At 56.2% G+C, this 221,319-nt stretch overlaps 6 protein-coding genes and 1 non-coding gene across 12 annotated transcripts; 4 read left to right on the top strand and 3 right to left on the bottom strand.

Moving 5' to 3' along the window:
* The first annotated feature begins 27,179 nt into the window (after positions 1-27,179).
* Fem1a (fem-1 homolog A) lies at positions 27,180-29,908 on the top strand. Its single transcript, XM_048341933.1, has one exon. It carries the CDS (start codon positions 27,312-27,314, stop codon positions 29,292-29,294), a length of 1,983 nt encoding a protein of 660 aa, XP_048197890.1. The 5' UTR covers positions 27,180-27,311; the 3' UTR covers positions 29,295-29,908.
* A 9,162-nt stretch (positions 29,909-39,070) lies between these two features.
* Positions 39,071-41,834, bottom strand: Ticam1 (TIR domain containing adaptor molecule 1). Its single transcript, XM_048340633.1, has 2 exons — positions 40,401-41,834; positions 39,071-40,307 (listed from the first exon to the last, which is right to left on the bottom strand). Exons 1-2 carry the CDS (start codon positions 41,487-41,489, stop codon positions 39,270-39,272), a joined length of 2,127 nt encoding a protein of 708 aa, XP_048196590.1. The 5' UTR covers positions 41,490-41,834; the 3' UTR covers positions 39,071-39,269.
* A 4,875-nt stretch (positions 41,835-46,709) lies between these two features.
* Positions 46,710-63,816, bottom strand: Plin3 (perilipin 3). Of its 2 annotated transcripts, XM_048341931.1 has the most exons (9): positions 63,749-63,775; positions 61,977-62,087; positions 59,523-59,761; positions 56,440-56,638; positions 56,230-56,309; positions 53,506-53,758; positions 50,772-50,971; positions 48,962-49,105; positions 46,710-47,438 (listed from the first exon to the last, which is right to left on the bottom strand). In XM_048341931.1, coding segments are annotated over exons 2-9 (1,458 nt in total). In that variant the 5' UTR covers positions 61,978-62,087; positions 63,749-63,775; the 3' UTR covers positions 46,710-47,096. The 2 variants fall into 2 exon arrangements, with proteins under 2 accessions (XP_048197888.1, XP_048197889.1); XM_048341932.1 differs by lacking the exon at positions 61,977-62,087 and having other exon boundaries at positions 63,749-63,816.
* Positions 63,817-75,418: 11,602 nt separating this feature from the next.
* Positions 75,419-78,746, bottom strand: Arrdc5 (arrestin domain containing 5). The gene is made up of 3 exons (XM_048340632.1): positions 78,491-78,746; positions 77,172-77,377; positions 75,419-75,922 (listed from the first exon to the last, which is right to left on the bottom strand). The coding sequence occupies exons 1-3, from the start codon at positions 78,741-78,743 to the stop codon at positions 75,419-75,421; spliced, it is 963 nt and encodes a 320-aa protein (XP_048196589.1). The 5' UTR covers positions 78,744-78,746.
* Positions 78,747-82,444: 3,698 nt separating this feature from the next.
* On the top strand, positions 82,445-108,896 carry Uhrf1 (ubiquitin like with PHD and ring finger domains 1). 4 transcript variants are annotated; one of them, XM_048341929.1, is made up of 17 exons: positions 82,445-82,520; positions 83,792-83,966; positions 93,427-93,660; positions 94,207-94,367; positions 96,354-96,569; positions 100,039-100,139; positions 100,227-100,413; positions 100,851-100,974; positions 101,347-101,454; positions 101,878-101,988; positions 102,713-102,819; positions 103,559-103,721; positions 103,817-103,954; positions 106,213-106,336; positions 106,421-106,566; positions 106,940-107,038; positions 107,521-108,896. In XM_048341929.1, exons 2-17 carry the CDS (start codon positions 83,814-83,816, stop codon positions 107,746-107,748), a joined length of 2,400 nt encoding a protein of 799 aa, XP_048197886.1. In that variant the 5' UTR covers positions 82,445-82,520; positions 83,792-83,813; the 3' UTR covers positions 107,749-108,896. The 4 variants fall into 4 exon arrangements, with proteins under 4 accessions (XP_048197886.1, XP_048197887.1, XP_048197884.1 ...); XM_048341930.1 differs by lacking the exon at positions 82,445-82,520 and adding an exon at positions 83,025-83,083; XM_048341927.1 differs by lacking the exon at positions 82,445-82,520 and adding an exon at positions 83,398-83,483.
* Positions 108,897-111,209: 2,313 nt separating this feature from the next.
* On the top strand, positions 111,210-208,495 carry Kdm4b (lysine demethylase 4B). 2 transcript variants are annotated; one of them, XM_048341924.1, is made up of 24 exons: positions 111,210-111,320; positions 136,058-136,189; positions 141,641-141,806; positions 142,213-142,388; positions 142,959-143,073; positions 147,566-147,759; positions 165,582-165,631; positions 168,815-168,918; positions 172,924-173,061; positions 185,984-186,180; positions 191,826-191,927; positions 192,196-192,374; positions 196,492-196,898; positions 196,987-197,107; positions 198,877-199,055; positions 199,752-199,974; positions 200,355-200,431; positions 200,583-200,638; positions 200,741-200,849; positions 203,898-204,083; positions 204,250-204,414; positions 204,719-204,838; positions 206,650-206,742; positions 207,121-208,495. In XM_048341924.1, the coding sequence occupies exons 3-24, from the start codon at positions 141,666-141,668 to the stop codon at positions 207,298-207,300; spliced, it is 3,312 nt and encodes a 1,103-aa protein (XP_048197881.1). In that variant the 5' UTR covers positions 111,210-111,320; positions 136,058-136,189; positions 141,641-141,665; the 3' UTR covers positions 207,301-208,495. The 2 variants fall into 2 exon arrangements, with proteins under 2 accessions (XP_048197881.1, XP_048197882.1); XM_048341925.1 differs by lacking the exon at positions 191,826-191,927.
* On the top strand, positions 162,807-162,912 carry LOC125349762. The gene has a single exon (XR_007210577.1). It is a non-coding gene; the product is annotated as a U6 spliceosomal RNA (small nuclear RNA).
* Positions 208,496-221,319: the final 12,824 nt, after the last annotated feature.

The raw sequence follows: 221,319 nt of genomic DNA, 5'->3' as shown, positions 1-221,319 counted from the left end.
TTGGGGGGTAAAGGACGGAAGAGGGGGGTGGAGGGCAGCTGCCCAAGCTTGCCCTTCCTCCCTCCCTCCCTCCTCCTCCTCCTCCTCCTCCTCCTCTAGCTCCCACTTTCTCTGCATGTCAAGGCCACTCTGGTATTTTTCAGTTCAGCACATCCATCTGTTTGAAGACTAAATATTCGATAATGAAGAAGGAACTGGGGGGGGGGGTGGGGGGAGTGATGGCAGGATGGGAGGGTTCTGGTCTGGTTCCCTATGTCTGGCTCCACCCACAGAATCTGCGGAAATAAGTCCTCTACTCTGGATTTCTCTCTATCTCCCTCAGGCAAGTGCAGAGAGCACAGCTGTGCTGTGTGACCTTGGGTAGGTGAATCACCCTCTCTGAGCCTCAAGTTGATGATCTGTAGTGAGAAGCCTAGGCTGACTCATGAGGGAGGGGCAAATACAGAAAGGGCTAATGGTGTACATAGTAGATACCTAATGTAAAGAACCCACCGTGAGGGGTTTATCATTGCAATTGTCTTAGTTTGTGACACTGGGGGTCAAACACAGGGCCTCTGCATGCTTGCAAACGCCATGCTGAATCTTTGGCCTTTGTGTGTATGTGTGTGTGCACACACGTGCACGCACATACATACATGTGTGTGCCAGTCCTGGGGCTAGAACTCAGGGCCTTGGCACTGTCCCTGAGCAACTTTTGCTCAAGGCTAGCACTCTACCACGTGAGCCACAGCGCCACTTCCAGCATTTTGAGGGGAAGAGTAGTTAATTGGAGATAAGAATTTTCAAGGGACTTTCCTGCCCAGGCTGGCTTTGAACTTCAATCTGCAAATCTCAGCATCCTGAGTAGCTAGGATTATAGGCATCTCCAATTAATGACCAGAAATAAAGGGCCTGTCGCTGTGACTCAAATGGCAGAGCGCCAGCCTTGAGCAAAAGAAGCTCAGGGACAGTGCCCAGGCCCTGAGTCCAAGCCCCAGGACTGGCAAAAAATAATTAAAATAAAATCTGGGCTTGTGGGAGGCTGAGGCAGGAGGATGGGGAGTCTGAGACCAGTCTGGGCTGCACATGAGGCCCTGTACTTACCCTCTGAGCCGCTGCCTGAGAGGGAGAGCCTTTGCACCTCAACTCCTGTGGGATTTTCTGGTATTCCAAAATAAATCCAATTTAGCGGAGACTGGGGCAGATTGGAGGCACTGACAGGGGCTGGAATGCTCAGCCAATTCAGAAAGAAATCAATAGAGTGGAACTTTTGAGGGAAATCAGCAGGAAGAGGAAGGAAAGGGACCAGACAGAGATAAGACAGCTAGGGATCAGACGAAGAAATGGAGATTAGAATCTAGACTGGCCCGGTGGGGGCCCTCAAGGTCATTCTCTCCAAAACTTAAAGTGGGGGTGAGCAGACTGCAGACCGCCCAGCCGTGCATTGAGATGAGGACAAGGGAAGGGACCGAGAGAAGAGGGGGTGACATGTCTGTCATTTCCTCGTGCGCACGCACAGACACACACACATCTTCCTTCTTCCCTCCCCTCCAGCCCACCGTTCACAGCTAACATAACTGCTCTCAGCCAGAAACCAACTTTGAAATGTTTGACAGAAGAAGGACACAGGGCTGGGAACGTGGCTTAGTGGTAGAGAGCTTGTCTAGCATGTATGAAGCCCTGGGTTCGATTCCTCAGCACCACATAAACAGAAAAAGCTGCAAGTGGCGCTGTGGCTAAAGTGGCAGAGTGCTAGCCTTGAGCAAAAAGCAGCCAGGGACAGTGCTCAGGTCCTGAGTCCAAGCCTCAGGACTGGTAAAGAATAAAATAAAAAAGCAAGTTGATTTTGGGCCGTGATTTTGGATGCGTTCATCCACCAGGAATTGGGTTTATGGCCTGCAGACAGAGCACAGCTCATATCTGGAATCATGGCCCTTAAGGCCCCGCCCCTTGATGGCACGCCCCTCAAGCCACGCCCCTGGCACGCCTCATATAGAGCCACACCCCAAGCGTATCTCCCTTTGAATACCACGCCCCTTCTGACACTCCCTTATACGTCCCGCCCCTTCAAGAAAACGCCTCCAAAGCCACGCCCCCAAATGGCCCCCAGACTTCTCATTAAACCCCGCCTATGAAAGGACTGCCACCTCTCAGGACAGCCAGCCCTGGGCCTTAGCCTCATCAGAACCATAGCACAGACCGCCTTCTCTGTTCCCTGTCCGGATTTCTTTTCTTTTTGTGGGTCTAGGTTCCTGGACTCAGGGGCCTGTCCCTGAGCCACTTTATGCTCTAGGCGAGCACTCTACCACTTGAGCCACAGCACCGTTTCTGGCTGTTTCTGAGTAGTTTATTGCAGGTAAAAGTCTCACGCACTTTCCTGTCTGGGCTGGCTTGGAACTGTGATCCTCAGATCTCAGCCTCCTGAGTAGCTAGGATTTTACAGATGAGAGCCACCGCCACACAGCTCCCTATCTAGATTTCTGACCTATGAAATCCTATTTGATTGTTTTTGTTTGCCCAGGTCCTGGGTATTGAACTCTGATTTTTTTTTTTTTTTTTGCCAGTCCTGGGCTTGAACTCAGGGCCTGTGTGCTGACCCTGTGCTTCTTTTGCTCAAGGCTAGCACTCTACCACTTGAGCCACAGCACCACTTCCAGTTTTTCTGTGTATGTGGTGCTGAGGAATTGAACCCAGGGCTTCATGCATGCACTCTACTGCTAAGCCACGTTCCCAGGCCTGAAATGGTTGTTTTTGTAGCAGTGTTCCTGTGGGTTTGATTCACTGCCGCAGAAGCACAAACATGTCTGTAAGGGCTTGGGAGGCCGGAGGGATGGGGAGATCTGAAAGAAAGCTGCCACTAACAGCAGGAGATGGGGAGTATACTCCCGGAGCTGGCTCTCAGGCCCCAGGGTATCCCTGACCATACAACAGTTGCTCAGTAAAATAAAATGCATTGCTTCTCCTGAAACCCAGGTACGCCATCTTTGGAGGTCCAGCGCTGGGACCCTTGCCCCGTGCCTCATCCTCTGCCCCCCAGGCCTCCGCTCTCCTTCCTGGGCTGGGATATTTCACTGCAGGGGTGTTTCTGTTGCTACAGCAGGCCTTCTGGGTTCTTAGAGGGGCAGTCAGACTCTAGTACTTATCTCCCTCTCTATGCCTTTCGGTGTGGTTTCTAATTTATTTGGAGCCTCTCACTCTCCTCCTACCCATCTGTCTATTGTTGATCTCTATCTCCACCCCGAGGTCCTGGGGCTTCAACTCTGAGTCAGGGCTCTGCCCCTCGGCTTTTGAGCTCAAGGCTGGGGCTCTACCACTTGAGCTACTTTTGCGCTTCTGGCCCTTTTTTCTTTCTTTTTTTTTTTTTGGTGGAGGTGGTTCACTGGGGATAAAAGTATCGCAGACTTTCATGCTCAGTCTGGCCTGGAACCAGGGTCCTCAGAGCTCAGTCTACTGAGTAGCTGAGATTACAGGCGTGTGTCACCAGTGCCTTGCAATCTTGCCATCATTCTGTGACTCTTCTCCCATCTCTCTGTCCCCAGACCTGGCCCTGCCCCCATTCCTCCCCGCCCTTTATTTTTTTGCCAGTCCTGGGGCTTGGACTCAGGGCCTGAGCACTGTCCCAGGCTTCTTTTTGCTCAAGGTTAGCACTCTACCTCTTGAGCCACAGCGCCACTTCTGGCCGTTTTTCTATATATGTGCTGCTGGGGAATCAAACCCTGGGCTTCATGAATACAAGGCAAGCACTCTTGCCACTAAGCCACATCCCCAGCCCCCAGCCCCATCTCCCTCCCTCTCTCTCTCTCTCTCTCTCTCTCTCTCTCTCTCTCTCTCCCTCTCCCTCTCCCTCTCTCCCTCTCCCTCTCCCTCTCTCCCTCTCCCTCTCCCTCTCACTCCCTCTCCCTCTCCCTCTCCCTCTCCCTCCCCGCCCCCTCTGTCCAGTCTTCCCCCTCTCCCAATCTCTGGGTGTCTGTCCTCCTTCCTTGTCCCCTCCGCACCTCCCTCCCTGGACCCCAGCCTGGGGGACAGCAAGAGCAGGTGGTCAGACAACCAGACACCCAGGGATTAGCTGCCTGGCCTCTCTCCCCTGCCATTGCCAAGAATCTGAAGTGGCTGGCTTTTCACGGCCCCTTGTGGAAGAGTCTACCTCCACCTGTGAGCCCCTCATCCTGTGCCCCCTCCCGGGTCACCCAGAGGCCACTCGGGGCCACACCCCTGCACCTGTGGGGCTGAGCCCCTGCCACCTCCCCAGCCCCTAGGCCCCTCCCGAGCCAGACACAGACCTGTTAAATAAAGACCCCGCGTGCAGGTGCGATTTTTCCATTCTCTTCTACTTGTTTTCAAATAGCCTGTGCATCTTAAAAAAAAAAAAAGAAAAGTGTCATCTTGGTATTTCTTTTCTCTCAACACTGAATTTATACAACATATTTTCTTTTTTTAGAAAGTAATGATATACCGTACAGGAAATTATTTAAAAAAATGCAGACACCCCTCCCCCCAATACTCTTCACTCTACCTCCCACACCCAAATAGTGTTTTGTGTCATTCTAGAATCGTCACAAAGCTAGGTAACTGGCATGAGAACAGCACAATTAGACACAATGTCTTCATTCCAGATTGTTCTTTTTTGGATGGGGGGCACTGAAATAGGAGTCATCTCCTTTGTGCGTGGCAGGCAGGCCCTCCCCCCACTGCAGCCAGGCCACCAGCCCTTTTTGCTTTGGTCATTTGCAAATAGGGCTGGCTCAGGCCTGGGCGTCTGTCTGCCGATTCGTGCTTCCTGTGTCGGCAGGGATGGCAAACGTGCAGTTTGCCTAGCAAAGGGTTGGGATGAGGTCTCGCAAACATTTTCCCTTCGAATTGTGGTCTTACCGGTCCCAGCTTTCTGAGTAGATAGGGATTTTTGTTGTTGTGGTGGTGGTTGATTTTTGTTTTTGCCTGGCCCAGAGTTTTTGTTTTGACTTATTTTATTTTTTGTCAGTCATGGGGCTTGACCACTGAGCCTGGACTCTGCCCCATGCTTCTTTTTCTTTTCTCAAGGCTAGCACGCTAACACTTGTGCCACAGTACCATTTCTGGTTTTCTGGTAGTAGGTTGGAGATAAGAGTCTAATAAACTTTCCTGCCTGGGCTGCCTTTGAACCACAGTCCTCAGATTCTCAGCCTCCTAAGTAACTAATAGCTAGAAATAAAGGGATGTGTAAGCTACCAGTGTCCAGCTCATATTTTTGTTTCTTTTTGTTTGTTTAGTGCTGATCCTGGGGCCTGAGCCTTCTTGCTCAAGGTTGGCACTCTACCACTTGAGCCATAGCTCCACTTCTCGTTTTATGGTGGCTAATAGGAGAGAAGAGTCTCATGAACTTTTCCTGCTCAGGCTGGCTTTGAACTGTGCTCCTCAGATGTCAGCCTCCTGAGTAGCCAGAATTACAGGTGTGACTCACCAGTGCCCTGTTTTTGTTTGAGCCAGGGTAGCCCAAGCTGGCCTGGAACTTCAGATCCTCCTGCCTCTAAATCCTGAGTGCAGAGATTACAAGTGGGCACAACTATGCCAGTCATCCTAGCTACTCAGGAGGCTGAGACCTGAGGATCACAGTTCACAGACAGCCTGGGCAGGAAAGTCCATGAGCCTATTATCTCCAATGAACCACCAGAAAACCAGAAGTGGTGCTGTGGTTCAATGTGGTAGAAACACTAGCCCTGAGCAGACGCTCTCAGGGTTAGCACCCAGAACTTGAGTTGGAGCTCTGGGACGAGCAACAAATACAATAATAATAATAATAATGACAAGAGAGGAGGGAGGAGGAGGAAAAGGAGGAGGGGGAGGAGGGAGAGGACCAGGAGAAGGGAAAGAGAAGAGAGAAAAGGGACGCGGGGGGGGGGGGGGGTGCCAGGAGAGGAAGCAGAGGTGAAGGGAAGGGGAAGGGAGAGGTGGGGAAGGAAGGCACAGGCAAGGATCCCAACCCAGACTAAGGGTGGATCATACACAGAAGCCCAGCACTGTGGGGTCCCCCGTGTTTCCCTCCCTGCCGTCCCCCATTTTCCCCCACTGCCCCCCACGCAGCAGCTCAGGCTGGGAAATCCACAGTTACTACAGACATTGCTGCTACATTGTCGCCATGGTTTCCAAGGATGTTGACTGGCGCGCTCTCTCTCTCCCTCTCCCCTCCCCCCCTTCTCTGTTTGAAGGAAACATTTTGCTGCCTGGCATTTAGTTCGATGGAGGTATAAATGTATGGAAAGTTCTAGAAGCCTGAGCCCTTAGTCCAACAGACCCTCCCCCTTCTGGCTCTGACCTCATTCCTGTGGCAGACCCATGAGGACCACCATAAGTCCTTTGTGACCCCCATGTCTCTCTGCAAGCCAGCCTCAGCCTTGTCCTTCTCCTGCCCCCCTCTGTGGCCCCCAGCAGCAGCAGGGACCTCAGTGCACCCCAACTCGAACTCCTGACCCAGCCTGGCTAACAATTATTCGTCCTGAATCCCAGGCTAGAAGTTTAGGGGTCTGATCAATGCCCCCTATTTCCAGCTCAAATCCCACCCTCCTTCCCAAGACTTGGTGACATGACCAGCTAAGATGACCCTCACTCGCTCGCTCAGCCTGCAATGAGCAAGGCTTGCTCATGCTGCAGGCCCTTTGCACATGCCAGCCCTCTCCAATGTGTTGTTGTTGGTGGTGGTGGTGGTGGAGCTTGAACTCAGGGCCTGGGCGCTGTCCCTGGGCTCTTCAGCTCAAGGCTAGCGCTCTAACACTTGAGCCACAGCACAACTTCCAGGTTTATTGGTAGTTAATTGGAGATAAGAGTCTCACGGACTTTCCTGCCTGGGCTGGCTTTGAACCATGATCCTCCAATCTCAGCCTCCTGAGAGGCTGCGATGACAAGTGTGAGCCACAGCAAGGGGCTACCAATGTCTTTTGTTACAATGCTCTCCTCTCCCTCAGCACACTTGGATGTCTGGCCTGTGCCACCATCCAGCTTCCTACCAATTTGTAACAGTTTATCTTCAGAAGCGTGACTTGGTCAAAGCTGTAGCCCCATTGGGCCTGGTGACAAGGTTACTTTAGCCCTAAATGAAACAATGTACATTCTTACACTGGCCACTCAGCTGCACCTGGAAAGATGGTATGGGGAATTCCAGGGTGCAAAGAGAATGCCCCTTCTATTACAGGAGCAAAGATCATTGTGTGTGTGTGTGTGTGTGTGTGTGTGTGTGTGTGTGTGTGTGTGTGTGCATGCCAGTCCTGGGGCTTGAATACAAGGCCTGGATGTTGTCCCTGAGCTATTTCACCAAAGACTGGAAGTGCTGTCATTTGATTTACAGCTCCATTTCTGGTTTTTTGCTGATTCATTGGATATAAGAGTCTCAAGAACTTTCCTGCCCCAGCTGGCTTCGAACTGGGATCCTCAGGTCTCATCCTCTTGCGTCGCTAGGATGACAGATGTGAGCCACAGGTGCCTGGTGAAAATTCTCTTTTGCAAAGATGCAGTGGCCATCCTGGTGAGTGCTTGTGGGTTTGCGTGGGGGTGACGGTGGGTGGAGATGTGGTTTCAACCCTTCCCTGTGGGGTGGAAATACCCAGGGCTCCTGCTGCTCTCAGTACTGACACTGGGGTCTGGGGGGCTGTTGGTGCCTGGTGGGCTGCTGATCAGTGCTCAGCCTCTACACTTCACATGCCTACCCACTTGGTGACTCATTCCATTTTATTTCCTTCCAGGTGCAGTGGCTGAACCCCAGTATCTCAAGCATGACAGGCAAACAAATGCTCACTGCTATACCCCACCCTAGCCCCACAGATTTTTTTTTTTGGTCAGTCTTGAACTTGAGGCCTGGATGCTGTCCCTTGAGCTTGTCCAGCCTATCCAAGGCTAGGGCTCTACCACTTTGAGCCTCAGCACCACTTCTGGTTTTCTGGTGGTTCATTGGAGATAAGAGTCTCACGGGGACTGGGGATATAGCCTAGCGGCAAGAGTGCCTGCCTCGGATACACGAGGCCCTAGGTTCGATTCCCCAGCACCACATATACAGAAAATGGCCAGAAGCGGCTCTGTGGCTCAAGTGGCAGAGTGCTAGCCTTGAGCGGGAAGAAGCCAGGGACAGTGCTCAGGCCCTGAGTCCAAGGCCCAGGACTGGCCAAAAAAAAAAAAAAAGAGTCTCACGGACATTCCGCCTTGGCTGCCTTTGAACTGTGATCCTCAGGTCTCAGCCTCCTGAGTAGTTAGGATGACAGGCGTGAGCCGCCAGTGCCCAGCTCCAGAATGGTTTTATACAAGAAAGGAAAGTCAGCAGGGATCCTGAGCCTGCCACCCATGTACTGCGCTGCTAGAAAGGAATTCGAAGCCAGACACCTGTGGCTCACGCCCATCATCCTAGAGACGCAGGAGCCTGAGATCCGAGGCTTCTAGATCAAAGACAGCCTGAGCTGGGAAAGTCCATAAGACGCTTACGTCTAATTCACCAGCAAAAGGCTGGAAGCGGTGCTGTGGCTCAAGTGGCAGAGCACCAGCCTCGAGGAGAAGGTGCTCAGGGACAGCGCCCAGGCCCTGACTTCAAGCCCCAAGGCTGTCACCCACACTCACACTCACACACACACACACGAAGCCTCATCCCTGGGTGTCTGCCCACCCTCACCCTCAGTTTCCTCATCTACACCCTGCACGTTGTGAAGAACTTCCTCCCATCCTTGCATGTAGGGGAGAGGGCAGATATTGGTCAGCCTGTGGCGCGGACCAGAAGGGTTTGGGGGGGGGGGGGGGAATAGGGGTTTGAGGGCACCGCCTTCTGAACATGGGCTCTGAAGCTGAAGCTTCCAGAGACGGCAGGTGAGATCGGTCTGTCTGTCTGTCTGTCTGTCTGGGCCACACCCCGTGAGTGGGCCTTGCTGTGCAGGGCCCGTCCTGTCCCTGGGCATCGGGACTCCGCCGGGGCCTCGCCTCCCCACCCCCGCCGCGCCCCGAGACCCTGGGCGCAGCCCCTTCTCCGCGGCGCAGCTCCGGACCCGCGCCAGCCGGCGGCCGCCGTCGCCCTGGCAACGCCGGGATGCCCAGCAACGAGTCCGCCGCGCGCGTCACGTGCCCGGCGCTGGCCAATCCGAGGCCGGCGAGGAAGCAGGTCAGCCGCCCGGGCCCCAGTGCGCCTCCTCCGCCTCCACCCCGGGCGGGGCTGCGCCGGCTAATTACCGTAATTGCGGCGGGAGCGCGTTGGTGCGCGGGGCCGCGCGGGGCTCGCGGCGCCGGGAAGCCAGGCCGGCCGGCCTCGCCCGCAGCCGGCCGCACGCATTGCGGATGCAGCTTCGGCCAGCGGGGCGCTGCCCTCCAGCCTGGGGGAGGGGGCGTCCCTCGAGTCGGGGGCGCGGGGGACAGGGTGCGCAAAGTCGCCCTTCCACGGGAACCCTTCCATCGCCTCTACATGAGGCTCCTTGGCTGGATCCTGTACAGAAGTAGGACAGGTTTCCCCCGGCCCCTGTGGCTCACGCCCGTTAATCCCAGCGAGTGGGAGGCTGAGACCTGAGGATCGAGGTCGGAAGCCGGCAAAGTCCCCGGGACGCCGATCTCAGTTAGCTACCAAGAAAGCGGGCAGTGGAGCTCGGCCTCAAAAAAGCCCAGGGACAGCGCCCAGGCTCTGAGTGGAAACACCAGGACAGGCACACAAAAATAAATAAGATAATCAAAAGGACAGAAATAACTCCTAACTTTTGAAGGAAGCGTGATTGGCAAAGACAACTCTAGCCACGTGCTGGTGGCTTCCACTTCTAATCCTAGCTCCTCAGGAGACTGAGATCTGAAGATCACAGCTGGAAGCCAGCCTGGACAGGAAAGTCCCTGAGACCCTTACCTCCAGTTAACCAGCGAAAAGCCAGATGTGGAGATGTGGCTCAAGGGATAGAGCGAAAAGGCTAAGGGACTATGCTCAGGCCCCCTGAGTTCAAACTCCAGGACTGCTAAGCACTACTTAAAAAAAAAAAAAAAATACCCCGTGTGATAGCTTGAATCCCTGCTTGCTGAGTACCCTTGAGAGAAGACCTCAACTTCTCTGAGCCTCAGTTTCCACTCTGGAAACTGGCCCCTTGCACTGCAGGCCTCCAGGAGGAGTTAGGTCCTCAGTGGCTTTCGGTGTGTGTGTGTGTGTGTGTGTGTGTGTGTGTGTGTGTGTGTGTGTTCCTGTTTGTGGGTTCTGCACTTCTGGGCGAAGGCCTCTGTTAACACCCCCCCACCCTTTCCCCCGCCCTCCCCCCCAGGCTCTGGGTCGGGTTTCAGGCCCAGGCAGATGTTGTCCAGGACGGGCTGTGTTCCCTTAATCCTCCCGGTTCCAGAAATTGTCTCAATAGGAGGAAAGGATGGGGCGGCTGAGGCCGCCATCTGTGCCACTTGTTTTGTGACTGCTCCAGCGGGGGGAGGGGTCCCCATAGTCACTCAGAATGGGGCTGAGCATGCTCCCCTGCCGGTGCGTACACGCACAGGTACAGTGGCACACGCACCTGTGTGTACCAGTGTGCAGTGGTTCTTGCATTACTTTTGAAACAAAGGTCTCATGGAATTTTTCTGCCCAGGGTTGGCTTCCAACCCCGATCCTCAGATCTCAGCCTCTGGAGTAGTTAGGGTGACAGGCCTGAGTCACCAGCTCCTGGCTAGTTTCCTTATTTTTGAGTAGTAATTATCTGGGAGTTTTTCTTTCCAATTAAACCTTTTTTAAAAAACACACACACAATTGGAAATTAAAGCTTTCTGTTCTGTATATGCTATCAAAAAAATTTTTTTAAAGAGTGTTTCAGTTGGGTACCAGTGGCTCACACCTGTCATCCCAGCTACGCAGGAGGCTGAGATCTGAGGATCACAGTTCAAAGCCAGCCCAGGCAGGAAACTCTTTTATCTCCAATTAACCACCAAAAAATCAGGAGATAGGGGCTGGGAATATGGCCTAGCTGTAGAGTGCTTGCCTCATATACATGAAGCCTGGATTCGATTCCTCAGAACCACATATATAGAGAAAAAAAAAAAAAGCCAGAAGTGGCGCTGTGGCTCAAGTGGCAGAGTGCTAGCCTGGAGCAAAAAGAAGCCAAGGACAGTGCTCAGGCTCTGAGTTTAAACCCCCAGGACTGGTTTTAAAAAGCAGGAGCTATGGTTCAAGGGGTAGAGCACTAGCTTTGAGCAAAAAAACTCAGGGACAGTGCCCAGGCCCTGAGTTCAAGCTCTAAAACTGGCACCAAAAAGAAGAAGAAAAAGGAGGAGGAGGAGGAGGAGGAAGGGAGGGAGGGAGGGAGGGAGAGAGAGGTTGGGAGGGAGGGAGGGAAGGAAGGTTGATTCGGTGTCAATGACTCTCTTCTGTAATCCTAACTACTCAGGAAGCTGAGACCTGAAGTGTGACAGTTAAAAATCCATCCTGAATACAAAAGTGTTCGAGAAACCATCTCCAAAAGACCAGCAAAAAGCCAGGCTAGAGGCATGGCTCAAGTACCAAAACACCAGACACGAGCAAGACAGGAGCAACTGCTGATCAGAGTGTGACCTAACTCAAACTTGTGCCCTTCATTTTGGGGAATGTACCACAGTCCAGCCAGCCACTTTGGAAGGGGTGTAAAAAAAATCTTCACAGTTTCGTTTAAAGTTAAACCTTCAGTTGTCATGTTAACAGCCCCCATCACTTTCCTAGGTAGTTATCCTGAGGGAATGAAGACACCACCAAGTATGGTGATATACTGTGTGTGTGTGTGAGTGTGTACGTGTGCGGGCGCATGTGTGTGCGCGCACGCATGCCTGTGCGTGTGCACCAGTTCTGGGGCTTGAACTCCAGTCCTGGATGCTGTTCCTGAGCTTTCTTGCTCAAGGCTAGTGATCTGCCACTTGAGTCACAGCACCACTTCTGGCTTTTGTGCTGGTTAATTGGAGGTCAGTGTCTCATGGATGTTCCTGGTTTCAAGTGGTGACCCTTGGATCTCAGCCACAGGCACAGGTTTGGGGCCAGCCTGGGCTACACAGGGAGACTCAATCTGAAAACAAGAGAACATTCTGCCTATGCAAAAAGCCTTGACATGAATATTCCCAGCACCTCTGCCATCAGCTCTAAACACCAGAGGTGTCCCAGAACCACATGTCCTTGAATTACCCAGAGTCCCTGCACAAACAAACACCTCCACCCACACAACAGATGTCCCCACACTTCCCCACACAGGACAGCACGCCGTGTGACATCACAAACGTGACTATGTGTAAGAGAAACTGTGTGCATGCAAGCAATAGGGGAGGGGGAGGAGGTAAAGGAGAGAGGAAACTTTTATTTCTGGGGTGGAATATCTTTCTTTGCTTTTATTTGTCAGTTGTGGGGCTTAAACTCGGACTGGGTGCTATCCATGAGCTTTCCTCTCAAGGCGAGTGCTCTATCACTTTGAGCCACAGCACCACTTTCAGTTTTCTGGTGGTTAGCTGAAGATACCAGTCGCAGCTGAAGATACCAGTCGCATGGACCTTCCTATCCTAGCTGTTTTTGAACTGTAATCCTCAGATCTCAGCCTCCTGAGTATCTAGGATGACAGGTGTGAGCCAGTGGTGCCTGATCCCTGACATTCTTTTTCCTTTTTCCTTTTTTTTTATTTTTGCCAGTCCTTGGGCTTAAACTAAGAGTATGGGCGCTGTCCCTGAGCGTCTTTTGCTCAAGGCTAGCACTCTACTACTTGAGCCACTCCAATTCTAGCTTTTGGGTGGTTAATTAGAGGTAACAGGTTTTCAGACTTTTTACCCCAGGCTGGCTTTGAACCATGATCCTCAGATTTCAGCCTCCTGAGTAGCTAGGATTACAGGTGTGAGCCACTGGCACCGGCTTCTGTGATCCTCTTATCTGCAATTAACCACTGGAGCTCAACTGGTAAAGTCAAAACCTTGAGAAGAAATGCTCCCACAGCCCAGAGTTCAAAGCCCAGCACCAATACAAAAACATTGTTTAAAAAATGGTGACATTTGGGCTGGGGATATAGCCTAGTGGCAAGAGTGCCTGCCTCATATACACGAGGCCCTAGGTTCGATTCCCCAGCACCACATATACAGAAAACGGCCAGAAGCGGCGCTGTGGCTCAAGTGGCAGAGTGCTAGCCTTGAGCGGGAAGAAGCCAGGGACAGTTCTCAGGCCCTGAGTCCAAGGCCCAGGACTGGCCAAAAAAAAAAAAAAAAAAAAAAAAAATGGTGACATTTTACTACTCTTGGATTTGTTTTCTTTGGCATGAATCTTGTGCTCTTCGGTGACTGTGTTCAGGCCAAGGAGTTCTCTGGGTGGCATAACAGGTGCAAAAACGCATAAAACTGGGTTTCACCCTCTGCACCAGGAAAGAAAACATTCACGGAGAACAGTCCCTCGATTATGGAGCTTAACATTGCGTACACCTCCCTGGATTCGGCCTGATACTTGTTCTGCCTGTGTCCAGTGTGAAACCCACACTTGGACATACACTCCCCCCCACCACCACACAATGCTCTGAGAGGTCACCGCTGTATCCACCCCATCACGCTGGGGGAAACGGAGGCACAGAGATTTTTCTCAGTCCCCAGCAGCTATGGCAAGGAGAAACACATCTGGCTTTGCACGCGGGTGTCAAACTTGTGTGCCAAGCTGGGTTGTTCGACATTTCAACACACAGAGATAGGCCTGAGCCTCAGTTGTCCCCCACCCCCAACTTCTGTGAGCCCTCCTTCTTTCAGACCTTACTGTCCCCTGTGAACCCAGTACCCTCCTCTTCCTCCTCCTTCTTCCTTTCTTCCTCCTCCTCCTCCCTCTCCTCTCCTCCTCCTCTCTCCTCCTCTTCCCCTCTTCTCCTCTTCTCCTCCTTCCTTCTTCTCCTCCTCCTCCTCCTTCTCTTCCTTCCTGCACCTCCTCCTCCTCCTCCTCCTCCTTCCTTCCTTGCTCCTTCCTTCCTTCCTTCCTTCCTCCCTCTTCCTCCTTCCTTCCTTCCTTCCTTCCTTCCTTCCTTCCTTCCTTCCTTCCTTCCTTCCTTCCTCCTCCTCCTCCTCCTCCTCCTTTTGGCCCCATTCCTGGGACTGTAACTCAGGGCCTAGGTGCTATCCCTAAGCTTTTTTGCTTAAGTCCCATGCTCTACCACTTGAACCATAGCTTCACTTCTTGCTTTTTGGTGGCTAATTAGATATGAGTCTCATGGAATTTCCTGCCCAGGCTGGCTTTGAACCCTGAACCTCAGATCAGGATCACAGGCATGAGCCACTGGCTGTCCACTCGCGCTGGCTCAGGCTCCCTCTCTTCCTCCAACATACTACCCCAGTTTTCTTCCTCCCCGTCTAGCAGACGCATAAATTGGTGCCCCTGGAAGTTTGTTGTGAGGGGACACTGGTTAAATGCCCCCTCATACACCCTCCCTGCATCTTTATCCATAAGACCAGCGTTTTGGGCATATGCCAGACTTTTATTCTGAAGCTGAGGCCACAACCTATGAGGTAATCCTTAGAGCTTCCATCGAGGCGGATTCCCATTGGTCAATTGTGGAAGCCACGCCCAGGGGTTTCCAGAGCCACGCCCCACACCCAAGCATATAAAAGCAAGTGTCTGAGGCTCCGTGGCTGTAGGACACCTGTGCCTTCCACGGGATAGGAAGCAGGTGAGTAGCTGGGGAGGGAGATGGGGGCGAGAAGCTGAGGGGAGGGGGCTGACTACGGGGATCGGGCTGTGCTGGGTGGCCCAGGACCCTGGAGACACCGGCTGGTTTGCAGGTCACCACGTGGACATCCTTCCAGAAAGTGAATCCTGACCATGTGCAAAGCTACCTGAGAGGAGAGTTCTGGAAGGGTAAGCCTGGGAGGGGGGGCAATCCCGGATGTTTGTTTGTGGAAGAGGGTCTAAAGGGACAGGTGGGCACGGGGTGCCTGTGTGTCAGAGGGTCCGAGAGGGCTGGGGGGGCGGGGGGCGCGAGAGGGCTGGGAACGGCGAGGGCAACGCAGACCCCTGTCTCCATCAAGCGCTTCAGCACTTGGGTGCGGACAGCTCCGGACTGGCCCTGTGTCAGCACCGGGACTGGGACAGCGCCCTGGGGTAGAGAGGTGGGGGAACCACGGGCTCTGACCCTGGTTTGGGGAGCAGAAGATGTGCCCGGGAGAGGGTGGTCGGAGATGCCAGGCATTCTAGAGCACTGCCTTTACTTTAAGGGGATATAGATCTTCGGGCAAGATTAAAGTACATAATGACTCCCAACAGACAGTAATTAATTAATGAATTAGTTAATTAGGGGGAACAGGTGACACCCCTAGATTGACATCCCGGTGCACTTCTCAGGCCTCTGTGAGTCTCGCACACCGTGCGGAGCGCTTGGAGTGGATTCTACCATGTGGCTTGAGTGTAATTACGCTCAGGTGACAGTTGGGGAAACGGAGGCCCAGAGGGGCAGACTGTCCCTACCACCCTACTAGACTGTCCCTACCACCCTACTTCCCTTGAGGTGAAATCTTACAGCGACACACACACACACACGCATCTTCATCTGACTTCGCATCCCTTGGCCTGGAGGCTGGGGAGGGGGCGGGCCGTGGGGAGGGCGCGGACCGAGGAAGAAGACTGTGGTGCTCGTGGTCCAGCACTGTGTGGAAGACTGGTGATTTTGTTGTTCTAATCACCATGACAACAAGTCACAGCCGGCCTCACAGCGCGGACTCCCCTCGACCTGGGCCTGGAGTGGACCAGTGAGCCCCGGAAGGAATGGGGTCGGGAAGGAATGGGGGTCGGGAAGGAATGCTCCCAGGCAGGGCGGGGGGCGGGGGGCGGGGGGAGGGGTCTGTGTGAGGTCACTGGTCATTGACCGGGGACCAGGCGGGGAGGGGAGTGGAAGTTGGGTATAGGGGTCTTCCTTTTTTCTTGTGGACCCCCGTTAGTTCCACACGCGGCCGCACCAGGGGGTAGCCTCGCCAGGGCTCTGCCCATCATGCCAGGCACAGCCCGGCCTCCAGGGACACCCCGGCCCCAGGCCTGAGGCTCGGCGGTCCCTTCTCCTCATAAGGCACCCCACACCTCTGGAGGCCAGCTCTGCCTTTGGGTCATCACTGTATTTACCTACATTCTTGAGGACATGGGGTGTTGGGTTCCCCGATGGGGGAGCAGTCACTGTGGGTACAAAGAGCACAGGCACCCAGCAGGTGAAGAATGGGTATTTGTCCAATCAGTAAAGGCATTAAAAAAAAAACTAATAAAAAGTCAGATCAGGGCTGGGGATATGGCCTAGTGGCAAGAGAGCTTGCCTCATATACATGAGGCCCTGGGTTTGATTCCCCAGCACCACATATACAGAAAACGGCCAGAAGTGGCGCTGTGGCTCAAGTGGCAGAGTGCTAGCCTTGAGCAAAAGGAAGCCAGGGACAGTGCTCAGGCCCTGAGTCCAAGGCCCAGGACTGGCCAAAAAAAAAAAATAATAATAATAAAATAAAATAAAAAAATAAAAAGTCAGATCAGCTTGGTGCTGCTGCAGGTGGCTCACCCCTGTAATCTACTACTCAGGAGGCTGAGATCTGAGGAACACAGTTCAAAGCCAGCCTGGGCAGGAAAGTCCAGGAGACTCTTTTCTCCAGTTAATGACATACCAACAACAACAACAACAACAACAAAAACTCTAGAAGCAGAGCTGTGGCTCAAGTGGTAGAGCCCTAGTCTAGAGCGAAAAATATTCAGGGGCAGTGCTAAGGCCTTGAGTTCAAGCCTCGGCACAAAAAGGAGCGAATAAATCGATAAATAAATAAATCTATAAATCTATAAATAAATGATCAATGGGTCACACACACATGCGCGAAGACCCCCCTCACCTGGGCCTTCTCCAGAGCCTGACCTCGGTGACAGGTGTCTGGGAGAAGGATCATAATTAAATTTGTGAACACCCCTGGGCCAGTGCACCCACTAATAGCCTCCAGAGGGAGAGAGTCCGGCTGGTTTAATTAGCAGTGAGGAGCCACTGATTGTCATTCTCTTGGGCAACCCCTGTATCCTGCTCCAGCCCCAGACAAGTGCAATCTTCCTGTCTCCTGGGGGAACTGCTTCAGTGGGTCCATTAACCAGCAGAGAAAATATGATTAGGGAAAACCCAAATGCCAGAGGCCATTCGTGAATGGGGTAGGGGAGGGGGAGGGGCCCAATGTCTAGGCTGAGCTGGGTCATGGAAGGCACTGCAGGGTCTCTAGAATATTCTCCAGAGTGGTAGAGGATGCCAGAGGCACCCCACATGTCCTCTGACGTCTCAGTGTGCAGAGACTCTGCCCTGATCCACAGATTAATCAGGAAGGACAGGGCACTTCATCCGCCCAGCCCCAACTTTCCCTCCCATGTCTCCATCCATCTACACTGGGGTCCCTCTACATACCAAAGTCCCCTCCCCCTCCCGTACCACCTGGGGTGTGGTAGCTCATGCCAGTCATCCCAGCTAAGTGGGAGGCGATCAGGAGAATCATGGGGCCTCCTCCTGCAAGCCTTGAACGGGGAGGGGGGGTGCCTGTTTGTTTTGCCATCTCTACTTTCTGTGCCCTTCCAGGGAGCACTGCTCAGTGGTGGCCCGGGCTTGTGCAGAGTCCCCACAGAGGTCCCATCAGGGTGCTGGAGGAGTGAGCTGGCAGCTACTGGGGCCCCCAGCAGCCAAGTGAGGGCGCCAGCTCCCTCCTCAGCTTTGCTAAGGTGCTGGCTGTGTGCCTTACTTCCTGCCCACCGTTTCTTGGGAAAGTGAACATAGTAGAGATGTGACCCTACACCACACACAGTGCCCAGATCTGCTGTGGCCTTCCACAGTTCCAGCCAAGGGGTTAAACACAAAAACAGTCACAAGTTCCAGGTTTCTCAGGCCACCACCCACACCCAACCGATGGGCTGAAAGTTCAGGGGCTCCCCAGCTCCCTCCAGGGTGATGGAAGCAATTAGGAAAGGGTTGGGCTTAGTGGTAGAGCGCTTGCCTAGCATGCATGAAGCACTGGGTTTGATTCCTCAGTACCACAGAAAAAGCCAGAAGTGGCGTATGGCTCAACTGGTAGAATGCTACCCTTGAACAAGCCCCAGGACTGGTAGGAAACCTGAGGAAAGAGCTGCATATAGATAGATTTTCTTTTTTTTCTTTTTGGTCAGTTGTGGGGCCTGGAACTCAGGGCCTGGGCCCTGTCCCTGAGCCTCTTTGAGCTCGAGGCTAGAGCTCTACCACTTGAGCTATAGCTCTACTTCCAGTTTCTGAGTGGTTAACAGGAGATAAGGGTCTAGTGAGATCTTTCCTGCCTGAGCTGGCTTCGAGTTGCAATCCCCAGATCTCAGTCTCCTGAGTAGCTAGGATGACAGGTGTGAGCCACTGGAGCCTGGCACAGAAAGGTTTTTGATCGTGTGATGGTCCTGGGGCTTGAACTCAGGACCTGGGCACTGTCCCTGAGCTGCTTCTGCTCAAGGCTAGTGCTCTACCACTTGAGCCACAGCCCCACTTTTAACTATTTCTCTGTGTGGTACTAAGGAATCGAACCCAGGGCTTCGTGTATGCAAGGCGAGCACTCTACCACTAAACCACATTCCAGCCCCAATCTTATTAAGACATTGTACAAGCTGGGTGCTGGTGGCTCACACCTGTAATCCTAGCTACTCAGGAGGCTGAGATCTGAGGATCATGGTTCAAAGCCAGCTTGGGCAAGAAAGCCCAGGTGACTCTTTCCTCCAGTTAACCACCAGAAAACCAGAAATGGTGCTTTTACTCAAGTAGCCTTGAGCAGAAGAGCTCAGAGACAGCGCCCAGGCCCAGAATTCAAGCCCCATGACCAACAAAAAAAAAAAGGCATGTACACAGGGATCACCATTTCATTAGTCAGGTAATGACTACATTTCTCTTCCTTCTCCCTTCGTGGTTTATTTATTTATTTATTTATTTATTTATTTATTTATTTATTTTTAGCTTAAGGCAGGTTGGGGCCACTAATTGCCTGGCCCCTCAAGGTTTCAAAATCATTTAGACTGTGGACTCCTTTGCTAATTCAGGCTCTGCCCTGATCACCTGGCAGGGAAAATCTGCTTCCAGGTCAAGACCACTCCCCTAGCAACTGAGCTACGCCCCTAAACCTTTTTGCTAGTATTATTTTTCAGGTAGAGATTAGACTCAGTGTTTTGGGTTTTATTTGCCAGTCCTGGGGATTGAACTCAGGGCCTGAGCACTGTCCCTAGCTTCTTTTTGCTCAAGGCTAGCACTCTGCCACTTGAGCTACAGCGCCACTTCTGGCTTTTTCTATATATGTGGTGCTCAGGAATTGAACCCAGGGCTTCATGTACACGAGGCAAGCACTCTACCACTAGGCTATATTCCAGCCCCTGAGACTCACAGTTTTGTCAGGAGCTAGCCTCTGACGATGACCCTGCTATGGCAGCTAGGACTACAGGTGTGAGCTAATGAGCTTGGCTGATGATGATGATGATAATGATGATGATGTGTGTGTGTATGTGTGTGTCAAGGGGTGCTGGTCCCTGGAGCCTGAACTCAGGGCCTAGGTGCTGTCCCTGAGCTTTTGTTTATGCTCAAGACTGGCCTTCTACCACTTTAAACACAGTGCCATTTCTGGCTTTTGGGCAGTTAGTGGGAGATGGGAGTCTCATGAGTGGGTGCTATTGGCTCACAGCTGTCATCCTAGCTCCTCAGGAGGCTGAGATCTGAGGATCGCAGTTCAAAGCCAACCCAGGCAGGAAAGCCTGTGAGACTCTCATCTCCAATGAACCACTAGAAAACCAGAAGTGGCGCTGTGGCTCAACTTGGTAGAGCACTCGCCTTGAGCAAAGGAAGCTCAAGGACAGCATCCAGGCCCTGAGTTCAAGCCCACCCCCCACCAAAGTGCCTCTTGACTGTTCTCCCTGGCTGGCTTTGAACTGCCATCTTCAGCTCTTGGCCTCCTGAGTAGCTGGGATGGCAAGTGCTGGGTGAAAAGCTGTTCTGATGGAGCTGGTTGGCCTGGCAGAACCTGGCTGGCTCGGCAGCTGCCCCCGGCCACCCCCTCCTGCGGCTGTGACTGGTCACCGGCTCTGCGGCTTCTGGCCGGGCACTGGGATCTCTAATGGCTGCCACTTCCCACAGCCAGGACTTTGTCCCCCTCCCCCCTCCCCCTTCGAGGAGCAGAGAAAACCCAGCCAGCCTCGCACTCCCGACACACGCCCCACCCTGGCGGTGCCCGGCTGGGCTGCCCCTCCGGTGCCAGGTGGGCGTGGATAGTGAGCTCGGCCTCCGAAGACCCTCGTGATTGGTCCCCACTGTAACAGCTCCGGAAACCTTCCCCCAAAGCCACCAGTGTATCAGCCACTGAGATGATTTTCTGGAGACAATGTACTGACTTGGAGCAGGACTCTGCAGCCATCACCGTTATCCGGTTCCAGAACCTTCCATCAGCCAAAAGAAATCTACCCCCATGAGCATCACCCTTCTCCTGCCCAGCCCTTCTCCTTCCTGCTTCTGGATCCCTGTGTTCTAGGGATCCCTGTGTCTCCTGTCCGTGGAGCCACACGCTGTGGGGGCTCCTCTCACAGCACAGCGGCCTTGGGGTCCCCTCCACAGAGGTGTGGGTCACAGCCTCATCCACTTCCTGGCTGTGTGATATTCAACCACACTTCTCCTTTTTTTTTTTTTTTTTTTTGGCCAGTCCTGGGATTTGAACTCTGGGCCCGGCAACTTTGTGCTCAACACCAGCACTCTATCATTTGAGCCACTTCCAGATTTTTCTGAGTAGTTTATTGGAAATAAGAGAGTCTCACCAACTTTCCTGCCCGGGCTAGGCTTTGAACCACAATCCTCAGATCTCAGCATTCTGAGGAGCTAGGATGACAGGTGTGATCCAGTGCCCACACTTCTTTATTCAGACTTCTGCAAGATGGGTGGCGCATTTTACACTATTTACGAAAGCAAACTCCAGGGCCCAGAAAGGTAAAGCAACTTGGCCAAGGATGCACAGCAGGTAGACAGCAGAGCTTGGATTCGACTCCAGACAGCTTGCAGCCCCAGCCTGCCAGCTGAACTCCTTGACACTCAGGGACAACATGCTATCTTTGACATGTCCCTTGGTCATTTTCCCTGGGGGAGGATGTCAGGAGGAAGACATTCACAGGCAAGTGTTTGGGATAGTCGCCCCACCTCCCCATGAGCTATCACAGCCAGGCATGAACCTGAATCCTCTGGGGGGGGGGGGGCGGAAAGCAGCTCCTTTAGTCCCAGGGCAAGCCTTGTGGGGGTCTCCAATGTATATTTAAGAGAATTATGTTTTGGGGTGAGTATGGAGGCAGGATCAGACAGGCTAGCCCATACTCAAAGGGCTCAGGGCTGCTGCTGGCCCCGGCAGCTCTCCACAGGGAGGGTGGGGGCTACCCAGAAAGCCTTGGTAATTTCCTGCCCCTTAATGGGTCCTTCACCAGAAGGCGGCTTGGGTCTCCATGGCAACATGCAGGCACCACGGGCCAAGGATGGCTGAGGTTCCCACCCAGCTCCCAGCGCTGTCTCCACCTGGGCTCGGGAGGAGCCGAGGAGACGAGGTGAGTTGTGACCCCCATGCCGGGAAGCCACACGTGGGACATTTAATCCTGCTCTGATCCCACCTGGTTCAGGGTTGGAGATCAACCAGCTGTCAGGGGAAGGGGAGCAGAGACTCTTGAAGAGATGGAGAAGACCCGAGTCTAGATGGACGCTGGGGGTGAGGACAGGCTTACTCATGTTTAAGTTTTCTGGCTGGAGGTTTATTGGGTGGTACTGGGATTTGAACTCAGAGCCTCGAACTTGCAAGGTAAGCCTGCTACCCCTGAGCCATGCCCCCAGCCCTTTTTGCTTCACTTATTTTATGGTTTATGGTTTTAGATTTTCCCAACTTGCCTAAGACTTGCAGCTCTGCCTCTTTTTCCTGTGTAGCTGGGGTTACAGGTACTCACTACCACATCTGGCCTCTTTTTTTAATCAGTTTTGACTGTGCATTATAGTTCCCTCAGAGAAAATCTGAGTTCTTGCTGAATGTCCGGCCCCTTGAGCAAGTATTAGAAAACACCCTGAAGAACCCCTTGCTACTCTGTCCATGGTCCTGGAGATACTATATTTACAGTGTTCACACAGTAACAATGTATGCTATTTTATATGAATTTAATAACCATGGGGTCAACTTACAGAACCTTATTTTACATGTTTTATTTTATTTGTGCTGGTATGAGGCTTGAACTCAGAGCCTGGGATCTCTCAGACTTTCCTGCCCAGGATGACTTTGAACCATGATCCTCAGATCTCAGCCTCCTGAATAGCTAGAATAACAGGCGTGGGCCATTGGTTCCTGGCTTATTTTACATATCTTACACTTGTATCATTTATCACACTAGGGGCTGGGAATATGGCCTAGTGTCAAGAGTGCTTGCCTCCTACACATGAAGCTCTCGGTTCGATTCCCCAGCACCACATATATGGAAAACGGCCAGAAGGGGCGCTGTGGCTCAGGTGGCAGAATGCTAGCCTTGAGGGGGAAGAAGCCAGGGACGGTGCTCAGGCCCTGAGTCCAAAGCCCAGGACTGGCAAACAAAACAAAACAAAACAAAAAAGATTTATCACACTAGTCTTGTGCGGAAAAGCTCAGGGATAGCTCCCAAACTCTTGAGTTCAAACCCCAGGACTGCACCCCGCCCCCAAATTAAAAAAAAACAAGTCCCACACAAGTCGGCAGAAAAAGACCATTTTGGAGGAGTCCTCACTGAAAGTCAAGCGTTGCAAGGGACCGAGGAAGAGACAAGGGAGATGACTATGAAAAGGGCAGAAAACAGGAGGCTGGCAGAGACGGGAGTGGGGGTGGCCTGCTTGTGCACCGCCTCCAACCGCACCAATCACCACCTTGTTCCTGAGTGGCTTCAGTTCCACCAATCACAAGCCTCATGTAGACGTCAATCAAGTCGAGACGCGGAGGAAGCGTCCCCTTTGGGTTCCGCGCGTACCTGGGGGTCGGGCCTGCAGATAGGAGCATCTAGAGTCTGATTAGCTTCATCAGGCCCGAAGGAAGTTTGCTTTGGCTGACTGATCCCTGTGACCGGAGCAAGGCCTCGGGAAGGAGGGCTCAGGGCCTGGAGCAACAGCTATATTCGTGGAGGTCCTTGGAGCGTCGCCGGAGGGGCTGCTAGATTGACAGCTCCAAGCTCCAGTCTCCGGCCACAAGAGGCGGGGCTGCGCGCTGTCAATCAAAGGGCGGGGCGGCCAACTGTCAATCAATAGCGTGGCTCAGGAAAAGCAGCTAAGGGTGCTTACAATAAAGACCTAGTCGGTACTCAGCCGACTGCTGACCACAAACCTTTGAGCAAGTTTGGCTCTCAGGCCTGTGTCCCTAAGATATGAGAAATGTTTAACGACCAGTAAATGCAACGAGTGGACGAGCGAGGAGGTTGGACCCTTCTCGCCACCCGTCCCGCCCGTCCCCGCCCTGCGGTCCTCGCCCGAGGTTGCTTTTCTGCTTCTTCCGCGCGACCCCTCCCGGCTGGAGACCTGAATCAGGCTGTCGCTCCGACCGGGCTCCGAGACCCTTCCCAGACCGTCTGGGACATGTAGTGTTGTGCCAAGTTGCAAGACCACCCCCAAGAAGACCACCGAGATTCAGACACTCCGAAATGCAAAAGCAAGGCAAGGGTTTATTTAACGAGCTGCCAACTCGGGCCTCGTCCTACCCACCGACACAGCGGAGGTTAGGAGGAAGCCCCGAGCTGTGATTACACAGGGCTTATAAAGGCAAAGAACAAGGTTACAACAATCAGCTGTGCAAGCAAGATTAGAACACAGGTACAAATCTAATTGGCTCAGGGTTCGATTCTAAAATGGGGTTCACGTGGTGGGGCCTGACTTCAAAGTCTGGCACCTCATTTCCCCCTTTTTCTTTTTGGTACCTTGGGAGCCAATCATGGCTCCATTCTGTCCATTTCAATGGCTTGCATGTCTAGGGGATGATATAGAGGTAAGGCATGGGCCAGTAGGGCCAAAAGTAGTATCCGAAAATAACTCTGGTCCCTCGGTTTTAAAGGGGGGCTGATGGGTGAAGATCATCCATTTTCTGTAACTTCTTCAGGCTGACTCAGGGGCGTAGACCTTACCTAGCCAGGAACCTATAACCTTAGTCTCAGTCTTGAGGCGAAGGCAAAGCGGCTGAGTTGGGTGCTTGGAGACCTCCCATGTTCCACCACGGTAGTTGTCATCCAGGGCAAAGGGGTCAGCTGGCCTGGCGTGGAAGCAATGAACCCAAGTGGCGATGCCGTCCAGGGTCCCCTCCACCGTGGTTAATCTGTTGATTGGGGGCATTGGCAAGCTGACAGGCCTTTAACAGATCTCAATAAGGACACAATCTCAGGTCTACAAGCTTTCTTTACTAAACAGATGTATGAGCTTAAAATTCTCACTGCCAGTCAGGGCTTTGAGTAAATGCGGGGGGTGAGATTTCAATCTATCCTCTCATTTGACAAACTTACCCTTACTAACCACTATCACAGATGACTGGCAAATTCCTGCCCAGTAGACAGACATGGGCATTGGAAAGGCATGCTTATGAACTATTCTTCTAGGACTTCCCGGCTTTAACTTTTGAAAGGCCAACAGTAGTGACTCTAGGATCTGACACCATCTCTGCCATCCAAGCAGTGGCTTACTGCCTCTGGATGCTCCATCACTTTTGTCCCAGGAGGAGTGACTTTTGACTTGGACTCAGGGCCTGAGTGCTGTCCCTCAGCTCTCCAGCTCAAGACTAGCACCGTACCACTTTTGAGCTCCACACTACTCCGTTCCCAGCACTCTGCTGGCTGATTAGAGACAAGTCTCTCACAGGGACCTTTCTTTGCCCGGGCTGGCTTCGAACCGCAGATTCAGATCAATGAGTCTTATAAGGGGCCACTTTACTCCAATTATAAGCAACAAGGTGGTCCACACAGAAGTAGTTTTTAAGCATGCTCTCTTACCTGGAACTTATTAAGGGTCAGTATTAGATCTTGACAAACTTGTAGGAATCACCTGTGCTTCTCTGTGGGCCTGCTGGAAACTGTTACAAAAAACCTACAAAGAAGCTGGAATGGCAATTAAACATTTTGGTAGCCATAATTCTCCTTTTCTCACTTTGCAATAATTATTTAGGACAATTTTACTTCCAAATTTCTTATCTAGAAATGTATTCTTGATTTCCAAAGCCTTTTTAACACTAACACAACACTTTAGCTTTTATCTGCATCGGAAAAACTGAAGCTCACAGGCAATCTGAAACCAGGTGCCGCCCTTTGCTTACGTGCTGCTTGTTTTAAAAGAGCCTCTTTTTTTTTCCTTCAGTCCCAGTTACTGCATGGCATGAAGACCTTTGAATTTAAACTTAGTTTTGCATCATACTGCAGTCTTGAACATATTCACACTCACACATGCACACACACATACATTTTCAAAAGATCTTAAAGCGTGCTGAATAAGCATCGGCCGTACATTTTAAGACAAAAACCTTTAACAAATGATTTTAGCATTCTCCAGCCTCATTTCCCAGGGCTTGATAGTTTTAGTAAAACATTTTTAGTCTTAGTAAAACATTTTAGCGCACCAAACAATTTTCTGCTTAAGAAGGCTGGGTGGGGGTCCCCTAGAGTTCTTTTTTGCGGACATTCTCACTGATTGACTGATTGTGGGCTGTCACCTGTACATCTTTCCAGTGAGCTAAAGTCAAGTCCAGGGGAGTGGAAGGAACGTTCCCCATCATCCGTTTGTCAGTCAGGCACAGTGCAAGAAAAAAACACACAAAAATGATCTCCTTAACCTCCCTCCAGTGAGCTAGGATCAAGTCTAGGGGGCTAGATGGAGATCAAGATAGAACGTTATCCATAGCTCTGATCAGATGTTCAGTCCAAAAGGCTACAAGAAACAATTAATACAAAAGGAGGAAAACACACAGGCCTAAGAAAAGCTACGAGTTGGAGATCTCCCAAGCTGGCCCACAACCTCCTACAAGGGTGCAGAAGGAATGGACCCGAGTTGGCCCACAACCTCCTGTAAGAAGGAGTGGACCCGAGTTGGCCCACAACCTCCTGCAAGGGTGCAGAAGGAGTGGACCCGAGTTACGAGTTGGAGATCTCCCAAGTTGGCCCACAACCTCCTGCCAGGGTACGGGAGGAGTGGACCCAAGTTGGCCCACAACCTCCTGCCAGATAAGCAGAAGGAGCAGACCCAAGTACAAGGTGGGCGGGTTGAGTCTCGTTTAGGAGGCCCTCCTGGTCAGTTCCGGCCAAAAACCAAACTGACTCGTGCCCTACAAGCAAAAGCAAAACAGACAGACAAATTACAGGACAAGACAAATGAACAGCGCTGTTTTCTTACCTTCGGAGTCTGGGATCTCAGGGTCTCTGGGGCTATCCCGGACGAAACCCCAAATGTTGTGCCAAGTTGCAAGACCACCCCCAAGAAGACCACCGAGATTCAGACACTCCGAAATGCAAAAGCAAGGCAAGGGTTTATTTAACGAGCTGCCAACTCGGGCCTCGTCCTACCCACCGACACAGCGGAGGTTAGGAGGAAGCCCCGAGCTGTGATTACACAGGGCTTATAAAGGCAAAGAACAAGGTTACAACAATCAGCTGTGCAAGCAAGATTAGAACACAGGTACAAATCTAATTGGCTCAGGGTTCGATTCTAAAATGGGGTTCACGTGGTGGGGCCTGACTTCAAAGTCTGGCACCTCAGTAGTCCTCCTGTATTTAACGCACAGTGACAGCAACAGGAAGTTAGACACCGTTTGGTGTCTCTGAGTTGCACACCCTACAGGTGTAGCATGGCCTGACGGGAATGGTAGTTCTCAGATTGCAGTGACTAGTCCTCGGCCTTATGGGAATCGTAGTTGCGATCCCTCGCCTGTGCTTCGTGTACCTTACGAAGAGAGTTTGCGCAAAGGACTCCATTTCCCGTCATGCCCGGTCCCACTCGCCTAGGGCGCCAGGCCATGTTTTGCGCAGCGACTGGAACAACGATTCCCATCACGCACGTTGCTCGCACTTCGCATGGCTCGACGGGAATTGTTCTGAAGTCGCCTAGCTCTTGCCACCTTCTCAGCGATTGGAACAACAGTTCCCATCAAGCACCTCGTTCGCCGTTCACGGCGGCTGTCCCACTGCCTTGTGGGAAATGTAGTCAAGACCCCTCGCTGTTCTCCCCGCGTCTTATGGAGCGGGCCGCCGCCGAGGACCCCATTTCCCGTCGTGCCCCAACAGCAGCTGGCCGCGGCGTCCATCTTGTTCCGCCCCGCACAGCCCTTAAGATGGCAGCGGGGGGACGGTGAAGGTTGCGGCCGGGCTGCCAGGGCGCTAGCCGCCTTCGCCCCCACCACCCCCGCCCCTCGCCCCCCTCCCCGCTCCGCCCCGGACCATGGACCTGCACACCGCCGTGTACAATGCCGCCCGCGACGGCAAGCTGCAGCTGCTGCAGAAGCTGCTGGCCGGCCGGGGCCGCGAGGAGCTGGAGGAGCTGATGGGCGCGGCGGCGGGCGGGGGCACCCCGCTGCTCATCGCCGCGCGCCGCGGCCACCTGGACGTGGTGGAGTTCCTGGTGGACCGGTGCGGCGCGGACGTGGAGGCCGGCGGCTCGGTGCACTTCGACGGCGAGACCATCGAGGGCGCGCCGCCGCTGTGGGCCGCGTCGGCGGCCGGGCACCTGGCGGTGGTGCGCAGCCTGCTGCAGCGCGGGGCCTCGGTGAACCGCACCACGCGCACCAACTCCACGCCGCTGCGCGCCGCCTGCTTCGACGGCCACCTGGACGTGGTGCGCTACCTGGTGGGCGAGCACCAGGCCGACCTGGAGGTGGCCAACCGGCACGGCCACACCTGCCTGATGATCTCCTGCTACAAGGGCCACCGCGAGATCGCGCGCTACCTGCTCGAGCAGGGCGCGCAGGTGAACCGGCGCAGCGCCAAGGGCAACACGGCGCTGCACGACTGCGCCGAGTCCGGCAGCCTGGAGATCCTGCAGCTGCTGCTCCGCCGCCGCGCGCGCATGGAGCGGGACGGCTACGGCATGACCCCGCTGCTGGCCGCCAGCGTCACGGGCCACACCAACATCGTGGAGTTCCTCATCCAGGCGCAGCCGGGCCTGGAGCGCCCGTCCCGCGGCCCCGGCGGGGGCGAGGACGACGAGGACGACGCGGAGACCGCGGGCGGATCGGCCCCCGAGGAGCCGCGGGACCCCGACGCACCCTCGGTGGAGAGCTGCTGCCCCACCAGCCGCGAGGCCGCGGTGGAGGCCTTGGAGCTGCTGGGCGCCACGTACGTGGACAAGAAGCGCGACCTGCTGGGCGCCCTGAAGCACTGGCGCCGGGCTATGGAGCTGCGGCACCAGGGCGGCGAGTACCTGCCCAAGCCGCAGCCGCCGCAGCTCGTCCTGGCCTACGGCTGCGCGCGCGAGGTGAGCACGGTGCAGGAGCTGGAGGCGCTCATCACCGACCCCGACGAGATGCGCATGCAGGCGCTGCTGATCCGCGAGCGCATCCTGGGCCCCTCGCACCCGGACACCTCCTACTACATCCGCTACCGCGGCGCCGTCTATGCCGACTCGGGCAACTTCCAGCGCTGCATCGGCCTGTGGAAGTACGCGCTGGACATGCAGCAGAGCCACCTGGAGCCCCTGAGCCCCATGACGGCCAGCAGCTTCCTGTCGTTCGCGGAGCTCTTCTCTTACGTGCTGCAGGAGCGCTCGGCCAAGGGCGGCCCCGGCCCGCATGTGGGCTTCGCCGACCTCATGGGCGTGCTAAGCAAGGGCGTGCGGGAGGTGGAGCGCGCCCTGCAGCTGCCCAAGGAGCCCGGCGACGCCGGCCAGTTCGCCAAGGCGCTGGCCATCATCCTGCACCTGCTCTACCTGCTGGAGAAGGTGGAGTGCAGCCCTAGCCAAGAGCACCTCAAGCACCAGACCGTCTACCGCCTGCTCAAGTGTGCGCCCCGCGGCAAGAACGGCTTCACCCCGCTGCACATGGCCGTGGACAAGGACACCACGCACGTGGGCCGCTACCGCGTGGGCCTCTTCCCGTCCCTCGCCGTGGTCCGGGTGCTGCTGGACTGCGGCGCCGACCCCGACAGCCGGGACTTCGACAACAACACCCCGCTGCACATCGCAGCGCAGAACAACTGCCCGGCCATCATGAGCGCGCTGGTGGAGGCCGGGGCGCACATGGACACGGCCAACGCCTTCCGGAAGACGCCGCTCGAGCTGCTGGCTGGCGAGCTGCTGGCTGCCGGCGCCCTGCAGCCCTTCAACCACGTGTCCCTGCAGTGCCTGGCTGCGCGGGCGCTGCACCGGAACAAGGTCCCCTACAAGGGCCTCATCCCAGAGGAGCTGGAAGCCTTCATCGAGCTGCACTGAGGGGGCCCGTGGGCAATGCACCGCATCTCGGCCGTTGCCACGCACTCTCGGGCTGCCTCCGGGGCCCTCGGGAGAGAAGGTGCTGGGGGCCTGGGGCAGGGCTGGGGCCCCTGGGGATGAGCCCCCCGTCCCTGGGTGTGAAGAGGGCATGGGGGTAACAGCGCAGGGCGAGGCAGGCCGCCACCCGTAGCCAGCGTGGGTTTGCTGTGTCTGTAGTGGGTGCGTGGCTGGCTGCACAAAGCCTGGCCATTTTTGTTTTGTTTTGTTTTGTTTTCTGAGTTTGATGGAGTGAGCATTTCTGCCCGGAATGCAAGGCCGCGGCGGGATGTCAGGTGAGTGGCCTGGTGTCCCCAAGGCCAGCCCGAGCGTGCGTGGGGAGCCCGGGCCCTGGCCACACCGCCCTCCATCTGCCTCCGGGCGCCCAGTGCCTTTGCTTGTGTTCAGACTCTTCTATTTATTATGATGATTATTTATGCACCACATGGTGTGGGCTTAGCCCATGAGGGAGGCCCGCCCAGCCTTCCAGATCCTTCTACACTCTCAGCACACTGGGCCCTGGGCTGACCTGGCAGATGTCTGTCAGAGCTCGGGTTCACATTAAAAAGCGGGTGTCTCAGGCTGGGGATATGGCCTAGTGGCAAGAGTGCCTGCCTCGGATACACGAGGCCCTAGGTTCGATTCCCCAGCACCACATATACAGAAAACGGCCAGAAGCGGCGCTGTGGCTCAAGTGGTAGAGTGCTAGCCTTGAGCGGGAAGAAGCCAGGGACAGTGCTCAGGCCCTGAGTCCAAGGCCCAGGACTGGCAAAAAAAAAAAGCGGGTGTCTGAACAGAGCCGCCTGGCATGTCCTGGGGGGGTTAGCGGGGGGGACCTGGGTGGAGTCCACATGCCTCCCCCTACCCCTGGAGCCCTCCGATTTCCCAGCCCCCTTTGCCCCAGGGAGGACAGAGGAGGCCAGACCTGGGGGCTCAGCTGGGTTCCCCATTCTGGGGCTGACGGGATGGATTTCAGTCAAGCACCATCTCGGAGCGGCCCACAAGGGGCCATGTCAGTGAGCATTTATTGTGCACCGACTGCATGCATCAGCTGTGTGTCACCCACTTCCGTCTGGCAAAAGAGGAGGCTGTTGAGAAATGTCAGGACGCTGGCTGAGGACAAGAAGCACAATAATAAAGCAGGGACTGGAACCCAGGGCTGTCACACTCTATTCTCTGCCACCACAGCAGACAGCCTCACACCACAGCCCCCTTCCCCTGAGCTCTGCCAGGACACCGGCCTCTGCCCCAAGCAAAGCCAGGAGGAAAGATCTAGACCAAGCACTCTTTATTGAAAAAGAAAGAAAGAAGTTCAAGCAGACACCAGTGGCTCACGCCTGTAATTCCAGCTACTCAGGAAACAGATCTGAGGATCAAGATTTGAAGCCACACTAGGCAGATAAGTCCATGAGACTCTTATCTCCATGTAAGCACCAAAAAGCCAGAAGTGGAGCTGTGACTCACGTAGTAGGGTGCCAGCCTTGAGCAGAAAAGCTCAAGGACAGCACTCAGCCCTGAGTTCAAGACCCATGAACACCACCACCACCACCAAAGGAAAAAAAAAAAGAAATAAAATATAATTTAAAAAATGTAAATTTTGGACTGGGAATGTGGCTTAGTGATAGAGTGCTTGCGTAGCATGCATGAAGGTCTGGATTTGATTCCTCAGTACCATATAGGCAGAAAAACCCAGAAGTGGTGCTGTGGCTCAAGTGGTAGAGTGCTAGCCTTGAGTACAGAGAAGCCCAGGCCCTGAGTCCAAGCCCTGAATTCAAACCTGTGTTGCTCAAACACAAAAGGAAAAGCTAAGCCCCATTCCTCCTGATGAGGCCATCGGACAACCCAAGCAGGCTCCGGTGAAGGTTGATCCAGGAGACGTGGACAGCTGGGCCCCACTCAGGCCTAGTTCCTGGTGGGGTGCCCCCTATAGCATGACAGGCAGAGAATCAGAGGATGCCCTTCGTCTCCCATGCAGACCGCAGTGTGCACACAGACTTCCTGGAGTTTAGGCAGCTGACAGAAGGAGCCTGGGTAGAATTGGACTACAGGTGTGGCCCAGAGCTAGGGGCCTGTGAGCATGGGAGGGGCCTGAGCGCCAACTCCACCAATCAAAATGCTGGTAACAGTGATACAGTTGACTGGTGGAGTAATCAGGCTCAGTGATGTCAAGTGACCAAGGCCACCCAGCCTGAAGACCAAGTTACTTCCACCAGGCAGCTGGGGCTGGAGGGGCCCCGTGGCCCCCGTCCATCTGTGTGAGGTCATCGGGATTGAGTCAGGGCCTTGTGGGGTGTCAGGAACCACACAGCCCACCCCTATCTCAGGAGGGAGCCACAGCCTTGGGCTTCCGGCCTGGAGAATTCTACTTGCCCCTTGCCTTTCCAGAAACTTCCTGACCCTGCGGGGGTCTGAGTCCTTGGCACCCCAGCCTTGGGCCTGAGCTGCAGCCCAAGCTCCCTAAGTAGAAAGAGGGGCAAGGAAATAAGGGGATGAGAGAAAGAATGAAGGCCACTTGCCCACAGGAACCAGGACCAGGGCCTTCCAGCATATTCCAGTGGGGGAGGGGAGGGTGCTGCCTCTGGCTAAAGATAGCCCGGGCCGGCAGAACGGCGACCTGAGGCCCAAGCATGGGCTGGGGACAAGGAGGGGGGCGCCCCCCCCCATCCCAGCACCTGTCACCACCAGCAAGACCTGGGCACTGGGCCCCAGGGCCGCCACTGCCCGCCCGTCCACGCTGCCACCCGGCTCCTGACTAGCGTCCACACCCATTCCGCCTTCTGTGTGAGCCCCAAAGACCACAGGAGCTCCAGAGAACGATTAGGCTCTCTCATGGGAGATGCGACACTATTCCTCTGTGCAGCCCAGGCCAGCCCAGCACGCCCAGTTCTCCCACCTCAGCCTCCTGAGAACTGGGATTACAGGCATGCACCACCACACTCAGCTCACAACACTCCCCATCTGTGTGGGGAAACCCTGCCGACCGACCCTGAGGGTGGTCCAGCCCTGTGGGAGACACTGAGGCCCAGAGAGGGGGGTAGGGACAGACAGGGCGCATGGAGTGGCCGGCCCAGCTGAGCGGCCCTGGGGCTCACGAGTGAGGGACACAAATGGACAGGTGGGGGGAGGGGGAGCTCAGGCCAAGGCAGGGGTCCTGGGGCCAGGTCCCAGGAAACACTTCCTCTCCCCTGGAAACAACCCTCCACAGCCTCCTCCCCTGGCTATAAAAAGGCCTGGCCACAGGTCAGGTTAAAAATAAAGAGCCACACCGGGCGCCCGGGTGGCACCTGTGAGTCACTGGCGCTAGCCGGGGCGCCGGCCTTCCCCGCACCCCAGAGGTTTCTGATTCACACGGTGGCGGGGGGGGGGGGTGAGTTCTGCCTCTTCTATCTGGGCAGGTGATGTTAGGCACTTGGCACTGATGCTCCGGCCTCAGTTCCTAACCCCCCCCCCACCTCCCCCGGACACACTCGCAATTTCCATGGCTGTCATTGCTTTTCACTGACTGGGGTGGGAGTTCTAAGCGGGGGGCAGGGTTGCATGGCTGGGACCTGTCTACTCTTTGGGGTCCCTGGGCTATCAGGGAGCGAGTCCCCCAAACCCATTCTCCCCACAGCCGCCGGTAGGGCAAAGGCTAGAGCTGCTGCCCCCCAGTGGCCATGCAGGCTCATGGCAGCCCCTTGGGCCCAGCCAGAACCAAGGGTTTGAAACAGGGTGCCTAGACGAACCCCGAGTGAGAGCCAGGAGAGATGTGGAGGAGCAGTCCAGACAGTGGGTCACACAAAGGCTGCAGGGAGCATGGCGGCGGCGGAAATGTGCTAGGAGAAGAAGTTGTGGGGACTGGAGCCCCTGGGCTTGCTGATCACGTGGGGTCCCTGTGCTGGGGGGGGGGGGGGGGCAGGCTGGTCTTGTTTTGTTTTGTTTTTGTTGCCAGTCCTAGGGCATGGACTCAGGGCCTGAGTACTGTCCCTGGCTTCTTTTTGCTCAAGGCTAGCACTCTGCCACTTGAGCCACAGCGCCACTTCTGGCCACTTTCTATATATGTGATGCTGAGGAATCAAACCCAGGGCTTCATGTTATAGGAGGCAAGCACTCTTGCCAGTAGTGCAGGCCGGTCTTGTTGCCTGTGTGAGAGGTCTCCAGGGAGGAGGGGCCCAGAGGGTCTCTGTGAGTCCCCTGCTGGGGCCGCCTTGGCCTGTGTAGCCATAGACCCCCTCCTTGTGGATCCCCTTCCTCTCTCCTGGGAGAGTTCCTGCTGGCATTGGGCCTCGGGGTCAGGGTGACCCTGGCGAGGCCCAGCAGGGCCCTAGGCCTGGAAGGGGGGCAAGTTGAGAGCAAGCTGGTCCTCGCTCATTTGTCAGTGGCCATATGCAAACTCCATGTTGGCTGGGGCCGTGTGTGCATGTGTGTGTGATGTGTGTGCATGTGTATATATGCATGTGTGTGTATGCATGTGTCTGTGTGCATGTGTGTTTCTGCCCAGCTCACAGGGAGTGAGGGGTTTTCCTGCCCCAGGGCCTTGGCACATGCGCTGGCTTTTCCCACCACCAGCCCCTCTTTCTCTAGGTCTGGACTCCCTGGGGTCTCTACCAAACTTCTCCCTCTTGGGACATGGGGACATTCCCTGCCTCGCCCCTGCTTTGTTTCTGTGGAAGTCTCTCCCAATTTCTGAAAGCCTTGGGGGCTTCCTTCTTTCCTGAGTCTTTCCTCACTCACCCCACCCTTTCCTCTTGAATTTGTGACACTGGGTCTCACCAGGCTGGGCTGGAACTCACAATTCCCCTGCCTTGACCACAGGTCCCTGCTGAGATTACAGGCATGCACCACACGCCTAGGCCTTGTTCCCTCCACGCTGGCCCAAAGATCAGAGCCAATCCGTCCTGGCTGCTTTCCCTCCCACCGCACACAGCGCACAGCAGGTGCTCAATACCTGCTGGTCAAGGAAACCCACAGCTGGCTCAGGGTGCCTCTCTGCTCAAAGGTCAGCCACCCTGGTCTGGCTCTGCCCCAAATATGACCTGAGACCCAGAGCTCTGGGTTTCACTTCCGGGGAGGTGGGGCCCAGTGTTGTTCCGGGACTGAAAGAGCAAGCAAGTGGCGCAAGCCAGGGGTGACTCACCCGCCTGTGACCTCCCGCGCCCAAGGAGGGGTGGGGGGGTGACCCCAAGGGCCGGCTGTGGAGGTGGGGGAGGCCCCAGGCCTTCTGGCCAGGTCACTCCAGTTCCACCCTTCCCAGGCAGCCTGTCCCCTCCCTTGGCTTGCCCAGAGCCCGAATTCAACACCTGCAGCTGCTCTTTCCCCATCGGTACAGCAGAACCCCCCTCCCCACTTTACCAAAGCTCTCATGAGGGCCACTGGGGCGAACGGGGTGCATTTAATATCTTAAAACCTCTAGACCCAGTGTCCAAAAAGAAATGGACTCTCTACATGACTATGTGCCTGCGACCCCTCTGTATACCACCTTTATAGTAACAACTACAAGCTCACACCTGTCACTTTAGCTACTCAGAAGGCTGAGATCTAGGACCACAGTTCAAAGCCAGCCAGGGCAAGAAAGTCTGTGAGACTCCTATCTCCAATGAACCACCAGAAAACTGGAAGCAAAGCTGTGGCTCAAGTGGTAGAGCGCAAGCCTTGAGGTGAAGAGCTCAGGGGCAGTGCCTAGGTCCAGAGTTCAAGCCCTATGACTGACAATGACATCACCATCATAGTTTAAGAAACAAAACAAGGGCTGGGGATATGGTCTAGTGGTAGAGTGCTCGCCTCATATACATGAAACCCAGGGTTTGATTCCTCAGCACCACATATATAGAAAAAAACAGAAGTGGTGCTGTGGCTCAAGTGGTAGAGTGCTAGCCTTGAGCAAAAAGAAGCCAGGGACAGTGCTCAGGCCCTGAGTTCAAGCCCCAGGACTGGCCAAAAAAAAATAATTCTAGAGTTAGAGGTTAAAATTGGGAGGCCGGTAATTCCAGGACAGCCTGGACAGAAAAACCCAAAAGACCCAATCTCAGTGGAAGAACAGGGGCACAGTGCTGCATGCCTGCCATCCCAGCTATGGCAGGAAGTGAAAATAGGAGGCTCACTGTCCAGGGGCTTGCCTAGCAGGAAAATAGATCACATCTCAAAAATAACAGCCAGGTGCTGGTGGCTCGGGCCTGTAATCCTAACTACTCTGAAGGCTGGGATGGCTGTTCAAAGCCAGCCAAGGCAGGCAGGAAAGTCCTTGAGACTTTTTTTTTGTCCTTCATGAGGCTTGAACTCAGGACCTAGAAACTGTTCCTGAACTTCTTTTGCTCAAGGCCAGCCCTCTACCACTTGAGCCAGCTTATTCTGAGACTAATTGGAGATAAGAGTGTCATGGACTTTCCTATCCAGGCTGGCTTTGAACCTCAATCCTCAGATCTCAGCCTCCTGAGTAGCTAGGATGACAGGTGTGAGCCACCAGTGCCCAGCAAAACACTAGAACTCACAGACATATGCAGAAACTTTTTGAAAAGAAGCTTGGGGGTACCAGGCACCGCTGGCTCATTCCAGTAATTATAGATACTCCAGAGGCTGAGATCTGAGGATTGTGGTTCAAAGCCAGCCCAGGCAGAAAAGTCTGTGAGACTCTTATCTCCAGTAATACATGCAGAGGGGCTGGAAATATGGCCTAGTGGCAAGAGTACTTGCCTTGTATACATGAAGCCCTGGGTTCGATTCCCCAGCACCACATATATAGAAAACGGCCAGAAGTGGCGCTGTGGCTCAAGTGGTAGAGTGCTAACCTTGAGCAAAAAGAAGCCAGGGACAGTGCTCAGGCCCTGAGTCCAAGCCCCAGGACTGGCAAAAAAAAAAATAATAATAATAATACATGCAGAAAAAGCCAGAAGTGGTGCTGTGGATCAAGTGGTAGAGTGCCAGCCTTGAGCACAGAGGGGCTCATGGACAGCGCCCAGGCCCTGAGTTCAAGTCCCAGGACCAAAAAGAAAGAGAGAGAGAGAGAGAGGAAGAAGAAGGAGGAGGAGGAGGAGGAGGAAGACAGAAAAAAAGAAAGAAAGAAAGAAAGAAAGAAAGAAAGAAAGAAAGAAAGAAAGAAAGAAAGAAAGAAAGAAAGGGGTACAGTAGGTACCGATCCAGACAAATTGGACTACATCAGAATAAGTTCCTGCACAGCTAAGGGCATAGTTACTAAACTAGAAAGACAGCCATCCAATTGGGAAAAGGAAAAGATCTTTACCAGTAATGCAACAGACAAAGGCCTAATATCGAAACTATACAGGGAGCTCTGGGGACTAACCCTGGCCTAATAAACCAATAATAAATGATGTTTGCATTTCTGTGCCTCCCAATAATAAACACCTAATAAGCCAATCACTAAATGAGCAAGGGAGCTGAGGAGAGACTTCTCAGAAGAAATGGTGGGAATGACAAAGAATCACATGAAGAAATGCTCACCATCTGTGGACATAAAGGAAATGCAAATCAAAACAACCCTGAGATTCCATCTCTCCCCAATGACATCGGCCCACATTGAAAAATCAAACAACAAATGCTGGCCGGGAGTTGGGGTGGGGAGGAACCCTATTGCACAGCTGGTGGGAATGTAGACTAGTACAGCCATTCTGGAAAGAAGTCTAGAGGTTCCCCCCAAAAAAGCGAAACAGACCTTCCCTACGACCCAGCCATAGGGCTCCTGGGCATCTTTCTACCCTGAACATCATGAACCAGGAGACGACAGGGACACCTGCATATCCATGTTCATTGCTGCACTGTTCACAATGGCCAAGATAGGAAAACAACCCAGATGCCCCCCAACAGATGAGTGGATCCAAAAAATGGGGTACCTATACACGATGGAATTTTACACAGCCATTAGAAAGAACAAAATCATGTAATTCGCAGGTCAACGGATACACCTCATCATGTTGAGTGAGGTAAGCCAAGCTGAGCGAGTCAAAGGGCGCACGCCCTCTCTCATATGCAGAAGCTGCACCTAAAATATAGTGTAGATGACACAGGCCTCCAGGCGTCCACATAGAGCGAGGCCAGAGGAGATAGGCTTAGGGGAGGAACACAAAGGTGCAATGCCTCCGTGCCTCTGATCAGAAAAAATAGCATTTATCGAATGAATTCCAGGAAATGAAAATAAGAGGGCTCTGTTTCATCCTGCTCGTTCGTTTATGTGTCCTTAGGAGTGATGGATCTGCTTTGTGTTCCTAACTCCAGGTTCCCCAAGAGCTGCTGGCCACCCTCCCCGGGGACCCCTCCCGATTCCCAGGCAAACATCACCCTGTCTTTATCTGAAAGCACAGGACCGCCACACAACCGCAAACGGAGCTGTTCCCACCATCAATCCCCAACGGGACAGGACAAAGAGCTTCCAGGAAGAAATGTCTCCCCCTAGAATGTGTAAAATCCAGACTCCCACCAGCTCCCTGCTCCCGTTTCTCCGCCCCTGCAGCCATGAGGAAAGCTGGTCCAGGCCGCTGAGGTCTCTGCCGGCTGTCTCTCCTTTCCTCCACTTGATCTTTCGCAACATGCATGACTCAGTTTCCTAACGGGGAGGGCAAGGGGAGGCACAGAAATGCACAGAAAAGGGGTAACGCTATGTGGAAAATGAACTCTATGACTTGTGGCTGGGGATGGGAGGCAAAACCCAGGAGAGAGCAAGGGAAGGGGGGACACTGTCCAACACGAAATGAATTCAGGCGGGGTGCCAGCGGCTCACACCTGTGCTCCTCGCTACTTAGAAGGCTGAGATCTGAAGCTCGCAGTTCAAAGTCAGCCTGGGCAGGAAAGTCCATGAGACTCTCATCCCCAATCAATCACCAGAAAACCGGAAGGGGAACTGTGCCTCAAAGCGATAGAGCCTTGAACTGAAGCGCTCAGGGACAGCGCCCAGACTCGGAGTTCAAGACCCAAGTCTGAAAAAAAAAAAGTACTAATTACCTGAATCATGTATCTGTAACCATTCTGTACACCACTTTTATAATAACAACTGAAAAATGACAAAATATAGACATCAGGTAGTTAATAATAAACTGATTTCAAAGGTAAGAAAGCAGAGGCTCAGGAGAGAAGGGGATTGGGAGGGGAAAAAAATGGAAGAAAATGAGGGAAGAGGCGACACTGTTCAAAAAGAAATGTACTCATTACCTAACTTGCGACACTGTAACCCTTCTGTACAGCACCACCATCACAATAAAATTTAAATTAAAAAAAATAGAAAGCAGAGGCAGAGAGGGGAGGCCTGCCATCGGGGTCTGGAGACCCCCCCAAACAGAAGACTGGCCACCTCCCCCTGTGACTTTTTCTTTTTTTTTTTGGCCGGTCTTAGGGCTTGAACTCCGGGCCTGAGCACTGTCCCTGAGCCTCTCTGCACTTCACCACTTGAGCTGCAGTGCCACTTTGGCTTTTTCTGTGTACCTGGTGCTGAGGAATCAAACCCAGGGCTTCATGCATGCTAGGCAAGCACTCTACCATGCAGCCACACTCCCAGCCCCTCTCCCCACTGTCCCTGGCCTTAGGGGTCAACCTTCTGAAAGACAAATGGCTGCTCGCCCCAAAGACTACATTTCCCAGCAGCGCTTGCCGCAGGGGGGAGCCAAGCATCTTGTAATCCAATGAGATGCGAGTATGACTTGTAACTTCCGCTTCCTGCCTTTAAAGCGGTGAAGGGAGTGCCCTCCCTTTCCCTTTATGTGGGCAAAGGTGAAGCTCGTGGTAGCTAGATAGGATGGAGGAGGGCCTCGGCCTGGAAGAAACGCTCAATAAATATTTATTGTAAGAAAATGTCCAAGTCGCTCCCTGTAAAGACACCACCCCTGGGTAGCATTTTTCTCTGCCAGTGGGGGCCGAGGGGGTGGGGCACCAGGTCCCCCAAAGCCCAGGCAGGTGGAGCGCACAAGGTCCCCCCAAACCAGTCTGGAACGCAGGCCATGCTCCCAGGCTGTGGCTGGATCAGTCCCGGTCATTCCGTCTGTCTGCTTCTTGCAGTGGCGTGTCATCTGGGGGTGCTGGGGCCCCCCTCTGGTTCCACATGTGGTTGTTGAGCCCCAACTGCACCATCTGAGCATGGTGGATAATGAGAGGTTGTGGTCCAGGTGTCTGAGGAGGGACTGTGGGGGCTGGAGGGCAAGTGGGGGGCTGAGGACAAGAAGGGGGCTGTAGGAAGGCTGTAGGTGGGATGCCAGCCTGCCATGGGAATGGTGGCGTCTGTGGACAGCCTGGCCAGGTAGTCAAGGGGGGCACCTTGTCCCCCAAAGGCACTTGAGAGGGCTGAGGTGCCTGGGTCCCCAGCACCAGGCCGCTCCCCAAAGCCTGGTGGAGTGCTTGGACCTGGGCCTGGGAGGCCCCCCAGGTCCCTGGGTAGGCGAGGTAGGCGGTGTGGCCCTGCGGCTGTGGGGGCTGTGGGCGCAGGGCGCGGGCCCGCTGCTCCTGGGCCCAGTGTGCCCGGCGCGCCCGCAGTCGGTGTGGCGAGAAGGTGTTGGCCACCTTCCTGGTGAAGATGGCGGAGCGCTCCTCCAGCCACACCAGGCCAGTCAGCAGGCTGGTGGTGCTGGGGCCCAGCTGCGCCTCTGAGCTCTCGAGGGGCAGGAAGGGGACCACGCAGTCCTGGCGGCCCAGCCGGGTGAGGCTGCTCATGAGAGCCTGGTTCACCTGGTGCAGCCCCAGCTGGCCCTCGAAGGCGGCCGTGAGCAGCAGGACGATGAAGCCAGAGTGCTCGATGGCGTCCTGCAGGCACTGCAGCTCGCCGCGGCCTGGCAGCTGGAAGTCCTCGCAGAAGGTGGCCCCATCCGGCACCCCGAGGGCCTCCAGCCGCTCACGGACTCGCAGGGCCACATGCTCATCAGCTCTGGTGTGCAGAACCACAAAGTTGTAGAACTTCTGTCCCGCTGTGTCTGCGTGGAAGGCCAAAGAGGAAGAGTCTGGAGGGGAGGAGGCTGGAGGGAAGGAGGCCGAGGAAGAGGAGGCTGGAGAGAAGGAGGCCGAGGAGGAAGAGGAGACTGGAGAGAAGGAGGCCGAGGAGGAAGAGGAGGCTGGAGGGAAGGAGGCCGAGGAGGAGGCTGGAGGGAAGGAGGCCGAGGAGGAGGCTGGAGGGAAGGTGGCCGAGGAGGAGGAGGAGGAGGAAGACGCCTGGGGGTGAGAACTCAGTGCATCGGGAGCAGGAGATGGGGCTGGGCAGAACGTGCCACTCTGCCGGGTGGCATCTTCAGGACTCTGGGACGGCGTGTGATCTTTGCCAGGGCAAGGACTTCCTGTGGGGTCCAGGCTGGCCACGGGATGCGATATGGGGTCCGGGAACACCCTAGTCCTCTCCAGCGAGGAGCCCCCATCTGGAGGCACCGTAGAGTCAGCAGAGACAGAAGCCAGGACCGTCTCAGGGTGCCCTGGGCTGGGGTGCAGCCGGTCCGGGTCCAGGGGCTCCACAGATGAGGGCCAGCTCACCTCCTCCGGCTCCTGGTGGCCCCTGGGCTCATGCCAGGGCTCCGGGCTGCCGGGGGCTTCCCAGCTCAGCTTGCTGGGCCCATGGGTGCCACGGTGCGGGCTCAGGAAGGGCAGCGTGGGGGACTGGCTGATCTCCAGCTCGGCGCCCACCGAGCCGGGGCTGCCACAGGAGCGCAGGGAGCACGCGTGGCTCCAGCCAGCCAGGGCACTGATGGGCCACGGCTGGCTGCGGGCCCCGGAGGAGGGCGGCGAGGGAGTGGGGAGGTCGTCCTGAGGGCGCGAGGCGGCCACCGTGGCCCACCCGCACCGCGCCTGGGCCTCGTTCCGCAGCTCCTCCAGTCGGCGGTCACCGTGGGCCTCCAGGACGCGAAGGGCCGCCGAGTAGGCCGCGTCGCGCATGGACTCCGGGCACAGCTTCTCCTCAGCCAGCAGGTGGTACAGGTGCGCCACGGCCCACGACACATCCGGGACCTCCCCTGCGGTCTCCCCCGAGGCCTGGGTGCCGTCCACGCCGGCCCGCACCTGAGCCACCCTCTGGGCCACTGCGTCGTCCTGCGCCACCTCCTCATCCCGGCCCAGCGCCGGCAGCACCATGGCGCGCAGGAGCTCAGTCCCCGGGCAGCCGCCGGGCCCAGGCGTCCGCAGCTTGAGCCTCAGGCTGACCAGCTTGTCCGGGCCAGCAGCTTCCAGAACCTGCAGGACCCCAGCAAGGGATGGGGCTGGGCCAGCCATGGGCGAGGGAGGAAGCCAAGGCCGGCAGCCGGGGCTGGGGGAGGCATGGTCCGCACCCCACCTTCAGCACACCTCCAGGAGGGCAATCGGGGCGCACCTGCGGGGGGCAGGGGGGATGCCAGCCTTGAGCCAAACTACGCAGGGACAGTGCCCAGGCACACGTTCAAGGCCCGCAACCCACAATCAATCACTCTCAGTGGCCACCCATCACTGCCAGCCTCCGGCCCCAAACCTGCCTGTCTCTCCCCGTCCCCTGAATTAGCCTCACCCCAAAACACACAGTAGTAATCTCGTCCACTGGACTTTCCTTGTGTTATGTTTTTCCTTTTGATTTCATTTATTTATTTTTTTCTGCTGATACTAGGGCTTGAACTCAGGGCATTGCACCCTGGTCCGGCTTTCTTGCTCATGGCCGACACTCTACCACTTGAACCAGGCCTCCAGCTTGGCTGTTTCCTGGTTGATTGGACACAGAGACTCATGGACTTTCCTACCCAGATCTGATGCTCAGATCTCAGCTTCCTGAGTAGCCAGGATTACAGGTGTGAGCCATCATGTTCCAATTGGTTTTTCTAAGATGGGGTCTTGCTACATTTTCTTTTTTCCTTCCTTCCTTCCTTTTTTTTTTTTCTTGCAAGTCCTGGGGCTTGAACTCAGGGTCTGAGCACTATCTCTGAGCTTCGTTTGTCAAGGCTAGCACTCTACCACTTGAACCACAGCGCCACTTCCGGCCTATTCTGTTTATATGATGCTGAGGAATCAAACCCAGAGCTCATGCATGCTAGGGAAGCACTCTACCATTAAGCCACATTCCCACCCCCTTGCCATATTTTCTTAGGGGTGGTGGTGGTTCGAGGACTGGCAAAAAAAAACCTGTGATCTTGCCAATCTCTTCCTCCTCAGTATCAGGGATTACAGATGTGAACAGGGGTGCCTGGCCTGCGTGTTAGGTCTCGGCTCATTCTATGCTTCCCACCAGACAGTGAGTAACAGAGCGAGGTGAGGCCTCTCCTGGGCTGAACTGAGTGGCTGCCAGTCCCATCAGAAGTATTTGTTGGGGCTGGGAATGTGGCCTTGTGGTAGAGTGCTTGCCTAGCATACATGAAGCCCTGGGTTCAATTCCCCAGTACCACATATATAGAAAAAGCCAGAAGCAGCACTGTGGTTCAAGTGGTAGAGCACTAGCTTTGAGCACAAAAGCTCAGTGACAGCGCCCGGGCCCTGAGTTCAAGCCCCAGGATCAGCACTAAAAGAAGCCAATCGTCCTGGTGGTGTGAGGAAGGAGGGCGGAAGCGAAGCACCAGGCTGGACATGGGCCTTTGAGGAGCGCCCTACAGTACCCGCCGGATCAGTGCCCCGGCTGTCTGGCTCAGAGTCCACCATGCCCTGGGCTCGGCCAGTGCTGGGGGAGCTGCTTGGCTGCTCTGAATGTGGCTCCCTCCAGGACAGAAACCCAGCCCCCCCAGGGGGGAGACGCCGGTGAGTTTAGGTCCCGGTGGGACCATAAGCCTTCCAACGCCAACACTTTGTCACATTATCATCAAGACAGCTTGATGGCTGGCGCGAGTGGCTGTCATTCCAGCTACCCAGGAGGCTGAGATCAGAGGATCATGGTTCAAAGCCAGCCCAGGCAGGAAAGTCCGTGAGACTCTTATCTCCAATGAACCACTAGAAAACCAGAAGTGGTGCTGTGATGGAGAACCAAGGCTGCCCTGGCAGTGCCCCGGCCCAGCTCCATGACACCCGCCCAGCGCCCCAGCCAGCACCCGGCAAGCCTGGCCAACAAGCCACAAAGGAGCTTTTGTGTCAAACTCTGGCACCAGGCCTCAGGGGACAAGAAGCCTGGCAGGGGGCAGGGCTCACGTTGCCACCCCAGCTACACAGGAGGCTGAGCTTGGAGGATTGCACTTGAAACCTGCGCAGGCAGGAAAGTCCGTGAGACGCTCATTGCCAAGGAACCACCGCAAAGCCAGATGTAGAGCTGTGACTCAAGTGGCAGAGCACCAGCCTTGCGGGAGGGGGGCAGGGAGGGGAAGCCCTAACGATCAGGGCTCAGGCTCTGAGTTCAAGCCGCAGGACCAGCACAATAAATTAATGAATAAATGAATTACTTCATTGGGAAAAGAACAATTATTGCACAACTAAAACTACTAGCAGAATTTCTTTTTCTCTTTTCCTCTTCTCAGAAACTTTTCAGAGGCTGAAAGCCCAGTAAGGCACTTGTCCAGCATGTTCAAGGTCCTGAGTTCAAGCCTCAGCACCATCACACACAGAGAGAGACACAGAGACAGAGAGAGATTTTCAGCCATGTTGGATATGCCATTGCTTGCACCCCTGTCCTGTCCCTCCCTCTGCAGTCAGAGTCCCTCCCCACCTAGGGTGGGCATTTCCTGAGCACCTACTGGGCTTGGTGAGCTGATACGTACGTCCCTGTGGGTGTTTGAGCAGTTCTCAGCACAACAGGAACTGAGAAAGTGCCAGAAGGAAGCGGGCCGAGCTGCAGACCCTGGGGCATTGGGGGGGGGGGGGGGAAGGGCAGCCATAGAGGCCGTGGACAGGAGGTGACCCAAGCCCAGACCTCCCAGAAGTGAAGGAGCCAGTTGGGTGTCAGACTGTACAAAGATCCTGGGGCAGGACAGAGTGGCATGGGAGGGGCAGCTAGGCGTGTTGAGCGAGAATGGAAGGAGCAAGGGGCAGAGAGGGAGGAGGGGCCAGGCACAGGGCCCTGTGAGCCCAAGGAAGGTGGGAGCGGTGAAGGGCTTGGGGGGGGGGGGGGTGCAGTAGGGGATCATTTGGAGGCAAGCACTCAGGATCCGCACATTCATTACAGAATGGGAGGGGCTGGGGAGGTGGGGGGGGGGGACATCTGGATTTGGTTATGAGTATCTGAGATGGGGTTTGGGGTCAAGAGGGAGTCATAGGACCAAATCTTCCTCCTAGGCCTTCCTCTCTTAGTCTCCCTCCTCCGCCCCTGCCCCTGGCTCCCAGGGTTCCAGCCACAGGGCGCCGACAACCCCCCCACCTCCATGTGACCCCAGGGCCTTCGCACAGCCTTCCCTCGGCCTGCACAACACCCTTCCCCACACACATCCAGCCTGACTTTTCTCATTGCCACACTTTTCTCAACTCCACACTTGGAGTTGCTCTCATTCCCAGCTAAGGCCGGCCGGTGTGAAACCTCAGGGACACGGGCGGGCTGGGAAGGTGCCTCGCGGGGTGAGCGTCCAGCGTTTCCCACCTTGTGCTATGTGTTCGCCCCGGAAAGGCCCTGAGCCTCACCTAACTAAGAACCATTTACCCAGGCTCGTGGCTGTGCCATCCCAGCCAGGCTCTGATCGCCAAGGAACCAGCCAAGCCACAAGTACAGTGCTAGCCTTGAACAACAGCAACAACAAGCTCAAAGGCAGGGCTCAGCCCCAGGCTGGCACGGTAAAGTAAAATAAAGGCAGGCCACCTCCACCGCGGGCAGAGAGCGACTACTGTGCCCGCACCCCACCTGGGGCGCCCCCCCAGACCCCGGGGCTCCCCCAGGCCCCCCCCCTCCCTCCCTCCTCCCCTCCACTCACACGGCCCGGCCTCGCAGCGGGGCGCGGGAGGGCGTGGCGGCTGCGGACCCCAGACTCCCGGCCCGGCCGGGGAGGGTGACAGAAACCCGGACGTGGGAGAACCCAGGCTGCGGAGTCGATATTGGGGTCCGGGGCGGTGGGTGGGGGATGGAGCGGAGGGGTCTGCCTCCACCTACCGGGGCCTTGCGGTGCGGTGCGGTGCGGGGTGCGGAGTGGAGCTGGCGGGCGGGAGCGGCGGGGGGGGGGGGGGGGGGGGAGCGGCCCTCCACGTCCTGGACGAGGGCAGCGGGGGCCGGCGGGGCGGGGGGCGGGGCGGGCCGGGTGACGGCGGCCGTGACGCGGGGAGACCCCGCCCTCCGCCCGCCGGGGAAAGTCCCCGCCCGCCCCCGGTGCGCCCCGCACAGCCCTGGGCCTCCCCACCCAGCAGCTTCTTCTCAGCTCCTCGGCTCCTCCTCGGCTAGGGGCCCAGCGGCGTCCAGCAGGGGACCCCAAAACAACGCCCCTTCCCCCCCCCCCGACGCCCCGGACCACAGACCTCTGACATTATATCTTTGTCAGTGCCGGGTCAGTCCTGGGGCTTGAACTCGGGGCCTGAGCACTGTCCCTGGCTTTATTGTTCAAGGCCAGCACTCTGCCACTTGAGCCACAGCGCCACTTCCGGCTTTTTCTGTGTGTGTACAGTACCGAGCTTTCTGCATGCCAGGCAAGCACCCTGCCCAGCCCTTGCGATTAATTTTTAAATTGATTGTTCTAGAGGTGATGGAGCCAGGGTTGCAATGAATCCAGTCAGACCAGGAGTCCATTTCCCTTCTCCCCCCTCCAGCCTCCACCTCTGAAATTCTGAAATTGTCAGCCACAGGGAAAAGTGTGTGTGTGCGTGCACACGCATGCACAAGCACGCATGTGTCCAGCATGGGGGTGGTGGCCTGTCTTTTCCTCAGTAAGGTGGGCTGCACAATATGTCCGCAGTTTTTAAGGCATGGGGAGAGGCCCAGAGGAACTCAGAGACCCCCACGTGGCAGCCTGCTCTGCTGTGGCAGGGGGTCTGGGGGAAGCTGCAGGCTGGGCTAGGGCCTTCCTTGATCACTGAGGAAATGAAAGCTGCCCAAGACTCAGTAACAGAAGGTCTGGCCAGGGGCCAGCAGCTCACCCCTGTCATCCTAGCTACACAGGAGGCTGAGATCTGAGGATTCCTGTTCAAAGCCAGCCTGGGCTGCAAAGTCCCGTGAGACTTTCATTTCCAATAAACCTCTCAAAAGCCAGAAGTGGTGCTGTGGCTCAAAGGGGGTAGAGCGCTAGCCTTGAGCAGAAAGAGCTCCAGGACAGCATCCAGGCCCTGAGTTCAAGCCCCTGGACTGGCAAAAAATAAAAGCAGCAGCTCAGGGACAGAACCTAGGCCCTGAGTTCAAGCTCTAGTACACACCACACACACACACACACACACACACACACACTCACAGTGCCAGGAGGGAAATGAGGCCTGCCTGGGGAAGGCGGGGCAGAGCTCTGGCCTAGTCACCAGGAAGCCTCACCAGGCCCGGCCTCCGCCTTGCCAGGGGCCAGCAGGAAACCTCTGTTGTTTGGAGGTGAAGCAGCCTGGGACGGGGACTGAGACGCCCTGGTAGGCACACAGACGGCACACAGATCACAGTGCTGAGTTGCGGGTAAAGTTTATTAAGGCATCCCAGAACAACAAGGCGACAGGCGGAGCGAGCCTGTCCATCGCACGCATCGCAGAGGCCAACTTCCCGTACCTAAATCCATTTTCACAGAAGCCCGGCATCCAAGCCGTGAGATAGGAAAGGAAATCAGGTGTCATAAGAACAATATTGCTAACTTTTAGAAAGAAAGAAAGAAAGGAAGGTTTTGGAAACTTTTAGGAAAAAAATTTTTTTCTCTTCCAGGAGGCTCCCCAGGCGTTTCCACCCAGCTCAGCGGGAGTGATGAGCTGTCCAATTCCAGGGCCACCTCCTTTAAAGGCTCCTTGGCACCAGAGGTCGTGGAGGGATGCAATCCCCCCCCCCCCGCCCTTCCTCCCACCCTACTTGGTTTCGGGGGCTTTCTCGGTGATCCCCGGGGAGAAAGGGCCCACCAGCCACATGAGGGGAGGGTTCTGGGCCACGGACTCCACTGTGTGCGCGAGGGCCTCCCGGGCCTGGGCCACGCGCTCGCGGCTCTGGGTGAGGGCGCCGCTGGACAGGTCCTGCAGGGACTGGGCGTGGGCGAAGGTGGCGTGGAGGGCCTCCACGTGGCGGCGCGCCTGCTGGGCCTGCTCCTTCACCTGCGCCGGCAGCCCCTGCAGGCTGGCGCCCAGCGCCGCGCACGCGCTCTGCAGCTGCCCTGTGAGGTCCCGGACCATGCTCAGCGCCTGCGACTCCACCTGCTGAGAGAGGACAGCCCGGACCGTCACGGCCTCCTGCTGGCCACACGGGACGCAGAGGGACAGAGACACGGGGCCTTCCTTGGGTCTGGCAGAGAAGACTTCTCCAGGGCGGGGGCTGTTACCATATATTTTTATTCATTTATTTATTTTTGTTTAGTTTTTGGCTGGTTGTGGGGCTTGAACTCGGGCCTGGGTGCTGTCCCTGAGCTCTTTGTGCTCAAGGCGGGCGCCCTACCACATGAGCCGCAGCGCCACTTCCCGCTTTCCGGTGGTTCATTGGAGGTAAGAGTCTCTCCAGTTTGTCTGCCTGGGCTGGCTTAGAACCATGATCCCCATGTCTCAGCTTTCCTGAGTAGCAAGGATGGCAGGCTCCAGCCACCATGCCTGGTGCCCCAGACCCCCCGCATTGTGCATGAAGCCTCCAAGGAACACAACCTAAAACAGAGGCAATCCTTCGATTCTAGGGTGGTGCGCGGACACCCAGGCTGGAGCACTAAGCAGCCCGGGAGAGGGCGAGGCTCTGATCCGCGGCACAGCATGGTGGGACCCTGAGGGCCCTGCACCCAATGCCAGCAGCAGACGCAGAAGGCCCCACTGTGTGCGGCTGCATGGATAGGAGCTGTCAGAAGCAGGCCTGTCCACAGACAGGAATTGGCCTCGTAGGGACTGGGGAGGCGGCTCCTTGCCGGTTCCTTTGGGTGTGGGGAGAGAGGTTATGGAGTTTCATTGTGGTGATAGTTGTGTAACTCTATAAATGCACCAAAACCCACTTCGGTATATAGAGTTGTGCTTTTTCCCTATCTCCTGGGGTGCCGGGGTTGGAACCCAGGCCTCTCACTCCAGCCACACCCCAACACTGTGGTCCAAACTCCAGGGGTGCTTTGCTCCACCTATGAGTGCAACCGCCATTACCTTGCTTATGTTTTTGGAGAGCCAGGCAGAAGAAGATAGAAGAAGAGAGATCCAAGCTTCAGTGGCTCACACCTGTCATCCTAGCTACTCAGGAGGCTGATATCTGAGGACTGCAGTTCAAAGCCAGCCCGGGCAGGAAAATCCATGAGACTCCTATCTCCAATGAACCACCAGAAAACTAGAAGTCGCGCTGCGGCTCAAGTGGTAGAGCACTCACCTTGACTGAACAACCACAGGCCCAGCATCCAGGCCCTGAGTTCAAGTCCTAGGACTGGCACACACATACCACACACACACACACACGCACACACACTTGGGGACCTTGGAGGACAAGACTGGTAGCCATGAATTGCCACACTAGAACCCACACCGTGGCTTCTGGAGACCTGGGGGAGATGGGGCATGAAAGACACCAAGACTCGGGCTTTTGACAGGTGGAGCCGCTTCATCATTAAAAAGCCGCAGCCTTGCCCCCGGGTGGAAAGCAAAGTGAACTTCCTGGAGGAGGTGGCACAGCCAGCAGCCACGCTTATAGGAGAGAAGTAACTGCCGACAGACAGGTGCATCGCGCGGAGCATTGTGGGAACCGCGTGGGGGGGTCCGGTGGGTACCTCTGCCTCTGTGGGGTCCGGGTCCCTCTCACTCTTCCCCTCGTTGTTCGGGGTCTCCGCTTTCTTCCAGTTCAGCCACATCTGGCGCAGCTTCTCCTGCCCCTCCCCCAACTTCTGGTCCACTCCCTGCTTCGTCATCTCCATCTGCAGGTGAGGAAGGAGGTGAGTGTCCCACATGCCCTTCCCAACCCCAGGCCCCAAGGAGGTCCCTGAACCCCACCCTCCAAGTGAGACCCAGGGAGAGGTCGCTCCCTTCTTTCCTCCTCTTACCCTCGGGCCTAGCCACAAGGCTGGCTTTAGCCACTGCTTGGAATAGGATTCAGCCAGGAAAAAAGGAAATTCGGGACCCACAGCAGACGGTACAGACAACACCCCGTGACCCAGCAGACACAGAAGGACAGGACAGGATCTCACAGGAGGTCCCAGAGAGATCAGAGCCACAGAGATGGGAAGCGGGAGAAGGGGGAAGGGGGGAGTTAATGTCAAATGGAGACAGAGGTTCAGTCTGGGAGATGGAAGCTTCTGGAAAACAGGAGTGGGCCTGGCTGAACAGCCATGTGACCGTGCTGAATGCTGTTGAGATGTGCACCCCCATCTTGGTAAGATGGTAGTAGAGGAGGATGTCTCAGGAGGAGAGACCTGCCCAGCACGCTAGTCTCTGGGTTTCAGTGCCAGCCCATTAAAAAGAAGGAACAGGGTGCAAGTGGCTCACGCCTGTCGTCCTAACAACTCAGGAGGCTGAGAACTGAGGTTCACAGTTCAAAGCCAGGAAAGGCTCTGAGACATTTATCTCCCATTAGCTAGCACAAAGCTGGCCTGGAGTTGTGGCTCAAGACGTAGAGTGTCAGCCTGGAGAGGAAAAAGTAAAGCAAGATCACACGGGTTCTGATTCTGTGCCCCAGTACTTGCACCAAAAAGGAAAGAAAAAAAAAAAAAAAAAGAAGGAAGGTTAAGCCCGGTACTGGTGACTCACACATATAATCCTAACTACTCAGGAGACTGAAATCCGAGGATTGTGGTTCAAAGCCATACTGGCCAGGAAAGTCTGTGAGTCTCTTATCTCCAATGAATACCATAAAACCGGAAGTCGAGTTGGGGCTCAAGTGGTAGAGGACAGCCTTGAGTAAAAAAGCTCAGGGAGTGTGCCCAGGCCCTGAGTTCCAGCCCCAGGACTGGTACATATATATAAAGAGAGAGAAAGAGCGAGAGAGCGAGAGAGAGAGAGAGAGAGAGAGAGAGAGAGAGAAAGAGAAAGAGAGAACGAACTGAGGATCATAGTTCAAAGCCAGCCTGGCCAGGAAAGTCTGTGAGACTCTTGTTGCCAATTAACAGCCAAAAAACTAGGAGTGGTGTGATGTGGCTCAAAGGGTCAGAGAACCAACCTTGAGCAACAGAGCTCAGGGACAGTGCCCAAGCCCTGAGTTCAAGCCCCAAGAAGGACAAAACAAAAACAAAACCCAGGTTAGGGGGCTGGGAATGTGGCTTAGCGGTAGAGTGCTTGCCTAGCATGCATGAAGCCCTGGGTTCGATTCCTCAGCACCACATACACAGAAAAAAACCAGAAGCGGTGCTGTGGCTCAAGTGGTAGAGTGCTAGCCTTGAGTGAAAGAGGCTCAGGGACAGCGCCCAGGCCCTGAGTTCAAGCCCCAGGACCGGCAAACAACAACAACAACAACAACAAGAGGTTAGGCGAGCACACAGAGACACAGAGCAGGGACACAGAGTGAGGCCGGCCCTCGCCAGCCGACCAGCTGACACGCCTCCCGCCCCGGGCCCCGCCCCCCGCGCCACGCCGCGCCGCGCCCCTCACCAAGCTGAGCGCATGCGCCAGCTGCTGCAGCACATCCTGCGCGCGCTGCCCGGCGCCCCGCAGCCGCCCCAGCGCGTGTGCGCAGGCGCGCTGCCGCAGGCGCTCCGACAGCGAGCCCAGGCGCACGAAGTAGCTCTGCTCCCGCCGCTGCTGCTGCACCGAGGCCAGGTCGCAGCCCTCCACCGACGCGGCCAGGCGCGCTGCGGGGACAGAGGGGGCGGTGAGGGCTTGCCGGGGAGCCGGAGCTGGGATTGATATGTAACTCGGTACTAGTCAGTACTTCATACTAATAACTTGGTACCAGCCAGGGCGCCGGGGCTTCGATTTGGGAGCCTCCACGATGTGATGTTTAAAAGGAGGAAACTGGGGATCAGAGAAGTTAAGCAACTTGCCCCAGCTACACAGCAGGGGTGGATGGCAGGCCAGGACTTAACGCCTGGTCCATGCCCGACTTTCTCCCTCCCTCCCTTCCTCTTCTTTCTTTCTCCTTCCTTCTTTCCTTTCTTTTCTATGATGTTGGCAGCCCTGGAGGGACGCGTTGGAGAGGCTGCAGCTCTACAGCTTGAGTCCCGCCCCCCGCAGCTCGCGCCACGCCCCTTCAGGCCACGCCCTCTGTTGGACTCTGGCCGGTTGAGTCCGCCAGGCCCTAGGCCCCCATCATCCCTAAGGTCCTGAACTTGGTGGCTTTCCAAGCCCCCGCCAGCTGGAAGCGCACGGGGGAAGGGGTCGCGGCCAGCTGGGTAAGAAGAACGTCCCTGAGACTACAATGAGCCACCAGAAAACCGGGGGAGGGCACCCAGGGCCTGAGCTTAAGCCCCACGACCGACCCCAAAGAAAGCAAACAATAACAACAAAAAAGTGCTCTTTACCTGGCCTATGTAACTGTAACGTATCAGTACGTCACTTTTATAATAACTGTTAAAAATGTAAGTCTGGCACTGGTGGCTCGCGCCTGTTAATCCTGGCCACTCAGGAGGCTGAGGTCGGAGGATCGCAGTTTGAAGCCAGCCCAGGAGAAAAGTCCCTGAGACTCTTACCTCCAATAAACTACTCAGAAAAAGCTGGAAGTGGCTCTGTGGCTCAAGTGATAGCGTGCTAGCCGTGAAAAAGAAGCTCAAGGATGGTGCCTAGACCATGAGTTCATGCCCCAGGACCAGCACACCAAAAAAAATCCACAGCACATGCACATGAGGTTGGGAACTCCTGTCCTGCCTCAGCCTCAGCCTGCTGGGACCACAGGCATGCACCACCTGGCCCTCCCTGGGCATAGCTAGTCCCCCTAGGCCCTGACGGCCACCATGCTTGGGGTCACTCCCAAGCCACCCACTGTGGAATGTCCCCATAGCAGTCGGCTTTGCTGGGACGCGCACAGCAGCAGGACCCCACCCTGCTGCAATCCAGGCCTGGGGAATGGAAGCCAGGGTGGGGCAGGGTTTCTCCTCCCAGGCTCAGAGTTGAATGGCAGCCATTCTGACCAGTCACCGCGCCATACAGGCTTCCGGCCTCAGGCTCTGGCTCCCCACTGCAGCCTAGACTGGGTTTCCCCACACCAGGAGGAACCGAGAATTCCAAGGAAGCCAGGGCGTGGTGGCGGTGGGATCATTCCAGCAAGAGGATCAAGTTTCAGGCCAGCCTAGACAAACTTTGTCTCAAAAACAAAACAGAAGAGCCAGGGCAGGAGTGGGGCTCAGGGGTGTGTGCTTGCCTGCCCTGCACAAAGCCCTTGTGTCTATCCCCAGGACCACCACAACAGAAAGCTCATCCAGTACTTGCTAGGCATCAAGTTCCTGACACTGCCTGTCCCCACCCCACTCCCAGACGAAAAGTCACATGGAGCTGGGCACCAGTGGCTCAGGCCTGTAATCCTAGCTGCTCAGGAGGGGGAGACCTGAGGGTCCACAGTTCACAGCCAGCCTCCGGCAGGAACGTTCATAGATGGTTATGTCCAAATTGACCACCAAAAAGCCGGAAGTGGAGCTGTGGCTCAAGTGGTAGAGCACCAAGACTTGAGCACAAATGCTCAAAGATAGCACCCATATATCCTGAGTGCACGCATGCACAAGTGCATGCACACACGCACACAGGAACACATGGAAGAGAACTGAGAGGGGGCTGGACAGACTCCAGGGGAGGCCATGCTTAATTGCAACTAAATGAATGGGCAAAGAGACAAGCAAAGAGAAGCCGAGGAAAAGGGACTCTGCGGCCGGATGGATGCAGCCTGCCAAGATGGAGGAACAAGGGCTGGGAGTGTGGCCTAGTGGTAGAGTGCTTGCCTCCCATACGTGAAGCCCTGGGTTCTATTCCTCAGCACCACATACACAGAAAAAGCCGGAAGTGGCACTGTGGCTCAAATGGTAGAGTGCTACTCTTGAGCAAAAAGAAGCCAGGGACAGTGCTTAGGCCCCGACTTCAAGCCCCAGGACCGGCAAAAAAAAAAAAAAAAAAAAAAAAAAAAGATGGAGGAGCAAGCAAGGTGCCCCGGTGCCTGGGGCTGAGAGAGGGAGAGGGAGGAGGAGGCAGGGAAGGGCCTGGTTGGGCGGTGCAGGGCCTGGAGGAGGCTGGGAGCCCTGGAGGACTGTAGGCAGAGGAAGGGGGCTGGCCTCGGCTCCCGGGCACCCTCTGGTGGCAGCTTCAGGGAGAACAGACGGTGCTGAGGGCAGAGGTGAGGGGGGATGGGAGATACAGGACAGCAGGTGACATGTCCCACAGGTCCCCAGGAGCCCACGCTCACCCAGCTCTTCGTCTGTCATAGGCAGGTGGTTGTCTGCCCAGGATTCCGACTTGCCCAGCATGGTGTCCATCTTGCTGGTCACCATCTGACCCACACGGGAGCCCATGACTGAGTTCATGCCGCTGCTGAGCACCGACATGGTCATGTCCACCGCCTCGGTCACACCAGTGGCCACAGTGTCCTTGGCACTGGACAACATCTCTCGGGCCTCCGTCATCTTGGAGGACACCAGCTCCTTGGTGTCAGCCAGGACCTAAGGAGAAGGGACAGTGACAGCTTCTTCCTCCTTCCTGGCCTGGGCCCATGTACATCCCAGAGAGGCCACCAGGGGGCACCTGTGAGCACCAAGTCCCATCCCACGCTCTCCCTGCCTGGAACTGGACTGCAGAGGTTCAAACCCTGCCTTGATTCTTCCTAGTTGTGCGGGTGGCCCTAGCCAAGTCACTCTGCCTCTCTGTACTGCTCTTTTTTCCTTTTGGTCAGTCGTGGGGCTTGAACTCAGGGCCTGCGTGCTGTCCCTTTGTTTGTTCACTCAAGGCTGGTGCTCCAACCACGATGAGCCACAGCTACACTGACAGTTTTCTGACAGTTCATTGGAAATTGGAGTCTCAGACTTTCTTACCTGGGCTGGCTTCGAACTGTGATCCTCAGATCTCATCCTCCTGAGTAGCTGGGATGACAGGCGTGAGCCGCCAGCTCCCCACTCTGCTGTTTTCTTAATCCAGGGTGGTTTGTGGTGTTTTCCTCCAAATTCTTAGAATGAAAGACTCCCCCCCCCCGCCCCAAAACACACACAACCACCAAGTGTGGCGGAATGTGGCTGAATCCCACAGTTTGCTGTGGTTGCTTTGCTGATTTTGGTGGTACTAGGGTTTGAATCCAGGACCTTGTGTTTGTTAGCTGTGTGCTCTACCACTTAAGAAGCAATGCCTCCAGCCCTTTTTTTGCACTTTTATGTGTGTGTGTGTGTGTGTGTGTGTGTGTGTTCTGGGGCCTGAACTCTGAGCTTGGGAGCTATCCCTTAGCCTTCTTGCACAAGGCTAGCATTCCACCCCTTGAGCCACAGTTCTACACCTGCTGATTAGTTGTAGATAAAAGTCTCACAGACTTTCTTGCCCAGGCTGGCTTTGAAATGGGATCCTCATATCCTCCTGAATAGCTTGGATTGCAGGCATGAGCGACCAGTGCCTGACTGCCCTGGTTATTTTTGAGATAAGGCTTGGCTTCCTGCCTGGTTTTCTCACTGTGCCTAGCTTTGCATTGACATAGAATATCTTTAAGATTTTTCTGCACCAACAGCCTTGAACTGTGATCCTCCTGTTCTCAGCCTCCTAAGTACTTGGATTATATGTACGACCTTGCCATATCCATATATATATATATTTTTTTTTTTTTTTTTTTGCTGGTCCTGGGGCTTGAACTCGGGGCCTGGGTTCTGTCCCTGAGCTTCTTTTTCTTTTTTTTTTCTCTTTTTTTTTTTTTCCAGTCCTGGGCCTTGGACTCAGGGCCTGAGCACTGTCCCTGGCTTCTTTTTGCTCACGGCTAGCACTCTGCCACTTGAGCCGCAGCGCCACTTCTGGCCATTTTCTGTATATGTGGTGCTGGGGAATCGAACAGAGGGCTTCATGTATACCAGGCAAGCGCTCTTGCCACTAGGCCATACCCCAGCCCCCTGAGCTTCTTTTTCTTTTGCTCAATCTAGCACTCTACCACTTGAGCCACAGCATCACCTTCAGCATTTTTCTGTGTATGTGGTCCTGAGGAATTGAGCCCAGGGCTTCATGCACGCTAGGCAAGCACTCTACCACTAGGCCACATTCCCAGCCCCCTAAATATTATTCTTGAATTCATGTTTTAACTTGGATCTCCATGGCCGAGGCTCACATTCAAAGCACACACATGTACCCACTCACTTGGGGCCCTGGGAACAGCCTGTCCTGCCGCAGGATCCCAGCCAGGAGCTGCGGCCTGGCCCAGTTGGATGACCTTGGAGAACTGGGGGCTGAGCTCACCCTTCCAGAATCAGAAGGAAGCTGGCCACAGGACATTCCAGAGCCTGTTGCAATCCGCACAGAGAAGGAGAGGGCAAGGACGCTGGGGAGGCGGCCGGCCTTCTGGGGCCTCGGTGGAATTTATCTTCTGTTGCACCAAGCCCATGAAGGGATGGAGGCCTTTTCAATGTGCTGGTGGTACTGGGCATTGAATTCAAGGTATGATGCTTGCTAGTGAGAGGGGTTCTACTCTTCGAAACACTCCCTAGCATATATATATATATATATATATATATATATATATCTCCTTGGGCTTGAACTCAGGGCCTGGATGCTGTCCCTTAGCTTTTCTGCTCAAGGCTAGTTAATGCTCCACCGCATGAACCACAGCTCCACTTCTGACTGTTTTCTGGTTAGTTGGAGATAGGGATCTCCTAGACTTTCCTGTCCAGGATGGCTTCAAACTGTGATCCTCAGGTCTCAGCCTCCTAAGTAGCTAGGATGATAGGTGTGAGCTACTGGCACCTGGCTGAGGCCTTCTTTTGAGGAGGTCAGAGAGTTGAAGAGATTGATCCATGGTGAAAGGACATGGGCAGAGGTCCTGGGGCAGGATGCAAAGGGGCAGTGTTCCTTCTACCTCCCCTGCCTCCCTGGACTTCAGGTTCCTTCTTGCCTGTCTCATCTGCTTCCGCTGGGACCTGTAGTGAGGCCCAGGCACCTGGTGATTCATTACCTTGTCTGAGGTCTGCTGCAGGATCGGCACTGTCTCCAAGCGGTCCAGGCCCCGGTGGGCATATTGGCTGGCCGAGGAGACTAGGAGGAGACAGAAGGAGAAAGAGATGAGAGTTGCCATTGTCTCTTAGGGGCCCCAGGGAGCCATCTCCCTGGCCATCCAGCCAGCGGGGAGCCAGGTCTCCCACAAGCCCACGCATCTGTCACTCACTCTGGGGCTCCAGCTTGGACAGGATGGGCTGGGCCCCGCTGACCGCAGCATCCGTGAGCGTCCTGATGCCTTTCTCCGCCATGTCGCACACAACCTTGACGGGTGGATAGCTCTCCTTGGTGGAGGTGTAGGCGGCTGACACCATGTCGCAGGTGGAGCTGATGAACGGCATGGCGGCCACACGGTCCACCACGCCGGGCTGGGGGGGGAGGGGGGAGCGGGAGCAACGCAGGTCAGCCGGACCCAGAGCAGGGGGTCGGCGGCCAGGCCGACACTTCAGGATGCTATCTATGGGCTTCCTGCAGCCTGATGGTGTGAGCAGGGACTTCATCTCTGCCACGTGCAAGACCCCGCGCCTTCCTTCTCATAGCACTCGGGGCTAACACGAGCACCTGCAAATGCTAGCTCACCAGCCAAATCTCGCCCACCTCCTGATAGTTTTCACTGGGGCTACTTATACTGGCCTCATGGTTTTGTTGAGATACAATTCACACATGACAACTTTGGGGTGTGTGCGTGTGCCAGTCCTGGGGCTTGCACTCAGGGCCTGGGCGCTGTCCCTGAGCTCTTCTGCTCCAGGCTACAGCTCTATCACTTTGAGCCAGAGCCACTGCTGGTTTCCTGGGAGATAAGAGTCTCATGGGGACTTTCCTGCCCTGGCTGGCTTTGAACTGTGATCCTCAGATCTCAGCCTCCTGAGAAGCAAGGAAGACAGGGATGAGCCCTGATGCCTGGCTGACATTTAATTTGTATTTGTTTTAATTTCCTCAGACAGGGTCTCAGCATGTAGGCCAGGTGGGCTTCCAACGTAGCCATCCTCTAGCCTCAACCTCAAGTGCTGGGATTACAGGTGCGTGCCAGTCCACCTGGTTCATGCTGAACTCTGTGTTTTCCCAACACGTTTACTAAGTGTGTTACTGCCACTAGCTCCAGAATTGTTTGGGTTTTTGTTTTGGTTTTTTTTGGCCAGTCCTGGGCCTTGGACTCAGGGCCTGAGCACTGTCCCTGGCTTCTTCCTGCTCAAGGCTAGCACTCTGCCACTTGAGCCACAGCGCCGCTTCTGGCCATTTTCTGTACATGTGGTGCTGGGGAATCGAACCTAGGGCCTCGTGTATCCGAGGCAGGCACTCTTGCCACTAGGCTATATCCCCAGCCCGGGTTTTTTTTTTGTTTTGTTTTTTTTTTGAGGGTTTTTTTTTTTTTTTTAGGTCAATTGTGGGGCTTGAACTAGGGGTGTAGGTGCTGTCCCTGAGCTCTTTTGTTAAGCTAGCACTCTTCTACTTTGAGCCACAGCTCCATTTCCAGTTTTCTGGTGGTCAATTGGAGATAAGAGTCTCACTGACTTTCCTGCCTTGGCTGGCTTTGAACTGTGATCCTCAGGTCTCAGCTTCCTGAGTAGCTAGGATGACAGGTGTGAAGCGCCAGCACCTGGCCAGAATTTGTTTTTAAGAGTAGGGATGGAACCCAGGGCTTTGTAAAGGCCAAACATGAGCCTGGGAACTGTCCTTTAGCATTTTCACACAAGGCTGGTTTTCTATCACTTGAGCCACAACTGTACTTCTGGCTTTTGGGTGGTTAATAAGAGATAAGAGTTTCACAAACTTTCCTGCCTGGGCTGGCTTCAGATCATGATTCTGGGGCTGGGAATATGGCCTAGTGGGTAGAGTGCTTGACTCGTATACATGAAGCCCTGGGTTCTATTCCTCAGCACCACATATACAGAAAAAAGCCGGAAGTGGCGCTGTGGCTCAAGTGGCAGAGTGCTAGCCTTGAGCAAAAAGAAGCCAAGGACAGTGCTAAGGCCCTGAGTTCAAGCCCCAGGACTGGCAACAAAAACAAAACAAATAAACAGATCATGATCTTCAGACCTCAGGTCCATAAGTAGCTGGGATTACAGGCATTAGCTACAACACCCGGCTCTGCTGTCCATTCTCCATTCTATCTCTCTCTCTCTCTCTCTCTCTCTCTCTCTCTCTCTCTCTCTCCCCCCCCCCCCAGTCCTGGGGCTTGAAGTCAGGGCATTTGAGGAGGGCTGAGGACAGGTATGGACGGAATGAAGATGAAGTGAGGCACTGAGAGGGCTTTAGAAAGAGGGTGAGGTAGCTAATGTTTCTCCAAGTGAGCATGGCTCAACTTCTGGGATCCCCCTGGTCCTCTGAGGGTCTTGTTCAATGGCAGGCCCTGATTTGGAGGAACAGTCTGACCACCATGGCCTCAACTCCAGGGCCGGCCGGGCTCTGCCCAGTGAGAATCTCACATCCTGTTGGAACCACCCACTCCATTTCACTTCTCCAGCCCCAGCTCCCACCTCCTCTCTCCCTGGGGCTGAGGGGAGGAGGAGAATTTAGCTGAACCCCAGCAGCCCACACTGCCCATGCCCTGGAAAGAACTGGCAGCATTAATGTCTGGAATACATAAAGAGCTCCAGTTGTTAGAGGAATCCATATGTGCACACATGCCAGAACATTCCAGAAAGTTCTAACTGACAAATCCCCATGCCAGAGCATATTAAGAGAGTGCTACATGCCGATTGATATTCTAGCGTTGAAGCCTGGCCCACACACCTGTCATCCTCGCTACTCAGGAGGCTGAGATCTGAGGATCAGAATTCAAAGCCTGCCCAGGCAGGAAAAGTCCATGGGACTCTTATCTCCAATTAAGTCAAACAAGCCTGAGGTGGAGCTGTGGTTCAAGTGGGAGAGTGGCAGCCTTGAGCAAAAAAAAGCAAAAAACAGCTCAAGGACAGTGCCTGGGCCCTGAGTTCAAGCCCCAGGACTGGTGTGCGCACGCACGTGTGTGTGTGTGCACACACACACACACATACTGTGGATCAAACATTGATCCTCAGATCTCAGCCTCTGAGCAGCTGGGATGACAGGCGTGCACACAAGGGTTCCTGGTGATGGTTGGCAGCTAATTGTTCAGGGCTGCTCATTCTTTGCTCATGTGTTGAGTCGTTTTAATTCTTTTTTATTGAAATCGGGGTGGCTTGGGAGGAGGTTGTGCCCACTCGACACCTCCATGGGTGCCGGCCCATCCCTGGGGTCCTCCCATGCACATGCATGGGAGTCCCGATCGCTCACCTGTGGTACGGGTACCGGCTCCTCCTCCATCACCTGGGTGGGGGCATCCATTGGCAGTATCAGCTCCTCCTCCTCCTCCTTGGCCAGCTGGGTGGGGGCATCCACTGGCAGCTCCTCTTCCTCCTCTTCCTCCTCCTCCTCCTCTGCCAGATGGGTGGGGGTGTCTGCCTCAGTCTCCGGTGTCTCAGGTGTCTGGGCCCCAGCTACGTCTACCAGAGACATGGTGCACACGGCAGGCACTGTGGATGGAGAGCGGTCGGAGGGCGGCCTGGCCCTGCCTGCCCTCAGGGCCACGTCCGGACCCACACTGGGGCTCGAACCTGCCCTCCGCCCGCCTCCTCAGAGCCAAGGGGCACTGGGGCCATGACAAGAGGCCTGGAATATGGGTTGGGGTCCCTTCCTTCCTTCCTTTTTTTGTACCTGTCCTGGGGTTTGAACCCAGGGCCTAGGTGCTGTCCCTGAGCTTTTGCACTCAAGGACAGCACTTGAGCCACAGCTCCACTTCTGGCTTCTTTTGGGGGGGTGATGAATTAGAGATGAGTCTCACAGACTTTCCTGGCAGGGCTGGCATAGAACTGCGATCCTTAGGTCTCGGTGTCCAGGCATGAGCCACCTGACCTGGCTTTCAACACCCTCTTTCCTTTCACCTAGAAACCTCCCATCCCGAAGAGCCCGGGCGGCCGTGCCAGGGGGCAGAAGAGAATCCTTCTGCCCGGGTCACCGCTGGCCACAGGCAGCTGGTGCTCAGCAGGAGGGCACTGAGGGAACAGCACTGGTCCCCTGAGAAGCGGCAGAGGAATTCCCGCACTGTGAAACTCACAGGGACCAAGATGCTGTCCAGAGATTTAAAATTTTTTAAAAAGTCCTCTTCAGAGAGTAGAAGTGACAGAGAAGCTTAATGGCCACTGCCTTCCAGGGGGAGACTTGACTAGCGCTCTACCACTTGAGCCCCAGCGCCGCTTCCGGTGTTCTGGTGGTTCATTGGAGGTAAGTGTCTCAGACTTTCCTGTCCTGGCTGGCTTTGAACCTCGGCTCTCAGTCTCCTGAGTAGCTGGGGTAACAGGTGGAAACCACTGGCGCCCGGCTCAGGGGAGACTTTTGACTTTGGAGACAGATATTACGTGTTTAAGGGCTGGGAATATGGCCTAGTGGCAAGAGTGCTTACCCCATATACATGAAGCCCTGGGCTCAATTCCCCAGCACCACATATGTAGAAAACAGCCAGAAGTGGTGCTGTGGCTCAAGTGGCAGAGTGCTAGCCTTGAGCAAAAAGAAGCCAGGGACAGTGCTCAGGCCCTGAGTTCAAGCCCCAGGACTGGCAAAACAAACAAACAAACAAATAAATAAATAAATTATGTGTTTAAAACACACAAAAAAGTAAGCCCAGTGCTGGTGGCTCACACCTGTCATCTTAGCTACTCAGTAGGCTGAGATTTGAGGATCAGGTTCAAAGGCAGCCTGGGCAGGGAAGTCTGTGAGACTCTTAATCTTAACCACAAAAAGATTTAAGTGGAGCTGTGGCTCAAGTGGTAGAGCGACTCAAGGGTAGTGGCCAAGCCCTGAGTTCAAGCCCCAGAACCAGAGGGAAAATTTATTTTTAAGCCTAAGTTTCAGGTGCCATAGCTCCTACCTGCAATCCCAGCTGCTGGGGGAGAGGGGAGGGGACAGAAAGGATTTCTACACAGACAGGATATGAGAGTATATGCCAGCAGTTCCAGCTACAAGGGAGGACACAGGTAAGAAAGCCAAAGTCGGTGGCTAGCTTAGGCAAAAAAATAAGTAAATGCAGAAGAGACCCTCTCTTAAAAATAAGTAAGGCACAAAGGGCTAGGGGGAGTTGTGCCTCAAGTGGCAGAGTACTTGCCTAACCATGCTGGAGACCCTGAGTTCAAATCCCAGTACTGAGGGGAAAAAAAAAAAGCACAGGACTGGGGTGCGGTGTAAACCCTAGTATAGGGTTTGGTGTGAGTAAACCCTAGTATAGGCCTGGATCTCCACCAGCCCTGGAGGTGGGGGAGCCGTGTCTGTTCAGCGTCTGCTGTCCCCTCCACCCGGCTGGCTCACCTGAGAAAAGTCGGCTAAAGGTGGCTCCAGCCTCTACCTCGAGGCTGGCCGCCCAGGGAACTCCCGTGTGGCAAGGCAGAGCCCAAGGACATTCAGGGAGTGGAGGTGGGGTTCAGGAATCAGGATGGGGTTCTCAGTGTGGCTTTGCAATTTTGTGAGGCTGAGGGTTGGTGACCCCTGCCCTAGGAGAGGAGTCTCCTTGGCCATATCTGTGAGATGGGGGAATCCATCTACATTAGCTGAGTTAGGAGGGACCTAACAAACAGCTGAAAGGCAGGCTTGGTGGCTCACACCAGTAATCCCAACTAGGTGGAGAGAGAGCAAGAGAATCACAGTTTGAGGCCAACCTGGAACCCCCCTCCCTCCCAAAAAAAGTCAACAAGACCCTACTTCAACACACAGGCTGGGCAAGGTGGTGCATTTCTGTAATTCCAACTAAGCAGCAGGAGGCATAGGACAACAGCCCAAGGCTGGCCCCAAGGCAGAATTCTGAAATATCACCTAAAGCAGAAAGAGCTGGGGGTCAGGGCTGGGAATGTGGCTTAGTGGTAGAGTGCTTGCCTAGCATGCATGAAGCCCTGAGTTTGATTCCTCAGCACCACATACACAGAAAAAGCAGGAAGTGGCGCTGTGACTCAAGTGGTAGAGTGCTAGCCTTGAGCAAAAAGAAGCCAGGGACAGTGCTCAGGCCCTTAGTTCAAGCCCCAGGACTGGAAAAAGAAAAAAAAAAAAAAAAAAGAAAGAGCTGGGGGCTGAGACTTGGATGGTAAAGCACCTGTCCCAGCAAGGGCAAGGCCCTGGGTTCAAGTTCAAACACCAATACTGCAAATAAATAAACTGAGGGAGCTTACCCCACCCAGGCTAAGAGCCAAGTGGGAAGTAACACCACTGAGAACAATCCTGTCACCATTTCTACCCTCCAGTCACTTTCTCTGCTGGCTCCTGATGGGCTAGGCAAAGGACAGTGGGCACTGTTGCCCTGGATTCAGCTTAAGATCAGTGTTGGCCCTCCCAATGTACACCAGCTACAGAGGAGCTAGCTACCCAGGAGGCTGAGATCTAAGGCTCCCAGTTCAAAGCCAGCCCAGGTAGGGAAGTCCATAAGACTCTGATCTCCAATAAGCCTCAAAAGAGCCAGAAGTGGAGTTGCAGATCAAGTGGTAGAGTGCTAACCTTAAATGAAAAAGCTCAGGGACAGTGCCCCAGGCCCTGAGTTCAAGCCCCAGGACGGGTGCATGCATACATGAGTGCACATGCAAGCACGCACGTGTGTACACACACACACACACACCACTGGACTTTGGGAGCTGAGCCTAGTGGCCATGCCCCAGCCCAGGGAGGCTGAGGCAGGGGGGATCTTGCCTGGGCCGCACAGTCAGACTCTTCTGACTCAGCTATAAAGGAACCAGGGGCTGCTGGCTGACGCCTGCAATCCCAGCTACTCAGGAGGCTGGGATCTGGAGATCACTTGGGGGGAGGGGAGAGTCCCTGAGACTCTCATCTCCACTAAAGCCAGCAAAAAAGCTGGAAGAGGAGCTATGTCTCAAGTGGGAAGGACGCTAGCCTTTAACAGGAGCAGCTCAGGGACAGAACTCAGGCCCTGAATTCGAAACCCAGGACCGACACACACACACACACACACACACACACACACACACACACACACAGAGAGAGAGAGAGAGAGAGAGAGAGAGAGAGAGAGAGAGAGAGAGAGAGAGAGAGAGAGAGAGAGAGAAAAGAAGAGAGGACTGGGAAAATCCAGCACAGCCCACGGAGGTCGGGGCCCAGGGCCACGGGCAGGGGCCTTGCGCAATCCCGGGCGCACCCTCCAGCCGGGGCCCCACCCCCGGGGTCACGGGGCGGAGGGCTCCCCCAGGTATATGAGGCGCCACGGGGCTCCCGCGCCTTGGAAACCTGGCTTCCCAGACCCAGAAAGGACGCTTGGCCGAGGGGACCAGAGGGGTGCAGACGCCCGGGCCCTCGCCGCCCCGCCCCGCCCCGCCCCGCGGCGCCCCGTCCCGGGAACGGCTCGAACATCGTGTGCCCCAGAAGTTGATTCCGGAGGACCGAGCCCGTCCCCGGCCGCGGCACCCCGCGTCCGGTCCCCTCGGGGGGCGCCCCACCCCGCGGCCTGACCGCCCCCTACGGCCCCCGCTTCCCACCTCGGTCCGCGGGACGTCCGGGAGCGGCGGCCACTTCTCCAAAGCTAGCTCCACACTCGCTGGCAGGGGCGGGGCCAGCTTTTATACCGAGGAGGGCGTGGTCACCGGAGTGACTGGCCGTGCGACCAATCAGGGAGATGGGGCGGGCCCGGACTTCGCCACGCCCCTCCCGGGGTCGGAGGGTGTGTGTTGGGGGTATGTGACGTTTTGAGTATTTGGGAGGACACGCCCTCAGCCGGGGAGGTGGGGGGGTGGGGCACACGGCAATTTGAAGAACTTCAGACCCAACCGTGACCACGTAAGTCCTGGGAGCTCCACACCCGGTAGCTGGGGTAGCTAGATGGTCATGGAGAGCCAGTAACAGGGCCCGGCTCCATTTCCAGGCCCTAACTCCTGGATCAACCTTTTCCTGAAGCTGTCACCCCACGGATTTCTTCTCCCTGACCCCTCACCCCACCCCAAATATTCTCCCTCTTCTTCCTCTATAAAGCAAGGTCTTAAATCTCTAATAGCCCCAGGGGCTAAACAGGAGGTAAATCTTTCTGCTGGAATGGAAGCAGTGTGTCTGGTCCTGTGGAATGAGGATTTGAAAATCAGACTCGGCAGGGTGTTGAGCCAGCATACTGGGGGCCAGTTGATCACGAGTTCCCAGCCCAGCCCGTTCGGAAGGCAACAGGGAGAACTTGTCTCCTACAAAACAAACAATGCCTCCTTCATGAGGGGCCTGTCCACACAGGCATAAGCTGGAGGAACATGGCATTTTTGTGCTTAGTGTGAGAGACCCAGAGGACATGAAACCTCCAGCAAGCTGTCCTCAAGTGTGAGGACTCTCTAGTCTAAGGACACACCTGACTCCCAGCAGAGGCCCTGCTCACACCGGCCGGTGTGAGCGGCTGCAAGTGATAGCTCCAGTGGGACTTTCAATACACAGGCACGAGATTGGCATCTTTTTAAAGATTTTTTTTGCTGGTACCTGGACTTGAACTCAGGGCCTCTCACTTGCTCAAGTATGGTGCTCGGCCACTCGAGCTACACCTCCACTGCCAGCTTTGTGCTGGTTAGTTGGAGATACAAACTTCTTGGAATTGTCTGCCTGGGCTGGCTTTGTACTGGGATCCTCACATCTCAGCCTCCTGAGTAGCTGGGACAGGCCTGAGCCACTGGTACTGGGCTCCTTTCTGGTGTTTGTTGGTGTTTGGTTTGCTTTGCTGTTAGAAACAGGATCTCACTGCGCAGCCCTAGCTGCCCTGGAACTCATGATCCTCCTGGCTCTAACTCCTGAGTGTTGGGATTGTAGGTGTGCACTGCCATGCCCAGCTAGGACTACAACCTCCACTTCTCCAGATCTCAGCCTCCTGAGTAGCTAGGATGACAGGCAGGAGTGAGTCCCCGGTGCCTGGCTGCAGGCAATTTCTTCTGACTCACTCATTCCAACCTATTTATTGCCCCCTCCAACAAAGTAACCCTTGTGACACTGAACAGTGGGGGAGAACAGTCATAAACGAGATAATCGGGTGGACTTTATCGGAGTCAAGAAGTCAAGTGAGCAAGCGGGGATCATAAATGTGGGGGTTGCAGTGTGGAATGGGGGGGGTGCTGGGGGAGGCTTTCCTGAGTGACGGCCTGCAGCGGAGGTGGGAACCACGTACCAATATGGAGAAGAAAAGCGGCCCAGGCAAAGGGCTCACCACATGCAAAGGGCCTGGGAGCAGGCGTGAGGCTGTGTGCTGCTAGGACAGGATAGTGAGGGAGGTGGCTGAGGCAAAGGAGGGGAGGGGTGAGGGTGGGGGGCTGGGAGGGCAGCCTGGGACTCAGATGGATGAAATGACAAGCAAGATCACACAGCTCAAAGCTCAAGGGGAGGTAACCCTTGGGAGCTTTTACCACAAGAGACCATCAAAGCTCACAATGTCCAGCCAAGGTGCCGGCGGCAGTGGCGGCAGCTCACACTGGTAATCCTAGCTACTCAGGGAGGCTGAGATCTGAGGATGGAGGTTCGAAGCCAGCTGGGGCAGGAAAGTTCAGAGGACTCTTATCAAACTCTCTCCAATTGACCAGGAAAAAGCTGGAAGTGGAGCTATGGCTCCCAGTGGCCACTAGATGGCACCCAGGTCCCAGATTGCTCCATACCTGGCCCAGGTGTTTCTTTGGTGCCCTCTGACCCTTTTCCTCAATCCATTCATCCTTTAACCACACCTTTCTTGTTACCGATGGGCCCTACCAGTGACCCATAAAGCTGCCCAATCATTCAACAAACAATTATTAAATATAGTACAGACAGGCCTGGGGGCTCAGTCAAAACACTGACCTTCACCAGGAGCACACGCCTGTGACCCCAGCTGCTCAGGAAGCTGAGATCTGAGGACCAGAGTTTGAAGCCATCCCAGGCAGGAAAGTCTTGTGAAACTCTTATCTCCAATGAACTACCAGAAAGCCGGAAGTGGCGCTGTGGCTTGAAATGGTAGAGCGCTATCCCTGAGCAAAAGAACTCAAGGACAGCGGGCAGGCCCTGAGTTCAAGCTGACAAAAGCAAACAATAACAACAAAAAATCCCCAAACTCCAGCCCTCAGAGCACTCAGATCCAGTGGGAAGACACTCACGAGGACTGGTGGGAACACTTCAGTTATTTGGGGGAGGGGGGCTGTTTCTCTCTATGAAATAAAGAAAATATGAGAAGCTGGGTACCTGTCATCCCAGTTACTCAGGAGGCTGAGATCTGAGGATCACGATTTGAAGCCAGGTAGGTCAGGAGAATCTGATCTTCAATGAGCCACCAAAAAAGCTGGACATGGAGTTATGGTTCAAGTGGTAAAGCACCAGGCTGAGGAACACAGAGGAAGCTGGAGGGCCTTGCAGGATGACCTTCCAGCTCAGCGAGGTTCATTCATCCTGCACACATCTGTGAGGCTCCTGTGTGCCAGGCTGGGGACACCGTGCTCCCTGCCGGCCCCACGGGAGCTCTGGGACCAGTATGGAAACAAAGGCGAGACAGGATATGCCAATCTTGAAACCACGCGATGAGCCAGGGAGAAAAATGTCAGGAAAGGGGGCTGGGCAGTCGAGTAGTTAGCAGTTTTAAATGAGATGGACAAGGACAAAGGGGATCTGTATGACCAGTTGGGCTAGAGTCCCCCTCCCCAGAAGGCAGGCATTGAGCTACATGGTCTGAGGGAAGCCAAGTGGCAGTCACAGCCTGTGCAAAGGCCTGGAGGCACAGGGGAGCCTGAGCGCTGGAGGAACTGAGAGGCCTGTTTGTCTAGAATAGAGGATCAAGGGGCAGAGAGGGAGGAGGGGACAGGGTGGGAGCGGGGTGGCACTGTGCACAGGGCACTGGGGGTTGCAGGGAGGACTTAGGCTTTGACCCTTAGGGGAGGTGGGAGCTGGGGAGGCCTGTGGTAGAGGGAGGGACCTGAGTTATATCCCCATAATGGCTGGCCTAGAACTGCAGGGCAAGCAAATGAAAGTAGAGCCCCCCCCACCCCAGCCTGGCACTGGGGGACCCTCATGTGACCCCAGTATCCAGGAGGGACAGGAGGGGAGAGTTGTAGTCAGCAACTGGGGGGCTGTGTCAGGAGATGCGGCCCCCACAGCCAAACTGAGGGCTCAATTGGAAATCCTGGTGCACAAGGTAATTGTGTGTGTGTGTGTGTGTGTGTGTGTGTGTTTGCTGGCACTGGGGCTTGAACTCGGGGTCTGGGTGCTGTCCTTTAGCTTTGATCACTCAAGGCTGGTGCTCTACCACGGAAGCCACAGCTCTCCTTCCAGCTTTTCGCTGGTTCATTGGAGATGAGAGTCTCATGGACTTTCCTGCCCAGTCTTGCTTTGAACCGCCATCCTTGGATCTCAGCCTCCTGAGTAGCTGGGATAACTGGCGTGAGCTAGATCTTGTTATTTTGTAGAGTCCCCCCCCCCCCCACACACACACACTGGCCCTTGTCCAGTCTCTGCAGGGAGTGGCCTGTGGCCACGCGGCCCAGGAGAAGACTGGGGGTTTTTGTCGCTGAGGCACATGCCCGCGCAGGCGCGCACACTCTGCAGGAAGTGAGGGGGGGGTTGGCATGCAGCCCCAGCCGGCCCGCCCTCCGCCCTCCTGGCGCCAGCTGCCCGCTGCCCCCTCCCCTGCCTCCTGGGAGGTGGTGGTGGGACGAGCCTGGGGGAGGGGCGCGGCACGGAGACCCTGGCCTCGGTCCTCCTGGCCCAGCCTCCTCTCCCAGGCCACCTGCGTCCCTTTGGCTGGGTCCTTACAAATGTCCCCAAGGACAAAGGCCTGGAATCAGCTGCCCCTGAGGATCTCTGTGGGGGCCTCTGTCACTCCATCCCTCAGGGCCTCTGCCGGGGCGTTGGGGCCCTGCTGTGGCGAGGGCCTGGCGGCCGAGGGCCTGCTGCCAGGACACGCCAGGCCGGTCACATTGGTGGGGACGGAACAGATCGTGCCTGGCGATCCCGGCTGTGCCTTTGTTCCTGGGATGGAGGTGGGGGGCCGTGGTCCTGGCAGCCAGCCTCTTCCCCCACCCCCAACACAGGGGGGCACCCCCTCTGAGACTGGGGTATAGGGAGATGGCTGGGGGGCTGGGGACATTCTCAGGGTGGGGGGCGGGCACAGTGATGGTGGTGGCAGTGCCAGCCAGCAGAGGCTGCAGCTGGTGTGGGCGCGCTGGTATCTTGGGGGTGGGAGCCAGGGAGGAGGAGAGGCCCCGGGCTGGGGGCGCAGGAAGTGGTGGCTCCGGCTGCCTCCTCCCGTTGGCCCACCTGGACCCGTGGGTGCTGCACAGGAAGCGTTGCCAACGCCTGCCCCTGCGGCCCACTGAGTCCGCAGGGGCGGCCACCAGCAGGAGAGGAGGGTGAGGGGCTGCCAAGCCAGAAGGAACTTTCCAGAACGCTCCAACTGGGGCAGTGATGGTGGGGGCACCTGGGGTTGGCTGGCCATGTTTATGAAGCATGATGCCTTGAAGGCAGGGCTCAGGGAAAGGAGTGGCGTGGGTGAACCCCAGGGGGGGTGTGGGGAAACTGAGGCTCAGAGACACAGGAGTTGGCCTGCAGACACACAGAAAGTATACAGAAGCTGAACTGGAAGCCGGGTGCTGGAAGCTTCATGCCTGGAAGCCTAGATTACTCAGGAGGCTGAGATCTGAGGATGGAGGGTAGAAGCCAGCTCAGGAAGGAAAGTCTGAGATTCTTAGGTCCAATGAACCACCAAAAAGCCAACAGGGAGCTGTGGCTCAAGTGGTAGAGCATCAGCCTTGAGCAAAAAAGCTCAGGGACAGCACCCAGGTCCTGAGTGCAAGCCCCAAGCAAACCAAAAGTGGAACCGGGACACTCATCAGTCAGTCCTGTTTAGGTGTGTCAGCTGACTTCTGACTTCTGGTCTCTGACACAGAAGACTGGACGTGCTGGGATCTAGAGTTGTCACTAGAGGGGAGCCCAGGGCATGCAGTGGGGGGGGGGGACCCCCCGCAGTGCCTGGGATGCCCCACAGAGAATGACCGGCCCAGCATGGACTCCGTGATGTGGGTTTCATGTGTAAACCCAGCATGGCAGTGCAGGCCTGCAATCCCAGATCTTGGAGGCGCTCAGGGTCCCCAGCCCAAGGCCAGCCTGGCCTACAAAAAATAGAAAACAGAAAACTAGTGATGTGCTTGGGGTTGACAGTCTATAAGCAGAGTCTCAGGAGAATTGGGGCTGGAAAATTCCAGTCACCTTTTGACATGTTCTCTATCCTGTTTGTACCACAGAGTCGGGCATAGAGAAGTGTGTACCACTGGGAACTCTACTCTATGCAGTGCTGGGGCTTGAACTCAGGACCTACCTCTTTGTGTGCATGTGCATGTGCGTGTGTATGTACATTGTTTGAGTCTGTGCTGGCTTAAACTCAGGGCCCAAGTGCTGTCTCTTAGGTTTTCTTTTTCTTTCTTTCTTTCTTTTCTTTCTTCTTTTTTTTTTTTTTTGCTCCAGCTCCAGTCCTGCCTTTTTTTTTTGGCTGATTCTGAGGCTCGAACTCAGAGCCAGGGCTCTGTCCCTAAGCTCTTTTGCTCAAGGCTAGCGCTCTACCACTTGAGCTACAGTGCCTCTTCTGGCTTTTTCTCAGTAGTTTATTGGAGATGAGAGTCTCACAGACTTTCTTGCCTGGCTGGCTTCAAACTGCAATCCTCAACCTTCTGAGTAGCTAGGATGACAGGCATGAGCCACCAGTGCTGGACAAAATGGAAGCTCTTTGTGCCTCAGCATCCGCCTCTGTAAATCAGACAGAATAATACCCCCCACTTGACAACTGGGTACACTGGAGAGACGCCTCAGTAAGTGGCCTTGACAGGGTGTGACTTCATGCCTGTGCCTAGAACACTTGGCCCATGGCTGCTGGTCACTTCCTCAGTGCACTGGGCTGAGGCCTGCGGTGTTTTCCTAGAGTGCGTGAGACCTGGGTTTACCCCCAGCACCACTACAATTTTGTCTTTGAAAAGTGTAGGCAGGGGACTGGGAATATGGCCTAGTGGTAAAGTGCTCACCTCGAAAAGTGTAGGTAGCCAGGCCCCAGTGGTTTGTGCTTGTAATTCTAGCCTCTGCCAGGCTGAGGCCTGCAGGAGCAAGGTTGGAGGGCAGTCTGATCAGAAAAAGTCCTTGAGACTCCATTTCCAATGAACCAGCAAAAGGCAGGACTGGAGACAGACACCAAACAGCACACGCCTGTCATTCTAGCTGCTCAGGAACTGAGATCTGAAGAGGTTGGATCTAAACTCTCCCAGACAGGAAAGTCTTTAAGCCTTTTTTGTTTTGTTTTGTTTTGTTTTGTTTTTTGTTTGCGAGGCTTGAACTCTGGGCCTGGATGCTGTCCCTGAGCTCTTCAGCTCGGCTAGCACTCTAGCACTTTGAGCCACAGCACCATTTCCAGTTTTCTGGTGGTTAATTGGAGATAAGAGTCTCACAGACTTTCCTGCCTGGCTGGCTTTGAACCACAGTCTTCAGATTTCAGCCTCCGGAGTAGCTAGGATGACAGGCGTCAGCCACTGGCGCCCGGCTGTGAGATTCTTATCTCCACTAAAACTACCAAAAGTCCAGAAGTGGAGCTGTGGCTCAAGTGGTAGAGCACCAGCCTTGAGGACAAAAGCTCAGGAACAGGGCCCAGGCCCTGAGTTCAAGGACCAGCAAAAAAAAAAAAAAAAGAAGAAGAAGGAAAAGAGAAAGACTCCAGGACTGCTCTGTGGTGAGCACAAAAGAAAAAAAAAAAAGAAAAAGACAGGAAAGGAGAGAGGGAGGGAATAAGGATGGGAATGAAAGAAGGAGCAAGACAGGGAATGAAAGAGGGAGGAAGGGAGAGGAGAAAAGAGGAAAAAGAAGCAGGTGGTCAGAAAGCCTCCCCAGCCCTGCAGCACCCCACCCCCCCCCCCCCCCCCGTGTGTCACCCCATCCACACATCAAGCCTTTGGTGACTGCGGGTCTCCCATCTGGATTCTGGCCCTGCTGGGTTCCTGCTCACCCCAGCCCAGCCTCAGGGCACCTCAGCCCCACAGGTGGCATGGCTTTCCCTGGTAAGCCCAGGCAGCCATCATAACTGGGGGGCGGGCAGAGGTTGGGTCTGTCACTGGGGAACCATGGCATGGCCCAAGCTCTCTCCCCTGGTCTGCCAAACGCCTGGGTAATCTAAGCCCTAATAACCAGTGTGGACAGGAGTGATGAGTTCTAATGATGCTCACCCAGGGGAGGGTAGGTGAGCACCCTTCCCGGAGTCCTCATGTTGGCAGGCAGAGGGAGCAACAGGTGGAGATGGGGGCAGAGCTGGGGAGAGGACAATGGTGGGCCTTGTCTCACCATGTCCAAGGCCCTCTTCCATCAATGTAGCTACATGCGTCATCAAGGCAGACTCCTGGCCTCGCAGAGCACACTCTCAGCGATTTCTGGGGACACTGTGGGGTGGGACAACCAACAGGACTGGCATCTCTCTTTGTGAGTCTAAGCCAGGAAGGCAGCACAACACTAGTTCCTTCCTCAGTCTCCTCTACATGACTGGAGCTGGGATAGTCAGGGCTCCAATAGGATAAATGACGCGAGACAGGTGCTGGGGCTTCTTGTGCTCGGGACAGTCCAGGACACGAGGAACTTTTCCAGGCTGCCATCTTCCCCACAGGGACACAGGGGATCCAGTGCCCTCCATTACTAAGAAGGTCGAAGAAAAGAAAAAAGACCAGACAGGAAGTCTTTCTCATGTATCCCATTGGTTAGAGCCCAGTCACATGGCATGCTCCAGCTGCAAGGGGTTCTGGGAAGTGTAGTCCAATCATGCCATATGCTTCCCAAGGAAGACTGAATTGACTTGAAGAAAATAAAAAGGTAAACAAAGTGGATGCCACTCTCACTGTTTTGTTGTTGTTGTGCCAGTCATGGGGATTTAACTGAGGGCCTGGGCACTGTCCCTGAGTTTCTTTTGCTCAAGGCTGGCACCAAATTACTTGAGCCACATCTCCACTTCCAGCTTTTTGGTGGTTAACTGGAGATAGGTAACAGTCTTAGGGACTTTCCTGCCAAGGATGACTGAACTGTGATCCTCAAATCACAGCCTCCTGAGTAGTTAGCATTACAGGCATGAGCCGCCAGGTGCCAGGCGTTGATTTCCTTTTTCCTTTTTCTGTTGTGGGCTTAAACTCAAGGCCAGGGTGCTGTACCTGAGCTCTTTTGCTCATGGCTAGCACTCTACCACTGTGAGCCACAGCTCCACTTCTGCTTTTCAGGTGGCTCATTGGGGAAGAGTCTCACAGATTTTTATGCCAGGATTGGCTTTGAACCTCAGTCTCCGGATTTCAGGATTACAGGCATGAGCCACCAGCACCTGGCTTAGGTGTTAACTTTCAAACTAATACTTTCAGGTCTTCACCCTCCATCTCATTTATGCTCCAAAGCCCTTGTTTTGAATATATATATATGTATGTATAATTTTCTTTTTTTGCCAGTCGTGGGGCTTGAACTCAGGGCCTGAGAACTGTCCCTGGCTTCTTTTTGCTCAAGGCTAGCACTCTGCCACTTGAGCCACAGCGCCACTTCTGGCTTTTTTTTCTATATATGTGGTGCTGAGGAATGGAACCCAGGGCTTCATGTATACGAGGCGAGCACTCTTGCCACTAGGCCATATTCCCAGCCCTGAATATTTAAGACTTGAAACTATGAATGTCTGAAGAAATGAGCTGCCAACACAGCCATTTCAGGACCTGACCGAGCCGGTCAATGGAAGCTGAGTGTCCCAGAGAGGGAGGCGTAAATCACCACAGCCTGGTAGGAAGAGGAGCCATGAAGATTGTGGTTTTAGCAGCAATCAAACTGTGACTTGGCTCAGAAGGGATGAAGGAGATGAAGGTGGGGTAGAGAGAAAGCAAGGGAAGGCAGTAGGGAGTTGGCAGAAAGAGGAAATGGTAAGCTGCGGGAGGTCAGGACTAAGTCAAAGGGAAGATTGGGCCATTGAAAACTCCTCTTTGCAGGACAATGGGGGAGTGGTGACTAGGCCCAGTCTGTGGAATGAGGAAAAAAAAAAAAACAACCAACCAAAACATTGGTTTGTAACCTTGCTACTGATTGGAGGAAGAAGGGGGGAGGCACTGGGGGTCTACCCAAGCCTCCTGGCTATTTAGGCATAAGAGATCTGGTGGACCCTGGTTGACACCCCATTTACCCAAGTGGTCAGAGTTGAAATCCCCATCAAGATGTCTGTGTGGCCACCGCTACCACACATGGAAGAGGATATAGAAAAACACCTGAACCCAATCACGTACCACCAGATCAGGACATATTGAGACTGGGGGCAGTCTATATAACTATTAGATTTGGGATTTGTCTCCTTAACCCCCCCTCTCAAAAAAAAAAAACAACAACAACAAACTTATCCAACCAAAAGAGTCACAGAATGGTTCTATCTAAAGGTAGATCGGTCGGCCCTGCACTCGGACAAAAGGTACAATAGACCGCCAATGACCGCAAAAGGTATAACACCCTCGATTGCCGCAGAACTGGCCGATTTCCATTCTGGATCTAGAACCAAAAGATCTCAAAGCACACACCTGGAATCAGTCTAAAAGTAGTTGTGGTAGTGTTCCTCTCCCTTGTCCCCCAGACGAGCAGAACTGGACCCTGGCTTCTATGGCTGGAAGATGATGTAGACGGAAGTGGCAACTGGAATCACCCTACAGAAACCTTGTTGGGGTGTGAGGAGAGTTTGGACAGGCCTGTGGAGCTTGGAGCCTAGTTAGGAGATGAGCCCATTCAAGTGGACCAGATCCCTGTGTCTGGGACATGGCGGGGAGATAGCCCCGGAACCCCACTTCTGGAGTCTACATCCTTTTATCTATGGCAAAGCCAAGAAGATGGGAGAATGTGTGGCAACTATCAAGGAATTCCATGGTAGCAACTGTTCTCAACCCAGGAAAGTGTCTCAGTTGACAGCACCCCAGGACTTGTGGAATATTCTGGAATCTTCTGGAATGTGAGCATGCTGCAGGGCACAGGGCTCCTTATTGTGAGTGCTAAGGTGGACCCTCCTGTGGCAACAGAAACAGGGTTTGCTTCAGTTGCAGATGCCTGCCATCCCCCTCCCCCCTCAGGAGATGAGGTCCCCCCTCAGACCCATACCCTCACTCCTGAGGCTGTCATGGCCTTGCAGGCTGACCCCAGCCTTTCGGATTTTATTCCTAGGGTCCTGGGGACAATGCAGGGTTTTAAATCCGGGGGGTCTGGTTTATGCCAAGAGTCTTTTGGTTTGTCTAGAAACAGAATCACTACCTTAAACTCAGGATGGGGCTGGGATGTAGCTCAGGGCCACAGTGCTTTCCTAGCAAGCATCCTGGGTTCAATCTCCAGTACCAAGAAAGAAAATATAGTGAAAACTCAGGGCAATCTGTCAGACTCGCATTGGAGGTAAACAAAACATAATTTCTAGAGCTAAGAGTAGTTGTTTATATGTGTAATCCCAGCACAGGAGAGGCTGAGGCAGGAGTTTCTTGAGTTCTGGGCCAAGCTGGGCTACCTAAGACCCTTATATCCAATTAACCACACACACACACAAAAAAAAAAAAAAAACAGAAGCAGAGGGGCTGGGAATATGGCCTAGTGGCAAGAGCGCTTGCCTCGTATACATGAAGCCCTGGGTTTGATTCCCCAGCACCACATATATAGAAAACAGCCAGAAGTGGCGCTGTGGCTCAAGTGGCAGAGTGCTAGCCTTGCACAAAAGGAAGCCAGGGACAGTGCTCAGGCCCTGAGTTCAAGGCCCAGGACTGGCCACAAAAAAAAAAAACAGAAGTAGATCGGTGGCTCAAGTGGTAGACCACCAGCCTTGAGCAAAATAGCTCAGGGACAGCGCCCAGGCCCTGAGTAGTTCAAATCCTAGGACTGGCATGTGTACACGTGTGCATGCGCGCACGCGCACACACACACACACACACACACACACACACACTAGAGTCTGGGGCTGGTTTTGAACTGTGATCCTCAGATCTCAATCTCCTGAATTGCCAGGATTACAGGCATGTGCCACCATGCCTGGCTTCATGATCATCTTCCCATGTGTGGGGACTTCACCTTTGGGGGGCTGAGGAGGAGTTACGATACCCCCACACCCACTCCCACCCACCAAGGAGATGGATCTGGTAGAGTGAGAATAGGCTTTTAATATTTAGACGTTTGGGCGCTTATTTCTAGAGGTCCTGGCTCCTGGAGTCCTGGCAGCTGCCGGAATCCACAGGGGAGTTGACGATGGTGAGGGGGACCTTGGCCTTGATGTTTGTGAGGGACCAGGGCAGGTGGATGGTGACCACAAGCTCGTAGCGCGTGGTCATTATCTCGGGGTTCTGGGTGTCACTGCTGAGGGACAGGACAAGCGGAAGGGTGAAGGTGCTGACCACCTTGGTGGTGTTGAAGGCCGTGATGTGCGTGTTGGCTTCCTGGCGCAGGAGCTCGCTGCTCTCCGAGCGGCTGCGGTGCTCAGCAGTGGGCGTGAAGCCCTGGTACTGCACATGCGCATAGAGAGCGAAGACCACCGTCTTGATGCACTTGCTGGTCTGGTTGTGGATCTCTGTGGTGAAGACCACCTTCTCTCCGGGCACGAACGTGTCCTTGTCCATCTGCACCAGCAGGCAGATGGTGCCCTGGCTGCAGCAATTGTAGGAGATCTTCTTTTCCACCTCCACAAACAGGGGGTTCTGAAAGGTAAGGTGTGTGTGTGTGTGTGTGTGTGTGTGTGTGTGTGTGTGTGTGTAGGGGGCAGTTGTGGCTGAAGGACTCACTTCCTCAAGCCTTTTGGGGGTATTCTTTTAATCAAGTCACACTGATGATGGAGCCAATCTATAGCTTTGGGAATAGGACATAGCTGTAGCTAGCGGGGCATAGTAGTGCATGCCTGTGATCCCAGCACTGGGGAAGATGAGGCAGGAGAATGGCGGTGCCCAGGTTAACGTGAAATAATACATGGACAGGCCCTGCCCGGCCTTTGGGTGTGTGGATGTGTGGGTTTGTCTGTGTCTGTGTCTGTGTGTGCTTGGCATCTGGATCCAGACACAGCCTTTTTTTTTAAAGGGGGGTTAGAGGGGGGGAACAGAAGCCTATACAGCTCATGCCGGTCCTTGGTCTTGAATTCAGGGCCTCGGTGCTGTCCTGGAGCTTTTTCCACTCAAGGCTAGCACTCTACCACTTTGAGCCCCAACACCACTTCTGGTTTTCTGGTGGTTTGCTGGAGTCCCACGAACTTTCTTGCCCGGTTGGCTTCAAACCACAATCCTCAGATCTCAGCCTTCTAAATAGCTGGTATTACAAGTGTAAGCCACCTGCGCCTCACCCGTGGGGCTTTCTTTTGGCCTTGACTTACTAAAGGTTTCCTGGGTCATTCTCTCAGCGTTATCTTGGGCTCTTCAGGGGCTGAGTGGTATCCCCACCATCACCCCTCCCCCCAGCCATGAACTCCCCAGCTTTGACAGCCCCAGACATGTCCCTGTGTCCTCTGGTAAGCCAGGTGTCCTTAATTTCTCTTCTCTGGATAGAGATCACTGGCTAGCAAGAGCAGCAAGGTCCTGAGTTCAAATCTCCAGTAATGATTAATGAACAAATAAATAAATGAAGTTCCCTTGATTGACTTTTGGGGGTGAGGGCAGGAAATCCAGGGCCATCCCAGCCTCAACGGTCTAGATGGGCACCTAGATATCAGTAGCATGCCACATGGTCACAGCCTGTCTCCTCCTCCATTTTGCTAAGTGTTCCCTCGCAGGTAAAATGACCAAGAGGAGACCATTGGCTGGGGCCTCGGTGTATCTGCCTGACCTTTAGTGAAACGGCTCAGCCCAGGGCACTGCCGAACCTTTCCCCTTTCTTGTCCTGCTCCAACCTTTCTTTCTCTGGGCCTGGAAGGGAAGCGCCTCCATGCTCTGTCGGCCCCCTCCCCAACTACTCTGCCTGTACCTGGACTGCCCTTTGTCGGCGGAGGTCTGAAGTCCCTTGAACCAATAAATAGACCCTCTTCTTCGCTAAGATGTGCTCCCGGCCCGTGCAGGAGGCTTGCAAGAAGTAGAAGACGTGGCCGATTTTACTGGAGAAGGTGGAGGGGAGCCTGGGAGGTAAGTTCAAATGGAAGTCAAAGGTGTGGCTCCCAGCCATTAACCAGTTATCTGTAAGCAAAACACAGGGGCCATGCATCAGGAGCTTCCTAATCCCTCCCAGCCTTCCCCCAGCCCCTCCCCTCCTCCTGTGTGGTGTGGTGGTAGTGGTGGTGGTGGTGGGGTGTGTGTGTGTGTGTGTGTGTGTGTGTGTGTGTGTGTGTGTGTGTGTGTGTGTGTGTGTGCCAGTCCTGGAGCTTGAACTCAGGGCCTGGTCCTTTATGTTTTTCTTCTTTGCTCAAGGCTAGCGCTCTGACACTACTCAGCCTCAGTCCTACTTCTGGCTTTTTGGTGGTTCATTGGAGATAAGGGTCTCATGGGCTTTCTTGCCGAGGCTGGTCTTGAATTTCGATCTTCAGATCTCAGCCTCTGGAGTAGCTAGGATGACAGGCGTGAGCCACCATGCCCAGCTCTTGGCTATTTGAACAGGAAGATGGGTGGTTTCTGTCATCTCTTTGAGCTAAAACACAGTGCTGTAGTTTTAGGGACCTGCTCTTTGTGTCTATAAATATCTGTCTCTATTTGGGCTTTAGCAGGTGGCTGCTAGCAGCTGGCATGGACCCCATCATCCCCCAGTTACTGTGTGAACCTGCACCTCAGCTCTGGGCTTGAGAGTGGAAGTTGGGGCCTCGGGATTATCAAATGTCTTCTGAGCATGTATGCCATTGACAGTGTGTGTGTGTGTGTGTGTGTGTGTGTGTGTGTGTGTGTGTAGATCCTGGGGCTTGAACTCAGGCCCAGGCACTGACTGTGAGCTTTTTCACTCAGGGCTGGTGCTCTACCACTTCCACTTGAGTCACAGCTCTGCTGGCTGGCATTTTTGTGGTTAATTGGAGATAAGGGTCTTTTGGACTTTTCTACCCGGGTTGTCTTTGAGCCTGGATCCTCAGATCTCAGCCTCCTGAGTAGCTAGGATTACAGGTGTGCACACCGGCACCCAGCAATAAAGATTTACTGGGGTATCCCCTCTAAAGGCAACTAATTTATATAGACATTTTCCCCGGTTGACCTGGGAAGAATTCCCGTGTTTGTTGTGTCTTGTAATTTTTGTATGGCGTGGGTTTCCCACTCATTCTTCTCTATATCCTGCCGACCCCCCCACCCCATCCCCCATCCACTTCTTACCTTCCACTTGGAATGTCTTAGTCTTGTGCACATAATCTGCCTTATTGTTGCAAATAACATCCCTGCTATAGTCCCGGGATGCCCCGATCTCCTCGTTCCACTCCACGTAGCCCCGGCCCACAAGTTCCACCTTCACAATGGGGTCCACCAGCGTACTGTTGAGGATGAGGAGCACCTGCCCGTCTATGCTGGAGCCGGCCAGATAGACCGCATCCTTGGGCAGTATGATATCGATCGACTTCACCACAGACATGGGGGGTTGGGCTGATGGGAAAACATCCTCCCCCTCCCCCCAGGCCACTGAGATTCCGGTCCCCATTGGCCCTGTGGTGAGGTCACCTTGTCTCTGTGACATCACTCCACACGGGGTTCTGAGAAGGGAAGGGAGGCACAAATCTCCCTCCCCCTCCCCCTCCATGGCCGGGAAGTAAGGCAAGGCTGTGGTGCTGGCTGAGGGACTCTGTAGCTCATGCCTGTCATCCTAGCTGCTCAGGAGGTTGAGATCTGAAGATCACAGTTTAAAGCCAGACTGGCCAACAAAAGTCCATGAGACGCTTATCTCCAGTGAACCACTAGAAAATTGGATGTGCCACTGTGGTTCAAGAGTGGTAGCCTTGAACAAAAGAGCTCAGGGACAACACCCAGGCCCTGAGTTCAGGCCCTAAGACTGACAAGAAGAAAAAAAAAACAAAAGAAAAAGAAAAAAGAACAGGGATGTTACTCAGTGGCAAAGCACTTGCCTAGCAGCATCCTGGGTTCAATCCCCATTACCCTACAAAACAGAAAATACAGTTTTAAAAAAAAGCCTTACTTTTTTTTTTTTTGCCAGTCTTGGGGCTTGAACTCAGGGCCTGAGCACTCTCCCTGGTTTTGTTGCTCAAGGCTAGCACTCTACCACTTGAGCCACAGCACCGCTTCTGGCTTTTTCTATAATATGTGGTACTGAGGAATCGAACCCAGGGCTTCATGTATATGAGGCAGGCACTCTTGCCAGTAGGCCACACTCCCAGGCCAAAGCGTTCCTTTTATACCAGCTGGTATTAGAGAAAATTACAGGTAGAGCCAGGACTGGAACAAACTCTTGGTTTGTTCTGGGGGTGGGGCTCAGAGGATCCTGTGGGTGAACTGAGCACTAGCTGGGTCTTATGGCCCCATCCAGGTGTGGTGAACGCTCCTCTGTAGGCTGGGAAGTCCCTCCATAGTCAGACCTGTGTCAGAGAGCTTCGGGGCTCAGCCACATCTGTGGAACGCAGGGTCTGGTCCTAACACAGGTGGTGGTATCAATAAGAGTTGGTTGAATGAGTTAATGGTCTTGGAGGGTCTATACTATGAAAGGGAAACTAAGGTTTTGTTTGTTCCCTAGGGGATGGGTCCTGATGCTTTTTTTTTTTTTTTGCCAGTCCTGGGGCTTGGACTCAGGGCCTGAGCAGTGTCCCTGGCTTCTTTTTGCTCAAGGCTAGCACTCTGCCACTTGAGCCACAGCACCACTTCTGGCCATTTTCTGTATATGTGGTGCTGGGGAATTGAACCCAGGGCCTCATGTATATGAGGCAAGCACTCTGCCACTAGGCCATATCCCCAGCTCTGCTTTTTATTTCAAGCCACGGTGCCACTTCTGGTTTTCTGGTAGTTAATTGGAGCTAAACGTCTCACAGGGAGTTTTCTGCCCAGGTGTTGAACCATGATCCTCAGATCTCAACCTCCTGAGTAGTTAGGATGACAGGCATGAGCCACCTGCACCCAGCTTCCCTTCCTTCCTTCCTTTTTCTTCTTCCTTCTTGTCTTTTTCTTTTCTTTCTTTGTGCCAGTACTGGGTTTGAACTGAGGGCCTAGGTGCCACCCTTAAGCTGTTTCATTTAAAGCTAGCTCTCTACCATTTGAGCCACAGCTCCACTTCTAGCTTTTTGGTGGTTCATTGGAGATGAGAGTCACAGACTTTCCTGCTTGAGCTGGCTTCAAACCTCAATCCTCAGATCTCAGCCTCCTGAGTAGCTGGGATTACAGGCGTGAGTCATTGGGCTCCTAAATGATTAAACCAAGTGATGGTTCACTGAGGAATTTTGACTCTTCAGCCAGGTTTGGCTTTTGCACACACAGGTGATTTGTGCTCCTAGTTATGGGCTGAGTTCCTTGGGAAGACTCAGGTGGGCACACTTGATTCTTGCTCACAGCTGTGGTGTGGCCAATGCTAAAGGTTCAGAATTATATTGATTGGCATCAACTGAGCCTCGAAGATAGTTAGCAGCCACTTCTGAATTTCTGTGTTAGAAGGTATGAGTTTCCTGTGGCTGCTATAATAAATGACACCAACTTCGTGCCTAACGTCCTCTGTTTGGTTTGCTTGGAGACAAGATCTTGCAGTGCTACCCAGGCTAGCCTCAAATTCACCATCCTTCTGCTTCATTCCCAGTGCTGGGGTTACAGATGTGTACCACCATACCTGGCTTACATTTATCCAACAGTTCTGTAGGTCTGTAGTTGGAAATGAGTCTTAGGGGTTAAAAACAACAACCATCAAGGTATTAATAGTGTTGTGTCCTCCAGTGCTGTCCTCTCATCATTTCGTTTGTTCTCTCATCTACTCCTCAGGTTCTATCTTGCTTGCCTTTCACCTTTCTGCCTTCCTCTTCTAACTTGCTACTGCCCTTGCTGTGGTGTGGGTGTGGGGGGCACCTGAGCCATCTGAGCTCATCTCCCCACCTTGATATCCTTTAATCACTCTTACAAAGTTCCTTTTTACTGTGGAATATACTGTATTCACATTTAGGAGCTGAGGATGTGTGTGTATGGGGTGGTGGCGGCTGAAACAGTCTTGAGAAAATAAAAGGAGCCCGAGAAACTTCGTAAAATCCAGTGTGTGGGTGTGTGTGTGGGGGGGGAGGCAAGGCACTTTTGGAGTTCCACCACTTGCTGTGACGTAGACACCTAGGTCCTTCCGGTGGCCTTCGGGTCCTCTGTGTCACCTTCCGCTGTCCTCCTCCTCCTCCCCTCCCCCTGCCTGGCCTAGCTCAAGTCTCCTTCCTTCTGGTGTCCCCAACAAACCACTCAGCCTTCTCACGTGTCCTTACAAGTGTCATCTCAGCTCAAATGTCATCTGCTAAAGAGAGGCCCAGGCCTTACCCAGTCGGGATCTACTCTCGCCAGTCCCCAGCTCTCTCTCTTTCTTCATCGCTCTAGAAGGATCTGAAATTATCTGCTCTATTTATTCGTTTGTTCCTTCCCAGTGTCTCCACGGAGAATGTACCCTCCTGGAGACCACGGATGGCCCCACCCTTCAGCTCTCAGCACCCTGTCCAGTTCCCTTGGGGTTGCCCAGCCGGGGTCACTTGTGTGCCTGTCAATCTTGTAGAGTGCAGAGGGAGAATGGCCAGGCCAGGGCAGAGGGGGCAGGGCGGCCCTGCCCGCCTGGACAGCCTGGAGAAGAAGGCGGGAAAATGAGTCGAGGCGGGAAAACGCCAGCAAGCAAGGCCTGCGGGTGGGTAGTGTGGAGAGGGCTGGCAGGCCCCGCGAGCGTGGGGCTGGGGGGCGATCCGGTCAGCCTTGGGGCGTGGGGTCGTCCGGTGACCGGTCTGTCACATTTTCCTAGTGGCTGGATATTGGTGGTTCCGGCCTTTGAGCCCCACGGATAGATGTGTGTGCAGGGAGGGGGAGCCCCGGGAGTGGACTTCGGAGATCTGGTGTCTCTCAGCCTGAGGTACCCTCTAGGGTTCCTGCGGGGCGCGCATGGTGGCGGAGAGGGGGGAGGCCTAGGCCCTGCCACCCGGGCCAGGCACGCGGGACGCACCCGGCAAAGCCCGCGAGCGGGGGCGCAGGGCGGGGCCGTGGCCCGCGGGGCGGAGCTGGGGTGGTAGGGGGAGGGGAGTGGCCGGGGGCGCCCCCTCCTTCCTCGCTTCCCGCCACTGCGCCGGGCCAATCAGGAGGCGGGAGCCCGCCCCCCGACTCTGCCCCCCGCGGCCCCCGCAGCTCCCAAATGCCGAGTTTTCGCGGGAAACAAATCAGAGCCGCTGGCAGCAGGGCTGGTTAGCGTCGGGTAAGCCGGGGTGCTCCGGGGTGCGATCCGGAGGTGGTGGCGGCCTGGGGAGGGGTGAGCTGCCGGGGCACGGCGGGGCGGGCGGGCTGGGGGACGCCGCGGAGAGCGGTGCCCGCCCGGGCCCGGCGCGCTGCCCCGCGCGGGACACTCGGCAGCACTTTCCCGCCGGTACCGGGACGCGCCGCCGGCGTGGGTGCACTCGAGTCCAGGTTCCTGGGGGAGTCTCTCCCTTCCTCTCCGGGACGCCGGGGTCGGGCGATCCGGGCTGGGGTCGCGCGGGCCGGGAGGGTGGGTGGGTGGGGGAGGAGGGTGTCAGGCTCCGCGCCTGCGCGCGGGGAGCTCCGCAGTTCAATTGTCGCGCCTGGGCCTGGTTTCGCGCGCCCTGACTTCCCCGGGCGCGTCTCCACCTATAGGAAGAGAGCAGGGCGGGGCGTCCGGGACCGACTCAGCCAATAAGAGAAGCGTCTGAAGTGAAGGGGGCGGAACTTGACGAGCGGGGCCCCTCGGTCGGACCCCGCGCTGGGGGTGGGCGTGGGGTGTCTGGCGAGAACTCGCGCGGGCCGGTGAGAGCTTCCGGGGGATTGTCGGGGGTCGGAGGACATCAGGGCTACCGGGGAGTGCAAGGGGGACCCGAGGGAAGTCTCTGGGGGCGCGAGAGGGTGGCCGGGACGGGGCGGCCGGTTGCCATGGCCACCTCGGGGCTGGCTGAGTGGCGCACGCGCGCCGGCCGGCCTGGGAGGGGGTGTCGGGGCCCCTGCTGCCCCCCAGGACGTCCCGGCGCTCGGGGCGGGGTGTCGCGTGTTGGGGTCCTGCCATTTCGGTAGTACTTGGTTTTGAGTTGCTCTGAGAGTTGTGAAGGGAGTTCCACTCGGTTCCAGACTTGAGGAAAAAAGTCTGTAAATAAGAACCCTGGAGGAATGAATGAATGAAATGAATGAACGAACAGCTGCGTCCACTCCCCGTGTTGGGCCTTAGCGTTTTTTAACCCTGGATGGACTTTGCAATCTTGGAACCATCTGTGGTCTCCTGGATGGTCTGAGATTTCACCCTTAAGATCTGGTGGTCGGCAACACTTAGTCCCCCCTTTAGTGGCCCTGGGTGAGCTCCGGTGGGATTATGGGGAGCAGGAGACCGGGAGGGTGACCTGAAAGTTACCTAGTATCCACTGCCTGGACAAAAGCCATTATAATCCTCCCCACCCCCCCAGCCTGTCATGGGTTGGTGGTTGTAGGCCGCACTGACCCCGGGTCTTATTTCCTTCCTCTCCCCAGAACCCCTTTAGCAACCGCAACCATGTGGGTCCAGGTACGAACCATGGACGGGAAGGAGACTTACACCATAGACTCCCTGTCCAGGCTCACCAAAGTGGAGGAGTTACGACGAAAGATCCAAGACCTGTTTCACGTGGAGCCTGGCCTGCAGAGGCTCTTTTACCGGGGTAAACAGGTAAGCCCCCCCTGGGTAGGCTGCTCACCCCGCGTCCTACCTTTGTTCTTGTCTGGCGCACAGGCAGCCCGCCTCTGCAGCCACCCACACGCACACAAGCCTCACCCCCCCTCGTCCGGTCCCGCTTCATGTCTCCCGGAAGGAAGGAGCCTGTCTTACGGAAACCTCAAATGCCTGAGAGAGGAACAAAGGCCAGACTTGTACGTGGACACACTAGCCTGGCAGCTGGCGCTGTATAGCCCCAAGCCTAGACTTTTAAAAATCAGCTACATAATTTTAAGTTCCCATTGAAATAATTTCTAAAGAAAGAGATAGTGGCCCACTGAGAGTTGAGAAATTTCCAAGAAGGGCCAAGAATCATCAAGCAATTAGGATGAGAGTGACCAGGTTTTTCCTATAAAACACATCCTGATAACGCACAGCCTGCCCCTGTCAGGTTCAGACCCTCCTGTTTAGGCATTCAGTGAGCTCACTGGTAGTTTGAGATTGGGAATTTCTGCCCTAGCAGTTGCCCCTCCTTGCCTTCTTTCTGGGCTCGCCATCTTGGCGGAACAGCTAACACATGCTTGGGACGTTGTATTGTCAGTGCTGGGGGCTCTCTCTCCTTTGGTTGGTGTTTTGGGGAACAGTGGTGCATTCTGGGAGCAGGGGTTCCTGAGGGTGCTGAGATGGTGTTGTTGGAAGTATGGGTTCTGGGAGCTGCCGCCAGCCATGGATTCCAGTAAGGAGGCCACGAGCTCTCTTAACTGGTTTAAAAAGTCGCCAGCCCAGTGTGCTTGTGCCCGACTTTGTTGTTGAGTTGGGCACTGCTGCCACCTGCTGTCTAGGTTAAAAAACCGACACTGGGCCTGCCGACTCAGCGTGAGGCTGGGGAGGGCCCCTTCGCGCCAGCTCCCATGAGCCGCGGTGATTAATTTGTTGGGAGACCTTCAGGCTGCCTTCCCACAAGACACTGGATGACTTGAATGTCTCAGAATTCACAGCTAAGCCTCTCCCCCTGCCTGCCTCCCTCCCTGCCTGCCTGCCTGCCTGGGGAGGAGCCCTGAGCAGAGCCTGAGAACAGCCACGTGCTGGCTAGGGCAGGGCGCCATGACCCAACCAAGCTCTGCTGGGGACCACCTTCCTCCTTTCTCCTTCCTCCCACTCCGACTGTTTCATGGCCCCAAAATGGATCTGGTTTGGCAACACAGCTGCCATTTCAGCATGGTATCAGGTGTGTGCGTAGTAGTCCCCTTTCCCCCATACTGGGGCTTGAACTCAGGGCCTGGGCCTTGTCCCTTAAGTTTTTTCACGTAAGGCTGATGCTCTGCCACTTGAGCCACTCTCCCACTTCAGGCTCTTTGGTGGTTTATTGGAGATGAGTGTCTAATAGTTTCCTGTTTCAAAGGCTGGCCAGGATCCTCACATTTCCCAAGATGCTAGTCCTCTTATCCTCGCCATCAGGTCATCTTGTGCTCTGGATGCATTTCCAAGTACATGGAGGACGTTTGCTCCTCAGTTAGCTGGCCTGGATAAATGTGTGGAGGGAAGTGTAAGCATGTTGAACTCAGTGCTTGGAGACACACAGGTGTCCACACCTATGATGTAAGATCAGACCCAACAGAGCATCTGTCTGTCACACCTGTAAGCTTGCCAAGCTGGGTCCCAGCGGGAGTTTTCTGTTCCACACAGCCTGGCCTTCGCTTGTGTTTTACATCCCAGAATGAGAGCCACCTCAGCCTGGTCTGGATTCGAACTTGGAACCTTGATGTTCAAGGCTGAAGGCAGTGCTGTGCTTCTCAGAGTTCAGCTGTCTCAGGCAACACCCCCCCCCCCTTCCCAAGGCTGCCCCCACACCCGAGCTCTGTAAGGGAAAGTGCTTGCTTCCGGTTCCCTTGAAGGGAGCAGAGCCCAGCGGGTTAGTGAGTGACGCAATTTCCCCAGGTAGCAGCCAGGAGGGGAGGTGCTGGGTGACAGGAGGGAGGGGACAGGCACATGGCAGGCCGGAAGTCTGCCTACAGCCAGCTGATAAGGTTGGAAGTCAGCCTGACTCACTTGCAGGGGAGTGCCAGTAAGCTGTTCTTAAACAGAAGGTTCTAGAGAATACTCATGGCTTTTATTCTTCAAAAGAAACATGGGCCTGTAGCCTGAGGTCTCCAGTGAGGTGAAATGAAACTTTAAAGCGTAACATAGCATGTCTGCTTTAAAGTGGTGGAGTTGTGGTGGTCTCGGACCCAGTGTGGCAGTTATGGCTCTTGATTGTTACAGATGTGGGAGCTCAGTGAGCTCGCAATGGGGAGGGAGGGACTTCCACTTCCTACCCAGTCTCAGCCCAGGCAGGAGGGAACTGGCAGCGGGCTTTGTTTTGTCTTAAAACTGCCCACAAAAGACAGCAATGGGCTGGGTGCCAGTGGCTCACACCTGTACTCCTAGTTGCTCAGGAGGCTGAGATCTGAGGATCATGGTTTAAGCTGGTCCAGGCAGGAAAGTCCATAAGCCTCATTTCTGCAGTCAAATGCTCTGCCACTGAGCTGTACCCCCATAAGCCTCATTTCTGGTTAGCAAAAAGCTAGAAGTGGAGGTGTGGCGTTAAGTGGTAGAGCACCAGCCTCCAGTTCGAAAGCTCAGGGACAGTGCCCAGGCCTTGAGTTCAAGGCCCAGGGCCAGCATTTTTTTTTTTTTTTTTATAGCAATCAATTTTTTTTTGCCAGTCCTGGGCCTTGGACTCAGGGCCTGAGCACTGTCCCTGGCTTCTTTTTGCTCAAGGCTAGCACTCTGCCACTTGAGTCACAGCGCCACTTCTGGCCATTTTCTGTATATGTGGTGCTGGGGAATCGAACCCAGGGCTTCAAGTATACGAGGCAAGCACTCTTGCCACTAGGCCATATCCCCAGCCCAGGACTAGCATTTTTATAAACTCACAGTAGGTGTGATTAGTGGCTCAGTGATCTTGTTCTGGGTGGTGATGGGATTTTCTGAGTTCTTGACCAGGGATTCCTCAGCTTCTGTTTCCACATCTTGCAGGCAGGACTGAGATGGGATGGATCCCATGGCAGCCTGGTGAGCAGCAGGCCGGGTAATAGGTGTGCCAGGTTCAGCCCTGAGCTTCGCTCCTGATAAGTCAGGTCATGCTTAGGCGCTCCATGTCCTTACCTCTGTCACAGCCACAGGCATGGCCCCTTATCATGTGGGGACAGTCACATCAGTTGGTGACAAGCAACGTGGGCCAGGTCTGTCTTCATGGTTATGTGGCCCCGGAGTGGCTTGGCTGGGGTGATTTGTCACAGTACCCTCCGCTTGCCCTGTTTACTTTAGGGTGGGTCAGATGGCAGATCCGAAACTTCCCAGAGACCAGTGCATTGTCCTGCAGCTGTGAGGGAGGGTCTCTGCTCCCTGGGCCCACTCCCACGGCATCTTCCCCAGGAAGGTAGTGGAACCTGTGGGCGTCGGCAAGGGCCCAGCACACCTGGACTGGTGAGTGGCGGCCTCGTGAGCTTGCCTCTGCTGCTGCTGACCTGATAGCCCCTGCCATTGTGGTTTAGAAGCCATATGAGTGGATGTGTCTTGTGTGCCAGTGAGACTTGTTTCATACCCTGGCCAGGGCCAGAGCATCACTTGAGCCCAGGTGTTCAAGGCCGGTCTGGATGACACACAGAGACCCTGCCTCAAAAACAAAGCTCTGTGGGTGTGCACGTGTGTGCAGGTCTTAAACTCCAGGCCTGGGGTCTGTCCCTGAGTTTGTGGTCAAGGCTAGTGCTTTCTTACTGGAGCCACTTCTGGCTTTTTTGGTAGTTAATTGGCGATAAGAATCTCACCGACTTTCCTATCTGGACTGACTTTGTTTTGTTTTGTTGCCAGTCCTGGGGCTTGAACTCAGGGACTGAGCACCATCCCTGGCTTCTTTTTGCTCAAGGCTAGCACTCTACCACTTGAGCCACAGTGCCACTTCTGGCTTTTTTTCTATATATGTGGTGCTGAGGAATCGAACCCAGGGCTTCAGTATACAAGGCGAGTACTTTACCACTAGGCCATATTCCCAGCCCATCCCCAGACTGGCTTTGAACGATGATCCTCAGATCTCAGCCTCCTGGGATTACAGATGTGAGCCAACAGTGCCTGGTTAGAAAGCGTTTCAAGAACAGTTGGAATTGTAATTGTGGAGCTAGCTTCCAACCAGCTTAAGTTGGTGGACCCAGCTTTTCTGGAAGGAACAGGGGGCTCTGGATTGTGCTACAATAGGTCCTAACGTGTGTGTGTTGGAAAGGCTCTCGAACTATGGCCCTGGGACCCTTTTATACCTCCAGAATGATCAATGGTACCCCAGAACTGATTTAGATTTTGTTGGCTGTTGCTATTAGTGGGTGGGACTTCCCTGCGCTTCCTGTGTCCTGTGTCATGACTCACCTCATGAGCATGTCATCTTTTCCAGAGTGGCATGTCACTGTCATTGTACCAGTGACCCCACCAGCCTCCTGATGCTGGTCTAGAGCCAGGCCTGCTTGTTACTGCTCATCTGTTCTTCCAAAGTCCCAAGCCTGCCCTCCCTGGAGGTACACTGGCTGTCTGATCCTTCTTCGGTGTGTGCCCTTCTCTCCCATGTCCCATGCAGCTGGATGTCTGTGTATGTGCACATCTGGATTCTGATGGAGCGCCTGGCTGGGCCGGGCCAGTGGAGAACAAACACACTTTCTAGTGCTGAGGTCCACCCTTCAGCCATGACAACCGATGTTGTCTGAGAACCCTGTGCTTCTCTCACAGTCCCCTGAGCCAGCTGGAGATGCCACGTGGTTACTTGTGGCTTGTATCCTCGTCTCTAAGGTCCTCTCGGAGACAGAGACATGGGTAGATGGCAGGTATGGGAGCTTGTAGATGTGTGGGTGCGTGTGCCAGCCAGTACTATGGTTTGACTTCTTCAGGGTCTAGAACTCTCAGGATTTTCCATTCATGGCTGGCGCCTTACCACTTGAGGGGAAGCATGCCTCCAGTTTGGCTTTTTTGCTGGTTATTTTGGAGATTGGAATGTTGCGGACTTTTCTGCCTCAGGTTGGCTCTGTGTGTGTGCGTGTGCGTGTGCGTGCGTTTTTGCCAGTCCTGGGGTTTGGGACTCAGGCTTGAGCTCTGTCCCTGGCTTCTTTTTACTCAAAGCTAGCACTCTTGCTTTTCTATTTATGTTGTGCTGAGGAATCAAACCCAGGGCTTCATGCCTGACTGGCTTTGAACCCTGATCTTCCTGGCCTCAAGTCTCTGGAGTAGTTACACAGGCGAGCCATCAGTGCCTGGATTTTCTTAAAGGGCTTTTTTGGTAAGTCCTGGGGCTTAAATTCAGGCCCTGGGCTCTGTCCTGAGCTTTTTTGCTCAAAGCCAGCACTCTACCATTTGAGCCACAGTGCTGCGTTCAGCCTGCCCAGGCTGGCTTTGAACCAGGATCCTCAGATCTCAGCCTCTTGAGTAGATAGCATGACAGGCCTGAGCCACCAGCGCCCAACTTGCTTTGTTACTTCTAAGTGGGATGTAAGGCGTGTCTCAGTTGGTAAGGTGCGGGGTGATGTCTGGATCTGGGTGAAGGCCACGCGTGGTCACTCTGGTGTGGCCACCCGAATCCTCTCCAGAGGCCTGCATGGCCCAGCCGGCCAGTCACCGCCTAGGCACCCTGCGGCCATGCCATGCATGGACTGTCAGGCGCCACCGAGTGCCTCGGCCGCACGTCGTTGTCCGAGACCATCCGGTTTGATGGGCTGCTGGACTGGGCTCCCCTGTGTGCTCGCCAGTGGCCAGTGAGAAAATGGCCACTGGGATCCTGCGGCGCATGCGCCACGTGGGTACGGGCCATACGCATGCGCAGGGCCCTTTGCCACCCGCCCTGGTGACGTCAGAGGTCCCAGCGCCGTCTAGGCCAGGTCACTCAAATTTCCCAGGCCCCTCTTCTCGCGCTCTCGCCGGTTCTCGCGATCTCTGCTGCTGCGTTTCCTCCTCCCACCAGCAGGGCGGGGCGTGCCCCGGCTACGTCCACAGCGTCGCCATGAGCTTCCCATTTCGCTTTTTCCCCTACCTGGAGGATTCCACAAGCAGAGGATCCGCCTGGTCCGTAGCCACCCGCCCTTGCGGCTCCGGCAGTCCTTCCGCGATGTATCTCCAGTGTTCCATCCTCTTTATTGGCGGTCGTGGAATTTGAACTCGGGGCCTGGGCGCTGCCTCTGAGTTTCTTTGTGTTCAAGGCCAGCGTTCTACCCTTGAGCCACAGCTCCGCTTCTGGCCTGTGAGTGGTTCATTGGAGAGAGAGTCTCACATGTAACACGATCCCCAGATCTCAACCTCCAGAGTAGCTAGGATGACAGGTGAAAGCCACCAGCGTCCGGCCTGTGTTTAATTTTTAACAAAAGAAACACCTGTGACAGTCCGTGGTCTGGTCCTTGTCGCTTTTATTAATGCCTCTGGCCACGGTGGGGGGAGATTTAAACTCTTGGAACCAAACATGAAGGTTCATCGTTTAATGGCTCTAACTGACCGTCCCTAGTCTAGTCCAGGTGAGAGACGCGCACGCACACACACACACACAAATGCTTGCATGCACGCACACCCGCCCACATGCGTATACATGTCTGTGCTCAAGCAGAGGAGATCTGGTGCGCAGTGGGGGAGGGGCCTTATATTCCTGTCCTGGCAGCTGCTTGTGCAAGCTGGTACCTGCCCTCTGGGCCCTTCTGGAAACTTCCAGAAGTGGCCTCAGCAGAAAGCAGCTCTACCAGCTTGTAAGATGCCTCCCTCATGGAGCCAGAGTCCAGTGGCCCCCTCCATGTGTCATGTGGCTGTGAGTTCCCCAACCAGGGGCTGCCTGGCCTTCCCAGGGCTTTGGTGGCAGCTGAGGGCCCAGCCTCCAGCATGGTCCTAGGGATGTGGAGGGAGAGGGGGATCGGGTGGAGTGAGCTTGATCCTGGATCTGCATGAGTCAGGATTTTGCTAGGTGGTTCCAAGCTGTGGCTGCCACCCTCTGTCCCCACCTGCTGCCTCCTCTCCTTTCACTATCTCCTCTCCCCCACAGTGTCCTCTCCCCCACCGTATCTGTAAATGGGCCAGGACTCTTGGGCTCTGCTGTCCTGTGTCACATCCTAGTTTGACAGTGGCGCCGACCTCCCCACCTCTTCCTCTGGGGGCTGATCCATGTCCATTCTCTGCGCTGCCCTTGGCAAAGTGGAGCCTCTGCCTGGCTGTACCATGTCTGCAGATGTGGGGTCTGCCCTCTATCACTCTGTGCTCCTGGTGGCGACGCAGGTGCCATGCAGGGGTGACTGTGGCTGTCGCTGTGTGCCACCCTTGGGCATGTGTGGCCTCAGCTCTTGCTGCTGGTGCTCCCGGACAGTGCTGCTCCCCTAGCAACACCCTGAGAATAACCCAGTGGGGCTCACTGTGCTCACAGAGCCATCCATGAGCACCTTGGCCTTTGAGTTCTTAGCTGTGTCCGGGACCGTGGCCTCTACAAAAGTGGCTAAGAAGACTCCTGCTTTTTAGACTGAAAGGTGTGTGGGTAGCTTCTTGTACCCCCCCTGTCCTCCACACAGACTTCAGTCCCTTGGCCACTCTGGGGGCATCCTGTGTGTGGGCGAGGTGTCCACTAGAGTAGTATCACACAGTGGTCTCTTGGGCTCCCTGTTATTCCTTCCCCAGTAGCCAGATCCTTCGTGTCCTTCCTGAGTTCTGCCTTCTCCAGAATGCTCTCCAGCTGTGGTCGTACAGTGTAGCCTGTACCTGCTGTTTCCTTGTCCTCCCCCACCCTGCCCCTTTTATTTGTGCTGGGGCTTGAATTGAGGACCTAGGCACACTGTCCCTGAGCTTTTTAAGGTTAGCACATTGCCACCGTGAGCCACAGCTCCATTTCCTACTTTTGGTAGTTAGAGATAAGTCTCAGGGGCCTTACTGCCCAGTCTGGCTTTGAACAACAGCCCCCAGATCTCTGCCTCCTTTTTTTTTTTTTTTTTTGCCAGTCCTGGGGCTTGAACTCAAGGCCTGGGTGCTGTTCCTGGCCTGACCTCCTTTTGCTCAAGGCTGGCACTCTACTTCTTGAGCTACAGTGCCACTTCGGCTTTTTTTGTGTATGTGGTGCTGAGCAATGGAACCCAGGGTTTCATGCATGCTAGGCAAGCACTCTACCACTAAGCTGCATCCCTAGCCCTGGCTTTTTTTTGAGACAGTGTTAGGGTGTGCAACCCACACTGCATCTCACCCTTGCAGCCCTTCTGCCTCAGCCTCCTGAGTGTTGCAGGTACCTACTGCATTCAGCCTTAGATCCACGGTCACAGACCCTCGTATTCCCCTGTTGAGGGTGCAGTCTGTTTTTAGGTCCACTCACAGCTGTGAAGCCATTGCAGTGAGCTTTAGAATACCTCTTCTCTAAGAGATACTCTCTGCCCCTATTCCCTTCTCCCATCTCTGGATTCACCCAGTGTGAGTGTTTCCAGATTGCTTTGGGCCTTTTGTGGCTGCTTCTGTCACTGATCATGCTGTCTTCAGTGGCCCTCCATGCTGGAGTAGAGCCAGAGCCTTATCCAGTTCCTGGCTGTGTGGTGCTCCTTTGTGGGGCTGATGGTACTGTCTGTCTGTCTGGTGGTGGATGGATGGTTTCCTCTTGGGACTGATGGCGTGTGATGTGTGACTTGTGTGCAGGTTGCCTTGGCCCCTCCTTCCGTCCCTGGCACCTTTGCTGGTTCAGAGCTGCACCCAGGTTGGAGCGCTGGGGTGCTGACCCCTGGAGGGTCCTCCTGTGTGCTGGGTGGGGCATGTTGAAGACCTCCCCTTCCAGCATGGGCTCCAAGCTAGGTTTGGCTGGCCTCAGAGACTTGCCTGCAGCCAGGGTGAGCTTAAGTGATAGACAGGGTTTCCTGCAACCTGGGCACCTGCGCCAGGCTCACAGGGTACCCTGGGGCCCAGCCTGCAACTCACAGGGGATTCTGCTATCGTGCCAATCCAGGCCTCTGAACTCTAGCATGGGAAGAGCCGGGGGCCTTGGTTACTTCCCTCACTCCCTTCCTATCCCGCTGAGAGCCTGGTGACTCTGGTGCTCCTGGTGGGGGGAGGGACGAGGCTGCGGCACCCCAGGGGTGGACTGCTGGAAGCAGCGATGCCTCCCAGTGGAGGCTAAGGGTGCTGGGTGTGGACAGGCTGCCCAGAACTGGGCCTCTGTGCGTGTTCAGAGCACTGGGGGGCAGGGAGGGGGGTTAGAAGGGAAAATGAGGGAGCTAGATGTGCAGGTCCCCGTGGCTCTAGGGCAGGGTTGTTCCCTGATAACCGTACTGGGCTGACCAGCGTGTCCCACTGTGGCCAGATGATCCCTGGGCACTCAGCTTGGATTGGCAGTTGGTGGCTGTCAGCAGGCCCAGTCCATTGGGCTCTGCTGTCCTTTGTCCTGTCCCATTTGCGCCACCCCCTCGGGCCTGCCGGCACCCCCTGCTATGTTTCAGACAAGCATCCCCTATGTGCACCTCTGCAGATGGAGGACGGCCACACTCTCTTCGATTACGACGTGCGCCTGAATGACACCATCCAGCTGCTGGTGCGGCAGAGCCTGGTGCTGCCGTCTAGCTCTAAGGAGAGGGACTCCGAGCTGTCGGACACTGACTCCGGCTGCTGCCTGGGCCAGAGCGAGTCAGACAAATCCTCCACCCAGGGCGAGGCTGCGGGCGACAAGGATGCCCTGGACGAGACGGACCTGGGGCTCTACAAGGTGAGGCCCACGTAGCTGCCTGCCGATGGCCCGAGTCCCGCCGCTGGCCTGGCACCCCGGGGCAAGGGTGCCTAGGTCCTGGAGGCCACTTGAGGGCGGACCTTGGGGGCCCCTGGTGACTCTGAAGCTAGGGTCAGTGTCTAGGGCCTCAGGACCCACATAATGGAACTTTCTAGAAGTGACACGGGAAGGTCTGCGTTTCTAGCATCTCTGGAAAAACTGAAGGCTGTGGCTGCGGCTCCTGTTGTTACCAGGTGCTGCTTCTCACTTAGGAGTTTCTGACCCCAGACCCCCTTGGCTGGGTTCGGGCACCTGTTGGCAGAGCTTAGCAGCCTTGCAGGCCCAGGCTGTCACAGAGAAACCCTCCCCCCCCTTAGGCTGTACTGCCCTGCAGCTGCCAGCCTATTGCAGGGCTCTCTGAGTTTGCATCCCTGTCCTGAGGCCCCAACAAACCTCACCCTGCCCCGCTGCCCCGTCCCCACCCCATTGCCCTCCAGCCCCCACCCTCCCTGTCCCCAGGTAGAATAAGCCCACCTCTGTGCACAGGTGAATGAGTATGTGGACGCGCGGGACACCAGCATGGGTGCGTGGTTTGAGGCGCAGGTGGTGCAGGTGCTGAGGAAGGCTCCTGCCCAGGATGAGCCCTGCAGCTCCACGGCCATCCCGACCCTGGAGGAGGACATTGTTTACCGGGTGAAATATGATGAGTGAGTGCCCTGCGTGGTGGGACTGGGGTACCCCAGGGCGCCAGCCCCACAGAGCACCTGGTGCTCAGGCCGACCTGGGCCTGGCTGGGTGACTGCAACCAGGGGCCATGAGGCCACAGAGAGTGATCAGGGTGGATGCAGGGTCCAGTCCTCTGCCCATCCCTGGGAACATGCTGCCCTGCGCTGCCTGGGGATGGGGGATCGCTCCTTCCCTTGTTCCATTTTCTCCCTCCATGCTCATTATGGGGCTCCTCTGTGACCATCCCTCCTCCCTCCCACCTGGGGATGGGAATGGCATGTCTGCACACAGGGATGGGGTCTGGCCTGCTTAGGTGGCCTCCACCCCGCTCAGGCCAGATTTCAAACCACACACCTGTGTTCTTAGGTTTTGCCCACTGGAAGCCCAGGGATGTGTTGGCCCGAGGTGGGGGGGGGACGGGACACACACGTGTGCGGGTCTACACGTCCTGACTCAATTGGAGTGGTCAGCTCTGCCACCCCTTCTCTCCCCCATCTCTCCTCTCTCCCTTTCTCTTCTCTCCCCTTGTCTATCCCTGTCCCCCTCTTCCCCTTTTTCCCTCTCCCTTTCCCTCCCTCTCCCGCTGCTCTCTCCTCTCTCTTCCCCTCCCCCTTTCTCCTAGGATTTGAACTCAGGGCCCTGTACTTGCTTGACAGGCCCTCTACCACTGAGCCATAACTGCAGCCTCTTTTAATTTCATTACTTGTTTTTTAAAAATTTATTTTCATAAAAATGTTTGTTTTTAGTTACTATTGTTTTGTTTGGTGCTGCTCCAAGGGCTTGAACCCAGGGTCTGGGACGCTGTTCCTCAGCTTTTCCACTCAAGGCTAGCACTCTACCACTTCGAGTCACAGTGCGATGTCTGGTTTTCTGGTGGTTCATTGGAGATGAGAGTCTCATGGACTTTCCTGCCCAGGCTGGCTTGGGCCCATCTCCAGATCTCAGCCTCCTGAGTAGCCAGAATGACAGGTGTGACCCACCAGCGCCCGGCTCCTTTTTCTTTTTCAATGGTCTGTGTTTTATGCCTGACCAGTCCTGGACTGGGATCCTCCTATTTATGCTTTTTGTATAGTTAGGATGACTTGAGTGTGCCACTATGTTCACCTAGCAACAGAATTGAGAAATGGGGTCTTTGATGCAAGTTTCTCCAGTTGCTAGTGCTGGAGCCTCCTGTTAGTGTGATTGATAGTCTCCATGCTGTGTTCAAGCGTGTATTCTTCATACAGCTGCTTTCATGGCCAGCAGGTGGAAAGAGCTGACCTTTTACGATCTCCACATTTAGCCAGTATTCAGCTGCCATTGGAAGGGGCTGTAGAAAAAAGGCAGGGGGCGTGGCTAAGTTCACAGGGGGTGGGGCCCAGGCCATAGAGCATCTCCCCTGCAAGTGGGAATCCCTAACTCAGACCCCAGTAATGCCAAAAACCAGTGTCACAAACTGGGCTGTTAGTGAATATGGGGATTGCTTCACTGTGGTTTGTGGTGGCTGGAGGTCCGTGGTGTCAGTGTTGGTAGGGCTAGCGTCCTCCACCAGGTCTGGGAGTGAATCTGTCGGTGGTCACTGTAAGTTTTTATGCTTTCTGGAAGTTGTGGCCCCTCCTTTTCCTCCTTCTCCTCTCCCTCTTCCCTTTACTTCTCCCCTCTGTCCTCCCCCTCTTCTCTTCCCCTCTCTTCTTCCTCGTGTCTTCCCTCCTCCTGTCCTCTCCTTCCTCCTCCTCCTCTCCTTCCCCCTTTCACCTGCCTTCATTTTCCTGTGATGCTGCCGCCTCTGTCCCCTGCCTTATAAAGACATCTGCTCCCGGACCCCATACCCAAAAGAGGCCATGTCCCAGGTGGCCCCTGGGAGGATGTGCCCAGCCTGCCCACTCCCTCAGCTGTGGCCTGTGCTCGGCACATGTGCGGGAGGTCATCTGCCCACTGAAGTGAACAAGTGTGGCAGTGCGCAGGCTCAGGCCAGGGCTTCTCCGCAGCTACCCCGAGAACGGCGTGGTGACCATGAACTCCAGGGATGTTCGTGCGCGTGCCCGCACGCTGCTCCCGTGGCAGGAGCTGGAGGTGGGCCAAGTGGTCATGCTCAACTACAACCCCGACCTCCCCAAGGAGCGGGGCTTCTGGTACGACGCGGAGATTGTCAGGAAACGGGAGACCAGGACGGCGCGGGAGCTCTATGCCCACGTCATGCTGGGGTGAGCCCCTCCCGCCCTGTCCCAGCCCTGCACCAGCCCACAGGTCTGCAGACAGCTCTTTGGAGGCTCTCTCGCTCCCCACATGGTTGTCCAAGCTATTGGAGGGGGGTGCAGCGGGTCCCTGAGTCTTGGGAACAGCCTCTAGGAACTCAAAGGGGGCTGTTGAGTGGAGCGAGACGCAGCACTGAGCCTAGCCCCAGCAGTGAGCTGTGGGCTGGCTGGTCCTCACTGTCCTGTTTTATTCTTTAGATGTCGTTTCGCTGTGTGGCTCAGGCTGGCCTCAAACTCTTACACTCAAGTAGTCCTGCTCCAGCCTTCCAAGTGCTGAGATGAGAGGCATATGCTGTCATGCCCAGCCCTGTTTCATTCACTGAGTGCTGCTCTTGTTTTCTTGTTTAAGCTTGCTTTGGGTTGGTTGTGCTCTTTTTTTCTAATACGGGAATTTTCTGAATTTGAGACATTTCCCTTTTTTTTCTGTATAGTTGGGGTTTTGAATTCAGGGTCTTGAGCTTACCAGATGTATATTACTTGAGCCACGCTCTCAGTACTTTTTGCCTAATTTATTCATTTATTTTTGCCAGTCATGGGGCTTGAACACAGGGCTCTGGATGCTGTCCCTGAGCTCTTTTTTTCTCAGTTGAGCCACAACCCCACTTCGGGTTTTCTGGTAGTTAGCTGGAGATAAGAGTCTTATGGGGACCTTTTTGCCCAGGCTGGCTTTGAATTGTGATCCTCATATGTCAGCCTCCTGAGTAGCTAGGATTATAGGCATGATCCATACAGACTTTTTTTGCTTTTAAACTAGGACAAAAACATGTTTAATAACACATCATTCATAATATACCAACTCAAATTTGCTCAGCACATTAATTAAAAAAATGCGTCCTACACTTTAAGACCTCTTGACTCTTACAAAGCCACCCTTCGATAGCTCCTTTTAAAGGTTAGTGCTCAGCCTAGCCTGGACTGTGATCCTGCTACTTGTAATCTTACGTAGCTGGGATGATAGGTGCATACGGACCCATGGGGTCTTGAGAAGCTGTGATCTTCTGGATCTCAGTCTCTCAAGTAGCTGGGATGACAGGTGTGAGGCTCTGTTTTCTCTTTCCTGTAACTTTTTTTTTGCCAGTCTCAGGGCCTGAGCACTGTCCCTGGCTTCTTTTGTCCCTGGCTTCTTTTTGCTCAAGGCTAGCACTCTGCCACTTGAGCCACAGCGCCACTCCTGGCGGTTTTCTATATATGCGGTGCTGGGGAATCGAACCCAGGGCTTCATGTATAGGAGGCAAGCACTCTTGCCACTAGGCCATATTCCCAGCTGTTTTCTCTTTCGTAATGCAGGCATTAAGTGACATAAGTTTATCGCTCAGCTCTGCTTTGGCATGTATTTTGTTAAGTTTGATTTTTTTTTGGGAGGGGTGGGCAGTCTTGGGGCTTAAAGTTCCAGCTTTTTTATGGATAATTAGAGATAGGAATCTCATTAACTTTTCTGCTTGGGCTGTCTTCGAACCACAATTCTCAGATCTCAGCTTCCTGAGTAGTTCAGATTGTAGGTGTGAGTCACCAGTGCCCAGCTGAGTTTGATATTTTAAGGTTTCCTTGGATACTTCGTTTTGTTTGCCTTTCTGTCGGCCGGTCCATCTGACTGCACTGTGGTCAGCTGTGATCTTAGCTGGCCGATGGCTGTCCTGGTGTTTGTGGGGATGAACGTTGGGTCATGGGGAAGGTCATGCCTGCAGCAGGTGCTGCTGGATTGTGTGGCTCAAGCTGGATTGTGTGGCTCAAGCAGGACTAGATCTGCCAGGAGCTCAGGACTGGTCTTTGATTGGCCAGTGTCTAAGGCATCACAGGAAGTCCCGGCCACATCCGTAAAGCTGTCTGTTCCTGCTCTCAGGTTCTGGATCTCTAGTCTGTGGTGCATGGTGCCTGCACATTATGATTGTTTTGGTACCTGGGCCCCAATGACTTTGTTGTTTATGCTGGTTGGTGGACTTAAACTCGGGGCCTCTCGCTTTTGTTTGGCTTGATTGTTCATGGCTGGCGCTTTGTCACGTTAGCCATGCCTCCAGTGTGGAGATGGAGTCTGGTGGGCATTTCTGCTCAGTTGGCTTTGAACCAGATCCCAGATTCCTGAATAGCAGGATTACAGACAGAGAGGAGACATGAGCACAGCTCCCATGTCAAAGTGATATTTTGTGTACACTGGGTTACGGGAACTTCAGTTTCATGTATGTATTTGAGCATCAACATGGGGCAGGGCAGTTCACTCACGCAAGTGGAGCTCATCTGTGGTGGCATTGTGCTCCTTACAAGTTGTGGTGGGACTTAACTATACCTATAGGAAGATCATGAATTTTTTTTTTTTTTTTTGCCAGTCCTGGGGCTTGAACTCAGGGCCTGAGCACTATCCCTGGCTTCTTTTTGCTCCAGGCTAGCACTCTACCTCCTGAGCCACAGTGCCACTTCTTCTGTTTTTTTCTGTTTATGTGGTTCTGAGGAATCGCACCCAGGGCTTGGTGCATGCTAGGCAAGCACTGTGCTGTTAAGTCACATTTCCAGCCAATATGATTAATCTTTTTTCCATTGGCAAGTTGGTCAGACTTTTCTTTAGTGTTTTTGGGTTCACTTGTATTTGTGATGGCACTAGGGTTTCAAACTCGGTGCCTAGGAGTTGCTAGGCAGGTGTGCTTCCACTTGAGATGCTCCCCAACCCTTTTTGCTTTATTACTTAGTTTTCAAATAGGTGTCATATTTTTGTTCTCATGGGCATGAACCACAATGCTCCTTTGTTTTTGATTGGTTGTGTTGCTTAAACTCGGCCTGGGTGCTGTCCCTGAGCTCTTCAGCTTAAGGCTAGCACTCTACCACTTGAGCCACAGCACCACTTCCAGTTTTGTGGTAGTTAATTGGAGATAAGTCTCATGGACTTTCCTGTTGGGGCTGGCTTTGAACCACGATCCCTAGATCTCTGCCTCCTGAGTAGCTAGGATGACAGGTGTGAGCCACTGGCAGCTGGCAATGCTCCTATTTTTGCTTCCACATAGCTAAGGTGTTCTGTCTGTACGCATAACCTTATCAGTCAAGATAGGGAAGGTCTCGCTAACTTTTTGACCAGACTGGCTTAGAACCTCAATAGTGCAAATCTCAGGTTCCTGAGTAGCTGGGATTCCAGGTGTTTGCCACTGTGCCCAGGGGCTCCTTAGTGCTTTACTGGTGTTGAATCTGGCTTAATTGGCCTTGTGTGTGCCAAGGTTCCAGCTGAGTCTATTGATTGCAGCACATTTTGGAACTGTGGTTTTCGCCATTTTACCTCGAGTCCCAAGTTGGCAGGACTTTGGCCAGATGGTCGCCAAGCTGAGCACAGCCCTTGGAACCTCCCGCCTGGCCCCAGCTCCCCAGACGTGATCTGTACTGCTCTGCTAAGGAGTTGGACAGCTGGAATGTTCTAATGTTCCAGAACATTTTCCCACAGGGACAACTCTCTCAACGACTGCCGGATCATCTTTGTGGATGAAATCTTCAAGATCGAGCGCCCTGGTGAAGGAAGCCCCATGGTGGAGAACCCCTTGCGACGTGAGTTCCCCCAGCCCCGTGTCCCTGGGCTGTCCCCGCTATGGGGTCCCCCAGGTGGCGTGGCTGACCACGCCCTCCTGTGTGCAGGGAAGAGTGGCCCGTCCTGCAAGTACTGCAAGGACGACCCCAACAAGCTGTGCCGTGTGTGCGCCTGCCACCTGTGCGGGGGCCGCGAGGCGCCCGAGAAGCAGCTGCTCTGCGACGAGTGTGACATGGCCTACCACCTGTACTGCCTGTGCCCGCCCCTCAGCAGCGTGCCCACTGAGGCTGAGTGGTGAGGAGCCTGCCCCCCGGGGTGTGGGGGGAACAGCACGTCCTTGGTGGCGTGGGCATTCCTCCCATGGACGTGGTAGAAGGTTGTGATGGGTTTCCAGCTATGACCTGAAGCCCTGCCTGTGTCTGTTCCTTCCTACCCCTTGCCCCCCTCCCCCACTCTGTGGCAATGGAGAAACTGAGTCATGGATGAGTGCCCGCCCTTGGTACACCTGGCCCACTGGGTTTACTTCCCTTGCGGGCAGGGCCTGGGGTCCTTGGCAATTGAAGGACGAGAGCCCCTGTGCCCTGGTGGCCCAGGGTCCGCTGGGGTCCCCATCTGAAAGCCTGCTTCCTGGCCCCCAGATTCTGGGCTGCATAGTGTGAGAGGTGCTGGGTGACCGCTATGTCTGCATCCCTGGGCAGAACGAACCGTGCTCACCCACCCTCATCCTGCAGGTACTGTCCGGAGTGCCGCAACGACGCCAGCGAGGTGGTGCTGGCGGGGGAGCGGCTGCGGGAGAGCAAGAAGAAGGCCAAGATGGCTTCCGCAACCTCGTCCTCCCAGCGGGACTGGGGCAAGGTGGGACCGCTTACCTGCTCCCCTGCCTCTCCTCCTCCCCTTCCCCCTGATCCTCTTCCCCTGGCTTCCCCTGCCCCCTGCTCCCCCTTGCCTCTGCTCCTGCCCCCTGCTCCCATCCTTACTCCCCTGTTCCCTTCCTCCTGCTCCCCTTCCCTCTGCTCCCCTTGGCTCCTGTCCCCTGCCCCCTTGTCCTTACTCCCCTGCTCCCTCTGCCCCTGCCCCCTTTCACCCTGTTCTCCTACTCCCTTTCTCCCCTGCTCCCCTTACCCTCTGCTCTCCCTGCCCCTGCTCCCTGCCTGTGCTCCCCCTGCTCTGCTCCTCTGCTTGTCTTTCCCCCCGCCCCCATGATCACCTGCTGTCCTCTATGCTTAGGGTATGGCCTGTGTCGGCCGCACGAAGGAGTGCACCATCGTCCCCTCCAACCACTACGGACCCATCCCTGGTGTCCCCGTTGGCACCATGTGGCGGTTCCGTGTTCAGGTACCTCTGGCTGCATTGGCACCCCCCTTGCTAGTGGCTGAGCCGGGTAGAGGCTGGAGCCTGTGGGGCTGGGCTGGCGTGAGAGGACCCAGACAGGCTGGGGGCCGCCAGGGACAAAACCATTGGGCCCTGAGTGCTGCCCAGGGGGGGAGACCTTCAGGGAAGGCAGCCATAGCTGAGATTGGCCCTGTGGTGATGGACCTGCTTTGGGTTGGGTGTCGGGAATAGGTGCCGGAGGCCTGTACACAGAGGTACAGCATTGTCTGGCTTATGGAGCTGCCCAGGGCCTCCCAGCTCCAAAGCCACCCATGTCCCCAGATGTAGCTTGAATCCCCCGGGTTAGGGTGGTTGGTTGTGGTGAAGCCTGGACACTGGTCATGGAGTGGCCGAGGCCTGACCTTTGTCTCCTGGTGGTGCCGGCAGGTCAGCGAGTCTGGGGTCCACCGGCCGCATGTGGCGGGGATCCATGGCCGCAGTAACGATGGGGCGTACTCCCTGGTCCTGGCCGGCGGCTATGAGGATGACGTGGTGAGTGTGGGTGGGGACAGCTTTATCTTAAAGTTGTGGCAAAACACCCAGGACGGGAAGTACCCCATCACAGGCATTTCTTTGTGGTGAACTCGGCCTTGGTGTGTTAGGCAGGCACTCCCACGTGAGTCACGCCCCTAGCCTTATTCAGAGCTGGTCATTTTTCCTGTCCAGGCCTGCCCCTAGCCTGTGATCTGTCTTACATGGTTTTGTGTTGGCCCTAGGGCTTGAACTCAGTGCCTGGGCACTGTCTCTTGAGCTCTTTTTCTCAAGGCTAATGCTCTATCACTTGAGCCAGAGCTCCATTTCTGTTTTATGCTGGCTAATTGGAGATTAGAGTCTTACGGACTTCTTAGGTTAGCTTTGAACCGTAATTTTTAGATCTCAGTAGCTGGGATTACAGGCATGAGCCATCAACTTTTTAAACACTCTCATGGACCTCCCTCCCTCCTTCTCCTGACTCTTTTCTGCCTTCTGTATTTCCTCTGCCTCAGCTTCCCTAGAATTATAGGTGTGAGCCACTGGTGCCCAGACAATCCATTTATTACTTTCCACAGAAGCTGAGATAGCAGATGTGTGCCACGGTTCCCAGCTATTGGTTATGATAGGGTTTCTGAAACTTCTGCCCAGGCCTTGAACCCCTGTCCTCCAGATCTTAGACTCTTGAGTAGCTGGGATTACAGGGTGAGCACCATTGTCTGGCTCACTTCTGCCTTCTTATCTGTCCTAGGACCATGGGAATTTTTTCACATACACGGGAAGTGGAGGGCGAGACCTTTCTGGTAACAAGCGGACCGCAGAACAGTCATGTGACCAGAAACTCACCAACACCAACAGGTTTGTGGAGAATTTGTTTTTTTCTGTCCCTATCCATCCTTGCCTGCCCTGTGCGCTTGGTTTTGGTCTTGGCATCACGGCCATCCGGTGAGAGTAGATGTTGGATATTTCTCCTCCCCCTTCCTTTGTTTGTTTAATCCTTCTGGGCCATGCCTTCATCCTCTTGTCTATTTGCTGAGGGCCTCTGTCATTCGACTTGTCCAAAGGCCACAAGGGATTTCTTTGGCTTCCAAGGTTGTGTGGGGCCCATTTATTGCAACTAAGGGCTCCTGCCATCCTAGCATGAAAGCAGCCATGGGCCATGTGGGAGTGAACAAGCAAGGCTGCATTAGCACAGTCAGGAAGAAAGCTGGAACTCACCCTGTTTTACCTGTGAGGAATGTTCTGGGGCTCGAACTCAGAGCCTGGGCACTATCCCTGAGCTTTTGTGCTCAAAGCTGGCCTCTCTACCTCTTGCACCTACATCTCCACTTCCAGTTTTCTGGTCATTAGTTGGAGATAAGAGTCTGGAGTTTCCTGATCTTCTGATCTCAGCATCCTGAGAACTATAGGATTATAGGTGTGAGCCACGTGCACCCAATTATGTGCACTCCTCATTAGGAACCCCAAGTGCAGTGGGCCCCTATTTGGTTTCCATTCCTCCCTCCAAGTTCTGTTTCTACAGAGGGCCACATGTGGCCTTTGTACCTCTCTTTGGGGGACACACGTTCCAACCTGGGGGGGCCCTGACTCTCCACAGGGCCCTGGCACTGAACTGCTCGGCACCCATTGATGATGTAAAAGGTGCGGAGTCTAAGGACTGGCGGTCTGGGAAACCGGTCCGGGTGGTCCGGAACATGAAGGGCGGCAAGCATAGCAAGTACGCCCCAGCTGAGGGCAACCGCTATGATGGCATCTACAAGGTGAGCCCCAACGCTGCTCTCCGCACCCCTGGGCCCTGCCCTGCAGGGGTCCGCACCCCTGGGCCCTGCCCTGATATGCCCTGTCCCTGCCACAGGTGGTGAAGTACTGGCCTGAGAAGGGAAAGTCTGGCTTCCTGGTGTGGCGGTACCTCCTGCGGAGGGATGACAGTGAGCCTGGGCCCTGGACCAAACAGGGAAAGGACCGGATCAAGAAACTGGGGCTCACCATGCAGGTGTGTGCAAGCCCTAGAGCTCCCCCCTTCCCTGCTGAATGTGCCCCTCAGGGCCCAGCTACCCTAGTCAGGGCTCCCTGGGAAGGCTGGGAAGCAGGGCAGGGCTGGGAGATGGCACAGAAGGCCTCAGGCCTGAGTTTCTCCTGGGTCCCTGTCCTTCACTACCTTGGGGACCCCAGAAAGTAGTACCTAGGTCTTGGCCTGGTGCTGTGTAGTGTGTAGGTGATGTTCTTGTCTGTGTCCCTGTTGTAGGGGGGGGGTCAAGCTTTCTAGTCAACTGTGTTTGTGGAGAGTTTGGAATCTGGTCTTTCTCTAGCTTCCCCCCAGCCATGATGATGATTTCTTGTTACTGGGATTTGAACTCCTAATTGGTATGCCTAGTACCAGCCCGGCATTTTTCTAGTTAATTGGAGATGGAGTCTCATGGCTTTGTCTTTCTGGGCTGGACTGGAACTGAGATCCTCTGATCTCAGGTTGCTGAGTGAGGCAGTTGCTGATGTTTGCTACTATACCTGACCTCTGGTCTTGCATGTGGGTTTTTGTTTTAATTTTGCGGTGCCACAGTGGAACCCAGGGCCTTAAAAACATGCTGGGTCATTGCCTACCAATGTGCCCCACCTGCAGCTAGAGCTGCCTCCCCTCCCGTGCTGCCAGCATCAGTGCAGGTAGAACAGGTAGAAAGCAGGCAGGCAGGATGTTCCCCAAGGGCTGTGCAGGGCTGTCCTTCCTGCTCCCAGTTTCCTGAGAGCAGATGACAGAAAATAAGTTCCTCAAACCAAATTCCTCACACTATAATTCCGGTGTCTTCTGTTCCTGCTGTGGAGACTTGCTTCCCAGCTGATAAATGTGGGGCTATTTAAGGAATCTTAATTGCTACTGAGAATCTGATAGTGCCTGCCCCTCCCCTCCAGGGGGTTACAGGGCCTGTCATTTGAATGTGCTTATGCACCCAAGGAATTGCCAAAGCCAAAAATCTAGGAAGAAGAGAAGCAATGGAGGAGACATTTTTAGTTATTTTATTATTAGTAAATAAACTTGGCCAGTCCTAGGGCTTGAACTCAGGGCTTTCAGCACTCACTGTCCTTGAGCTTCTTAGCTCAAGTCTAGTGCTTTATTACTTGAACCATAGCTCTACTTCCAGCTTTTTGGTGGTTCATTGGAGATAAGACTCTAGGACTTTGCTGCTGGGGCTGGCTTTGAACTGTAATCCTCAGATCTCAGCCTCCTGACTAGCTGTGATGACAGATGTGAGCCACCAATGCTTGGCTGAGAGTTCACACAACTAGTATTTACACACACACACACACACACACACACGAAAAAAATCTTAAGTTGGTTGGGCTAGCAATGTAGCCGAGGCCTGTCTAACTGTGTAAGGCTTTCCTTGGGTTCTACAAAGCACAGAAAAAAGGCCCTGGGCCTCCAGTTGTTTAAAATGAAGTTTCCTTGAATTCCAGGATTCCTTTTTGTTTTTGTTTTTGTCTGAGACTGGGACTTCTACTCTGTATCTACCACCTAAGCCACGCCTCCAACCCTCTGAAAAGGCTCCTTGACACCCAGTGGTCAGCTGAACAGCGTTGGCCATGGACCAGGCTCCACTGTGAAGGAAATCCTTGTTCACACCTGCTTTGGGTTTTGTTTTCCTTGCTTCTTGCAGTCTTGGGGTTGGACCCAGGGCCTCCCCCACTGAGCTCCCTGCTAAGTCACAGCCAGCCCATTTTATTCATTACTGTGTGTGCATATACATGGGTATCTGGGGCTGGGAATATGGCCTAGTAGTAAAATGCTCACCTCGTATACATGGGTATCTGTCCACAAATATATATAGGTAAAAATGAGTAAAGTGGATGTATTATATATGTTACATGTAATGTATATGTACGTGGTGGTTTTGCATCTGAGCTCAGAGTTTGCACTTAGGCAGGCCCTCTACTGCCCTTTTTTTTTTTTTCCTTAGTCCCCCCCCCCCCCAGGTCTCTCTTTTTTTGGGGGGAAGGGGATGTTTGAGACTACCATCTTCCCCATAGCTGGGATGACAGGCAGGCACCAACACTCCCAGCTGGTGTGTTGAAATGGAGTTTTGTTTCCTTTTTGTCTGGGCTGGCATAGAACCACCATCCTCCCAGTTGGGCCTGCTCAGTAGCTGGAGTGACAGTTGTGCCTGCTTTGGGGGAGCGGGGCCGGGCTGGCTTTGGCTGAGCTTAGCGAGTGGACCTCCCATCACTCACACCGTGTCCCCTCTGGTGCCTCTCCTGCAGTACCCCGAAGGCTACTTGGAAGCCCTGGCCAACAAGGACAAGGAGAAGGAGAACAGCAGGGGCACAGCCACAGGGCAGGGGACCCTCATGTCCCCCCAGGGCCTGTGGAAGCGGAAGTCCGCAGGTGGGTGTCCCCCGCCCACACCCTGCCCATCCCTGCAGCCCTGCCAGCGTCTCCCCTCACCTTGTCCTCCATCACTGTTGCCAGGTGAGGCCAGCTCGGCTGCCCAGGGCAGCAAGAGGACCAAGCTGGAGCCCCACAGCCTCACAGCCCAGCAGAGCAGCCTCATCCGGGAGGACCAGAGCAACGCCAAGCTGTGGGATGAGGTCCTGAAGTCGCTCAGCGAAGGGCCGGTGAGTCCCCACCCAACCACATGCGTGGCCTTCCTCCCGTGCTCTCCCCACCACACATGTGGCCTCCTTCCCCACGCCCACCCCACCACACACATGGGCTCCTTGACCCTGTGCCCGCCCTGCTTACAAGGTGCATGCCTCCTAAGCCTGTTTCTGTGCCTCTGGCCTCACCCTCCCCTTCCAGAATCTTCCCTCTCCCACCCTGAAGCCCTGTCTCCATGTAACACTCCCCCCCAGTGTCATTCCCCCCTCCCTCCCCCCGCACCATCTTTTGTCTTTCTCTCAGGATGCCCGGCCTCCTGATGCCTGGCCTCCTGCAGGACTCTGGGGGGTGAGGGCCCTAGACCTGACACATGGTGGCCTCCCCTTGCAGGTATTCCTGAGTAAAGTGGAAGAGGCCTTCCAGTGTATCTGCTGCCAGGAGCTGGTATTCCGGCCTGTCACCACCGTGTGCAAGCACAATGTATGCAAGGTGAGGTACCTGCCCTGCCACGTGTGCCCGTGGCCTTGCTCAGGACCTGGATGGACCCCATGTGCAGGGTCACCTGCCCCCCTCAGGGGCAGTCCTGCCTGGCCTGTGGCTGTGGGAGGAGGGCTTTCTGGAAGAGGTTGCCTTAGCTGACAGCTGATAGAGTGTGTGTGAGGGGCCAGTGGGCCTCTCGTTCCTTACTTCCTGGGGGCAGGAGAGGTAATGTACTGACACCTACTTGGTACACGGTGCTATAGGGGCGGGGTGCTGGGCTTGCTGTTGGGGGTGCCCAGGGAGTCCAGCGGAGCTGGGTGGAGTCTTCACTCTCCCTGCTCCCTGGGGAAGGAGGATTGGGTTTGGGTTCCAGTGGACAAAGAAAAGACCGGTGGTCCTGTCCTCTGTGCTCCTGACTGGGCTGACCCCGTCTTCTGAGAAGAGGGCTGGGAGGAGCTGCCTTCCTCACCGGCCTGCCCCGTGTCTTGCAGGACTGCCTGGACAGGTCCTTCCGAGCCCAGGTGTTCAGCTGCCCGGCCTGCCGCTATGACCTGGGCCGCGGCTACGTCACAGAGGTGAACCAGCCGCTGCAGAGCGTTCTCAACCAGCTCTTCCCGGCTACGGCAGTGGCCGGTGATGCCGCCCAGTCTCCTGTCCTGGAACCCCAGCCTGGTCGCCGCCTTCTGGCCTTTGCTTTCCTCTTAGTGGGCTTAATTTAAACAGGTAGTTCCCTACAAAGGCTTGTCTCATTCAGCCCCCCCCCCCCCCCCCCTTTTTTTTTTTTTGGTTATTGAGTCTATACATTCAGAACAGTTCTCACATTCTGGCTGAAAGGTAGGCTTCACCGTGTTTTGCATCTTTAAAAAATAAAAATACAAAGCCTGCCACTGACCTTCAAGACAGCAAAGAAAACCCGATGGCTTGAAGATGGAGTTAGGAACTGCAGGCCCCCAAAAGCTCCACGTGACTCAAGAGCAGATTTGCAGAATTAATTGCCTCTGACCTCAGGAGATGGAGTCTGGCTGCCGAGAACAGCCTTTGCAAGGCTTGTAGTTTCTGTCCCCCTGTGAGGTGAAAGCCACCGAGAGACAGCCCAGCTTCTAGTCACCAGGTGTTGGGAGAAATTGGGGCTCCATGGCCCAGAAGCCATCTCTGTGGGAGCCCCAGCTGGAAGGCCTGTCCCCATGGGTAGAGAGAGCACTGGAGCCAAGCAGAATCTACCTCAGCTGGACTCACCTGTCAGGGGGCCGGGCGCCACCCCAGGAATAAGCGCCCAGTGCCACGTAGCCAAGTGCCTTCCGCCTGCCCAGCCTTCTCTAACGATGGGCTCTTTCTCAGCACTGAATTGTTGAAAAATGCCAACCAGATTCCAGGAAGTGCCCATCCAGCTCTTCCCGATGCACTTGGGTGTGTTTGGGGATGTTTGAGTTCTTGATCATCTAAATTCACCTTTTCTTTTTAACTCAATGATTGAGAAGATAAGGGATTTGTCTTTTCATTTTGAACTTAGAACACTTTAAAATGAATTATCTTTTGTAGTTATTGTATATGTATCAAGAAAGATGTAACTTAGGGTTTATTTTTTTTTTCTTTTTGGTTTTGTTTTGTTTTCAGAATGGTTTGTTGATTTTTCTAAATATTACCAAAGTTTGCAGCTGATACCTCATTGGAACAAGAATATCTGAAATTTCACATAACTACAGACAAACCAGTGCAATTCTGAGTTTAAAGGTGGTATTTTTTTGTTTTATTTCCTTTGTTAGATTGAATGCATTAGGGAAGAAATAAAATTCTGTGTAGGCTTTTTTCTGAAGTTCAATAATCTTTGTCCAGGTTTTAGCTTGAGAATAAATGTTTCTCACAGATAGCTTGGCCTGTGTCTCCCTGTCTGCAGTTTCTTTCCAGTGACTCACACCTGTAATCCTAGCTATTCAAAAGATTTGAGTATCATGGTTCAAAGCCAGCCCAGGCAGAAAAGTCCATGAAACTCTTATCTCCAATAAACTACTCAGGAAATGCCAGAAGGGGACTGGGAATGTGGTTTAGTAGTAGAATGCTTGCCTAGCATGCATGAAGCCCTGGGTTCCATTCCTCAGTACTACATAAACAGAAAAAGCCAAAAGTGGCACTATGGCTCAAGTGGTAGTGTGTTAGCCTTGTGCAAAAGAAGCTCATGGGCAGTACTTGCCTCCAAAAGGATTGGTGGTTGGGTCTGTATATGCTAAAAGGTTTCAGAAAAGCATCATGCATACTCTGGGAGAAGGCAATGGGGATGAGCCTTCTGTTTTTGTTTATATATATAAAACTTTGCAGATACTTAATGCAACAAAGTTCTGCCCCAGTGTACAGTTCATTTAAGACATTCAGTATTTTGTGTGGTTAGTCCTGCATTCTCACCAAATAGCAACTTTGTTCCCAGTTGTTAATGGGACCTAGCCCCCTTGCCAATCTCTGAGTCCACCTGTCCTGGGTGTCTTCCTATCAATGGAGCCACACACTGTCTGCTTCCCTCACTGAGCACAACATCCTCAAGGTCCTTCCATGGGTTGCTGACCTGTCCTGTTCCTGGCTGTGTGATACTCTAGTATTTGAGTCAGGGTCTTTCCCAGGCTGGCAAAAACATGTCTTCTTGAGCAAAATTAAGTTGATAATCTATTTGAGTCCCCTAATTTAAAGGGAACCCAGAGTTTGTGAAATCTAAACATCTGGATTTGCTGCCTTCCAAAGTTGGGAGAGAAAATCCCTCGTGTGTAGGGAAATTCCTTTGTGGAAATAGCCTTTTAATGCCATTTCCCCATTTTTTCAGTCCCACATTTTCCCCACCCATTAGGGAGCTTCTCCAGGGCATTGCCTATTTTTTAAATTAAATTTAAACTCCATCGGGAATTAAAGGAATATAGTCCCATAAGGGTTTTTACACCCCCAGAACAGACTCATCATCCCCTTTGAACCCTGAAATTAGCATTCTCTCCCCACAGATTAATTTTCTGTCTTCCAGGCATCAACACATGTCCTTTTGTAGAGTTTGGGGGTCTTAACTCCCCCGCCCCCTACAGCCCATGTGAGGATTTAACCAGGCAGGTTACTGTACCCACCAATGCAGCTCTCAATATGAATAATTCTCAGTGCATGACCTCCCTGGAGACCCTAGCCTGGCCTAGGAAAGATGCATTTGACATGTTACTCAAAAGTGACATCCACTGCCCTGTGAATCTGAATGTGTCCATACCTCTGCCTGGCCATTTGCCACCAATGATGGCAGAAACCACATAGACTGAGCCCTAATCTAGGACCTCTGCCCTGGGGCTTAGGGTCCCAGAACTTGGGCCCTGAGTTCCTCAACTCTCAAATCGCCCAGCACTTCGGGAAGCTACTAGGCAACGCACTTTGTCCAGTTTATTCTTGAAAGATCCCCAGGAGGGGAGCAGACAGGTGGTTACTACACAGGGCAAACAGGTCTGCCTGGGCCTTGAACCCAGACTGACTAGTGGGGGGTGAAAAAAAGCTGGGTTTGTGGGAAGCAGAGTCGTGGCACTGTTTTCTGACCCACTATTTCTCCATTTCCTTTTGCAAAATGGTTTGCTTCCAGGAGCAATTTGGGGAATTCAGCACCTTAATTCCACCTACGGGTCTCGAACCATGTGACTGCGTGAGCCCAGGGCCTGGTGCTGATGTTGTGCAGGTTCTCACGTACTCAGTCTCCCCCTGATAACCAGGGCGGGCCCCAGAGCGAGAGGACAGTGATCGGCATCCAATTTGGCCAATAGGTGACTTGAGCTTGTCCCACTAGCCAATACTCGTTTCCCTCAGAGCAGTGCTTGGGCGGTCCCCGAGTCGCCCTTGTCAATCCCAGGCTTAACACCGTCGGTTTGGTCGCTAACGCCTTGGTTGGCGTGCGCCCTGTCCAATGAGAGCGGAGCCGGTCAGTGGGCACGTGAGTGGGAGCCGGCGGATCCCTGCCGAATAGCCAATGAGCTGGCGAGGCAGGCACTGTGTCTGACCAATTGTGGAGCCCAGTGGGCGGATCTTGAGGGGTAGACGGGCCCGACAGAGGGGAGGGGCGGAGCTGTCAGGTACAACCAATGAGGGCGCGGGCGTGGGCTCGAAGGCCAATGGCAGCCAGGGCGGAGTTGGTGCTCTGCCTTATAAGCCCCGCCCGGGGCGCTCGCGGAGAGCTCGGCCGCCAGCGACCGAGCAGGGCCCGGCCCGAGCTGGGCCTGGGGGTGCGAGGGACGCTGAGGGCGTGGAGCGCGCGCCGCTGTTGCTGACTGGGCCGCGCGCGCCGCCTCAGGTGAGTCTGCGGGGGAGACAGGCCTGTGGGTCGCGTCCGAGCGCGGCCCCCGCCGTCGCCACCCCGCCGTCCCCGCGCCGCAGCTCGGGGCTGCGGGCGGGCCCGGGACTCGAGGCCCAGGCCTCGGGCGCGGCCTGCTCGGCCCGGCCGTCGCGCTTTGTCCCGGTCGCGAAGGCGGTTGGGGGCGTTAACCGCCCGGGCTGAGGGGCCGTGGGTGGGGGTCGGACAAAGACGGGGCGCGCCCTGGGCGGGGGCGGGGGCGGGGGCGTCGCTTTCCCGGGCCGGGCCGGGGGCGCGCGGGGGCTGGGCCCAGACGGCCCTGCCAGCCGGGCACAAAAGATGACAGCGTGGGTGGCCGGGTCTGGCGCTTCTCGTTATTATTCAAGACAATCCTCGTAATAATCTCTTTAAAAAGGAAAATTGGAAATAAAAGACCCCCAGGCCCTTGGTACGCCTGCCCGCTTGCGTTTCTAGCCCTTTGGGCACCCGAGACCAGAAAAAGGGTAGCCCCCCCCCTCCCTCCCAATTTGGACACCTCAGAGCCCGAAATAATACCCATCTCTGTGCCCACCCCTTCCACGAAGTCAACCTGCTGTGCGATCCTTGCTTCCAAACTTGGCCCCCCCCCATGTCCCAGAACCCCCCTCCCCCCAATCATGCAATCTGGATTTTTTTTAATTTTGAAAAAATTAAAATAAAAAAATGTACTCGTTAGGCGATGTGTGGCAGCTTCCAGAAGCGTCCCTCTGTCTCTCCCGCCTGGGGCACATCGCCCCTTCCTTCTCTGTGGAGATGAATTGTGCAGTATCCCCGGTGGGCTTCCGGGCTGGGGACGCGTGGCCCCGGCGTCTGCGGGGCAGGAGGGGGTGTGCGTGCACTTGACTACCGCGGGGGTGGGGGAGAGGTTTTACAGTCCCCTCCCCCGCAGGTGGGGGAGGTGGGGCGGGCTGCTCCCGGGCTGTCCCAGCTGTCTGGCTGGGGGAGGATGCTTTGGTTTTAATAATTCAGTGGCACCTGGGGAACTGTTTCCCCGAGTTGCTAAACTAGTGAGAAGGTGGCTCAGCCCAGCAGAGCCGGCCTATCCCGGGATAGGTGGCCAGTGTCTTTTTCCGTGGGTTTGTCGAAGAGCATCAATTCAGCATGTCCCCGTGGGGGCCCACCTGACTGCCTACCTGTCTCAGGGTTTGGGGATCCCAAGATGCAGAGAGATTGGGCTCGGGCCTCACCTCTCTCCCTCCCCAGCCCCTACTGTCCCTGGGCTGGGGAGAGCGCCTTGAAACATCACTCGTGCTGAAATGGGCTCATTAGCTGACTCCTCTGGGCTTTGGTCGCTACCCTGCCAGAGCTAATGACCCCCTAATTTCTCACCTAATAGCTGCCTAGAGAGCCCGGGGAGGGCGTGTCAACGCAGTGGCCAGCGTTTACTTGGCACCCTGGGAAACCAAGACAGCCAGTCAGTTTTACCTTTAATTTTTCCAGACCCTTGAAGGACAGAGTGTGGACTGGTAGGGTCAACTTCTTATGCTTTGTATTGAGCGAGTGTTTCTAAAACTTGCTGGGCAGGTGTCAGTGCTCCCCTCCACAGTCTGGAACTCTGTTCTGGCCTGGCTGAGGTCACTGAGAAGGAGGAAAGGAAATAGTGGAATTCCGTGCACAAAAGCTGCAGGGTGTTTGGGACAGAGTGTGGTTGTGTGAGGTGTGCCTGTGTGTGTGAGTACATGTGCATGTGCACACATGCATAGGTGCATGCCTGTGTGAGTGTGTGTGCACGTGTGAGCATAGGCATATACATGCATGTGCACACACATTTGCACAAGCACCCATGTGATCAACATGCATGTACACAAGTACATGTGAGTGCATGTTCATGAGCAAATATGTACAGGTATTTGCATGCTAATACATATATTGGATGCACATGTCGGTATTTGAGTACCCATATTTGCACATGGGTGTACATGTGTGTACACATGAGCACCCACATATGCATACATCTTCACACATGTGTGCAGTGTGTGTTCATACATGCACATATGTATGTGTTAAAGTGAGTGTCTATACATGTGTGCATATGTGCACAGCTGAATGCACAAAAGGCATGTACTTGTGAGCATTTGTGCACAAACATGTGCATATGTGATTACATATAACTGCATGTATGTATGTGTGTTAACACATGAGTATACATGTGTGGATGTGTGAGTACACACGGAGACCAGGAGGAAAATCAAGTCAATGTGCATGTGTACACATGTGTATGTGCATGAGTGTGAGTGTGTGTTGTAGGTGTAGAGACTACAGAGGCTTAGAGACACTTTTTTTTTTCTTCTCACTTTCTAATTCTTTCATCTCTGGGGAGTGGGTCAGGAAAGACACAGTTCCAGTTTGGACGTGTCACTGCCACATTCGTCCTCAGGCCCCAGGCTGTCGTCTGTCCTCTGTCCGGTCCCCTCTGGTGGGAGGCTCCTGGATTGGCAGGGTCAGCCTCTGCACTCTCCCAGCTCACTTGACTGCCCTGCCTAGATCTGACTCCTGATTTTCCTCCCAGTCTCCAGTTCTGCTTGTCCTGTGCCAGTCCCCTCCCCCAATGGGCCCTGGAGCCTCATCCCTCAGAGCCATCTGTCCTGTCATCTGACACCTGTGAGGATTCACCTGGCCTGTGGGGGTTGGGCATTGAGTCCAGGGCAGGCTTGGGAGAGGCCTGACTGGGGGGGGGGGGGGTTTCCTGGGCAGCAGAGTGAGGAGTGGGCAGGGAGGAGGAGGCTGGGTGGGAGGGGGCCTGGAATGTGGGCTGGTGGGCCCTTCTCCCCCCTGCTCCCCCAGGTCTGGACACCAGGTAGTGGGTGCTGGTCTGCGTGGCCTGGGCCAGTCAATTGCCCAGGAGCCAAGGTGGAGGATCAGCCTTCACAGCCACTGGTGGGAGCGAGTGGGGAGAACAGAACTGAGGGCCACAGGCCTGCATGAGCCACATACCACACACCACACATTGACAGATGGCCAGCCCTCAAGACGGCAGGGAGACCTGCCACGCCGCTGCCTAGAGGGGCTCTGGACTCCTCCCACACCAGAGGCCTCTGCTTAGGACTAGGACAAGGGGCAGGAGAAGAGGGGCAGACTGTGGGCTCCCCCCTGCCCCCCCACACAGGGGGAGGGGTTGGCCTGGGTTCTGAGTCCTGCATGGGCTATGGAGTATGGGATTCTGGTCCCTTGTGTTGGGTCACCAGGGTGTGAAGAGCATGGGTCTTCCCCAGGTGGCTCTCAGGACCTTGAAGCCCTTTTCTGTTTGGGGCTCTGGCTTTGTCTGCTCTGCCCACTTAGTGGCCTGCTGCTTCCCCCCAGAATGGGCTGGGTGCTGCTGAGGCTGACCCTCACTTGATCCCAGGAACTCCCCAGGCCCCACAGTCACACATTTCCCCAGGCCTGGCCCAGGGTCCCTGGGGGTGCTGGGGGCACAGTTACCTCCAGATGGGAACCCAGGCTTAGCCTTAAACCCTGTGGCCGCTGAGGTTCTGGAGAGGACCCATCTGCCTCACCTGCCAGGATTTCTGTTTCCTTTGTCCTTCCCTCGCTGTCCTTTGAGAGTGAGCTGCTCAGGACACAGAAAACCCAGAGAGCCATGTCCTGTGCCTGCTCCTTAGCTCTGCTGTCCACATCCTCCACTGCCCACACTTCCACACAGGGAAGAGGGGAGCTGCTTGCCACTTGCACCCACCCCATACTGGTAGGGGTCCTCCTGGCTTCTCCAGCCTCTGAGTCCCTGAACCCAGAGTTCCCCAGCTACCTGAAGAGGGTCTGTCAACCCTTTGCAGCCACCCCAGTCTGTCAGTTCCACCCGCACTTCCCTCATCCTCTCCCCTTCTGTGATCCTGGGGTTTTCCTGACCAGCAGTGCCCCGCAGTCTTGGGGTGGCCTTGAGCTCACATAGGTGTGTATAGCCTGGGCACTAAGGAGCATAGAACTGCCAGCATGCACACACGCGTACGCATGTGCTGGGGCACATTGTAGTCCTGCACAGGAGGGGCCCAGCAACGAAAAAACCAAACCAAACCACTAAGGCAGGTGATTCCCCCCCCCCCCCCCGCCCCAATGAACTCAGTTCTAAGTTGTGGCTGAGCTGCTCTCAGAGGAGTATCTCTGCTAGGTGTGGTTAGGATGGGGAGCATCTGTGCTCTGTCACTTTTCACTCTTGTGTCCTCCAAGTGCCCCTTAAACTGACAGCCTTCCCTGTGAGGACTGGAGTGTGTGGGGAACCTTTGCCTTCTCTTATCCTGCAACATAAAGCTGCTCTAGAAAACAAAGTCTATTACAAAATCAAGAGGAATAAAAACAAACAACAAAAAAAGTTCTTACCCTGCCTAGAACCTTCCAGTGGCTTCAACTCACCCTTGGGAAAGCTTCTTTACCTTCCTGAAACCACTATTAGCTTCTTCCCCACTATATGCCTGGGTCTGTCCTGTTCAGGCACAACCACCTTTCCTGCCTCAGGACCTTTGCACTCATTGTTTTTCCTTTTCAGAATGCTTTTCCCTTGTGCCTCCACCCAGCTAGCTTCATTTAGGTCTCAGCTCTACACAGCCTTTCTTGACTACCTGCCTAAACTCACCCTACTGGTTACCCCCTCTCTCCATTCCCACCCTAATCTTTCTTTGTGGTATTGCTACCAGAAATGTCTATCAATGTTTATTGATGTATTTGTTGTGTGTCTTATTCACTGAGACAGCAGTTTTCTCTGTAAGTGACTGAACAGAAAACATTTTCCAGCATCCTATGTCAGTTTCCGTCCCCCCAAGAAAACTGCCTTGTCGGGTGTGGTAGCTCACACCTGTAATCCCAGCACTCATGATGTGGAGGCATGAGGATTGTGAATTTGAGGGCAGCCTGGGTTATCTAGCAAGACACTGGCTCAGAAAGGAAAAAAAGAAGCCTCCAAGAAAGAGGCTGAATGTGAGAGCCTGTGTGCCAATAAAACTTTATGGACACAGAAATGCAAGTTGCATAAAATGTTCAAGTCATGAAATGTTTTTCTTCTTTTGATTGTTTCCTGTGCCACCTTCGAAATGTGTCCACACTGTCCTTGGCCCACGGGTGGAGCAGCAAGGTGGAAGCAGCGTGGGGCTCGGCACTGGGGCACCACTGGCATATGCTGGTGGTTGGCCTGGCCAAGGCGAAGCGGCATCTTGTGGAATGAATGTCTGTGTCTTGGCCCGGGGTGGCGAGGCTCAGGCCGGCCATGTCAGAGATGGGCCTTGGCGGCTAGTACAGAGTGCAGAAGTGGGCATGGGATAATGGAAGGCCGCTGCGGTGCAATGGTGAGCTCTGGGAACCAGCCGGGCCCTGAGCTCATTCCAGTCCCACAAGCAACAAGAAACAACACGTAAACAAGAACCAGGAGCCAGTGTCCTCCCCACGCCCTTTGGTGACATCCCCAGGGTCAGCTGAGCACTGAGCTGAGGCTTGAGGACCTGTTGTCCCTGTCCCCTGTGGCCAGAAGGCACCTTCTGCTCCACCTAGCAGACAGATGGTGCATGGGAGTGGACAGCCAGCAGTAGGCAGCGTGAGACTTGGGGTGTCCACCCCCTCCCACTGTTTCCCCAGCATGATACGATGGGGGGGGGCGGGGGCTGTCTGTGTGGGATCACATTGCCATGGAGATGGCACCTGAGAGCAATGCTCTCTTCCTTTCCCCACCTCTCCTTACCTCTTCCTTCCTCTCCCCTCCCCTCCCCTCTCTTCCCCTCCCCTCCCCTCCCCACCTTTCCTTTCCTCTCCTCTTCTCCACTCCCTCCCTCCTTTCTTGCCTCCTCTCCCTCCCGACCTTCTTCCCTTCCCCCCTTCCTCCCTCCCTCCTTTCTTCCCTCCTCCCCTCCTCCCTTGCCTTGCACTAAGCCATCTTTGCCTTTGTGGCAGGTGTGGAGCTCCAAGTTGGGTTATCACCGGGCCTGGGGTGGGTCTGTCCAGTGGACAGGGAGCCTCATGACACAGACTGTGGCCATGGGTGTCCCCATCCCAGGTGGGTCTGCCAGTGGACAGGGAGCCTCATGACACAGACAGTGGCCACGGGTGTCCCCATCCCAGTGGCACTCAGGTACAGGGGTCAGAGGATCCCATACAGGACCTGGTCACCCGTGGGCCTGTCCGAGTGATGCCTGCTATGGTCTCCTCCTGCCTGCCAGGCCCCTGTGTGGGTGTGGGTGCTTTTCTGTATCCACACCCAAACCGGAGCTGAGCCCAGCTCCTTCCTTCTGGCAACTGGGTGCAGGGCTGGGCCCCTCCCTATCTATTTCCATGACGGCCCCATCTCGAGGGAGATGGGAGAAATGATTTGTGTAAGCAGAGAACAATCAATCACTTTGTGTGAGCAGCCCCAAGGGGGTGGTTCTGGGGGTCCCCTCTGACCTCAGAGCTGGTTGAGGCTGTGTGGGAGTGCTGATTACTGAGGCCAAGGACTGCCTGCCCACAGTGGGTGGAGACTGGCTACATCCTCAGCTCAGCAGGTCCTAGCAGCACTTGGGGTACAGCTCATCCCTCACCTTGTGCAGCAGTTCCAGGCCTCTGTCCGGCACCGGAGAGGCTGAACGGGCGTCCGAGCCCGCAGTGCTGCCTGCATGCTATTACCCCATCAGGAGAGGGACAGGATGGCGAGGCTGTCCCTGCATGGGAGAGAACCCCTGGCTTTGGAGCCCTGATTGAGCTCAATTCCAGCAGCCTCCTGGCTGTCCCTGCATGGGAGAGAACCCCTGGCTTTGGAGCCCTGATTGAGCTCAATTCCAGCAGCCTCCTGGGAAAGCAGGGAGTGAGAAGGTGTGGCGGCCAGCTCCAGGGTTCTGAGTGTCGAGGCACCTTCTTTACTGGTTCTCTGGGCTCCAGTAGCAGAGCCAAGAACCTCAGCCGTGGTTTTCCAATGCTGGCCATCTGGCTCCCACAGTGGAGGGCGGCTCCTTAGCCATCGGCATGATCCTGGTCCCCACAGCTCAGGGGCTGCAGTGGTGCCCCGGTGTGGAATCAGCTGAAAGTGTCTGTCACTCTCCAATTCAGTGATCACTCATATGTGTTTGGCTCTACCCCCTCCCATTAGGGGGAAACCGAGGCTGGGCAGCTGGTATGGCTGGTGTTCAGGAAGGATTCGAGGGTGCTGGCTCCATTGGAGCAGAGCCTTGTCTATCTCAGTGACTTATGAAGAGGAGGGAGGAGGAGACAGTGGGGCTGTGGCCTGGGACCCTGTGTATGAAGAGCAGAGAGGATATGGGAGGGCCAGGAGCCAGCGGGGCCAGAGCTATGCACACCACCGTGGAAACCTGGAAGCCACTGGGCACCCAGGAATTCCTGGGAGCTGGGGTGGCAGCTCTGACTCTGGAGCCTTGAGTACAAATGGGACTCAGGGAAAGTGGCCTGACGCTGCCCAGTGTGGCTCAGGTGGGTAGCCAGCACATCCCTAGTAAACCCAGGGCTTCAGGCTTGCATGCCAAGCCAGCCGTCTTCATGCATTAAAAGACTTTTTTTTTGTTGTTGTTTGATTATTGCTTGTCCCGGGGCTTGAATTTAGAGCTTAGTGTTCTTACTTGGCTTTTCCCCCCTCACAGCTGGCAATCTACTACTTGAGTCATAGCTCCACTACAGGCTTTCTGCCTATTAATTAGAGATAAGAGTTTACAGGATTTATCGGCCTACACTGGCTTTGAACTGGAATCCTCAGATCTCAGTCTCCTGTCTAGCTAGGATTACATGTGTGAGCTACCAGCACCAGCTCTGACTTTTTCTTTTCCTTACCAGTCCTGAAGCTTGAACTCAGAGCCTAGGCACTGTCCCTGAGCCTCTTTGTACTCAAGGCTAGTGCTCTACCACTTGAGCCACAGCTCCACTTTTGGCTTTTCTTGAGTAGGTTATTGGAGATAAGAGTCTCACGGACTGCCCTACTTGGGCTGGCTGCAAACCGCAATCCTTAGATCTCAGCCTTCTGAGTAGCTAGGATTACAGGTGTGAGCCATCAGCACCCAGCTTTAACGTATTTTGCTTTTAAATATAATTTGATTGCTGTTATTAAGGAGTTGTACAGAAAGGTTATCATTTCATAAGTCAGGTAATGAGTACATTTTTTTTGGACCCCTTCCTTTGCTCTCTAACTTTTTTTTTTTTGCCAGTCCTGGGGCTTGGACTCGGCCTGAGCACTGTCTGGCTTCTTTTTGCTCAAGGCTAGCACTCTGCCACTTGAGCCACAGCGCCACTTCTGGCTTTTTACTCTTTATGTGGTGCTGAGGAATCGAACCCAGGGCTTCATTCATGCAAGGTGAGCACTGTACCATAAGCCATATTCCCAGCCCAACTTTTTTTTTTTTAAAACATAGGGTCTTGCTGTGTATGCTAGGCTGGCTTGGAAGTCTCTGTCCTCTGGCCTATACTTCCTGAGTGCTTACATCACAAATGTGGCCACCGTATCTTGCTGTTTCTTTGACTGTGTATGTGCGCGCGCACACACACACTAGGGCTTGAACTCAGTGTCTGGGCAGTGTCCTGAGCTTTTGTACTCATGGATAGTGCTCTACCAATTGAACCACAACTCCACTTCTGGCTTCTTGGTGGTTAATTGGAGATAAAAGTCTCACAGACAAAGCTGCTCAGGTTGGCTTTGAGCCTCCTGAGTAACTAGAATGATAGGCGTGAGCCACTGGTGCCCTGCCTGTTTGACTCTTAATCTTTGCTAGTGGCTATCTTTTGTCCCTCCTGGCCAGTCTTTGGGCGGGTTGCCACCTCTGGGTGAGCTGGCTGTGGTGACAGTCTGGGCTGTGACAGATGGGCTGCCCTGGGCTCCGTGGGTGCCCTTCCGTCAGCAGAGGCCTTGGCTCTGATGGCTCTGGGCCGTGGCACAGCTGGCCTTGAGCCAGCCAGTGTGGTGTGGTAGTTTGGAGGGGCCTCTGGGAGGCCAAGATGGTGGTGCCCAGTGTCCACAGTGCTCAGTGGAAGCCTGCACCTGAACTCCATCTGCACCCTCCCTTGGCCGCAAGTCCCCAGACCCCTTCCGTACTTGCACCCTAGGGAGTCAAGGGGAGCCAGGGAGGCCTGGAAGAGGCTTCCTGTCTTGTCCGGAGGTCCAGGGCTTAGCAGGACAAGTGAACATTGGGCCTGAGGCTGTGCCAGCCTCAAGGCCAGAACTTGCGGCTGGGCCTGTGCCTGGTGCCATCTCAGACCTGTGCTCATGAGCTGGGTCTGGGGTGTGTTTTGGTGGTCGAGTGACTGACTGACTGCTGATTCCATCCATCAGGCAGCGGAGGGTGTGGTTGTGGCAGCTGAATCCTCACAGTGAAAACAACTTGGTCAGGTTTCTTCCTCTGTCCCCTGGCTTGGGCCCAGGTAGGAATGAGGAGTTCGTGCATAACATCCTGGGAAGGCCATGGGGCTCCGGGCCCTCTGGAGTCATCCATGCGGCTGCTGCTCACAAGCTAAGAGCTGTGCGATCAGTCACTGTGGCCACCAGCTTCCAGGGGCCATGTTCTGCATGGAACCCATGTAATGTATAAGCGCAAGCTTGCGAGTCCCTGTTCTTACAAGTTCTCCATGCTTGTCACATCCACTGACTTGGATGCCGAGTCACCAGCTAGGACGAGCAAAGAGCAGGGAGAGGTCTGGTGGGGACCACAGGTTCAGGGTCCCTTAACTGGGTGCTCAGGAAACGCTTGTCACCATATGTGATGCTGAGTTGACCGTGGGAAGATCTAGGAGACAGATGTTGCAAGGGAGAACAGCATGTGCAAAGGCCCTGAGGCAGAATGTGTTTATTTGGCTTATTGGAGGATCTAAAGGAGCTGCTGTGTCTACAGTTGATGAGTGGTAGAGGGCTGGAGACCCCAGATTCCCAGGGGCTGGAGTGGGCTCTCTTAGTGGTCTGCAGTGTGGGGACAGACCCTACTGTGAACAACAGGAAGAGCTTTTTGCAAGTGCCAGTGAGGCAGAGGTTTCAGTGTTTTAAGGCCTCTCTTACTGTAAGGACTGAAGCAGAGAGTCCCCTATTAGCATGAGCAAAGCCTGCAGCTCAGAATATCAGTTTATAATTTTTTTTATTTCTGTAAGGTGGGAGCACTAATGTCATCTTCATTCCTAACCTTAGCAATTAGAGTAATCTCTTTTTCTTCATTGATTTACCTAAAGGTATGTCCATTTTGTTCAGGCTTCACTGAGCTTGTTTCTTGTTTTATTCTTTTCCTCTTCCATCTTTATTGTTTCATTTCTTCTGCTTATTTTAGGTTCAGCACACTTTCTGTTGCTAGTGTCTCAGGGTGGAGATCTACATGATTAACAGATTTTTGATTATGTGTGGGAATGAGTTCCCTCCAAAGTTCTGCTTATTGTCTTTTTGTTTGTTTGTTTGTTTTGCCAGTCTTGGGGGTTGAACACAGGGCCTGGGCACTCTCCCTGGCTTCTTTTTGCTCAAGGCTAGCACTCTACTACTTGAGCAACTGCACCACTTCTGGCTTTTTCTATTATGTGGTGCTGAGAAATCGAACCCAGGGCTTCATGTATGTGAGGCAAGCTCTCTACCACTAGGCCACATTCCCATCCCCATTCCAAAGTATTTTGTCATTTCTCTTGTGACTTCTATGACCCCCTTCCTCCCTTCCTCCCCCATCCTTCCTTCCATCTTTTTCCTTCCCTCCCTCCCTCCCTCCCGCCCTCCCTCCCTTCCTTCCTTTCTCCTGGGGCTTGAACTCGACTTCACACATTCACTCAGCTTTTCCGCCAATGGCTCTACCACTTGAGGCATGCCTTCACTTGATTTTTGCAGGTTAACTGGAGATAAGAGCCTCATGAATTTGTCGATTTTCAGATCTCAACCTTCCAAGTGGCTCAGATAATAGGCACCAGCCACCATTGTGCAGCTTTTTGTGACTAACTCGTCCATCATCTCACATTTACATGTGTGGGAGAATACAATTTTTCCCCCTCTTACTAATTTTCACTGTAGCTGGAGCAACAACTTATGTGATTAAATTCTTGAGACTTGTTTTATGGCCTGACATGGTTTATCATTGAGAATTTTTCCTAAATACTGAGAAAAAAAGTATACTTGACAGTTGTTAGGTAGAGTGTTCCATAGGTATGAATGTGTGTATATATGTATTTATTTATTTTGCTAGTACTGGGCCTAGAGCTCAGGGCCTCTCTTCTTGCTTGGCTTTTTCGGTAAGGTTGGCACTCCACCACTTGAGCCAACAGCTCCACTTTAGCTTTTTGGCTGGCTAAGTGGACATAAGAGTCTCACTGACTTTCTTGCCCAGACTGGCTCCAAACATTGATCCTTACTCAGATCTTAGCCTCTTGATTAGCTAGTATCACAGGCATGAGCCATCATTGCCTGGGTGATCGTTGGCAACTAATTGTTTAGAAAAGGCTTCTCTTTCTTTGTTGGTCTGTTGAGTTGTTTTATTCTTCTTATTGAAAGTAGGGTGGCTGGGAGCTGAGGCTCCACATAGGGCAGAAAAGCTTGTGAGATTTTTATCTCTAACTAACCAGTAAAAAGCCAAAAGTGGAGCTGTGGCTCAAGTGGTAGCATGCCAACTTTGAGCAAAAACGCCAAGTGAGTGCACAAGGCTCAAGATCCTCAGATCTCAGACTCAGGGGCAGTTAGGATTACAGGCATGAGCAGCTACAGAGTTTGGCTTCTGTAGGTTTTTACTTCACGTATCTTGAGGCTTTGTTATCAGTTATGTATATATTAATAGTTGTTATATCTTCTGATAGATTTGCCCTTTTTTCATTATAAAATATCCCTGTTTAAAGCTGGACACTGGTGGTTCACGCCTGTAATCCTAGATACTAAGGAGTCTGAGATCTGAGGATCCCAGTTCAAATCCAGACCAGGTAGGAAAGTCCATGAGACTCTTCTCTCCAATTAACCACCAAAAAACTGGAAGTCGACCTGTGGCTCTAGGTGGTAGAGCGCTAGCCTTGAAATAAAGAGTTCAGGGACAGCACCCAGGCCTAGAGTTCAGGCCCCACGACTGACAATTAAAAAAATGTCTGCTTATCTCTAGTAATATTTTTGTCTTTCTCCTTTTTGTTTTGCCAGTCCTGGGGCTTGGACTCAGAGCCTGAGCACTATCTCTGGCTTCTTTTTGCTCAAAGCTAACATTATCACTTGAGCTACAGTGCCACTTCCGACTTTTTCTGTTTATGTGGTGCTGAGAAATGGAACCCAGGGCTTCATGCATGCTAGGCAAGCAGTCTACCACTGGGCCACATTCCCAGTCCTATCTCTTTTGTTTTTTGAAGTAGTGTCTAGCTACCTAGCCCAGGCTGGTTTCAAGCTCACAATCTTCCTGCTTGTCCCTGCTGAGTATGGTACTTCAGGTGTGCGCTACCACATCTCATCTGATGAAATGGCCACTCAGACTTCCCGGGTTGAATGTTGCATTCAGTGCTGCACCTAGTTTCCATTCCTTTTCATTCTGTTCTTTTTTGTGTGTGTGTGCCGGTCTTGGTGCTTGAACTCAGGGCCCAGGCACTGTCCCTGATTTTTCCCTCAAGGCTTGAAACTCTACCACTTTGAGTCACAGCTCTACTTGTGTTTTTGTTTGGGTGGTTAATTGGAGATAAGACATTCCTACCTTGTCTGGCTTTGAACTATGATCAGATCTCAGCCTCCTGAGTAGCAAGGATTACAGGTGTGAGCCATTGACACCTATCTCCGTTTTAGATTTTTTTCCTCTTTAATTATTATTATTGTTAAGTAGTTACAGAAGGGATGCTACCATCCCAGAGGTCAGATTATGAATACAATGCTTCTTGGACAATGTCAGTCCTTCCTTCTCCCCTGTCTTCCCGTCTTCCCTGTTCCCATCTTTACCCACAAGTTACATAGTTCATTTTTCACATGGTGTACATTGAATACAATGGCTGTATTCATTCACCCTTCTTTTCTCTGTTCTTGTATCTGTGCCCCCCCTGAAAAAAAACATTTTTTCACTTCCCAGTATTCATTTGGATAAACAGTACAATAGTTGTTCAAAGGAGTTACACCTTTGGATTCTTCCCCTAAGTATACCTTCCTTTAGTCGGTTTGTTTGTGTGTATATACGTAGAACCTTGTAAATGTTATAATGAACTTTGGTTTGTCAGGCATGGGGCTTAAACTCAGGGCCTGGGCCCTATCTCTGAGTTTTTTCCTCAAGGTTTGCACAATATCATGTTAAGCCACAGCTCCACTTCTGTTTTTTGGGTGGTTAATTGGAGATAAGAGTTTCATGGACTTTTCCTGCTCGGGCTGGCTTCTAAATTTGATTTTCAGATCTCAGCCTCCTGAGTACCTAGGATTACAGGCGTGATGAGCCCACCAGCACCTGGAAAATGTCTATATTTTAGATCTAGCCTCGTGATCAGAGAGAAACATGCACCATTTGTCTCTGTGCCTACAAATGACATATTATTCTTTCTAGTGGATGAGTAAAACTCCACTGTATATATATCCCACAGTTTTTGATCCACCAATCTATTGTAGGACACCTGGGCTGTTTGCATAACTTGGCTCTTGTGAATGGTGGAGCAGTTAACATGGATGTGCAAGTGTCTTTATTGTATCCTGACTTGTAATGTTCAAGATGCTTGAGTTGTATGGCTGAATGGCTGTATCATAGGTATTTTCCATTCTTTGCTGTCTGTTTATATTGTCAAACTCAAAGAATATTTTTCTGTAGATAATTATGGTTGGACCTTATATTTTTAAATCCAGTTTGACAGTCTCTGTCTTTTGACTAGATTATTTAGTCCATTCACATTTAATAGCATGATTATTGCAATTAGATTTCTTTCTTTCTTTTATTATTATTATTATTATTTTTGCCTGTCCTGGCGCTTGAACTCTGGGCCAGGCCTCTGCCCCTGAGCTTCTTTTGTTTAAGGTTAGCACTCTACCACTTGATTCACAGCACCACTTCTAGCTTTTTCTGAGTAGTTTATTAGAGATAAGAGTCTCACAGACTTTCCTGCCTGGGCTGGCTTTGAACTTTGATTTTCCAATCTCAGCCTCTTGAGTAGCTAAGGTGACAGGTGTGAGCCACCAGCGCTGGCTGCACACTTTCTTCTGGAAGCTGGAGCTCAGTTTTCCCAGCAAGTGTTGGCAGCATGGCGAGGGACTTCTGGCCCCTCCTTCAGTCTGTCATTTCACAGACGGTTCTGCTTTAGATGGCCCATCCCATCCTCTCCTGCCTGGGAAGTCAGAGAGTTTGTGACTTAGGGAAGGGTCTGTTTTTGACAGTGTAGACACATAGGACCTAGATCATTCTCTGGGGTGGGGTGTAGAGCAGCACCTCTGGGCACCTTCTGCTGTGTGCCATTGGCGTTTGCTCTTCCCTAGTGGGGGGCAGCCATGCAAGTCCCCAGACATTGGTGGGTGGGGGCCCTGGGCAGAATTGTCTCCGAGAGCTGCTGGTGGGTAGTTACCTGCTCTATATGGGGCAAGTTGAGTGCTACGCTTTTTTTCTCACTTGCTCCTTTATCTTCACTTTTATTTTTGCCGTGTTGTTACGTAGGAGGTTTTGAAATTTGTTGCCAAATTTGTCTTTTTGCTTTGAGGCTTTGGGTTTTGTGACCTGCTTGGAGAGGACTCTCCCTCCCAGAGATTATAAACACACTGGCTCATCTATTCCTCCTGTACTCCTGGGGTGATGAGCATGTGCCTTCTAGAATCATCAAGGAATGAGAAAGCTTCATGGTTTGCCCATGTCTCTGGGTGGCTGGCAGCCTCGGCTGGAGCTGTGTGGCTTGCGTAAGTCAGACATGTCAGGGGAGTGGGCTGCGAGAGCAGCATCACTTCACAGTGCCTGCGCCAACACAGGCTGGCCCAGCCTTGTCATCCATGTTGCCTATCTCATACCAGAGCCTTGGCTCTGAGGGGGGTCCCTGCACACAAGGATGCTGGGGGCTAGGGAGCTGGTCCTGGGGCACAGAGGCCTCAGGTAAGGGCGACCCTCAGGAGCCTTGGCCATGCTCCCCTTCTTGCATTATAAGGCAGACTCACCCATGAAAGTGCCCTTACTCCTCTAGAGGTGGTGGTTTGCACCAGAGACCAAGAATGAGTAGAAAGGAAGAAGTACATTTTTCCAGGGCTCCTTCTGGCTGGCTGGGCCCCTCCTGGGTCTCTGGCTCGTCACCCAAGCACCTTCATTTTGTAGATTTTTTTTTAAACATAATTTCAGCTTGGGCAAAAGCTTGAAAGAAAAATATAAAGAATCCCAGGTACCTTTCTCAGGGACTCTTAAGTGACCGCAGTGCAGCCTTTCCTGTGAGCTCTCTTCATTGTCTCTGGGCTGGGTGCAGGCAGAGGCCCCACTCTTCACGATCCTTCTGTGGATTTCCCCGCTCAAGGAAGGCTCTTCTCAGGCCGTCAGATCTGCCCCCCGGAAGCTGGTGTGGGCACAGCCCTGCCACCTCATGCCCAGCTCGCAGTCATCCACACAGCCTGTGACACTGCACTATGGCCACTACATGCCTCAGGAAAGTTGCAGAACTGACGTGTGCTCTTCTCAGTGCCTGCTCTCACGAGGCCTCGGTGTGGGCCAGTCAGATTGTGTGGTTGAGGGGGTGCCCCCCTGGTTCCTGAACCATAAGCTCCTGGTTTCCCGTTTGTTTGTTAAGAGCCTGAGGGAGACCATGGACCCTGTTGGCTCACAGCCACGCCGTCGTCATGGCTGCTGCCTGCCGCTCCTATCTTTGTGAGTTGGCTCCTACTGTAAGGAGCAGCTCATGCTTCTTCCTCTGGTTTTGCTTTGTTAGGTTTTCAGACAGGATTTCACAGTATAGCTCAGGCTGCCCTCAAACTCACCTCCCTGCCTCTGCCTCCCAAGGGTAGGGATCACAGTGGCGCTCCACTGTGCTTGCCTTTCTCTTCTGTTTCTTTCCATCCATGCAGATTCATAGTCCACTTCTGTGAACATGGCTACACAATGTCCTGGGAGCCACATGGTCCCTGCACAGGTCGCCCCCTTCTAGGAGCCTTACTGACTTCCTGACACAGTGCTCCAGCTCTCCCTCCTCCTCCTTGAAGTGCTCCTGTGGTTTGACCACCTCTCCAAAGAGACCAAGAGCCAGGCCAGTGTGCTCACAGATCCTAGTGCTCATCAGACAGAGCTGGGAGATAGATGTGTGCACTCCATATACATACACGTATTAGGGTTAGTATGAATGTGTCCAGTAATCCTTTGTTCCTCTCTCATCTATCATATACTGACATCTACATCTATTTCTACATCTGTCCACCCACCCATTCACTTATCCAACAATCTATCCATTTATCCATCTACCCATTAACCCACCCACCTACTCACCTATCTACCCATCCATTATCCATCTAATCCATCATCCACCCACCCATCTATCTACCCATCCATCAATTCACCCATCCATCTACTCATCCATCCATTCACCCACCCATCCACTCACCCATCTACCTGTTTATCCATCCACCATTCATCCATCCATCCACCATCCATCTACCCACCATCCACCTGTCCATTCACCTCATTCATCAACCATCTACCCATCACCCATTCACCTATCCATCTACCCTATTCATCCATCTACCCATCATCCATCAACCTACCCATCCATCCACCAATCTACCCACCCATCCATCCACTCATCTATTTATCCATCATCCACCCATCTACCTACCCATTCGTTCTCCATTCACCCATCCATCCATCCATTTATTCACTCACCTGTCTATCTTCTAACCTACATGTGTCCATCTCTCACCCATCCATCCAGCCTCTCACCCATGCATCCATTATCCACCTACCCACCCATCAATCTACCTGTCCATCCACCTTTCCATTCACCCACCCATCCATTCATCCATCTACTCTTTCATTATCCATCCATCCATTTATTCACCCACCCATCCATCTACTCATCTACCCACTCACCCATTCATTTATCCATCTGCCTACTCATCAGTGTCCTTGAATTCACATTGAAACCTTAAGTTCCAGTCTTACATCCCAGGTCTTTTGCTTTCCTTGTTTGCCTTTGTTTGAAACTTGCTTCACTGACAGATGACCCCTGCCTACATTAAAAACTAGACTGAAGTAGAATCCTATGTCCCTTTATCTTTATCTGGGAGGCATATAGTTGGATTTGTTCTTCCTTCCTACCTCTTCTGGCTGTTTGTGTGTCCTTCACTTAGAATACAGTTTGGTTTATTTCTATTTGTGTTTTGTTTGCTTGCTCATGGATTTACTGACTTAACCCAAGTGTAGAACATTTGCATGGTTCCAGAGTCAGAACTGTATAAGAGTCAGCAAGCTCCCCTCTTCTCCCTGCAGGTGGGCTTTCCTTCTCTCATATGAAGGTAGATAGCAGCCATGCCACTCTCAAAATCGCAGGCCTTCCTGCTCCCCTGCGCAAAGGGCTGCAGGGCAGTGGGCCCAGCCTCTTCTTGTTTCTAGGATCCTGTGACTGTAAACCTGTTGTGGGAGCAACATGGTGCCTGTGTCTCTTATAGTGGTGGAAGATGATCTTCAGGGTAGATTAGTACCAGCCCAACTACTGGGGTCAAGAGAAGTACAGAGGTGCTGTGGTAGCTCTGCCATGGTCCTCCAGGGGGTGTGTGGCTCTGGCCAGAGGTGCCATTCCCTGCTTCCCCAGCAGGTCGTGCTGTTCCCGGTCTCAGACATCCTCCAGGGTGAGTGCCAGGAAGCCTAGCCTGGAGTTGTATTGGGAGTTGGGCTGAGCCGTTTGTCCTGAGGGAAAGTCCATTTTCATGTCTGCTCTGAGAGTTGTCTGTTCTCCTTCCCACCTGTTCTCCCTTAACCATAATGCCCCTGTGTACAGTAGGAGACGAGCCTTTGCATACGTACTGCAGACAGCTTCTCTCAGTCTCTTGAGATTTTGCTGCCGTGTTTTCTCCCACAGGAGGTTTTCTTTTCCCTTCCACCCTCTTCTCCCTGTCTTCTTTCCTTCCTTTCTAGTAGAGTCATGTTTAGAGCGGCTTTTTCCTTGTCTCTGGACTCGAGTTGTAGTGTCTCATGCACATGAAGGAATTTTGTTGTGCTTGCTGTGCTGGGGATAGAAGGTAAAAGGTGTGCATGGTGGGTGTGCACTCTGCTCTCTGGCCTCTCTGCACCCCTGCACGTGGTATTGCTGTGACACACACCCAAGGCCTGAGCAAGCGGCGGAGAGCACAAGTTCTTTGGGCTCCAAGTCTGGAGGGTCAAGAGTGAGGCCAGATGCCAAGGTGCCACCTCAGGCCTCTTTTCCCCTTGGAAGCCTTTGGCCTTATCTAACCCGAATCACCCACAGGCTGCCTCCACACATCTTCACTGGAGTTGGGGGGCTAGTGGGGGAACACCACACTCTAGTGGCCAGAAAGCCTTTTCCTCCCAAGTCTATGGCACCCTAGTCTCTGGTGGCACAGTAGGCTTCTTCCCCCACGGGGCTGCCGATCCTCGTGGATCTCACTCAGTGCCTGCAAGGTAGAGACCTGCTGTCTCCACGAAGCCACTCACTTGTCAAGCATCACCGAAGAAAGAGACCATCTTTCCCCAGAGCCTCGAGGTGCCATTCCGTCACACTGCTGCTGGCATACCTGTCCCCTTGGGTCCCTCAGGTTGGCTCCCATGGGGCGCTCAGTCTTCTGTGGGCTTGGAGCAGAATGAGTGAGATCCCCTCCCGGTCCTGGTCTGGGTCCTGCTCTCCTGTCCCCCACAACAAGGAATCTGCCATTCAGATGGAAGCCTTTACAACTACTTCTTCTGTGGAAGTAGAGGCACAGACTGTCCAGTTAGATCCTCATTTTGTCACAAGCAGGGGCCTAGCCTTTCCCCCCCCCTCCCCCAGCTGCCCTGTTCTCTTGCAGGCCCCATGTCCTTGGTCACCTGGCCTCGAGTCCCCATTCCATCAGGACTCCAGGTGTGCTGGCTTCATAGCTCAGAGCTCACGGCCAGCAGTTGCTTGCCCGTGGGGAGTAGCTTGGGTTGTGGTGACCTGGTGACTCTGTGCTGCGGTCACATGCTCCAGCCGCGCGCCCGTGGCTGCAGGGCTTGACCATGCCCCAGAGAACAAGGGCATGGTGGCTAGTAACTTCAGCCAGGCCTGGGTCTGTTCTGCTGCCTTCCTCCTGGCCTGTCCCTGACTACCCAGGCTTGCCCACATTGCCCCCCTTCCCACCTTTGCCCTGCCCTTGCCTCCTCCCCGGTGCTTGGCATGAGTTGGGGCCTCTGGTCTGTCAGTTCTGACTTGCTTTGCCAGCTCCTGCTATGGAGGGAGGGGTGCAGAACTGTGGTAGGATACGAACACGTGTCCTCAGAGCAAGCCTCGCCAGCAGTCATCATGGGCCTAGTGTGGGTAGACTGTGCTCAGATGGGCCCAGTCACTGGCTCTGCCCCCTCTGCTCCTGGCCACCGCTCTGCTGGCTCCTGCAGGACACATGAGGCCATGCTGTCCCCAGGCAGCTGGGAGCCATGCTGGGAATGGTCTCTGGGGACTCAGGGTGTGTGGGGTTGCAGGTGTAAGGACTCTGGGCTTTTGCAAGCAGGTAACCTGTGGAGGAATATAGCTTTCTAGGTAGTTCCTTGACCTCACTTGGCATTCCAGGGTGCAGAATACCCCACAGAGTCAGAAGCCATTGTGGCTTCAGGGTGAGTTAGCTTCTGCAGATCTGAGTGCTGTGGTGTGCTTCCCCCCACCCCCGGCTCAGGGCTGAGGATGGGCGAGCCATCTGGCTCTGGAGTGCTCTCTCCCCTCTGCTCTGTGACTCCACTGCTGTGTCTCTTCACATGCTGACTCCTTTCCTTTGTCTCTGGACAAGGGACTACTCAAGGCCTTTGGCCTGTTTTCATTGTTACATTTCTAGAGCGCCCCCCCCCCCTTTGGTCAAGGGGCTTGAACTCAAGGCCTGGGCACTGTCCCTGAGCTTTCTTTTTTGCTCAAGGCTAGCATTCTACCACTTTGAGCCACAGAACCACTTCTAGTTTTCTGGTGGTTCATTGGAGATAAGAGTCTTGCAGACTTTCCTGCCCAGGCCAGCATCAAACCTTGATCCTCAGATCTCAGCCTTCTGAGCAGCTAGGATGACAGACATGAACCACTGGTGCCTGGCTTTGTGAGAGCTCTTGATATGGAGCCTTGAGAGTCCTGAGGCAGACACAGGGATGCGGGCATCACTCCCTGGAGAGAATGTGGATGGCCCCGTCAGGCACTTAATTTGTGGGGTTTTATTTGGTGGGCTGTCTGCCCCTTTCTTTCTTTCTTTTTTTTTTTTGGCCAGTCCTGGGCCTTGGACTCAGGGCCTGAGCACTGTCCCTGGCTTCTTTTTGCTCAAGGCTAACACTCTGCCACTTGAGCCACAGCGCCACTTCTGGCCATTTTCTGTATATGTGGTGCTGGGGAATTGAACCCAGGGCCTCATGTACACAAGGCAAGCTCTCTTGCCACTAGGCCATATCCCCAGCCCTGCCCCTTTCTTTTTAAAAAAATAATTGTTTCTTAATTTTATTATTTCTTATTTATGAAGTACTGAGGAATCAAACCCAGGGCTGCTTCATGCATGCTAGGCAAGCGCTGTACCATTAAGCCACATTCCCAACCCATCTGCCCCCTTTCTTGATGGAAACTTTCTCTTTCAAGGGACCATGGTTTCCTGTTTGTAAGAGTGTTCTAGTTTTGGATTTAAGCATAGGTCTGTTTGCAGAGGGTCTTAGCATCAGGTGTGAGGTGCGGGTCTAGATCCATGCTTCCATGTGCATGTACGTTTGTGCCGGGACCTCTGGTGGAAGCTTGTCCTTTCCCCGTTGAACACTGTTGGCCTCCTCCTGGAAATAGATGGAGTTCAAGTGTGTGCCTCTACCCCACACTCACTGTGCCACTGGCCCACATGTCTGCCCTCATGCCACACTAGTGGTTAGTGCTAGTGTGTCACCGTATCTGGTCTTGGAGATCTTTTCCATGAAGGCCCCAAACAGGCTGACAAGACTAAAGCCTTCTTAGCTGGGATACAGAACACCCTGGCTTCTTTCCCTCCCTCATGTGGCTGTTGCAAAATGCCCCCCCACTGGATTTTGGTATCAGTAAAGGCTATGGAAGATTTGGCAAAACATTTATAAATAAGAGGCTCTTCTGGGGAACATCCAAATGGTGAGACAATGGGTAAAAGGCAAACCAACACTTATAAGACAATATGTTGTAAACCACCTGTACAGCTGGGCGGGGGGGGGGTGGTGGTTGGAGAGGAGAGGGGGTGAGAAAAATGAGGGAGGAGATAACAAGTTTGACAAATGTACTCACTACCTTACGTATGTAACTGTAACATCACCTCTGTACATTGCCTTGACAATAAAAATTAAGATTAAAAATGTTATAAATATATATTTTTTAAGGAGGCTGTTTTTCCGGCATGCTAAGGTGGATGAGCATGTCTGAGGCTCGGTCCCCATGGGCTCCGTGACAGGGGTGTAGAGTGTTGTCCGCTTGTGTCTTTCTTCTCCCAGTGAACAGCTACTATGCTCCCAGCTTCAGGCCATGGAGGGCAAAATGGCTTATTAAACTTTTTTTTTGGTGACAGTCCTAGGACTTGAACTTAGAGCCTGGGTTTTGTCCCTGAGCTTCTTTTGCTCAAGGCTAGTGTTCTCCCACTTCAGCCATAGCTCTACTTACGGCTTTGGTGGTCCATTGGACATAAAAGTCTTATAAACTTTCTTGCCCAGGCTGGCTTTGAATCAGGATCCTCAGATCTCAGCTTCCTGAGTAGCTAGGATGACAGGTGTGAGCCACTGGAACCCAACTTAAACTTTGAGCTTGGCATGCTGGGAATGCAGTTTCCGTGGGCTGTCACTCTGTGTTCTTCAGCTCTATCTCCACTCTCTGAAGGGTGTCCACCGCCAGCAGGCTACAATGTGATGGATTAACAAGCAGGATGGTTCTGTAGACTGCTGCCATTTGTGCCACTAGCACCCCTTTCATGGCCTTGCCCCCTGCCAGGTTGCCAGTGGCCTGTCCCAGCCCCTCCGCTTTCCTGTCTTCTGTGAACAGGACACTTTGGAGTTGCTGCTCTGATTGTGGGCCTGCTCTGCCTGGCTTCCTGTGACATCCTCTGTGCAGGGGGCTGGGCTGGGCCGCCGCCCTGTCCCTCTGCTCACATCCCCTGGAGCCTGGCTGGATTGCTGCTGGCCAGCCTTGCCTGCGGAGAGCTGCTCTTGCCCTGGGGCACTCGGGCACTGCACCGCCTCACTCCACAGACTCCCACCTGTCGGTTTTCGTCTGCCTGTGTGCCTTTCCTGAGCTTAGTACCCTGAGGGGTGGGGGGTATCTCTCACTGCTGGGAGGGCTTTGAAGGGCACACTGTTCCTTCTCCCACTGGGTGATTCCACTTGGAATTGTCCAGGGAGAGGTGCCTGCCTCAGTGGTCCTTCCGTGTTGTCACTTACTCTGCACATCACCCACCCCGTGGGGCCTCCGCCCACTTTGTCCCTTCCTCGCCATCTCCACACTTCTTTCCTCTCAGATGTGTCACAGTTGTCCTGCATGTTCCCTGCCCCAGCCCTGCAGCTGACCCATCTCTGCAGGAGGAGGAGACTTGAACTCCATGGCCAGACTGGGCATGTTTTTCTAGGCTTAGTGGGCAGAGCTGAGAAATGGGGCCCTGATTGTGTGTTATGCTCATCTATTTCTGCTCACGTGTACATGTGTTCATGCTGACGGGAGATGTGGGAGTCACTGGCTCCCCTGATGTGTCAGTGTCCCCCACCCTGTGTGAGGTACACAGAGACCCTCACAAAAGGGATCACTTTCCTATTGGTTCAGACATGAGGGTAGAGGCAGGAGATGGCCATGTCAGACCTGTGTCCTGGGGAGGAGTGGGGAGGCCTGTGTCAGGTAACAGGTTGCAGGTGGGAGGACCATTCCCTCTCAGCCTGAACCAGGCCTGGAGCAGAGGTGGGCACGCGGTCACATGTAACCCAGCTCTCTCAGGCTCTTTTTCCACCATGGGTCAGCCTGGGCAGCTGAGGTGACAGGCAGCCTGATGGCCAAGAGCACATCCACTCAGGGACCGCCAAGAGGACATGTGCTGGCTGTTGGCAGAGGGGCTGGGGGGCAGGAGGGGCACAGGTCCTGGCAGCAGCGTGGCCCAGTGGCCCTGGCAGGCTGCAGGCTCGTCTGGGGTTGGCAGTGGGCTGTGTGGCATCACCTCAGGTTGCTCCCATTGCAGCTGACTCCCCTTGAACAGATGACATCATCCAGGTGATCCCAGCTCAGGGTCCTTTGCTTAATTGCATTGGCAGGTCTCCTGCTCTGGGGATGGGATGGCTACAGGCTCTGGGTCACTACTCGTGGCCAAGTGACACCCAGGTTCCCAAGTGCCCAGGCCCTCAGATCCCAGTGCTTGAGCAGCTGAGGTGCTGGCGGGGTGAGGGGCAGGAAGGCTTAGCTCTGGTCAGGGCAAGAGGACAGCCAGGGCCCTGGGCAGTGACTGTAGTCCAGAGAAAGATTGTGGGGCCCTGAGACCCCTGCTTAGTGTGTGTCCCTGCTTAGGGCTGAGATCTGGGAGAAGACAAGGATGTCACGGAATGATTGTCCCCGATGATTTTGAAAGCAAAAACAAAAACATCAAAATGAAATTGAAAACATCTGAGGATTTAGCATGTTTAAACATGTATTGTTTAATCAATCTGCTGCTTTAAATGTGTGAAGACTTAACAGCCTGCCCCCTCTCCATGCCAGAATCCTCGCCCCCTAGGACCTGAGGTTGCAGGTTGGGCAGGGGTCCACTGTGGTCTGAGGGTCTCAGGGGCAGGGGCAGAGGCTGGGAGGTGTCACGCCTTGCCTTTGGAGCTAAGTGCCACATTGCCAAGGCCTTGATGCCATCCAGAGCCTATGTCCTGCCCCTCAACAAGCACTGTGCACTTGAGGCCCTGTTCTGGGACTATAGGTCACTGACCAGAATGGGCCTCGACTTCGGAGGCCGGGGTTCAAGCAGCCTCTGTTGTGTTTGTCTCGTGTTCTTGCCATGTGGGGACGTGGCTGAGGGACTGGGCTTTCCCACACTGCTGGTAATTTTTTTTTCTTTCCAGTCCTGTGGCTTGAACTCAGGGCCTAGGCACTGTCCCTGGCTTCTTTTTGATCAAACCTAGCACTCTACCACTTGAGCCACAGTGCTAATTCTGGCTTTTTCTGTGTATGTGGTGCTAAGGAATTGAACCCAGGGCTTCATGCATGCTAGGCAAGCACTGTACCACTAGGCCACATTCCCAGCCCCTTGGTAATTTATTGATGGTGGCTCTTGCTGTCCAGCTCTTGGTGCTCAGGAGCTGGGCTTACCATGGGTGATTTGGATGATGTTGCCTGGGCTAGGTGCTTTACCTGCAAGTTTTTATGTTCTTGAAGTTGGTGAGGATTGTGCTGGTGGCTCATGCCTCTAATCCCAGTCACTTAGGAGACTGAGATCTGAGGATCACAGATTGAAGCCAGCCGGCAGGGAAGTCTATGCAATTCAGTTATCTCCAATTAACCAGCAAAAAGCTGGAAGTGAAACTGTGGCTTAAGTGGTAGAGTGCCAGCCTTGAGCAGAGAAAGCTGAGTGACAGCGCCCAGGCCTTGAGGTCAACCCCCATGATTGGCACAAAAAAGAAAAATTGGTGAAGATTCAGCCAAGAGGGGTGGGAAGCTGATGCCATTGCCCCTTGTGGCTCTGTTCTGGGACAGTGAGATGCTGAGTGTGCACAGGTTGAGTCAATGGCATGTGTATTTGCATATTTTAGGAGCTGACCCTTCACTGGAGGTGCCTGACAAGAAGTCCTGACCGGAGGAAATCCTGACAGGAAGTCCTGCTGCGTCCGCAGCCCCTGTCACCCAGCCACCTCAGCCGCTTGCAACCCACTGAGCATCTCTGAGTAAGTAGGGAGGGGCTGACTGCTCCACAGTCGGTTCCCATGCCATTTCGGGATGGGAGGGGGAGAGGAGTGCTCCCACAAGGCCCTGGGAGGGGAATGGGAGCACTCCAGCAGAGGTGACACTCTACCTACAATGATTGAGGCACTGCTCAGGGGCCCTGTGACACAGCCTGGGGACTCATGGGCACAGTCACCACCCATAGTAGAAAACAGGGACCGGTTACAACATACGAGTGGGCTGCAAGACTGTTTTCAAAATAATTTTTAAAAAGAAGACACTAGGCTGGGAATGTGGCCTAGTGGTAGAGTGCTTGCCTAACATGCATGAAGCCCTGGGTTCGATTCCTCAGCACCACATATAATGGAAAAAGCCAGAAGTGGTGCTGTGGCTCAAGTGGCAGAGTGCTAGCCTTGAGCAAAAAGAAGCCAGGGACAGTGCTCAGGCCCTGAGTCCAAGCCCCAGGACTGGCAAAAAAAAGACATCAGCTGGGCATTGGTGGGTCATACCTGTCATCCTAGCTACTTAGGAGGCTGAGATCTGAGGATCACAGTTCAAAGCCAGCCTGAGCAGTAAAGTCCATGATGAGACTCTTATCTCCAATAAATTACCCAAAAAGCTAAAAGTGCTACTGTGGCCCAAATGAAAGAAGGCTGGCCTTGAGCAAAAGAAGCTCAGGGACAGCACCCTGGCCCAGAGTTCAAACCCCAGGCCCAGGAAAAAAGAAAAAAAGGACACCAAAATTACACCTAAGATGCTCTGTGATTTTTCCTTTTATTCCCCTCCATGCCACAGCTAGAACCCAGAATGCTTCTGCATGCTCTGTGGGCGCCGCAGCCCTGTACCGCACCCCGTGCCAAGCGTGCGACTTGATGCACGTGCTGGGCGCCTGGCGTCTGGGTGAGGTGAAGTGCCCATCTCCTTAGCCGTTCCTCTCCCTTCTCCGTGGTGATGGCATTGCTAGGCATAGTCCGTGCTGGCAGCTCCTATGCTCGTGGGGGTTATGTCCCTGTCCTGTGTGATGGCCGCACCCCCACTTTCTGTGAGTGCCACATGTGGTGCTGTTGTGCAGCACTGGGGCAGGGGACCCCTCGTCACGTCCAGCCCTTTGGGACTTCTGTACTGTGGTGACTAAATGCCGACAACTGGGCAGAGCGAGAAGAGGGTTCCCGCAGGCCAGCAGCGAGGACACCCTGGCCACTCCCCCTGCTACTATTTCCCCTAAGCAAGGGCATGGGAAGGTCAGTGCCTGTCCCCACCCTTAGGTGGGAGAACTGACACTGGGGTGCCTGGTTCCTCTGGCTTTGTCCACGTGGCTTCGCTTGTGGACTCAGCTAGGCCTGAGCCCTGGGCACCTTATGTTAGTGTAGCCTTGGTCCTCATGGCCTCTGTGCACCCACTTTTGATCTGGGGTCTAGGGTGGATAAGCACTTGGTCTACCTTTACCATCCCCACATGGCTGCTCTGCACCCAGCCTGCTGCTAACTCTTTGGGGGTCTCTGTACAGGCTTCCTCACACTTGCTGTGTCCTGGCAATTGGGCCTGAGCACCTGGGGAGGTCATGAGGCAGAAACTTGGGGCCTGTGGGGGTCTGGCCCGCAGGACCCCAGTGTTCACCTGCAGCATCAGGCCAGGTCCCGTGGGCCCCCTGTCCCTGTGTATTTGCCCTGTGACTATGACAACCCACAGTGCCACTCGTTCCAGTGGAGGCTGGGTGGGAGGGGTGGCACCTCATTGGTGGGAGTGCAGTTTCCTCTCTTGATTCCAGAACCTGCTTTGTCTGCATGCGCATGGGCAGAGGCTCGCCCATCTCAACCAGCAGGCGGCAGCGATGGGTGGCACTGGGGGATGGGGCTGTCACCTTGTGTGATGGCAAGCGTTCCTGGCAATGCCCATGGCCCCAGCTTGCACTAGTGGTGTTCACCTCACAGGCAGAAGGGGCCCTGCAGAAGGATCAAGCTCGGGACCGTGGGCTGGGACCCTTTGAGGTGTCCGGAAACCCAGTGTCACCACGCGGCCTTTGTAAGAGGGAGGCAGGGGTTCAGAGATGAGAGATGGGGAGACGCTGTGCTCTGCTCTGATGGGGGGTGCAGAGCCATGAGCTGAGGGATGTGAGCCCTCCAGAGTGAGACCCCAGCAGGCTCTGGCCAGCCAACGGTGCCTGCTCTCACTAACTGGTCACAGCACAGGAGCGCGGGCCTGCGGCTCTGCCTAGCCCTGGCCCCTGGGGTGCCATCATTGGCTGACCTCACACATCCTTTCATGGTGCCCCTTCATGCCCTGAGCCTCCCACCTGCTACTCTGCCTCCCTCCCTGAGGCTTAGGCTGCCAGTTCTGTGTGGTATTCCTGATCCAGAGGTGGTCTCCTGGGAGAGCCAGGCTGTGCCTCCCCTCCCCACCAAACCCCCTTCCCCTGCCTGGTGGCCCCAGGCCCTTTCACTGCGTCTCTTTTCTCCAAGCCCTGAGTTCCCCAAAGCTGCCAGGCCCTGCTATTTGGCAGGAGGGTGAAGGTGGCCGGTTTACCAGTCCCAAGTCTGGCTCTGCAGCCCCACTGGGAAGTGGGCTAAGGGGCTCCACTAGAGCCTGGCAGGGGCTACTTGGGCAGCATTGGTCACACTGTGAGGTCAGAGGTCAGAACGTGGGCACAGTGCACTCCAGGAGGAGTGGAGAATGGGGGCTGAGAATGTCTGGTAGCACACTGTAGGGACCAGGGTTAAGGGGGTCCCTGCTTCCTCATTGGTGTGGAAGGGGTCTTATGGGCACATGCACAGTGTTGGACTCGGGCCTCTACAGGGACAAACTGCTGGCTACCAGGACTCTGTGGCTCCCTGTTGGGAAGTGTGGCCTGGGGCTGGGAGTCATGGGGGTGGGGTGGGGTTGGCAGGTGGGAGGCTGGGAGGAGCATGGCAGGAGATGCCGCCCAGGGCCCCTGCACTCATCAGCAATGAACCAGCCACTTCCCTTTGCCATGGCTGCCTAGTCTGCCAGTATGGCCAGCCTGTGTCCTGTCCAGGCCTCGGTCAGCATGGCTGGTCTGCCCGTCTCTGGAATACTGTACCCCACCTGCCCCCTCCACCAAGACCAGTGCCAGCTGGGGGAGACCGGGGGCATCGCTGGCAGCTGTGCAGTGGGGGGCGGGAGGACAGGACCCCAGCAGTACCATGCCAGTGGGGGTGGCAGCTCCTCTGGGCACCAGATGGCCCCTGCTGTGGCCCCTCACCTGAGCCCATGTTTGCAGAGCTCCAGGCCTGTTGGGGTCACAGTAAAGGGACTTGCTGGGGTAGAGTGGGCTCCTGCTCTACATGATGGGAAATCCCCAGTCTTGTCACCTGTTCATCAGCAGCATGGGCTGGTTATGCTCTTGGGGTGAGGAGGACCTGGACAGAATGGCAGCCAAGGGCTTCCTGAAGGGTGGCGCCATGGGGACCTGGAACACATGCCTCCCTTTGTGTTAAACTGTGGCTCTGTTTGGGCTCAGCTCAGGATGAGTCTCCCGTTGAGTTTTTAGCTCATGCAGATAGATGGGAGGTGGGAGGGGGCACGCACTTCCCTTAGGGGCCTTCCGCATACTTTGCAGCTACACTTCTGCTGGGCCAGCCCATCCATCTTTAGTTAACCAGCTGGACTGGAGGCATGGCTTAAGTGGTAGAGCACCACCAGCAAGCAAGAAAGCCCGAGGCCCTGGGTTCAAGTCCCAGTACTAGCACATAAGAAAGTAACTGTAGAAAGTGGCTCACACCTGTCATCCTAGCTACTCAGGAGACTGAGATCTGAGAATCGTAGTTCAAAGCCAGCCCAGGCAGGAAAGTCTCTGAGAGTCTTAGCTCCAATGAGCCACCAGAAAACTGGAAGAGGCTTTGTGGCTGAAGTGGTAAGAGTGCTAGCCTTGAGCTGAAGGGCACAGGGACAGTGCCCAGGCCTGGAGTTCAAGCCCCTCAACTGACAAAAAAAAAAAAGAAAAAGAAAAAAGTAATTTTCAAGTCTGGAGTGGTAGCAGGTCAGGAATCCCAGGGCTGACAAGTTAGGAAGATCTTGTTATAGACCAGCCCAGCCTAGGCTTCATAGTGAGACTTTGGCTTAGAAAGCATAAATGAAGCAGAGCTTCAAAATTAGCCATTTCAGGTGAGGTGCTGGTGGCTCACGCCTGTCATCCCAGCTATTCAGGAGGGTGAGATCTGAGGATCATGGTTCAAAGCCAGCCTGGGCTGGCGAGTTGGAGATTCTTATCTCCAATTAACTACCAAAAAGCTGGAAAGGAGCTGTGCCTCAAAGTGGTAGAGAGCTAGCCTTGAGCAAAAAAGCTCAGGGACAGCGCCCTGGCACTGAGTTCACGCCCCAGTACCAGCACACACACAAAGTCATTTCAAAAGGCAAAATCTGTTAGGAGAAAAAAAGCTATATGGGATCTGGTTCACCGCCCAGGCCCTGCATTTCCTGCTCATGTGCAGAGCACCTGCCTCTTCCACTACTTACCTTCCCTATGATGGGTCTTTTCCATAGTGGGAGTTCTCATGGGAGGTGCTGCCCACGTTCTGGGCTTTGTTCTGTAGAGTCTTCTGCTTACCAAGCACAAATCCCTGTGCAGACCAAAGCCAGCAGCAGCTGAATGGGGGTGCAGCTACCTGGATACCCCAGAGCACCCACTGGGCCTCAGCCTGGTCCTTGGGCTCTGCCTGCCCTCTACACATGCCGGCCTGGGGAGGAGGTGAGCCCCAGAAGAAGCTGGGATGAATGGTGTACAGAGCAGAGTCCTGGCTGGTCTGGGGACTGGAGCAGCCCCCTCAGTGGACTCCCACCCAGTCCAGCCAGCACTGGGACTGCAGCGCCAGGTCTTATTTACCATCCTCTGTTACAGCCCCCTGTGCACTGGCGGATAGGGTGTCCCTGGGCATGTGGTAGAGAGCAGGCAGTGAGACGGTAGAGCAGGTAAGTGAGGAGCCGGGAGCCCATTGATTCCTGGGCACGTGCCGCCCCCTAGTGTCCACTCCCAGGAGCACTCAGTTGCTGGAGGGCTGCAGCTTGGTGACCGGAAGCCTCTCCCTAAGATGGACTGCCTGCTTTTCTCTCATTCCCAGGACACTCACAGCTGGGCCCTGCCTGGTGTGGCGGGTTCCCTGGCTGCCAGGAAGGACAGTGTCACCCCCAAATCCCAGTTGCTGCTCTGGTGGTCACTTCTCTCAGCAGGGTGCACACTGACTCATGGGCAATGCTGCTGAGGGGGGCAGCTCTGGTCCCCAGGATCCAGGGTGAACTTGGACATGTGTGCAAGTGTTGCCTTGGTTTTGGAATGAGGACATCCCGGCCTTGATGCCCACGAGAAACCATGGTACCAGTCACCATTTCCCCCCCAGCTCAGCTGCCAGGGCCCGTGACCTTGGTCCTCCCCAGGGAGACACAGTGGCGGGTGGGGAGTGTGGTGTGGACTTGCTGACCCTCTCCCCTCTCCTGCACAGGTGCAACGGCCACACAGCTGCCACCATGGGGTCCGAGGACCACGGGGCCCAGAACCCCAGCTGCAAGATCATGACATTCCGCCCAACCATGGAGGAATTTAAGGACTTCAACAAATACGTGGCCTACATAGAATCACAGGGAGCTCACCGGGCAGGCCTGGCCAAGGTGAGTGGTGAGACAGGGCAGCCCCTCATGTCCCCCTGTCTTCTCTATGTGTTCATCTCATCACCTCTTCTGTGGGAGTGTTTGCCATGTGCAGGGTGGGTGCAGTGCCTTTTCCTGGGGCTAGGGGGTGCCAGTGTGCAGCACCCACCACCACAAGCATGGGCTGAGGATTGAGTCTCAATGCAGGTTTCTGAGTCCAGAGGCCTCATGCAGGATGCAAGCAGATGAGTCATAGTTTGTCACTGTGGGGACCTGTGTGTGCTGGGATCGGGACGGTGCAGGGACCAGCTGCAGTGGGTGTCCTCAAAGTGTGCCCAGAGCTTGATGAAGATCTAGAGCTGGCATGGGGTTGTGGGTGCTGGGAACCCCTGGAGCTGCATTGCGAGCCCCTCTCTCTGTCTTGCAGATCATCCCCCCAAAGGAGTGGAAGCCACGACAGACATACGATGACATCGACGACGTGGTCATCCCGGCACCCATCCAGCAGGTGGTGACTGGGCAGTCGGGCCTCTTCACACAGTACAACATCCAGAAGAAGGCCATGACCGTGGGGGAGTACCGGCGGCTCGCCAACAGTGAGAAGTAGGTAGATGACATGTGTGGGTGCAGGGGCACGCGTGGCCTCTGTGTGGGCACTGGGACCTCCACCCCTGCTTGGGCCTCAGCCCAGGCACACAGCCACCCGCCATACCCCTTCCAGCCTTACCCTGTTTCTGGTGTGCTACCACACCCCACAGCACCTCCAGAGAAGACCTGGCCAGCCTCCTGCCGCCACTCACTGTCCCACGCCACAGGGACCCTCGCTCCACACAGACACTCAGCTGTGTGTTCCCTCCCCCGTGGGCCTGTGTCCCAGCGCCCAGTCCGTCTTAGCTCCTAAGTGGCCTGTCCACTCACAGTGACCTTGTCTGCCCCCTGGTCTCTATAGACCAGGACTGAGCACTCCTGCTTTGGATACCCCTGGGGGTGCTGTGGTCTGGGTCTCTCCTGGGCCTGGTTCTGGGGAGCGCTCACCCTTCTCCACAGCACAATCCCCATCCCACCAGGAAACAGTTACCCATGCCCCTGAGATGAGCCCTTCACAGTGTCTCTGGAGTCCAGGGTGGCTGCTTGGCACCTTGGTCTCTGAATCTGGAGTGTTGTCTTTCCTAGGTACTGTACCCCACGACACCAGGACTTTGACGACCTGGAACGCAAGTACTGGAAGAACCTCACATTTGTGTCTCCCATCTATGGGGCTGACATCAGCGGCTCTCTGTACGATGACGTAAGCACCCGGTTTCTTCCTCTCCTGGGAGGGTCGGGGGCTTCACCAATCTCGCTCAGTGCCAGTGACAAGGAAAAAGCCCAGATCAGCTGATTGACTAGTCATTCCCACCTTGCCCTGGAGTCTTACCTGGCCAGGCCTCCTTCTCTAGCCCACTCCAGCCCTGTCCCCAGGACTCACCCACCTCAGTCCTAGGGCTGGATTTTCCCTGCCTCTGGCCAGGGGCCCCAGGATTGATGGATGAGTGGACAGGTGGGGTGAGGGGGGGGTCTGTGCCCCTGCCAAGGACTGCAAGAATGTCTCCTCCAGAGGTGCCAGTATGAACTGATGGGTGTCAAATGAACCTCTATTATTAGGGGAGGCTCACTGTTTCAGGGGCCTGGCGTGATCCTGCTGGGCTGGCGTGGCTTAGTAAGCCTGAGCGATCCTGCATAGCTGCAAGTGGAGCCTCACTCCCTGCCAAGTGCCCCTTCCTTCCCAGCTGCAGAGAAGGCCTGACCTGAGCACAGGGTTGGGGTGCTCCTCAGGCCTAGGAAGATTGATTTCTGGCTCACAGACTTTGAGTACAGTGTCCCCGGCCTTGGTGCAGTGGCTTGCCCTGGCTCTGAGCTCTTGGTAGAGGCTGCAGGCTCTGGGGAGCTCAGAACTAGGGAGACACTGGGCCTGCAGGCAGGAGATCCCTGTTATGCCAGCTTTCCCATCTCCATGAGCCTCAGGTTCCCATTGAGACAGCGTGGGGATAGGGAGAGCGCTCCGGCTACAGAGGGGGACCCTGTGTCCCCCAACTGACTGTGTACCACCCCCTCCGAAGGGGATAGCCAGTGAAATCACAGCCTTCCAGGGGTGCAGTGGGGACAGGCCTGACTGAGCCCAGTGTCCACCAGAGAGTGCCCGCCACATCCGGCAGCTGTGCTGGGGCGGGACCTCTCATGCCCAGCTCCCCCTACAGGCCCCCCAGGCAGGAACAGCAGGGCCTCTGGCCCGAGGGGTCTTCCTCACTCTCCTCGATGCTTCTAGGGAGGGGGATTCCTGGCATCCTAACAAGAGGCTGCTCTTTCTGCTGCTCTTTGGGGGTGCATAGAGACTTTTTAGGGCCTGGCCCAAGCCAGGGAGCGGCATAGCTTCTGCTTCTTTGGTAGCTCTAGCTGCCATTTGGCAGCTGTGTGCACATCCAGCCGCCTGCCATACCTGGGGCCTTTCTCACCACCACCCCTGCCCTGGACACAGCTTGCCCATCTCTGATGGCAGCCGCTGTCTAGCCACAGCGTTGTGTGGTGGTCAGGCAGGTCCCGTCGCGCCAAGGGGAAGGCAGCCCAGCCGCTGCTCACTTCCACCAGCAAAGTTCCCTTGCTCCTTGGTTATTTGACATTTTTGAGGTATGAGTCACAAACCACACAGTTCACCCACTTACAGCTCAACCCGTGGCTTTTAGTGATGTGTGACTATCAGCACTATCAGTTTTAGATGATTGTCATTGTCCTCGTGAGCGTCCCGAGTCCCTTCCCAGCCCACTTCCGGTCTCTGGAGCCCCTGCTCTGGATGTTTCCTCTCAGTGCAGTCACGTACTGTGGGGCCTTTGTGTCTGCTTCTCTTGTGCAGCACCATGGCCTTGGGGCTCCTCCAGGCCTGGCTACATGACGCTCCAGTGTCAGCCACCGAGGGGCTTGTGGCTGTGTGGGCTTGGGCTTAGTGAGCATGCCTGCGGGCACGCCTGCCTGGTGCTGGGCATGAGGCTTCTGTCTCCTGGCATCTCCCCCACACGTGATGCCCTCAGTCCTAGTAGTGCAGCCATGCTGGGGCGGCGGGAGGAGGCTGGATCCTGGGTCCGTGTCCTGTGGCTGAGGATGCAGAGCTGCTTCTCCTGTGCCCTCCTTCCATTTGTACATTGTCTTTGCAGGAATGTCAGCTCCGTTCTTTCTGAGGTTAAAGTTGTTTCGTTAATGTTTGAGTTGTATGGTACAGTTAACTAAGTGCGTTCCATAGCTGGGCACATAGCTGGGCATAGCTGGGTGCCTGCTCATGTCTCACACCTACAATCCTAGCTATTCAAGAGGCTGAAATCTGAGCATCACAGTTCAAAGCCAGCCTGGGAAGACAAATCCATGAGATTATCTCCCATTAAGCAGCAAATTGAAGTGTGGCTCAAGTGGTAGAATGCTATCTTTGAGCAGAAAAAGCCACATCAGAGCACAAGGCCCAAAGTCAAGCCCTAGTACTGGCACAAAAAAAGAAAAGGAAAAACACTGAGCTCTGGGGCACATCCCCACCATTCCAGCTCTGTAGGATGCATCAATCAGAGGATCACAATCCAGACATAAACGTGAGACCCTATTTGAAAAATAGTGAAAGCAAAGAGGGCTGGGGGCATGGCTCAAGTTGTAGAGCACGTGCCAGACACCAGGAAAAGGTCTGGCATCCTTATCTGGTATGTGGTTTACAAACATCCCCTCTTTCCTGGAAGGTGGTGCTGTTGGAACCCTTCCCACATACCTTGGTTTTTCTTTCTCTGCCTGTGCTGTTGGGTTCTGTATGAGCACCCGTCGCTCGTGCTGATGTCACGCAGGTCTGCTCCCAGGTGTCTCCCGAGCATTTGCTATTGTACTTCTCAGTCTGTCCTCCACATTGAGCACAGCGGGAAGCGGTTTTGTGGTTGGTGAAGGAATGGGCACAGGTTTTCTCGCTGTGAAATCTCACTGTTCCTTAGGAGTGGTCTTGGCCCTCGGTGGGGATCCTAGATTCTTATTTCATTTTCCTAGTGCACTTTTAGGAGCCAAAAAAGTTGAGCTGCCAGCCTCTGGGTCCAATGGCCAGAGCCCCACCAGGGTGCCCATCCTCCCCGGGCCGCGCCTGCCTCCATGTGCCGCTGTCACCAAGGCCATCGCCGCACTGGTGCTCTCACCTGCCCCTCCACCTGGGGGCTGGCACCCATGTGGCATGATATATGCCCACCACTAGTGTCACAAGGCTTCCCCCTGTGCAGCCACACAGTGGTGGTCACCTGTGTCCTCTCACATGGCCTTCCTTGGTTGTGTCCCCATGTCCTCCTGGCTGGCTGACTGTAGTGTCCCACGCGCCCGTGGAAGGGTGGCTCAGCTCCCTTCCTGGGGACGCTGTGGTGACAGCTGTTACCTGTGCCCTTGGTTGGGCAGGTGTGGAGGCGGATATGGTGCTCACCTCTGATTGCTGGGTCAGTGGGAGAGGGGAGGTTCCTCCTATCTGTGCTGTGCAGTAGCTGCTCCTCATCACACCTCAGCCAATGGGTCCAGATAAGGCTGGGCCGCCGTCCCTCTGCCCTGCTGGGCAGCATGGGTGTGCCAGTGCTCCCCATGCCCTCACTGCACTGGAGCAGTGCATCCTTATCTGATTTCCCACAGGGCCTCTGGGCGCAGTCCTTGATCACGCATGTCTTCTCCAGTCTTAGGATCCCGCAGCACTCACTTTCAAAGACAATGAAAGAGCTCCTGGCCATGGCCATGGGTGAGCCCCAGTGCACCCTACTGAGCCTGTGGGCACCACTTGCCCCTGGTCCTGGAGGAGCTTCTGTGCCACCTCTGGGAGGGTGTAGTACTCTGCCCTCACAGATGGGGAAACTGAGACCGAGAGCACAGAAGCACCTGGCCGTGATCTAAGAAGCACAGGTCCTCTTCCTTTAGCCCACCACCGTGTCCAGGTGATGTGTGGACAGGAAGGTGCAGGTGGAGGTGGCCTGCTCTGGGATCCCCTCAGTCCCAGCAGCCTCTGTCTTCAGGATGTGGCTTCTTGCTCTAGCCTTGAGGGGTCTGGACTCTGTTCTAGCCTTTGTCTAAGCTACCTTGTCAGGCCACCACTAGTCCACTCGTCCAAGGGCCTGTGACATGGGGACAGGGTGTGAACACACAGGCATGGCCCAGTCTCTAGGGACTGTTGACAACTCCTGGGTCAGGACAGGGTTGAAGGTGAGTGAGATTCTGTCCTGGTTTGCCATAATGGCGGGTGCTGGAAGGGCTGCCATTGACTAGGCACCAGTGCTGGGATCGAACCCTTTTGTTCTGGTCCCCCCACCTCATGTCTCCTACTGTCAGGTGGCTTAATTGTCCACAGCTGTGCTACACAGCTCACACTGAGGCTGCAGCCCATGTGTCGGTGCCCAGCATAGCACAGGTTCAGCAAGTGTGCAGGACAGAGCATCCCAGGTGGTGTGCTGGGCCTTTCTCTTTCACCAAGGCAGAGCTGGAGGCCGCATGCTTGGCAAAGGATCAACAGGCTCTAGGGGATCTGGGCCCCTGCAGAGGGCCTGGCTATGAGGCTGGGGGATCTGGGCCCCTGCAGAGGGCTTGGCTGTGAGGCAGGGGGATCTGGGCCTCTGAGGATGGCCCGGTGGGAGGCCTGGGTATCTGGGCCCCTGGGGAGGGCCCCGTGGAAGGCCGTGGGATCTGGGCCTCCATGGAGGACGTGGTGGGAGGCTGGCCAGGAGCATGCTGGCATGCTGACCGTGTACTTGGTGGCCCCACAGGACGTATCACAGTGGAACATCGGCAACCTGAGAACCATCCTGGACATGGTGGAGCGGGAGTGCGGCACCATCATTGAGGGTGTCAACACGCCCTACCTGTACTTTGGCATGTGGAAGACCACCTTTGCCTGGCACACAGAGGACATGGACCTGTACAGCATCAACTACCTGCACTTCGGGGAGCCCAAGTCTTGGTGAGTGCCTGGGCAAGGCCCAGGAGGAGGGGGCAGACCACGGTCCCCAGGAGTGAGGACAGGCCTGTGCCTACCCAGTATGGAGTCCAGGTCTCTGGGTGGCTGCTGCCCAGAGCTGGACTGCACTGCTCCAGAAAGTGGCTGTCCTACCTGTGAGGTGCCTAGGCTATGGGCTGGACCCCAATGTCCCTTGGCCTTGACCTCCAGGTTCCACGGTGGTAGGCTGGCTGGGGCTAGGCAGGTGGCATGCTGGCTTGAAGGCTACACCAGGAGACCAGGCTCTGCTACTTAAGAAATGGGCCCTTGGGCTGGGAATGTGGCTTAGTGGCAGAGTGCTTGCCTAGTGTGCATGAAGTCCTGGGTTCGATTCCTCAGTACCACATACACAGAAAAAACCAGAAGTGGTGCTGTGGCTCAAGTGGCAGAGTGCTAGCCTTGAGCAAAAAGAAGCCAGGGACAGTGCTCAGGCCCTGAGTAGGCCCTGAGTCCAAGCTCCAGGTCTGGCAAAAAAAAAACAAAAAAAAAAAACAGAAATGGGCCCTGGAGTGGATGCATGGCTCAAGCATTAGTGCTGTCAGCAAAAAAGCCAGTGAGCACATGAGGCCCTGAGTTCACATTCTGGTGTCAGCATGCGTTTGTATACACACACGCGTGCGCGTGCGCCTGCACGCAGCATGGGTCCTTAAAGCTGGGCAGGCCATCTGAAACTGTCTCTGGATTACCCTGTGCTGTCCCGGTGGGCCACACTGCAAGTGACTCTTCCTTTGCCTGTGGTCGCCTAGGTTGGCTCCAGTGCCACTCGGAGGGGCTTTCCGTGTCCTTGCCATCCCTGCTGTCTCTGTCACAGTGCTGTCAGGATGAGCCACTCCCACAGAGCTGGTGGTGCTGGCAGGGTGGGAAGGTCACCGCACCCAGGGTCCGGGACTCGCTATGGTGTCCCCAGGGGGGCACCACTGTGATGGCTGCAGGCTGAAGGCCAGGGAGCAGCTGCTTCTCCTTACTGCTCAGAGGGCTAACTGGGGGGGCAAGAAGCCACATCCCGCAAATATCCCAAAGCTGGGCAGGTGGGTGTAGGATGTGGAGTAGGGTCATCGCTCCCACATGCCATCTTTGCACAGCACCATTTGCCAAGTGCTCTGTTGCCATGTTTGGCTCTGCCCACCCCTGAGCTCCCTGTGGACTCGAGTCCCCATGCGGGGGCTCCAGCCCTCAGACTGTCCACGGGCCCCGCCACATCCCCATGGCCCTGCACAGCGGCCCTCCTCACAGGACAGGTGGATTGCACTCCCAGCGATGGCATAGCAAGTCCCATCAGTTGGTTGAGGTAAAGCTGAGATGGGCAGAGCTAGTCCCTCCGAGGCTCTTCCCTGCCTGTCCCTTTGCACAGACCCTGAGTCCCTTGGCTCCCATCCCTTCTTCCCTCTTCAGAACAGCAGCTCAGCGCTTCCCTGTCACTGCCTCTGGCCTCTGCAGTCTCACCTGCCACTTTGAACTCCGGAGGCCTTGTGCTTATGAATTGGGTGCTCTGGCACTTGAGCCATGCTCCTGTTCCTCCATATTTCATGACTTCCAGAATAGGGTGTCACTTTTTGTCTGAGCAGACCTGGGCTGCGATCTTCCAAGCGCACAGGATGAGACAGGTGTCCTACTGTGCCTGATGTTCATGGACTAAGACGGGAGTCCTGTGAACTTGCTTCCTGGACCTGGAGGGCTCAGCCTCCCGAGTAGCTAGGGTTCTGGGCGTGAGCCACTGCACCCAGCTCTCCCTCCTTGTTTGACGAGATTTACTTCTGGACTCTCAGTTCTGTTTTGGTTTCTGTTTTCTGTGGTGCTGGGAATGGAAGCCTGTCTGCATGTGTGCTAGGGCTAGGCAGCCCCTCCACTGAGCCCTCCCTCCCTCCCCTGGCCTCTTATGTCCCCTGCGGTGACACTGAGACTGCAGGGGCAACCCCTCCACTGCAGGCTGCAGACGCTGCTCTGTGCTGTGGTGCTTTGTGTGTGTTGGTCCTTGTGGTTCCAGGCGCCATGTTCCCACCGCACCTCTGCCTCGGCATCCTGCCCCGCATCCTCCCCTCGTGTTGGGCATTAGCGAGGGTTTGGGGGAAGTGACACATCCTGGTGCGTGGCACTGAACCTCCTTATGGCAGCTCTGGTAAGGTGAACCATGTCCTTCATGGAAAGGGCTTAACCAGAATGCCCTGTCACTGAGGTCCTGGGACTGCCCTCCACTCTCGAAGGCAGTACAGATGTAGCAGTGGTGGGACAGCGGCAGCTCCAGGACCCCGAGTCCCTGCCTGAGAGTAACACTGCCTCCCTGGACAGTGCTGGGCTCAGTGCGGCTCCCTGCCAGCTGCGGCTCCCTGCGAGGCCCTGGGAGCCAGCAGTTCTGGCACTAGGTGTACAGAGTGTGGCCTAGGCCCACTCCCTGCATGGGTGTGCGCGGGTGCAGTGTGTACTTGCAGACGTAGGGTCAAGTGCGCTCTCAGGAGCTGCCTGAGTCCTGCATTGCGCTACCACTAGGTGGCACCCCCGTTCTTCTGCAAGGCCTAGCCTGTGGACCTTTCCCAGGCTCTCAAGCTAAGGACGCCGGGATCAAGGGCTCAGAGCCTGCAGTGACTAGCACCAGGCTGGCAGGAAGTGGAGCCTCTGGGAGGGCAGCAGGCAGCAGACATTGCTGGCATCTGGGGAGATCCCAAGACCCACTGTTTCCTTTTTTAAAAAGTCATAAAAGAAGGATAGGACAGCAGCAAGCAGCATTCCCAGTGCATGTCTGCCCCCCACCCCTCACCCCCTTGCAGGAGGCCAGGGCGATGTCAGCAGCAGTCTCAGCACCAGGCAGCAATGCCACGCCCACCTATCCCTACAAGGCCCATTCAGGACAGGCGGCCTTCTGCCGGGGTCAGCAGCAACTTGAGGGCCCAGAGCCTGTAGCCCTCAGGGGTTTCTACAGGATGTCCCAGGTTGGCCAGTCCTGCTTGCTGCCCTCTGCCCCATCTCTAACCAGTACTGCTTTGAGCCTCAGCCCCGTCCTCATACCACCCAACGTGAAGAGCACTTTGGAGGCAAAGGCCAGCAGTGATGTCACAGTTCTTTGGGGACAGAAAGTTCTGGCAGCACCTTGACCTTGTCCCTGGCTTGTGATCCTGAGGAGTGGGGTGGTCCCGGGGAAGGGGGCTTCCTGTGGGGCTCACAGTGGCTGAGCTATGAGCTGCACCTTCCTCTCCAGCTCTGCTTGCCAAGCCAGGGAGGAGGCCCAAGTGCTTGTGCTTTCTGGCACCGTGCATACTAGGTGAATGCCTATGGTCACTTCAGTCCCCCCATCAGATGTAGCCCCGGGAGACAGAGCCCAGTCACTCCTGTGTCCCCAGTCCCAGCAGGGCCTAACGTCCATACTCAGTGACCTGGGTGACCTGTGGACTTTGGGAGCTGTCAGGCCTTGTCCACCCTCTCTTGGGGGCCCTGTGGGCATCTGTCCTGCAAACCAAAGAGAAGTGCCCAACGCTTGTTCCCCCTTCATGGGCTCGGGGGGTGGGGACCTCCGGCAGATGCCGCCAGTGCCTCCACAGCTGTGCTCCACATCTGTCTCCCAAATCAGACCACACCTATCATGGCTGCACAGCCTGAGTGGGACCTGCTCCCTTTCTGGTGCCGGGTCTGGTTTAGTGCTGGCGTACCCAGGCGTATGGCATTTTATGAAGCTACCAGTGTGTGGCCATTTTGTTGTGTGATTTGTGTGTTGCTGTGATGTGAACCCCCTGGTGTAGAGAAAGCCTCTAAATCTGCCTTTACGTGGGGCTTTGAGGTGCCCGCTCACCCCCTTACCGCCCCCCCTCCTCGTGCTCCAGTTGGTTAGTGAGGCGAGGGTGGGGGGGAGTGACGTTGGGTGTGGACAGGGCTACAATGCTGCGGTCGTTCCCCCCAGGGCCTGTGAGTACCTCCATGGCCTGCTTGAGGGCCCCTCGCCTTCCTCTGGTCACCTGCCCCTGGAGGCTGCCAGTTAGTTTCCCGTTACTGCCACCGTCCCCAAGACAGCACATTGAGGGGCTGTGTGCTGACTAGATCCCACAGCTTCCAGACACACTGACAACACACCCCTGGGGCCTCACCATCCCCCCAAGGCTCCCCACCAGGCCCCACTTCTAAAAGTCCCATGCCTCCCACCACCTCTGGGTTGTGCCCTAGGGGAGCAGGCAGGACTCTGTGCCCATGGGGCACTCCCGTCAGGAGGAGCCAGCCCAGGCCAGGCCCCGTGACAGTTCTTGGCCCAGGGCCCTCCACCTGAAGAAGGCACAGAGTGGCCACCACCCTCCCGGGGCACCCCACACTTAGGCCTCCAAGGTTCTTCTGGGCTCTTCCTTTTGGGGGTGCCGTTGCATTCCTTTGCAGTCTCAGTAGCAGAGATAGACAGGGGATGCAGCAGATTGTGGGGTGCTATGAGCGGGGCCTGCTTCCCCCAGGCCAGGATATGGGAGGTGTGGGCCAACATGAGCCCAAGCTGGGGAGGGCAGGCAGGCCAGTGTGCTGAGGCTGCCCAGGCCCCGCAGCCTCCAGGATGCCCTTCCCATCCTTTGCTGCCCCCGACCTCTGGCAGCACCTGTCCTACTTTGCAGCCTCTCTTCTGTGGGGCTGAGATCCAGGCAGCCATACTGGGCCGCATGGAGGCGCATGCTTCCTGTCCTAGGTGCCTGCATGAGCTGCCGTCTGGCTGCAGTGCTGGGGGCTTGTACACAGCTGGGAAGCCTGCTGGGGGCCGAGCCAGTGGACTCCCATCCCCAGACACAGCGCCAGGCCCTGTGGCCTAGGATGCAGGATTTTACTGGCCAAGAAGGACCCCCCAGAACTGCTGAGCTCCCAGAAACTTAGTGCTCCCTGCCTGGCGTAGGGACCCAGGGCCTCCCTCCCTGACCTTCCCCAGGACCCTCTACAGCCACTTGGGCTGGCTGTCATAGGAGGAGTGCTGGGAACTGGCCGGCCCTCTGGGCACAGCTCGGCTGGACGTCCTCCCTGGCTCCTCACACAGAGGCAGCACAGGGACCCTTCTCTGCCCTGTACACACTCTCGCCTTCTGCTGGCGAGCTGGCCATAGAGCTGCTTGCTCTTGATGCCTCCTGGCCTGAGCCCAGGCCCCCGCCTCTTCCTAAGAGGCTTTGTGGAGCCTGTATGGTAGCTCACACTTGTAATCTCAGCTACTTGGGAAGTAGGGTTTGGGAGGATTAAAGCCAGCTAGGTCAAAAAGTTGATAAGACCTCATTTCAAACAAGCTGAGTGAAGCTGGGTGTGGTGGTTCACTCCTCTGGTCTCAGCTACAAGGGAAATATAGATGAGATTGTGCTCTGAGGATGGCCCTGGGGTGAAAACACAACACCCTACCAGAAAAACAATGGAAGCAAAAAGGACTGGGAGCATGGTTCAAGTGGTAGAACACCTGCCTAGAAAGAGCAAGAGCAAGGGCCTGAGCTAAAACCCCACTACTGCCAAAAAAGAAAAAAGATATATACGTATTACATTGTAGTGTGTGTGTGAGAGAGACAGACAGACAGACACGACAGGGTCTCTGGTTGCATGGCATGTGAGGGCATGCACCCCTGTGAGCCAGAGAACCTGGCCAGGAGCCGCTTCCCGCTGGCCCCATGGCCACTCTCACGGAGCTTGGCTCAGGCCCACGGGGGCTGGTGGAGGGACAGCTGTGTTGTCCCTGGCCCGGCTCCCTCCCCAGCCTCCTTATCGTGCCCTTGGCCTTGCTCTTGTCACAACCACTCTGTTGTCGCCGGTGCCACCAGCCCCAGCCTTCTGCTTGTCAGGACTGGGCAGTCAATCTCCTACCGCAGGCTGCTCTGGGCATCTAAACAATGAGCTCCGAGACTGGAGAGACGTCTGAGTCTCAAATTGGGACATGGAGTGCCATCACGCGGGGGAATGGTGCTGTCATTAACAGCCGCAGCGGACCGATGACGATGGGCAATTTCGGGGAATCTGGCACACACGGCATGGTGCGGTTCTGAATCACAGCCTGTCTGCCCCATTAGTCTGATCAGCTGCTGGGGCCTCCCGCCCTCAGCTGTAATGGCCTGGTGCTGCTGCAGCACATTGCTGTGTCCCTGTGTCCCCAGGACAGAGGGGAGCTAGGGGCCAAGCTGCCAGGAAACCCCATGCGTGTAGGGACTCACCCATGGCTCCTGCCAACCCTGGCCTTGGCCTCCCCCTCGTGTCTCCAGGAGCTAGCGGGGACACCTGCTGGTTCCAGGGCTGCAGACCGTGTGTACCTCACCCGAGCTCTCCCCAGGGCCCTGCCTCCCAGTACTGGCCCTGTGTACTTGGAGCCTGGCTGCAGGGGGGTGCTAGAGACACCCCCTGCTGCTCTGCCGACTCCTGGTGGCGCTGGGTTCTGTTCCTTCGCTTTTTCAGTGGGTGGTTTTCTCTTTCTTTTGAACTTGCCGTGCTTATTAGCCCCACTGTGGATTTGCGGAAGCCTGGGGACAGTGCTGTCCCCACGACTCCCTCTCTGTGGACAGTCACTGCCATCCATGCCAATTCAGCACTCCCTGGGCTCCCCAACTATGCACAGGGCTTTCCCTCCCTCTTTTGCTGCTTAGGGACTTTGTGTGCCCCCGGCATGGGTCAGTCTGCTGCCCTCCCTGGGGTCACGCTGGGTGTTGGCTTTGGGGTGAGCCACTCGGGTGTTTGTCAGGTGCTCTGCAGAAGGACGTTGGCTTTTCCCTTTCTATCCTGTTCTCCCTGAAATGAAATGTGCTTTTATGCTTATTAGCATGTGTAGCTTGAGGGAGGGCCTCTCCACCATGGAAATGCATGTCCCACTAAGTTCACCCCCAAAAGTGCTTTCTTTTGTGGTGCCAGTCCTGTGTCTTGAGTTTTTGTGCTTAAAGGGTAGTGCTCTACCATTTGAGCCACAGCTCCACTTTGGGCTTTGGGCTTTTTTCTGGTTAATTGGATATAAGAGTCTCATGGACTTTACTGCCTTGGCTGGCTTTGAACCTCAATCCTCAAATCTCAGCCTCCTGAGTAGCTAGGATGACAGGCATGAGCTGCCATCACCAGCCCCAAAGTGCTTTTTAAACTGCAGTATTTAATTATCAGAAGAACAAGAGGAGAGAAGTTGGACTGGGGTCTGTTCCCTTCCCTTGCTCTCCCTCCTCCCTCGCTCCCCCTCCTTCCTCACTCCCCCTCCCTCCTCCCTTTCTTCCCCTCCCTCCTCCCTCGCTCCCCCTCCCTCCTCCCTTGCTCCCCCTCTCTCCTCCCTCGTTCCCCCTCCTCCCTCACTCCCCCTCCTCCCTCGCTCCCCCTCCCTCCTCCCTTGCTCCAGGTTAGGTGGTGGACTAGCAGGCTGAGTTGCAGCTCCACTCCTAGCACCTCTGGCTCTGCGGTGGCCCCCAGCTGTGGCTGTGGCCTGCACCATTGTCTGGAGCTGTGGAAAGGACCCTCCTGCCCTTCTGGCTGGTGGGTTCTGGCAGCCAGGGGACTGAGGTCTGCTCATTTCTGCTGTCCTCCAAGGGCTGCCGTGTAGCTGCCAAGAGGAGCGTGTGACCAAGTCTCTGTGCCTGGGGTCCTAGAGTCGGGGGCCTCCTGTTGTCCTGCTCCCTGTGCCCCCACTAGCCTGGGATCATCATACTGTGACAGGTTCATAGAGTGTCTCAGTGCCGAGTATGCATGCACAGTGCTCTCCCCTGGCAGCCCCGTGTACAGAGGTGCCTGGGGTGCCAGCTGTGCCATCACTTTGAGGATTTTGAGCCCTGTATGTCCTTTTACTCCTGTGTCCCTGATTGTGGGACTGAGCGTGACCTTCCTGCATGTCTGCCCCGGGTCACAGCCCACTGCCATGTGTGGAAGCGCGCTTGTTTTCCTGCTGTGAACTGTATAAATGTGGTGTGTCCAGGCTTACTCTGTGATGGATGGCTGCCATCCCTAGCATGGGGCTGTGGCAAAAGACCAGGTACCACTGCACCTGCTGCAGGTGCAGATCTGTGTTCTGCTCTGAGCCTTGCTGAAGATAACTGTGGGTGGCAGCCGCTTCTCGTGGCCTTGGCCACCAGCATTGCTGGAGCCAGGGCCTTTGGTTCCGGCCAGGCCCTCGGTCCCTGTGTGCAGATGAGGCATGAGTTAGCCACGTGTCAGCCTGGCTGGGGCCTGGGGTGGGGGCAGTGAGGCGTGGCGTGAAGCCCTGGCTTCAGCACCTGGCTCTGTGGGGCAGACAGGGCGCTGCCGCCACTGGGCTCCATGGGTGAGGGGCCTGAATGAGAGCCGGGGAGAAAGGACCCCAGGAGCAGGGGGTGGAGATGGGGCCAGCCTCTAGTGCTGCTATCTGTGCGGCACAGCTTCCAGGTTACTCTTAGGCCAGGCTGTGGGGGAGGCGGGCAGTCCAAGGCTGACCAGGGTCCACTGGGCCCTGTGAGCCATGCCAGGCACAGGCGCCATTGTGAAGAAGCCTTTGGTGTGGCTGGACAGCCAGGCCCAACCGCCTGCCACGGTGCCCGGCTCCGAGCCCCCGATGGAGGGCTGGGGAGGCTCTGCGGGAAGAGGGGCCTGGCGTGGCCAGGGGGTGGCAGCAGCCTGGCCAGGCATGGTCCCGAGGGGGCCGCGTGAACAGTACATGTGGACACAGGCAGTGCTGGCCCATCGCTGCATGCTGGCGTGGTCTGGCAGGAGCAGATGGCCCATCATTTTGGTGTCTTTTGTTCAGTGTGGGTGCTTAGCGTTGGAACGCTGACAGACATACGGCCTGGCCTGACGTGTTGGGAGACCGAGGGCTTTGTGCTGCAAGGGGTGGGAGCAGCCAGGCTGGCCAGGCTGCTGGGCCCGGCGCCCAGGTCCTTCTCTGCCCACCACGGCAGAGCTGTTAGAACAGGGAAATGCCGTGGCAGTGCCTTCCTTCCTGCCTCTGAGACATGCCAAGTGGAGTTGTAGAGAGATTGCCCAGCCGACTGGGGGCCTGGGCTGTGGGGTCTGCCACTTGTTACCATGGATACCAGTGGTTTCCATGGCAAATGTCACTCTGTAGTGCACCTGCTGCTCCTAGGAGCCAGCACCCCAAGAGCATAGCACTGGCCCTGAGTGCGGGGGGTCCCTCTGTTACCCTCATTTAAAAAGCAGCCAGGGGGGCTGGGAATGGGGCTTAGCCATAGAGTGCTTGTCTAGCATGCCTGAAGCTCTAGGTTTGATTCCTCAGCACCACACACACAGAAAAAGAAGTGGCACTGTGGCTCAAGTGGTAGAGTGCTAGCCTTGAGCAAAAGGAAGCCAGGGACAGTGCTAGGCCCCGAATTCGAGCCCCAGAACTGGCAAAAAAAAAGAAAAAAGAAAAAAGAAAAAAGCCGCCAGGCCCGAGCTGTGGTTCCACCTGTGATGGAGTGGGCTGGGGCTCAACCTCAGGAGTATGGACCTGGTTTAGAGGGTGTGGCTTGCACCTCTTAAGCTGGTCCTGCCTTTAAGAGGGAGTTAAAAGGACACATAGGGCCACCATGGGGCTGGGTGTGTGGTAAAGACCTGTGCCAAAGACAGAGCTTCCTGAAGTCATCTTAAAGGGGCAGGTACCCCTCAGCCTCCCACCCTCCCAGTCACCACCTCGGCTCCACCCCCTAGCTGTCCATCCTGTTCTTCCCGGCCCCCTGCTGGCCTAGGCTGCCCAATCACTCTACAGTCTAACACAGGGAGCCTCCCTGTTCCCTCTCTCTTCCCCTCTTTCTCTCTCCACCTCCGTCCCCCTTTTCCCTCCCTCTCCCCCTTCCAGCAACCTTGTCCTTTCAGGATTCTTGGGCCTTATTTGTTGGGGTTCAGCTTTGGCCTTGAGGGGGAAGGGCATTGGAGAGTGCACCCGAGACGCCGCCCTTCCCCCAGCCCTGGGGAATGCGGAAGCAGGCCACAATTCTCTGGGTCGGGAACCAGAAGAACTGGCTTTGCAACCAGCCCCCAAACTTTCTCGCCAGCACATGTGCCCCCCAGTCTCGCGGGCTTTCGCCCCCGGGGTGGCGCTATCCAGGTGACGTTTGCTCATGAGGGGGTCCTATGACAAGCTCACCAGCCTATTGTCAGCTCTCTGGTCGATGACCCCTTCTCTCATCACCTTCTACCATATCAGCCTTAGCCCCTCCCTTATTAAATCAGATTTGCTCTTGAAGCATCTCCGAGATCCTCGTACGCCTGGCTTTCTTAACGGGTAAGGAGGGGGGTAAAGCGATCTTGTACGGCTGTGTGCACCTGAGGTCTTTCCTGAGCCCCCCACTCCACTCTGGCCTTACTTGCGGGTAGGGTGACCAGGGGAGAGGGTGAGAAAGGGAGCTGTTAGAGCAGAGCAGAGCCTGGATCCCCGCGCCAGGGGAAGTGACCCAAGCCCGGCACTTATTCTTCTGTTCCACCTTGCCTGTGTGTTTGAAATAAATGAGCACAGGGGTCCCTTGTGTAGACAGAGCACAGGGTGGGGTGGGGTTGGTTGGCATGTGGGCTGCCTCCTGGCTCTTTCCTGGGATGGCATGGGGTGAGACATCTGCACTGTAAAAGTATAGCACTCGTGGGCTGGGAATGTGGCTTAGTGGTAGAGTGCTTGCCTCCCATGCATGAAGCCCTGGCTTCAATTCCACAGCACCACATATACAGAAAAAGCCGAAGTGGTGCTGTAACTCAAGTGGCAGAATGCTAGCCTTGAGCAAAAGGAAGCCTAGGGACAGTGCTCAGGCCCTGAGTCCAAGGCCCAGGATTGGCCAAAAAAAAAAGTGTACTGCCCTGAGCAACCTGTCCACTGTGGTCCCCCACGTTGCTTTGAGGCCCTTTTCCATCCCCAGCCACATGTGCCCGTCCTACGATGCTGTCAGAAGCAACTTCAATGCAAATCCAGAGCTGGGGGCGTCAAATGCTACCCAGTCAGCACTGCCTGGCATATGCAGCCCCCACTCCTCTTAAGTGGGGGCAGTCAATGGGCTCTGTGGGCCCCCAGGGAGGTGTGGCGCCACCTCTACCTTCTAGGCCCCCTCCTTGGTGCACCCCCTCCTGCTGCCTGTGGCAGGCTTTATTAGCTCTCTTCAGCTTTATTTGGCTTTATTTGGCTTCCCCATGGTGGCTGGTCCCAGCTTCAGCTCCTGGTTGTTTCACAGGCCCAAAACACTTGATCTTGTGTGTGTTTCAATAAAAATGTCATTATTTGAAATCATCCAAATTCCACCATCATATGGTCCTGGAAAAATGATCCATTAGAGATAAAGGCCTGAGGCTCAATAAGGCGACTCCCTGGGATCAAGCTGATCCTTGCAGATCCTGCCTCCTGCTCTGCCCACAGGGGGAGGGTGCAAGACAAGTAGGGCGCCACAGAAGTGGAGGGGGGCTTTGCTGGTAGTGGAGGGTGGTTTCAGTGACTGGAGGTGGGCACCGTGTGGCCCAGGCTGAGCCCTCTTTCTGCACACACGCCACGTGGGGTGGGGATGGGGGGGCAGCTCTGCGCCCTGTTGTCCGCTTCCCCCTGCATTGAAGTCTCCTTCAGGCAGACTATAGTGGGGGTGCTCCCCTTCCTCCCACTGGCCTGGGGATCCCTCCCTGTGCACCAAGGGCACCTTGAGCGGCAGTCTGTCCCACCACACTGGCCCACAGGGGGCCCATCTGTCCAGATTACCTGCCCTGCTGCGAATGCTGGCAGCCCTCCTTCAGCAATTGAGCTGCGGTGACATGCACCCCGCTCACCCCCGCTGCCGTTGCGCCTGCTGTTTGCAAGCCTGGGAGGCTGGGCTCTCCTCTCTGTGCCATTGCTGTATCCTGCTTTTGCCAGTGGACTTGGCTGCTGGCCAGGGGGCCTTGCGACAGGCGTCTGCTGCCCTCCCTGCTCTCCTGTCTGTGTCCCGTGGCTGGGAACATTTTTGAGCTGTGTCTTTGTGTCCTGTTTCCAGACTCCAGGCCAGGCCTTGCCCTTGTGGACATCTACTGTGGGCACTCTTGGTGCAGTCGTTCCTCTTGACCTGGGATGGCCATTTAGCTGTGTCGGTCAAAGTTGATGCTGGTTTCCATGATGGAGCCTGTCTTGCCCCCTCCTAATTGCTGGCCCCTCCCATCTTTTCCTTGCTGTGTTCTGTAGGCTGGCACCTTGGGTATGGAGCTGGTAGGTGACTGACCTGGCTCCCTGCTTACCAGATGCTCATGGCCCAGCCCTTGAACACACCATGGAAGTCCCCCTCACCCTAGTTGCCTAGGATGTTTCTGTGTGTGTGTGTGTGTCCACACTGAGCTTGGCCTTAGAGCCTCCTATGAGCTGGGCGGGCACCCCATCCCTGGAGTTAGGCCTCTGCCACCTGGATCATGCCAAGCCTTTCTGCTCTAGGCATCTTCCAGGTAGGGCTTCACACTCTTACCCAGATTGGCCTCCAACCTGTTGTGCATTTTGGGTAATGTGTTACCACACCTGGCTTGTGGGATGATGTGTCACGTCTTGCCTGAGCTGGCCCTGGACCTCAGTCCTCCTAATCTCTATATTGTGCGGTAAAATATACCGTAAATCATATATAAAAAAAACAAAAACCAGTCCTGAGAAAACAGAGAAGCCGCATCTTGAAAGCTTGAATTTTTGGAGCTTATTGGGATGCTAGTAGACTGCAGGCGGGCCAAATTACAAAAACCTGCAGCCCCGAACAGAGCTTGCACCAAACTTTTAAAGACACGTGGGGTAGAGACCAAGCCTCAGCAGAGCGTTATACATAAACACAGCACAAGGAGTGGAGCTCTCTTGGGGCTGAACAACAGAATATCTACATAGTCCCCAATCGCTGGGGTTACAGGAACGCGCCAGCACACCTGGCTCCCCAGAGGTAATTTTGCATCCAGCCGAAGGTGCTGGACCCAGGGTCACCCGGTCTGTGGTGTTTCGTCGGTGAAGCTGATGTGGCTTGTCCTGCTGCCATTAGTGGAGCTTCTGCTCCTCTGGCCTTTCCATTCTGAGGTTGGAAGAACAGAGAAGAAGGGTCGCACTGGGGCCTGGGCAGCTAGAGGCTCAGGGATGGGGCAAAGTAGGGTGGGGCAGACAGCAGGGGACTACTAGGGCTTAAGAGAAGCTCCCTGTGGGGTGATGCTGGGACAGTCCCTCTGAGGCCCAGGCCCTGGACTCTGATCCAGCGGGACTTTGTGGCTCTGCCTTCTTGTTTCCGTGTCCATCACGGCCCATGTTAAGTGGTGCGGGGCTCTGTGCCTGGCCTGTGCACACACTGTGAAATTGACTTCCACAACCCACAACTGCCATGGCTGAGCTGACATTTCCAGAGGGCTCCTGCTTGGACTGTTCCTAGCACTGAGCCGGGGCAGAGCTGGTGATCACCACTGCACCTAACGGCTGGAGCTGTCAATGCAAAAAGTCACGGCTCTCCCTCCCCAGCTCCAAGCCTCCAGAAGAGCTGAGCAAGAGGGGCCTGGGCAGGGGCTGCCGCCCAGTACCTACACCTTGTGAACACGGATAGGCAGGGCTCAGAGCCCTGGTCCGGGTTCCTCAGCCCCACTTGCCCAGTCTCAGGAGTGGCTCTGTCCCTTGCACATGCTACCCTGGAACAGGGAGTGGGAGGAATGAGACCTTGCCTGTGACTGGCTTTGGCTGGCTGAGGGTGAGGCAGTCCCTGTGGTATTACCAACAGATGCCTCCCCATGCCACTCTAGGACCGGAGGGGCCATCCTTCACCCAGAGACCCCAACTGGAGCTCCCAGCCTGCCCCTGTGCACCACCTCACCCACACAGGGAGGTGAGCAGTACCTGCAGAGCTGCCTGGGGCTGCTGAGGCTGGAGGGCAGGGCCTGGAGGGGGCGGGGCTGCTTCTCACTTGCTTGCTTTCTGCTGCCATGTGACGGACAGCTCCTGAGCAGGCCGTGCGCCCCAGGATGACCTGTGTTCCTCTTCCTGACACACTCATTTAATTTTTAACTCACAAGGCATTTGCTTATTTATTTTCATTGTTCTTGATAATAATTCTAAGCCATTAGAGGGGAAAATTATATTCAAAAATGCTGTTTCACACTTTATTTGTTTGATGATTTAGAGCGATAGAAAATAGCACATTTGCTGGCTTTTATAGTCTGATAATTATTCACATCCATCAAGCCATTCCAGGGGAATAAACAAAACACCAAGAAAATTACACTATTAATAGCATCCTCCGTGGCGGACGGAAGACCGCGGCCGGCATAGTGGAGAGGGGAGGCCGCCCGTCTGAAGCTGGAGGCCGCCGGTTTCTAATCGCAGCCCAGCTCAGTGGCCACTGGGCTGGAAGCCCAGGGCCTGCGGCTGTGCTCTGGGCAGCTCACACTAGAAGCTCTTCATCAGCCCCAGGGAATCTGGCTAAGAACGGTGCAGGTGGAAGCTTGTGTGCCCGTGATGTCTGTGCTGCCAGTCTGGCTGCAGGCCTGCTTCTCACATGGCCTTCCTGTCCTTCAGCCTTGGTGCCTCTGGAGGCCCTGCCTGGAGGTCCGGTGTCCATGCGTGTCGCGGCTGCCCTGTGCAGCGCGCCCTCCACACCCCCCACTTGCTCTGTTCTCAGCCCGTGGGGCTCTGCTCCTGCCCCAAGGCTATGTTTGTGGGTCTTTAGCTTTGCATTTTTAGGGTGGCAGTAATTCCTCCAGGAAGAAATCTGGAAGGGCAGAGAGCCCAGGCTCAAGATGCGGCTTCCTTCTGGAGCCTTCTGTGTAGTTAGTTCACCCTTGCCTCTCCTGGGTGTGTTCCTGTGACCCCTTGGACTGTCTGTCTACCGGCCTAAGTTTGTTCTTCCTGTACCCTGTGTGTCCCTAGCTCAGAAGGGGCCTCTGGGGTCTGCCTCTTTTCTTGGCCTCAGGTCTCATGCTGACGCCTCATGTAGGAATGGAAGCCCCTTGGGCTTTCTGGCACGTGGGGCCCGTGCCCGTCTCCCTCCGCACCCCCTCCCCGGCATCCCCTCGGCATTGAACGCAGAATTACGGAGCTTGCTACATCCTGCCGGCCAGTGCAGGTCACCAGGTTGCCAGGGAGACACAGAAGCAAATTGTTCATGGGTTCTTGCTTCGGATCTTCCAGAAGTACTTTGCAGTAAACATTAAAAAAGTAGAGTGTGCTTGCTTGGGCAACATATACTGATACAGAGAAGCAATACAGAGAAGATTAGCACGGCCCTGTGCCAGGATGACAGGCAAATTCATGAAATGGTCCAGTATTTTTTTTTTTTTTTTAAAGCAGAGAGCAGGTGGGATGGGGGATAAACCCAGAGGCTTTTAAAACACAGAGACAGACAGACACCAAGAGAGAAGGCTGTGGAGACAGCTCTAAAGGGGTGACTCAGCTCGCCTGGGCTCCTCCTCTCGGGAGCCCAGGTGGCCCTCAGGATGGTATCTTAGGCTTCGCTTGCATGGATTACTCCCCACCCCCTCCCTTGCTCAGCTCCTTGTCCTGGAGGAGCCCAGCCTCCCATCACGCAAGGCCCCGTCATGGGGATGGGCCAAGCTGAAGTCATCCTGGGAGGTCTGGGCTTCCCAGCTCTCAGGATGAGCCGAGGCCAGCTGGAGGCACAGAGGATGGGAGAGTGGGGGTGCTGGCTGTGTATGATGCTGGCATGGAGGAGGAAGCCAGGTGTGGGGACAGCAGCCCTAGCAGGTGGAGGTCAGGGCAGCGCAGTGCAGGGCAGGGAGAATGTCTGTAGTGTCCAAGAGCCCAGAGCAGACCCTGGGAGAGGCCTGGAGGGAGATGCAGGGGGATACCCGCTGTCTGAGAAGGTTGCAGATGGGTGGGCTGCCTTGTCCACCCACAGCGGCCACCTGGGCCACAGGCGGGCAGAGTGGCTGGTGTGGGCCATGAAGTTTGACCTTGTAATGGAGCTCAAGCTTGGAGCAGCGAGGAGGCAGACTGCTTCCCTGTATCCGTGACAGATCAAACCCACTTGATTTTACAGCCCCAGAAATTGCTTGCTAATGGCCAGACAGATGCCCGACTGCCTGCAGGCTGAATGAACCAACCTCTTAAACCCCCCGTGGGTGCCTGTGGGACTGGCTGGGAGGAGGTGGGGGGGCATGTGTTGGGGAGGAGGCATTGAGGTTTGGTTCTGGGGGTCCTAAAGGGCCTGTGAGACACCTGGCTGGGGGAGTGTCAGGTCCTGATCTCCATGGCTTATCCCAGCCGGCTTGAGCATGCTCCATCCTGTCTTTGTCTGTCCTCCGTGGTAGGCCCTGGCCCTGGGCTTGGGACCCACTCAGCATCTCATGGGCAGGCAGCACACTGGTGCTTCCATGGCTTCCAGTGTGTGTAGCTCCTACCACCTGTCCTTGAGGCACACAGCCATGGTGCTGTCCCTACAGGTGGAGCCCTTGTCCTGTGACTTTGGCTTGTGAGCTGAGGGGTTTGGCTTGAGTCTTGGGGAGGGGGCTGACACATCCCTGGCATTGGTGCCTAGGCTACCTAAGGCTGTCACTAAGTGTTTCTGGGTGGCAGGAGGCTCAGCACTCCCGGGCTTTGGTGGCAGGTCCAGAAGTCGCTATGCCCGTCTGCTTTCCATCCAAAAGCCTTCCTAATCTCCCCAGGGGCTGTTCTTCTGCACACTGGGCTGGGCAGCCTGAAGTCTGTACTTCCCGATAACAGGAGCCACGTTCCAATGTATTAAACTTTTAACATCCACCAGATTCAATTAATCTTATCTTTACAACTCCCAATTACAGGCGGTAATTAAGTGAAAGCAGCATTGTAGGCTGGGGATCTTGCATTAATCATCGCAGCCCTAGAGCCATAAATTAGTTCCTTCCCATCCTCAGGCGTCTTCCCAGCAGGCCTGGACTGTCTCACTCCCAGTGTGGGGGATTCAGTCTCACCAAGGCACCTCGGACCAGGGATTAGCTCCCTGGTCCCCATCTAAATGAGGACAGGCCAAGGGAGAAAGCGCCCCCTCCGCTTTGTCCACACAGTGGAAAATTCTCCAACATCCACACAGCTGAAGGTGCCCAGGGTGTTTCTGGCAGAGGCCCTGAGAATGTGCTATGCCCAGAAATTAATTATTGAATCCTATTTAGATTAGAGACAACAAGATGTTTCTCTTATCTGCCCACCCCACCCCTCTATTTTATTAGAAAAATAACAAACGTCTCTGTTGGTGGCTGGCGTGGGCTTATACGACTCTGGTCAGGGCTCTCTGATGTTTTCACTGCTTTGCTTCCTGCCCAGGGGCTGTGGGGAGAGGCTGCTGGGCTGCCTCGTGCCTCCGCTCACTTGACTATATGTTCTAGAAGTTGAGGTGTTGGCATTGTTGCTCTAGAGCAGGCTCGTGATTGGAGGTGGGGGGGGAGAACAGGCGCTGGGCAGTGTCCCTGGCCCCCACCAACTCCTGGTTATGACAGCCACATGTCCCCCGGACATGTGGTTCTCAGCATCCTCACCAGGCTGTGGCAGGAAGAGGCCCTGGCTGTCCGCGGCGCCAGCTTGTACCCGCCACTCAGCGTCAGCGGCTCCTCAGCCCCCCTGCATCTGTTTGCAAACTTTCACCTTCATCTTCTTGTGGATGACAGAGCCTTGAAATCTTTTAGGTGGAAAATGTGTAAAGACTAAACTTAGGAAGTGGGTGACAGTGGTGTTTTTCTCTTCCCGAAGCAGCTTTTCCCTGTTGGCTCCAAGCTGGGGATGTGATGGCACAGCCGTGGGTGCCAGCTAGGCCGAGAGCCCTTGCCTCCCTCCCACCAGCCTCCGGTCAGGGCTTTGCATCCAGGGCTGCTCCTCTGGCCTCACTAGGATATAGCACCTGGCACTTGGCTGGCCATTGGCAGCCTTTGAGTTCACGGTCCTGGGTCCTGACTGCCCTGCCCGTGGTGTGTGTACTCCACATGTGCTGAACACCTCCCTTCTCTTGCAGGTACGCCATCCCCCCTGAGCATGGGAAGCGCCTGGAGCGGCTGGCTATCGGTAGGTATCTACACCCTTGGCACGTAGGGTAGGCTGGGCCTGGAATGGGGGTGGGGTGGAGCCTGGGGGTTGGGAGAGCAGTTGCTAGCCACCCAGATGGACTGCATTTGAGTGCTGTCTGGTCGTGGTGAGGATCTCCACACCCCTGCTGCCTGTTCTGGCTCCCCACATCACCACCTTTGCCCTGAGTGCCCTGGCCCAGTGAGTCTGCTCTGCCTCGTGCTGCGCATGCCTGTCTATGCCACGTGTCCTCCAGCCCATGGGCATGCTCAGTAAGCAGGCCATCTTCCCTGCTGTCCTGACCCTCAGCACACATCCTCCTGGTGCCCCCACTGCACCACCCACCTGTACCCTTCCCTCCCTCTAGGGTCTCTCCTGGCTAGGCTCGCAGGGAGGCCCTCACCACCCTGGTTGAAGATACTAAGGCGGGTAGAGGGAGCAGGCTTCCCCGCTCCTGATCACAGCCATGGTCCCTGTGGAGTCTTGGGTTCCAGGAACACCCCAGTGTGTAGAGGGCATTGTGTGGCTCGAAGCAGCAGGAGGGAGGCTCCTGCCACTGCAGACCCCAAAGCAGAGGCCTCTCTGCGCCACAGCTGGCAACCCCCCCCTCACCCCCCCCAGCATCCCATTGTGCTTTCAAATGCAAATTGAGTGATCTCATCCCAAAGTACAGGTTGCATGTTTTCCCACTGTTTAAAACAAATGGCCACAACCTTTGTGGCTGTAAAACAATAAAAACAGTTCAAGCTGGGTGCTGGTGGCTCACACTGGTAATCCTAGCTACTCCGGAGGCTGAGATCTGAGGTTATGGCTCAAGGCCAGCTCAGGCAGGAAAACATCCATGAGACTCTTATCTCCAATTAATCACCAGAAAACCAGAAATAGAGCTGTGGCTCTAAGTGATAGAGCGCTAGCTTTGAATGAAAAAGCTTAGACTGCACCCAGGCCCTGGCTTCAAGCCCAATGACAAAATTAAAATAATAAAAATATAAAGAACAAAAATTTACAGTTCTCTAGGTCAGAGGTCCTAAGGCCAAGGCTAAAGCGAGGTTGGTGCCGTCAGGGGCACCAGCTCTCAGCTCCCAGAGGCCTTGAATCCCTCCGCTCCCAGCCCCTTCCTCATCTGGCCCCTGGTCTCTTGGGATTGGAGCCTGTTCCCGCCCACAGAGTCCCTTTTGCCTCATGTAAGACAGCATTCAGATGGGGGGAGCAGGTTGTAGACAGTGGGGGGTGCCATAGTTCACCTGACCACACCTGTAAACATCTGTGCCGAAGGAGGTAGTGGCAGAGCAGCCAGCCCAGGCTCTCCTTGGGATGGATCAGAGGCTGCCAGAGCCTGCCACCAATGCCCGTCCACCCTGAGTGCTACAGCGCATTCTGGCTTCTTCATAGGGAAAACCAGCTCTGTGTGGGCTCCCTGCCGTGAGCTTTTAAAAATACTGGCTTCCTCCTGCCAGGGGGCTGTGCAGAGCTCAGGAATAGCCAGGCCATTGGCCTTGAGGCAGCGGGACAGGAGGGAGGTTGGCCAGGGCTGGTGGCAGCCGCAGCGGCAGCAGGAGGCCATGCTGCCCTCCTCCGCAGACTCAGGCTTGGGCCCTGCCGCCTTTTGGGGAGATGCCCCCCACTCCATCACAGAGCTGGGTGGAACGGCTGCACTAATGTGCAGAATGAATAGCTCTGCTCCAAATGGGCTCGCGGGGAGAGTTGTGGGGCCCACGGAGAGCGCATTAATGTGCTGGCGCATTATCGGTGCTAATCACTTAAAATGTGTGCCTTTATTAGAGCTTTAATGAGAGCCACTTAAACTGTGCATTAAAAAGAGGAACTGCAGCGCGGCCGGCGGCCGGGTGGCAGGCAGTCATAACTCTAATTGAAATGCTTTTAGTGCCAGGGGAAGTTGTGAGTGCTGTGATTCCTTGTGCCTTCCACACAGCCCCGTGCTTGTGTCTGGTGTGCGCCATGTGTCCTGTGCTCACATGCCTGCACACGGGTGCCCTCCCAAGTGGTCACCCTCCAAGGGTGTGTGCCGGCCTCAAACCCAGGCCCAGGGTCACACGGGCTTCCAGAAGGGTCTCTGGGTGGTCTGTGGCTGCTGATGAGTCCTGGAGGGGAGGATGCCCGCAAGGACCCACTCAGCCACCCCCTGACACCCCTCCCCTTTGCTTCATCTGCATGGCATCCTGAACCATGCAGCATGATGAGCTACAGACTCAGCCTGTGGGTCCCTGGTCCTTACCCCCCTGCCCCTGCCTCCCTGGGCCTGTACCTCTATGCAGGTGGCCAGTGCCAGGGCCGTGTCCTCTCTGTGGTCATGGGCAGAGCAGGTCTTGGGGCAGGGAACACCAGAGCTGGCAAGGCCCTTTATGCTTCTCGGCCCAGCCCCCTCAGCACAGATTATGGGGGTCATGGATGAGCCCATAAGCACAGCTTGGGCTTGAGCAGGCATCTGCACCCTGTTTGAGGGCTGGCTGCCGCAGGCCCAGCTACACCTTACCGTTGGGACACCTGGGGTGTTACTTGACCCGGGCCTTTGCTGCCCATGGAGCTGGCCCTGGCCACCAGCCCTGGCTGTCAGGAGCAGGCAGTGCCAATGCCCACGGCTTACATTCACCCACCTGCGAGCCGGCCGACTGGGGCTCGCAGTGCTGAGCCAGACACTGTGAGGCCTGGCCTCTGCACTAAGCAGCCATGAACGGGTCTGAGTTGGGGGTGTGTGGGGGCTGGCGTAGCAGAGGCGCCTCGACCCTCCACAGCTCTCAGGCTCAGGAGGAAGGAGCCTCTATGTGGGCACTGCCACTGGCCACATTCCTGGTTGGTCTGCTTCTAGGACACTGGCAGCCCCTGTCTTTTCCAGCTCTGCTTGGGGTGGCACAGGGACGGTACCCATGGCTTGAGTGTGCCTCGCCCTCTGTATGGCCGCACCCTAGGCGTAGGCCACTCCTTCCCATGGGGCCAGGCTCCAGGCTGCTCCCAGCTGCTCCGGCACTGGGCATAGGGGCTTGGTGGGCACTGGAGGCACCCCACCCTCCACCAGTGCTGTCTATGCATGGTGCTTTGGAGGGCCATCGGGTTCCTTTTCAGGCATCCTGCCTGCCCGCCCTCTCCTGCCAGCATGTTCCCCTCCCCCCCCCCCCCGCCCTAGCTCATGACCCTCATCACATGGAGCACTCTATCCTGCCCCAGGCTTCTTCCCCGGGAGCTCGCAGGGCTGTGATGCCTTCCTGCGCCACAAGATGACTCTCATCTCGCCCATCATCCTGAAGAAGTATGGGATCCCCTTCAGCAGGGTGCGTACAGGCCTGGGGATGGCCCGCAGCGGGATGGGGTCTGGGGATGGCCCACGGCAGGATGGGGTCTGGGGATGGCCCGCGGCAGGATGGGGTCTGCAGACACTCACAGCGGGACGGGGTCTGGGGATGCCTGTGGTGGGCTGTGTCCTGGGGATGCCCTCAGTGGAACTGGCTCTGGGCTCTCGCTGGCTAGCAGAGAATGCCTAGGAGGTAGACCTGTTAAGGTGGATGCAGTTCTAGAGTGTGACTGACTGGCTGGGAGCCAGGCATATGGAGGGAGCCATGGGTCAGGTGGCATCTTCGCTTGCTTCCCCATGGCCCCTAAACTAGACAAAACCCAGTGTTGGGCATGGCCGCCTAGGCTTTTGCTCCAGAGGGCCACATTGGGTGCCCTGGGACCATGTGGCAATGGCAAGCGTGGGGCTCCTGAGTGTGTGTGATGGAGCTGCAGGACCAACTGCAGGGCTGGGACGGAAGAGGTCTGGGCCTCCGCACAGATAGCCCAGCTCTGCAGACCCAGCAGCTTCAGGCCTCCTCCATCCCTGCCCAGCCTCCAGCCCCAAGATGGGCCTGCATGGGCTCCGCGGTGCTGGCCCCGGTCCCCAGGCTAGCCAGGCTTGCCTGGAGCCTTCCCGCCAGGCAGGAGGAGTGGTCTCGTGGGGGAAGGTGCTTTTGTGAAGAGCAATTTGTCAGGCCCAGAAGCGAGTTCTGTGATGAGAACCTTCACTCCCCCGCTCATGTCGCATGTCGGCACGTGGAAATTGCTTCTGACATTTCAATCGTTCCGCTCGGAGCATCGCTGTGGCAACCGAGGATGACATGTTCTTCCTGCCCAGTGTAGCCGCCGCATCAGGCGGAGGAAGATGCGCCTGAGGAAGGCAGCTTCCCATGCTTGCCTGCTCTTGGGGCTTCTTTCTGTCTGGAATCCTTCCTTATCAGGCAAAGACAGGCAGATTCGCACCAGGTGACCACATCGCTCAGAGGTGACAAGAGCTGGTCTTGTGGCTAGTTTTTGAAGAAGATCCTCCCACTTGAGTGGCGCCAGGGATCCCTCATGCTGCCGTCTGCTTGAACTTGAAACACTGAACTCCCTAGCCAGCGCACCCCCTGTCCCACAGGGGCTGCCAGCACCCTGCTATCTCACTCTGCCCTCTGGCCACCTGCATGTCCAGACCTCCTTGTCCCCAGATGCCTGTGGGGTGAAGGCCCGTGTGTGGCCACCGGAAAGCAGCTCCCATGTGGTCCAGGCCCTGGGACAAGCACAGTGTGGATCCCTCATCTGAATTCCTGGCACCTTCACACATGCAGCTCTCTGCTCCCCACTATAAATCTCTGTAATGGTATTTACTTCTTGAAGAAAAAGCAGATCAATAGCAGAGCTTTTTAATAATTAAAAGTGTATACTTGTGTAATCTGCCATTGACTTCCTCATTCGTTCTGTGTGAGCTCACAGAACACATGGATGGTGCCCCAGGCTGCCAACTGATGCTGCACACCGTCCATCATCCCAGACACTTCCTGATTTACCGTTGCTGCCAGGGTCGGCCTGACGTGGAGGGCACACGCCACATTCTTGCAGGATCCTCCCGGTCCTCACCTGTGCATCCTCTGTCTTGGGCTCCATTCCCAGGCCGGGTGAGCTGGGGGAACACGGCCCTGCAGCACGTCTAACCGAGCGCCCTGCTACCATGCCGCCTCTCCAAGCATCCAGCGTGGGGTGAGAGGGCCCAGATGTACCCCCAGAAGGCTGAGTATGGTGGCTCTCGCTGCCTGTCACATAATGAGCCTTCGGCCTCGGTTCTCACCACACCAGGCCTGGGGTGACAGGAAGAACAACTGGGCTTTGCATGGTGAGAGGGCTGCGGGCTGGAAGTCCAGGCTGTGATGTGGATGCCGGCCCCTCACTGCGGGTGTTCTCCTATCCCGCCACGGTGGCTGTCACTTGGACAGGAATTTAAATATATAACTTAATGCACGGTGACTTCCTGTGATTGGTGCAATTAATTATTTGAAAAGAAAAATATCATCGTGTTCTTAGGAGCTGGCGTTTCTCCAGGCAGTGTCAGTTTTGATGGATTTTTGAACAGTGGCTGGCTCTGTGGGACACCCCCCCCCCCCACGCCGCCTGCCTGCCGCCACCCACCCGCATGTGCCTACGCCTTGGGTACCAAGATGAATCCAGTTCCCCCATCTGCAAGAGGACATGGGTAGAGCCACAGTGAAAAGACAAACGACCTGAGAACGGGAGAAACATTCCAACAGATGCTCAATGTACCCCCAGCCAACCGACAGGACCTGCCTGGCGCTTAGCACGGGACACCCAAGAAAGGCACAGGCCCAAGCATGGTGTTCTTACGGCAAGAGGCACAACAAAGACAGTGCCACCATGGCTGCTTGGAGATACAGACAGCTTTATGCTCACCCAGCAGGCTGCTCCGGGCTGTGTAACCCAGATACCAGTGGAGACATCCTGACAGCCACACCCAGAATTCCAGATAGCCATAGCCACACTTCTCACCCTGTTCTAGGTGAACAGAGGAGCCCACTTCAGAGAGCACTATCCAGGCCTCAGTTTTCACACCTACAGCCTGGGCCCACTGCCAAAGCAGTTCAAACAGCTTGTCAACAGACCTCAAGAAAAACCTGTTGCTGGGTGCCAGTGGCTCACACCTATAGTCCGAGCTACTCAGGAAGCTGAGATCTGAGGATCGTGGTTCAAAGCCAGCCTGGGCAGCAAAGTCTATGAAACTCTTATTTCTTTTTTTTTTTTTTTTTTTTTTTTTTTGGCCAGTCCTGGGCCTTGGACTCAGGGCCTGAGCACTGTCCCTGGCTTCTTCCCGCTCAAGGCTAGCACTCTGCCACTTGAGCCACAGCGCCGCTTCTGGCCGTTTTCTGTATATGTGGTGCTGGGGAATTGAACCTAGGGCCTCGTGTATCCGAGGCAGGCACTCTTGCCACTAGGCTATATCCCCAGCCCTCTTATTTCTAATTAACAACCAAAAAGCTGGAAGTGGAACTGTAGCTCAAGTGGTAGAGGTCTCTTCTTGAGCACAGAATAATAGCTCAGGAACAGCACCAGGCCCTGAGTTCAAGCCCCAGGAGTTACACCCAGGGAAAAACAAACAGAAAAACACTGTGGAAGGGCCAAGTGGTGGCCAGTATGGTCATCTGGAATGCCTCCTCCTTGGAAGGGGTTGCACCCTCTTTGAGCATAAGGTTGTGACCCCTAAACCTCCCTGCTCCAGAGGATGGCATCCCCACCCATCACATTCAGGCCTGCTCTTTGGCTTGGCCTGTGTTTCAGGGGTGCACTAGCAGTCCTTCTGGTCCCACAAAATTGTGTTTAGTCATGTAAGCCTCCCGCCATGGCGGATGGGGTCTTCTCACAGCCACTTGTTGGGGTACTGGGAGCAGAGGGCTGTGATGGTTCCATGACACTAGTCATCCCGTGCCTCGTGCACGCCACTGGTGACACCTTCCCCTGCAAGGGAGGACACGGGCACATCACCAGTGTGTCCCCACACTTTTGCTACCACTTGTCTTGTGACCAAGTGTGCCACAGCCCCTCCAAAGCAGGAGACCCCTTGCTGCGAGCATGCCCACAGACCCAGTGTCCCTCCAGAAGGCACTGCCATGTCTGCTGGGGGAGCTGTGGTGAGCCAGGATCTGCCTCAGCCTGTGTGTGTGTTTTGTTTTGTTTTTCCCCTCTTCTTCTCTCAATGAGTGTCTTGCTATGCAACCCTGGCTGGACGGGACCTCTCCATTCTCTTGCCTCAGCTTCCTGAGTGCGGAATCTCAGGAGTGGCCACTAAACAGGCTCCTCACATATTCTGAATGCCAAGCAGGAAGCTGCGGGGAGTCTATGGGGAGCCCCTGACTGTCAGTGGGGTTCCTCTCCCTGCTTACCACTGCCGTGTTTGGCCTGCAGAGGCCTTGTCCTTATCCTGCTGCCTGGCCCCTGGCCTGCGGGCCTCTCTTCACCTGCACACCTTTGCTCCTCAGATCACTCAGGAAGCTGGGGAGTTCATGATCACGTTTCCCTATGGCTACCACGCTGGCTTCAATCATGGATTCAACTGCGCCGAGTCTACCAACTTTGCCACGCTGCGGTGGATTGATTATGGCAAAGTGGCTACTCAGGTAGGCCCCGCGTCACCATGCAGGCTCTCTTCCCACTTGTTTGTGGCCCACAGCTGCCCACTGCTCCACTCCAGCCTGGGCCCTGGAGCTCTTCCAGGCTCGTCTGGGGCCCTAAAGAGAATGTGCCGCACACTGGGGAGGGGATGGGGATGGGTTCCATGGCCCATGGTGGTCTCTGGTGTCAGGGTATCCTGCTTCCCAGCTGCCCACAGCAGAGCTATCTGCTCCAAGACTTGGGGTCTGCAGTTCTTCTGCTCTATTTTGCCTGTTGGGATGGGCATAATTGACAGTTCCCTTCTGCAGGCCATGCAGCCTGGCCCTGCCCACATAAATGCTACTTCCTGCCCCTCAGCCTCCTCACTAGAATCCTTTGGGTGCCTGGAACTTCCCTGGAATCTTGAGTGCCTGAGGATCTCTCTGACCCGGGTCAGAGGTGACAGAAAGTTGGGAAGATTGCCTGGCAGGCAGTGAGGTGCTCCCTCCACCCCCACAGGATGAAAGGCAGGAAGATGGGCTTGGGTTCTTTTTGCTTTTGTTTTCATGTTGGTACTGAAGCTTGACTGGGCCCCCAGATCTGTCATCTCTACCCTGGGTATACCAATTGCTTTTAGAGGCAGCCTGGCAGCATGTGAGGTGGGGGTGCTCGCATTGCTGTGGGTGTCGAGTACAGGCACAGCTGTGAGTACCAAGCTACGGGAAGGAGCCACAGGTGAGCAGTGTGGCCCGGCGCTAGCTGCCCCAGCCAGGCAAGGCTCATGCTGCTGCACAGGTATGGGGCCTGCATCAGCCTCTGTCTTCCTTTCCATCAGTGCAGCTACTTGCTCACTGGTGGCCCCAGGGTCGTGGAGCTATCCAGCCCTACCAGGCCCCAGGATAGCAGAAAAGGCTCTCCCTGCTGCCCACAAGTACAGTGTGTGTGTGTGTGTGTGTGTGTGTGTGTGTGTGTGTGTGTGTGTGTATGAACTTTAGATGGCCCTGGGGGACCTAGTCTTCTCTAGACACTAGATCTCAGGAGAATGGGGTTGGGGATATGGCCTAGTGGCAAGAGTGCTTGCCTCATATACATGAAGCCCTGGGTTCAATTCCCCAGCACCACATATATAGAAAACGACCAAAAGTGGTGCTGTGGCTCAAGTGGCAGAACGCTAGCCTTGAGCAAAAAGAAGCCAGGGACATTGCTTAGGCCCTGAGTCCAAGGCCCAGGACTGGCAAAAAAAGAATAGATCTCAGGAGAAGAGGCGTTAATGCCACCCTGACCAGCACACAACCACCGGTGGCCTCAAAACATAGCTGGGGGCCTGGGAATATGGCCTAGTGGCAAGAGTGCTTGCCTCCCATACATGAAGCCCTGGGTTTGATTCCCCAGCACCACATATACAGAAAACGGCCAGAAGTGGCGCTGTGGCTCAAGTGGCAGAGTGCTAGCCTTGAGCAAAAAGAAGCCAGGGACAGTGCTCAGGCCCTGAGTCCAAGCCCCAGGACTGGCAAAAAAAAACAACCCAAAAAACATAGCTGGGTTGTTGGGTGCCAGAGGCATCTATCTATCATCCACAACTCAGGAGGCTGAAATCTAAAGATTAAGGTTGGAAGTCAACCAGGGCAGGTAAATCTGAGGGGTTCTTATCTCCAATTAACCAGCATCAAGCTGGAAGTGTAGGTGTTGCTCAAGTGGTAGAGTACCAGTCATGAGCAAAAAGAACAAGCGGTCAAAAAATTTTGTTTAATAAATAAATAAATTTTAAAAAGAAAAGAACAAAAAAAAGAACAAGCGGGAGTGAAGTCCTGAGTTCAAGTCCCAGTACCAGCATGAAAAAACAAAAATAAGACCATGAGCTGAGAGTCATGGCATACACCTATAATCCTAGCTACTCAGGAAGCTGAGATTGGAGGATCATGGTTCAAAGCCAGCCTGGGTAGGAAAGTCCATGAGACTCTTATTTCCTAGTGAACTACCAAAAAGCATGGCACTGTGGTTCAAGCGGTCGAGTGCTAATTTTGAGCAAAACAAACCTCAGGGACAGCAGCACCAAGGCCCTGAATTCAAGCCCAAGGCCTGCACAAAATCAGTCAATCAAATGATGGCTGAGTGGACCAGAGACTGCCTGGTGTGGGGCCAGGGCGGGGCCCGTGGAACATGGAGTAGTCCCCACACCTTTCATCATGCTGTCCACACAGACTGCTCTTGGGATATATTGGGTTAAACAAAACGTATTTGTAAAATGAGTTTGACATGTTCGTTTATAATGTGGGTCAGAGCAAGGCTCATGCTCGGCTGGCTTGTTCTTGTCTGGGGCACCTGGTCTGACTGAGTTAGATGTGCTGTTTTTCTACTTTCTGGCTTTGCTGTGTCCCTTGTGTGCACTTCTGTGGGACAGACACGGGAGAGGGGCCTCTGGGCACGGAGGACATGAGGGTGCTGTTCCCAAAGGGAAGTGGGCTGTGTAGCAGGAAGGACTTCACCTGGCAGAGGGTGGCGACTTCCTCTGTGAGTGTGGGCCCGTGTGGTGGTGTGCAGAGGCTTGGTGGTACCTGGGCTGCAGTCAGCCCTGCAGCAGATTGAGCTGTGAGTAGCTTGTCCTGGAGGTGCCGGGCCTGTGGGACTGCCTAGATATTAAAAGCAATTTGGGGTTCAGCCATGTGTTCACAAACAAGTGACATTCGGGAGGCCCTGCCGTCGACTAGGCTCCACGCTCCCGTTGTCAGGCGGCGTAGCGTGAAATTACTGAACAAGTGATGCAGCTCAGAGCCAGCATGGGGTTCACGGCTGGACAGCCTATGCCCAGCTCCCCTTTGGGTCCCCTTGGCCATCCCAGCCCCTGACTAGGCTCCCCAGATGAGATGGAGCCCATTAGGGAGAGGAGGTGTCTGTGTGGGCCTTGAGTATTGGCTCTGAGCTCTGTGGTAGAGTCAGTGCAGCCAGACTGCTGTGTGTAGGCCCTGCTCCCCAGCACCCCAGCTGGAGGCCAGGGTGGGAGACCTCATGGGGCAGGAGGAGGCGTGCCCTCCTCCATTCTCCCTTCCAGGCCTGGGCCTCCGGCCGAGGCTGCAGTGGGTTGGAAGGAACCCAGGGAGAATGTCTGTTCCGTATTCTGAATTTGGGGGCTGTTTTCTGTGTCGCTTTGCTCCCTTTCTTCCCTGCCCCATCCCCACCTCTCCTGTGCTCAGCAGCACCCATGGCATTGCCCGTGGCCCCACTGCCCTCTGGCGGCTCAGCCCCTCACCAGGGCCCCACCTCTACCCAGTCCCCAGAGCAGTGCTTTCATTTTCAAAGGTCAGTGGGAGCCGGGTGCTGGGGGCTCCCTCCAGAAATCCTGGCTACTCAAGGAGCTGAGATCTGAAATTGTGGTTCATAGCTAGACAAGACCGGAAAGTCTATGAGCTTTATATCTCCAATTAAACAGCCAAAAGCTAGAAGTGGAGCTGTGGCTCAAGTGGTAAAATACTAGCCTTGAACACAAAAGCTCAAGGACAGTGGCCAGGTCCTGAGTTCAAGTCCTAAGACCAGCAAGATAAAAAATAAAAAAGGTCAGTGGGGGAAGGGAAATCCAAAGAGGCGTGCAGGGCCTGTGCAGCCACGCTCTCTGCTATAGGGTCAGCTTCTGTAGTGCCGGAGTTTCCCACCACTGTGTAGCCTGCAGATTCCAGAACACTTGAGGTCTGACCTCATGGTGGAAAGTCTCAGCCTTGGTCTCCAGGACCTGGGTGCAGTCAGCTGCCCTTGCCAGCCCCAGGTCTGTACTCTCCTAGCCTGGCTTCTCCCTTAGAGGGGCTACCCCAGCATGGGGCATGACCCCTCACCTCTCCTTATACACCTTGGGCTCATCTCATTGCCTTTGGGGGTTCTGGAACTGGTGGGGGTGTGGGGACTGGTGGGCTGGGCCAGACACCGGGCATGCTGCCTCCACCTGCTTGGGTTCCGATGGGGTCCTCTGGGCCATGAAGGCCCAGAGACCTCATTTCCATGAGTCAGCCTCCAGCTGGGCCCCTGGTGAGGCTGCCTTGGGCTGCCAGGGTCCTGGTGCTCAGCGTGGGCTGCGTGGGCTGTGGGCTCAGCAGCAGACCTGGCCCATGTCGCTCTCTGTCAGTGGGGCCGAGCGATCAGCACTGAGTCCCGCTCCCATGCTCCTGTTTCAGCATCCTCCATGCCCTTGGGGGACCAGGCTCAGTGCCTATGTGTGTGTGGGCACCAGCAGCTGTGTCCACTGCCTAGCATCCCCCTCATGCACAGGGGCCTCCATTCTCTTGGAATGGACAGGGGAGTGTGAGGGACAGAAGGCTGCAGACGCAGGCCAGGCCATGCCCCAGCCTGGAACAGGCATGGGCAAACACCACCGCCTTTCCCTTCCACAACTGAGGGGGGGAATTCACCAAGGGCACAGTGGTGGGGGGCCCAGCCCACCCAAATCCTCCTCCTGCTTCCCTCCCTCCTGGAGGTATGAGCCCCACTCTGCTTAAGTCTCCAGGCAAGATGGGGGCCTGGGCACAGGTAAGTCACGGTTGGCTCAACTTCCTAGCAGGTGTGACACTTGCAGGCTGTGCCGGGATTGCCAGCGGAGTTGGAGGGAGAGGGTGCAAACTGTGCACACGAGCCCTTCTCCATGGAACATGTCTCAGAGGAACTCCGCTCACCCTGGGACGGCCCCATGCACTCGGCAGCTGACGGGGCTCTTCTCTGGAGCCGGGACATGCCAGTGTCTCTGAACCACCTACCAGGCAGAGTGAGCGGGATTCAAACCCAGTGGGCACAGCTTGGGAGCCCTGGGCACTCGGCTGGTTTCCTGCCAGCTGCCGTGGGGGAGCCTGCTGAGAGCCCCTCTTTCTGGGACATGACTGTGCTGTCTGGGGGCCCAGAGTGGATTTGGGGTGAGGAAATGTGGGCTCAGGTCCCAACTGTCAAAATGGCCCTCTTGGCACCCATTTGACCCCTGTATTCAGACTGGCAGCAGCCAGCCCTCAGGATGGGGTGCCTCCAACCCAGGCTGGGCTAAGATGAACTTAATTACTACAAGATGGGATGTCAATTGTTTTTGCTGCTTGGGAAAACAATGTTCCTTCTGTTCGGTGCGGGTGCCGCCTGCTCCAAGTGATTAACCCCGTCCCAGGGGGTGGTGGCAGAAGCTTGGAGTGGGGGCTAGGCTGGAGCCCCTGCCTCACCCCGATGTAAGGTGCCGCCTGCATACTGCTCTTTCTCCACCTCACTGGCCCTCTGATTTATAGCTGGGCTGGGCTGGGTGTGTGGGTCTACAAATTGCTTTGTGAAATATGTCTGCCATTTGTCTCCTGTCATGGATCTTCCCTGACACACGTCCCGGGCCGTGTTGCTAAGCCGCTGCTGTGTGGGCTCACTTGAGTGTGGAAGAGTGCGGACCTGAGGGGGGTCCCAGGCCTGGGGTCCAGTCATAAGAGGAAGGTACTGGGGAGATGGTCCAGCCTGGGAGTCCATGCACTTTGCTCCCAAAGCCAGGTTGGTCTGGGGGGGGGGGGGCGTGTCCCCAACTGCAGGAGCTATGCAGCATCCCTAGCTTCCATTCACTCCATGCCCAAGGGCTCCCTCCCTCCCGGAGTGACATGGCTTTGTGTTTCCTGGGGCCGGCCGGGGGCCTCCGGGCTCCGGGCCTCATCTGCCCTGCACAGGGTCTGGAGGTAGGGCTCTGTCGGCAGAGCATGGTGGCCTGCCGCTACCCTGCAGGGCGGATTGTTTCCTGGCTGCAGCAAGGTGCTGGGTAGCCCTGCTGGCTCCCCTCAAGTGTGGAGAGCCCACCTTTGAGACCCAGCCATGGCGAGGAGAATAAGGGTGTGCTGCCAAGCTGCCCTTCTCCAGAGCAGTGGCCTAGGAGGAGTTTGGGGAGCAGAGTGGCCCACATTCAAGGCTGGGGCTCTCTGCAACACACACTGTATTGTCCTGGTCCAGGCAGGCTCTGTACCTCAGCTTCCCATTGATAAAGTGGGGTTCCAGAGGTGCCCCTCCTGGGGGCTGCTGGAATGTTCTAGGGTGTACCTGGGGGACACTAGACTAGAAGCACCCAGGTTTGCTGGTAGTGAGTGGTTTTCCACACAGAAGAGGAGGGGAGTCAGGCTATAGATGAGGGGAGCAGGTGATGTGGGGGAGTGGGGCCTGTGGGCACCTGTCACAGACTCAGCCAAGCTCCTGTGGGGTGTGCGTGTGTGCGTGTGCGTGTGTGCACATGTGTGCATGCATGCTAGTACTTGGACTAGAACTCAGAGCCTCAAACTTTTGCTTAGCTTTTTCACTTCTGGCTTTTAGCTAGTTAGCTGGAGATTAGAGTCTCTTGGTTTTGTCTGCCCGAGTTGGCTTTGATCCAGGATCCTAAGATCGTAACCTCTTGAGTAGCCAGGATTACAGGTGGTAGCCACTGATACCTGGCTCCAAAAGCTGTTTCGGGAGGGCTGGGGCCTCTGACCTTGAAGGCAGCAGGAAGCAGCTGGCAGCAGCTCGCCATCCACCGGGGCCAAGGGGAGTCCTGGGAGCGGCGCCTCATTGTTCTGTTCATGAGGCGCTGCGATGTTTCCAGTGGCTTCCTAATGAACTGGTTTGTCATCAGCTTCTTGCTGCAGTGCTGGTAATTACATGGGAGACAGGGGGCCCGCCACCCTTCCCACAACTTCTGTGGATGCAGATGCAAGGTCCTAGTCACGCACGCCACGTGCTTAGCACACATAGCTTTGCACCCGGACTCCCACCTCCCAACACGGATGGCTGCGTGTGAGCTGTCCACAGCAGGGGGCCGGGACAAGGCCAAGAGGCCCACAGGAGGGGTGGGCCACGAGGAAGGGAAGCCAGGGTCCTGGGAGGAGGGGTGCTGGCCAGGGTCCTCTGAGAACCTGGGACCCTCGCCTGGGCCAGTCAGCGCTTGACTGTCCTTGGAGATCTAGTCAGCCCTGCAGGCTGCCCTGGCCTCCCTCTGTCCTCGGCTGCACTTGGTCCTGCTCTATGTCTGTGTGTCATGCCCTCCTGGTAGTGAGGGACCAGGCACCAAGTGGGCGCCCAGGCCAGTGGTCCTTTCCTGGTCTTGCAGCACCCGTGAGGACACTAGCTATTCCCTGGGTCCTTTAGGACCCCACCATCCACGCACACAGGGAAGGCCTTCATCCTGGTGCTGCAGCACGGGGTGTTGTGTCTGAGTAGATCACTGACCTGACCTGACCAGGTAGAGAGCAGGGGCCCTGTTGGCCAGCCACCACTAGGTGGGTCGGGACATCGTGGACCAGGAGGGGGATTTGTGGCTGTGCTTCAGGGTCTGCAGTGCCCACTTGGTTAAAGGCATGAGCATCTTCCAGTTGCTACCCGCTGTCCCCGGGTGCTCAGAGCTGCCTCGACTCCAGCCCCCACCCCACCCCAGCCCTGGCCCCATCCTCAGCACAGCCGCACCCGCCGCATGTTTGCCTGCAGCCCTGGTTGTGTGCCTCCCGCCCGCCCTGGCGGCCTCGATGTTCCGCCCTGCTTCCCGCAGCCTCAGCTGGGAGTCGGCGCCACTGTTCCAAGCCCCGCGGCCACGCACTATTAGGGTTGGTGATTTTATTGAGCCACAATTAGAGATGTTCTCTTCAGGCCTCTCCCCACTTGGCTGTTTCTAAGGACTGTTCAGGGTCTTCAGATGAGCTGGCCTCCGATTAAAGCTCAGTGCCTTTCAAGGGGGTGGCGTGGCGGCTGGTCCACGGACCACCCCGCCTGCGTGCCTCACAGCAGGCCACCCACGCGTGGCAGGGGGAACAGACTGGGCTCCGCCGCCAGGCCCTGGAGAAGCTGGGACTGAGGAGGGTAGCAGTGTGCATGTGTACCCCTGGAAATGAACTTCGGGGGGGCCCGTCTGGAAAGACGAGGAGTTGCAAACCCTGCCCCCAGCCTCCAGCAGGCAGAAGATGTGGGTGGTCCCAGGCAGAAGGGCAGAATGTGTTCCCTGGGGCTCCCAGAAGTAGGGGCCACCATGGGGAGTTGTAGCCCAGGGCTTGTGGGGGACAAAGTGTCCCCTGGGGATATAAAGTGCAGACCTAAGTGTTCCGGACTCCATGCCTGGCCTTCACAGGGCGAGGGGACCCTCAGGACTGTGGCACCGGTGCCCCGCCATGTGCCTGTGGGGCACAGTGCAGGGTGAGGCCCGAGGCATCTGGAAAGGCCATGCAGGAGGCCAGCAGTGAGGGCCGCTGCAGGAAGCAGGTTAAGTGTCCCCTTGCTGGCCTGGTAGCCACCTCTCCCCAGGTTCCTTGGCTTTGCACACTTGAGACAGGGCCAGGTCCCCCCACCCTCCCCGGGGAGGTAAGAAATAAGGGAGGCACTTGGCGGCTGCCCTGTGGTTCGTGGGCTATGGAGCTGTCTCCAGTGTCCTGACCCACCTCTGCTCTCCACAGTGGGCCCAGCCCTGCGGCCATCCACTCTGAGCCTGCCCACACCCGGTTCCTGAGTGTCTGTACTCGGGACAGAGAGATGGTTGTGTTTCTGCTGCCCCCACCTCCACCCCTGCTCTGCTGATGGCAGTCTGCCAGCCCTCCTGTTTTCTCATTTTCTTTGGAACCTAGCGGTGGGTCCTGGGAGACCCGCCCTGGATGTTGGGCTGTTTGATATGTCAATCTTCCAATGCGGGTGACAGACACACAGCTCCCAGCTCTTTGGCTTGGTGTCTGGGCATGGAGTGACAGGGGCAAGCCAGAAGCCAAGGCGCGTAGATGAGGGCCGGCCCAGAGCGCAGTGGTTGTAAATCTCTTGCCTGTCACTCGGAAGTGACAGCTGCACGGTTGAGCCTCTGGCCAGGCAATCACTCGACCCAGGCAGTTCTTTTTTTTTTTTTTTTTTTTTTTTGGCCAGTCCTGGGGCTTGGACTCAGGGCCTGAGCACTGTCCCTGGCTTCTTCCCGCTCAAGGCTAGCACTCTGCCACTTGAGCCACAGCGCCGCTTCTGGCCGTTTTCTGTATATGTGGTGCTGGGGAATCGAACCTAGGGCCTCGTGTATCCGAGGCAGGCACTCTTGCCACTAGGCTATATCCCCAGCCCGACCCAGGCAGTTCTTAAAACTATGACAGGATTCATCACGGGCCTCGTGAGCGGATGGGAGGGCATCCTCTCGGGGACATGTGGCCCAGGTGAGGACACGGGGCAGCTGCCCAGCCCAGCCCAGCCCTTCTCGGCCCTGGTCCAGCAGTAGGCCATGCAGGCTGGCCGAGCCTCAGGCAAGCTGTGGGGATGTGGAGGAGTGGTCTCCCTGAGCCTGGCCCTCCCCAGCAGCAGGTGCAGTGTGTGACTGGCCCGTGGAGGAGAGGGGCTCAGTCGTGGTCCCATATCACCCCTGGCTATGGAGGGAGGGTAAGCGAGCCCCAAGGGCAGCCAGCCCCTCTGCCTCCCGCGCCTCTGGCTTTTTGTGTATGCACCTTGCCCAATTTGGCCAAGTTAACTCAGACTTTGAAGATGTTGTTCTCTAGATTTTATTGCTACAATCACAGAATCAAATCTAAACCTGATACTTCTGTCACAACAACCCCAAACTATTTTTCCACTTGAGGAAATGAGGGCCTTAAAGACAACTCGGCTTTTGGTGTCCATGTGAGCCTTTGAAAGCCATAGAGTCCGCCAGGGCCATGTCTTCTGTCTGGGTCTGGTATGTGTTCCTCAGCCTATCAGTGTGGCTTCCTGGCCTGAGCTCAGTCTTGGTAAGGAAGCTCTAGTCTGCTCCCCCAAGTCGAGAAAGCCGTGCTCACCCCAAAGGTGCATGTCTCCCTCTGCCTCAGTGATCCATGGGGCCCCAGATGCTTGGTATCATCCCTTTGTGGGAGTCCAGGGTCACAAGTGCAGCAGAGCCAAAGGGAGCCGGGGCCCAGCCAGAGTGGTGAGATCTGCAGCTGGGTGGGGCTAGCTTTAGGTGCCGTGGGGTGCTTGTGTCTGCATCCTCCCAGGCTGTGGGGCCAGGCCAGTAGGGATGACATGCATCTCCCTGCAGACCCCTCGGCTGGGCGGCTTGGTAAACTGCCTGCCTAGGTGGATGTGGGGAGGGCAGGGGTTGGGTACCATGCGGGGCACAGATGGTACTCCATAAGCTTTTCTGTGTGCTGCAGTCACTTGTACAATGCACAAGGTCCTGACATGGCGGCAAACCCCACCACACCTTAAATCAGGCCAGCAACTTTGTCTAGGCATGCCTTGTTTTCCAGGTGTGGGAGTGAGCCAGAGCCTTCTGCATGCGGATCCATGCCCCTAACCCCAGACTCCCTGTAGAACTCTGTACTAGGGAACTCACACCTCACACTGCACCTGTGCTGACAGCTGCATCTGCGCATTGCATCCCAAGCACAGCTGAGGCAAGGCTGGGTGCCAGAGACCATGTTCAGGCCAGGCATCCACACACCGGTGAGCCCAGGACAAGGGGACTGGGGGTGGGGGGCCGCTCTGGGCTGGCCTGTGCTACACAATAAGCGCCTGTTAATACCTACAAGACCGTGATGGGTGATGCCTCACTACTCAGTAAAGGGCCCCAGGGGCCAAAGGACACTGGGCTCTCCAGGGCCTCAGCCAAAGAGCTGTGGCTGGAGTGGTGGGAGGCTCCATGGCCTTTTGTGAAGAGTTTTGCTCATGATCAGATCTTCACTGTATTGGCGGCCATGCTTTTGGGATCTCCCTAGAAATCTGAGAGGTGATGGCAATAGCCAGACACAAAGCACCTTGTTTGGGACAAAGACCCCGGGTGCTGAGCCTGGAGGGTGGTCATCCCCACACCGAGAGCCAGCAGAGGACAGCCACACGGGAAGAGCCCCAGCAGGACAGGAGCCAGACACAGAGCAGCTTGTTTGGGACAGAGGGCCCACGCCCCTCTCACCCTACTCCCTCCCCCTTGGGGTGTGGTGGCCTTCCTGATTGTTCCAGGCTCTGGGGCACGGGGCAGCCTGCCCAGCCCTCTGTGGCTGCATCCTCTGCCGACTTGTGCGTGGCACATGGGTCCTGGGTGCACTCACCCCTCCTTGCTACTCCCTACTCCTGAGAGCCACCTCATTTCTGTTGTGCCTACTGGGTGGCCACTTGTTTTGGGACAGGCAGAGCTGTCAGTCTCAGTTGCTCCAGCAGCATCTGACCACACATGCCCCCTAGAGGGAAGGGAGCCTCATGAGGGGCAAAGCAGAGGGGCTCCACGGTGAACACAAATTGTGCCGTTTGCCGTGGGGGATGGGAGGAGTTCTGCCATTGGCCCGTGACTGCTAGCTATTTCCCCTGGCTCTCCTGAACTACAGTGCTGATATGGATAGCGGCCACCCCACCTCCAGGCGCAGGGTCCCCCGATAGCACGTCTCGGGACTGCCCCCAGCAGCACCCTTCTTGCCAGTGCTGCAGGACCTGCCACCATGGATAGGCCTGTACCAGGCTCCAGGCCAGCCCAGGGCGCCAGCCTGGGGCAGAGCACATCCAAAGTCTGGCCAGTACTGGCTTGGCCAGGCTCCAGGCCGTGTTCCTGGCCGCAGGATGCGCTCCACCAAGCGCATCTGCCCCCCACGGGGGCACCCAGGTGTTTTTCCTAATTACTTAAGAAAAAGCAATTGCGGCGCTATGCCATACAAATCCCTTAAGCTGTGGGGAAAGGAGGGCTGTGGCCGGCCTGGAGTCTGAAACGGGTGCCATCTGTGCCCCCACCACTTGGTGGCCAAATTACACTGGCTAGCCTTGCAGCTGCCAGGAACTGAGTTGAGCTCGTTGAGGATCACTGGCCCAGAATCATTCCTCCCACTCACTGTCCCCACACCGATCCTGCAGAAGGCAGCTCTGGAGCAGGCAGGGCCAGGGACACTCCACAGACACCCCCAGTGGGCAGATCGTGTTTGGGCCTCCAGAGCAAGGGGTGGGGCGTGGAGAAGGGGTACTTGCTTCATTCCATCCCATCCCCCTTCTGACCACAGAGTGGCTACTGATGGTGTGAGAGCTTTACTGCCACGTTTAGGAAACGGGCTGTTGCTTGGATGGGGAGGCAGAGTGCACAGTGGTTGCTAGGGCTGGGGTGCAAGCCCGAAGGTTAGGACTGCTGGGGTGTCCTGCACAGCACCCTCAGAGGCATCTCCTGCGTGCCAGAGCACGGAGTGCGGCCGCTGGCACTTTGCCCTCACCTGCGGCTCCTCTGGCCTCTGCGCCTGCCCTGCCCTGCCTGGGAGCCAGCCGGTGCTGCCCATGCTCCAGGGTGGAGTGGAAGCATTGGCTGCCCTGGCCCATCCCCCAATCCAGCCCTGCTTTTGTAAATAAAGTTTTATTTACAACCTTGCTTGTTCTCTTACACACTTTCTGTGATGCCCTCGAACTCTGGTGGCTGAGAATTAGGATGGAGACTGTGGACACCTGACCATCACCCTTTGTGGGCCCTCCCTTGCCTGCCAGCCCCTACCCCAGTGTCCCCTCTTATTGCCCCTCAGCCGGCTATGGGGGAGTGAGACTGGGGCTGCCTGGCCATCTCCCAGAGCACTGAGGGCCCTGCCCAGGCCCACCTCTCCCAAGAAGGAAAATAGCTGCCCAACCCCCCCCCCCCCCCCCAAATACTGTGTGTGGCCAGGTCTCCTGTAGAGCCCCTGCTGCAGCTTCTGCGCTCCACCTTCTGGGCACTGCTGCCTTTTTCTCTTGCTGACCCTCCCAGGATGTCTCTGAAGCAGCCCAGCCCCATTTCTATATACCTAGGCATCTTGACTTAGCGGACAGCAGCTGAGTTTCTGGCCCAGTGGCCACAGGCTCCAGGTGCAGCGGGGACAGACATGGCGATTCTGGTGCCCGGCCCCTGGGTCAGCCTGGAACATTTGCTGGGTGTGGTCAACAGGTCACCCAGAGGGAAGTAGCTGCATGCCTGATCCTGTCTTAGGGTGGCATGGGATGGGGTCCTCTACCTACTCCTGGTCCCATGGGAGACTGCTGTCAGAGGTGCCAAGCTCAGGACCTGTCTCCCTTGTGTAGTGCACGTGCCGGAAGGACATGGTGAAGATCTCCATGGACGTCTTCGTGCGCATCCTACAGCCCGAGCGCTACGAGCAGTGGAAGCAGGGCAAGGACCTCACTGTGCTGGACCACACCAGGCCCACGGCCCTGAGCAGCCCTGAGCTCAGCTCCTGGAGCGCCTCGCGTGCCTCCCTGAAGGCCAAGCTCCTCCGCAGGTTAGTGGCCCGCACGGCCTCTCCCCACCACTGTCTCTCCTCACCCCCACTCGTGTTCTCCCTTCCTCTTCTCGTCTCTCTTCATTCCTTCCCTTCTGAGCCAAAGCACATCCTCATGGCTGCTGACCCCTGCAGACACCTGCCACCCAGCAGAGTCCCTGAGGCTGCCCTCTCTGGTGGGAGCGTTTTGGCCACCTGAGGGTGCCCGTGGGTGACACTGTGGGACCCTGGCAGGATCACCTGGAGCCCCACACACCACGCTTGTGTTTCCTTTGGGAGCCACACCTGGTGGGCTGCCCGCGGGGCTAGGGCCCTGGCCCCTCTGTGAGCCGTGGGCACCGGGGTAGACCCTTGCTTACTGCCCATCTGTTGACAAGTCAGGGGGGAGTCAGGGTGCAGGGCCTCGCCGTCTGTTTTCTGTGCCCTGTGGCCCTGCCATGGAGCTCTGTGGTTCTCATGTCTGCTCAGCTCACAGGTGGGCTCTTTCATAGTTCCCTTTGTTCCCTGGCCTTTGATTTTTTGCTCCATGCATCCCCATGAAAAGCAGCGTTGTGGGTGGTGGCTGCTCCCAGTGAGGACTGCCTGGACGTGCCATTTGCATAAGAGTTAATTGATTGTGGCTCGGGCTAACTGGTCAGCACGGCAGATTGCCAATATGAGGCACTGCAGCGCTGGAGTGCTGGGGATTAGAGGCCGTCTAAAGAGCTAGAGACACCAAGGCAGCTGGCGCTCACCTTGTCCAGAACCTTCCTCACAGGAGCAGCGGAAGGGCCCGCCACCCCCAGCCCGGCTGGTAGTCACGAACCTGTTCCTTTCTGGAGCACCCCGCCCTCACTTCTGCCATCCTGGGGAGCTGGAACAATCAGCAGTGGGGCTGAATGACAAATTAAGTCCTGTTCCCAAGGATGTAATTTCCTTTAAAGCCTTCAGTATGTAAAACAAGGCTGATTTTCTTTTTTCCTTCTAAGTCATGGGGGGCTCTTGTGCACAACGGCTGAGTCACATTGAAAGCCTCCACCTGCAGGCATTTGTCCTTCCTCTGCCAGCCTGTGCCCATCCACATGGCCATCCCCAGCCCCTAGCTGTGCCTGCCGGAGGCTCAGCCCAGGCACTCCTCCAGAGGGGGCTCAGCCTAAGTATCCGTGCCTCGGGTGGCACAGGGGATCTAGCTCTGGCCCCTAACCAGAGGCCTGTGGGCACATCCTGGGCCCTGCAAGGCTATAAGCAGTGTCCCTGGCACACATGCACCCATGCTAATGGCACTACAGTTGTGACTGCCACACACATTCCCAGGTGTAGCCAGAGTCCCTTGGCCAGGAGCCAGTGCCCTAGAGCAAGAAATGGTGAGAGGGGCCCTTCTTCTGTGCCTTTGCCACCGCCAGCCCTAGGTGTCCACACAGCCAGAGCCCTGAGCATAAAGAGACCCATCATGACCGCCCCAGTGCCATGGTCTCTGCTGAGACTGCGAGTCTCTGCTGCCTCGCCATCCCCTCTCGCCTCCTCTGGCTCCCATGATAGTTCTGAGGGCCCATGCCTCACGCTCTAGTGAGGCAGATGGCCAGATGCACACCCTCCCTCCTGGGGCTCCGCTGCTGGCTTCCCCGACTCTCACCAGCCACCCATGTGGGAGTCTTCTATCCTGCTACCAGCAAAACCTGGACATAGTGTCCCCTAAAACAGCTCCCACCCAGCAGCCCTGGCCACCCAGGGCACACTCATGGGAGGGAGCAGGCCAGCCTGTTCCCTGCTTCTGCCACCAGGCTCCACCACTGCCCAGCTGGGCTGACACCCCACCCTGCTGGGCATTGCCAGCCAGCCTGCCCCACGCTGCCAGAGCCAGGGATGCACAGAGGCTACTGGATTCCTCCCCCCTCCAGCAGGCCCACTTTCTCAAGAGTTAGGGTTCTTTTTTTCTCTTTTTCCCCTCTTTTGATGGTGCTGATGTTTGAACTTGGAGCCTTGCTCTTGCTGTAGACAGGTTCTTTTCTACTTGAGCCATGTCTCCAGCCTCCTTTTTTTGAGCTGATTATTTTTGAAATAGAGTCTTGCTTGCTCCTCTGTGCATACACTTGGACCCCGAGCTGCCTTGGTCATGGCCACATGACAGGCACACGCCACCATATCCAGCTTTTTTTTTTTTTTTTTTTTTTTTTTTTGAGATGAGGTCTTAACGAATGAGTCTTTCTGCCCAGGCTGGCCTAGAACTGTGATCTTCCCACAAAACTTAGCTTCTCACAAAACTTGGGACAACAAGTGTGCACTACCCTGCCTTCTATTGGTTCAGAAGGGACTCTTGAGCTTTTTTTTTTTTTACCCCTGCTGGCCTTGAACTGTGATCCTCCCCATCTTGACCCCCCAAGTAGCTAGGATGATAGCAAGTAAGAGCCATTGGGCCTACACACTTTGGTAGATGGTGCTCTTTAAGCACATAGGTTCTTGCTTGGGAAACAGAGCAGGGAGGAAGGACAGCCAGGGGAGAGGAGGCCAGGGCCTAAGGACTGTGGCCAGAAGCTGTAGACCACCCACAATGGAAGAGCTTGAAGCCCTCCGTGAGGCTGCTGCGCAGTGCACCCCTCCACCACCAGCAACTAGACACCCCAGGACACCCACTTCCTTCTTGAATGAGTTTCTGCTGCTGCTTTGCACAGTTCAGCCTGGTGGGAGGCATGCACAGTGATCTGACCCCAGTTAAAGGCCCAGAACTTCGGGACGGGGCCAGGAGTGGTTATACAGCTGGCCCTAGGTGAGAAGACAGAAAAGTCTGGAAAGCGAGGGGCCCTCACTAATGGCACCGACATACAGATCCTGCATCCGGGTCCCCAGGAAGTGGAAGACCTTGAGTCAGCATGCCCCCTCATACAGCCGCAGTCCTGTGTAGAGCACTATCAGCTGAACTGTGAAACCTCAAGGCCAAGTGGTTTGCAGTACAGAGCAGTGGTGGGTGTGGAAAACTGGCCAGGAAATTTCCAGAGGTCCCACAGAGAGCCATCAGGTCCTGTAAGGAATGACAGATCTGTTGGCAGAAGACTTCGCACACCACAACGAAGAAATAAGGCTTCCAACAGGAGGGGCCTTCTCCTCCCAGAGATGGATATCACCCAGATTGCTTGCAAGCTGCAGAGTTCCAGGCTTCACCTCCTTTCACAGAAAGCTACGGCAGGATGTGCTCCACCGGAATAAGAGCAGAAGCCTTGAAAGCCACAGGGTAGAGAAGGTGGATCCAACCAAGGGGAGACGAAGGGAGTCACAATCCCACCCTAGCATCCCGGAGGGCTGTCACTTGTCAGGGAGCAGCGACAGAGGCCCCCAGAGCCATCACAGAAAGCAGTGTCACCCTGCATAGTAGGCCACAGCTGAAGGAGTTGCTTGCAGACACCAAGCAAACTAAGCATGCAACTGGAGAGGCTGACATCCACCAAGGGAGCAGCAGACATGGCCCAGAGCCCTGCCCCTGGGGCCTCAGGGGGGTCAGAGGAGTGCTTGACACATTTGTGCCCTGTCCTGAAGAGAAGTCAGGTCCAAACAAGATGGCAGCATAAGGAGGTCCAGGGAGCCGAGAAAGCAAGGAGATGTAGGCCCTGTGGGACCTGGGAGCCCCCCCAAACCTGTGGGCCTATGAGGCCATTCCTGAGCCATTCCTCGACCTGCGAAGTGTGGGTTGGGGCCCTGTGGGTTGCGGCCCTCAGGAGTGCCCACAGACAGCGAGGCTACACCAGTGGGTGCAGGTCACGGGGGCCCTGAGCACCGTGGGCAGCATCTGGTCAGGCTGGTGCTCCGAGGTGTGGATGTGAGACCAGGGCGTCCTGGCCCATTGAAGGAGGACTGTGCAAGCCCAAATGGATTGCAGGGTTGCCTGCGTAGTCGGGATGGCGGGACCAGCAAGCTAGGGCAGCTCAGGAAACAGGCAGGTGAGTTGGCCAGGTGGGCATCTGCCCGTGGGAGCCTGGCCTGCAGCCCCCAGACAGCTCTAGGTTTGGCAGGGTGAACATGGGGAACCGCAATGGTCGGCCCAAAAGCTTTGGGGCTTCTCCCTGAGGAGAGCCAGAGCTGCCTGCCCTGCCACAGAGGTGGCGCTGGGCTGGAGAAGGGCTCCAGGACTGGCCCTGTGTCCCCTCACCTCCTCTTCCCTCCGTCAGTGCCTTCCTGCGTGCACCCAGCCCTGTGTGTGCACCCTGCCCTGCGTGTGCCATGCCTCTGCCTGCACACCCCTCCCTGAATGCCACACCTGCTTGCTGCTGTGGGCGTGGGTCATCTGGTGGGCTCATGCTGCCGATGTCCAGGGCCCTGCCTGGGGGACGTGTAGCCTCAGGAGACAGGTTCTATTCAGGGAGAAGGACCCAGCTGAGCCAGCCAGCAGGGGCATTGCTCACAGCTCTGCCAGTCTGGCTCCTGAAGAGTTTGGGGGATCCTTGCTGAGGAGGAGACAGGCTAGAGAGAATGGGCTATAAGGACCCACCCACCCTTGATGTAGCCACACCCCCTTGTCAGTCTAAAAGCAAACTTCTGTCATGGACAGAAGGACAGCGCCCATCCTCAGGCCACCCACGTTGCCACCCTTCCTCCTTAGCTTCACTGAGGCCGAGACCCAGAGCCCCAGTGTACCTGGCACATGCTCTGCCACTTTAGCCACACCCCAGCACTTTTTGGTTTGTTTGGTTTTTTCCCCCTGGTTGTGGTGCTTGAACTCAGGGCCTGGGTGCTGCCCCTGAGCTCTTTTACTTAAGCCTGGTGCTCTACCACTTTGAGCCATAGCTCCACTTCCAATTTTTGAGATGTTAATTGGAGATAAGAGTCTCAGGGAGAGTTTCCTGCCTGGGCTGGCTTCAAATCATGATTCACAGATCTCAGCCTTCTGGGTAGCTAGGATGACAGGCGTGAGCCACCAGTGCCCAGCTTTTGATTTCATTTTTGAGACAAGATCTCGATATCTTTGTTCAGTCTGGCCTCAAACTTGAGATCTGCCTGCCTGCCTCAGTCTCCCAGGTAGCTGAAATTGCAGGGTGTGCTATTGTACACAGACTTCCTCTTAGCCCCCTTCTCTACTCTTCTCCTGTTTCTCAGAAGTACTTGGAATTGAGCTGAGGACCCTAGCCTTGCTAGGCAAGTACTCGTTCACTTGAATCCCAGCCTGATTGGGGGCTTGTTTTGAGTTGGGTTTCACTTCATGCCTGGGCTGGCCTGGGCTGCAGTCCTCCTGCTCGTGCTTCCCCCGGCAGGGATGGCAGGTGCACACCGCTGCACGAGCCACTGGTGGAGAGGAATATGAAGGACTTCCTTCTGCTCAAGCTGGCCTCTAACCCCAGTCACCCCCTCACCCCCATCTCCACCTTCCAAGCAGCTAGGGTTACAGGCTCGAGCTGCCACATCCCACTCCTCCTGCACTGCGATTACAAAGTAGCTGAGTGTGCCTCACTTGGGGCGCTCTCACCGGGCCCCCCTCCCCTTGTAGCCCCCCAGGATAGCAGCACATCCCACACCCTGTGAGCAGATGTGGCTGGGCCGGTGCAGTGCTGTGGAAGGGCAGCCATTGAGGGAGCCGGCATGGGCCAGAGGCCCCAGCTCAGGTCGCAAGCAGAGAGGCCTGGAGTGTCCTAGAGGCCTGGGCAGAGGTATCAGACAAAAACCCCTGAAAATTTACATTCTAGACAAATTAGTCTGAAAGAAAACAGACACTGGAGAAAGACTGAGGAGGAGAGGAAACCCAGTCTAGAGAGGAGGAGAGAGCAGACCAAAAAGCCGGGGCTGGCGTAAGTGTGTCTCCCTCGCCCTCCACCCAGCATCACACGCAAGCCATTGTCCATTGACCCCCTGTGTGTCCCACCCCGCACAGGCTCCAGGAGCCCCTGGGGTCCACTCCTTCCCGTCCAGTGTCAGTCACACCCATCTCCAGTTGCCATCACCACCCGCTTGACACCGCACCACCCTGTCCTCTCCTCAGCCCCAGCCTCAGTGGAGGGCCCAGGTCCACACCCAGGGCACCTGCACCACCCCTGTCTGACTCTTCTTCTCCCCCAGGTCCCATCGGAAACGCAGCCAGCCCAGGAAGGCCAAGCCTGAGGACCCCAAGTCCCCGGGAGAGGGGCCGGCTGGTGCAGCCCTGGAGGAGGCCGTGCCCGAGGCTGACCCAGAGGAGGAGGAGGAAGAGCCACCGCCAGCACCACAGAGCCAGGCCCGCGAAGCCGAGGGTGCAGAAGGTCAGTCCTGGCTAGGCCCCTTCCTGACCACCATGTGTCCTGAGACAGCCTTGAGCTGTCCTGGAGCTCCTGATGGTGGGACACTGAGAAGGGTGCAGGCGGAGGCACGGCACAGCACAGGCTGCCCTTCTGCCCTGGCCTCCCTGTGGGGATGAGACTCCAGGGGAGGTGGGCAGAGGGACCAGAACATGAGGACCTGACTGTCCTGCGCTCACCTGGTCTCCTGGCCAGAGGTGCAGGGCGCATGCCAGGGTGAGAAGTGCAGCCACCAACAGTGGGCTCGCAGGTAGAACTGTGCAAGTAAGGGCCACTATGTCATAAGCTCAAAACGCAGAAGCAGAATTGCAGTTTCCAGCCACAAGCCATTCAAAGAAGGCATCATCTTCACAAAAATAGTAGCCAGATGCCAGTGTCTCACGCCTGTGATCCTAGCTCCTCAGGAGCCTGAGATCTGAGAATTGAGGTTCAAAGCCAACCAAGCAGGAAAGTCTGTGAGACTTTTGTTTTTTTTTGGTCAGAGACAGGGACTCAAACTTGCTATGTGATGCTTTTCCGCACAGGCTGATGTTGTACCACCTGAGTCACACCTCCAACCTTCTTCTCTCCAGTGAACCACTAAAAAGCAGAAAGGGAGCTGTAGCTCAAGTAGTACAGCACCAGCCTTGAGCAAAAAAGTTCAGAGACAGTGCCCAAGTCCTGAGTTCAATCCCCAGGACCAGCACACGCACACACATGCACACACACAAACACACGCTGTAAAATTAACCCCCACAAGAACCTAACGCTCTTGTAATAGACTTGACCTGCAGGCTGCCCCCTGCCTGCCACCTCCTGTCATCACAGTTCAGCACAGCAGGGTGTGGTGCCGGTGCTTGGGCTGCTAAGCCTGTTTAGATGCCACCTCTCAACATCAAGCTAGCCAGGCCACCGGAGTCCAGACCTGTCCCCAGAGCAGGAACCACCCAACACGTCAGGATGCGTCCTCCCTCCCCATGTCCTTTGTGTCCCATCTTAAAACCACACACATCTACTCCAACTCCTGGAGACCACACAGCCTGCCTGCCTCGCCTTGTTACGGTGGGGTGGGGCTTCTCCCTCTTCTGCAGAGCAGTGCGGGTCTCTCAGTCTCTGCCTCTGGCCTTAGGGGGACCCTGCAGTGCCCAGGACCAGATCAGGCTCCTGCCACCTCCCCTCTGCTTGCCACCTGGCTGAAAATCCGTGTGCTAAGACAGACCTTGAGAGTTTGTCCACATGAGATTGGAAATGTTTCTTTAGGCTAATTTTTTGTATTCACCAGTGCACATCAGAAGGATGAGAATTAATCACTCTAGCAGAAAGACCTCTGTTTATCACAAAAGGCATAAAGACGTGCTGTGAGGAAGGCAGGTGATCACAGTGCACAGCCAGGCGAGCACAGGGGAGGCCCACAGAGAGGACCTTGGGCCCACAAGCCCTTTGTCCTTTTTTTTTTTTTGGCCAGTCCTAGGCTGTAAACTCAGGGCCTGAGCACTGTCCCTGGCTTCTTTTTGCTCAAGGCTAGCACTCTGCCACTTGAGCCACAGTGCCACTTCTGGCCATTTTCTGTATATGTGGTGCTGAGGAATCGAACCCAGGGCCTCATGTATACGAGGCAAGCACTCTTGCCACTAGGCCATATTCCCAGCCCCAAGCCCTTTGTCCTTGACCTTGGCCATCCAGCTAGTAAAGGGACTATGGCTTTCCATTGAGTTTAAACTCTTGAATTGGCCCTCCCTCTGAGAGCCTCAGGGATGGCGACAAGCAGACAGTGGAATGTCCACCATAGGAAAGGGACAGGACATGGAGCTGTGCTGGTGTGAGCGAGGACCCTCCCCTGGGGTGTCATGGAGGGAGTGTTCCTGCTGACAAAGCTGGTAGACCTCCCAGGCCTCAGCAGCAGAGCCACACAGACTGGGCACAGGGACTGCCAGGCCCAGCTGTGGGGTGTGGCTGTGGACAGCAGAGGTCCCTCTGTGCCCCACACGGGCGGCACCCAGATGCGTGCCTGCGTGGAGGTTGCCCCTGGGATCCGTGGCTGGAGAGGCCGCGGGGCCAGGTCCCTACAAGGTGGGCGCTAGCTGTGTGGCCACCTGGTGGTGTGGGCCATACCAGAAGCAGCACTGGCCTCCCGGTGTGGGATCTGTGGGAAAGCCACACGGGGAGGCCAGGCCTTGGCCTCTGCCTCAGGGACTCTGGGGGATGGGTGGAGGGGATGGGGACCTCTGGTTCTGTCAGAGGCGCTCTGGCGGCAGCATGTCTGTGTTGTGTAAGGCGAAGGTGTCGGCGGGCCCCTGGAATTAGGAAGGGTGCCTCATACCCTGCTTGTGCACCCCCTCCCCGCCAGCACGTTCCATGGCTGCTGGCTCAGGCTAGACCAAGCACCATCCCCTGGCCCGCTGCAGTTTGCCCATTCAGAGAGCAAAGGCACAATGGCTGTCTTAACCGAACTTTTACTTTTTTTTTTGTTTGCCCAAACTTGCCTTCTGTGGCACAGCATTCCCTCTCTTCTCCCCACCTCCACTGAGGTGCCCTAGGGGCGCAGAGGGCGGCCTGGGCCAGGAAGCTACCAGAACACTGGAGCATGGCTTCCCTGGGCTGCAGGGTCTGTGGGAGCCTGGGTCGCCGAGGGCACCTGCGCTTACAGCCTCAGTGGCTGTGGGTGCCAGGGCTCCTGGCTGAGCACCAGGTTGTCACTGGTTGGTGTGGGCCCTGACCAGGACTACATGTCCCCTGGCCTCTGAACCTTAATCATGGGCAAGTCACCAATCAGGCTAAGTTCAGAGCCCCCAACCCTCTATATCTGCTGTCCTGAAGCCCCTAGAAACCGGAGACAGGGGTGCCGGGCTCGGGTTGCCTCCCCTGGTGCGGGGGGTCAGGCTCTACTCTAATCGCTCCCTTTCTCACCCTCTCCCCTGGTCACCTGACCCTCAGGTAAGGCCAGAGTGGAGTGGGGGGCTCAGGAAAGACCTCAGGTGCACGCGGCCGTACGAGATCGCTTTACTTCCCTCCTTACCCGTGAAGAAAGCCAGGCGGATCTCAGAGACACTTCAAGAGCAAATCTGATTTAATAAGGGCTAGCAGCTGATATAGTAGGGGGCGACGAGAGAAGGGGTGATCGATCAGAGAGCTGGCGATAGGCTGGCGAGCTTGTCATAGGACCCCCTCATGAGCTAACGTCACTTGCTTAGCACCACCCCAGGGGGAAAGCCTGCGAGAATGGGGAGCACATGGGCTGGCGAGAAAGTTGGGGGGCTGGTTGCAAAGCCAGTTCTTCTGGTTCCGGACCCAGAGAATTGTGGCCTGCTTCCGCATTCCCCCAGGGCTGGGGGAAGGGCGGCGTCTTGGGAGCGCTCTCCATTGCCCTTTCCCCTCAAGGCCAAAGCTGAACCCCAACACAGGGGCAGGGCCGAGTACATCCTCAGGAGACATGACAGCACAGGGGCTGCCAGGCCCACGTCCCCCGAGGGCGGGGCTTCATGCTCGGCCACATCGCAGCGGCCTCTGCAATATGGCAAGCAATGGCTTCAGGCAACAGAGATTCACCTCACGGCCTAGATGGCAGAAGTGTAGATCAAGTGCGGCCAGGCTGGTCCTGCGTGGGGACCCATGTCAGCCTGCCCCACTCTGGACGCCACTCTGCCTCCTCTTGGGAGGGCGCGATGGTGGCCATGGCCCTGGGTGATCCAGGATGACCCCATTGCCCTGGGAGGTGGCAGGGCACAGGCTCTGAGGTCAGGATCAGGGCATCTCTTCCATCACACTCCTGGGAAGACGTGGCACAGGCGCCGCAGCGCAGCTTCCCCGCAGCCCACCAGGCGGCACTGGCCAGGCCATGGAGCGCCGGGAGGCCTCTCCCTGCATCCTCCTCCGTGATCGGGTCCCAGGCTCCCCTGAGGTTGGGAGCTGGCACAGGCCTGGCTTCTCACGGGAGCCACTGCCCCTTGTTTGCCTGTGCCCAGGCCCCAGTGGGAGCCAGGAATGAGTGCTCCCTTCCCAGGGCTTGGAGAGACCTCAGGGGTTGGGGGGGGGGGGGGTATGGGGTCCTCACGACCCTCCTTGTGCCTCGTGGGCCCTGACCGGCCTCTTCTCTCTCCTGCAGAGGACGGGAGGGGCAAGCTACGTTCCACAAAGGCTAAGAGCGAGCGGAAAAAGAAGAGCTACGGCCCCCTCTCGTCCCCACCCCTGTCACAGCTGCCCCCAGCCCTGCCAACCCCGATCCCCACCGAGGAGGCCCTTCGGATGCCACCACCACCAGAGCCCTCAGTGCTGGCACCAGGGCCTGTGGCTGCCGAGGAGGGCCCCTCGCCTGTGCCCCTCAATGTGGTGCCGCCGGAGGTCCCTGGGGAGGAGCAGGACAAGCCTCGGCCCATCATCCCCATGCTCTATGTGGTGCCCCGGGCCAGCGCCACCCCGCCGGACAGGGACCTTGGGCTCAGCCCGCAGGCCGCGCCCATGGAGCTGACGGGGCCTGACGAGGAGACCAAAGCCCTGGCCAGTGAGGCGCAGGTGGGTGGCTGGTGCTCGTGCAGAGCCTCCCTTGGGCTGGGGTCCCCCAGGGCGAGAGCCAGGCCTGACTGGCAATGCCCTGTTCCAGGTTCCCTCCACCTTTTCCAAGTTAAAAATGGAAATCAAGAAGAGCCGACGCCACCCGCTGGGCAGGCCGCCCACGAGGTCCCCTCTGTCAGTGGTGAAGCAGGAGGCCTCAAGTGACGAGGGTGAGCACAGTCCCCTCCCCGCCCCCTGCATGCATGCACACACACCTGTGGTGAGTGGCTGATGTTGCTGGCCTGACACTGCGGCTCCTGTGAGCGCAGCTGCTGCTGCACACTCCATGGGAACCTGGGACCCCCAGTGACCCCCACCCCTTCCTCCTCTGCCCTTGCTGTACCCACCAACATCAGCAGCCATCCCCGGCCCACCCAGGGCCCACAGGCACTCTCCAGCCTCCCTGTGCCTTCCCCATGGGGCTCCAGCAGCAGCCCTGGCCCTGGGAAGTGCCACCAGCTTCCCCTTAGGCCCCCCACGGGCCCTGCCTTGCCAGGCTTTGCTCTACCCCCCCCCCCAATCCACGTGTGGGGGGGGGTCCTGGGCTTGTCTGCCTCTTCTGTGGGTGGTCCTTTCTCGCTCTCTCACGTCCCCTGGCCAGTAGGGATTAATCGCAGAAGCGGGGACCCCAAGTAGCCTCAGTTCGCGTGTGGATGCGAGACCCCTGTCCCTTCCCCATCTCAAGGAAGACACAGACACCTGGAGAAAGCCTCAGGGCGTTCTGGTTTATTCAAAGGAGGAGCCAACAATTTATACCCCCAAAGGCGGGCACAGGAGAGGGGCTACTGGTTGGCTAAAAGGACTGTCCCTTAGGTGATATCATGGGACTTCCTCTATGGGCAGAGACCACAGCCCCCCAAGGACTAGGTTTCTGGGTTCCCCGCCATTAGACACGTGCTCGCCCCCAGGGGCGGGGCCTTCTCTTCCGGTTGAAGCCGGAAAGGTGGGAGGGATGGGCTAAGTGGACTGTCCCCCCTTAAAGGCGCAGCTGTCCCCAATACTGCCTCACCTCCCACCCAGTCCTGCTCTGCTGCCCCCAAGGTCTGAAACACCATGTGGCCAGTGGGGACCATGCCCCAGGTGCTGCCACCCTGTGGGACTCCAGCCATGCGGGGACAGCCAGCCCTCAAGGGGTCTGTCGGGAAGAGCCAGGGAGCTGGGGCCTGGCTGTGTGGGGTTGATGGTGTTGTCAGGGGCCCAGGCTGGCTCTGGGCTGGCAGGACTTCCACCTCTCCTCAGACGCAGCCCCCCAGACACTCCCCCACTATCCCAGCTCCTGCAGCCTGGGCTCTGGGGTGGCCTGGGCTCTGGGGCAGCCTGGCTCCCTACCCCTCCCTCCCTCGGCCTCAAGAGCACACTTGGAGCTCCACTGTGTACTCAAGGGCCTGCATCCAGTGCCATCCAGCACTGGGCATCTGTGTAGGCCAGGGCCAGGGTTGGGCTTTGCCAGGAGGGCTAGAGCCCCAGTGCCCAAGGGCTGCAGGGCTACAGTCTCACGGCTGCCTGGTGTCCAGGCACCTTCCAGGGGAAGCGTCCTTCAGGGCCCATGTGCATTGGTCCAGGCAGCCCGCAGTGCCAGTCTGTCTTCAGACACTCTGGGGCCAGGGTGAGGCTCTGTCCTCCCTGAGCCCCCAGGACATGCTGGCAGCTCTGGCAGGCTCGGGCTCTGTGCCCACGCAGTGAGGAGCAGAGGGGCAGGGGCTCTATAGGCCACGGGCACCCGCACACTGCCAGGCAGTGTGGGTCCCGCACCTCGGCAGCTGTGCCAGAGGGGCCAGTATACACAGTAGGGGTGGGGCCCAGGTTGGGGGGCGGGGAGATGCCAGCCAGCAATGGGCTCCCAGGTCCCAGGCTGGCCCATCCCTGGCAGCCTGACGGACCGCTGCCTGCCCCAGCCTGCTCTGGGCTCACACACTCTCCACCCCGCCTGTCTCTCTAGAAGCATCCCCATTCTCGGGCGAGGAGGACATGAGCGACCCGGAGGCGCTGCGGTCCCTGCTGTCGCTGCAGTGGGAGAGCAAGGCCGCCAGCTTCCAGGCCGAGCGCAGGTTCAACGCGGCGGCTGCCCTCACTGAGCCCTACTGTGCCATCTGCGCCCTCTTCTACCCCTACAGCCAGGTGAGGCACCCCTGCCCTGCCCCCAGGCCATGAACGTGTCCCTGGTGCTCTGAGGGCACATGATGTGTGCGTGTGAGCATGGCCATGTTCAGAGCTGCTTCCTGCACACCCTGCCCACTCGCCTCACCCCCAAGCTGAGAGCAGGGCCAGTGGGAACAAGGCAAGGGGCGGGAGGCAGCACAGCCCCCCGGGGCCAGAGAGGCAGCCGCATCAGGGCAAAGGCCACCTTGGTCTGCCAGGAAGGGCAGCACCCAAAGCACTGGGCTCACCACCTGCAACCTTTTCGGGGACTGAAAGCCCAGGAAGGCACCCTTCCTGTGGGGGCACTTTCCCGGGCACATGCCACTTAGGGCTGCCACACATACCCCCACCCTGAGCAGGCACCAGCAAGACAAAGAAGACATGCTTTCTACACACCTTCTCCGCACAGTGTGGCCTCTATGCCGCAGAGAGGCTGCCGGGAGCCTGTGCTCGGGATCCAGGTCAGCCATGACTCCTAGTCCCAGTTGCTGCCTGGCACCTCTGGACTAGTTAACCACCCCTGCCCAGCAGAGCGCAGAGCAGGGCCTGCAAGGGGCTAGGGTGAGGACCCCGAGAGGGCAGGGCCAGAAAGGGAACAGGGGGCTTAACAGGACCTGGAGCCGGGCAGAGCCCTGAGAGTGGGCTGTCCCTGCTGATGGCGCCCTCCTCCCTCAGTCCGTACAGACAGAGAAGGAGGCGGCCCCGGGCCCCCTCAGGGAGGGCACCTCCGCCCCGCCCCCTTCCAGGAGCGGCCAGCGGACTCGGCCGCTCATCCCAGAAATGTGCTTCACGTCCAGCGGGGGGAACACCGAGCCGCTGCCCGCCAACTCCTACGTGGGCGAGGACGGCACCAGCCCGCTCATCGCCTGCGCCAAGTGCTGCCTGCAGGTCCACGCCAGTGAGTGGCCTGCGCCCTAGCGGGGTGGGGGGGCATGGGCTGAGGAGATGCTGGGGACCCCCCCCCCCGCCAGGCTTTCTGGTGGTCACAGCAGATGACCTGGCCCCCTGTCATGGCAGAGCCCCTGCTTCAGCACAGCCTGTTCTGCTGGCTGGGAGGGAGACACCCCCAGTTAGTGGCAGCCCTGCTGGGGCCCTCCTGCTGGCCCAGTGGAGACTCAGAGGTGCTGAGGGTACCCCAGGCTGAGGGTTGGGCTGCCCAGGGCCCTGGTGTCGCTACGGCTATGTGCAGACCACTAGCTGCTGCGCTGAAGGCCCAGCCCACTCACTGGGCAGCCCAAGGCAGGTGCAGCCCAGGCCTCAGCGCCTGCTGTCTTCCAGGTTGCTACGGCGTCCGGCCGGAGCTGGCCAAGGAAGGCTGGACGTGCTCCCGGTGTGCAGCCCATGCCTGGACCGCGGTAACTCGCCCCGGGCTGCCCCCGGTCTAAACCAAGGGATTGACCTGGGCCCGTGTCCTCCATGTCCCTCCATGGGGTGGGTGGCCCTGGGGTGAGGGGGAGCTGCAGGGAGGTGGAGGAGTGGCCCTGCATCACCCCCTCTGGCCCGCAGGAATGCTGCCTGTGCAACCTCCGGGGAGGAGCGCTGCAGACCACCACTGAGCACAGGTGCGCCTGCCACCGGGGAGGGCCTGGGGGGCTGGGTGGGGGGGCACCACTGGATCCCAGGTTCCTCAGCCCCCACCAAGCCGACAGCTGCCCTCCCCTCAGGTGGATCCACGTGATCTGCGCTATCGCAGTGCCCGAGGTGCGGTTCCTGAACGTGATGGAGCGCAACCCGGTGGACATCAGCGGCATTCCCGAGCAGCGGTGGAAGCTGGTACGGCCCCGAGGCCCGTGGCCTCTGTCCACCAGACCTCTCCTCACCCCCGGGCCCCCCCCAGCCCAGCCCGCACTGCCACACCCCTCCTCCAGAGCCCATGTCCCGGGGACTGGGAGCCAGGCACCTGGTGCACATGGCTCCACAAACGTACTTTCTGGGGTGTCAAGCCCTCCGGCACCAGGTATAAAAGCCACAGCGCACAGGGTGCAGGGAGGCATGGGTCCTCCACACTCAGCTCCCCGCTGTTCTCTGAGACCCACTCAGCCAACGCTGATGCAGCCCACCCTTGGTGGCCAGCACCGTGTGTGGCCTGCTCTCCCATGGTGACTGGAACATCCCGCCACTACACTTCACTGCCACCCTCTACCCTGTCCCCGTCTTCCCAGCGTTTGCCGACTTCCTGTGCTCTAATTTCTGTGACTGACTTGTTCCGCTCAGGATGTCCTGGGGATTCATCCAAGGGCCATATGAATATGGCAGCATTTCCTCTCTTTTTATGGCTGAATAGTATTCCATGGAGCAGGTGGACTTTATGTTCCTTGTCTTTGCGTCCATGGTGGCTGCCTGGATGGTGCCACGCCTGAGCTGTTAAGAATTCTGCCATGCACCCCACCATGTGAGTGCCCCAGGGCTGGCTTCTGCGGCTGGGCAGATGGGCCTCTTCAGATGCCTTCATGGTGTTGTCACTCACACCGCCCGCGTGGAGTGCCCACCAGCACGCGGTGCTCTGTGAGGTCTCCCTGGTTCTGGTTTGCATGTTCTTAGTGGCTTGCTGTGTTGGAGTGGTCGAGCATCTCATCAGGTTCCCGCTGGCATTGTCTGTGCACATGCGTTCAGTGCCCGTGTCCTTTGGTTTTGCCGTTGGGGCGTGTATCCCTGGTCCCACAGAGGCCCCTTCAGGACCACGGCACTGCCAGGCGTGGGGCCTTGAAGGCTCGCCCTAGCTCTTGTGAGCTACAGTCCCCCAGGTGGTCCTGGCGGCCAGCTGCATCAGTGCTCCAGGCAAACTCGGGCTGTCTCTGTGCTCGGCCTTCCCTCCTAGAGGTGGGGGCCGCCTGTTGGTCGCCATGCGTGGTCCAGGCCTCTGCGTCCCAGGCCGCTTTGCTCCTTGTGCCTAAAGCACTTGGGGCTCCCCCACCAGCCAGAGAGGGGCACTCAGCCAGCCTCGGGGCTGTCCCCGCCAGGCAGGGCCCAGGTGGTGTGCAGCAGCCAGTTCTGTGGACTCATGTACCCCCAGAGAGGGGGGTAGAGGGGACAGCTTCAGGGCGCCACTTTAGTGGCCTGCTGTGTCCTATGGGGCCGGGCTCCCTAGTGGGTAGTGCCAGTTTCAGGAGTCCACGGGGGCAAGGCGGTGCGTGCACCTGGTAGGCTGGGCAGGAATGCCAGGGCCTTAGGTGGTGGTGGCTGCCAGTCTGCCTGGCATGGACGGGCGGCTGAGGGGCCAGTAGCTGCAGGGGACACCCCAGCAGTGCATGAAAGGCTTCATGATTCAGGTGGAGTGCTGGAGCAGGCTGCCGTGATGAACCCTCCTCCCCGAAGCTTTGCAGATCATCTGACATTTCCAGCCAGCAACCTCTTCATTGCAAGTGCTTGTAACAATGAATTAAAAATCCTTTTACACCAGGCACGCTTGTACTGCCTAATGGAGCTGCGCGAGCCACGCGTTAACTCCTGAAGGCCCGCAGGCACTCTGGCTGCAGCTCTAGGACTGCGAGCCATGGGCTCCGGTGAAGGAGCCCCGGGCATGGGGACCTGGCCCTCATGGGGCAGGCGCAGTGTGCGCCCCAGGCAGGCTGGCCCCAGTGGCTTGTGGGATCCTCGGAGGCTCAGGCTGGCAGACTAGCTGGAGCAGCAGGTGACAGGGCCCACAGCAGGTCCAGGGCTGTGGTCAGGCTTCTGCTGGCAAGGGCTGTCCACATCTCAGGCCTGGGGGCAGGCCTGGCTTGGTGCAGGGTGGGTGTGGGCAGCTCCAGCATTTCAGGGTCCTGTGGGCCCCCTAGCCGACAGAACAAGCACTGCCCTTGGGTCCAAGTGACTGGTGCTGGGTGTGGGTGCAGCCACTGGATATTCTCCTGGGCCTCCTCACAGCCCGGGTCAGCCCTGCACGCAGGGATAGGCGGCTGCCCTGACGGTGGGAAATTGGGTATTGATGGTTTAATGGTGAGATCTGGTCACCATCGATCCATGGCACTGTGGTGTGTATCTGCCCTTCCAGAATGGTTTGCAGAGTGGCAAAGGCCTTGCTTACCAATGCCCTGGGGGCTTTTATTAAAGCAGAGGTGTTCTTCCTCCTGGCCTTTTCAAAAGCAGGCTTCTGTGGTTTGTAGTATATTCAGATTGTGCAGCCATCACCGTTGTCTACTTCCAGAACATTCCATCATTCCAATAAGAAACCCATCCCCACCAAGTGCCAGTGGCAAGTCAGGAGGCTGAGATCTGAGGACTGAAGTTCAAAGCCAGCCTGGGCAGGAAAGTCTGAGACTCTTGCCTCCAGTCAATGACCAAAAAGTTGAAAGTGGCGCTGTAGCTCACATGGTAGAGCACCAGCTTTGAGCAAAAAAGCTCAGGGACAGCACCCAGGCCCCACGTTCAAGCCCCACCACTGACAAAAAGAAACAACCATTCCCAGGAGCAGTCTTCTGCCCCTCCCAGCCTGCAGCCCCCTGGAGTCCACTTCTTGTCTGGACCCACGTGTTCTGGATCTTTCCTTTTGATGGAGTGCACATGGGAAGGACGGCCTTCTGTGCCTGCTTCTCCTAGAGTCCCGTTCCGGAGGTCTTCCCCTGGGTGGCAGGGTACCTGGGGCGGGCGGGTCGCTGTGCTCCCGCAGCTTCCTGTGCACAGAGGCTGGCCCTTTAGTCTACTCAGGGTTGGGGTGCGGGCTCTCAGCTGGTGGGGACCCCTCCTCACACAAGGCCCTCCCCAAAGTGCCCACCCAAGGCTGGGCCGTTTAGGGGAATGTCCCTCCACCTGTCGGGGATGGGGCAGAGGGGCTCCTGCCCCCGGGTAGGGGGCATGGGACCCCATTCCATGCCTTGCCCACAGAAGTGTGTGTACTGCCGGAAGCGCATGAAGAAGGTGTCGGGCGCCTGCATCCAGTGCTCCTATGAGCACTGCTCCACCTCCTTCCACGCCACGTGCGCCCACGCGGCCGGCGTCCTCATGGAGCCCGATGACTGGCCCTATGTGGTTTCCATCACCTGCCTCAAGCATACTTCCCCTGGGCATGCTGTGAGTGACCTCCCTCCTGCCCTGCCCTCCCTGCCCCGCCCGCCCTGCCCTACCCTCCCCGCCCCACCCCATGCAGCACCCACACCTGTGCCCCAGGCTGGCCCTGCACCTGCCCCTCCTTTCTCCTGCCCACCTGGGATGACCGCTGCTGCTGCCCCGCCTGCAGGCACAGCTCCAGAGGGCCGTATCACTGGGCCAGGTGGTCATAACCAAGAACCGCAACGGACTCTACTATCGCTGCCGCGTGATCGGCTCCAGCTCGCAGACCTTCTACGAGGTGAACTTCGAGGATGGGTCCTACAGCGACAACCTGTACCCCGAGAACATCACGGTGAGCCTCTAGGCCCCACCAGGGGCTGCACACTCAGCCAGTGTGTGGGGAGCCAAGGCCTGCCCCAAGGATACGTGCTTCCAGGGCACCTATGGCCTGCACTGAGGACCCCTGCTCCCCCAGGACCCCTGCCCTGAGGTCCCCTGCCCCAGAACCCCTGCTGCCCCAGGACCCCTGCCCCAGAACCCCTGCTCCGAGGTCCCCTGCCCCAAGAACCCTTGCCCCAGGACCCCTGCCCCCCTCACTGGTGGGGCCTGGCCCTCACAGTGCCCTCCTCACCCTTTGCGTGCCCTGCGGTCCCCAGAGCAGAGACTGTGCCCGGCTGGGGCCACCCCCGGAGGGCGAGGTTGTGGAGCTGCGGTGGACAGATGGCAACATCTACAAGGCCAAATTCATCTCCTCTGCCACCAGTCACATCTACCAGGTCAGTCAGGTGCACGGTGGGGCTCACCGATGGCCACTGTGCCATTGCTCTCTTGCCTGGCTGGTTGGGTGGTTTGGGGGATGAGGTCAACGTGCTCTACCACCATCACCACCACCCACTTGAACCAATTTGAGTGTCCAAGATGACGGAGTCCTCCTCCATGGCGCATTCAGGTGTGTGACTTCAGGGCCCCCTCTGTACCGAGTGAGCAGTGGTCACACACAAGTTCCTGCGGCTGCCTTGCACACTTGAGTGTGACCGTCCCAGCAGCTGTCCCAGGCTGCCACTGAGAGGTGTCCTCCAGTGGCTATGGGCCCTATGGCCCAGCATAGCCATGGGAAGAGGGGAGCAGGAAGGGTGGGGTCTGTGGTCTAAGTCACTGAAAGGGACCACATGGCTCCGGTCTGCAGGGTTTGAGACCCTGTTCTCTGAGCCCTTGGGGACAGGCACAGAGCTGTGGGGCCTGCATGGTAAAGTGCTGGCCTCTCTTCTGGTTGGGACCTGTGTGACCAGCCCACACCTAAATGGTGTCCCCTGCAGGGAGGCAGGACCCTGCCATGGACCAAATTGGACATTCTCATGCCCACAGGCCTCCCAGTGGGCCCAGAAACCTGGGACCCAAAGCTCCCTGGGCACGGCTGTGGCTCAGCGAGCGGGGCTGGTGTGTGGGGTGTCCAGCCCAGCCCCTCAGTGAGGTGGGGCCAGATCAAGAGGCGGGCAGGGTGGGGGACCCCCTGGGACTCACCTCAGGAAATGCCAGCAGAGGTGCCACGAGGGACGGACGCTCTCGTTTCCAGGAAGCACAGTGGGCAGAAGCTGCCCAGACAGGACATGGTGTCCAGTGCTGGCTTGGGCCAGCCCACACAGAGGCTGGGAGGTCAGCATGAGTGGGTAGTTGGAAAGGACCACTGGTGGTAGGAGTGGAAGGGGACGAGGTGGCTGGCATGGTCTCTCGAGGGGCTAGCGTGGTCCCAGAGGGACAGGCCCAGGGCTGCCGGCATCTTCCACATGGTGGAGCACCGTGCCGGTGTGCCGGGGCTCAGCCAGTTGCAGCACAGATCTGGGGACAGCAAGGGCCTTTCCCCACCATTCAGAACATTCTCAGCAAGCCCGGCCCCTGGCCCGTGAAAAGTGCAAGTGCGGTGCCAGGCCTGTGCTACCAGGCCCATGTGTCCCCTCTGCACTCGTGAGCCACAAGTGGGGGACAGAGACCACCCAGGTGGGTTCTGGACAGGGTATGGCCTTTGCCCTGCCCCACGAGGCCCTCAGACGCTGGGCTGCCAGCTCTGTGCACCCAGACTTGGTGAGTGACACACACTTGTCTGTGTGCACCTGGGTGTGAGGTGTGAGAGGTGAGGCCTGTGGGTGGAGCGGGTCCTCAGGATCATGTGCCACCCTCCCCGGCCAGGCCCAGTGCCCTGCAGGATCCCAGGGCCTGTGCCTCCTTGCCATCCATCCTGGATGGGAAGGGGGGTGGCAGGAGGCTGCACCTCACCTGCCTGATGCTCTAAGAAGGAAGGGGTCTGCAAGTGGACCCCAAGAATGCCAGAGCCTTGGAGCCCTGTCTTGTGCCTTCCCACAAGGGTCCCACAGCTCTGCCCCACAGTCCCTCTGCCTGGCCCAGCTGTGTCCCTCACCCTGCAGCTGGGACTTTAGGGAAAAGCACTAGCACCTGCCACCCATGTGGGGCCCAGCCCAGCCTCCCTGGCCTCCCGCGTGGCTTTGGGCAGCCTTGTTCTCCGCCACCCGCAACACGGGGGCAGCTGGTCCTGCCAGCGGCCACTCAACCCTCACTAGTGCCTCATCCACAGGTGGAGTTTGAGGACGGGTCCCAGCTGACAGTGAGGCGCGGTGACGTCTTCACGCTGGAGGAGGAGCTCCCCAAGAGGGTGCGGTCCCGGCTGGTGAGTGGCAGGGGCGCTGCCTGTCCCCCCGACGGCCCCCGGCCCCACTCGGGCCTGTGTGGCACTGGGGCAGGGCCGGGCTCCACTCAGCAAGGGAGAGCAGCCGGGCTGAGCCGGCTGGAGGCCCATGCTGTCCATGTCTGCTGTAGGTTTTCTTTGTGTTTCCCACTGACCCTGGCCTGTGGCAGTGGCTGAGGGAGAAGAAGCTGCCTGGGAGCCATCGGCCAGCCGGCTGTGGGCCGCCAGGGTCCCCCGCAGCCCTCCTGGGGGTGGTGGGAGGACAGGGCCCGCTTGGGGGTCGGGGTTCCGTGAGAGGCAGGGCTGGCCAGCAGTCGGGTCAGGCCTGGCGGCCACTAACCACTATCTGCTCCCCTGCAGTCTCTCAGCACCGGGGCGCCACAGGAGCCCGGCTTCTCAGGAGAAGAGGTGAAGGCTGCGAAGCGCCCACGGGTGGGCGCCCCACTCACGCCCGCGGAGGACTCGAGGCACAGCCCAGACTACCTGGCCTTCATGGAGAGCCTCCTGCAGGCGCAGGGCCGGCCGGGGGCCCCCTTCTAGGACAGCCCTGCTGCCACGCTGGCTGGGCGCAGCGGGCCGCGCGGGTGGCCGGGGCGTCTGCTTGCTGTGAACTCCTGCCCTGCGCCACTCCCTGCCCGTGACCCCGGGCCGCAGGACATGTGGGCTTGGCAGCCTGGACTCAGGGAGCAGGGCCAGGGCTCCGCGGTGGCCGGACAGTGCCATGGCCTCCGCCCTGTGCCCTGTTCTTCTCCAAAAGGTGCTAGGGCTGCGGCGAGCAGCCCGGGGCCGCGCCCGCCTGTGAGCCCCCCTCCCCGCGCCAGGAAAGGAGCCGCGGAGAAACCCAGAGCAGTGTTCCAGACTGGTGGCTTCAACAGCAACCAGCAACACCAGCGGTCGTCCTCAGCCTGCCACCAGTTCCTGGGGTTTCTCATCTTCGCGTCCACTGAGCGGGCAGGGCTGGCGCCGCAGCTCAGGGACACGGGGCGGAGCTGGAGCCGGAGCTGGAACCAGAGCCGGAGCTGGCCTGGAGCGTGGCTCGTGCGCTCGTGGCCCAGGCGGCAGGGGGTGGCCGGGCTCTCTGGGGTCCCCAGTGTCCATGTCCTGGACAGCGGAGCCTGCGCGCCTGCGGCCCAGGCCACTGCCCCGGCCGTCATCCCAGCCAAGGGCGCGGGACGCGGGGCAGGGAGGGCTCAGCAGCCAGGGCCTGGAGGTGGCCCACGTCCATCTGCTCAGGCACAGATGACACACGGGGCCCCCGGCACCCTGCTTGACCTGCCTTGTGGACAGAGGGGCTTCCTGGGACCCCCACCCCGCTCGTGTCCCCTGCCACACAGGAAGTGTGACTGAGCAGAGACAGGAGGGACCCCAGCTTTTCCACAGGCCAGCAGCCTGCACCCCTCAGCACCCCTCTGCCAAGCCTCCACCTTGGAAGGACCTGCAGGGGGCGGGGGGCAGTGCTGTGGGGTCCTGGGGGGAGGGGCAGCCAGGACACCCGCAGGGCGGCCTGCACCGCGTGTGACTGCTATTTATATTGTAAAGAGCGTGAGGGGCCGCGCGTTGGCCACGGCCTGTGAGTCTGGGTGGCAGCAGAAGCCACCGCCGGGGTCAGTGCAGGACCCCACAAGACAACAAAACCCCACCACCCCCGTTTTCCGCGCCATGCAGCGAGCGCTGTCTTCTCCCGACCTCCCCGCCTCCAGGCCATGAATTAAAGGCTCTTGAGCACTTGGAGTTCCGCTCTGGTGTGGGAAGTGTGGTCATTCCCGGCCCGCGCTGCGGGGGGCAGGCCAGAGCTGGGGGTCAGTGGGGATGAGGGGACTCGGCCACCCTGTGGGGTCTCCCTGGAGAAAGTGCTCACACAGCCAGCAGCCACGGGGGCTGAGACAGGGCAGAGGGAGCCCCACAGCCTCGACCCACGGCCTCAAGCGGCCCCCTGCCCTGTCTGCCAGCCTCGAGCCCTGGGCCAGGGGCTCTGCACCAGTCTGTGGTGGTGGTTAGGACGTGCTGTAAGGGCCTGGGCGGTCAGGTCCCCATGCACACCACCGCCCAGGGATTTAACCCGGACCACCTGAGACCGTGCAGAAAAGGGCCCCCGAGGGGTAGCCACACTGGTTCATCTGTGGTTACAGCCCATGCAAAGGCCCTGGGGTGGGGCTCAGCCTGGCGTGTTGTAGGAACAGCAAGGCTGTGGAACTGGAGCAGGGAGTGGGGGCCAGAGAGGGACGTGGAAGCAGGGAGGGGGCGGGGAGGGACGTACCGGGCCCCGGTGGCTGTACGGAGGACTTTGGCCTTGACCCCACAGGGAGTGGGCAGAGGAGGGAGGGACACCGAGTGCTCTCTGGCTGCTGCAAGGAGGACGGACTGGGGGCCACGGTGATGTCCAGGGTGGGAAAGGGGCCTGTCTGAATCTGAAGTGCCACTATGAAGCCGGAAGGCTGTTGGGGCCGGCCACTGCGGTCCCCACGCCCTGGAGTACCCGAGGGCTGAGCCGAGGGGCAGTGGATGCTCAGGCAGGGCTTCGGCAGGAACTCTGGCCCCTCTGGGACTTGGGCTGTGTGTGTCACATTGAGCTTTAACCCTCTTAAGGAGCAATGACAGCCAAATCTGGTCCTCCACTTGTTTGTATAAATAAAGTTTTATTGGCACCCAGTGCCTTGACATTCATTTGGGAATACAAGCCCAGCCCCCAGCAGCAGCAGTGCTACGTGGTCACTGTGGAGACAACTGGGCTGAGCTGTGGAACTGGCCTGGGAGGGAGACCAGCCTGCCCCCCAACCAGACCCTCAGTGTCCTGCGGTGGCCACTCCTGACAGACACAGACCTGTGTCCCTGTGTCCAGCCCCCTTTCCCCCCTCCCCCGGGAGCCTCAGCCCAGCCTCCCAGGGTGGCCCCTTCCCATCGCATCCCAGCCCCACCTCCTTCCCCTCAGCCCAGCCTCCCAGGGCAGCCCTTCCCTTCCCATCCCAGCTTGCCCCCCCCAGCCCCAACCAACCTTGGGGGGACCCAGGTGTCCTTGCATGTGGACCCACCATTCTGGCTGCTGCCTGTGACCAGGCCGCCTCCTTTGCCATCTCTCCTTTCCTCTCCGGGTGTCTCATCTAGGGACACACCAGTGACTTGGGGTTCCACCCAGATCGCACAGGGTAATCTCATCTTGGCATCTTTACCCACAAAGATGCATTTCCCCCACCCCAGGTAGGTTACCGTCCCAGCTCCTGGTGTGGGGGGGTCATGGCTCCATGATGTCCTGTGACCTGCTTGACGGCCCCCCCACTGGGCCAGAAGGACTCAGCCTTGGTCCTCCCAGCAGGCTCCGTGCTCACACAGGCCCGGCATGGGGAAGGGCAGGCAGGCTCTGGAGGACTCGGGGATGCTCGGTGGTGTTCGGTGATGTTGCTCCCACTGATACCCATGGGCAACAATTTAAAAGCAAGAAAGCTGGGTGTGGTGGCTCATGCCTGTAATCCTGGCTACTCCAGAGGCTGAGATCTGGAGAATAACTGTTCAAAGCCAGCCTGAGCGCACACACCACACACACACACACACACACACAGAGTCCTAGAGACACCATTTCCAATTAACCCAGAAAAATGTCAGACTGAAGGTGCAGTGCCAGTGGCAGAGCGCCAACTTAACAAAGCAAGCTGGTGAGAGAGGAAGGCCCGAGGTTCAAACCCTCATATTAACAGGAAAAGAAAGGAAAGGAGAAAGAGAAAGATTCTTAGGAGCACAGAGGGGCAATGCCTGTATACATCTGATGATACAAAGTAATATTTGTCAAGCTGAGCTCCAGAAAAGAGATGGGGAGCTCGGGGCAGGTGGGGCGGAGCGGAGCAGAGCAGAGCAGAGCTGCTCGCCTCAGAGCCGCACAGGCAGCGGGCCCCATGCGCCCACCTGAGGCCCAGGACCTCGGCCTGCAGCCAGGCCGCGCACTCCATCAAGGGCTGAAGCACTGATTGGCACCAACTCATCCCGGGAAATGGCTGGACACTTCCCCATCCTGTTCCACACTCCCCAAAGGGTAACAGTGTTTCCCCTCTGCCGGGCGGGGGGCCCTGCCACGTGAGCCACAGCGCCACTCCCAGTTTTTGAGTGATTAGGACCCACTGACCCGCCTCCTCACGCCTGGCCACACCCAGTGACCCGCCCCCACACCCGGCCACGCCCACTGACCCGCCTCCTCATCATGCCCAGCCACGCCCAGTGACCCGCCCCCACACCCGGCCACGCCCAGTGGCCCGCCCCCACGCCCGGCCACGGCCAGTGACTCGCCTCCTCACACGGCCACACCCAGCAAGCCGCCTTCCTCACACCCAGCCACGCCCAGCGACCTGCCTCCTCACGCCCGACCACGCCCAGTGACCCACCTCACGGCCACGCCCAGCGACCCACCTCCTCACACCCGGCCACGCCCATCAAGCCTCCTCCTCACACTCGGCCTGGCCTTTGAGGTTCCACCACCTCCGCAGAGCGCCAGAGGTTAGAGACCGGGTCTCCTCCACAGGCTCCTTTAGGTTCCATTCAGGATCCAGAGCGCAGCGTAAACCATCCAGAACATTCTTCAGAGATCCGGAAGGCTTGGCTCCACCTGGTGTATAGTCAGGGTTTGGTGTTTTTGTCAGTTGTGGGGCTTGAACTCGGGGCCTGGGCGCTGTCCCTGAGCTCTTTCACTCGAGGCTAGCGCTCTAGCACTGGTGGTTCACTGGAGGTAAGAGGCTCACAGACCTTGCTGGCTGGGCTGGCTTTGAACCGCGGCCCTCGGACCTCAGCCTCCTGAGCAGCTGCGATGACGGCTGTGAGCCCCAGTAGCTGGCTGCATTCTGGCTTTGCTTAGCAAACCATGGGTTGGGGCATCGAAAGGAAGAGATTTGAGATTTCTGTGACAGTGTGTGAGCTGAGAAGCCCCGGTCAAGGCCCCGGGCCTCCAACATGGCGCCTCCTCGTCCTGGGGGGGTAAGGGGATAGGGTGCAGGGAGCAGCAGCTCCTCTCCTCCTCATCTGCCTTGCGGGGTGGTGGTGGTGATCGGGCGTGTGACCCTTGGGGGTGACAGTCAAACCACAGCAAGGAAAAAGGGCCGGACTCGTGGTCAGGTGGAGGCCTTGGTGTGCCAGGCCCCTGAGCCACACTGGGGAAGACAGGCCGGAAAAAAAAGAAGCCATCCTGCCCACACTGTAGCTCCCAGATTCTCGGGGGCACCGGGATGAACAGCCAGTGATGTAGTCAGAACCTGTTCAGAAATACAGAAACACTAACAGGGAGAGAGGAAGAGAGACCAGAGCTTCATTTCGGATCCAGACTTTCAGATAGGGCTGGCCTCGCTCTCTGAGCCTCCCTACTACAACCTCCCAGGTAGCTGGATTTACAGGCGTGAGTGATGGCCCTTCGTCCTCTTTGACTTCTCCCGAATGGCTGGTTCACCACCAGTGTGAGGAGATGGCGTGGGAAATGTCAACAGTCGACCCCCATGTGCCGGGTGAGGAGCCAGGCCGAGTAGTGCTGGCTGCTCAGTCTGCCCGGCGGTGCTTGGGGCGTCCCAACCGCCCACCAGGATTCCGCTCCTGCCGACCCTGACTGCTTCTCCTGTCAGGGCCTGCATCCTCGGCCTGGGGTGACTTGCTATATGTAGCCAGGGTCCTAGCTCCAGTGCCCAGGCCGGTCATCCTGACTACTCAGCGGACTGAGGTCTGAGGGGCATGGGTCAAAGCCAGCCCCAGCAGGAAAAGTCCATGAGACTCCTATCTGCAATAAGCTACCAAAAAAACCAAGTGTGGGTGAGGCTGTGGCTCGAGTGGTAGAGCACCAACCTTGAGTGCAAAAGCTCTGGGACAGCACTGAGGCCCTGAGTTCAAGCCCCAGGACCAGCCCACAAACACGCAGGTGCGCGTGCGCGCACACACTCACAGGGCCTTAGATGTGCAATGTCTCCATTCTAGATTTCAGGTGAGACAGCAGCCCTGCTGGCACATTCACCGAATCCATTCCTGTTTCCCAACATTGGTAGTGAACTCAGATCCTCATGAGTGCTACGTGTGCACTCACCACTGTAAGTAACTAAATAAATAAGTAAAAAAGCCCTAGAGCTTGGAATTCAAGCCCTTGCCCAGGTTTCTGATCCCGCCCCTGCTGGTCCTCGCTCTACCCACCCCCCATCTGCGTGGGAGGGGGTCCTGGGCTTGTCTGTCTCTTCCGTGTGGGATCCATTCTCACTCTCTCACGCCTCCTGGCCAGTAGAGGTTAATTGCGGAAGTGGGGTCCCAATGTAGCCTCAGTTCGCCTGTGGTTGGGAGACCCCATGCCCGCCAGCCCAAGGAAAGACATGGGCGCGTGGGAGTCTCGGAGAAAGCCTCTGGGGCATTCTGTTTATTCAAACGAGGAGCCAACAGATATACCCCCAAAGGCGGGCACAGGAGAGGGACTGCTGGTTGGCTACAAGGGCTGTCCCTCAAGTGATGTCAGGGGACTTCCTCTATGGCCGGAGACCCAGCCCCCCCAAGGCCTGGGTTCTGGGGTCCAGGCCATCAGACACGTGCTTGACCCCAGGGATGGGGGCTGCTCTTCCTGTTAAAGGCGGAAGAAGAGGGGATGGGCTAAAGCCAGCTGTGACCTCTTAAAGGCACAGCTGTCCTCAACAGCCCCCCACCACCACCACTGGGATGGTGAAATAGTAAATGTGTGTTGTTTAAAATCTTATCTGAGGATTATTTGTTTGTGTGTGGGTTTTTCTTTTCTTTTTTTTTTTTTTTTTTTGCCAGTCCTGGGCCTTAAACTCAGGGCCTGAGCACTGTCCCTGGCTTCTTTTTGCTCAAGGCTAGCACTCTGCCACTTGAGCCACAGCGCCACTTCTAGCCGTTTTTCTGTATATGTGGTACTGAGGAATCGAACCCAGGGCTTCATGTATATGAGGCAAGCACTCTTGCCACTAAGCCATATTCCCAGCCCCCTGAGGATTATTTGTTATGCAGCCTCAGCTAATACACCTCAGCACCTAATACAGTGCACCAATGTGTTCTCTGAAAAATGAGTATCTTTGTTATATCTGGTGTGTGTGTGTGTGTGTGTGTGTGTGTGAACTGCCATTCATTTAGACCACAGGCAATTGGTATCTGTCATTACACATTAGCATTCCCTGCCCTGGTGTGCCATGTAAGCAGAATCTGTCAAAGACAGGATTTTCCTGGTATTTTTTGTTTGTTTTTCCCTCAGTGCTGTGTATTTCAGATTCAGCCTTGTTGAGTGCTTTTACAGCGTAGTCTCTTTTTTCCTAGCTGCTTAGTATTCCACTGTGTGCATGGACCAGGACTGGCACAGTCACCAGCTGACACACACTGGTGATTGCTCCTGGACCGGCTGTGAACGTCCGTGCTCCAGCTCTTTGCGGCTGCCTCGTGACCATTTATTTCCTCCCATTCACTGCATGTTGGCTGGAGGACATGGCTGGCAGGGGTGGTTCAAGTGGGAAGTAGCCTTTGTTTTATTTTTGCCAGTCCTGGGGCTTGAACTCTGAGCCCTGGGCTCCTTTTGCTCCAGACTCCACCTCTCATTTTCTGGTGGGTGATTTTGGCTAAGTCTCGCAGATGTTCCCACCCTGGCTGACCTGGAACTTCGTCCTTAGATCTGAACCTCCTGAGTAGCTGGGGCTACAGGTGTGCGCCCCTGTGGGAAACATTTGACAGAAGGTTACAGCCTCGGACTGCACCTAAGAAGCAGCCATGTGCGTGGGACTCGGTGGGCGAGGCTGAAGGTGGGGCTGTGCCTGGCAAGGGGAAGGGCACAGGAGGGCGCTGGAGGGGACACAGGAAGTCTCTGTATCTCAGGGGACAAGGCCCTGGTTGGGGGGGGGAGCAGGCGGGGCTGGGGGCCTGGGGATGGCCGGGAGGGGTCCCCCAGCGCCGGGGAAGCCGGTGACGGCGTGCTGGACATCCGGCCACCAGCACCTGATAATCAAATCTTGCAAACAGCTGCCGGGTGACAAGCATAATAAGGCGTATTAATGAGGCTGTTATTACACCTAATTAAAAGCTAATATCTAAGAGTTAATTGCCTTTAAAAGATGAAGCAGGACAGCCTGGGATTTATCTCCGCTCCCCTTCACTTGCCCGGATAGGCTGATATTTGAGAGCTAATTAATTGAATCAAATCTTAAAGAAAACTAACAATGTGGTCCTGCGGCGCGGGCGGCTGGGTGAGGTGCGGGGCTGCAGTGGCCTCGCGGGGGCCGGAGCTGAGGGCTGGGGGCTGGCGCTGGGGGCCGGGGGCCGGAGCTGGGGGCCGGAGCTGAGGGCTGGGGGCTGGCGCTGGGGGCCGGGGGCCGGAGCTGGGGGCCGGAGCTGGGGGCCGGGGGCCGGAGCTGGGGGCTGGGGGCCGGGGGCCGGAGCTGGGGGCTGGGGGCCGGAGCTGGGGGCTGGGGGCTGGGGGCCGGGGGCCGGAGCTGGGGGCTGGGGGCCGGAGCTGGGGGCTGGGGGCTGGGGGCCGGGGGCCGGAGCTGGGGGCTGGGGGCCGGAGCTGGGGGCTGGGAGCTGGGGGCTGGGGGCCGGGGGCCGGAGCTGGGGGCTGGGGGCTGGGGGCCGGGGGCCGGAGCTGGGGGCTGGGGGCCGGAGCTGGGGGCTGGGAGCTGGGGGCTGGGGGCCGGGGGCCGGAGCTGGGGGCTGGGGGCTGGGGGCCGGGGGCCGGAGCTGGGGGCTGGGGGCCGGAGCTGGGGGCTGGGAGCTGGGGGCTGGGGGCCGGGGGCCGGAGCTGGGGGCTGGGGGCCGGAGCTGGGGGCTGGGGGCTGGGGGCCGGGGGCCGGAGCTGGGGGCTGGGGGCCGGAGCTGGGGGCTGGGGGCTGGGGGCCGGGGGCCGGAGCTGGGGGCTGGGGGCTGGAGCTGGGGGCCGGGGGCTGGGGGCCGGGCTCCAGTCTCCGAGCTGCGCCGGGCCGGTGGTGGCTCCAGCGCCTGCCGAACCCCGGGCAGCTGAGGTCGGTCCGGGAGGAGGGACAGAGCCGCTTCTCAGGTCAGCACCGGGAGTAATTAAGGCACCCTCGTGACAGTTGGCTCTGGTTAAGGGTTTTGAACTCAACACCTCTTACTTGCTAGGTAGGTGCCCTTCCACCGAGCCCCGCCCCCGCCACTGGAGCCCCGCCCCTCCTCTGAAGCCCCGCCCCTCCTCTGAAGCCATGCCCCTATCGGCTTAGCCGCGCCCCCGCTGCTCTAGCCTCACCCCCACGGCTCTAGCTAAGCTCCCATGCCCTACTTTCAAGCCACAGCCTGTGCTCAAGCCACGCCCCCGTCCAAGCCACGCCCCCACAACTCGAGCCACGCCCTCAGTAGAGCCACGCCCCCTACTCGAGCCCCACCCGCAGTGCTCCAGCTACTTTCTATCTTATTGTTCAGAGCTTTGCAGCTGCACGGGCTGGCCGGGCTCCGCCTGCTGTCATAGCGCGCATGAACTCAGGCCGCTGGGCGCGGCTTGTGCTCATTTTTAATTGTAGGATTTATAAAGCTGCCCGGAGCCCACAGTGCGGTTCAGCAGTGAGCACTTGCCCGACACACATGTCCTTGGGTTCCATCCTCAACGCTGCAAAGGGGCCCAGGGCCTGAAATCCGAGCTACTCGGGAGGCAGAGATCTGGAGGATCACAGCTCAAGGCCAGCCAGGGCAGAAAAGCCTTCAAACCTCCATTCTCCAAACAACTAGCAAAACGCAAGCCTGGAGGTGTGACTCAAATGGCAGAGTGGTCCCCAAAAGAACCAAGTGAGCTCAAGGCCCCAAGTTCACCTCTTGTTTTAAACCTGAGAACATAGTCTCCAGGATGAGAAGAGAGGATGGCAATGGAGGCCCTCCGACTGGGGCTGGCCCCCTGCTGTTAGGGGACAGAGGCAGGGGCACAGGCAGCCCGCAGAGCTGCTGCCGAGGGGCAGTCAGTTAAAGCTTGCCCACCAGAGGCAGACGCTTGGGGGGGGGGCTGGGGGGGACTGTGCACTTGGAGGTCAGCTGCGTGTGCCAACACCATGACACACGTCTCTGCTTGTGCTCAGAGGAACATTTTGTGTTTAAGTTGCAACTCAATTTCAGATGAGAGAACAGTGGGGTATGACTTGGAGAATTTCCTAGAAAAAGGAGCAGGAAGCAGACAAATTTCATTAGCACTGGGATTTCACTGGGGCAGGAGCGGGGCAATGGAGGCTGTGTGGGTTTCCACAGATGCATGTAGGTGTCTGTAAACTTACCAGAGAAGGAAGGGGTTGAAAATCCACAGAACCCAAGAGGCTGCCACGCCAAAAACCCTAGCTACTCAGGAAGCTGAAACCTGAGGGCGGCAGTTCAAGGACAGCCTGGCAGGAGCATCTGTGAGGTGCTGGTCTCCAAGAAACCACTCAGAAAAGGCTTGAAGTGGCGCTGTGGCTCAAGTGCAAGAGTGCTAACCTTGAGCCACAAAGCTTAAGGACAGCGCCCAGACCAAGTTCAAGATCCAGGACAAACCAAAACCATACAAACAGAAAACCCAGGCAAAGGCCGGTGGTGCAGGAAAATCCTGAACATTATTCCTATTGATATACATGTACTTCCTCTCTTCATACCAGTCTGGCCCTTGAACTCAGGGCCTTGCACGCTCTCTCGGCCTTTTCACTTAAGGCTAGTGCACTCCAAGTGAGCCACCTCTCCACAGTTAGGGAGACCAGAGAGGGCTGGCTTTAGTTTTCTACACTCTCTCTGCCTTGAACCTCTCTCTGAGTAAGAGCATGTGTCAGTTACCAAAGTCACTGCCCCCAGGCCTTTGCACTTGCTACTTCTTCCATGTAAGACAGCAGCCACCCGGTCTCCCAGCCCATCCCCCCACCCCCCCGCCAGTCCTGGGGCTTGAACTCAGGGCCTGGCTGCTGTCCCTGAGCCTTGTGCTCAATCAAGGCTAGCACTCTACCACTGGAGCCACAGAGCCACTTCTGGCTTTTTCTAAGTTGCTTATTGGAGATGTCTCACAGACATTTTTTTGCCTGGGCTGGCTTCAAACTGTGATCCTCAGATCTCAGCCTCCTGAGCAGCTAGGATGACAGGCATGAGCCACTGGTGCCTGACCAGCCACCCAGTCTTACAACTGTCCCCTTCGTAGTAATCCTTAAGCCTTTCACACAAAGATCACCTCCTCCAGGAAGCATCTCCCACCATGATTTTCCTGTACTGCAGTTCTGTGTGGTCCCTCCTGCCTGGGCAGTGGGTTCACCTCTTATTTGCTGTGGTGCCAGGAGCTGGTGGCTCATGCTTGTCATCTTAGCTACTCAGGAGACTGAGATCTGAGGATCGTCACTCGAGGCCAATCAGTCCAGGAAGGAAAGCATCTCTAACAACCAAAAGGCTGGAATGTAGCTGTGGCTCAATTGATAGAGCTCTATCTTTGATCAATAAAGCTCAGAAATAGTACCAGGACCAACACACACACGTGCACACACACATGCACACGCACACATATTAGCGGTGGGAGTACGTTTTCATCTATTTATTCATTGAGGTACAGTCTATTTAGCCCAGGCTAGTCTGGAACTCTTGATCCTCCTTGCCTCCTGAGGGCCGAGATTGCAGATGTGTGCCACCATTTTCATGTATTTTTTTCTTTTTTTTTGGCAGTCCTGGGGCTTCTGTTTATGTAGAACTGAGGAATCAAACCCAGGGCTTTGTGAATGCTAGGCAAGCACTCTACCACTGAGTTACATTCCCAGCTCTGGATTTTTTTTTAGTTAATAATTGTATTTTTTACTTATTAATTAAATTTTGTTGACAGGTATTGTGCAAAAGGGCTACAGTTACATAACAGGGCAGTGAGTGCATTTCTTGTGGTATCTTACACCCTTGTTTTTCTTTCCATTCCCTAGATCAGGTAGTCCAGCTCTGGATTTTTGTTGTTGCTGTTTGTTTGATTCTGGCCATCCTGGTAGGCACAGGGAACTTATGGAGCCTCAGACCAAGTGACAAGCGACGAAACAGCCCCAGGATGAGGTGCGATTTACAGGCTTCCTGCCCGGAGTCTGGCGTGGAAGCAGCGGGTTAAACCTTCATGGAGGCCCCAAGCCCAGGCTATTGAGGAGAGGCAGCCAGGCGCAGCCTGGTTGAAAAAGGGTAGAGGAGGCAGAGATAAAGGCAGGACCTGCGGCCTCCCCTCCCCTCCTTGCTCTTTGTCTGGGGGGCTGAGGGGCTCAATCTGTCCACCCCAGCCCCTTTGTCTGCACTGACTGAAATGCAAACAGAAAAGCATTCACCACCTCCTCTCGCTTTCTTCTGGATTTTAATAAATTCAGCAGTTACAGGCAAAGCAGGTGGAGAAAAATGGCTTTTGAGAGATTTAAAAAAAATTTAAATAACTTTTCATTTCAGGCTGGCTGGTCATTGAGTGCGCTCTATTCAACACAATGTGCCTCGAAGTTTTGTGGTCCTTGTGGCTCCTCCCGATGTCGGACTCCTACCACAGGCTGTGTTTCCTTTTTATTCACAAGCAGGCATCTTTATAGAGCTTTATCTGCTGGGCAAAGCAGATAACCATAAAATAAATAGAAACAAAATTATGTTCATGTAAATTTTCCTGCCTGAAGGTTCCAACCTCAGGCTAGTTGTCCTTAGGAAAATGGGCAGAAACATGGGGCCAGTTTTTTAAGTGCTGCATAATATTCCATTTCCTTATTATATGCGCACGTCCCTCGCTTTACTACAAGCCAAAAGTCGCCGCTGTTCCCAGCCAGCGCGGAGACCCGGCCCGCAGCCCCGGCCGTGAGGGGGAGGGGGCGAGAGCGGCTGGCTCCCTGGCTGGCTGCCATGGTGTCTCCGCCTGGTCAACTTAAGCGCACGCGGCTGGGTCCTCTTCCAGCAACTTCGTGTTGTCCTAGGAGACAACCACTCATACGCTAAAGTCGGTGAGAAGGTGGGAGGACGGGCGGGACGCGGGCTCCAAGGGGCTGCTCTCCCAGGACTGGGCCCCAGAGACGGCACGGTAAACGTGGAGGCGCCCCCAAGCTCTGGGCTGGGCCACAGCTTCCTTCCCAGAGTGGCGGGCCCTTTAAGGGGTGGAGCCGAATCGGGGAGGAAGTGACGTCACAGGGCGAGTCCTCCATGCCTCTGACTTCCTGGCTGCCCTGAGGAGAGCGAGCGGCGCTGCTCCAGCGTGAGTCCCGTCCGTCGCCGTGGCGACCCCGGCTGGCTTCTGGCTGCACCTGTCTCAGGTGTGTGAACTCCGCACCCCACAACGTCACTGCGGCGTAAAGTAACCAGCGGGGCGGGAAATCCCGCCCCTTGCCGTGTCACTGCCACGGACCGTAGGAGGGGGCGTGGCATTAGGTTGCGTCAGGAGTGAGGGAGGGGCAGCCTAGGAAGTCCCGCCCCGTGCCAACGTCACTGCCGCGGTGGTGCTTCTAAGTGGGTCCGGTGACTGGAGGGGGCGGGGCATCATGGAGAACGGGGTGGAGCTGAGCTGGGCCTGCGGGGGCGCCCGAGGCTCCTGCGGGGAGGAGAAATAGGAAGCAGCTCGCGCCTCCGCGCTTGAGGGGCTGGAGGTTAAGGAGTGGAGGTTCGGAGGTCAGGCCTGGGTCCTGAGGAGCTGGCCGGACACAAGGCCGTCACAGGCAGCATTTCGAGGTGGAGGGCTGCCCTGGTTCTGGAGTTTAGGTTGTAAATAAAACCCCTTCCCACCTAGAGCTGTGCCTTCAAGGATTATTCTTGCTCTCAGGTTATAACACGTCGCACGTCGCAGTGCGCGCCGGCCCCACGGGGCCGGTTCCGTTTGCGGGACGGCTGTGCGCGCGGCTGGCCCCGAGCCTTTCCACTCCGGGCTAGCTCTCCACCACCAGAGCCACGCGCCACCTCCGGCCTTTCGGCGGCTCATTGGAGATGAGAGGCTCACGGGCTTTGCTGCGCCAGCTGGCTCCGCACTGTGAGGCTTACGCTCATATTCTGGCGCCCCTGGGAGTGGAGGGCAGGCAGACGCTGGCCCGCACTCCCCCGCCCCTCCTCTGGCCCCGCGTCTGGCCGCCCTCAGCGCCTCCGAGGTCCCTGCAGGCCTAACTTCCGGCGTCTCCTCACGCAGGGCAGGCCCGACTTCCGCCGGCCTCCCCTAGGCAGTGTCCGGTTGGGGATGTGGGCGGGGGACGGGGCCCCGGGGCCACCCAGAGCCACAGAGCGGACCCCCGACCTCGTACTGAGAACACCGCGCTTGGTGAGCCTCTGTGCGGACCTGTTATTCACGTGGAGACGTAGCACGCGTTTACGTGAGTGTGTGATGTGTACGTGGGGGCTGGCGCTGTGCTGGGAGGAGGCGTATTCACGTTTGGCAGGGCGCCCTGGGTGCGTGTTTGGGTGGGGGGGGGGGCGGTGGGCTGGGCTTAGAGTTGTTTGTTGCAGGAGGCAAGTGAAGCAGGTGAGGCATGGGCTTCCGGAAGGTTTTCGCCTGTGCTCCCTCTCTGATGCACGCTGGGCTGTCGGGGCGCTGAGTCTTTCAGGCCAGTGTGGGTCTCCTGGACAGACTTAAGCTCCCATTTGGCTGTGGCGGGCCGAGCCCAAGCAAAGGCTCCATCCCTCGTCATTCCTGCTGTCTCCTGGGCTAGA

Source organism: Perognathus longimembris, chromosome 3, assembly GCF_023159225.1.
Source record: "Perognathus longimembris pacificus isolate PPM17 chromosome 3, ASM2315922v1, whole genome shotgun sequence".
Classification (NCBI taxonomy): Eukaryota; Metazoa; Chordata; class Mammalia; order Rodentia; family Heteromyidae; genus Perognathus; species Perognathus longimembris.
This window is presented reverse-complemented; position numbering and strand designations above follow the sequence as displayed.

Bases quoted from the DNA above. Each gene is read 5' to 3' on its own strand.
- Arrdc5 (XM_048340632.1), bottom strand. From the start codon at position 78,743: ATGTCTGTGGTGAAGTCGATCGATATCATACTGCCCAAGGATGCGGTC. The intron at 77,378-78,490 runs GTAAGAAGTGGA...TTTTGCTTACAG, and splicing joins TAAGACATTCCAAGTGGAAG to ATAACTGGTTAATGGCTGGG. The intron at 75,923-77,171 runs GTACAGGCAGAG...CTTACCTTTCAG, and splicing joins GCCGACAAAGGGCAGTCCAG to AACCCCCTGTTTGTGGAGGT.
- Plin3 (XM_048341931.1), bottom strand. The intron at 50,972-53,505 runs GTGAGCGTGGGC...CTGTCCCCGCAG, and splicing joins TATGACAGACGAAGAGCTGG to CGCGCCTGGCCGCGTCGGTG. The intron at 49,106-50,771 runs GTGAGGGGCGCG...CCTCACCTGCAG, and splicing joins TGGCGCATGCGCTCAGCTTG to ATGGAGATGACGAAGCAGGG.
- Kdm4b (XM_048341924.1), top strand. From the start codon at position 141,666: ATGGGGTCCGAGGACCACGGGGCCCAGAACCCCAGCTGCAAGATCATG. The intron at 165,632-168,814 runs GTAGGTATCTAC...ATCCTGCCCCAG, and splicing joins CCTGGAGCGGCTGGCTATCG to GCTTCTTCCCCGGGAGCTCG. The intron at 204,839-206,649 runs GTCAGTCAGGTG...CCTCATCCACAG, and splicing joins CCACCAGTCACATCTACCAG to GTGGAGTTTGAGGACGGGTC.
- Ticam1 (XM_048340633.1), bottom strand. From the start codon at position 41,489: ATGGCTGGCCCAGCCCCATCCCTTGCTGGGGTCCTGCAGGTTCTGGAA. The intron at 40,308-40,400 runs TCCTCCTCGGCC...CCAGTCTCCTCT, and splicing joins CGGCCACCTTCCCTCCAGCC to TCCTCCTCGGCCTCCTTCTC.
- Fem1a (XM_048341933.1), top strand. From the start codon at position 27,312: ATGGACCTGCACACCGCCGTGTACAATGCCGCCCGCGACGGCAAGCTG.
- Uhrf1 (XM_048341927.1), top strand. From the start codon at position 83,455: ATGAACGAACAGCTGCGTCCACTCCCCGT. The intron at 94,368-96,353 runs GTGAGTGCCCTG...GCTTCTCCGCAG, and splicing joins TACCGGGTGAAATATGATGA to CTACCCCGAGAACGGCGTGG. The intron at 103,722-103,816 runs GTGAGCCCCAAC...TCCCTGCCACAG, and splicing joins GCTATGATGGCATCTACAAG to GTGGTGAAGTACTGGCCTGA.